This window comes from Mugil cephalus, chromosome 6 (assembly GCF_022458985.1).
Source record: "Mugil cephalus isolate CIBA_MC_2020 chromosome 6, CIBA_Mcephalus_1.1, whole genome shotgun sequence".
Lineage (NCBI taxonomy): Eukaryota > Metazoa > Chordata > Actinopteri > Mugiliformes > Mugilidae > Mugil > Mugil cephalus.
This window is the reverse complement of record NC_061775.1, coordinates 21,812,724-22,025,357: the sequence shown is the minus strand read 5'-3', so window position 1 is coordinate 22,025,357 and position 212,634 is coordinate 21,812,724. Positions and strand designations below refer to the sequence as shown.

The 212,634-nt window shown below is 42.9% G+C and overlaps 2 protein-coding genes across 3 annotated transcripts; both read right to left on the bottom strand.

Moving 5' to 3' along the window:
• Positions 1–7,592: 7,592 nt before the first annotated feature.
• On the bottom strand, positions 7,593–94,385 carry raver2 (ribonucleoprotein, PTB-binding 2). 2 transcript variants are annotated; one of them, XM_047587654.1, is made up of 16 exons: positions 93,818–94,385; positions 74,558–74,624; positions 47,309–47,616; positions 46,104–46,268; positions 32,355–32,546; positions 25,511–25,631; positions 21,161–21,243; positions 20,947–21,045; positions 20,230–20,341; positions 18,426–18,799; positions 17,161–17,269; positions 15,907–16,088; positions 14,944–15,054; positions 13,916–14,017; positions 11,981–12,220; positions 7,593–9,072 (listed from the first exon to the last, which is right to left on the bottom strand). In XM_047587654.1, exons 1-16 carry the CDS (start codon positions 94,088–94,090, stop codon positions 8,932–8,934), a joined length of 2,679 nt encoding a protein of 892 aa, XP_047443610.1. In that variant the 5' UTR covers positions 94,091–94,385; the 3' UTR covers positions 7,593–8,931. The 2 variants fall into 2 exon arrangements, with proteins under 2 accessions (XP_047443610.1, XP_047443611.1); XM_047587655.1 differs by having other exon boundaries at positions 18,570–18,799.
• Positions 94,386–104,936: 10,551 nt separating this feature from the next.
• Positions 104,937–197,055, bottom strand: cachd1 (cache domain containing 1). The gene is made up of 27 exons (XM_047587549.1): positions 195,772–197,055; positions 163,998–164,060; positions 156,027–156,175; positions 144,898–145,004; positions 137,487–137,613; positions 136,239–136,383; positions 135,929–136,145; positions 135,693–135,842; positions 132,784–133,062; positions 131,281–131,430; positions 128,561–128,684; positions 128,353–128,470; positions 126,289–126,457; positions 126,019–126,161; positions 125,111–125,292; positions 123,783–123,893; positions 122,113–122,235; positions 121,435–121,534; positions 120,920–121,036; positions 120,495–120,655; positions 120,243–120,329; positions 118,076–118,192; positions 117,238–117,389; positions 116,014–116,175; positions 115,038–115,115; positions 114,823–114,924; positions 104,937–108,646 (listed from the first exon to the last, which is right to left on the bottom strand). The coding sequence occupies exons 1-27, from the start codon at positions 196,024–196,026 to the stop codon at positions 108,402–108,404; spliced, it is 3,933 nt and encodes a 1,310-aa protein (XP_047443505.1). The 5' UTR covers positions 196,027–197,055; the 3' UTR covers positions 104,937–108,401.
• Between the last annotated feature and the right edge of the window lie 15,579 nt (positions 197,056–212,634).

Here is a 212,634-nt window from a genome sequence, read left to right as displayed (position 1 = left end):
TGTCCTTTGGGTGGTTTTAATGTTGTGGCCGATCCATGTATGTGTAAGTTTAGGAGATCCAAACATCAAGAAGAAGAATTTAGGTACGACATCACCCAGGAAACCAAACAAATCTGACTGGATGACACTAATTAGCCATGAGAAAGGACTCGGAAGCGCCCCCTTGTGTTTACCTACCTACCTGCACACTGTACCACACAGTTATTATTAATTATTATTATTACTGAGACATAAGCTACAGATGTTTGACAGTAGAAGTGAAACACATCCTCTATATAACAGCAGATAATGTGTCGCAATGTTTACAAAAAAAAAGAAAGGTCGAAGGAGGGATTTCAATCTGCGGTCTCGCCACTAGATGCCGCCAACTCCACGCACAACGCACAGCTCAGATCCCAACCAAGCATACCAACATGTTTAGGTTTTAGGCACAGGCTGAATAAAAAAACTGGTGGTGGTGGTGTGACACTGTAAGCAACAGCAGCAGGTGAAACGAGGGTGAGTGAACAGAGGGCAAAAGCAGACATATGCAGAAGGGGTCAAAGGTCACAGACAGACAGAGATAAGAGGTGAATTTCTGAATTCTGATGGTGATGTGCCTTTTTCTGCAGCCGTTAACCGTGATAGCGTCAATTAGTCTCTGTAGAAACATCAGCAGGCTGTTCAAATTTGACCCCAGGTGGAAATTAACCCCCTCAACCTGAACCGTACAAGCAACGACAACGCCAAGCATCTCCACGGCAACCAAGCAAACTCCAAGGTGAAAGCCAAGCAGGTGGACCTTGTGAGGAAAAATAACGCACAATATTATAAAAGTCATCAAACCACTGGCTCCACACTGGTAACCCGCAAATGATTTTACATTTTAAAGCCATCGCACAGACTTTTACAGAAGTGCTCCCTGCTACTGATTTAAATCCTTTTTTTCCCAGCTTCATTTGACCTCCACAAACAGCTCAAAAGGATCAATAGCTCAAATAAATTAAAAAGAACCACCTGAATACCCCACTCAATCAGAGTGGTTCGGGATGCACCTGTTGCTTCTCATATATTAAAGCCACCAATCACAATCACATGCTTTTTAAGCCTTATCCACGTCACAACAGACGTAACTTTATCGTTATGGCCATGTTTAAAACCGTAAAGAAAAAGGAAATTATTATAAAGCTATAAAAGAAATCCCTTACCTTATTTTAGCCAAACACACAGAAAAATCTACAATGGAGCCTTCTGATCGCCTAGTTTTATTTATGACGTCTCATTCATCCACCAGCTCCACCACATTAATAAAAGAAGGGAAATAAATTGAAGCGCCTGAGACTAACATTTGACTGCACTGACCACAGACACCGCTGCGTATTTTCATCTAACCCTTGTATCATGTTAAGGTCAAATTTGACCCGTTTGCAAGTTAAAATGTGTAACAACTACATTTCTCTTGCTTTTATGGGGATAAGGCGCCGTTATATCCTCAAGAATGATACAATAAAAGAAAAGAAGAAAGAATTTCCCCCCGTTTTTGTAAATTCTGAATTCATTTTAGTAAACTCTAAAAAATAAAGTAACATCTGTGGCGTTTCGAGTCAAAATGTTTTAGATCAAATTTGGCTTAGAGGAAAACGAGTGGTGTGTTCAAGGGCAAAATGTCTATTGGGCCAAAAAAATGGCATTTAATATAGTGCTTACATTAATATGAGTGCATAACAAGTTGAGATATGTGGTGAGAAACAATACTGGATGATGACATTTTTTTTTACTTTGTTTTTCACTTGGAGAAAAAAAATTTTTTTTTTTTCTAAGGAAAAAAAAAATTACCCAGAAAAACTAGGGGGTTAACCATGAAAAACAGAGGAGGGGATTGGAAAAAAAATCTGAAAAATAGGAAGAAAAAAAGTACTCAGAAAAACAGGAAAAATTACTCTGAAAAACAAAGAAAAAAATATTCCAAATAAATAAATAAATTACTCAGAAAAAAACGATATAATTAGCCAGAAAAACAAACCAAAAAATAAATCACAAAACCGATTTTTTTTAAGTGAATGCAATGCTCTTGCATACATGCATGCCATCTTGTTGCATGAAATAAAAAAACACACACACAGAGGTTTTGACGACGCTCGCACAAACAAGCAGATATGATAGGTGGAAATTTAATGGGATTTGCACATGATAACTGAGCCCTTTGTAACGTGTCGTCTACAATCAGACGTGAGGGAAGAGCCATGTCTGTCAGTTGACCTTTGACCGAAAAAAAAAAAAAAAATCCCATGATGATTATTTTCCGTTGACACTGAAGAAGCTGCGTGAGAGAAGAAAGTAATGATAATAATGACACATTCACAAGGATTTGGACCAAACCAGGGGAGGTGAGTGAAGGTGGGAGGGCAAAATGCTCTGCGAGAGTCCATCGAATACAAATACCAGAGAGCAGAGGGGAGACGGTGTGTGTGACAGCTCTACAGGTACACGCAACATGCAGGAGTCTGGCAGACGTAGCCAACACTTCACTGAGCGAGCAGACAGGAGAGGGGGAAGGAAAAAAGACAGAGAGAGAAGAAATCCCTGCAGGCTGAGCAGCTGAAGGCAGCTGGAGTTGTTTTTCCACTCCTCTCTTTCTTTCAGCCTGTCCCTCCTCACCTGCATTACCTGCCAGGAGCCCTCTTTTTTCTACTTCTTTTTTTCTTTAGAGAGAAGTACACGCTCGCAAAGCACCAGTCAAAGTCAAAGCCAAATAAATAAATAAAAAAGACACACACACAGCTCCTTTTCTGAAAATTCTGTAACATTAGCATTAGGACAGTTCAGATCAGGAGAAACACACCAAGCGAAAGAGGCTTTAATCAGACGAGTTGAGATGCGAACACGGACGAGGTCAGTTCCTAGAAGGCCGTGAAATCATGACCAGAGCTTAAATGGAGCATTTTTTCCAGAAGACTCACATCTCTGGCTCCTTGAACGCTAACAGTAATAACGTGGCAGGCTTCAGGAGGCCCTGCGCCATTCTTAATGTATGTGAGGCAGGGAACATGATGACGCTCACATGCACAAAAAAATAAATAAATAAAATAAACAGAGCTAGATGTCAGGATGGGTCGCGTATTAATACGGTGGCTCCTAAAGAAACAGAACACAGACTGAATCGCTCTCATAAATGCAAAACAAAAGGAAATGGTGCACACGTGGGAGGGGAGATGAGCCTGATTTGACCTTTGATGAAGTCTGACGGCTACACAAAGGTGTCCTATTAATTCTGCTTATCTAAAATTGAGAATCAAGAAAGCAGTCCGACGGGGTGAGGTTTTAACTCTTTCAACTCAAAATACTTCACTATTAATTGTTTGTGTGCTACAGGTCTACGAATGACAGCAGCTGAGGCCTTACAAACACCAAATCTCTTCCCCGTCCTCTGTTTGTTGGGCAGAGTGCGCGACTTGTTAGATTAATGATGCACGGGAGCATGAAAGGCTTAAAACGGAATCGCTGCCAGTTCCATAATTAACCTGGAAAATTTCAAACGACAGCACTGCATTGAATTTAGTTTGCTGTTTTTTTTCCCGTCTCAAACAGAAATAAGTGAGCAGTTCTTTTGATAATTGAAGATAAAGTTGAAAATAATTAACATCTGAGCATCCTGTACTTTTGAAATGTTTTGAAAAGGTTTTAAGTAAAACCATTTCACTAATAGAGTTCGTTGTATCAGATCCTGAAGCATTTTCCAAGTTCATACTTACTGGAATGATTCAGTTGAATTTCTAACTCACTCATGCTCTCTCAAAGTTAGTTCTGCATGACGTATTTGGAGGGGCGGGGCTTAGCTGGAGGCAAAACATCTCAAACATGCTAGCTTGTAAACGCCTGCTGTTTTGGCAAGAATGTGCGAGGAAAGCGCATATTTTAAAAAATATAGTAATACACTCAATCTCTGAGACTGTGAGTGTTGATTCTGACTGATGGGACTATATTCACCGACCCCTGCACTCTCACTCACTGGATGGAAGATCTGACAAGACTGCCCACCATGAAATGGGTAAACATTTACACAGACCTAATTGAGAAACCAAGCATCTACACGAAAAAATATTTGAAGGCATACAAACCACTACACGGACCCACTGTGGAGGGTAATTCTGCTTGGACACCCCTGAATCACACAACTAACGTTGAGTTAGTTGGTGGTTAGCATTAGCATTAGCAGCAACAAAAATCCCCCAAATAATGATTAACTGATGATGTATTACATGTTAATCTTACCTGATATCAAATGTGCGCAGCTTATTGTTTTTACCTTTTTGGTTTTGGCACAAATAATAAAATTGTGGTTGACAGTGACAGTGTTCGTCTCGAGCTTCCCTCTGTTTTGCCTCCAGCTAACACTGCGACATGTAGATGAACATGTAAATTAGGAGAATGGTTACATTTAATAAACTATCCTTCACAAAAAAAAAAAAAAAAAATTAAATCTCAAGAAAAATAAGCACAATTTGGACACATTGCTGTCTGCTGCTTAGTCCTGGGTCTGTAGTATTGTGTTCTGTCCACTTCTCTGATAGTAAACAAATTAGGGATAGCAGTTATTTTCATTGAAAAATTGCAGTCTTCAGTGTAATTTTTTTATAGATTCCTGCTGTGGGCCAAATTAGACGCTGTGGCGGCTGCTTTTGGCCCACGGGCCGCATTGAAAAGAGATCTTAAGACTGGAAGTCAGACAGACGGCAGCCTCAGACGTTCACCTAGACATAACCGGTCACAGCAGACATCCATTTCCACGTTTCCTTTTAAAGACGAGGTGGAGGTGAGAGCACTGGAGTCCAGCTGGCCACTTTACAACCACTCGCCCCAAGACAGACCATCACAGACAAAGTAGTCCAGGAGCCACGTAGCCAACAAGTGCGTCTAAGTGCTCGCAGATGATTGAGAAGAGGCGAGGCGGTATGGAGGAAAGAAAATAATAAATCAATTAAAAGAAGTGCTTGAGAGGGGGGATGTAAAACACAAATAGCCACAGATGGGAAGAGAGGTCACAGACTCCGTGGTGCAAATGGGACTGATTTCTGAATGAAGGGAGATCGCTTTCAGAGTCAGTGGTCAACATAGTGGACGATGGGGAAAAGAAATAACCTGCAAAATACATAGGCAACACAGAGGAGGAGAGGAAAAGACTTTGTATATATTTAATCTCCATACCCTACTATTCAAACTCATACTCATAATGTGTCTTTACAAGTGCAAAATACTTAAGTGAGAAATTAAGAGAATAATATAAGAGCTACTGAACAGGGAATCTAGAAAATGATGGTTTCATAATGGTTTCTTCAAACTTAAGGGAATCATCTAGAGTTAAAACATCTATCTGTCACGTCCTGAAGTCATGTGACAGATTTGATGATTAAATAGCACTTCACAGAGATGTAACGATGCATCGCGAGACACTTAAAAGTCAATACAAATGTTTGACGATTCCAATTGGCTGAGATGCTGCGTTCCTATTACCCGCAGAAATGCGCAGTAATATATTGCAGTAAAAAACTGGTAATGGAAACGCCTACATCTCGAAAAATCTCTCAAGTATTGCTGAAGCACTTTTTCACTCATATCGATATAAAAGTTCATTGCAAAAGTGCAATGGAAACACTTTTTTTTTTGGACTTCCCCATCAGATGATGCAGGGGGTCATGTGACCAGTTCGTCTTCCTCAAAGTGAAGCCTCGTGTGACGAGAATTTAAGAAATTTCGTGGGATATTGCGAGACGAGACGTTACGAGTGTTACAGCTCGTTTGCAAAACACCTTTCCATGGAAAGCACACTTGTATTTTAATGACATTTCAGACAGATCGTTTTTATTTAGCGAAAAACTGTGATGGAAACGCAGCTAGTGTCAGGTTTGTACGAGATACGCTGATCTTCCTAAAAAAAAAAAAAAAAGTCTGCATGCAAGTCTTAGTTTGTTTATTTGCAGAGATCTTGTTTATTTGTATTATTCATTTAGTTATTTTGATGTGGGATTTGTTTTAAAGAAGTTTATTTTTTTTTAAGATAAAATCTAATTTCAGTTGCACTTTTAAGAAAAGGACATATGTGTTGTATTGCACAGCTACCTCAGAGCATAACTTATAGTTTTTATATATCGAAATATATGCTTTTTAAACATGCATTCATTGTATAGTTTGTGTATCGTATCGTTAACCCAGTATCGGAAATCGTATCGAATCATGAGTCGAGAGTATCGTTACATTCTTAATATCAATATGACTATGTAGCCTTGGAGAAAGAAAAGACGGCAGAATTAGACAAATGCATGCAACACAGAGAAAACTGTGATTAACTTTTTGATTTGATTTGGAGCAGCTCCCCAAATAGGACGGTGGTAATAAGACAGGATTTACGTCAATTGCACGGAAGCGATAAAATTAATTACTACTAAGCGTGCGCAATCTGTGTTTGACTAAAAAAAAAAAAAAAAGAAAAAGAAAAAGAAAAAAGGCTTTGATCAGCAGCTACTCTCTTCCTCCTCGCGCAAATAATTACCATCCCTTTTCTTCTTTGCCTTGTCTCGTTTCCCGTATAATGCATCATACACTGTGCAACGTGGTCCGATGTAAAAGACACAACGCCCCACCGCATCACAGGCAAATCCATTTACAGAGCATGGAGAGAGAAGACAGCGAGGTAATGGAGAACGCAAGGAAGCAAGGAAAACATTTTATTGCCCTTAGTTTAATTTTTAGCCACTCAACAAGTGCAACCGCCCATCGGCACAGCGCCACCTTCGCCGTACTGCGTCCGTGCATTCAGACCTCCATTTGATCTCATCTCAGCTACTGTTTTTTTTCCCCCCACAGTATGTGTGTGTGTGTGTGAGTGCCGTTGCCATGGCGACCCGAGTATCTATCAGATAGTTATGAGCTGAATAAAAACATACAAACATTTTTTTTTTAAAATATGAGCTTTCACCCTTTTGCATGAGGCGTCACCGGTGTCCAACGCTGCTCCAACAGCAAGACTCGTACATTCAACTCTACAGCAGGAGCTTTAGTTATTGCCAGTTTGTTAGACGAGAGGCATGCACGCGTAAGACAACATAGTTTGCACGCACCCTATGCACTGATAATGATGGCAGTGGTAGAAACGGGATCCGAATATACTGAGATCTCTTAAGAGCAAAAGGTTTTCAGCAAACAATAAAATTCACTGGTGCTATATGCGTTTAATGAAAAAATAATGTGCTTTTTCAAATTAAGGTGTGAAAATTCACATGCAAATCTGTTCCAATCTCATACCACTGCATATACTAATCTTTATTGTGTACAAAGTGTATTTATAATCAGTTTTTAAGTAGGAATTACTGTAAAATATGAAAGATGCAGGAAAATACATCAAATGATGCAATATATGCACAGCGCAAATGCAATCAAAATGTGACTTTCGAACGTCACCGCCATTCAAATCTCTCAAACAGCTAAATGTCTTTTTCCAAAAAATAAAACTTTTTTTAATTATCGTGTTCCTGAAGACCTTTGATCATCATAAGCCAACAGTTTTCAATTTTATCCAACTGGGATTCAGAGGGATCCCTAAACAGTAAATCAGAAACTTTTTTGGTTACCGAGTGACTTTATTTTGTGACTTTTGCGGTGCAAACACACAAATCAAAACCCTCTCTCTGACTTAGCATGACGTCGAGAACCCTGTGTGAAATGGCAGCTGGGTATGGGAGTAAAGCTCCTATTACAGATCCAACAAAACTTTGAGAAATACTGAAGAGAAGAAGAGAGAAGAGCTCAAATATTTGGCTTAAATGTTAGAAAACCAAACCAAATAACTACATTTAAGTCAATACATTTCGATTCAATATTAATAAATTGCCTTGGAATATTATTATATTACAAATATATAACAGTATAGATTGAAAAAAAAAACATTTAATACATTTGTGTTGTACAATACACCCACAAAGGAGCTTACAAATGTCAGTCAGGTATGATATTGTCTGATACGCATGGCTTCATATATTCTGAACTACACTGCAGTATTTACACCAGCTTTTTTTTTTTATTTAATTCCGTCCCATCTTTATAAGAAAGGTCCATTTATTAAGGGAAGCTATTGTAGGTCATATCACAATTAAGGGTTTTGATTAGTTCAGGCCCTTTTATTTATTTTGTTTTTCCTGATGTACTCCCAAAAGGGACTGAAATGGCTGACACTTCCTACAGATACAGCATAACGACACACGCAGGTACAGAAACGGAAACAGAAACAGGAATGAACTAACTCCCGGCGGGGATGTTTTTAAAAGAGGAACCGGGGGCAACAAAAAGGAAAAAGGGTGACGACAGTTCAGCGGGAGCAAACAGGTGTCAGTCTGACTGACGAATCAAAGTGTTGAGTGTGCAACAGACAGACACGTCTAGTCTTCAGAAAAAAAAAAAAGAAAAAAGAAAAAGGGAGAGACCTGACTGTAAGACCGGTCCTAAGACAGTTTCTGCAGGCTGACGCGGTGCCTGCTTGCAGATACAAAAGCAGCTTACAGATAGAATATACTTTAGTTTACATCATTTTAGAAAAAAATTTACAAGATTATATTAGTTAAGTACAGTTAACACGCTGACTAAGAAACAACAGTTTAAGTTAAAGAGTTAAGGCTTGAACAGGACAAAAGCAACACTGTGAATATAAGTGTGTGTGTGTGTGTGTGTGTGTGTGTGTGTGTGTGTGTGTGTATTACGTGCCAAGATCAAAGAGCACTATGGCTTGCTTTCACTTGAGCCACTTGCAGCCCTGATTCTACTAAACGCGGTACCTACTTGTAGGGATGCAACATGGCAGCCACAGAAAGGCCACTAGAGGGAGCTGTAACATCCAGAGCACATCCAGCAGTTTGTGCCTCCCCTCCCCCCTAAGCTTTAGGCTTTAAGGTGGTTTGGTTCGTATTAGAGACGCTTCCTCTTGAAGTAGTCGGCGTACTGCCCCCCCAGGCCCTGGGAGTGCTGCCCGATGTAGGCACCGTCCGATGATGGCACTTCCTGCACGGCCAGCTGAGGATACTCCCTCTTGTGACCCCTCGTCTGGTTCTGGTGAGACAGGGGAGGGGGGAGAAGTGATCGGAAGTTGGTAAGTCACTGAGAGGTAGAGATGTTTTTGAACTGCATCATTAGCGACATTGTCCCTAATGATGCTAACGATGGGGTAAATGATGCTAATGCTAATGAGTGAATCCTCATCTGGACGTCATTTTGGCTGTGTTAGTGCATGTGGCACAAATTTGATGCTATACACAAACTAATAATGAATTTAAGTCAATATTTTAGCTAATTTTAGTTTTATCCAAGACTGATTCGGAAAAATAAAATGCCCCAGCCTCCCAACATTAGTTTTATGACAAATAACTTTTTTTCGTTAACTACAACAGTAACTTTAAGTAATCATTTAAAGCATTTAAAGGGTTAATATCCTCAAAATGACTGAATTTTTGTCAAGTGTTGAAATGATTTAGGAGGACATTTTTGTCCTTAATGACTCAAGAGGGTAGTAAATTAAATTGATGCCTCGGGGTTAAAATCATCTAATTTTATTCCAGTATACGAATACAAAAAAAAAGTATTATTTATGTCTCTTTCTATTAATTTTAAGATATAAAGCACTTTATTTTAGCTCCCTCCAATGAAAAAATGCTACATGAATCTGTACGTCCTCCCCTTCAATCCGTTTCTTTTAGACTGTAATCCTTCAACTAACTGCAGAGTTTGTTTATGATGATGAATGCTCCCTTGGTTTTGAATTCATCATTCACTCGTTTTTCCACCACTGTCTCCTCCTCACTCCTTTTCTAACTCATTTTGCAAGGGTTGCTCCACTCTTCAGCTCTGGCATTGCAGGTTGACGTAAAACACGCCAGTACCGCGGTGCCAGCGTGGGAGTATCACCACAGATACCCGATTAACAGTGTACTGTGGAAAAACAACATGTGCATCAGTCTACCTGGTGCTTAATCACCGTTCTGTAAACTAGTCTGACGAGGCCTTGAAAGAAACAGATGTTCATTTAGGCTCCAGCTTCCCTGTTCACTTCGCTGCTTTGTGGAACTCTTTTTTTTTTTTAGAAGCATTTAAAAAAAAAGTGAAGGAAATAAACTTACAAATACGTAGAAGTACGAAGAAGTCATATTTTTGTTCATGGAGAAAATTGAGATATTTTTAGTGGCATTTCATTCAGTCATGGACTTTATTTTGTTTTCTCGTTGGTAGCTTAGTTTGCTTTTACTTATTTTTTAGACTGCCTACATGAGCTCCTCAAAGTCAATGCTTTGTATACACGAATAGACCACAGTCCTAATATTATGTAGGTCTCCCTTGTGCCTCCAAAACTGTTGTGACTCATGAGAGAATGGACATGGACCTTCTGAGGGTATCTGGAAATAGGTACGTTGTTAGTGGGGCCTTTAGATTCTATGGGTTGAAGAAAGGGACCTCTGGATCATCCAACAGATACTTGATCAATATGTGATCTAGTGAATTTGGAGGCAGGGTCAACACTTTGTGCTGTTCTTCATGTTTTTTGAGTTGTTCCTAAACTGTTTCCTAAACTGGAGTGGCATTGCTATGGGTTGGCGGTGCCTGGTCTGGTCTAGGTGGGTGGTACATGTCTAAGTAACAACCACGTGAATACCAGGGTCAAAAGTTTCCCAGTAGAACATTGTATTGTCACAAGATGTTATTTACTTTTCCTGTCAGTGGTCTTAATGTTGTGGCTGATCGGTGTATATGTGAATATTTTTATTACAATGTGGTCACCAAATGTTTGTCCTATCTACAGCTAAAAAAGGAAGTTGGGGGAGGAGAAAGTTGAAGAATTTAACAAGAATACAAACATCCTGATTTGGTGTTTATTATATTGTGTGTATGTTTTAGGCTTGTAGTCTGAAGGTCTTAGCTGCAGTGGGAGCAGGGCCACAGACGCTGTCTGTACAAACAAATGAAAATCTTTCCAGAGATGAGGCTTAGCTCAGACGCCTGGACCGGAGCATTTACGTCACAATGCCTTCTCTCCACGGATCTCTTCCTCCTCCTGGTCCTAACTCTAAATGGTTTTAAAGTCTTGAACTGTGTGGGGAAAAAATTACACTCTACTGCCACATATGAGATAGGAAACACCATACCAAGCATGCAATCTAACACCGATCTATTAGCTGGTAGTGTACAGTACAAGCTACAAGCCCATTTTTAGAGATTAGTGGGCGGCCAGTACTCTAAAATATCTGCCCAACAATTCTCATCAGAGAAGTCTCATGTCCGGTTCCCTGCTGTCAAACACCATAAATTCTCAAACATGAATCAATGTTTCAACAATTGGCAACACAATGTACATTTACACTAAATTCATATGGAGAACATAAACCTGAGTCCGCTGTGAGAATTTGTGATCTAAAAAGAGACTAATTAAAAAAACAGACTAACTTAAAAAACTGCAATTCTCTTGAAACATCACAAAGAATCTACCTCAGCAGTTGTGGCAAATAAAGACTCGACTATTTCATAATGTCCTCTCACGAAAACCCTGGCACCCTCAAACCATCCTCCATCGTTTTGTTTGCTTTTACTGGGAAACGACTCCGGTATAAATAAAATAAAAACATACCCCATTTGATCCCAGTATCCAATTTTTTAAAGCAAACAACAAAGTTCTAACCACTGCTTATAACACAGATCTATAAAACAATAGCCTTCACTTGCATTTGTAAGGATTTGCCTACAACACATAATGGAAGGAAATCACTAAGATGAACTGTAATCCCTGCTGTCAACAACACTCTCTCACCACTAATATCAGAAGATGGAGAAGAACTGCTGCATTGACTTAGCTGCAAAATGAAATATTTTTGACCTGAGTTAAGTGTGTCGCCGTTTAAAAAGCTCCACTTACAAAATTATTGAAGTATTGGTTTCATATCTCGAAAAAACCAGGGGGCTTCTCTGTACTCACGTAGTAGTAGGTGTTCCATTCGGGGGAGGCCGTGTGTGCATGTGTGACTGGACACGGTGTGGCCGCCGCCGCCGCCGCCGCTGCTGCCGCCGGGTGTGGCGCCCCGAGGAAGCCGGGCATTAAAGGCAGGGTGCTGTAGGCTGGGAGCACGGCAGCAGCTGGCAGGACGGCCGGGGCAGGAGCCGCGCTGTTGCTGACCGCGTGCAGAGACACACCTAGAGGCTTACACACATCCACCTCCTACAGGAAACACACAGGGATGCGTTTAAGGACTCACACAATGCAAAAACACACAGCCAAGAAAACAAAATCTTTTACTTTCACGAATAACGACTGAAATGCTTTTATTTATATGTTCAGATCATCCACTGTATAAATATGGACAATGCGTCCCCACTTCGAGTGAAGCCAGGCCCAATATCATTGACCTCACCACGCTTCCACCAGACTCACTCGCACTTACTAAAACTAAAACGAATCTTAACCAAATTGACCTAAACCATCCTTGCAAAAAAAAAAATATATATTTGACATATATTTTAGTTTGGCCCAAGTCCCATCGACTGACTTGGAGGAGATTAAGCTTATGACTTATACTGCAGCCAGCCACAAGGGGGAGCTGTACTGGCTTTGGCTTCACTTTTGAGGAGCAGTTTGACCGTCAATCTTTATACTGTCTATGATTCAGATAACCTGCCTGCCATCTAGTGGGACATGTTAGTGAGCACTACAGATCACTCATCGTGTGCTGTGTTGTATGAGGTTGTTCTCATTTCTCAGGGCAACCAGTCAAAACTTTTTTTCTACAAAGCCAAGTGAACAAGCCAAGTCAGTTCAGTTTATGCCCAGAAAAAAACTAAAAGTTCTCTACCACGAATGATCTCCGTTGACCAGAATGTAACTTGACGCAACAAGAATAATGGTACCATCTTCAGACAAACACTTCATACACAATCACGTTTCCATCACTTCAAAGGACATTATGTTGACTTGCACTAAAATTGTGGGGCTTTTTTCCTTGCTTGAGTCAGACCTTCCTCTCAACTTAAACCAGGTCCTCACATAAAAATTTAACGATTTATCCTGTTTTGTCCCTAAAAGGGAACCTGTCCCCCATAAACAGACGGTGTAAACAGACTTATGTCCCCATAACATACGTAATACAAGAACACACACACACACACACACACACACACACACACAAACACACATACATACACACACAGCCCCCAAGCAGCAGATAAGATTGGACCTGGCTGCTCCGGGTGTGTGGAGATGGCTGGTATCAGCTGCTGGGTGCAGAGTGACGTGTTCCCTCTAACAGGGTATCAGTGTCTTAGAGAGAGGTCACGCTCTTCAAATAAACACGTAGACAAACTCCATATAAATACCAGCATGCAGCCCAGATAGGTTACACCATCTGCAGGCCAGGAAATTGTTTGACTTAGGTCTAGTTTTAAAGAGCTTTGCTTGTAAATGTGAAGTTTTTTTGTCAGGTGGAGTGAGACGGATCCTAAAGAAACAAGAATACAGAAATAATCTACAGGTTTTAGGAGTTTAAAACTGTAAATTAATTGTTGGTCGAAGTTACACACACTCAGAAATCTAGTCAGACTGTGTGCACAGTTGTATCTCACGAGTTCACTTTGTGTGAGTGAGGTCATGGCTATCTAAATGTTCTCCTCTTAGCCTCTAATGAATAATTTGTACTCTGCTATCACTAATTCAGAGAAACAAATGGCTATCTTGTCTGAAAACGTTTATCACATATTAGGCTCTTCAGTTTTTTTGATGCATGCTGATAGCTGAAGTGAACAGATAAAGGGACCGAGTGTGTGTTTGTGTGTGTGTGTGTGTGTGATCTGGACCAGCTGGTTAAGACTTTGTCAAGGTGCATGTGTGTGTGTGTGTGTGTGTGTGTGTGTGTGTGTGTACCTTGCTGGCATAAGCCTGGTTGGCTGTTGCAGGTTGAGAGTAGTACTGACTGACGGCCTGCATGTAGGAGCTGTAATACCCGTAGGTATTAGCTGCTGGAGCCTGGGACACAAATAAACATATAAACAACAAATTTATTTCACAGCTGTTGTGGTCAACAGTATATAGCAGTACATGTAATAATGATTAAAATCTAGTGAGGATTTTAAAAACGGGAACATTGGTTGATGTGCATTTTGCACATTCGTGTTCTGTCCTGTTTACGATGCATGAAATAACTGAAGGGGCAGTTCTCAGTCATCCGGGTCATCGCATAACCTTAAACATTTCTTGAAGACGTTTCATCCAAGTAGGTTCTTCGAGTGTAAAGGACTGGTGGGGAGCCGAGGATTAAAATAGGAACCTCTGTGGATGTTACCCAGCGACTGTATATAAATATGGACAACATGTCCCTCCTCCTTTTCATTGGCCAAACTGATGCCATTTTCCCAGGGATACGGACGGCACTAGTTTGCCAGTTTGGAGCCAGACTCTCTGCTCTACCTCCACCAGTTACAAGAAAATGCTGGATTATACACAAGACTTTATTTTTTTTCCCCAAATCTCACAATGCCACAAGACTGCATCACAGAGTGGTTGGCATGGCAACTGGTTGTCTAATATGGAGTCTAATAACCATGTAAAACTTATCAGATAAATTGATACTTGGGAGTGGAGCTTATGACCTATAGTGCAGCCAGCCACCAGGGGGAGCTCTACTTGCTTTGGTTAATTTTTATACAGTCTGTGGTGTAACCCACTTGACTGGTGTCTGTTGACGGCTAGATACTTAGCTCTCACTGGCAGGGTTGTCCAATGAGCGGTGGTCTAATAATGGGCCACTAGTGCACCATACACCCCCAGATGTTCGTGTTTAAACGTCAATTCCCCACCAGCCCTTTGGATCTGAAGAAGCTACTTGGATTAAACATCTCCAAGAATCTCTACAAGTAAAGCTGCCCTTCTAAAGGGGCGTGTTTGTGTGTCACCTGTGTGTGCTCCTTGCTGTAGTCTACAGCCGTGGCGTCCTGTGGAGCAGCTGTGCTGTAGCTCTGGACTTGTGCTGCTTGGTAGTGCTGATACCACTGCTGCATGGCCTCCTGTGACACACACACACACACACACACACACACACACACACACACACACAAGCAAACACCAGGTGAAAGAGTGTAAGGAACAGACAGATCATGTTTGCTCAGGAATAATCTTGTCTCTGCAGGAAGAGAGAAAGAAGGATGCCTCCTTCTTTCCGTCTCTCTCTTCCTTTGTTATTTATTAACTCTTGCTCCTGCCAAAGGCTCTCCAGCGTCTTGTCTTTCCAGACAAATTAAACTGACTGTTTTATTGGTTATCTAATCATGACTCATTTGTTTAGACGGGTGGGTTGTAATTAACATTTAAAATTGGGTTTACTTCTGGTTGCAAATATCAGATATGTCAGTTGTTGCTGGAGGATGGGGATGACAAGGACGGACAGAAAAAAAGCAAAGAAAGAAAAAAGCAAAGAAAGAAAGAAAGAAAAAGAAAAAGAGAAAGAAAGAAGCTTTTATTTAAAGAAAGAAAAAAGCGACAGACATACAAGGAAAAAGGAAGAAAGTAAGAGGTGCAGACACACAGCCAGTAGGGGAGCTTCATGAATTGTTGGAGTGTTTGGAGAGAGGAGGGGAGAAGGGACAGATGGAGACACGCAGCGCTTGCTGCCAAATCCACTCTCATTCTGTCTGTCCAAATATCCATACCCATTCTCATCTCTTCCACCTCCCTGCCTCTCCTACTTACAGCTCACTCTGTCAGTTCTGCACTCACCCTCCATTCATTTTGTATCCATCCATCCATCCATCACCTATTCTATTCATTCCTCTTTCGCACATGTTGGGGCCCAGTTTGTGAACATCACGTCCTTTAAAGCGTCTCCATAATTCATGATTCATTTGCGTAATTTGCAGTACCTGTGAGTAGGCCTGGTTGTATTGGCTGTAGTCAGCGGGGGTATCAGTGCTGTATGGGGCAGTGGTTGTAGCGGCCGCACTGTGGGAGAAGGAGCCGGCGCTCTGGGAGGCCACGGGAGCAACTGAGCCGCCGTACACCCCAGAGCCGGGCGGTCCTGCCTGGGCTTTGCTTCCCACTGACCCTGAGGGGAAAGCACATAAAAACAACTTATTAATAGTGACAATAGTGTGGGTTCAAATACAACAAAGGATGCCACTGACCAGCTGGTTGCTCGTGTTGTTCCAAAATGTTTTTTTCATTTTCTTCTTCACATAAGAGCTTAGATTAAAATGAATGTCAATGGAGACAGTACTTCTCTAAAACTGACGCATGCACCCAAATAAAAATATCACTTATGTTGCTTACTGTATAGCAGAGGTGTCAAACTCATATTAGTTCAGGCGCCACTTACACCCTAATATAATCTCAAGGCGCCAGACCAGTAACATAGAAGAATAACAACCCATAAATAACCAAAGCTCCAAATGTTCCCCTTTGTCTTAGTGGAAAGTACATTACAAAAATGTTTACATTTAACGAACTAGCCTTTTACAAAACCATTTCATGTGTCAACATCGACTTTCTAAAGAAAATAAATGCAATCTTGGCACATTGCTGTCTGCTGTTTAGTTCTGGGTGTTGTGTGCGCCGCTCTTGCTAAATCAGTTAGCGTTACTTTTAATGAAAAATAGATGTTAAAGTCTTCTTGCACTTTGCAAATACATGCCACGGGCCAGATTAGGCGCTCTGGAGGCCGTTGGAGGCACGGCGAGGCTACAGCAGGACATGGAAATAGCATATTTTGTTATGCATGTTTGGGTCACACTGGACATTTGGGCATCAACAGCGAGCGTAACAGTAAGTCTGCAGGAGCTAAAAGTAAATGTGGTGAATACACTCTGACCACAGCTGAGAGAATCCTAAGTGAATCCAAGTTTCAGTGTCAAAGGGCAGTTTACTCTGAGATTATTAGATTATTTTTATTAATAAAGGTACAAGTGTCTATATTTGTGGAGTAGTTCACTGTATTTCTGTGCAGGAATAAAATATTTTGTGTCGTTTAGATGCTTTTATTGTCCCCTAATGGAAAAAAGACAAGAATGTCTTTTACTGTAACTTTTTTGTAAGTTTTAATTATCGTGCAGTTCTACATTTTTGCTTCTAATTTGTCTGTGAAAAGAGAAATACACCTTTATTAAGTTTTCCGTGCTCACCTTGCAGAACTACCCCTGGCATTACGCTGGCGAGGTTTAGGTAGGGATTAGAGGGCAGGCGGACTTCTTTAGGAGGATCGCCCAACAAAGAACTCTGCCCGCTGTTTACCTGGAGAGACAGAGAGATGGATTAAAATGATTGTGATTCAAACGCAAGTCTCTCATGTTGTTGTACATTTTAATCTGGACAGAGTGAAAAACAAAATAAAAATTCCTTTGCTGCCGGCCACTTTAATTCTAAAGTAAGTATTCAAAATATTCACCATCCAAACATCAAACACAAGGGTTTAGAGAAGACTTTTATGAGCTACCGTGAAGACCCGTGAGCTTTGTTCCCTCTATTAATTACAGTTTCTCTCCATTAAACAGGCTTTAGTGAAGACGGCGCTGGGACTGGAGTCCCCTAAGAAATACAGAACTGTGATTATCTCTTTGTACTGACTTATAATAGACGTTAGCGTAGCAGAGCTTTGTTTAACCCAGGCTTAGCGGAGGAGAAGCAGATGAGCACAAAAGCCAACAGGTATTCAGAGTGTGAAGAAAAGAAGTGCAGGTGAACAGACAGGTGGGCAACAGGAGAAAATATGGGTGAGGCAGCGATGCATTATGGAGATTTCTTAAGGGAGGACTGTTTGTTCATACATATATGTGTGTTTGTTCAATAAAGTGAAGACCATAAAGAGTAAATGCACACGATGGAAATAGGTGCTACAACAAACCTTAATAGATTACTAATGAATCAGTTTAGTTTTAAATTAATGTAATTTCAAATCAATCTACTTAACTTTAATTTTACTTAAACGTGCACAGTTACACCTTTTGCACAACCGTACAAATTAAAACATGAAATTGTCGTCTGTCGTAACTAAATGGAGCCTAAGTGCACTAATCTATTAGTCAATTAAGCAACCGGTTTTAAAAAAGCTACACTGCAGAGCCTCTGTCTCCTACTGAATTATTTTTCCTGACAGACAGTGAATTCACAGAACCAGGGTTACATCTGTAACCTTAACGTCTCCACCGCCCTGGTTTTATGTAGGCTGCGTCTCCTTCACTACGGTTGTTCTCTCCATGCAATAATCTTATCTTAATCAGCATTATATGAACTCAGTCAGCAAGGGATTGGCTATAACAGACGCTCATCAGTGTTTACGTCCGATGAGCGACGCAGAACGACACGAGATGCAGCAGACGAGGGACAGCGGGGTGACAATGTCTGCCGGAGTCTACTGGTTGTGTGCAAATGTGTTCTTGGCTGTTCTCACCATGCTAGCCAAGGGGCAGCCATCTGAGCTGTTGTGCTGGCCTGCTGAAGCATAAACTCCTCCAGGGGGTTTCGGTGGAGGCGGGCCAAGGCCTGAGTTACTTATACCCAAGGCATAGGTCTGTCCCTGCAGCTGCGAGCTCACCATCGTCCCAGGGGGCGCCGGCTGCCTGTCGTAGGAGGTGGAGGAGGAGGAGGAAGAGGAGGGGCAAGAGGCGGAGGAAGCAGCAGGGGCTGCGGACGCTGAGTGGGCGCTGTTTTGGTCTCCTCCTCCTGCTCCTGCTGCTCGACCGTGGAGGTACGGCATCACACCTGCTGCTGTGGCCACCACTGCGGCGTTGTGGGTGGACGCCGGCACCGACTCCTGTCCCAGCTCTGCGAGATGGAGATCAGAACCGGACATAAACACCAGGAGGGCAAAGGAAATGAAACGAAGTTGAAAGGGAGTTGAAATGTTAAAGATAAGGAAGGCGATATAGCGCACAGAAACAAACCAAAGGAAATGAAGTGAAGGGAAATGAAAGCAAGGTGAGGACAGACGCCAGATAAACGTCAAAACGGCTTTCACTAATTTCCATCGGTGTCTCCGTCTCCTCTGGACAGAGACGAATCGCCCAGACGGCTGGAACCCGAGCGCTCAGCCTGACCGTCTCCGTAGAGCCAGCTGTAATATTTGAGGATGAGTTTGCAGCTCATAGATCATCACTTATCATGTTTATTTACAGCGCAGCACTTAGCTCCACACTCCCAATATTTCGTTCACTCCGGGGTTTAATAACACAAATGTGTACACGCGCACGTCAACACGCGTGCGAGACCACGATTTAAAGCCGCACGTACGCACTGAACGTGGAAACGCGCGCACCCTCACACTTATTATAAAGCCAATAATGCTGTGACAAATGGCCTCCACAGCACAATAAAAGAATCAGCTCTAACAAGCCTTAAGCTAACATTCCCAGCAGACACCGGCACTGATAAAAGCCTCGCATTACACGACTCAAAACACATACACACAAGCCAAGAGGGACACACACCCACAAACACATCCGATGCACAGCTGCTTTTTCTGTTTCTGGCTTTGCGCACACACACACACACACACACTATACGATATATTATTTCCATTTCAAACAGTGCAGCATTTCTCAGCTAGAGACTTGAAATGTAAATAAAATGCAACTTTTCCCGGGGATGTGTTGTACAGTAATGTACAACTGTGAGACATTCTGGCATCTTCAGAGAGACAACAAACCCACATTACTGTGACCGAGGGTTATTTACACAACACTTTACACACGTATATCACATTATTATTCCGTGTTTAAACTCCTCTTTACAGTTATTATTGTTCGAAAGCATCATTTTTTTCTGAGGTTTGCCTAAGAAAATACAAATAATGAGGCACGTGCTGGATTTCTAAGGATGTCTTTCCAAACAGAATGTCAGTTGGTATCAAGTCAGGAATTTCAGGAAGATCAAACGTGGAGGCATCAAGATTTATCACTGAAGACAAATTTAACTGACGGTGAAAGGCTTATCACTTTATAACATAGCTTATCCGTATATAACGAAGTCCTATGTTTGTCCCAATTTATGGTTGAATCTAGACTGGTCATGAATAATAATCAAAAATGTTGTGGTCCAAAGGGAAAATATGAGAAGTTTGACAAGAAATGAAACAAATGCGACTAATTAAATGTTAAAATCATTAAATAAAAGCTTCTATTCGATCCAATTTGCTCATATTTATTACACAAACACACACAATTGTGGGTTTATTATTGGTGCACCATCCTGCTCACCTGTAGGGGAGTCTCCCAGGAGGCCTTTCCCCAGTGGCACAAGCCCCGGGGGCCGCAGAGACAGCGCTTTCTGCATCAGCAGCCTGGACGGGTCCCCGAGCAGACTGGAGACCTAATGAAGAGAGAAGGGAGGAAGAGGAGGAAGAGCATTACAGGTGGAAATCAACCAAAAAAAAAAAAAAACAGAGGAAAGCTTTAATCAAATGAGGAAATAGGAGAAAAAGTCAGATAAAACACAATGATGTGTGGTACACCTCCATTAATAGCCACATATCATACAGAGGTAGTGTATATACAGTTTGAATATCATCTCTTTACATCATTTTCCATATGTACTAATGCACACAATTAATTTGTTAAAAAAAATAAAATAATACACTGTATCTTGCCTGTATCTCTTCATTAAATATTCCAAACATCAGTAACTGTGACTTTTAACTTTCACTTCAGCAAATAATAAAAAAAATAAACAAAAAAAACAGGCATTTTAAAAGAAAATATGCAAATGAAAATGTAGAGGCAGATTTCAACACCTCGGGGTCTTACTTTAAGCAGAAAAGCAGCAATTATTTTGCGTGGTTTCAGGGCGGTTTAGTTTCATTATGCTTTAAGTGCTGAAGATGAAAATGTAAGAGCACATACACACATGCCCACAGCTATGTTTAACTCTCACCAATAACCTATGCAAATCACCGCACACACAAACAGGTATCTTACGCTGCTGATGCGTTTGTCTTTGATGTGTAGAAGCTGCTGCTGCGCGAGCTGCATGTGCAAAAGGTTCTGGAGGACTAGGCCATTACCGAGCATAGCACTCTGCAGGGCAAAACAAAACAGGCATTACTGGAACAAGCACATCAACACACACATAACACACACACACACACACACTGGTTTAAGAATCCCACACGGATGTTGGTGTTACTGTGACCTGGTGTGCTTTTCCCAACGTGAGGAGAGCTGTTGTGAGGGGAGGTCTGAGGAACGGGAGGCTGGCGTGACGCCCGTACTTTCCTAGAAGCGCGGACACAAACGAGAGAACAGCATCAATCAGTGCCTCCATTTGTGATTATCTTCCACATTATTATTAAAAAAAAAAAAAAAAAAAAAAAGTTGCTTGCAGTAATGCACAAATCAATCCTTCTCTCAAAACTCGAATACGGGAGGAATTCGAAGTGGAGAAAGCCGATCCATCAGTCATTTACAGCACATTACAAGCAATCACCCGCACGTCTGTTTTATAACGAGCACAAGTAAATCAATGTTGGGATATTATTTTAGCAGGAACTGAATTGCCATCCCCCTAACTGTTTTTTTTTTTCTAATTTCAATTTTAATTTGGCGCACTTAAAAGAAACTCAAAAAACAAAGCAGAGACGTGCTCAGATATCAAACTTTCTTCTTTAAAACTTTCATCGTTACTGAGCTCTGGACCGATCATCACCGATGATGCAGACACTTTGTAAAACACATTTCCTGTAATATGAAGAACTTAACATTCACTTCACATTTTACACATGAAGCTAACGGGTTTGTGATACGTCTTGTAATCGTTCTGAGGAGCCAACTCCAGAGGCAGATTTGCATCGGTTTGTCTTTAATTTGTGGATTATGGCATGTGTTGCTTTATCGGATCAATTCATTTATATAGGAGATGCTAACGTTATATGAAGCCCTAAAAATCTAGACAAGTTTTTTGAGTTCTTGCGCTAGTTTGTTGAAATGTTTGAGTATTTTTGAGTCTTGTTGCATGTTAGTTTGTCAAGGATTAGGAGTTTTAGAAGTAGACTTGGACAGACTTTAATGATGCACAAGTGAATTTAATTGGTCAATAGCAGCTTAATTGTTACAAAAAGATGAGCTGTTACACAGCTGGACAGAGTAGGGAATAAAAGAAGTTCTGTTTCCTGGAGAGTCTGCTGGAGAATGAGCTCCTCTGCCCCTCTAGTGTTTGGTATAGAGGATGGGATGGATTGTCCATAAGGGAGAGCAGTTTATCCAGTGTCCTCCTGTCCTTCACTGAGACAAATGTCTCCAATTCCCCACCAATCACATATCCAGCCTTTCGGATCAATTTATTGAACCTCCTGATGTCTATATTTGCTGGTACTACAAACCCAACAAACCACAGCAAAGTACAGGGCACTGGCTGCAGCGGACTGGTAGAAAGACTCTAGTAACTCGCTGCAATATTGAAAGACCTGAGCTTCCTCAGAAAGTAGAGTCTTTCTCTAGGCCCTTCTTGAACACAGCATCACTGTTGTCCCTCCAGTACCTGGGAGTCTACGTGTTGTTCACGTAGACTCCCAGGAACTTGTAGTGGTCAACTACTTCCACCTCCAGGTCCTGGATGGTGATGGGCTCCACTGGTGTCCTCTTCCTCTTGAAGTCAACAACCAGCTTCTTGGTAGTTTCTACGGATATTTGACATGTATTTTTATTGTTTTTACTTATGTACTTGTGTAAAGAGTGTCACAAAGTTCGCGAGAAGCGAGAAATGATGTTCAGGCAGAACTTTTTTTTTCTCGTGTCGTGCTCTATTCTGAGATTGGCCAGGAATTAGAAGTGGGTGTGGTTAATGCGGAAAAGCTAGCGGCAACGCTCTGAGCTCCCAGATGCTAATATTCACAGTGCAACTACTAACGTCTCTTGGGTAAAGATCAGCATACTGTGTGTGGGTGCATGCTGAATGAACGGGGTGAGTGGCCGACATCCGAAAATAATAAGACAAGTGCATTTTGTCTTGGATCTCACACAATACTAAAAAAGTATGCTGCAGGGGGAGGGCCACATGAGGATTTCCCTGGAGGTCGGCACTTGATTTACGGTGTCATTCTTTCTGGAGGTTTTTATACTGATGATTCTTTGGAATCCACAATACACTACTTGTGTTTCAATATGTTTTACTATTTGTCATAGATTTGTTTTGTCAAGAAAACCCCCAAAGACCCATTCCTGCCTTCAGATTTTGAAATAAGTAAGTATATGAAAACCAAAAATTGTCTTTTTTTTTTTTTTCAGTTTACCTTGTCCTAAATCATTTGAATTGTGGCAAAAATTATGTTACATGGAATTTTTAAGCTACACTGTTCAAACCACAGGAGCCGAACATCTCACATGGTTTGCCTGCATTCTCACCTTTTCCATTCAGGATTCATAGGTCACATCTCTCACATGTACGCTACACCCGACCTTTCTTTGTGGGCGTTTGTAGCATAAGCTACGTTTTTCCACAAGGCCTCCTCATAATAAATGTAAGCGTCAATGCTAATGGTAGCCTCTTCCAGAATAGGTAAAGTTTAACATTTAATCAAGTTCCTAATTTTAGACTTTAATTGTGCGTGCTCTTCTTTTAAGAGAGCTCCCACACCCCTCCCATTTCCTCTCCTTCCTGTTCTCATTTGTTCCGCTAATGTCACACGATTTCATTTTAATACCTGATTAGCCATTCATCAAATAATGAAGCCGTCGACGGGGTGATTACAGTATATCGGAGGGGTCTAGCAGCGGGACAGACTCCTACAGTGGATCTTTGATTATCAACCAAGTCTCCTTTAGAGTGGAACGGTTGCTCAAATGGATGCGTTCAGGACGCCGGTAGGGCCTCACAATTTAAAAGATTAGTCAAAATATGCAGCAAAAGTTTTCACAATAGCTCATACAAACTAAATTTCCCTCCATAAAGACATATTGCTTACAAGGAGAGTAATAGTAATAGTTTTCTAATCTCAATGACGCTTAACTAACTGAGTGTCCATCCATGTTCTTCATTCGCTATAAAACTTTAGTGCGCTGATAGATCATAGCATCGTTTTGTGAGCGTGGAGACACATAAGACTAGGCTCGTCACACGCTGAGCTGCACACCTGCCATCTTGGACACTTCAGCACCTGGAGAGGAGGAGCCAGAGGATGGACAATCCACCGCACCCTTTACAGCTACCCACCGTTTTCTTACATTTCCGCTGCTGTCATTTAATTATACATGTGGCTATCTATTCTCCACCAAATAACTTCAACATCTCTGATCTGGAGCAACAATTCATTACATTTAGTTTCAATCTCAGGCTGTATGAAGATGGACAGCGGAACAGCTCCTCTAAAGTGAAGCCAAAGCAAGTAGAGCTCCCCCTGGTGGCTGGCTGCAGCACAGGTCATAAGCTCCTCCTCCTCCTCCATGTTAGTGGGTGGGACTTGGACCAAACTATTTAAGTGTTATATGTTTTTTTTTCCAAGGATGATTTCTCACATTGTAGGTAATTAATATATCAGTGATGTATACTCAAGTGCCCATTTTTTCTGATAAGTTTCGTTTTAGTTCCTTATTTGACACCATAGAACTGGTGGAGGTAGAGCAGTAAAGAGTGTAGTATTAATTAAACGGAAATGTGGGTGAGTCTGGAGGAAGTGTGGTTGGGTCATCAATAGCGCGGCTCCAGGAAAACGGCATCAGTTTGGTATGTCAGTATGTATGCAGTTTAATACCTTATTTTACTTTGAAATGGAAGCATAGACCAAATAAACACCTGAAAAATGAATCATGGAATCAATACATAACCCAAAATATATTCCAAACTTTCGACTCATCAGAGCAACCATCTTTGGCTGATTTAACAAGGGAACACACATTCTTTCTTTCTAAAATGTAAATCAAATAATTTTCAGAGAGTTCTTCCCAATTTTTGTTGCAGACGTTCCCAAAAATGTGCGTCACTTGTAGGGAGCTTTGCTTTCACTCTTCTGTCCAGATCATCACAAACCAACTCCATGGGATTAAAGTCTAAAGACTGGGCCGTGGTCCACTCCATGTTTTCAATCTTTCCATCTTGTTTTTATCCTGAGGTAGTTCAGGGCTCAACTTGGACTAAAGTTTTGGGTCATTATCTTGCTGTAGGATGAAGCCCAGACCGGTGGTGCATGTCAACACAGAAATAGCCCAAAGTGTTGCGAGGTACATGTAACAGATTAAACTATGTCTGCTAAGCAAAAGTTGAGATTTAGTCCAACAACACTCGGTGCTCTACATAGCAGAAACAAGTAGAAAACCCCGCAATGAAGCCAACGCGAAGCGCGAAAAAACTACAGTTCTTCCAAAGACCATTCAAGGTTGGCTCTAAAATCCCACAGCAAATAATATGTACAGCCTTATACAACCGTTTTGGGCCCCTTAGCAAATTTCTCAATTAGTGATAACGGTTTAATTTGTATTAAGGCTGATAGAAGTGCCTCATTTCATATGATGTCAGGATGGATTTGTCTATCACTGTAACTCAAAGTCCCACCTCCTCTCTTCCCAGTGTGGTACGGTCTCATGAGGATCTGCAGGGCGGCCGGGTTGGTCATACTGGTCAGCAGCTGGGCCAGGTTTGGTTCTGGTAGCAAACCTTTCCTATTGCTCAGAATCTGCAGAGGGAACAGAAGCACACAAACAAGTCAGTGGCAGAAAAAGTGGGTCCGTATGTGAGTGCGTGTGCAGTACAGTATGTGTTTTGATCTCGTCATTAGGAGACCCCAATGGCTGCAGTCATCATTACACTAGTTTACATCATCAGGATGTGTCTGCAATGTCAGCAGAGAGAGAGGAGTCTATCTGGGAGACAAAAGAGAGGGGAGAAAAGTGCCATAAGGAAGGAGAAAGGGACAGATCTGAAAACAAGGCTGAAGAAGAGCTGAGAGAAAAAAGAGACTTGAAAAGAAGAGGCCATCTTTCAGACATTTGCTATAAATCCTACATTCTCTTCTACGAAAAGTTTTAAATTTTAGAAGTCGTCATGATTCACCTAATATAATTGTGCAAATCAAAGAAAAGTGCGTGCCAGTAAACACAAGCTGAACTGATTACCATCTTACATAAGATGCAAGTGAGCTTAGAGAAAAGCAAACACGACCTGAAGATCAGATTTCTCCATCAAATGAACACCAGGCATGTCAGTCAGACTTCTGTACTCTTGGTTTTCTTGTTTGTTTCCTTTCATCACTGCTGTTTCTCCTCTCATGCACTAGTTCTAAAAGCTGAACAGCCAATCAGTGAACTCTCTCTAACGGATGAACCATGCCACAGATTCAACATGCTCAGGGCGTACTGTGAAAACAAGAGCTGGAGATGACCGTCAGCTTTGAACGAACATACATAGTTTGAGATTAACTCCCACAAAACTTCAAAGGTTCATCTATGCAGTGCAGCTTTTTAAAGATTCAATCCCATTTCGTGGCATGAACTTGTCTCTTCTGGGCAAGTTTACATCGAGAAAGAGGATTTAAGGAGCCTTTAAGAAGAATGTCCTTGAATTAAACAGCTCTCCACTGAATTGTGGTTAACCAATTCACAAGGGACACTACAAATGAACAATTGCTTTGGTAGATCCTGCTCAGTAATGACAATGACACAGCAGTTTGACATTTCTAAACATGATTTAACAACAAAGGTGCTTAGCAAGACACTAAATTATTTGTTGCATTCATATCAGTGTTGATCAGGGTTTTACCAGGCTGTTATAGACCCCTGTTGTAGACCCCTTCACAGTGTGATGTTTTCTGAGGGGCGGGGCTTAGCTGGAGGCAAAAGACCTCAAACACTGTAGCCTGTAAACTGCGGTTAGCATATTTCAATGGACTGTTTTGGCAAGAATGGACGCATATTGGTAAATGCATACTTTAGAGAATTTACTGATACACTCACTCCCCGAGACCATGAGTGTTGTTTTAAAAAGTTGACTGATGGGAATATATTCACGGACTCCTTCACTCTTACTCACTGGATGGACAATTTGATGAAAGGAGGACACAGAGTTGAAAAAGTCTGGTCTGTCTACCCTCTGTCTCTGTCTTTCGCTTTTTGGGTTTTGGCACCAAAAAATACAGCAAGGTGACGTTTTCATGGTTGACAGTGACAGTGTTTGCCTCAAGCTTCCCTCTGTTTTGCCTCCAGCTAACGCTGTGACGTCATTGTGACCTAGGCCATGAAGGGGTCTATAAGGTCCCAAAAGGATGAGGAAAAAAAACAAACAGCTACACCACTTGTATTATAAGTATGTATGTATTATGTATGTTAACAGTTGGTCCACCCTACCTTATACAAATTACTTTATTCATTGAAAGATGGACCAACCACTTAATCAGATAATCTGATTTTTGGAGGGTCACAGGGGGGTTGGAGCCTATCCCAGCTGTTATTGGCCGTCTATCTGCAGGGCTAACAGAGAGACAGACAACCATTCACACTCACACCTAAAGCCAATTTAGAATCACCCGAACCCCTGTAGACACAGGGAGAATGGGCCTGAACCTTTGAACCCAAACTCAATATTGTTAAGTTCCATTATTTGTCCCTAAACTTGACTTTTGATTTTTCTCAGCTGATGTGATCTATCATTGTCTCCATATTTTAGTGTGGTATATGTAAACCTTCCTAATGCAAATATAGTATTTGAAACCAAATGCAAAGTTTTAAATTTAAAAAGAGAGACGTCAGTGATTACATAGCAAGTCACAGTCTTTTATTTGGAAATGGGTTAGCTGTAGATACCGCCGCTGGTTCTGTTCCATTTACTCTGTTTTTCTTTTAGCACTGAATCATTCGCAGCTGCTTCGCTTTCTCGGTGTTTCTGTCTGCACCGCTGTATCCTGAGTTCCTTCTCTTCTCTTCCGTCTCCCCTCTTCTCACCCATTCATTCATTCACTTCGTGAAAATATATTACGCCTTCCTGCTTCAAGAATCCGCAGAATTCAAACTTACTATACATTAACTGGGGTTTAACATAATATTGAAAAAAATTTAAACTCAAAATTGTTCTAAAAAAAAATGTAAAAAAACAACATTCTCTCCAACACTACGTTTCCACTGAACTTTACATACACTTAGGCTCAACTACTTGTTTTTTTTGTTACATATATCTTTTGTTTTATTTAACGTTTCTCACAATTACATTTAATTCTGCCCTTGTTTCGGACCGAACACCATCCAAGGCGCGGCGGAGCGTGTGTGTCTTATCAGTAAAGCTTATATTTAATATGACATGAGCTAAACTTCCCGGAACCAAACTGATCTCTGCTGGCTTGTATTTAATCAAAGGACATACTATAAGGCATGTTTCAAATTAAGAATCCAATCACTCAGCAAGGCTGAGGAAATGTAATTCAAGAGACTCGAATGAAATCCTATTGAATTAGGCTGCGTCAGATCTAATGGAGGAGCCTTTGCTCTGGTGGATCCTCCTCGGCGCTGACAGTGTGGCGGCAGCGCTCGCCGCCTGGCCCAAAGACACGGCTATTTAAAACAACATTAGCAGGATGGTGATATTTCCTCCTCCTCCTCTGCCCCTGAGCTACAGCATGACTTCGGCTCGAGTCAGCCTTGTTTCCTCCCTGTCACATCCCGAGGAGAAAGCATTACTGATGGGGATGGAGCGGGTTTGACTCCATCCCGTCAGCGAGAGAGGAAGAAGAGAGTCTAGTGCACACACGCTGTGTGTTTATTTGTGTGTTGCGGCAAGGAAAACTGGCATGTGTGTGCCAGCGCTGAACAAGGCCGGTCGTGGCTGACAGCGTCTTTCAAGGGAAGAGACGAGGAGGACAGGAGAGGGAGGAGGAGGAAGTGGTGGTGGAGGTGGTGGTGGCGGCGTTGGTGGTGGAGAGCTCTCTCATTTCTTTCCTTACTGCTGGAGAAAATGTCAGCATGCATCAGTCTGTTTGGCTACTGGCACAAAATCCAGCCACACACCCACACAGTAACACGCAGACACACACGCCAGGGAGGTAAGGGAGCCGCGAAGAAGGGAAGGCGAGAAGTATCACGTAAGGAGAAGGATGGAGGGAGAAGAAAGGAGGAGGGAGGAGGGAGGCCATCTGGTCCTCGGCGGTCGCACTCACATTCACTAACTGGAGAAATGAGACAATCGCCTCAGAGGAGACGTGTAGCCAGGAGTACGGCTTGATATCTTTCTGAAAGTCTGATGTTTCTTTTACTGGATGCCCACATTCACTGCATCAATCCTCAAGCAACCTCGGGGTACTAATATAACCTCACAGTCCTCACAGACCCTGCCTCTCTCTTCTACCGTTTACCGGCCTCTCTCTCAACCAGCCCACCCACCCCTCTCGTTCTTTCACCGAGCAACGTCTTCCCGTCACCGCTAATTTATTCACATCATCACATTTTCTCTTAATGTCTTCTCCTTCTCCTATTTGCAATTCAGACATTGTGACTGTTACTGCGTCGCTTTTCGAACTGTGGCATTCAGCGCGTCATTCAAGGCTACGGCCTCTTTATCTGATAATTCATGCCCCGCAACAACTGAAATACCACGAGAAAAAAAACAGCAGTCAGATGCAGGGAATAATTTAAAGCGCTTTCAGTGGATTAAAGTGAGCGTTTGGTCGATGCATACCGGGAACTTAGGGAACCTGGATTAACATTGCAAACACAGCTGAATATTACAAGCCACAGACTTTCGCCTTAGCTGCCAGCGGCTCACCAGTCTGGTCTAAAATATTGAAAGAGCAAAATGTAATACCTTTGCCTGGCCTGTGGCAAACTCAGCCAACTATAAACCTGCGAATTCCCATGACAATATAATCTAGGATTTCAAAGTGACTGGAGCAATGTTGTTGAGATTTTTGGGTATAAGCTGTACAAATGTACAAACACTGTGGAAATTGGCAACAACAACTGTGGATTATTAGAGGATTTTATGCAAATTCTTATTAAAATAAAAAGAAAACTAGAACTGTACTTTTAAAGTGAGGACACACGGACAAAACAGATGTTAAGATCCCACTCTTGCCAATATAATTAGCAATTAAATTTAATATTTCTATATTTAAAGCGGAGTGCATGCGCGAAAAATCCATACTAAGTATGTTTTGGTACATAACTAATGAAAAAAAAGTTATGTAGTAATTAATTCCTTTTTAAAATGCTTTAAGCAGATAATTAAACAACATATTAACATCTCTGAGCATCCTTTAAGCCACTCTTCCCCACAAAAACATTCCCAGACAAAAAGTTTTGTTTTGTTTTTGTCACAGAGAAGCAATTACAAAGAAAAGAGCAGAAAAAGCCTTGCATAATTTGAGGATAGCATTATTATAGATGCAATATGCAAAAACAGAAAGAAAAAAAAACACATAAATTTTGGGCTAAGGTTCTTAAAACCTTAAATTTTTAACTAGCATCACACTCATACATAAACCCATCACCTAGTCGTGTGATTGAATTTAATTGCAACAGTGACCTACACGGTATTAGGTAAGTGGTCATAATATTCAGTGGGATTAACAAATATTGTTCCTTTTCCATAACTAATTGGAACTCTCACTGGCGTTTGCGTCGCGCACGGCGTGCATCTGTTTGAATGTGTATATATGTGTGTCACACTGTGTCGCTGGCTGTGAGTTTGGTTTATTTCGGGTGGTAGGAGACAGTGGAGGAGCCCAATCAGTCTATAGAACTATAATTATCATGTCAGTGCCTCTCTGCTACCACAGCACCGTGTAGGAGGGATATCACGGCTACAAAGACCATTTCAGCTGCAGGGTGTTCATGCATGTGCAGAATGTCAAACCTGGGTATATCTCGGCGCTGGATGTGCAATAACCTCTGGGCACTGGCTTCGCAATTAGATGGAGCTGTGAGCATGACTGTGTGTTGAGCCTGGGAAGTTGCAGGTGATGCAGCATATGGTTTCAGCGTTCTTGAGGGAATGTTCCTATGCAATCTGTACATTACATTTTTGTAGCTGTTTTAACATCTGGAAAATAGTGTGTGAAGAGCGACAATTAAGAGTCAAAATGTCATGTAAAAATTATTCTGCTCTGATGTTTCATTTGAGTTTGATGTGAGTCAAGTAAAAAAACAACAAAAATTATTTAAAAAAAAATGATGCCTATGCTATTTGCTCTTTTTTCAGTGTAACAATTGAAGGAATCCATTAAGTTGACACATATTAGTTGTGATAAATGGCCTGTGTCCGTTCAGCAGGCAGTAGTTTGTACTCAAGGAGGTGTGGGATTTGTTTGGCCTTGCTCGCGCTCTCATTCTGCTTGTGGAGTGTATTATGTTTAGGTACCATTGTTCCGCTTGTATTGTCTTGTAGGACAGAATAATCTTTTCTTCTGCTGGATGAATTGTAAACTAATGTTAACACTAGCAACGATGAGAATACAGTCTGATAAAATCAGTGACACATGCTAGATAATAATGATTAAGTGATTCACATTTGATGCTCCAGTTTATCGATACAAATACTTCAGCAGCCTATATACATGGATCAAGCACAACATTATAACCACCTTCCTAAAATTGGGATACACACTCGAATACTCCAAATATGGACACGGGGGTCGTGTTTGATGTTGAGATCTGCCCACCCAACTCTCCGCTACCTGTTAGCTTAGACTACCACCTGTCACTCAAAGAGGGAACGCCCTTAACTGTGCAGAATATTGAATGTTAATAAAAAAATAAACAAATGAGTTAGAAAAAAAAAATACCCGTACAGTTGTCATGAATACTGAAATAAACTACTGAGACAAAAATATTTTTTTTTTATATCAGGCTGTAAACGTTTATATAAATGTTTAATAATGCTGTAAAGTTGGGCTTTTTAACATGAGGGTCTATGGGGATTTACTAATACTTGTATCGAGCAAGCCTCAACTGGCCACTCGATGAACTGCAGTTTTTTTTGTACTTGGGCACAGGCTTCAACCCGGAGGTTGCTGCCTGGTCTGATGTGGAGGTACTATTGGGCTCTATTGGGCCGATCCAAAGCTCCTCCCTCTCATCCAAATTTAGTCAATTCTGGCTCCAAAAGATACTTATATGTAGTCCACAATACAAGGGGTAATGATCCATATTTTAAATGCATCTGTGGATACACCAACTACACGGAACCGTGTGGGAAGTCAAAGTAGTTTCACTTCACACTTAGATGCCAATACTTCTTCACAGGATGCCGATTTGTCTGCAGCTCTACTGAACAATTACAAGTGCATGGCTTGAAACCTGGCAAGATGTACAATCACATGATCCAGCCATAAAATCCTGTGAACTGGCCAGTGTACAGTGTATGTGTGTGTGGCTGTGATGGGGTGCAGCCGTTTCTCTTTTCCCCGCAAAATACTCACCATACCCTGGGCAGCAATGAGCGCAGCCAAGGTGCTTCTCCCTGAGGTGCCGGGGGTACAGAGTGACAGACGGACCTCCTGTCCACCCACCAGTGTTCGGTCCATCTCTATCAGCACGGCCTCCGCTTGCTCGGCGCTCTCGTATTCCACCACGCCGAAGCCTCGCACCGGGCTGCCCTCATCCTGAGCGAGCTACAAGACAAAAAAATATATATTTTTTTAATCTATTTTTTTTTCTATTCTAATGGAAATTCTTGCACGATTTATGTCATTTTGCTTTATGGGGGGAGAAAGATTGCTCGAGTTAGACATCTAGCCAAGTTGTTGTTTTCTCACCTATGTTTCTGTCACTTGAAAAAAATCAAGAAATTGGTCCACTGTAACGTGTCAACACGGTGTACACACAGTGTGTTGTGGTCATATGGAGCCTCAGGTGACAGAAAAACAATCTGTACTGCCAGTTTTATTATCCAATAGGAATACACTGTTTCAGCTTTTTTTCTTCCTTTATATCTGAGGCAATCCAGTTTATACTATGAATACATTCATTTAATTATCAGGTGATAAATATAATTTCCAGTAAACAGTTGGCTTTCAATCTAATTTTGCTAGTTATCATTAAGGAAGTTCACGTCTATTTAAATAATGGTGAATCTCCATGGTCTAAAAATCACATCAGAGTTTAGAAAGTGTCGGAAACTTCAAATTTTATTAGTGAACAACACAAATAGGTGAGTGACCTGTGTGTGCAGGGTCTGCTTTAACGAGTGGTTGGCATGGCAACAGGTGGTTGCCAGTGTGTCACATCCTGTTTCTATAGCGTTAAATGATTAACTAATATGAAACCTATCCAAAATATGACACTTGAACACGCATCAAAATTACAAAAACTACCTAAAATGACAGAAACCATCCTTAAGAAAAATGATTTGACATGTATTTTAGTGTTTTAGTTTGGCCCAAGTCTCATCCACTAACATGGAGGAGGAGGAGCTTATGACCTATACTGCAGCCAGTCACTAGGGGGAGCTCTATTTGCTTTGGTTTCACTTTTGAGGAGCAGTTTGAAATCTGAAATGTGCAAAAATATTTCTATTTTGTTATGAGACCATGGTGGAGTGAACTGGACCTTTGCGGGCTATCATAGTATTGGTGGGTGGCAGAAGAGATGGGTTTTCTGTCCTGTCCAGGTTGCTTATTACCTCTCACCCAATGCGCTGGCCCGCTGAACTACTACAAGAAATAGCAACACCATCACTGCTATCTGTCCTTGACAGCAGCAAAGCAAACCAGAACAAAAGCACAATACACAAAATGAACCTTGAGAAGAGACATCCTTATCTCTGATGGATGTTTTTGTCTTGTGTGATTGTTAAATCTTCGCTAGAAAATCTTCACAAAAGACCAGGCTTCTGCTAACTGGCACTAAAAAGTAACAGCAACATCCCGTTTTCTCCTTTCTGACTTCAGCACTTATCTGCATGAATAATAATAAAAAAAAACAAAAAAAAAACAAACACACCACCATCAGATGCATTATCATCAAGAGGCACTTTAATGGAGTGAATGTCTTTTAGAGTGTGATTTTCCTTCAGCATCGTAAGATGAAATGCACACACTTGTTATCATCCAATATCAGCTGCTAGCTGCTTAATACAAGCCTTTTTCTTCATCGGCATGCCTGCGTATACTAGTTTAATCTTTTCTATCTTCAAATAAATCACAGGGGCACGCATACAAGGTCAGATTCGTTTGTGTGTTTCCTGCACAGAATCCTTAGCACCACCTAGGAATAGCAGTACCATTCATCCGAAGAGCTAACGGGGGGGTTAAATGGTCGGATTTAAAGGGACAAAATACAATACAATCATCTACGGAGTAGGGCTATCCATGTAGTTACCATGGCGATGTATTCTGCTTGAAAGTGGATAATTCACGAGACTCCAAAGCCAGCAAGAAGTTAGCCAAAAGCTAAAACCAGATACGTTTTAGAGTTTTAGGATAACAAACGTAACTTTAAACAACTTCTACTGTGTGCATTGATCTTGTGGGCGTCTGACTTTGCTGTGTCGGAGGTGAAGGCGCTTGTCTTGGCCTCTTTTGTCAAAAAGGGGACATAAAGCACGACATGATCTGAAAAAAAAATGCATCCTCATGCTTTTCCTGCACGGCTCCAAGTTTCCATGCGTGTTTAATATCAACCAAAACAATGGCTGCTTTTCACCAGATAATCTCCCGCTATCAGCTAGACGTCCAGTGTCTGGTCTTTTTCCCGACATATTAAGCTGATGGAACAATGCTGTCATATCTATATACTGACTGGGCAGTAAACAGATCTCAAGGCCGACACTGACCATTAACTTTTAAAGAAAATGGACTTCTCTGTCAAGTAGCAGTCATTTCCACTGTCTGAGACGGGGCTAAATAATGCAGACAGGCCAATCACTTAAACTTTAAAGCTAATGGATAATACTGGAGGATAACAGTGACTAAGAGCTAATGGCTCGTGGTTAAAACACATGACTTGAACTATTGTTAGCAGTGACCGAGTTAAACTGAAAAAAAGTGGAAAGGGATACAGACAGAGTGCTTGATTTATGTCACAGTACCAAGAAATTTTCAGTTTGAAACATCAACATTCGAATTCACTCATCTTCATTCAAGACTGAAGTGACCAACAGCTATTGAAAGATGGTGCCTTTTGTGAACTGTTCTCAAGCATAATCGAGTGACTGGCAAAAACATTCCTAGCCTTTGGGCTACAGAGAAATAATAAAGTAAAAAGAACACTAGGCAAGACTAATGAAGCTATATTTGTGTGCACCTTTGCACCCTTTGGTTGTAATTTTGCACACAAAGTCTGACTGAGAGTAATGACTGGCAAACAATCCAAAATTCCTATTTTGCACAGACAGAGTGTGCCTTGTAAGGCTCAAAATCCATGCAGTGAAATGGTAATCATCCAGCAGCACAGCAGACAAATATGAGAACCGACTCTTAGCCGTAATGTGTTATGGCGTCATGGTGTTAACAGTTGGAGAAGTAACATAGTTTCAACTCAGTGAGAAAATCTACAAATCACTCAGAAAACTTTCCGTGATGGTAATAGCAGCCTCAAAAACACTTTGGCCATTTCTGGCCATCAGTGTGTTGTTCTACTGCAAGAATCTCTCCTGAGATCTCTCCAATTGCCTCCATGGGTTATACAGAGCAGATCCCAGCGTAAAACAGCATCACAGACATATGAATGCACATAATACATCAGGAAATGGATGTCATCGCATTTATGGTTAAAAGGAAATCAGAACAGGAGGAGGCCGGGGTGCTGGAATGATAAATCAAGCCGCAACAGTAGCATATGGCAGGTGGTTTGATGTTTGCAGCCAAAAGTGAGCTTGCCGCTCTGCATGAAATAATGTGACATTAAATCATACTTACAAAACTATTAGATAGCCATTAGATCACGGAAAGGTAATCATCATTGAAGATTTAAAAACTCATTTAAAACATTTTTCAAATGTATGTGCCAGATGTCTCTCGCGTAATCGTCAGTTGCGGCTCTAACTCACACTGGCTCATTGCTTATACCTTACCGCAACTTCAAAAACCACATGTGAACAGAACAGACATAAGCAGAGGAAATGTTTGCCTGCTAAATGCGGCACCTGTGCCGCCGAATTGGTGAACAGGTGTTCACACGCCTCAATTTGCACACGCCGTCCTCTGAACTCTACAGAGGATAGAACATTCCATACAGTCAGGATAAAGACAAATAAAGGGGCTTATTTGTCTTTATGTTAAGCCATTCAACACCTTCCCAAATGTAATATATAATGCAACAACTAACAGGCATTTTTATGAAAGAAAATAATTACCAAAAGCCTGCTTTGTCGAATTAAAACAGGCGACGAGACAAAATTTATTCAGTTTATAGCAATGAAACTGAACAAAACCACAAAATCTCCACGTCTGAGGAGTGAACGCCCTGAATGTTTGGCTTACAGCTACTGTATTCATGACATATCCCCAGGAAAATGACATCAGTTTGGCCAATGCAAAGAAAAAGGGACGTGTTACTCAGATTTTAACTGTCTATGGTTTTTTCAAATAGTGACGTGCAGATCGATACTGAAATATCGATACTTCCGATACCAAGTCTTTATGCTCTAAAATCAATTCTCAAATCAAAATATCGATACTTTCCATGCTTCGGTCATTCGAGGTAACGGCGTTAAGTGATTTGTGGCAACACAACAAACCTTAAGACCGTTAAACCACAACATAACTTAAGGCATTTTGTGATGAGGTGGATGGACAGTGTCAGAATTAAGATTTCATTTTATAGTAGTTCTTAATAGTTAAACAATAACTTATTTTAATTCCTTCCTGTCCTTATTAGGCATTTCTTTTTTATTGTTTGAAACAGTGTTTTCACATATTTTGTATGATTATGTCCTCTATTAGCTTGCATATATATAGTAAATGTGGCCACTACCTGAATATACTTCTGAGTTTAAAAAAAAAAAATAACTCTGATGTTTTGTTTTTTATGAAGCTATGATTTGAAATATAATACTTTTTTTTTTAGGTTTACCTGATTCAGTATTGGATCGGTATCAGCCTGAATTTTACTTAGTATCGGATCGGAAAGGAAATCGGTCGTATTGAACATCACTAATTTCAAACAACATTGTGCTTGTGCCGTTTTTCCTGTTGCTCCCAAAATTGTCTCTCCCTCCCATTCCCAAAGCTGCCCCCCCACCCCCGACACACACACCGGCCACTCACCTGCTTTGTAATTTAACCTGACGAAGAAAGTCTAAGTCAAACAAGTAAAGTAATATTAAAAGCATTTGCAACAAGGTTCACTGAAGATTTAAACGGTTTGCACTTTATGATGACTAAATATACAGTCACATGCGTGTGTGATACAATTATACAAAAGACATTACTTTTTTTTTGTGTAAAATTAGACCTGCTCACGAATCAGTGGGAAACTAATGTATTTGTTCTCTCACAGCCTGAACACTAACGCCTGTTAGCGTCAGCGCTCAATCAAGTGCCCCTCCACTTCCTCCCTCCTCTCATTTTTCTGCTGTTCCCTCCGGTCTGAACAGCGGATGAATGGATAGATAGATGGATGAATGGATGGATGGATGGATGGATGGAGGGACGGAAGGAACAAGAGAGGAGAACGCATGCATGTGTGGAGGAGTGGGTCGATAGGCTATTATCATCAGCATATATTAAGCAAACTGTATGGAAACGACCTGAGCCAATCTACCACTTGAGGGATGCATAGAGGGACGGATGGATGGATGGAAGAGAGGAGAGTGTGGGAGTGAGGAGGGGATGGAGAGAAAATGAGAGGAGGAGGTAAGAGGAGCGAGGGAGGAAAACATCAGTGATTGATTAAGTGACTGACGAGTGGAGAGAGTGACTGAGGGAGGTTGATGGAGGATACGAGCCAAAAAAGACAGGGAGGAAAACAAATAAAAAAAAAAACAACAACTTGCGAACCATTATTTTGTTGCATGCACACGACAAATAATCCTAAAGTGTAAGTGGGTAAATCGTGAAACATACATTATATATCAAATTGGATTCTGTGAAAATGGCATCCAAACTATCATCAACTTTATGTGCGTGTGCTTGCATGAGTAATGATGTCAAGGCCGAGCCGGCGTCTCACTGCTCAAATATTTCCCGCAAATGCACTCAACACTATATAAAATATTCAATCATTATTCAGATCTGCACAAGCAATTATGGAAATTTAAAAACTAGGCATGTGTGTACTGTATCGGAGCTTTGTGAATTCCATCTGTTATTCGGTTGCCTGTACTCCTCTGCGTACGTTCTCAGACAAAACACAGATAAATGCATTTTCCGTTCGCTTTGCATTTGTGAGCACAGCTGAGGCTGCTGCGTACCTTCTGTGTGTGCAGAATCAGGGTCGCGGGATTGCAATGCATAGCAGCTACCAGAAAAAGGAAGGAAGGAATGAAGGAAGGAAGGAAGGAAGACTCCTTTTGCTTCCTCAGTTTGAATCGTGTGTGACATGTCATCGGCTGAATAGACTGGTGTTGAAGATTTTATTGGGACTCTTTCAGTATCTTTCATTTTTACTGTAATGGCTCCAACTTGTCCTCAAGGTGTGAAAAGGTAATTAACTGCACAAAATTTGGCACTTCATCCTTCCTCCTCTGAGTAGATCCAAGCCCAGGAGAAATCCCTCTCTTGCAATATGCAATTACTCTGCGTCGGTCTAATTAACGGAAGAGAGTTTTTTAAGCTTTGGCCAACAGGTAGTTGGACTAATGGATTAACCACGGTCCATGGAAAACATGAAATCAAAGCTGCAATATTTAATATTAACCGTTCACATTCCACTGATGCCAGTGATCACATCATATTTTTTACTGTGCCAATTATGGACATCATAATCACGACTGTGTGTCACCAGATCAGGACCGGCCTGACGATCTGTTAACTGGCTTGTGTTTTATGAGGCATGCCTCCAAGAGCTCTGGTCTTCCCTGTCCTCGGTGCTCACCGTTGACTACTATGTGATTATGAAAATGAAAGAACGTACACCGATCAGGCATAACATTATGACCACCTTCCTAATATTGTGTAGGTCTCCCTTGTGCCTGCAAAACAGTTGTGACTCATGAGAGAATGGACATGGACCTTCTGAGGGTGCTCTGTGGTGTCTGGCAAGAGGATGTTATTAGTGGGTTTTTTTTGGGGGGGATCTATGGTACAGAGGAGGGGCCTCTGGAGCCTGTGGATCAGGCTTGTTATAGGATGCATCCCACAGATACTTGAACACTTTGGAATCTAGTGAATTTGAAGGCCAGATCAACACCTCGTGCTGTTTTTCATGTTTTTGTCAAGAGTGGTTCCTAAACTGTTTTTGTGTGTTTGCCTGTGTCATTGCTATAGGGTGAGGGTGTCTGGTCTGGTCGAGGAGGGCGGTAATGTCTAAGTGACATCCAAATGAATGTCAAGTCCAAAAGTTTCCTAGCAGAACACTAAATCATCACAAGATGGTCAATGTTATTCACTTCTCCTGTCAGTGGTTTTAATGATGTGGATGATCGGTGTACAAAGTAAAAGAATCAACAAACGTATAATATAGCATTATACATTGGAAAACTGGAATTTATGGCTACAGCTACAACATTAAGTTTCATTAAGGTCTCTTGATTTGCTCTAAAACATCACTTACCGTCCCTGGCTCTGACAACACAATCAAACATTTCTGCCAAATGAATCAAGTCAAAGTGCAGCTCCACTCCAAGTAACTTACATTTTAGCCTAATTAACAGCAGTTGACAACTCCATTTTCAGTTGTACAGCATGACAGCCTGCCACAGAAACAAAGTAAAGTCCTAAGGTACAATGGAGGCAGGTTTTTCTATTTTCACTGAAGCTGGAATTTGAGATTGTGAAGGTATGCCGTTTAATAGACCCGAGAGCCACAACCACAAGTCGATTTTTATTCCCAACTCTTGATTTATTTGCATTCTGTGTTCCTGCAGATGAACAGTTCTGTATAACCTTTATAATCCCTGCAGGGAAGCTGCTGCGCAATGTTCAATATATTCTCCAGTGGTGGGCTGTCAGGGCCTGCAATGCCTTCTCTGCTGGCGTAAAAATATCTGAATAACAGATTTGCCATGATTTGTTGGTAGGCTCAAAGGAATCTGCCTGGAGGCCTTCAGAATCAGTTCTGCAGGTCCTGCAGCATATAATAAGTGTTGATCAAACTGTTGCTTTAGTCAACCAGATTTTGAGTTGAGGACACCAGAGTCTGCTAGCAGACGTACATTGATGTCAGCATAGTCAGAACATTTGATAGGATAGTCAGAGAGTGGCTAGCCAGAGCTAGCAAACTGCATCTGGTGTAAGCTGGACGACAAAAATATAGTTGTGTTGATTTAATAATTCTTTTGTCACTGCACAATGACTGAAGGAGGAGAAGAAGTGGATTTAGTTGAGCATTTACTGTAATTGCCATTTTCAAGGTGGACTTTTCAAGAAAAGCTGGACATTGTTAAGAAAGATTGGGCAACTCAGAAGCTACAGAAAAGGATTTGTGAACTACTTTCAGTCCACTAACTAGGACCAGTACGCCTGGCTAACAGGCTCAGAGGAAGACTCTAAACTATTTCTTCAGTTCTGGTGAGTAAAAATTATATTTACATCTTTTATGTATCTTTTTGCAATTTTATTGGGTCAACATTGATTCTTCTGCTGGATTTGACGCATGTGACTCTGAGAATGTCAGTGGCTTCAATGCCTTCAAAGCCCTTTCACCAAATATGTGGAGGTTGTAAAGTGGGGGTGCATAGGCTGGAGTGTCTCTGTAACAGAGTGGATGACACTTTAAAGGACTGGCTTTAGATGCATATTGTTCAATGACAGATGTAGATTTATTAGAATAATAATTATTATTATTATTGGATTGTGTTTTTGCGTGTTCCCTTTGTGCAACTCATGTACAGACGACCATTTTCTTTCTTTGTTTAGGTTTTTGGGAAACACAGAGCTTCCATCTATAAAGCAATGGCCCCTATGTAATCTAATTTGTCGTGTTGAACATATAAAGATATAAGATTTTATTTTCCGTTGACTCACTAGAATTAACTTAAGTTCAGACTTTATATCTGACCCAATACCAGCTACGGCAAACACATGTGATGTTTTATCACTGAATTCTTAAGTTAAAATTACAAGAGAAAATAACACGTTAAATTGATATTTGACCGCCCAGTCTTTTCCTTAAATTTTGTATGTGTGCTGTGCAGAAACCAAAGATGCTAAGCTAGCAATCAGCGTGTCTGACAGCTCTTGACCTCAAGTCATCGTCTCCAGTCAAGAGATGCTGACTGTGTCACTGACGGGGCTTAAACTCGAAAGAAAAGCCGTCACTTTGTGTGGGAGGGTTTAAACGGCCACGTCGGTTGTCTGAACTGATTGATGAGGTCACAGCAGCCCTGTCACAGCTGTCTGGGAAGAAAAGTACACAACCTGTCAGGGTGACAAGTTTAAGTGTAAAGCTCTTTATGAAGAGAGCTGCATGACCGAGACAGTGTGTGCCTGCGTATGTCAGGCAGAATGCAGATAAGTGGAAAAATAAATTGTAAGTCTTTAAGATTAAGTGATGAAACAATTGTACAAAATCAAAATTAGAAAGCCACCAAATAATGTGTGCTTGTTACTCCTCCTTTGGAGGAACACAAAGAAATTCAGGGTTCCATCAAAGTGTGTCAATAATCGTGTCAAGAATCTGAAGACTGGACTTGGAAAGACTTGAATTAGATCTGCCAGTGATCGAGAGGAACGAACCTTTCTAAGTAAAACACATTACACACTCAAAATGAGCTATTTTTTTTTAATTATTTTTTTTTATCCGTCATACTCAATAAAACAAAGCGACCGTCTACGTTTCCTGACAGCAGCATAAAACTCATTATTTCTGATTTTCTCTTAAGCGCTCTTTGATTCCTTGTCAACAAAAAAAAACTGAAGTGCCCTCTGGAGTTACATTTACATTCGAAGCATACTTTGTGGATAATTGTGGTCCAATTAATATAAAGTGGGCATTTCCTTCCTCTAAAAAAATTTGCTAAACTTATTTTGTTTCACTACTTCGCAGGCAATTTGTCATCTATTGTTGGAACCTGACCACCACATGTGATCATTAAATGCTTTAATGGCAGGATCTGAATCTTCTTTTTTTTTTTTTGCTGCTTTTGGACTTTTAGCGCTGCTTTAAATTCTTCATAATTAAGAGATGCCAGCACTCTTAATCTTAGGCACACCACTTCATCATTTCTAGACATTTTAACATTTAAATTTGTGAGAATCGACCAATGGGATTGACTCGCTTTTGGAGCCAGCCTCAAAGGTTACCCCGTGAATACTGTGGGCATGTGAAATGCTGAAGAAAACAAAGTCTCGGACAGCTCTTTAATCACATTTAAAAAGATCAATTTTTTGTTGCGCTTTTGTGTTCATGCCTCATTATCACCTACAGCTTGATATATATTCGAAATTATAGATATACCATACATTTTGAGGTATAAAACAGAATGAATTGTCCTGTATCTGATCTTAACATGCAGTTGCACCCGTTGCTCAGGTGAATGGTTCGGTGTCAAGTTCTCGATGAGTGAGAATCCATCTACGCGACCGTCCTCCTACAGATACCGTTACAACATTTTTCCTCGTCTCCTAATTAGGTGTAAAGTTTTGAACTTTCTCTCAGACATAATAACCACATTGAAGTCCGCATAGGCAAACAATCCTCCTGCTTTGACTGACATCCTACGCCTCTTCATCATTTCACCTCGTCTCTCACCGTCTCCCTCCGTCCCTCTATTAGACCCGACACTGTCAGCCCTCTCCTCCCTCGCTTCATCCTCTCTCTAATAGGTCTGGCATTCTTAGCACCATCCTTCCATCTCTTCTTATGACTCCATCCCGCTGTCCTTTCCTCTAATATGGTTGACATTCTTTACCCTCTCCTCCCTCAATCTCTCCTGGCTGAGTCAAGCTAAAGTGCTGCCTGGAGGGCCCTTCCGTGCGTGGGAGAATTACAGTGCTCACGGCCAAGGCCACAGGTTAAGTGCACTCTGAACAAAAGGAAAATGGCAAGAGGGCCGAGGTGTACGTCTGAGCGCAGAGGAGGAAGAAGGTTTATTTAAGACAAACTAGAACTGACAACTCTAAGACGGTAAGACATCAGGTGATGATTTGTGTTCTCTGCGTATTTTTTTTTTATTTTAGATAAAATGTCCTTGAGCAATACATGTGCAGGAATGTTGTTCTGCTCGGTACCACTGACCTTTGACCCTGATGATGTAAGCAGAAACACCAACTGGAAAAATACAGTAATTTTTATTTTTTTTTTGAGGGGGGCGGGGGGGGTTGAGTCATGTTTGAGAGAGGGGCCTCTGCGAATCATCTCACAGATTATTGATCAGTTCGAGATCTAGTGAATTTGGAGGACAGGTGAACACCTTGTGCTCTTATTCATGTTTTGAGAGTTTTTGTGCATGTGACAGAAGAAAGATGGTCAATGTTATTCGCTTCTCCTGTCGGTGGTCGTAATGTTATGCCTGATCGGTGCATGTATTCAGGTCAAGAATATAACTTTCATTGTTGCACAGCATTATTTTCTACTGTGCTTTTATTAGTAATGTCATCTGTTACCAGTGATGTTGGTTACCGTGGTCAAATCTATCCACTTTTTATCAGAAACTAGCAATACAACGTGTTACTATTTCCAAACCAGTAATCAAATTAAAGTTACTTTTCAAAGTCTTTTTCAGTTTTATGTTGGGGGTAGGGTAAACAGATAAAATAACTTGTATTCTAACTTACTTTACTTTACTTTTAAAACCAAGCAAACAGTGAAGTAACTTTTTAGTAATCGGTAATCAGATTACTTTTCCAAGGTAACTGTGGCAGTACTGTCTGCGACTAGTCGGTGGAACCCAGGTAAACATTTTCAGTGGTATCCTGCCCATTAATCTCACACATCACAAAGACGCATCCCTTTCACTGACAGGCACAGAGAGCAGCTCAGTGTATGAAATGTTATTATTATGCAATCATTTTTCATAAGTAATGTCTGTCTTTTGGTTGTGAAAACATTAATTTGGCCTGAATTTGTATGACACCTCTTCCTGAAGTGGTGACCGTATCCAACAATCCGTACTGATGAAGAGAGAATATATTTAATTTTTCTTGTGTGAGCATAAGTGTTAAAATTTCCACTCATGCCAGCCCCTGAATGTAGCCTAATACATCCCTATTAGCTCAGAAATGGTGGGCCCTCAGATTGATCAACAAATATCATGACATTTTAAAGTTTGAAAGTTAATTTGTCAGTGCTTTCCGGTGGACAGAAGTAACAAAGAATTTTTCTAAATAACCTAAAAGAAACTTTGACATTTCTGTTGCATCTTTTTTTTTTTTTTTTAACCTATTATCAGCTATCTACAGATAAAAGCTGGTGTCGGTTAGCACAGCGGAGAGGCTGATTTATTACTAATGGTCCAGTCATTACATATGAATAACAACATATTATATCTTGATATCCAAACTAGGTGCAAGCGAGAGCGGCTAATGAGACGGGAATTTATGAGCCTGCCTTACAAATGTGCAGTATGTTGGCAGCTATCAGGACTAATGTCACACTGGAAAAATGTCATTAGTCACGCGGCATGGCTAGAGGGATGTCAGCGTCTGCATCGGCGTGCCACAAATTAAAATATCTCACCAGTCGGGGGAATATTCATTGTCAACATGAAACTAGTAACGAGTTTTGACTTGAATTTCTCTCAGATTTCCATGAATTTTGGTGTTCACATTTACTCCCCTTTGAGAATTACTTTTTATCCCACCTGCTTTAAAAATGCAGGAACTTAAGATGCTGAAAATTGAAAACATTATACATCGTCATGCAAGCACTGTCACTCATTGTTTATGAACTTTTACTACGCAGCTCCATGCACTGTTGTTCTTCAATGGCGGGACTACAAATGGCTGGAATAATACACAATGTATTGACGACTGTTGATAAAATCTGGGGAAATATCCTGGATTTTAATTTAAGGAAATAGGTTTGAATGATGAAAATTAGTATGTAGCATGTTTTTGTGACTAAAACTGAACTTACAGTAAAGATAAATAAATAAATAAAATAAAAACACTGCAGCACTGTCCCAGCGAAGGAGGTTTTTAAGCTAATACAGTGACACATCTAGTAGCGAATTCGATCGTGAATATTTCCGTCTCCCTGCATCTCTTGTTTCTCATAAGCTTTGGGCCTAAAGTATAAAAGTGCATACGTGCTGAAAGGCAGTATCGCACACACTCACTCACAGGCACATAATGTACTGTAGATAAAAAAAACACTGAACTATAGGTCAGAGCCTGCTGGCTCTGCAACAGTGAAGCAACATGAGCTAAACACCCACAAAGCATCATGGGACCGGGATGATGTGGGTGTATTGATTTCTAAGTGGGAGTGGGGCAGAGGGGTGGAGCTAAAACTGGAAATGCGGTAGATGACAGATATCCATTGAGCGGCGACTAAATGGGCATGTGGGGGAGGAGTGGATGGAGAGGAGCAGGTTGAACGGTGCGGGTTAAAAAAAAAAAAAAAAAACAAAGGCAGGAAGAGGAACAGAGTGGGAGGGAAGGAGTTGAAGGGTGGGGCTGGTGCCACAGCAGCCACACCTCACCATGGAAACAGTTGCCTGGCGATACCCAGAGTCAAGCCAATGGGGACGCTGACCGCTGAATTTTATATTAGCACCTCTCACCTGGTGGTGGTTTGATTGATAAAGGGAGTGTGTGTGTGTGTGTGTGTGTGCGCGCGCACAGGAGGAGAGAATGATTTCAAAGTCTTTCATAGGGCGTCATTAGGCACAGAACCATCTGCAGAGATTGTTTGATATTACCGGTGAATCCCATTTTCTTCTTCTGATACATAATTGGACCATTTACCTCAAACCTTGTTTCATATCATTTAGGTAAGATGCAACCTCTGGGATGCATCATTTTGCACACCGGATTTTGCGAATGCAAGCGTGAAACAAACTAACGGCTGTGTCGCGTTTTCGTTAGGATGTTAGAGTTACTCGTATTCAGATGTTGTTGGGGAATGGGATGAAACGGTAAGATTTAACACCTGAATATATAACTCAAAGAGCCGCGGGATCTGACCTGGCAGAAGACAGGTTTGTACGTTTCAGAGAAGAGCTGCGTCAGTTCTTCGGAGTCGCAGAGGTCCAGCGGGAGTCGGTCCACGCACAGACACTTGGAGTGCAGGTTCTCCTCCTGGCTCAGCTGGTTGACGTCCATCCACTGCACCATCAGCGAGCGATCCCCCTGCAACAATCAGCATCACACGTAACCACACTAACCGGATCTTCGGCTGGCTTCACACTCCCACACTCACGCAGCACGGGCATTGCTAAATTATGCATTGCATAAGCACAAAATACAATATTTGTCCATATGGCTTCACTTGCAGATGAATTCCTACTGATTGGAAAGCTCAATAACCCCTAAGATCCACATCAGTCTGCATATTCTGTCAGCAGCCTTCACACCTGTGAGGTCAGAAACTACTGTACAGATTAAATTGATTTCGGTGCATATCAATGAGGAGGAGGAGGAAGAGGAGGAGGAGGAGAAGACGTTGCTTTACAAATCCTTTTCACAGATAATTTAAGCATTTGCACGGCAATTTTTTTTTTTTTACTCTGGCGATAAATTGGAACTAGACTCAACTGGCGGAGTCTGTATTTGTACTGATTATATGTTCTCCACGGGATTGCCAGTTTCTATCAACGACGACTGATGATTGCAACTTCCAGCCAAGTTTTTAGGGAAGTAAACAGTGGGGATGTGACCAAGAATTCGAATGCCACGTTCCTCTTTCTGCTCCTTTTTCTGCGTTCTTAATCAATCAGGCCAGCTGCTTGCAGTTCTGTTTAAATTACACTTTAGAAATGTATGCAGCCTGCTTTATGTTGGGTAAATCCATTGTTACAAGTCATCAACTTACAGTAAATATTTCTCTAATTGAAGGAGATGAGGTTTAAGAAACTGTATTTGCCCTGTCCTATCCTGCAACTTTATTCTTTTATTTTTTTCATCATTCATCATCATTCATTATCAGTCACCTTGATAACCTGAGTAAGTTTAACTTCTATTTAAGTCATGCCAGTATTTATATTCTGTGAATATATATTAGATAAATTATGCGTCTGTGAGCAACCTGTGAGCCAAGGTAATGAAATTTCATTTAATAAATGCACCAGGCACCGTGTTTGTTGAATGACAATAAAGCAAGTTTAAGGCTAAGTCTAAGTCAATTTGAATACTGGACACTTAATTCCTGCTTTACATTTACTCAAACATACCATTGGTCGACCCAGCAGCTCCGAGCGGGCCCGCGAAGCGGAGTCTTTCTTCATGTATTCAACAAACCCGTATCCCTTGGAGTGTCCCGTCAGCTCGCTGTACACCAGGAAGGAGCGCTCGATGTTTCCGTACGAGCGCACCAGCTCCTCAAACTGCTGGGCGGTGAAGGTGTGCGGCAGGTTGGTGAGGCAGAGCAGGGAGTCGGTGGGCTGCAGGGTGACGTTGATCAAGCGTCCGCGGACAGTGCTGTGGTGGAGGGAGCGGATGGCATCCTGAGCCTGGTCCCCGTTCAGCAAAGTCACAAAGGCTGGAGGAGGGGACATTATGGAGACGCCGACGAGGGGAAAAGACGGGACGGAGACGGGGACAAACACAAAGAGCAGACATATAGATGGACAGTGAGACGATCACACAGAGATGGACGGCGGGACGGTCGGACGGGGACGAGCGGACATTCAAAAACGGGCAGAAAGCAGGTTGTGGGGGATGCAGGATGGAGATACACACACAGTCAAAAAGACATGCTCAAAACAACTCACGAGGAAAGCAAAGAAAATAAGTGGCAGGCACAAAAAATAAAAAAATAAAAAATAAAAAAAGAAACAAGTGGCAGGGGACAAAAGAATCACATACACACAGTCATAAAGACAAAACAGACAGATACACACAGAGAGAAAGACAACACATTAGCTAGAAAGCCAATAGGGAGCCACTGTGTAGGGGGAATCCACTGTGACAAACACATACACACTTTATCTAAAAACAACTACCTGACTGATACACGAGAGAACCAGTGAAACTAAGCAGCATACCTAAATTATCTAAAAAATACTTCATATTTACAAAATAAGGTTATTTATGTGAAGGTCTAGAAAATGTCTCTACTTTAGTAAGCTTTAGTATGAGGGCTTAAACCTATATACCTGAACAAACAAACACACACAACCAAACAGTGTTAATAAGGTGAAGGGTGGGACCAGGGGTGAATGTGTCAAATTCATAGACTGTGAAATGAGTTTCCAATAAATGTATATATAAAAGTGGTGGTAAAAAAAAAACAGAGTCGTGTCTAGTAACATAATGTTATGAGTGGGGGCCTTTGGGTTTTATGTGTTACGGGGAGGGGCCTTTGTGGATCATCCCACAGATACTTGACCAGTTTAGGATCTAGTCATTTTTTTTTTATGTTGAGTTGTTCTCAAACCCTTTTTTATGTGTGTCTGTGTCAGGCTGCATCCTGCTGCCATCAAGGAGTGATATCTGTTATTGCTCTGGGGTGGTGCAGGTGTCTGGTCTGGTCTAGGTGGGTGCTACATGTCTAAGTGACATCCACACGAATGCCAGGTCCTCAAGTTTCCCAGCGGAACGTTGCGTAGCCGCAAGACGGTCGATGCTATTTACTCACTCCTATCAGTGGTTTTAATGTTGTGGCTGATCGGTGTATACGTAATGGTAATTAGAAATAAGAAGCTTCCACTGATTTAAAACAAAAAAAAATCGACTTAAAAAGACAGAACTAAAATGGATAGTCAAAACTAAACCACACAATCCCACCAGGAGGAAGAACTGGGATCCGTGCCCAGTGACTGAATGCGCAAGCTGGAGCTTACGCAGCGCTGATAAGGTGGGTGCCCCACACTCAATTATCCAATAAGTCAAATGTAACTTCTCAACAGATAGAGGGTGTACTATAGGGACATCCTGTAGTTTAGATTCTGCAGAGTGACTCTCTGTAACCACGTCAATGGAAATATGGACGCATAAGCAAATAAGACTTTGTACAGATTCCTAAAACAACTCAGTGCAGGTCAGCAAAGTCCAGCTGCCTCGCTGGACATGCTGTCAGAAGTCTGATCCAGAAAGTGCATCGTGCAGCACTGTGGTTTGGGGGTTTGCATGAGTGTGCGCTACTGCAGCGTAACTGTGAAAAGACTAACAGACGATCCTCATTTGAATTGTAAACATCTCACCGTGCCACAGCACACATGCTGCAAGGAAGGAAGGGCAGAGCAAACAAATATATTCGCAAACTGATAGGGAGAAACAACTTCTGAGGTCCAATATCACCATGGCGACGTAGTAGAAATTAGTTTCTAATAAACAGCTTGTTTCAAAGCACCAGTGGTCAGTGATCACATTTTGAACCCATAGTAAATATAAGTTTATTTACAGTAATAGAGAACGTCAACACCGCTGTGGAGGATGAACTCGAGGATCTGGCCGAGATTTATTTCTAAAAATCAAAATATAACAACTAAAGAAAGGTTCACCTTACAGCTTCTGACCTGGAGAAAAATATCACTGTGCCTCAGATAAATGTTGCTTTGTTCGTGTAAAGCTGCCCCTGCGGTCATACACCTGTAAGAGAGCACAGCCCAATGACTCTTATCAAAGCTCCAGCTTCACCTGCCGTCATCCTGACCCCGGTGTCATGCACATGTTGTTCCTGAAATAGTGTCTTAAGAGCTTCAAAACTGCACTGCTCCTACTCTAGCCTTGGCTAACACACACAGCTTGAAATGTGTCTCACCATTCAGAATAGAATTTGCTACATGTTAATAATAATAATAATGATATATATGCTGTATGAAAAATGACTAGAAATTCAGAGACATGAGAGTATTTTTAAAGTGCGAGACAGCACCATGACCATGACTGGTTTCTCAAATATCTTTTTTTTTTTTTTTTTTTCAGTTCCCCTAAAAAATGCAGCATGTTGAAGTGGAAGTGAAAGCCTGACAATTGGTAATGTGTCACATTAGCGGAGTATCACTCGTAGCTCTCATCTTCCATTACTGGTGAAAAGCCAGTAATGGTGAGAAGCCACATACACTAGAAGTGGTTAGAAAAGGTAGAATTTGTTCAGGTAGCCAAAACCAAAGAGGCTTAATTCTCACTTCTCACACATTCAGAGTGTTTTAAGGACGGAGACTTGAGTTTAAGGTCGCGTTAGATACCTAGAGGCAAATGTAATGATATTTATTGGAATGTACAGTCTGTATTTCATCAGTTTTTGATAAGAAGGTAGACATTTAACCACCTGGACAGTTTCAAAACAACTGCTTTTTACAAAGTGACTGGCTGTGGACACTTTAAGACCTTACTGGTTACCTGGCATCAAACACAAGGTGAAGCTATTCCCACAAGTGTCAACACTGGAGTGTTCTGTGTTAGTCTTAAACTCTTAGGGACTCCATAGCCCCCGCTGGCATCTGGCACAATTTTAAGCTTTAATCAGTGATATGCAAAAAAGATATGCACGTCTGTATACTTCTACAGCCTAAGTAGGAACATTTTTCAAACACTTGCAGACTTGGCTCCAAACAACCGGCCATTACAGCCTACACTCACCAATCAGCATAAATTTATGTACTATGCAAAGGTTTTAGGAACTTTAAACTCTTAAGACTCTTATCCATTTTTGCAGTACAATCAGGAAAGCCTCCGTTTAAAATATGCAACATCTAACATACAGCCAGAGTAATAAAGAATTATCTTCAGTAAGAAGATAATGGCATGGGTCCCTGATGACAGCATTACATAGTACAGGAAGTATCAGAGACAATGACCTGAGAGACGTTGCACTGTGGTCTGGTATTATTCTGGTTTTATAAAGACAAAGGTAAAACAAAATGCCAGATTACTCTCCAGTAAATGTTCCAGGTCTTAGGTCAAAACTACTCAAAAGTAGCATCATGTAACGCCAAGTTCCACGTCTGCCCCAAAGCGCACAACAAGTGCTACTGTCGTCTGGCCACACAACAAACGGAGAGTTGGTATCAAACCCACAAATCACTGTATGATTGTTGAATTATTCAAATGAGAACAGTGGCAGCTGGTGTCTCTGTCACTCACCACAGAGAGAAACAACTGAATTACAAGTGAATTTTGGCGCTAAAGTAAAATACCGCTTCAATCAGAACTGATGCAGGTAGAGATCACTCAGTCACAGCTCTCTGTTTCAGCTCTCTATTTAAAAAGTTCCATGAAAATAAAGTTCTAACTGTCCTTCCTGTTTGTGTCACATTAGCCTGGTTGCTCCATAGACTGTAGACCAAATTAAATACAATAAACAGGTTTTAGTCACGTGAGAATCCATTGACTGACTGGATAGGGTTTGTTTGTTTGTTTTAAGCAGATGCGGCCGGAAACCAAAATGTACGATCCCTTCTACCGAGGGTACGAAGCAGAGACTTGGTGTGGTGCGTAAAGCCAAAAAGGATGACTGAGAACCTTCACAGACATGTGGGGCATAAAACATCCATACCCCCACTGACCTGCTCCCAATCATGTCTTTCATCTCACATCAAAGCTGCAGTAGATAAAGTAGTAGCCTAAAAAATTAAGTAGAATGATCAGAGAGTATCCACATTCTTTGGTTACGCAACAACACAACAGAATACACCGATCAGCCACAATATTAAAACCACCAACACCAGAAGTGAACGACATTGACCTCTTTGTGACAATTCAATGTTGCTGGGAAACCTTTGGACCTGGCATTTGTGTGGATGTTACTTGGACATGTAGCATCCACCTAGACCAGACCAGGCACCCCCACCCCATAGAAATGACACTCTTTGATGGCACGATAGCCTGACACAGACACACAACATTCTGTTACCAGACACCAAAGGACATCCTCAGAAGGCCCATGTCCATTCTCTGATGAAAAACTCTTTTGGAGGCACAAGGGAGACCTACACAACAGTAGCAAAGTGGTCATAATGTTACACCTGATCGCTGTATGTATAGGTATGTATGACGGTTTTTGCAGAAGGGTAGATGGAGGATATTAGCCAAACATTTTTTGAAATATACCATCTTGGTATCTGCTCTACGGACTTCTTTTAGTTTTCCCAGATAACATGACTGTAGGCAGATCTAACGCAGAATTATTCTCACACAGAAATCTATCAACAACCTTTGTGTATCTTTGTATCTTCACCCATCAGCGTGCCTGTATTCATCCTTCTCCTCCGGCTCCATCTGTGCCTCCATTGATCTCTCTATTGTCTTTTTTTTTCTCTGCCAATTCTTCCCACTCCACTCTGACTATTGTACTTCTTCACATGTATTGTCTGTCTTTTTGCTCTCACTACTCCCCTCCCAGTATCTTCACTTCCATGTGCCCCATGTCCGTCTTCAAACGCCGCCCCCACTCAAATCAATTTCCCTGTGTAATACTCTTACACATACACTCACACACTTTGTAATGGATCTCTTACACCAAGTGGAGAGCCTAATCTGGTTTTAGCCCGCTAAGTATGCTACCTAACGTTGGGCATTACGCAGAGAGTAGGGGAGAATATGGTTTGGGTTTTATGCTAAAGCTCTCCCTCTTTCTATTGCCTCTAATGACATGCTGCAGCCTGACAAGCGGGGGCTGAAGTCAAATCCTGCTCAATACTTTCTTCGGCAGCGAAAGGGAGAACTCTTAAATAGCTTACAAAATAATCTTATAAATCACGGCGTGGCAATCATCGAGTGGGCTACCAAGTGAACTTTTTTTTTTAAAAAAAAGAAAAAAAAAACAATGGAGAAAAAACATAAGAAAGAAAAAAAAAATCAGCCAACATCTTAATTATGGGTCTCCGCTTCTGAACATGTCGATTATTCCCCACGTTCCTATGAGGAGTGTGTAGGGGCACAGGAAACGATTAAAAAAAAAAAAAAAAAAAAAAAAAGCTGAAATCACCTCGAAGGCTGCAATTCTGCTGCCATCTTCCCCTGTTGAAGCAGATAATTAAAAACAGGGGAGTTGCGAGCGACGCAGCAGACCCCTGACACTCGAGGGGACCGGTTCTCAAGCTGTGTGCAAGGAGGTCCTGCTGTTTCATCTCAGCCCTAAAGACGTGATGAAAGTCTCAGGTGGAGTGAGGCGTCTCAATGATAAACCGTATGATAGGGAAATGTTTCGTCCACTATAGGGGTTTCAAATTGCTCACAATTACCTGTAAAGACTTAGATAATAACTCCAAATGATTCATAATCTAATATCGCATACCCTGTAGAGCAGGGATGTCAGACTGATTTTAGTTTAGGGACCACATACAGCTCAGTTTGACCTCATGTGGACCAGACCAGTAGCATTATAGCATAATAATCTATAAATACCAACAACTCTGAATTATTTGCGCCCCTAGTGGATAAATCAGGAACAGCACATACTTTTTATTGAAAAATTGCAATCCATGTCTTCTTTGTAATTGTAACGCTTCGCAAATTCAGTTAACGGGCCGGATCCGACCCTCGAGTTCTGTATTTATCCTGCAAGCCATATGTTTAACACCCTAGCTGTAGAGGGTTGCAGGGTGGAGGAGCCTATCCCAGCAAGCACTGGGCTAACAAAGGTAGACAGATAACCATCCACACTCACTTGTGCAGGTAGAGGGCTAACTCAGCTTTTAAATCATATTAAGGCTCACAGTTAATTAAGAGAGTGGCAGCTTTTAGTAACAGGTGAGTACAGGCATGTGGCCAGTGTCAGTCATGGTTCCAGCTCCTCAAATGGTAATAACAGATTTTTAAATCTAAGACAGTAGGCTATATTATCTTCAGTTTGTGGACTAAATACGTGACCTTGGGGAACACACTCTCTGACCATTAAAGTACTGCCAACTTTAATTTCAAGCTTTGCCCTGTACGCTTTCACGTTAACAATAAATAAATTTAAGTCAAGCCGTTCGAGAGCCATTTAAAAAGATAAATTTCAACCCACACCAGCCTGGGAGTCATTATACTTCTTTAAACCTTTATCCCTTATTGGACATCGTGTGATAAATTACAATTTGATCAATTTCACTGATCCTCCTCTCTGGCGAAGGTGAGAAGTCGTTTGAGTAATGATGTCAAAGATTTCAATTTGCTTTAGAGATAAAAGGCAGTTAAGACGGGAGCAGAGCGATGAAGACGGTGTTTAGAAATTACATCATCATTGCAATTTGAACCTGAACTATATTGTGGCGCGTGTGTGTGTGTGTGCGTGCATGTGTGTGTGCGTGGAGATGAGAGGCCAGGGATGATGAGCTCTCTAAGGATCTGGATCTCACACACAGACACATGAGTGAGAGTCTCCTCTGAAATTATTCCCCCCCCCCCCCTCCCCAAAAGGATGTTTTCTGACTGAACCGCATCAACCCCTCAGATCACAGCAGACGCCATCTTTGAGGGGATTGCAGCCTTTGATGTAAAAGGCTATCCAAACATCTGCATGTGAAACACACACACATTTAAAAAAAAAAGAGACCCCACAATTAAAGATTAGAAATGGAAGAAGAATGGAACAAAGGTAAAGGGCTCGCAATCAACTGCCTGCGGTAAAAACACCATCAGTAAGTACGTCCGCAAATGCAACACTCACACACTAAGCAGCCTTTTTTTGTGCCTCTTATTTCTGGAGGACCAATAAAGATTTGCTCCTTCAGTTTCATCCCTCCTCTTAACCGATTCTGTGTCTACATGAGTAAACACTTCAGACGAGCTGCATCCTCATCCCTCTCATCCTCATCCTTTGTCTTCCAACACATCGGCCCTCCCACACTCTACTCTCCATCGCCACCTCTTCTTGGATCTCTCTCATCTCTCACTGTTTCTCTCTATCAGCACCCCCTCCCTCGCCCTCCCCCTCCACCAGAGTTTCAATATTTGCAGAGCCAAAAGGTGAAATTTCTTGCATGTTTTCTTTTTGAACAGTGTAGCATATCTAAGCTTTCCTTATCTTATGCACGGACAAGTGATCAGAAGCTTTAATCAGAACAAGAACGCGCTGCACTACGAACAGACATTAGGAAAAAAGAAAAGGCTTTGTATAATTAAAAAATAAATGTACCCTTTATCCACTTCTACCATTTCTACTCCTCTCCAGGTCATCGCCGGGCTACTGAACCTCAGAAATTAATTCCTCCTGTTCAGTAGTGCTTATTATATTATTCAATACTTATGTGCTCATTTGTTTAGTTAATCTGTTAAATACCAACAGCAGATTTTGCAGGGTTTCATACTCTCACACTCGTTTATAAGCACGTGAAAAAAACAAATTATTGCCTTAATCCAACTTTAACTGGACAACTTAAGTGCATGTAAGCGAGTTACTCCGATTCAATCCAGCATGTATACGCCTTAATCGGACTTTAACTGGACAATGTATGACCCCAGAACGAGAACATCCAAGAAAGCCTGTCGCAGAAGAAGAAGGTAAACAGAGCCGGTGGAAGAACCACCTGAGGGATAGCGCGCATCTTATGTGCACATCATGTACAGGATTATAAAAACTATATTATCATCCATCTTGTTGTTGTTTGAAATGCCGGTCTGCTGCATGAACAACTGTTGTTTATTATATGACATGATAAATCAAACGGAAAGGGGGCCGTGTTGACCCGCTGATAAGACACATATCGCCACCTAGTGTGGAGGAGGAGAACATGTTCCCGTCAGTTATTCGATTTTCTCCGTTGCATGTAAACTGGGACAAGGACCGCATTCAGAAAGTCAAATTTTGAGCAGAGCTCAATTAAGCTGTGCATGTAAACGCACTAAACGTAATCTCAGATTTTGTGGAGGGGGGACTGAATTTTCCCATTCAACAGCTGAAAACCACCAGGGGGGAAGAAGTATGCAACAACTGTGGCACAAGATGCAGACAAGACACTGTAATGACATGTAACATTTGACATTTTAAAGAAAAATATATTCATATTTAGAATACAAAGATGGCGGGTTTTTGTGGAGACCATTTTCATAGTGTTGTTCTTGTGGTTGTTATCGGCAGCAGTATCACATGTGCACTTGTACAGTGAATTACGTGAGCTTCGTAGGACGGCATAAGATGTGTAGATGGAGAGAGAAATGAGGAATGGATGGATGAGATGCATAAGCGGCAGAGCTGAGTGGATCCGACGCTCGGCATCTCTTCAACCAGCCGCCCACTCTTCCACCCACAGCAACATTGTTCACTCAGCTGCTCCGTCCCTCTTTGAAAGATTTCACTCTAAATGCGGATGCATCTTTTAACATCACTTACAAACGATCCGTATGGCTTTGTAGTGCACGTATAGAGCTGCTCGTTTCGAGGGAAAACTCAACTGTAAAACACGTCTAGAGCTGTAAATCCGCATCTAGACCGACTACATTGGAGCCATTCTAGCAGCCTGCGTGTTGAAGCATCTGTCCCTAGTTAATATTACTTTCAGACAATAAATAATGGTGATAATTAGATTAAATTGTGCACATAATCCTTCACTTCCTGGCCACTGGATCATCAATTCATCACTTATTGATCTTTCCAGGAGGCCACTTTTTCTTCGTGGTGACCTCCCCTCCTCTGTCTGTCTCCCTTTCCGTCATTAGTCATACAATCTGTCATTTTAAGTCAATCCTAACCTTCATCCCTCATTCATCAATTCAGGTTCTTCACATTCTTCCTCCACCCCAATTTCTCAATATGTCTCCTGCACTCCTACGTCCTTCTTCCTCATCCGTCTTGAATATTCATGTCCAATGTGAAATGTGAAATTTGAGTGATAGCTGCAACAATTAAAGAATTACTAATTTCAGATTTTAAGCAAAGAAGATAAACATGCACTCATAAGTGGAGACTTAGTGCTTATGTTCTTTATTTTGCTTTTTTTTTTAAATAAGGTGCTGCACAAGTACCCACAACAAAGCGGTATATGCAAAAAGCATTAATGAGATCACAAATTGGAAAAACAGCCAAATGTACCCAATACAGAAAGGTGGTCAAAGGTGGTATAACAGTCAACACAGTGCCGCCTAAATTGAGATCTTAAGAGTCATTCACAAGCACCGTACAATAAATATCTTTCTAATGATTAAATACAAGAAAGAACTCAAAGACCTCACTTGGACTTTTTAACTTTTTCTTTCTAGAGACCAAAAATGTAAAGAAAAGATGAAAAATAATAATTAATCCATAATGCCCTGTTGTGCATTTCTGTAAGATGCACCTGTGAAAATGTCACACTCCTCACTCAATAACCTCTCACACACATCAGTGAAACTAGAAGGTTCCCTTTTTCTTACAAGCTGCATGCACAAAAAGGGAATCAAAACGAGACTGGAAATGCCTTACTAATAAGAAAACTGGTGACATTTAAATCTTAAAATACCAACACTTAAATTATTTAAACAGATGAAACAAACAAATGCATTGTATGTCGTTCACAACTCTTCTATTCTTACATGACAAAGAACAAAAGGAACAGGAGTAAAATATGAATATTCAAAACTGCATCCTGACAATACCTCAGGGGACAAGGTATAGTTCCCCTTTTGACGCAGTCTGAAGACTTTGCACCAACTGTCTGTATCTGTGTGTGTCAGCTGGTTATCATGGGTGCTTCTTATCTTTCGTGGGCATTTGTGTGCTCCATAAACAAGGACACAAGGCTGAGGGCCCATGATAACAGTGACCAGAACTATCAGACCTTAACAGTACGTGCAGTGGGTGTAGCATGCACCTCGACAGTGTGTGTACTTGATTTGTACAGTAGCGAACTTGTGTGTGCGTTTAGGATTAGGATTTTTTTTTTGTGTGTAATGGTGTGAGCTGCAGATAAGACAAACACTACAGACAACATGTCTGCTGACCGAAGATAGAGACTAACTTAATGAGACACCTGCATATTTCCTCTATATTTGAGAGATGAACAAATTACTTGATTATTACTGAATGTAACAGAGGGGCTGGATGGATTTTTATATTATTTGTAGAGGTGATTCTCCAGTTTTTAAATTTCTGAAACTGATCTATAGAAATCACATTAAAAAAACCTGGCTCCTCTACATGTGAGTCGGGTGTTGGCTATACGAAGATTCGAAATAGAAAATGAGATGCCAGTTACATCTATATTTGTCCATCTCTTCATCTGCCTGTCCAAAGTCTGACGAGGTGGCAACAGTCGAAGCATGGTATTCCAGGCGTACCTAACACATTCTAGTTCCTTGCACGGGTCCCAAGATGTTTCCGGGCCAGTGAATTCTGGGCCTACCCGCGGGTCTCTTCCTAGCTTGGCATGTCTGGTAATCCTCCAAGGGGAGGCTCCTGGAAGGCAACCCTCGACAGATGCCCAAAACCACCACCAAGGAGCAGCAGCCTCGCTTCCAGCTCCCTCCAGATGTCTGAGCCTTTCACCCCATCTCTAAGGCTGAACTCTATGGAGGAAACTCATTTGTTTGTATGAGCGATGTCATTCTTTAAATCACTACCCAAAGTTCATGCAGGTACATTATGTGAGGGCTGCTTTGTCTTACGACTCGGTTCCCTCTTCACCAGGATGGTTGGGTACAGTGGCTGCATCACTACTGCTACCACACCCTCTGTCCAGGCAGACTTAATATTCACATAGTGTAAACTGATCAGTCACAACATTATGACCATTGTGTAGGTCTCGCTTGTGCCTCCAAAAAAGTTGCGACTCAACAGAGAATAGACTTGTTAATCGGGGTCTTTCGGTCCTATGGGTAGAGGAGAGGGGCCTTTGTGGATCAAGCTTGCTCCAGTGTATCCCACATATACTTGATCAGTTTGGGATCTAGTGAATTTGGAGGCCAGGTCAACACCTTGTGCTGTTCTTCACGTTTTTGAGTTAAACCATGTGTGTCTGTCAGGCTGCATCCTTTTGGGGATGGCTGCTGCCATCAAGGAGTATCAATGCTATGGTGGTGGGGGTGCCTGGTCCGGGGTATTCAAGGTGGCTGTTACATGTCCGAGTAATATCCACATGAATGCAGGTCCAAATGTTTCCCAGCAAAACATTGAATTGTTACAAGATGGTCAATGTCATTTACTTCTCCTGTCAGTGGTCATAATGTTGTGGCTGACTGGTGCATATGTAATGAAGACTTTAAACTTAAATCAGTGCTTCTGCAGAATACTACGCCACAGTCATTTCACAATTTGGATCAACCATTTCATCACTACATCATTTTATCCTACTAGACATATGTGCAAAGTGTATGTCATACGTAAGTAAGGATTGTTGAGTTGTGGCCAAAAAAAATAATAAAAAACCCTGTAACCTTGACCTTTGATCACCATGGGTTTACTTTCAGCACATCCTGCTGCTCAATATTATAGCTCAATTGTATATCAATTGGCTGTTACAATATACATAAACGGAAATAAATGGGAGCATGATTTTTCCTGAATGTACAACACAGGAACAATGACACGATCTCGACCCACAACCGCTGCGTCTATAGTGCCGCCTCTGAATTGTTACAGAATTACATAATTTACTCTCCATTTCTGTCAGTTGCCTTGTAATGAGAAAAGGTAAGGACCAATAATGCTGGTGAGAACTGGTGCGGCACAGTTAACATTGTCGTCGTCATCATCATCCTCATCATCATCATCATCTTCTCTCTCTACGTGTCAAACATGAGGTATTTTAACAAGCCGACAACAAGGCGTGCATGTGTCGGGGTACTAACTTCATTAGCTCTCCGCGGCTCACTTTAAGATTCAAGATAATTGACGCACACAAAAAAAAAGAGAAGTACAAAAGAGAAGTACACAGTCAAAGATAAAACATGATGACATATTCAGTCAGCCGATTTAGCAGAGAGGCAAAAGGTACGGTAACTCTACGTGTGTGTCAGATAACAGCCGCGTTACGTTTGTGTGGTCTCTGCTGATTTCCATTTAGTGATTCACACGGAGACAGATGGACAGATGATGAGGGAGAGAAAAAGAAGAAGGGAGGATGAGACAGAGGGTGGTACAAGGAGGAAGAGGGAGTTAGACGAAGGAGAAAGGAGAGCAGTGACAAGCCGTTGTCCAGGGATGCAATTAGATGAGACACGGCTGCTGTCACTTAAGGCAGGAAGACGGAGAACAGAAAGAGAAAACTAGAAAAAGAGCACTGTTAAATCTCATAATGTTTTGTTAGCTAGTGCAGCGCACTCCTGCGAGAACAACCTTGAACGCACACAGTACACACACACGCACTAACAACAGACTTTCCATCTGAGCGGCGTATAGTGGTCAAGGTGCAGGTCACGCATTGTAACCACAGCGTTCAGTCCAATCCCCAGCTGGAGGACTTCTGCTCCGTGTCATACCCTTCACCTCCCACAAGTTTTCCTGTCACTGTGAGTGTCCAATAAAGGCAAGAAGCCAAAAAGGTAATCACACAAAGGCGCTTGTCTTGCTCCACTCAAGAGCCAAATGTTCAACTCTAATTAGTAAAGCCCTAATTTGCTTAATGACCCTTAACGTGCAGCAAGGCAGAAGCAGTCATGCAGGTGGATTCAGACAGGGCTGTATGGTGTACCGGTGTTTTCCGTTATGATGTGAATTTAAATATACCGGCAAACTGGTGTATTTTAGACACTGTTTCAGACCGGACCATTTTCAGTGTAGCAGCTCTAAATACACATGGTGCGACACCGCGAGGCGTGGTGAAGATGGAAAGGTCCGAACAACGGAAAAAAAAGTGCCGTGCCGATTGTTTGGGTTTTGTTAAAATGACTAGACGTCCCCAATTTCTGGGGACAGTCCCTGTTACGGATGACCTGGTCCCCAGCTAAAGCTGTCCCCTTAAATATTCACAATTTTAGTTGCGCTGCAATTGACATTACAGAGATAGCAGTTTGAATATGTTTAAATATTAATAAATGTCAAAATAAATGAAACCATAATTGTCCCTGTTTCTTCATTTCATCTTGATTTATTTATTTTTATCTCCGAGCTGTAAACGTCCCCATATTTTTCTACTAGCTTTGGATTATTCTACAATATTTACTCATCATCACAGTAAAATAGTCCATCCACAGTCAATCTACTGCATTAATTCCTCTCTCAACAAGTAGAAAATGTTGTGAACATGTGATCATGCAAACAGAATTTCACACTTCTGTAAGTTTTTATTAATATATTGTGGAAGTGACAATAAATATGACTTCAATTTTGAACAGAATCGCGCCTAAAATTAAATTACTGAAAGAAAAATGACTCCAAGACTCTGTCAGTAGCAGTATCATCAGTATCATTTTTTTTTTGTTGTTGTTTTGTTGCAGGAACCTTCTGGCAACAGGCGGAAACCTGAGCCATCCAAGCTCATGAACTCTCCATTAAGCAGCATCACTATCACAGAAAAGCGTAAATCAACAGCAACCCAGAGACAGATAACATTTGTAAAGAGAGGAGGAAAAGTTAAAGGCGAAAAAATAGAGCATTGATGTAAACACCAACAGAAAAATCGGTCAAAAAAAAAGACAAAAAAAAGCTTAATGAGTGTTTTAGGCCAGAGTGAAAATGCTACAAAAGATTGATGATGTTATTGCTGCGCAGCGAGTCACCGAGTCCATACTCGTCCCCGTGGTTTGTGTATTTTTGCATTTCATCCACACCGTCACACACATACTTACACAACACAAAGCAACAGGGTAGTGAGCTTTTTGCCAGCATGTGCTGTCTTCATTACTGGACAGAGCGGCAACAAAGACAAAGGCCTCCATTGAAAGGCAGGGATTCCCAGGATTACCCTGGCCTTTGTATCCCCAGATCCCTGGTTCCGCAGCGCTGCCCAAATAGTACAAATACCTCTGGACCCGGCGGCGTCATGCGAAATCGGCCAGCCCGCCGTGGATTGTTGGATCAATTGATGCCTCCAGATTTATAACAGATCGGAAGACAGCTTCATCTGCATGTCCGTGGGTACATATGTAAATGTGTACATCTGTGCGCCTGTCTGCCATCACAATTCAGAGCTGCTTTTAGTTCCAGCAGCACAGACTCGATACCAAACAAAAAACGAGCCCTAAATGTTTGTCCAAAACTTACTCACCCGACAAATTTGGATTGATCACATTGTTTTGCCCGGGTTTACGGCCTTGGGGTGGGGGTTAAAAGCTCAAACCACGAGCATTAGAGCACTAAATACTAAAATATGTTAGATTGTTACACAAAGACGTAGCAACACTGTTAACAGACAAAAGGCTAAATGGGTTAGCCTACTGTTCCACACCATGCCAGCACATATTACAGCTAGCCACCAGTCGGATAACACATACACTGTACACTAACATACAGACACAGTGAAAGAGTCCATCAGCCAAATAACAGCAGCATGTTCAACAAGGCCTCAGCATGCTAACTTAACCCCACGGTTAGCTCATTGACTACTAGGGTTAGCTTCTCTCCACCATATAGTCACCGCCATCCCCGCTAGCCGCGCTAGTCTCCCTTTATTCTGACATTCTGGCTGTAGGTGTGTGTTCACTTGTTTGTTTGTGTGTACGTTGGGGTGGTGCTCTGTCCACCGTAAAACAGAGAGTGGAGAAGTGGAGATACACAATGATGAAAAATAAAAAAATGAAATAATGTACATTTGCTAAAATTTGATCAGCGACCTCATTATTTATTAAAAGAACACCATCCAGATGTGTTCTATAGAAAAAGTGATATGAAATGACTGTTGGTGATATAAAAGAAATTATGGAACTTGACTTTCGGGGGGGGGGGTTCTGCTCTGCAATTTCAAATGAATAATTAGTCGAAAACTGATGTAACCACTGCTCAAAGCCTTAGAAAAAGCTTGCAGTGGGTATGGATCATTTGAGAAAGAATCACAGTATGACAAATAAATAATTAAAGCTCATTAGGCTCCGAGCTTGAACAAATTTGGTTTGGTGTCAGGTCTGATCAAGCAAGGGAGAAATCTAATGTATTAAAATCTGGTCTATTAAAGAGGCCAATTTAATGATTGACACACATCCTCATTTATCATAATCCTCTGGCAACAGGTGGAAGGAATCATTTGGGATGGGAACACCAACACAACTAGAATCTGAATACATCAAAACTGCAGCCAACTGATAATCTGCTCCGATAATGAGATTTTATCGAGTGTTGGCAATCCCACCAGATTGTAATGCGAGCACGGAGACTGATAATGATGGATGCTTAGATTTTTTTTAAACGCGGGCCAAGGGCCAGTTAACAAGCTGTTGCTAAACTGATTCCAATTTTCTTATGGTGGGGAAAAGACATAAGGAAGGAAAGAGAAGTAAGAGAATGTGGGATGGAAGCAAAGATCAAAGGACGTGAGAGGATTAGTGACATTTTTGGCAATGAGAAGTGGAAAAAACATGGAGACCAAGAAAGAGAATACAGAAAGTTAGCAGCCTTGCTGCCACAGGTACTCTCTTTTTGTTTCGTCTGTGTTGGGAGGGGGGGTGTTGAATAAAAAGTCATCATTAACCGAGGAGCTGAGGCAACAGCCCGGAGCAAAGCCGCAAATGGAGGCACGGAGATACACCCAGCGGGACACGCTTAAACACGCACATTAACACAGATATGTGCACTGCAGGACACGCTGACATAAACAGTCCCATCACTATGGCCTAATAAGTCCAAGGAGGAAGGCAGGCTGAGTGAACCGATATGGTCATGAAGTGCGGATGCATGCCAAAGCTGTTCCGTGCAACATATTTCAATTAGAGTGATGGTCTAGAGGGGAGGAGCCAGCAGAGGTTACTGCATAAACAGTGACAAAAAAAAACACCTCAGAGGATCAGACAGACAAAGTGCAACTGGTTTATCATGGATATAATCACTGCTATTCCACTAGAGGAATTCAATTAGAGGAAAGACAGCGAAATATACGTAGGAAATTACCATGAAGTCAATTACTAATGCATCCACAGAGAATTATCTGTGGTTTAAATTAACTCTTAGATTCCAACAGAAGCTGCTTAGACAGGCCGCTAAGATAAGGACCAATGAAGTAACCTGGTGGCAAACATTCTGCAGATTAACATGAATGCTAACTATATGGCCACATACCAAGAGACAAACATCTTTTAACTTATTACTGGTACTATAGAAACCATATGGTTATATGTCAGATTAACAAGAAATCAAGGGCCGAAAAGCGAAATTTGTGATGGTTCCTTTACAATTAAAGATGTCTGAACTGCTCGTCTCAATTGGTATCATTCCACACTGGCTCAGGTTAACGACTAAATATTTTCTTTACTAATTTTCCCTATCATATCCAGTCGGTCATAACGGTCATTGTACAGCTTGTCCTCAATTAGTTATTTTTCTTTTTCTACGGTTAATGGTCCTGCTCAGTACATCCGGGTCACTAGGACTGGGCAATATGAGCAAAAATGTATATCACAATATTTAATATTTAATATACTGATAGTATCACAGTATCGTTTTTTTCATGCATAATCCCGGCGCACAACAAGAGGCATGTGATCAGTCCTAAGTCCATTCTGTGTCCCAAGGCTGTCCACCTAGATAAGTCCACTTGTGAGGAAGATTCAAATCAGGATAAATGGTTATTACACACAGAAGAGCTGTGCAAAAGCAAAGCAATATGCCAGATATGCCAACTAGAGGTAAACTATTGTGTAAATGACACAAATCTCTGGAATGAACAACAGTAGTTTTAGTTTGAAGTAAAATTATTCCCAAACTGAAATAGTGAATTGAACTTGTTAAGTTCTTGGAACAACAACCACTATTCTAAAAGTGTATTAAGAAGATTTTAGAGTGCAGTTACAGGTTTAGATTTCATTCTGCAGGTTTACAGAGTTTACAGAGTATTGAATGTGAAAAAAATCCTTTTTATGCCACATTATGCAAAGGAACCCAATAGTTATGGAAGCACGTTCCTTCTTTTAACGCTTTAGTTATCTAGTGCAGACCAATACAAAAACATTTTTAAGAACACACACACTCCCAAACTCCCAAGAGATGCTCTCCGTACCTGGATGTGGTTTTGTGACTGTGTATGTGATAAATTCAGCTCAGGGAATATGTCTGCATTTCACACCAATTATAAAAATCTCTGCCCCCATAAAACTGCGCAACCATTTTCCCGTTTCCCAGGGGTATGGTGCCATTTTTGATTCACACCTACTTGACAGCGGTGTCTGACCTACATGTGTTCCTTAAATACCAGGACAGATACATGGAAATAACAATGAAAAATGACAGGCGACTGCAGGTGACCCAGTGAACAAATGTCTATGTAGGAGTCAGCCACAACATTATGACCACTGACAGGAGATGTAAATAAAATTGACCATCTTGTGACAAGTCAGCATTCTGCTTGAAAACTTTTAGACCCGGCATTCATTTGTGTGGCTGTTACTCAGACATGTACCACCCACTTAGACCAGACCAGGCACCCCACCACATAGCATTGACACTCCTTAATGGCAGGCACAATGGAGACCTATACAGGTATATTAGGAGGGTTAGTGAAACTAATATGACCTAAAATGTCAAATGCCAAAAAAAAAAAAAAAAAACTTAATCCCATAAACTTCAAGACACTAAAAGTTAGTTTTTATCTGAAAAACTTTTTGCAACAATTCTTGAAACAAAGAACTTTTGCCCTTTGCTTATGATTAATATTTCATCGAGAGTTTATTACACAGCCCAGAGGCTCATAACAATGGCAGAAAGATACATCAACCAAATATAAAACCTATTTCCTATATTACACTAATTTGACTGATAAAGGCTGTGCAAAGCACAAAGTTTCTTTTGTGTACTCCGTATATTACATTTGCAGAGGGGCTCAATATTTTCTTTATTAACAGAAGAATCTGTTAAAATAATCTGATGAGGGGTGTAAAATTTTCAAGGGTGCCAAGGTTGAACGTGATGAAAGACCATCGACCCTACATACATGACTTGTGGGCAAATCATTCCGCATCATAAAAAGTTAAAACGCTTCACAGTTCCACCTTTGGGAAAGAATAAATCCCTCCGACTTGTTGCTCACCTTCCTTGTTAAAACCAAACGCACTGCATCAAAGCCAGCTGCGATAGATGAACAGATTACTTAGCCTGACTAGAGCCGATTCCTGGATAATTCTCTGCTGAGCGCTCAGCAACAATGTGAGCTGAGATTGATTACGGAGTGCTCCCTCAGTCCATCCCATCTCCCCCTCTCACCACCTACTAATACAGTACATTAAAAACCTGCCTCGCTTAGCTTCTGCTGCATTAATGTTTAATGTTTTTTTTTTCTTTGTTGGTAATCGTTTAATTTTGTTCCTGAATGTTAGAATTGGATTTCAGCCCACATTTTAATCTTGAGGCACCTTGTATCGTGTCATTTTTACTAAGAAAATAAATTATTGTTATATACCATAATCACACAATGTTTTTTTTATTATTATTATTATTATGCCCTAGAGAGCCAAGTGTGTGAGTGTATTTAAATGTGTGTGTAAGAATCAATGATGCTGATAAAAAAAACAAAGCTTTCGACGTGACCCGTAGGAAATCTGATGTGGCTATGAACTGTGAGCAAATTCAAAAATGGGTAAAAAGTGGACCTTAAGTGGAGCTGAGGTTGGCAGGTGACGAATGGAGAGAGCCAGGCTAGCAACGTGTGACGTGTGACCCTCCAGTCAATCAAGGCATTCGTGTGCTACTACAGTATCAGCTGTGTTACTCTTTCATTTGCATCAGACTTTGATTCTCCATGTATGATTCTCTTTACCGGTCTCTATCAGGCCTGATGCAGATGAGTGCCTTCCCGTGATCAGGGGGATCAGGAGATCTGTCCCACTTTTTTTTTCCTGTTAAAAGGGAGTTTTATTCCCCCCTTGCTACCATAACCTTTCTCTGAGGGTTCTTGATTCTGTAATGCATCTTGAGGTAAATAAAAATGAATTGTTTTCCTCTTTTCCACTGTCCTGAATGGGGAAATTAGCTACACAGACCTGCTATTAAGCTACGCTCGTCAACATGGAGATGTTTTTTCGAGAGTTTATGATAGAAATCCATGCAGCCAGTTTGTTATGAGTGGCCTGAGACTGAAAACGTGTCATTCAGTGAGCTCGTTCAAATTTGAGCCACCTGTGATGTCATTTGTCCTGGACGCAGGCCCCACCCAAGAGCCCTGGCCTACACGGCTTCACCTCGGCCCCTCCATTCCCCTGCACACGTAGCGTTGGTGCTAGCGACAGCCACATTTCGTTTCAGCATCGGATGCACACGGACAATGAGGTCGTCCCGGCATGTACGCTGCTCTGTGCTCGGCTGTAAAGGCTCACAGGCATCAAACAAGAGCAAAGTGGCGTTATTTAGCGTACACTGACTGGAAAATCTGCTTATCGTGACCATTAACTGTGCCACAGACATCTTAGTCTTAGTAAACTTTATTAGCCCAATTTGTTTCACAGCCAGCAGCAAAACAACACACAAAAAAAATAAAAAATACAGACAGAAACTACACATTCAATCACATAGTCCAACAATAAACTTGACGTACCAATATTTCTGCTGTTCATCACAGCGGATTATTAATGGTTATTGGTACAAATTAATTTTTAGTCTATTTGTCTTAAGCCTAGGTACCACGTACCAGCCACCAGATGGAAGAAAGCTACGTTGGGAGGCCAGGAGGTTACCAGGGTCAGACAGGATCATTTCTGCTTGCCTGGTAGCCCCGGCTCTGTACAAAGCAGAGAGCTCTTCAAAGTTTTCCCCTGTAATTATGCCCCACATCCTCACTATATTGCTGTATGGCCTGTTTCTGTCCTCCACAGTGAGGGACTCAAACCAGCAGATAAAAGAGAACGTTAAAACAGACTCGATAAAACAAGAGTAAAACGTCCTCTTAAAAGTGGTACAGACATGTTTGTACCAATGTAAACACACATTTACTTAACCCTCGAGTAAGCTAGCTCGCTAGCGAACAGTGGCTCAAAGTAGCATTAAGTTAACCAAACATTAACAAACGCCTTGTCTGAACCTTTATTGCCAAACTTGTTCTGGGTTTAACTCCGGTACAAACAGATGGACTGATGTGGCTTCAGAGCGCCATGCCGTCATAGTATACCGATCTCATTCTCAGGAGGGAGGTAAACAGGGGCCCCTGAGCATGTAACAAATTTCATCAAGTCATAAAAGAAACATATCAACTTGTGGAAATGGGCATCTAATGTCCCGTTTAATTCATCACAACAAATTCAGAGTATACGTTCCATTTCCCAGTGGGAATCTTCTGCCTTGCAGGTGCAGCAGTGGTGACTGCATTAAAATAAACAGTGTGGTTAGCTACAACAACAGCCTCATCTCAAGACTCGCTGGAGGTCTTACCACCAGAGGTGATCGGCAGTGAAGTGCAGAAAAAGTGAGAAACGTCTCAGCGGAGAGCACCTTTATTTGAACAAAACCAAATGAAGTGATCAAATATTCAACCTTTGTGGAGCAGAAAGACACGAGAAGGCCTCGGAGGCCTGGAAGCAACGATAAATAATAAACTCTCTCCTGTTTGCGCAGAACTTTACATTTCCCCTCCAACTAAAATTTCATCCGTTGCGTAAGATTTAAACAGCAGCTGAGCCACCACCACTCCTCAAGTGGCAAAAACGGTATGGAGAGAGTTTGTGTTGAGAAAACGTCAACAGACATTATACAGAATTTGACATATTTAACACTGGGTAAACAATGGAAGCTAAACAGAGGGTTTGAACTTTAACATTTTAACATTTCAATTCCTTCAAAATCAAATCAACTGCTAAACAGGGACTGGAGCAAAGAGGAAATTGTGTTAAATTCTAAGCTCCGAGTTTGAAGAGACAGAAAAGGTGAAAGAGACAGAAGGAACGAGAGGAAGAGCTGGAGGAGGAGGGGGAGAGAGGAAGGAGAGGGTGAGTCAGACTGTAAACACTTGGTTGGGGTGATGTTATCCAGCTGCCATGAAAACTGATCCAACGGCTGGCAAGTCTATGTCACAAATACATAACACACACACACACACACACACACCCTAGATGAACACTCCTCTCCATGCACGACACGTGAAAAACACAGCTGCACATTTGTTATGACACACGCCAAACATACGCACACATGTATGTGTATATATGTTTGACAAATGCACATGTACAAAAGTTCAAGTTGTGTGTTGAGGGCAAGTGACAAGGCGACAAGTCCGGGGGTTACCGGATCAAGGCGAAATATTCAGTCCTTCAACACACACAAATTGAAAAGCTACACAGGCTTGAAATCAATCTTCCACACCTCTAACCGAAGCAGTCAGGGATGTGAGCCGAGGAAACGCGGTCTACCCCGCCTGCTGAGGCTGCACGTGCGACAATTCCCACTTGTACTGATTTCAGGCGGATTAAAGAGCTGATGAGCAGAGCAGCTACGTCTAAATGCTGTAATAGCTCCTCCACTTTGTCTAGAACAAAAAGCTCAAAGACGGCAACAGCCGAGCTCCAGCAGAGCTCACGGACCGAGAAGTAAACAGATCCCTTCTGCTGAATGGTTTCAAGGCCGAACAGTCGTCCTCGTGAGAGTCCAAGCAAAATAAGTTGTAGCTGTTTGTCAGCTGAGAGGGCACATTCGATAACCGCGACCTTGAGCTGCAGTGGGAAGTCTAAAAACAATGAACAGCCTGGGTGGCCGGCCGAGCGCAATTAACTGTGACTCAAGTAATTACTCAAAAGATGAGTTCATTGAGGAGTTGCACCCCTCTACTTGACGGAGCTAATCGGAGGGTGGAGTCTGAGGACCTACCGCAACCCTGCAAAGGGAGTCAACATGAGTTCACATGTACAGCTGCATAGTTCAGGCCCAGTTCAGCATTTAAGGAAATTTGCATATTTGCTTTTGGGGCGAGAATTGATGAGAAGGCCCAGAACTTGCTCACAACTAGTGAACAGTGTATATTGATGGAGCCGACAGTGAACACGATGCAAAAACACGAGGTCCCGAGCTTTGTGTAGCAATATTAAAAGTACTATTAAACACAGTACCAATTTATATAGGTTATCCGTGTCTGTAGCGCACAGCACTGATGAGCTCATGTGTTTATGTTCACTTCTGTCGTGTTGCATTAGTTGACATTGTTGCTGTAGTTGTAGAGTGTGTTTTGTATTTTGTTTTTTGCAACTGCAAGAGCTGAAGTCGTTCAAGCGTTACATCATTTGCTCTGTCGAACTTTTAAATCTAACAAGAATCAAAACTTTAACTTTGTAAGCATTGAAGCCATTATGTACTTTCCGGTCATGTTTAATTGTAGTCATGTATTTACATGCAGTTCCAGGGATTTATCTAGGGGGGGCACCAGTGTAGAAGCGCATATAGCTAGGGTACAGGTGGAGGAAAGGAAGTGTGTGTTTGTGGGGAAGCAAACAGTATTTTGCCCGGGTCGACTGGGAGCTCGTCACAATGGCTGGTGTTTGAAGTATACGGATATGGGACAGTGCTGTGATATTTTTCAATGTGGTGAGAGAATATATGGAACGCACTGGACATGTTTGTGTGGACATGTGTTTATCGCTTATCCAGGAGCACACAAGCTCAGTAGCTTATTTATGGCTTATTTAAGTTTCTTTAAGTCACTACAGTAAACAACATTTATTAAATTTGCATAAGTGCTACTCACAGAGCGTCACTCACAGAGTGTCTGTGAGCCTGTGAGCTTAATCTAGTGTGAATAAAGCAACAATTACACAGCAAGTTACCTACCATATTTCTTCAAACACACAAGTCTTGTGCAAACTGTCATCTTTTTGATTTTGGGGTGTGCAGTTTAGTTTTCCACTTCAAGGAGTTTTGTTTTCCTGCATGCGTTCATATATTTTATTCCTTGTTTGTTTGTTTTCGGGGTTTTTTTTAACCTGAATCAGCTCAACTCAAGTAAATTGAGCTGTCAAAAAGTGTAGAGCTGTAAAAGGTACAATATTCACCCCTGACGTGTAATGGAGTGGAACTAACGGAGAAATTCTAGGACAGACTCTGCTGCTACGATCCACATGTGCACGACGACCAATCGGAACGCAGGTTAAAATGAAGCAGAATATACTGTCGGATGCAACGTGACTCATGTGCCACGTATGGAAAAAATAGTCACGCACACACAGCCTGAAATCACGCAGTTGAAGGGAAAATAAGTTTGTTTAGCTCCTCTGTTGCATCTATAATGTTAAATAGTGCTACGTCACCACTGTCCCTGCAGAAGTAATTCCTCTCAGCAGAATTAAACAGAAGCTGTGCAGCACTCGATGTTGCTGTACTGGTGAATTTATTATTGTGTAAAAAAAATACACATTTTTGGTGTCATGTTTTTATCCATTACATTTTTTATTTTTTTGTGTTCATGCACATTTTGTATCATTAACAATGGGGCCTCTGTGGGCCAGGCTTGTTCCAGTGCGTCCCACAGATACTTGATCAGTTTGGGATCTAGTGAATTTGGAGGCCAGGTCAATGCCTTGTGTTGTTTTTCATGTTTTTTGAGTCCTAAATCATTTTTGTTTGTGTGCTGGTGTCAGGCTGCATCCTGCTGCTATTAAGGAGTGTCACTGCTATGGGGTTGGAGTGCCAGGTCTGGTCTAGGTGGGTGGAAGATTCCAACATCCACATGACATCAGGTCCAAAAGTTTCCCAGTGGAACATTGTCACAATTGTCACAAGACGGTTGATGTCATTCACTTCTCCTGTCAGTGGTTTTAATGTTGATGGCTGATTGGTGTTTTTACTTCATAAATTATTTAAAATGTCATTCGCAGTGCGTTTCTTGATGATCCTGATGAAGGCCACCAGGCGTCTGTCTAATAAAGTTCCATTTCCTACAAGTGCCGCTGGAGTCTTAACCTTTCTTAAATAAAATACATGACAATACTACCTGGAGAAATGATTAAAAGAAAACCTCCCCACCTATCTCGCCTTCACCCGAGGTCCTCGACAGAGCTCTTTGAAGATGTCTCTCTAAACTTCCTCCAATTTAAAGAGCGGCCACGTTATGCCTTCAAATACGTGGATGAAATGAAAGTAAGGGGTGCTTCACGGAAAAAGCCAGACATGAAGGGACAAAAAAAGGGAGTGTGAAAGTGTCGAGTTTATGTGAAAACCGACACAGACGATGACAGTGATGGGTGGTAGGGAAGGAAAGCGGTGGCGCGTCCAGCATCGCTGTGAGACTGGTAAGAAAAATTCAACTTTGCCTGAAACGGATTCTGATGTTTGGCACGTCCGACTTCCACCTCGGTACATCAGAGCCCGACACCACTGCAGTAGCCTAATTAGTAGAGCGCTGTGGCTGCTAGTCCGACGAGGGCCGTGTTTCCTCATTTGCTCTGAAACACCATTAACCTTTTGGACAGGGGGCTTTGATATCTCAGCTGTTTACAGCTCCCCTCTGCTTTCTAAAAGTGTTATGTTTCAGGAGCTTGGCTGACTGCATGGACTAAATATAGACACTACGTAAGATTTCCCTGGAAAGGGACACGCTCTAGGGGCAGGGGCGTGTGTGTGTGTGTGTGTGTGTGTGTGTGTTCTTGTATTTCCAGACGTATGTGGACCAAGTGTACTCGGAAGGTGAGAAGAATGTGGAAAAGCTTTGAAATGAGTACAGCCACATGGCGCTAAATTTTACACACAGCTTATTCATGGATAGGATACGGTTTAGGATTAAAAGTGCCATTAATATATATCTAAAAGTAGCACATGTAGCAGAAAACTCCAAGGTAAGTGGTTAAAGACAGAGTAAAAATCAAGATATGACAACTGACAAATGACTACAACTAAACATTTAGATGCAACTAAATTAAAGAAAAAATCCACGAGTAACAGAGTAATGCCCAAAGTGAGCCCAGACCTTAGTGACGTGCACCTTCCCAGAAATGTAACGACGTGTTGCGGCAACGCAGACCACAAAGGCTGTGATTGGTTCAACTGGTAGTAGCGCATTTCGGGTTAAAGGGAGACGCCACCCCTATATGAAATTTAGTCACTCAACGTATTCCCCAGGACTGGATAAGTGAGAAAAAGTGTTTTTAAATCGGTCCAGGCATTGACCTAATCTGGTAGTGCAGGTGTTAGCTTTAGCTTAGCATAAGCGTTGTCATGTAGTGTTGCCAATTAGCCAGTCGATTTCAAAAGTGATAAATAAACTCAAGAATTTCTTAACCCTAACCCTAACTCTATCTTGTGACCAGTATATTTACATCGAGTACAAATGTCTAACAATATTCTGGCAAAGCTCCGCTGCCAGGCGCAAATACACCACGCAGCACCTGAAAACCAGTCACATCGGCGTCTTGACAGAAGTTGGGGGGTTTTCAGGTGCTGGTGTGGTGTCTTTGTTATAAAACCGACATGCAATATGGGAAACTATATAACAACCAGCACTTTTACCTTGAGTATTTTATCAATATTCTCCAGAAAAATGAAAAGAAATAACCCATGCCCATTATTAAATATGAAACAGACCACGGCCACTACAAACAAACACTTCTTTCTACAGTATGTTGATCTATTAGAAAGATCACTCCTTGCACTTCACCCTACACCACCCACACTGAGGATATCACCACTGCACTTCTTTCCATATAGCTATAAATACAAATTAGTGATGACAGTTATGGTGCGGCTGTATGTTTAGGGATTAGTTTACACCAGGAGTCATCAACTACATTTGTCCAAGGGCCAGAATTTTTCTCGTAAGACACTGTGCAAACCAGATGCTCTCGTAAAATGAAACAAAACAAAATAAAATACTGTATCCTGAGTAATATATTCTTTTATATATTAGGTTTCTTTCCACATTTATGTTAAGAGACACATATTACCTGTACTACAGCAGGCCACTAGGGGGCTATAGCATTTCAGTGTTGCGAGTTTCTTAGTTTTACTTTATTTGTAATTATTTGTGTATTTGTGTGTAAGTCTTTGTGGGATCAAGCAAGGCCATTTGTGAAAAACAACTTTAGATAAAATGAGCATGTGAAACAATAAAAGAAATGTTAAATGAGGGCAACAGCATCTTTGATTGAAGGGAGGTTATGACACAAGCTACCTTTCAGAGGAAGGCATTAGTTTCATTTGATTTAAATAGTAAATAATATAGGAACATACTCTTGATTGTGTATTTGATGCTCTCATTCAGTAATATTGTGGGGGTCGCATGGGGGCCGGATGTGGCTCGCGGGGCACCAGTTGACGGTCACTGGTTTCCAGGTTCATTTGAGCTTGGGAGGCGTTTGTGTGTGCGCTCTAGTAAATCTATCTTTGTGGGAACCAACTGGACTTTCAATCACAGGACATTTTTAACAGTTGTCTCGTCTTCAGAAGGGCAGGTTAAGGGTCAAAGTTGATTTCAGGCATTCAGTTACAAGGTCTAACACTAAAGGCTAAAGAATATCAGTTAGGGTTCTCACAAATACAGGCATACAAGGTGTTTTTGTGTGCGTGTGTGTCTGAATGTGTGGTTAGACGTGAGTTTTACCTGTGCCTTTGTTGCGGTCCACGAAGCAGTACTTGAGTTCATATTCTTTCAGAATTTCATGAACTTCCTATGAAGAAGAGGGAAAAACAAGACTTCAGTCAAAAGATCAGAATGCAACATTAATCAAACGTTCTTTGAAACATCTCATAAAAGCTAATTTTAAACTTATTCGTGGCATTTTTTTTTTTTATGTTTTTATTTATTTATCTTCCAGACGAATGTAATGAGAAAAACCAGTTCACTGAATGTGTCAGGAGAACATCAGACAACAGCACAGACAACTAATCAACCATCTTCACCAACACCAGCGTTCACATATAGTCTCTATGACGACTTTAAATCAGATCAATCATCGTCACAACGATGCTCAAGCAGACTCTTACTTTACAATAAGCTCTTTGACGGGAGACTTCCCAAACTGCAATAATTTGTTTCTAATGAGTAATTATGTTGTTGATGTTTTTTTTTCATTCTTAAAGATGAAAAGATTTTCTCCTGCAGCACACCACACCGCTCTGCACTCCATACAAGGGGCACACAGTGATGCATATCAAAGTAGTAAATCAGATTGCACTCTCCTGCAGAAACGTCTTTTTTTTTGTAAATATATATATATGATGAAACAAAAAAAAAGTGAGCAAAGACAGATGCAACAGCACAGCAAGAGAGCCTCAAACTTTAAGGGTATTATGAACTCAGCTGCTCAGTGATAACTCCCCGTTAGCCTCGGTGCCTTCCTGATGGTTTCACTGCTCGGAGCACAAGCCGTTCAGAGCTCAGGAACAAGTGTTTTTAGATAAAGTCTGGTAATATTAGCGACCTCAAGGATCCAGTCACTGGTGCGACAGTTACACACTGATCAGGAGCGCGGTGTAGGTGAAACGACTGAACAGTGAACAATGAGACAACCTTCAAACTGTGGTATATAATCTGACCACTCCAAAGTAAATAAATTATAGTTATGTGCCACAAGAAACCAGACTTTTAACAGCATGATGTACGGCAGACAGTTGGTTTGTTCTAGTCTGTCGGATCAGTGAGGAGTAGAAGAAGAAGAAGAAGTGTAATCATTTATCATTGCACACAAGTTACAACGGAATTTAGTTTGAAAGCAATCTCTAGTAGAAGCTTGATGTCAGGTGTTTAAAAGGTAATAAATATATTAAATATTTATAATATATATATATATTTATATAAAAAGATCATAACGTCACTGTCTTAAGCAAGGCAAACCGGAGCATAAATATAATAAGCAGGCAGCATGTGTTTGATTAGTGCATACATATAGACACCAGACTAGGGATGCCAGGATTACAGTTTTCCTTAGTACGATTATTGCTAGAGAATTTATCAGGATATTACGTTAATCACGATTATTATATTGATTTCAGAAATCTATTCATATGTAAAATCACATTAACACTCTTCGAAGTTTCTTTTATTTCAATCTTTTGATTCTAAAACATAATTATATTACTAATTATATGATCCAATATTTGTATTTGTACACACATCTAAAATTAATTGATTAATTAATTAATTGTGAAAATCGAGTAATAGTGACATCCCTACACCAGACACTTTATTAGGCATACCTTGCTAGTAAAGGGTTGGACCTTGTTTGGCACTTGTTTTTTTGGGGTTTTTTCTTTCTTTGAAACATTCCTCAGAGATTTTGGTCCATATTGACATGATAGCATCGCGCCGTTGGTGCAGATTTGTCGGCTGCACATCTATGATGCGAATCTCCCGTTCCTCCACACTCCAAAGGTTCTCTACAGTGAACCCATCCTCTTCATGTTCATTATCCTGCTGGAAGTAACCATCAGAGGATGGGCACACTGTGGTCATACAAATGAATTGAATTGCAGCCATGTGATTGCCTGATTAGCTATTTGTGTTAACAAGCAATTGAATAGGTGAAACTAATAAAGTGGGTTGTGAGTGTATACTGTATATCAGAGAGTGAAACACTGCTACGCAATTGAATATGAAAGCTCCTGCAGAGTTGGCATCTGTTCATAACCATTGTGATTATCTGGGTAATGTTTAAGGCAAAACTGTTCCACATGGAGGAAGCCTTTGTAAATGTGAGAGGACGCGCTGCCTTCAGACGTCTGAGCAGAACAAGAGAGACGTTTGACACAAACAATTTGTTGGGACGAGACCAAGACCACCTCTTTTCAAGGAAGCACTTGTTTTGGTCTACACCCAAGTGCGATTACTGTATTCACACCTTCCCAAACAAATTGGACTCGCTGCAGTTTGATTAAAGATGGACTGAACGCTGCAGGTGTGAAAGCACTGCAAGAATGTTGTAGACTGCGTGGACACACAGAAACCAGAGATATTTTTCTGTAGAAGAAACTGCATTTCTTGTGCAACTTCACCTACTTCCAAGGTGCAGTATACATGGAAGGACTTTACTACAGGGACAAATTGTGGCCTTCATCAGCTTACTTTTTCTTTACCATTATGTTCCAGGAGAAACTTTATTCACACCATTGAAATGCACAAAGGAAACTTGGAACAGATGGTTTCAAGCAAATAAATGGTGTGAATAAAAAGGGCCTGAATAAGAACAAAAACCAAATGTGGCAAATGTGGTAACAACTAGCATTCGGGAGGATGCAGCCACTCTGTAATGTCAGCTAATGCAGCTCGTATCCTGTGCTTTTATTCGCTGGCGGCTAATGCTGACCATGTTTTGTTATCTCACCCAAAAAAAAAATTATGAAGAACTGAACTTTGCGTTGTTGTATTGGAGCAACTCATGGTCATACGGTTGGTCACATGAGAGTGAAAACAGGTCTGGCATTTCTGGGAGGGCAGATGGACACTTAACAGAAAACATCTCCACTGTCATTTATCACATCGTTTTCTAGGGTTCACGGTGACTGGGGCGATTAGGTTTTCTAATGCGCATGTTGTTTTATTTTTTTTCTATCCCTCTAACCACCATCCGGCCCACTCACGCAGAGCAGAGCGGCCATGTTCCACACCAGAGAGGGCCACGCAAGGCAGCCCACACAGAGGGTCAGCTCGCCCACAGAGTGAGCTGTAATCGCTGAGAGGGAGAAAGAAAAGGAAAAAAAATAAATAAATAAAAAAAGAGAGGTGTTTTGCTTTGGATTTTTGCTCCATCTGTGCAGCTACAAAGAGAATAGGATTCATCAAAATGGTAGCATTCACCCATTTATCTCGGTCTTAAAATGCAGGCTGCAGATAATTAAACTACAAGACAAACGCATTAGGGATAAAATAGGATTAAACTATTTAGATCAAAGTTGTCCAAATGTGAGAGGATTTTCTTTTCAAAGTGACAAAACATAATATTCTACTTTTACACGCGCTTATCCGTCTGTTTAAGTTCTAAGGTTTCTATTCAATTAATGTGGTGTTTCGTCATTATTCTCCTGATGTTTGTATCCTCAAAGCATGATTCTGGCAGATAAGCTCAGTAACGGCCTTTATGGATAATGAGGGAAGACAACAAGTAACAGAACGCAAACTAAAATAATCAGTCTATGCTTTGAGGGTTTTTTCACATTAGTAGCCATTGTTAGGGTTAGGGTTAGGGTTAGAGCCTCCTTTCTCTAGAGTTGTTTGATATGCGGCACAAACCTCCGCTATTCTGTGCTTAAATGTTGCGCTGAATGTTCATTTCTCACAGCACTGGCACACCAAAAGACACTGAAAGACTATTTTTAGGAGAGCAAACAATGCTGCCTCTCTGCCATACAATTTACCAGGCGAGAGCACCACGCTGCTCTTCTACGATATCCCCCTTTGTTTCTTCCATTTACCCCTGTAGCTCCATATTTTAAGGACCTCTTGCGTTTACGACATCCAAACGCTGTTCTGTAACACTGAACTCGTTAAACGAAGTTCCCCCTTAGCGCAATCTTAACACCTTTCTAATTAACACTTCCGGAAGTGTTTCAAAACAGCCACTGGGATCAACCACCGAAGAAAAATTAAATCTTGATTTTTTTTTTTCCTTTTTCTACATCTAATATTTTACTTTTTATTAAAACTGCCAGAATACAAAAGAAACCACAAAGCTTATTATCATTTTACATATTGTAAAATTGCTACTGAAAAACAAACCATGTCCATGTCTTTTTAGTAAATGGATTGTGCTACTTTGGCCTCGTTGTATTGTATTATGTCGTATTCAGCTCCCGATGCCATTATTGAAATGCTTTTGACTGGCAAAGGCCACAAACATGGACATCTCCAAGGTAACTGAGACTAGTTACTTTCGTGTTGTGACTCCAGAGAAATATTTCTCGCTCATTGCCAGTGCTGTTAATGGCGAAGGAAAATTATTTCTCAGTGTAGGCCTTTTTTCACAAGGCGCAAACAGAAAATCTCAAATTATTTAAAGTTTCAGACTTACACAGATCAGCCACAACATTATGACCATACAACGTTCTGCCAGGAAACTTTTGGACCTGGCATTCATGTGGATATTACTTGGTGATACCAAAGCAAAAATGGTTTAGGAACAACTCAAAAAACTTGAAAAGCTGTGTTGACCTGGCCTCCAAACTGCCTAGATACCAAACTGATCAAGTAACTGTGGGATGATCCACAGAGGCTCCTGCCCTCGAGTCATAGGCCTATGTCAGGGCATAGGCCTGCATGCCTGAAGGCTTCAAAAAGTTAGCATCTCCTGCAAGTCCAGTCAACACCCCGGCACTAGCTTCAAGCCCACGGCCAATTTCAGATTGTGGATTCACACTTTGGTGGCGCATTAAAGCAAAGTGGCCTTAGAGGACGGGCTTGATAAGGAATGTGGTAGCAGCCGGGTCTGACACCTGGTAAGATTACATGTAGGTTCAAAGAACGTGAAGTCACTTGCACTGCACTAAACCAGCTGATAATCACCTTGGCCCATGTTGGCTGCATCCTAACTAAACAGCTGCTGGTGTTGCTTTCAGCTAAAATTCACTGATCAATGACTGTAATGCAAGATTAAACACACCGCCCACCATCCCAGCCTCATCTTCACTACATTTAATTTTAGCTTCTGTTAGTTAACTGCTACCCACTAACTGAAAGAGCACACATTTTCTTTAAGTTGGTTCAAGTATCACAGGCATATGTCTTCTCAATATTTTTATGGTCTGTGGTCTGTTCTGCAGAGATACAAGTAAATCTACCGGCGGATCGAATGTAATCTGGGAACCCTTGCACCTCAGCCTACCAGTGTTGCAGTGCTGCTTTGAATCACTACAGCTTTACTCTGGGATGCAACATTTTGCAACCGCCGAGGGCTCTCTGAAAGCCGGTGCCTGTGGTCAGCTAAAGGTCCTTTGTAACGGAAGAAGTTCCAGTCTATAAGTATGACTGTACAATTCAAGTGGATCATATTCATCTCCAATTCCAGGAACTCTTCTCTCTAACAGACATTGTCAAGTCATTAGGCCCTTTTCACAGATGATACCGTTCACTTTGTGATGTACAAGAAAAGTGAGACGAATGTATTTAATGGCTTGACTCCATCAAGTGCCGCGGTAAGAAATGACAGCATGCACAATACACTGACCCGGGCATTAGCTCCACTGAATGGAATCCAGCCATGATTGATGTTATCAGTTACACCTGTGCTTCTCTTGCCATTATGCACCAAAACATCTGCTGTGAAAACAGACAATCCAGGAGCTGTATTCTCATAGTCTCATAGTTCTCACATGGACGTGACAAACTTGAATCAAAACATTCCAGTGCTTGGATGAAGTGGCTCATCAAGTGGCAAAGTTTAATATGCTACAGCTTTTATTTCAATCAGTAGTTTATACAAGATCTAGTATGAGGAGACAGTAAAATAAGTCTGATCAGGATTGCAGCCAATGAACTGAGACTGAAAGCGTACGGCTCGGAAAGGCGCGCTGAGCAAAGGCCACTGCATTAAATAAGTGTTTTGTCACAGCCACGGGGCTAAAATATAGGAATGTAGGAGGAGAGACTGTTCTTCACCGTGTGCAGACTACCGCCACAAATAAATGTGTCACCGTCTGGTGTATGGGTCGGCCAGTTTTAATTGGCATTACAGCTGAGAAGTTAGTGGTGCCGTAGACTCAAGAACTGTCTTTACAGTTGAGAACTAGTCTGTGAAATACATTGCAAACAAAAAATTAAACCTATCCCTTTTCATTATAACTAACATAACTAACATAACTCTGACAATCCTGTACCTAAGTTTATTGCGTGTTTGCCATGTTAGCGAGGTACGTAGCCTGAACTCTAGTTAGCCATTATATACATTATCACCACTGACAGGAAAAGTAAATAACATTGACCATTTGTTGACAATATAATGTTCTACTGGGAAATTTTTGGACCTGGCATTCGTGTGGCTAGATATGTAGAAACATGAAAAACATGAAGAACAGCACAAAGGTGTTGACCTGGCCTCCAAATTCACTAAATCCTAAACTATCTGTGGGATGATCCACAGAGGCCACTCCTCTCAACCAACAGGACCCAACAGACCCCACAAACAACACCAAAGGACACCCTCAGAAAGCCCATGTCCATTCTCTGATGAGTTACAACTGTCTTGGAGGCACAAGGGAGCCCTACACGATATTAGTCCGCTGGTCATCATGTTACTCCTCAAAATCCTCATCGGCCCCAAAATTCCACACAAGGCTGCGCTTGTCTATCCCAGCATCAGCACAAGTCACAGCTTCTGAAAAACAGCAATTCCGTTCCATTCGACTCCAACATGTGCTACGGGCATCAAATAAAAAGACCTGCTGTTTCAGGGACAACGGGAGCCGCAAGATGCTGAATCCTCAGCAGCCCTCCTGTAACTGTAACTACTTCAGCTGTCCCGGGAGGCAGACTCTGAGAGAGGAGATCTCATTGTTGAAAAAAGTGTTATATTGCTGTAATATCTGTGATGTGCGACGTCAAGTCTCATCCCCGCATTTTGTTACCGAGCGTCTCGTCAGCCTCGACTCCAATCGCTTCCCCGCAAGTAAAGAGCAAGCGCACCGCAAATTGCCTTTCAGTGTTGTTTTGACCCTTTCTCTGTTTACGTCTTGTCGATTTAGGCACTTCTAATTCCCCCTGTTGCACTTTGTAAGTCAGCCTAGAGATGGTCACATTCTATATAGAGGAGGTGTTGAAGGAAATGGAAATGCCAGGCGAGGAAGCCAAACTAGAATGATTTTCCGCACTCAGACAAAGAGGAAAAACAGGAGAGAAGAATGTGTTTACTGTGGCACCTGTTCATTCGTTACACAAACAAGCGGCACGCGCACGCACACACACACTCACTCATTCCCCTATTGTCCTGCTGTCATAAATGAGATGGCTTAAAAACACACACACAGGGGCACTGGGGAAAAGTAGCAGCGCTGCATCACTTCAACTCGGCGTGTCAGTGTGAGAGGGAGAGATGGAGGGATTAAGGGACAAACACACTCTGCATGGCCTCCTTACCGACAGTAACTGCGTCCTTGACCTACTGATAGAGTGATATATGCTGCGGAGAGGAGGGGGATGAAGCCCAGGTCGGCCGGCAAAAAGAGAGCTGTTCCCACTCCACAGCACCACTACACTATGGTGAGGCTACTAGCTGCATCGTTATTAATCACATTATTACTTGTAGCAGTGAATTCATACACGTGATTTTAGTGGGACTGTACATTTATTAACCGTTTATGAAGCCCTAAACTATGTTTCTATAATGGAAGCTGCCATTATGGTGGCTATCAAAGATTGGTTATAACTTCTTTTCAGGATTTTAATAGAGAAAAAATTAAAAACTACAAATTATTTCTATTAAAGGCTCAAACTTTTACATTTATTAGGCATTCAAATTTTGTAAAGGTTTCATTTTGTGTGGTGTCTGGCAACAGGATATGGTTATGGGGGTTTCTGTGGGTTGGGCGGGGGGATTGTCACAAGATGGTTAATGTCATTCACTTCTACTTTAAGCGGTCATAATGTTGTGGCTGATGGGTGTACAACGTAACAAAAGAATAGTATAATATAGAGTATAATATTGCATTATACAGTGGCAAGATGGAAATTATGGCTACAGCTACAACTTTAAGTCTCATTAAAGTCTCTTGACTTGTACTGAAACATTACTTACCACCTCTGGTATAACTGTAAATGTGATATGAAAGAGAAACTGTAAAATTGTAAAAATAAAATAAAATAAAAAATGAATGAGACATCTCCGCCAGCTGCTTTCAGTTCCAACACCTACAAGCAGTTTGTTATGTGCTCACTGGAAATTATAACAATGCGTCCCTAATAGATGTGAAAAACATTGTTTTCCATATTTGGTAGGAGCCAGGCTCTGTGTCTGTGTGACAGGTGGCTCAAACCATGCACAGCACGGATCACTGGCCCATCAAATGGCTGCCAGGAGAGCTTCTTAGAAAACGTGCACACTCGCATATTGCGGGCAGGCAAGCATAAAAACACGAGTGCAGACATCTCTTTTTTCTTTTTAGCCTTCACGTTCTCTCTCCAGCATATTCTTAGAGTTTTTGCACCATGTAATCTGCGCTAGTTCGACATCCTCGCTCTGCATGCACAGCAGTAAAATTCCTTGGCTAAATGAGTTTGTTGCAAATCCTCTCCTATTCCGTTCTTTTTTTTTTTTCTAGGCATCCAGACTTTTCTTCAGCCTTGTTGTCCTTTCCCTTAAACTTATTTCTCATCTGAATCTAAAAGCTTCCTCCTGCTGCTCCTCTTATTCTTTGCTGAGCAGGCTTCAAGCTGCAACCCTGGAGATACAATGCAAATTTCACACCAAATACTATCCTTTGCATACATCTCCCATTTCATCCTCCTTTTTCTTTCTTTTAATGTTTTTTTTTTTTTTATTGTACTCGCCCCCTCCTCGGATGCTTCCAGATGATGCAGTAAAGCAGCGCAGCAGGAGCAGGGATTCAAACCCGTAATCAACTTCAGCGGTCACAGGCAACATGATTCAAGAAGTGCACTACGCACTGGCTGCTAAACTGTTACTGTGGCAGTTCACGACATAAACACACAAACAGGCAGACCTGCTGAAATTTACCACCTGACAGCGCATCAATGTGTACAAATAGCTGAGAACCAACTCGGCTTATGTGTTTCCAGTTTACTTGTATTATGACTTCAACTAAACCTGAAATAATCTGGCTTCTTTCAAGAAGCATTATTGGGGTAGCACTTGAAATTAGTTCAGGCCTGAACCAAGAAGTCTGAAATTTGTCAGTTAGTAGTTACATAGCACCTCTCATTGCTATTTTTAATTTCTTCTGTATTACTACTCACACACTGTGCTACTACTGTGTAGCACATTAACTGCTGTGTGTCCCTGTCCTCTCCTCCCCTCCCCTTTTCCCGGGTGCCCTCAGGCAGATGAGTCCCTCCATATGACCTGGGTTCTGCTCAAGGTTTCTTCCTATTGCTCTGGGGGTTTTCAGGGTGGATTCCAGACCAGATTTTCTAAAGCGTCTTGAGACAATTTGCATTGTTATTGACGCTATATAAATGAAACTGAATTCAAATTGAACTGGTGAGTAAATTTATAGGGGGAAAAAAATATTACTGCATTGTGGTTGTATGCCTCAAACAACCAGTTAAGGTTTAGTTTACTTTCGCATCTGACTAAATGCGTATAATACCATATACACCAATCAGGTGTAACATTATGAGCACCTTCCTAATATTGTGTAGGTCTCCCTTGTGCATCCAAAACAGTTCTGACTCATCAGAGAATCGACATGGGGCCTTCTGAGGGTGACCTGTGGTGTCTGGCAACAAAATTTTCGGTTGAGGGGAAGGGCCTTGGTGGATCATCCCACAGATACTTGATTAGTATAGGATCTAGTGAATTTGGAGGCCAGGTCAACACCTTGTTCATGTGTTTTGAGTTGTGTTTTTTTGCCTGTATCAGGTCGCTGCCATCTAGGAGTGTCATTGCTATGGGGTGCGGGTGCCTGGTCTGAGTTAGGTGGATGGTATATGTCTAGGTAACATCAACACTGATGCCAGGTCCAAACGTTTCTCAGCAGAACATTGGATCGTCCCAAGATGCTCAATGTCATTTACTTCTCCTGTAAGTGGTCATAATGTTGTGGCTCATCAATGTACAGTGAGTGCTTTAAAGGAATTAAAGTGTTTTTGAGCATGTCACAGTAAAGTTGACCTCTGACCTGTTGGGTTGAGGCCAATAACATGTAAGGACCATGGTGACCCTGGCCTCTGAAAAACTAATTCTTATCAGTTTGTCCTTGAATCCCAATTGAAAAGATCTGTTGAAGTGTTCTTGATAATTGCGCACGCAAGGATGGGAGACACAAGGTCACGGTGACTCGAACAAAGAAAACAAGCCTCAAAATAGATTCTTCACACACCGATAACTCCTCAATAGAAGAGAAGTGAAATTACCTTCAAAGTGTGAATGTGTTGTTTGGAAAATGCACTGGTTTAGATCTGGAGTCGGAGGTTCTACTTGTGGCTTTCCTCCTGTGAAGACCCTCCGCCGGGGCCTCGTAAAACACTGCCTGTTGTTTGCGTTTGCCCATTTCTTCGTTTCACTTTTTTTTTTTTTTACTTTTTGAGGAAAGCCGGCTGCTTTGATCTCGGCGAGGTCAAAACCAGTGGGCTGAAGGAAGCAGGTGGCTTGCCCTGAGACAGGACGGACTCTGCTGCCAGCCAGTGTGACCCTGTCTCCCTCCCTCCCCTTTTCACACCCACCCGTCTCTGCTTGGCTCTGGCCCTGCAGCGACGGGGCTCAGATTGGAAGTTATTTTTCCCACCGAGTCAACAATCACTCCCCCTCCAACGGGTCCTGCAGTCGCTGGGTGAAAAACCTGGGTCCCGCAGTCTCTGGTGTGTGGGGTTTGCAGCATTCTGCACTGCGATAATTGAGGTAAACTGAGAACAGGCTATATTTGTTATTTTGCTGAACGCTGTTGAAATCTTTACAGCACTTTGCCCGTGGTCTAGCTTTGAATTCCGACAAAGCACAACACTTAACTCTGAGAGGACAGCGTCTGCACGAGCATGATGCATCATCACAGCGGCTCAAAAAGCAAAAGCTCTTATGCATAAAAGCTAAATGGCCTCTTGTAGTCATTTGTGCTCGTACGCTGAGGCGCCACTAGAAGCTGTCTCTACATCAACAGGTTGGACGTGGGAAGTCTTCAGTAATGGCATTACACACATTTATGCATCATCATCGAAGCTTCATCATCATCATCGAAGAATGACATTACATAGACAATATAAAGTAGAAGCGAAATATGTCATCTTCATTTAGCTTATCTGTAAGGTGAAAAGGTGTTTTTTAATTGAAACGCTATATCTAAATAAGCAGATTTTACCTGTAACCGATATACACGCAGGAATGTCCGCTGTGACTTAAATTCCGTCGATGCCCAAATAGCTAGCGCTCCAATTTCATAAGTCATCATTAAAATACTTGATGCTGACCAAACCGAGGACTCAACCATGCTCTCTTGCGAGTTTCGTTTCCATTTGAAGGACACATAACCAAACGGTGCAATTACAGCGTAGTAGCCGCAGTTAGAAGCTAAGTGCACGTCCACAGGGCGCCTCACGTCCGCCGTCCGATGGTTAAAGTGACTCGGAACCAAGTGAACACCAGATCCAGAACACCAGCTCAAGCAATGCGTTTCATACACATACACACAAATGACCAGGGAGTAAATTATTTTTGGCAGCCTTTCACTTCCTGTTCTTTTAACTCAATACATCAAACTTGAAAAAATCCAAAAAAAAAAAAAAGAAAATGTATTATTACATTGTGGATATAGAGTAATCATTTCAGGTAGGCCAATTGAATCAAGGCATTTTTGCAAAAAAGTATTATATTTCAAAAGTAGTGACATTTCTGTCTCTTCCTTTCTGCCTTTATATTCCAGACAGATGGAAAGATCCCTTTCTTCCCCCTGGGTAGAATAAAACTTCTAAAAGTGATTCATGAAAATAAACCACTGACACAAGGGATAATGGATGAGTTCATGCTGTTAATTCCAACTCTGCCATCAGCACCTCACAGAAGAAACTGAAATCAATTAGACTGAGCATTGTGCGCTTTTCTCCCGCCACCCTTAGTTGCCACGTTTCTATTCCTATCAGAAGTGGAAATTGGTACGGTATACTCTTATTCTAATGTAATCTATCTGATTAAAGAAGAGACTGGATTGTGTCTTCTTCTTGTATGAGGTTCACTGACCGGCCCAGATATGATTTTTAGAAATATCCAATAGGAGCAGCAAAAACACGTCCAGAGCATAGACTGTATAAAACATGCACAATGCGTTCCCCATACAATACTGTAGCGTCCGAGTGGACATTGAAAGAATGACAGGGAGTGATCACAAATATTCTGCTTATTGTTTTATTGTTGCAACTGAAATTGTTACTGTCGGCCGCAACTACCCCAACATTGCCAAACTTATCTGACAGCCCTCCAAAGCCAAATTTTAGAAGTAGCTTAGCATATGACTTCATTAAAAAAAATACAGGATAAATTAATGCTACCTGACACAGAATGTGAACCACAACACCAGGTTTTGGTGCCTAGATTCCTGTTGTTTCTTCGTAATGCAGCAATAGATTTACTTCTGTGTTCCATGTCGGAGATATGTTTTTATAGATATCTCCAACGTCTTTTGATATCTGTCAGTACAGTCAATTGCACAGCAGCTCTTCACGCTTTTTTTTTTTTACATTAATTTTACAATGCAGACGCTATTAAAGCCTATGATTCAAACTAATGTTGCGAATCTCCATGCTCACATTTCGCCGCTCAGTGGCTGTAACCACGGAGACCTCCGCATGCTGTGGCATCACATGCATACCCTCTATACTGCGAGGGACCACTTGACTGAGCGGTTGTCATGGCAACTGCTAGTCATCACAGTGTCATATCCTGTTTCGAGAGAGTTGCTGAAACAAAACTTGGACATTTGAACACACCTCAGCATTATATTAAGTATCCAAAATGACAGAAAACATCCTTGGGAAAAAAAATAATAATAATTCTATGTGTACTCTGGCTACATGCTTTGGCTTCACTTTTGAGAAGCTGTCATGGCGGCCATTGTTTTTTTTTTTTTTACAGTCTATGGTCCAGACACTGTGGCAGCTCAAACGGGAGCTCCGAGTTTCACAATGTCTATGAGAGTGGTGCAAATGCGGAGCAGAATGCATGACGATGCGAGCAGGGAGAGACAACATGGAGAACTAACATCCTGTGGATAGACGCCAAAATAAATTGTCTGCCAGCCATTTGGATGGAGGTTCTGTACAAGTAGATGAAGCAATCTAGCGGAACATGATAATTCAAAGCAGCAATTCACCAGCATAGCTATATAGTTAATGGCCCCTCTGTTGTTTCCACAGCAAACTATGCACATACACGATTTATGATGGATGGAGACAGTGAATCACTTAGAAATAACAGATGCAATAGACAAATAATGAGACACATGACATAGACCGATCTCCAGTATAAATTAAACCGTGCATCAGACATTACAAAAACCTCATTTGATTCTTCTTCTTATGTACTGTGTGAGCAGCATTACTTTCAGCCATGAGTCTCTGTGCTGCTGTGTCAAGAGTCCACAAGTTTAGGAGAAGAATCTCGAGCGCTGGCAACCGTCCCTCCACCTGCTAATTCTCGCAATGACAAACACACTCAGCAATGACAGCAGGAGAGTACTGCAGGCATGCAACTCTTGCCGTGCCAAGAGTGAAATGATGAGCAACTGCACAGACTTTTTGCCACAGAGCTTTTGAATGTCGCTGCGGTTCAAACCAAGGAAGCCACCCCGCTTCAGTACCCCTCACACACACTCATTATTTCCCTTTAGCCTTTTATCCAATTAGCCTGCTCTCCGTTCTTCCTGTACTTATCCAGTCGATTTATTTCTTCCTAGGTTACTTCCAAACCTTTTATCCAGTCAGCACAGTCCCCACCACCTCCATTTACTCTGAAACTATTTAATAAATAAAAAAAATGCTCGTTTGGAATTTCAGTGGAGATATGTTGTAAATCTACACATTTGACGCTGATTTGAATTGAATCATCCTGCTCCACTTTACAACACCCGCCCTTTGTCCTGCTCATCATCATCTTTAACCTGGCTCGGCATCAGAGGTCGCCGTCCACCTCCAGCCAAGTTCATTACCTCACCTACATAGGGTCACCTTCGCATCTGAGCCGCTGCCATAAAATAAATGGATAAATAAAGTGCATCGCGTTGGTCTTTCCTGGCTGTGGTCTCAGCTTAACAGGTGCACCTTGAAATAAATGTGACGCAAACATCTGCGAAACTTCGTAGCGACTAATGCCACGGTAAACGACAATAATGCGTGTGTGTGTGTCTGTGTGTGTCTGTGCGGGCTCATAGGTGAAGAAGGTGACAAAGACTGCCCACTGTCAGGAGTGGCAAATTTCATGAACATCTGCTGCTGACACACACGCATCACAGCATGGAAAGTGAGAGGAGGGCGTGGGCGGAAAGAGAGCGGCTCCGGCGCACGCTGCTTGGTCACATTTACATGTATTTGTGTTTACCTGTACATATGCAAACACAACTGCGCACAGACACGGATCTCGGTGCTCTGAAGAAAAATATATAAACATGGGCGCGTGCATGTTGTGTACATTCTGTGTGTTTCTGAGAAACTCATTAATCCAAGAATTTGGCAGAAGACCTTGGATGTTAACCTCCTCCATGTGCACACACACACACACACACACACACACACAAAAAACACGACGTTTATTTTACCCCGCTGTGTCTCTGCGAGTATGTTTTCACACTGGCTGCTTGGATTTAATGAAACGTGCTTTTTATTCCAGTGGAGGCCTGGTTGCACAGTTAGGATACAGACAAAATTCTTCCTCAATACTTGGGAGTCGAAAATCATCCCAACTGATACATGGTTCAAAGTCACACAATGTTCGTGTGATATATTAAAATCGGATTTATTTAATCACTGAGCCACATTAGAGGGATGTTTTTTATAGAGTTATAAATTATCGTTGCGACTTCATTGTCTTTCATGACTTGCATTATGTCAGTAGGAAAGATTTCTGGGAAGAAGGCTGACGCTGGCATGATACTGGCTGACTGGACTTGTTCTGTGGATCACACTGAAATCAATACAAAGCCATCGGGCGAACAGTGTCATGCATCCAACAAGTGCTCTGAACAGTGGGCGATGTCTACAGATGGAGCTGCCGCTGCATCGTGGAGGAGTGTTGAATGCAGTCTTCCACTCACCACCCTCTCTGATGCAAACGAAATGGTGGTGGTGCACTACCTGAATCAAGCTTGGAAAACACCCAGACATCTGAAGGAGCTCAAAAGCAGAAGGCCTGGCTATCGGACATACAGGATATCGTAGCCAACAAGTGGTCTGAACGATGGGGGATGTCTACGGTCCGGGTCCCTCATTGAACATTCAAGTCCAATACTAACTAATCTATCGTCCAGCATTTCGTCTCTCTGTAATCTTTGCACGCAAGAAGCAGTATCGTCCATATCATTCCTACTGAAAATACCAAGCCGGGAAGCCAGAACTTGCCAGGTTGATGTGATAAAGCTGGTATCTGTACTCCACCCGTGATTATCTTTAAAAGTAGAAGATTACTTTGCAAGCCTGAATGAACTGTGCATATGGCATCAATAATTTACACTTAAACCGGGAAATCGGGGGTCTCCAGTATGTGGAGACAAGTGACCCCCCGTGGTTCGAGCAGAGCTGCTCAACTTGAAACGTTTTTGAGGATCTGAAGAACAGATCTCAGCTGACTGTTGGGGTTTCAGATTATTTACTACCTACTTAGATTTATATATTCAAAAGGATCTCAGTGGAGATGCCAACAAACAATAATAAATAGCCACATATTATTAGAGCTATTGAGATATATGAATTTGAACCTGCACTTTTGAGCTGTGGAAATTAGCTGCGAACCCAACACTAACACATCGTGATGCTTAAGTTGATATGCAAGCGTGTTGCATTAGTACACATCCAGCAGTTATTTAGCAAAACTGTGAGTGATCAAAGACAGAGCCAACACCTGCGGGAGATACCTGGCTCCACACATACACAGTGTTCACCAGGTAGCTGCTGTGTCTGTGCTAATTGGTGCTGAGCAGCTAGTGTAAAGCTGAATTTTTTTATTTATTTGTTTTCGTTTCTAAAAAAAAAAAAAAAAAAAAACAGGTGGATGCTGTGGCTAAATCTGACATGAAAGCACTGAGAGTGAATGATGACGGTAAATGTGTTAGCAACAATGGACAGAAACTCACGGTAAAAACTGATGGGAGCTCTAGATGATGGTGATAACTTTTGCTTATTTTCAAAATACTGATTAAGGTCAATTAAAACCAACATCCCCATTTTCATCTCTGTTAAACCAACATCTCTCTATTTCATTGTTTCCATTTCACTATTCTCTCACCCGACACTTTTGGCTTCTTTCTCTTTCCTCCCATTGTGCTGTTCTTCCACCATCCCCCACTTTTCCCCTCGAGACGAGGACTGTCAGCGGGGCCATATATCTGACATAGTGCACCACACACACACACGCGCACACACACATCCAGTCCGCGATAGAGTGTTCACTAATGGGCCAGCGGGTATGAGTGGAATGGGAGATGGAGCCGGCGGTGTATTGCTGACTCCATCAGACGGGTTATATAAGACAGTGACAAGGATTTTCCTTTGCTATACATTTTTACAGTTATGGCCGATACCGTAATGTCAACACCAGCACTGTAAAGATCACTGGATTAGTGTACAGCACTTAGCAGGGACGGCTGTAGGTTTTAACCTTCATACGTCACCGAAACATCAGGATGTGAGAGCATTAATACCGGTAGACGTAAATTTTCTCCAAAAAACAAGATTATTTAATAAGAAAATCACACATAAACGAAAGGCGACACAAATCCACATTTGAGAAGCTGACACCAGGATGTTTTGCGAGTATCTGTGTACCAGTTTTACACTAAAACTCATGAAAAGTGATATTCTGCTCTGAACACTGCTAATATTTTCAAATGATCTGGTGTAGTTGAAAAGGTCAAAGATCGCATTTTTTCCAGCTCTCCTGGACAAAAGTCACAGAGAGGCTGAAAGAATCACTCCTAGCCTTTTGTTTTTAAAGAAATATTAGATTACTAAAACATCCTACTTGTCTGTATAATCAGTTAACTTTAAGCTCTGTTATTCGTGCATATCAAACAAGACGTGCCACAAGAGGCTGCTATCAACTGCCTGAAGCTAAACAAAAAAGGAAGTGAGGTATAGATTGGACACATACACGCACACAAGTGCACACACATACATATACACATACATATATGTGTTGGTATTTTATTGTTATTATTGTAATGATGGTGATCGTTAATAATGACTGCCGGTGTTGGTGATAATAGTTGCTGATTATTGATTATTGTCATTTAGAAGTATTAATCCATTTACATTTAGTTTAGCTGAATGAAAGAATGTGAACTCATTTTATTTCTGTTTTTACTGTTTTTATCTTTTATGTGTGGACCCCAGGAAGATTAGCTGTTGATGTGCAGCAGCTAATGGGGACCCATTAGCAATAAACACAATAAAAGTCCGCATCTGTCTGTCAAGCTGCTGGATTGCTCAGACTTTCCTGGACATACGCTCTGTAGCCTGAGATCATGTCATCTCAACAGTATCACTATCAGCGGACGCGCCGCCTTATGTCAAACACTCAGCGCTACTCCTTTAAACGGATGGATATATGCAGCCCTCGCGCTGCCCTGCTCAGGCTCACTCAGCCCGACACATGAATAACACGGAAAACACAGAGAGAAATTCCACTTCTGTTGCTTCACCTGATCCGAGTGACTTTTCCTCCCTCGCTTCCCTCCGTTTCTCCCCCCTCACACACACACACACACACGCGCACACACCACACCGTGCAGTCGCACTCTTTCACACTCCCTCCGTCTCTCCTCGCACAAACACCAGGCAGAGTGCTGGCTCTCCTTGGCAGGGAGCCTCTCTAACAACGTTTAGTGCTACAACCCAGAAGGTATACGCCATCAGCGCCTTCCTAGAGGCTTGCATGCTGACACAAGTGATGAATGACTCTTAGGAGAAATCAGAAAGGTTGCGATGTTGTAAACAGTGGAGTCACGCTGTGGTCTTTGACAAGAACCATGCAAAGTGCTCGCATGGGATCTGCTTTTGCTTTCAGTAAAGGAATCTGACAGGGGTAACATGCCAAGACGGAAATCATAGGTTCCACCTTCCATGTCTGTCTGCACTTACTGACATTGTTCAAAGCATTTAAATAGAATGGATGAGAACTTTACAAATTTAAAAACCGATAATAGATACAGTGTTGCTGTATGAGAATTAAAACAAAGCTGGACCATCCTGGACAAGTCCTCCTACCCACTCCACACCACACTGGCCAGTCTAAGGTGCACCTTCAGTAAGAGACTCATCCTACCCAAATGTACCACAGAACGCCACAGAAGGTCATTCCTGCCCGCGGTCGTCAAACTTTCTTCAAACTAACTCCTCCCGCTGAGTGCTGGTCACCCTCAACAGTCTTTATGCATCTTACATCTTATTTTTTATTCTATTTGTATTTGAGGATTAATAAAGTTTCTTGATTCTGATGAACATTCGTGCAAAAGTGGCATAAAGCAAAAAGCAGGAAAGCGTCTGAAGTATCCCTTCTTGCTCATATTAAAGCAACAGACTTGAAACTTTCAGTCTGTTCATTCACATAAACCTCAACGCTGTTCTGCTTCAGGCTCTGATTAGATAAATAAGAGCCCAACTACATTTAGTGGCCAAACTAAACATTTTCTGACTCTGATGATGGGAATAAAAGTCAACCCGTTTTTTTTTCTCTACACAATAACAGAAAACGTGACATGCAAAATTACGCTCAGAGTGATTTGTATATGTAGGGCTAGCCCCAGGGGCGAATGAAACGGCACATTTGAGAACTATAAGCTCCTTTCAGATGGGATCTGTCAGTGGATTCAGGCTAAACTGACGTTCAATATCATCCCTAGAGAGCAGTCACTGACTCGCTTAGACGTGCTGGAAAGTGCGACAGTCGGTGCACGTCTGTGAAGTTGAGTAGTTTAGTTTGCACCAAGTCTCGTCGTGCGTAAAAACTGACACCAAAACATCCCCGCGCCACTTTCGCTTCAGTTTCCCCAGAGTACAAGTGGCACGTACCTGGTTGGTGGTGTCCGACGGCAGGTTCTTAATGAGGATTTTCCTCCTGTTGCTCAGCTCCTGGCGAGTTTTGGCGAGCCTCCTCTCGATCTCGTCCGGCTCCAGGTCCGGCAGGTCGCGGAGGCAAATCCCGGACTCGGAGGGCTGCGCTGCCGCCGTCTCCTCATCCTCCGGCTGTCGGCTCTCGGGGCTGTCCATCTCCGGGGAAAGTGCGCTATCCCGGGCGAGAGAAGAGTGAACGCTCGGCGGCTGAATGGATGAGGCTGCCGCCATCTTGGGTAGCTGAGGGAAAAGTGCGAGGAAAGCGAGCGAGGGGGAGAGACAGAGCAGGTGGGAGGTGTGTTGGTGAAAGAGAGAGAGAGAGACGGAGAGAGGGAGTAGCTACTGTAAAGACAGATCGGACTGATTGCAAAAATACTTTGAGAGCCTCAGGTGAAGTATTCTTAAATATGTTTCTGACATGAGAAAGCATATGTTCATTTACTCATCTATAATAAACCCAAACAACCGCATCAGATCTAATCTTTAAACTTGTGCAAGCTATTGTTTTTGTGGTCACTTTTTTTTTTTTTTTTTTTTTTTTTTTTTGCATTTCCTTCAAGGGAAACCTCAACCCATTATTTTATTCCATTGTGCTTGATATTAAGCATGGAGTTGTTATTCTTATTGAACTTGTTTATCATGCCGGGCTGCACATCGGACTCCTGGCGACCCCAACCGTCTGCTGAACGTATAGGAGCTCGTTAAAACAAGTCCGCAAACATCCTGTGATCAGCACCAGTTGGAGGTTGCTTGATTTTTGCTGCGGCGTCACCGTTGTGGCGCACATCAATCCCTTAAATTAAACGACGAGCCTCATCATTTGTGTGAAGCTGAAACAACAAGAAGTGAATACATAATCAACCACGTGTTGAATCTTCACAACGTTTGCCCTTTACTCAAGCTGCAGTGCATTTTAAGACAAACCTAAAATAGTAATATATGCAAAACCTTGCACTGGTGACAGTAAAGAGACAGTTCTCATTTTTTTTTTGTTCTGCAACCTAATTAAAACATTTCTTCTTTTGTAAAAGAGTAAGACGGGAAAGCATTCAGTGGAGAATATCTCTAAACCGCCAGAGCTTTCCTGTTCCCCGTGTGCATAATGTGACCATGAATGGCTGTGCGCCTTCCCGTCTCTCTACCCAACTCATCCAGTGAATGCCAACGTAACAACCAAGCCTGCCTGCCTGCCTGCCTTCCTGCCCACCGTGGGTGGAAAGCTGCTCCTGGCAAACACAAGGGGAGCAGAGCTCCCTGCCGAGCCCTCACAATGCCCGCGTAGCTTCCGCAGGCAGCGTGAGTCGCTGACAGACACACACACACTGCATGCTCACACTCACAGGATGCATTCGCACTCATGCACGCACGCAAACATGTCAACAAGCACACATCAACCCACTTAGGAAATATTTAGAGCGCGATTATGCCGAGGCCTGTAAGAGACGGGGAAATCAACCTCCATGTTCTCTCTCTCTCGCCATCTGTGTGGAGCGTTTCTTGGCAGATTGAAGTCCAGACAATCACAGTTGTCAGTGGGTGAAAATGATCTTGCATTGCCAAGCGCCTGAACCAGTGTAACTGAAATGCAGTGACTGTATGTAGACAGTTTTTTTTTCTTTCTGTACGATCGCTTTAGTAGAGCTTAGTCAGTTTGGGCCAGGGTGCAGAGGCCGAGCGTTGCAGGATGAACGTTGTTTTTGCTGAAGACTAAAAATGCAAGTCACAGATTTACTGTACAGTATTTTTTCCTGCAAATCAAACGCTGGCAACAGATTCTGTACCACGGTGAATTATAGTGATCAGCGAGGATACATTTGAGCTGCAAAACACATGACACCAGACCTTTATGTAAAGGTTCTCAGTCATCCAGGTCATGATAATCCAGAGTTTTCCTATTCAAAACCTCAGCTTCCCATAAATCTCTCAGAACTGAAGAAGCTACTCGGATGAGTGGCCAAACATCTTCAAGAAATTCTACAAGTCCAGTTGCCTTCCTTCAAACGCCTTCTGTGAGAAGTGCAACAAATACTTCAGGATTCACTGCTCACAGGTTAAACCATGTGTGTGTGGTGACAACTTTGACAGCACAACCATCATTTATCAAGCAAAAATTAAAAAAAATAAGAATCTTTCCTAGACTTTTCAAGTGTGAGAATTACTACCTTTCATTCCTCAGATACTGAACCCAGAGCATCTTTAGGTTTAGTCTTGTACAGTTGACTGGGGGAAACAACTTAGAATTAGATTCTGGGGAAATTATGATGGACACAGTTTTTTTTTTTTTTAATCAATAAATAATAAGTTCCATGGACAGTTTTGTGCTCAACATGGTCCTGATACCTGCTACAAGCCCAAACTCAAGTCCTCCAGGAAATCAAACGGGTAAATTCGACTGAGCCAGTTTGTCCGTATACAACAAATACTACATTCGGCTACAACAGACATTCTCAAAACTCAGAGAGCTCAGGTTTGGATCTAAACTGCAGCTCCTACGGCGTCTGCCGACAGATTGGGGGACATGAATCACTGAACAGTGGTTGTGTGAAAAGACGGCGAGGACTTGCCTGTCACTTAGACAAGCTGATTTTGGAGACGCATGAATCACTCCACTAAGTGCTAAACAACGTTTCCATGAGAGAACAATTAATTTGTTCTCTCTGCCCCCCTGATGCACACACACTTACACGCCAACAAATACGCACACGCGTGTCACACAAACTATCTTTCATTTTTCAAAGCTTTTACTCATTTTTTATTTTTTATTACCTACGCTGAAGTCAAACCCCCATAATAACGGGGCATGCTTTGCCGAGGGGGAAAAAAGAGAGAGAGAAAGAGAGAGAGGTTCGTCACCCTCCATCTAGAACACAAGAGCCTCGCTGGTGCTTCAGTGTGTCAGCCAGTGATTCACAGCCGTTTGGAGTGGGTGGCAGAGAGGAGAAGAAGAAAGCGGGAAAACGTTCACTGCTGCTCGCTGGGGCCGAGAGTGTGAGGGCGTGGGTGGGCAGAGTGGCTGAACAGGCAAACCAGGCACCTGGGATGAGCTCAGTAGGCGTGAGGACGGGAGGGAAGGGGAGGGGGGAGGTATCGGGAGAGAGCGAGGAGTGTGTGAGTGGGGTGTGTGTGTGTGTGTGTGTGTGTGTGTGTGTGTGTGTGTGTGGAGTGGGGAGGGGGTTAAACCTAAATGGTAAAGTGGTTCATAGCGCGTGGGAGTTGATGCCGAGCACATCCACGTGAGCGTAAATTGTGTAATATAATTGCGCGGTGTGATTATGGATATCTCGTTCTGCAATCATTGCCAGGGATGGATGAGTCGAAAATGGTCCGTGGGCCGCCCCTCTGCTACTTGGAGGGGTGCTCTCACAAGTGAACCGCTGATTTAATGCTGTGGCGAGGCTTCCGCTCTCTTCTTATGGCACTGAGATTAAGGGACATGTGACCTACTAAAAACAGCTGACCTGAACACACGAGGACAATATGCACAAGAGCTCCCTGCCCAATTCATGTCCTAATTACAGTGGACCGTAGGCATACCAGTGACGCAGCGTGGCTACTTTTATGTGGTGACCAAGAGAGTCGGTATGGAGGGAAGTCCCGTTTGGTTTACCGTGCACCCTGCTTTCAAAGCAAACAAGTGTGCCCTTTTAAATATCTTGACCCCTCTAAAAGGCCGCAATTCTATTTGTTTATAATGTTACAAGAATGGAGAACAGAAACTGAGATCGTGTCTACAATATTTTAATGTAAGTTTTGAGTTGTCAGTTCACATTGGACTTATTTTAAGTAAAATCAAGTTCGATTTCACAGTGCTATAAGTCGCTTGCTTGAACGCAAGATTTAAAATGGTCACTCTGCTAAGATGCATTTAGGAAACTGGGACTCTGGACTGCACTAGAATATGCTGCTAGTGCATGTCTGCTGTACTAGTTGGCAGAGCGGAGACTGACTGAAATGACCCGAGGGTGCTTGGACACCGAGCTCAGTGCTCTAATTCACAGCGCTTCCCTGGCAGAGAGCAGCAGACAGCTCGAGAGAAGGAGAGGAGATAGAGGAGAGGAGATACGGTGACAGAGAAAAGGGGTGGGGGTGGTGGGGGACAAAGACAGAGCCGTGCGGAGGAGATATGAATGAATGCAGACAAACTGATAAGCTTTATGGGACACGGCGACAGGCGGACAGACGCGTCCAGAGCAGCTCCTTGTCTCGCTCGGCTCTCGACTCTGCTGAACTACTTCCCTGCCGCAGTTCAGGAAACTGAAAGCCCAGCGTGCCTCCAGGTAAAGGAGAAACAATTTACCTGGGTGCACTTTGTGACCTTCTCTTAAAATAGACAAAGAAACAGCAGCTATTCAGAAACAACATGTGCTGTTGTTCATTTAAATAATGTGTGAGATCTCAAAAAGGAGCAAACAAATCAAAGTAGCATCAGAAAAAAATAACAGAAAACCAGCCTTTCTAGTCCACATAAACCTTTTTTACATAAGCTGCATACAGACTATATATCTCAGTATCAGAACTACAGTATTAACTGAAGCTGTACTGTGGCCCAAACAAGCCCTTTCTCACACCTTAATAGAGAGTAAAAATAGGGGTAATGAAACAGAAGCAATATTTTATATAGTACCATACAAGACGTAAGCATCAAATTAGTTTAATTTCACTGCTTTTGGTTGTTTTCAAGTTAACTTAAAATGAAATTTATAGGTCACAATGTACACGCATACAGCGGAATTGATGTTTTCCAAATGTGCATTAGACAATTTAATCATAGATCTGTCACTCTCGTGACAAAAATATGATAAACACGCGAAATACAGTTTTACATGGCAGGTATGGGTTATTGTCACTGAATGCCATTAACCCTTTATAGGTCGAGGAACCACATTTGGTAACTTTAGTCATTCATTAATTTTCTGGAGTGGGGGGCTGGAGCCTATCCAGAGACAGGCAACCATTCACACTCACACTTTCGGCCAATTTAGAATCACCGGTGAATCTAACAAGCATGTCTTTGGACAGTTGGAAAAAGCCAGAGCACCCGGAGGGAACCCATACAGACAAAGGGACCAGTCGACCAGTGGATTTGAACCCAAAACCTTCTTGCTGTGAGGCAACCACAATCATCGAAGATCAAGGCAAGATCTCAGCTCGAAAGTGGTGTGCTAAGTCAACCTCTACATTAACTGTTTTATTAGGCACCACGAAGAAGAGGCTTCATGTTGTCTAATGTGATAATGTGTATGTTAACAAGTGGCTGAATCATCACTTATCTTCCAATGCCCTAAAATACATGTTTACATTCGTTTGACTGTGATTTTCTAAAAATTATTTTTTTTGAAAATTTTTGAAAAAACAAACAAAAAAATAACTCTTCTTATCCCCTACAATAACACTCTGGGATTGAACATTTCAGTTTCAGCCTTTAAAAGGTCACAGACATAAGCCACTTCTTTTAGAACAGACTTCTTATGTAGTGTAGTCTAATAAACATAAAGAGCTATTTAGTGCAGTTAATTAATGCAGAGAAAACACGTATCACAAAGAGTGTCTGCAGAGAATAAAGCAACAAGGATGTCTGGACTATAAGATGTTAATGACAGTCCTAAATCTTCAATGCCATAACAGCCGGTGATAAATTGTTATGGAACTCGGGTATAAATCTAAAACAGTGTACGGGTTTGAGCGAGCTAAACATCACCCAGACAGGAGTAAACTGTTGATGTTAAAAACTATTCATCAGCAGATTAGATCCACGAGTCACTATTCAGCATAACGGAGGAGCTTATAATGTGTTTTTTTTCTGGGCTGTTAGACAAAAATTGAAGTTTATAGCACGTAGTTCTAAGCTAGATTAGGTCTTGGAGACAGTATTGAGTTACCGGGATCGATTCTTGTTGGCTTTTTGACAGTATAACAAAATATAAAGGCAGGTACGCACAACTTTTGGTAAGTTTATTTAACTAGACCAAGTATTTGCACTCCTCTGAAGGTTCAACAAATGATTCAAAGCATCAGAGTTTCACACAAAACAGAGAAAACCCGATCAAACAGCAATGTTTTGCTTTGGTGTTTATTCAGGAAAATAACCCAGATAAGTAAGTGAACCTCTAGGATTACAAGTTAATTTCAAGGCCAAATTAGAATCCATCTGTTTAGAGTGTTTCCAATCAGTGTAATGAGACTCAGGTGTCGTGTTTTGTTCAGAATAATCAAGGATTTGTCTCAGTCTGATCTTCACAACACATGTTTATGGAAGTGTACGAAGGCACGGGACAAAGGCGCTTTCCGAGAACCTCGGAAAGGGAATTGCTGTTGCTCTTTAGGCTGGAAAAGGTTACAATCTTGAAATCAACTAATCCACAGTCAGACAGATTGTGAACAAATGGAGGAGATTTTAAAAAAACAAAAAAACAAATATCACTCCAAAAGCAAGATAATAGTATGAGAGGTCACAAAAGAACCGGGGGTAACTTCTAAGCAACTAAAGACCTCTCTTACATTGACTAATGTTAATGCTGATGAATCCACCATCAGGAGAACACTGAACAACAAGGGTGTATGTGGCAGGGTGGCAAGGACAAAGACCCTGCTCTGTAAAAGGAACATTTCTACCTGTCTGCAGTTAGATCAGCCACATGGACAAGACAGAAGGAATGGAAAATGTTTTGTGGATGAAGTAGAATTATTAGGTTTAAAAAAGAAGCATCATGTTTGCAGATGAAACTGCACTCAGTATGTTTACATGCATGTGAAATAAAAAGAACAAATGATTGCCTTAATCCGACCTTAACTGGACAACTTAAGCACATGTAAAATCTGAGTTCTCCTTGTCCGATTAAGACACCCAGATAATGCAATTAGCAATCGATTTTCTCCGTCATGCTTAATTGGACTTTAACTGGATAACGTGTGTGTGCATGCTCTACAACTGACGTGCTGGCGTATGTTTGGTTGCAGAAGAAGAAGGTAAACAGAGCAGGTAAAACAACCACCTGAGGGATGGTGCCATCTTATTTGCACCATAAGTAGTGCACACATTACGTACGACATTAAAAAAGCTGAGCTATTATCCATCTTCTTGTTGTTTGAAATGCCAGTCTGCCACATGAACGACTCTTGTTTATTATATCACGTATTAGGTCAACTGGAAAGGGGGCCGCATTAACTTGCTGAAAAGATACATATCGCCACCTAGCGTGGAGGAGGAAGACAGGACAAAAGTTATTAGATTTTTTTCCGTTGCATGTAAACTGGGATAAGGAGCGCATTCAGAAAGTTGAATTTTGAGCAGAGCTCAGTTAAGCTGTGCATGCGAACGCACTGAGTGTATCCCAGCAACGGACCCTCATCCCTTCCATGAAACACGGGGGTGGTGATGTCCTTGTTTGGGCCCATTTGCTGCTGCTCACTTTATATTTTCGGTTTGAACTTCAGCAAGTTGTCTTGATCTCCTCTACATACCCAAATGCATTGAATTGCAGCCATTTGATTGGCTGTTTAGCCATTTGTGTTAACAAGCAATTAAACGTGTACCTAATAAAGTGGCCAGTGAGTGTATTATGAGTGGCAAACTCTAAAAGAAAACCAAAGACCTCAGTCCAATAGAAACCAACACAGAACATCACAGAACTGAAGAGGTTCTGTTCTGAGGACCTAGCTAAAATTCCTTCAAGCTGCTGTAGACCAACAATCAGAAGTTACCAGAGATGTTTAGTTGCAGTTGCTGCTGCAAACAAGGCTTCACTTCCTTTTGAATCTCACATTTATGTACAAATGATGAATGTTCTTGACTAAACAAATACAAAAAGTATGACATTGATTATTAATATACAGTGATTCTGAACTAAATATATGCTGTTGGGCCATGGCTGCAATCTGCTATGCTAGATGATCTTGGTGGTGCCCCCAGGTGAATTTGTATCAATATGAAATACATTGCACTTAATATGTGTATAAATGTGTATAGTTACGATATGTTCTAATACATATGCTAAAAAGTGTGGATTAAAGTCAAGTGTGACCATTTTTTTCATTTTTACGTCTTGAGCAGCAGACTGAAATGAGGTCAGGGACTTTCCACTTGGACACAAACCGTTGACGCTGGTGTTCACGGTTGACTTCTTGTTTCAAAGGAAAGGAGCAACGCACTAAAATATAAACTCCCTCTCCCTCAGAGCAAAGGTGTCTCTCTCGCTATATTTCTGTGTTATGAAACCATGTTGCCTCTCCATCTGTGGTCGTTTCCCAGATCCCCTGGCAGGAAACACCATATGTACAGAGAGGCCTTATAAATAACTGATAGGGTCTTCCAGGCAGTACCACTGTTCTTCCTCCTCCTACAAAATGCTCAACCTAAGGCCAGCAGCTTCAAACATGTCGTTAAAATACACTGCCCTTACAAAAGTTAGATATATCATTTTATTCTTAAACGACAACTTGTGCAACAAGATGAGTTTTTATTCCTACAAAACCCATAATAATCCATTGGTTATTCTTCTGAATATAAAACATGATGTCAGTTTTGCTTTCCTCACTTTGGCAGAAAAGAATAACTGAACCAATACAAACAATTGATTTTTAGCCACTGAGTGATAATTGCTTTTTGAATTGAATTTTGTGCATTTTTTGTGGCTGTATCAGTGTCTATATGAAATATTTGCCCTTGGTTAGGTTGAGCCTGTGAATTAATTCATCCTAATTAGACTTCCAACAGGGTGGAGACTCACTCCCATCTCCTACTGGGCCCTAACAGCAGGCAGTTCTACATGTTGTGAAAAGAAATATCCTCCAAACAAGGCCAAAAAGCCTCTGAAGAGCAGCTTTCTGGAGCGTAGGTGGCCTAAATGTCCCTGCACGCACCAGAGAGAATAAAACAGACTGGAAAGTCATCAGACGATATTACGCTGCCGTCGGTGTGGACGAACACCGGACCAGGTACTGGGACAACAACACAGGCATAAAAACACACAAAATCCCCTGCAGATAATCCCCGGGCTTACTGTGCGCGGCGGTTTGCGGGTGACCTGCTTGGTGACCTCCTATGGGAAAAACAAAATGAGCAAAGAACAAAATTGACGACTGAAAAGAAGAATTAGCAACATTCACAATAAATTATTGGATAGTTTGTTCTTTAAATTAACGTTTCAACAGCCATTGTAAAAAATCCATTGTAATATCTGTAAATAATAATTACTAATGACATACTCATTGCTCTCTGTCTCACGCAGGGTGGATTCACCTGATATTTATCTACAAAGCCTACTGCATGATATTCAAATCTTATACGGTACACCATCCGTGCATCTTCTAATTGAAATTAACTTCAAACTGGGATCAAGCTCTGTTATTCAAAGTTACAGCACATCTTCGTTATCAAATCTTTCAAATCATGTGCTGCAGCTAGGCACTAAATTGAACAATGCATTTCAAGTTACATGAATATGATTTTGATTCGTGCAGCATCTTTGAAACTTCACTTAAATGCTCTTCTGTGCAGTGATTGTAACGTTTGCCTGAAAACTTCTCTCAGCTCATCATTCTCGCGTCCACAAAGCTGTGACCACTGTACCCTGTCATCCCAGCAATGCTAACTAAAAAAAGCACAGGTGTGCCAACAATGGCTCAGTTAATAGTTGCCAGTATGCAAAGCAGTATGAATATAAGCAGAAACAGTGGCTCCAGTTCATATGAGGGACCCAATGGAGCTTTTCTTTTCTTACAGGAAACATTTTTACTTACCGTTAAACAGGTCTACCGGGCGCCATCTTTGAGCTCTGTTCAAATGGTGGGGTAATGAGTTAGCATAACAAATGTTAGCAGTATTTAACATAGCATAGTTAGATAGGTTTTCCTTAGGTCCAAAAAGGACTTAAACATAAAAGTAAATAGACTTACATTAATCAGGAAGTCAGTATCACAACTTCAGAGTAATATCGTGTCTGGTTTCCTGGATGTGCTGATAGCTAACTGTTTGCTAACATGTTAGCCACATGGGAGCAACTCCATGAGAGGTTATGGTGTCTCATATTTTAACAAACTAATTATTAATGCAACTAAAAATTCTGTATGTGGTTTATTACACAAGATTTTGGCAGAATTTAGCTTTGTCAAGGTTAAACTATGTCACATCCATCAGGTGTTTAGCAGCTGATAATTAATGGGAAACACCTGTACTGATGTCACCTCACAGGGGCGTGGCTTAAAATGCAGAGCAAGTGCTTTTAAAGGGAAACTTCATCTTTTCATTTAAGTATATCACTGATTGATGGTATATTAAGACCGAGAAACTCATCAAACGCTTTTCCTGAAGAGCAAAGATGAATCTCAGTGTGTTGCCATCTTGGCTGACTATCAAACTCCTGGTCTAATGCAAACCAGTGGCATTTTGAGGAAATGGTGTTTCTGGAGCTTCGCATCATCTCAATTATTCCAGGTCGTGAGCTTGCCGTCATATAGGTTCAGGTGTTCAGGTGGAGCTAGGGAAAAAATTACAAACATCCTCAATAGCTTAAAGCCTTGAGTTAAAGTTAGTTCATGGTATGCCGTTAAAAGGAACTTATCTCAACTTTCTCCTGACCTAGCTGCTGCTAGCATAATGCTGCCTTCAAATGGGGTTGTTAACAGCTTCCGCTCCTGGTATTCATGAATGTGTAAGTAGAATTCTTCATTTAAGGTCTGTGTTCACATGCTCCCTGATGTTGATGTAGAGGTGTATGGTTGCTGTTTTATGGTGCTTCCTTTGTAACACGACTTCCAGTGTCCTACACAAGCTCATAAGTTTCACTGAAAGGCGGCAAAACACAGCAATCTTAGACCCAACTGTTGCAAGGAATTAATGGGTGGGTAATTGTGGCAGTTCTGATGAGATGGAAGAATTTGTGCAATCCAAAAAAAAAAAGAAAAAAAAAGGCATCTCTTGTTCTGCTGCGTCGATTTTGCTCATTGTGAAACCCCTGTAGGCAGCGCGGCGGCAGTTTGCCGATCTGAATGTTTCCGTACGCAGCAGATCATTAAAAAAAAAAAAAAAAAAAAACAATTGTAGCACAAACTGAGCGGGAATTAGAAGCACACTACACGGTTTAAGTGAAAAAATGGACTTTATCACATTCACATTGCAATAAATCTCAGTTTTGATAACTTTTTATATGATACATGGGGGGTGGGGTGGGGGGTGACGTACACATGTTCCTTCAGCACATTAATTGCAATTCAGACTGTTCTGTATACACACACATATATACTCGTTTAAAACAGCTGGTAAATACTGTTCAAAAAGCTCTCCAGGAAAAAAACAAAAATCAAATTTGGAGAAAAATAATTGTCCCAACACACAGATAGAAACAGAAACTGCATTTGATGTAGAGATTGTGCTACAAGATTGCTTTGATGTAAAACAACCAACAATACGTACCATTTAGAGTAGTGGCATTAAAATAACTTCCTGTGATGAAACACTGCAGGTGAAACGCGATTCACATATAGTCACATATGATCTTACGGCAATGCTAGTAAATGTATTTGCAGTCGCAGTGGAATATTTAACCCAACGGATTCAGGAAGTTTAGAATTTTGAGGAAACGGAAACTAAGAACAGAACCACTGTTTTTTTGGATCAGTTGTCAGATTATTTAACACGAGCGCAGATGAAAGTTAAATGAGCCAACGCCGAAATGTGCAAACGCAAATACTCTTCTAAAGTGTCAAACACACTAAAATGACTGTAAATGAATATGGCTGACAGTCTTACGTGGTAAACGGAACCATGGCATGGATTACGGCGGCAAACCCGAATCCACCACGGGGATGTTTGTTCTGGTCATTGATCGATGAAAAAGTTGCTCTTTTGTAAAAATGAGTCCGTGGAGAGATAAGCTTTCTTTGACATTTTTGAAAACACACAATACAACTTTAAAAACTAGAAGTCTCTTAAAAATAAGTGTGTATTAATTTTTTTCTTCTTCTTCCAAGTACTGACTTCCATCCAATATGGACCTAAAGAAAAATATACCTAAAAAAAACAAAAAAACAACATCCAAGGCATCAAAAAAATATAGTGAGACACCATGAACAGACAATTCATTATCAACCCGAGTATCTGAGCATCATTTGAAGCATACATCATGTCAACATTAAAAAAAAAAAAAAAAAAGGAGTGTACAGGACGTTAATAGCTATTTCTGATTCTGTATTTACACTTCATAGTGAATCTCTGAAGAATAATAGACATTTGGAGGAGGAAAAAAAAAAGAAAGAAAAGAAAATGATGCGATTTGAACAATCAAATCCCAGACTGGGTCGAGTGACTCTTCATCAGAATAAAAATAAGTGGATTTCTCAATCATAATAATAATTTTACCTATAATTCTCTAATACTATTTTTGAAAAATAATGCATTCAGTGAAATCGTTCCGGTTGGATAATCATTCATTCGTCTCACACACACACACACTCATTCTCCTTACACGCACTCAACAGTTAAACCAGAGACATCTAGAAAATACATTTGGAGTGGTTAACCACAGAGGAGTCGACAGATGTGGGGGGGTGTCCTCTGGAAAACAACAGCAGCATCTCTACCTCTCCATTTTGGGGCATCACTGTACAAATTCCAGCACGCAACCCTAACACGCACACACACACAGCATCCGCTCGGCCTCGCAGGCAAAAATAGGGTGAAAGAAACCGCACTGGTTTTTCTAGTCAGGCGGATATGGAGGACAGCAGTATGCGAATCCCTCAGGACCTCTGTGAGGGTTCCCAATTATCCTCGCACACCAAATCACTGGCGCTGACTCCCCTGTCCTTGGGAGGCTGGAGAAGGCCGGCGAGCACGAGCCTTCCGGATACAGACGACGTGTCCACAGTGAGGATGTTTTCAACTCAACTCGGCGCAGCAAGTTTTACCTCGAAACCTCCGGGAAAATCAGACAAGTCAGCCGAAGCACCACTTCCCCCAAAACGGTCCGACACATGGTCGGTTAAGGCTCATTGTTTTCAGTTTTTTCAAACGGAAATTTGTTCTTTTTTTTTTTTTTTTTTGAACGAGCCAATCAGGATTCCATTCAGATTAAATGTTACCGCTCCAAAAATACTCCTCGCTTAATGAAGACGCTGTTCACCGGACTATACACTGTGTGGCCACTTTAATAGGTACACCTTTACTGTAATGTAATCCAATAAAAACAGCCCTGCCTTAACATTTATCATTTAAAAACTATGAGTGTCTTTTTGGTGGCATTGTCAGAAATGGGTCAAATAAATGTTAATTATAAAAGTAAAGGTCTATATAAAACTAAAAGATATTTTTATTTCTGCTTTTTTTTTTTTGTCCAGCTGATTTAAATTACATACAGGGTGTCACATTAGAGTAGACTGGAGAGGTGTACCTAATAAACTGGCCACTGACTGGCGGCTAAGAATATGGTTCTGTTGAAGAAGAAAGTGTAAGTTAGCTCTTTATAATAACTTCACACTCTCTGTTGCATCACTGCTGTTGTATCGGAACATTGTTCAACAACAACAATTTTATTCCACATTTTTAGTGGAATGAAACTGAAAATAATGAGCCCCACATAAGATGCACTGGCTGCAGGAAGTGGGCCGAATCGTCTCGAGCACCTCGACTACCGTCTTGTCTGAATTAGCGGCGGCTGCTTTTTTCGTCCGTCTTGAAAATCTACCTCTTTAATAAATAGTAGAAAAATAATATTTTCCTCTTTTTTAAAGTGTTTGTCCTTGCATTTGTGTGAATCCTTGAAGCTTTTTGTTAAGTCCACAGACATTCAGGAAAATGTCCAGATACCATCCGAAACATCGTCGATGATGGACCAGCAGCCTTTGGACGGAGGCGGCAGGTTAAAGAGAAAAAAAAACAACAACAACAACAACTCTGGAGTGTCCACAGTTCTCCAAGGGGAGAAGAGCTGAAACCGTGTTAGTATCCCACTGGATCCAGCTCGTAGTCAGAAACGCAGTACTTCTACTCTGCACCACAGATCACTCACTTCTTGCCACAACTGGGTGTTTCAGGGATACAATCTATGTGGAGCTTGGAGTGGATCTATCGGCAAAATGGGCCCAAGCGTCCGCTGGTCTGTAGAATAATGGGCTGTAAAGTTCCAGTTGTGTCCTGGATTAGGCCTGTGGATTGGCTCCAACTGTATTTTTTTTTTTTTGTTTGTTTGTTTGCTCCTGAAGTTTGTGCTCTTGCTTACAAGTCTTGAATACCAAATTCCTTCAGAAAAAAAAAAAGAAATCCATGTGGTTATGCGTACTGAGCGATGCCTGGTAATTTTCAACATGTTCCAGGTTTGAGCAAAGGTGAGACGTGGCGACCACAAAGAGTCGCCCAGAAGTCCCAGCGGCAAAGTGCCACCGCGGCTCCGAGTCCGTCCTTCCATCCATCCATCTCAAGAGTACCCACTGTGTGCTGTATTAAGCATTTTGTTTGTTTTTTTTGTTTGTTTTCTTTTTAAAACCGTCTTTAGTGTAAAAATCCCCAGCGGTTCCATCCCCGACAGGAGGGCGAATGCCGCGCCGAGGATCAGCACTCGGCGTCCACACTGTGCACGGTCACGGCGGCTTGGAGGTGGTGCGTGTGCAGCGGGTGGTGGTGCGTGTGCGTGTGCCGGTAGGGGTGGAACTTGTGGCTGAGCAACGCGGCCGTCTGGGGTGGCGTGTCCAGGTCCAGGTCGTCGTCGTGGTTGCCGACGTCGACGCCGGCCGACAGCGGGTCGTTGTTTCCGGGTGGGTTCTCGCTGTCCTCCTGTGGGCTCATGGTGCTGTAGCCTGGATACAGAAATGCAAGCAGAGGTTCCCGTTACTGGATTTAATATTTCAAAGCTGCTTCCCTCAAATAAATCCCTCAAGTTATTCCCCAGGTAAAATCTTCTCAGCTTGTACAGTCAGGCTTTAACCTAGGGCTTGCCAGAATATAATACAAATGGAGTCATGAGAATATGCTCAGCATGCTCATGAAATTGGAGACACATGAGTCACTCAAAGTAACATCTAGAAACTGAATGATTGGTGGGTCAGGACCAACTGACACTATTTTCCCAGGGATATGGGCAGAGTTTGATCAGTACGATCAGAGGGTGGAGCCAAGCGGAGCCATGACACTGATGACCCAACCACACTTCAACCTGACTCACTTGTGTTTTCGTTTGATAACACTAAACTCTGCTCTAAATGCACTAGTGACGTAATGTTATTATATTATACACTCAAATTGTTATTACACACAAAAAATTACACTTGAACAATCATGTTTAATCAAACATGTTTCATTAACTACCTGAAATGTCAGAAAACATCCTTGGAAAAAATGATTTGACATGTATTAAGTGTTTTTATTTTGGCCAAAGTCCCATCCGCTCACGGAGAAGGTTGAGCTACTGTAGCCTCCGGCCACCAGGGGGAGCTCTACTCGCTTTGGCTTCACTTCAGAGGATCTGTTCCGCTGTCCATCTTTATGCAGTCTATAGCGAGGACACTTTTAAAGTCTAAATTACTTCTAATTGAGATCGACCGTAATTTTTTTAAATTAAATTAAAATGTTAAATTAACCAGTTTAACTTTTTAAAATGAACCACTTAAAAGTGTCTGACAACAGCAAGAACCTTTCTTTCAATCTTTAAACACACTAACATCTTGTATTACCATGCTATAATGCTAGCAGCACTCTCACTTTAGAAGCCAGGAACAAGCTGGTGACGGGCACATTTGTTAATTAAGTAATTTATCAATATTCAAAACTGTATTAACTAATAAAGTAGAGTATACTTGAACATAACTATTAAGTTTAAAATTGGTTAGAAATAGCCACTTAACTGATAAACTGATGTTTAATTGTATATTTCCCCAGTTTTGAAATAAGAAAAATATCAGAACGTAACAGGAAATCTGCTATGTAGAGGAGAATTCAACATCCAAGCTCTGGTAATAAAGCAAATGTGTTCCAGTTCGGTATAACTGCCATGCGCTGATTGAGCAGAAATTGGAAAACACATCGTAGAAGCAGCAACTCGGCAAATGACGCCCTCCAGCCAGAGACATTCAACACATTCGTGTGGGTACGTGGCAACTCAGTATTTCTAAAAAAGCAGTACAAGCTATTTAATGGCACGCCGACAACTAAGCATCGCCTCCGGACATATCAGCTCCTTCTGTTTGCAGCTCTCTCATGCAATTTGCAAAAGGGACGCACTCATATTTGTGACTGATTTCCAATATGTCGTGCGCATACATTTGCCCCGAGGAGGCATAAGCCAACATGGCTGTTAGGATACGCTGTAAGTGGAGCAGCGGGAGGGCAGGGCTGCCGTCATACAGAAAGGGGATTAGTGGGTCAGAGAATAAGTAAATCTCAGATTAAATATTAAGAGGCCGTAATGAAAGGATACTAAATATGAATGTTGCATTGAAACGGCCATACTTTACATACTCTTGTATTTGATAGTTTTCACCCTTTTATCATGTTTTAAGAAAGTTTCCATCAGCTAATTTCCATAAATCCTTACAGGTTCATTCAGTTGGCTTAATTTTTTTCCTAAACTCGAAGGTTTATGTGAGGCTCTTCATATACTGTGTGTGTGTGTGTGTTTTTTTTTTTTCCTTCTTTGAGGCCCACGAAATGAACCCATTTTCCTTAATTCCTTTTTCGGCATCTTTTTCAGCTCCTGACACCAGCAACATGCTACAAGATGGAGCATCAGTCTGTTATTACCGTTTAGGCAAATATCCCTGTAAGCATGAGCGCCTCGATGATTATATTTATAGAGAAATCCCTGTCAGTTTGGATGATGAAACGTTAAACCTCCGGAGACACTGAAGCCGGTGATTTGTGAGCGGCGGCGCGCAGGCTCGAAGGCGGCGGGTTGGGAGTGTGTTTGTGTGCTTGATCCTGTGTTCAATTTATTTCCCAGTGACATTTTCTATCCTATTGTTAAGATGTTTAACCCATAATATAAATAAATCTGATCCCTCGCCATTCTTTTTCGGGGCTTTGGCAGTTCGAAATCTTCCGAAACTTTGCTTAGTGTAGGCGATATCCCCGAGCAAATGTTAAAGAGCCCCAGGCCCGTGTCAAATAGTTCACACAGCGTCTATGCTAGCAGTGGTGCTTTAAGACAAATGCTTACGTCACCAGGCGAAAACGTGGCTAAGATCGTGAGAAAATCCTGCCTAATTTTGAAATCTGGTCATATCACCCATTTATAGAGGACAGAGATTCGAAATCTTAACAGCAACACTTGAGCCATTTAACTTAAAGATGAACCTTAAAGTGTAAGTGGGCGAAAGGTTGAATACAAAATCCAAAGGCAACCTGCAAAGTCACCTGTATATCCTGTATAATATAGAAGGTATTGCACTATACACCAATAAGGGCCTGTGGAACCCATAGAAACAACACACCGTTGTCAGACATCATAGGACACCCTACACAACATTAGGAAGGAGGTCATAATGTTATGCCTGATCGGTGTACCTTCCACAGCGAATCAGCATGAAAAATAATATGTCTCACTCAAGTCCTCAGCTGGAGTCCAACTTAGTTTTCTCAAACGTTTCCTACCCTGATCCAGGCCTGGGCTTTGAAACCACACAACACTCAGCGGAGAAAGAGGGAGAAAGAAGGAGAGTCAAGTGGGATGAAAGAGAGGAGGGTGCCAGAGTGAAGGAGAGAAGGAAGAGAGGGATTAAACAAAAGACGGAGGGATGGAGACTTCAAAGTTCCACCGTGTGGAAGGTGCCAGCTCCTGCAGAGTTTATCCCTCTTTCCCTGAAAGCGAAGAGCTGGAGCTTCGGGTAGATCTACAGCTAACTGTGTCCTGTTGACAATTTCCAGCTGCACCAGGTGAGGAACTCAAATCCCCCTTAATGTCACGAGATGAAGAGAGACAGGGTAAAGTAGCATGTTATTGCACCACGGAGACGCACTCTAAATGTCTTATTAGGACTTGACTAGACAGCCTGAAGATGAGACTAAATCCTGGATACAAATCCCGGCAAGCTATTCCTCCGGATAGAGGAATAGGAATAGTTGGACAAAATGAGCTTGTTTGCTTTCTTGCAGAGAGTTAGACGAGAAGATAGACACCTAACTCGCATGTCTGAGAGCTGAAACTCAAGCCACCACCGGCAGCTAATTAGCTTAGCTTAGCATAACGACTGGATACAGGACACCGGCCTTTAGCTGCAGATTTACATTAACTGCACTTCCTCCAAAGAGTCATTACATTATCTATTTTAATTATAAATGAAATGCACAATATATACTAACAGCACCCTCCTTTAATTCTTTAATGATGTGGAGTTTATTAACTTCTATAACAGTAGTAAAGCTGGAAATGATCGTGGCCATTGCGCAAAATACCATTTACATATAATAATACGTGTCTGCCCCTATAAATTAGGATGTATGTAGTGGTTCAAAGTATAAACATCCACTCAACAATCATGGGGTATATGGATCAGAGCAGGAGATTATATGTCTGCATGCAGCATTCATGATTAAACAGGAGGTTGTAGCAGCTGCCTGGAAGCTAATATTTCCGCTCGAATCAGTGACGCCAAACAGCACTCAGATTGTGCGTGCGTCACTCACTTAATAGACTTAATGCTTTGATGTTTTTCCACGATCCTCATGCAGCGTGCGTGAGCCGCCGTTCCCCCTCGGCGGTACGAGGGAGCGAATAATGGTAGGAGGACACCTTTGACCGAGCGGAGAGGAGGAAGCAACTTCGAAGCGTCAACTTATGAATTTGTTTGAATCCCTGCCGGAATACAACACCCCCTCTCCCTCTCCATTATTTCAAGCTCCCCTCTTCGCCCTGCATTTCCCATCTTTCATCATATTTGCATCTCTGCGCTTCCAGTCCGTTTTTTTTTCTGGTTTCGCAAGCCTCGTCCGGTTTTTCTCCCTCCGGTTGCACAACAGGTGACGGCCGTTCCCGTCCATGCCCTGCTCTTCACTGCTCTTTCTGCAACCCCCTTTCAATTCCCTGCGCTATTTTCCGACTCAAGCAAAGCGAATTCAGATGCCCTTCACAAATAAATGTGTTTGACACGTCTTGCTCAAAATCAAAAAAATACTTCAAAAACTGTTTCTCTGACAGGATCACGCAATAGTATTGTAAAATATGTTAAGCACAAGACGTTAAGTCCAGAAAACTAAGACTAGAATATGTGCGTGTGAAATCATTTTTAATCAAAAACAAATGGCGTCCATTTTGCCTCATTGTTGATTTTTTTGTATTAGTTTCATTCTAACCCTCTCTCGTCTCTTCATATTCATCCTCTGGCATCATCAGTTATGCAACAAGTAACATCGATGCTCAGTGCCAGGCGGTGGAGCGATGCCACGTGTAGGTGGTAGGAGCTCATGTGGGTGAAGCCGTCCGTCCACGTCGAGTGTCAGACTTGCAAGTTGCACAATCAAACATGAGCAACTCTTTCGCGGCGAGCAGCGAGAGAAAATGAGGTTCGAGAGCTGCAAAAAAAAAAGAACCGCGGGCCAGGAGGACGTGAGTACTGCCAAACAGCTGAGCGCTGACTGTGGGATCGGTAGAAAATAGAGCCGCCTGGGGAATAATAAAAGCTTGTCGAGGAACTGAAAGGTATCTGATGAGGCTTCTAATGGTGAAACTTTCTTTTCGGGTCCTGTTGCTCGTCTTAGTCTGGGTCTCTGTGGCAGGTGTGGAAGAAATGTCATGTAGATATTGATTGATCCCACATCCTTACAAATAGTGTTTCTAAAGTGGAACTGAAACCATCATGATGAAAAACATTAAATATAACAAAATACATATAGAATATATATATATATATATATATATTTTCTCTAAAAAGTTTTTTTTCTCTTATTTTTTAAAAAAGATATGTATTCCACCTTATTCATTTTTATTTACACATTACTTTATGTATTTTCTTTCATGTTATAATGAAATGAGGTGGGTAATTTCTATTATGAGGCAAAACAACAGGCAAAAAGGTGACCCCTTGACATTTTTGAAGTGTCTCCTTCATTTTCAGCAGCTTTCTGCCTCAGTAGATCTCCTTCCAAGCTGCCATGTTCATAACGCTTTGGTCAACAATCCCCCTAAACCTGTGAGCTCCTCGGAAAAGGAAGAACCAGACTCTTGATCTGAGAGGTTGTTATTGAGCCATTAAGGCTCTATTAGAGTACCGTGGGACAGAAACGCCGTGGTGCAAGCAACTTATACTGTAAAAAATCACCTCCCAAACACTAGTCGGCGCTGTCTCTCTTTTTTTTTTTTCAGGCAATTTGAAAATTCCGGAAATACTAAAGTTGAAACATGCTACAACCAAGAGGACCAATCACAGCTCTTGTGGCCTGCGTTGCCGTGGCGCGTAGTTACATTTTTAAGCATGTTTTTGGGGCTTTTTAGCCTTAAAATTGAAAGTGCAGTAGAAAGAGACAGGAAATGAGGAGGCAGAGAGTGAGGGAATGACATGCAGGAAAGGCCGCCCGGTGCGGGATTCGAACACAGCCCCTTCTGCGTCAATTTAACGCAGAAGTCTAAACCGCCTATTAACATGTGGAGTAATATTTCAATAAGCCAACACGATTCTGTTTATGTCATTATTTTTCAAGTTCAGTTTTTCAGTTCACACTGATTCTGTAACTCGTGAATGATTCACAAACCAGATTATTTTAGACTGACCTATCTGTTGTGTAACAACAACATGGCACCGAGGCAAATATCATCTCCATTTGTTAGAAGTATTTTATGACAACACACCCACTGACTACCAGCTTCCTCAAACCGCCCGGTCTCTTAGCTTGACCTGGAAGCGGTGACGTGTTCGAGCAGCTTTCAGGGTTCAATTCATAACAACCAGGAATTTCTATAAAATGTGATAAAATCCCACCATCGGGCTCTCTGGCTTTTTCGTTTCGCAAACCCCTTAATCCGTATGCTACACGTGTGGTGCCTTACCGTGGTCGCTCTCAGTGCCAGACCGCCCCCAGTACCTCCGCCTCCGCTCAGGAGTGTGAGTGTGCCTCTCGATCACGGCGGCTATGAACCTGGTGTTACTGACTGAAAGGGAACAAGGGGACGAGAATGTCAGCGCAGAGACGCGGACACCGGGGCCGTTTTTTTACGTGAAATGTTTCCGCTCATGCTAAAGGGAGGTAACGGTTTGCACTCACTGATCCCTCGGTCCTCGTGGCTGTCCTCGTCCCTCTCGTCTCGTTCGTTGTCGAGGTTTGACATTCTCACCGACATTTCTGAAGGACGGAGTTAAAGAGGAAGGGAGGAGGTTAAAATTAAAATAAAAACAGAGGGGATAGTGATTTATCACAGGTTATTACACGTTACAGGTATGTTCAGTTCACCAAACACAGACATTAAGCCAAGGAAGCAGAATAAACAGAGGGAGGAACACGCCGATCAGGCATAACATTATGACCACCTTCCTAATATCGTGTAGGTCTGGTCTAAGTCTAAGTTTCTCTACAAGATGGACGATGTTATTCACGTCACCTGTCAGTGTTTATAATGTTATGCCTGATTGGCGTACACAAGCCCTCGTTTTATGTGCAGATTGAGTTTCTACGGGACGTCTGACAAACGGGCCTCAAAACCGCCACTTCCGCTACTTTCGACCTCGCCTCCCGTCCGCGTACGTGCGACTTCACGGCCCAATCGATCAGTGTAATGCCTCTTGATGACGCCGACACTCTCTCCAGCCTCTCTTCCAAGTTGTTTACCAAACTATCAGACTGAAAGTGACTCGGAACGAAGGGTTTTAATGAGGCCGTAATCGTGTTTGATGTTTTTGTCAATACGCCGGAGTAATTACACAAATCATGCGGCCGCGGCTGCTGCTGCTGCTGCTGCCGCGTCGATGCTAGTCAGCTGTTTAGTTTCGACAGCGCTCGCCGCAGTGCTTGTTAATCACCCTGCTTTGGAACTTTTTTTTTTTTTTTTTTCCTGTGGTGTTTATAGAAACCGCGCCACATAAATTAACAGTGACAAGGTTAATATAAACATTTCTTCTCGTCCTTTCTGTGCTGAAGGAACAGGAGCAAGTAATGCATCATGTTATAATTTCATTTATCTGTAAAATACGTGTGTTTTTGAGACGAAGCAAACATTCGAATCCCTCCCGTTCATGGTTCCTACCTTGTGCAGCCAGAGGTGACATGTGCTGGTGCGAGCGCCTGTGGATCTGGTGCCTGTACGCGTACACCGCCAGCACCAGCACCATGATGCATCCCATGATGCCCCCGGCCACGGGACCCACGGGGGCGCTCTTGATCATGTTCAGAGACGCCACCTCTTCGTCTGCGGGAGGAGGAAGCGGCAAGGAGAGAGGAGAGGCAGAACATTGTTTAAAAGGAGCCGCGAAAGGATTTCCAGCGGCTCAAGAAGAGACAACACGACGAGCCGCCATCAAACAGCCCCGGCTCAGGCTCTAACCCCCCCCCCACCACCCGCTGTGACGCCGCGGCGCATTTTATGCTTTGCGTCTATCTTCTGATCAGTGTGAAAATGCCACGGAAAAAATCATTTAACTGCAGGCGGGCGGACGGCTGTCTTTCTTGAGAAAGCTGATAACAGAACTAAAGGAAAAGAACTGCAGAGACAAAATAAATCATAAATATGAATCTACTGACAGAACTCAGTAGGTTACAGTCATCGTTTTTTTGACTTTTGATTTCTTTTGGCAACGCTTCTTTATTTCTTTACTTGCTGGTTGACATTCTACGGTGGATTGAGGAAAAAAAAACATCTCAAAATGGTGGAGCCAGTGTAAATCACTGACTTCACACTGACCAATCAGGCATAACATTATGACCACCCTCCTTATATCGTGTCGGTCTCCAAAGCAGTTGTGACTCTGTGTCTCTGGGCCTTCTGAGGGCGTCCTGTGGTGTCTGGCAACAGGATGTTGTTAATGGGGGGGGGGCTTTAGGTCCTATGGGTTGAGGGGAGGGGCCTCTGTGAATCATCCCACAGAAGCTTGATCTGTTTGGGGCGTAATGAATTTGGAGGCCAGGTCAACACTTGGTGCTGTTCTTCGTGTTTTTGTTTTGAGTTGTTCCTAATCTGTTTTTGTGTGTGTGTGTCTGTTTCAGGCTGCATCCTGCTGGGGATGGCTGCTGCCTGTGCAAATAAGGGTGTCAGTTGCATGGGGTGGTCTGGTCTAGGTAACATCCACGCAAATACCAGGTGAATTGTCACAAGGTGGCGACTTCTCCTGTCAGTGGTCATAATGTTATGCCAGATCGGTGTATTTTCTTAATGTGTACAAGTTACAAAAAGCGTCTTAAGTCTAACGCCAATAAATGGTATTATTATTACAGACAACAGAAAAGATTTATCTCCTTGGTGTGAGCAGCTCACCTATTTGTCCGAGGCCGTCCGCATACGGACTCTTGGCTCCAACTATGCCCCCAAAACACTCCTTCTGCAGGGCGCAGTACGGCTTGTCGAGATGAGTCTTACCATCACTGTCCACCATGCACCACTCGCAGTCCAGGACGCCGAAGCAGTCACTGAAACACGGTGCAGAGAACCAAGGGGTCACGGTGAGATTCTTTTAGAGCAGAACTTTTAGAACTTTTATTTTTTTCTATATTTTCTACACTCCTATTTTGATTCTTAAGTCCACCCATATGTGCACTATCTATGACTGCTGAATATCTCTGCTGCTTGACAGTGAGTATTTCCCCTTTGTGGGATGAATAAATACATATCTTAAATAATAAAAAAGACTAGGGTATTTTACTAACTACTACTCAGAAAAGAAAGTAAATCTACACAAAATGACAGTTTAGCCTGTAACATTCCATGCAAAGCGCAATTCCTATTTATTACCACTAGATGGCCCTGTGCATCAATATCAAATCATAGTTGGATTCATGACCTCACTGTAAACACACCCTATAACTCATGGTAGATTCAAGTGTCTGAGATAGAAAACGACCGTCTAAGAGTGTGAAGGAAGGAGAGCGCACACACCAGCGTTGGCGCGGTGCTGACAACCGGAACAAAGTGGTAAAACAAAAGAAAGTGAAGCTCGTAGCTCCGACGTTGAAAGTAACTTTAATGAAAACACCGCAGGCATGACCGACGTTTCAACCCAGAGTTCTTCTCCAGGGCGCATGTTTCCCCACATGTGTGGGTTTATTGAATACATCTGCGGACGTGCAACAAAACGTCTGCAGCTTAGCCTCCGTACCTGCTGGTGTAGCGCTGGCTGCAGCGGGTGTTGATACACTGGGGCAGGGTGTCGTGCAGGCTGGGATCAATAACATTTAGGCTGACCGGCTCTTGGTGCACTTCGCAGCTGGGGTTCCTGTTGCAACAACACAATGGCAGAACGGCCAAAAAGGTCATTTTCTCGGGCGAAACACAAACAAGTCAACGGGGAGCGGCCGTTTAAATCCTAGCATGAAGTTTCGTCACGTTCGACAAAAGCGGAAACGGCAAAACTGGCTTCAAAGATTTAAAAAAAAACAAAACATAAATAAATAAATAAATCTCTGAATCTGCACACAATCGCTTCAGCGTGCACGCAAGAGAAGTTCTGAAGAGACAAAACATCAATGCAGCCTGACACGAAGCACAAAGAGAGAGAGAGGAAAAAAACTGTGAAAAATGATAATTGCACGTCTTCCTGAAATAAAGGAGGAATTGGCATTTGAAAAACATTGACATGCTGTCAAAGACTGCTGATGGCTGATGAAAGGAGGCGGGTGAAACAAGAGGCGGAGGGAGACGTGAGGGAGACGCCGTGAGTGACGGACGGATGCCGAAAGTAAAGGACAGGACAGGAGGCAGAAGGTAGGGAAGTGATGAGCGATAAATAGAAAGTGAGGAGACACCCACAGACGTTTACGCAGGAGGAGGCTGAACAAAAGCCCCCGAAGTGTCTGTGAAGGGTCCGCTCACGTCCGCAACTTAAAATTACAGTGACAGGAATATGAAAGGAAGTGGAAACGCGGTAAGTGGGTGCGTTTTAACGGCACATCTGAGGAGAAACAAATTGAGTTTTACAAGTAGTTTACCTGAAACTCACTGATTAATGTTCTCCAGTAGTGTTTTAAGATATCACATGTTGATCAAAATTTGAAGCTGCAAATAGTTTAGGAACAGGAATGCTCACACACTCCAATGCTTTGTACATATGCAAATCTTGAATATATATATATTTTTTTTATAATTGTACGTTATTTATTTCAGCATCCTAATTATCATTTTGTAAAATTATTATTGATTAAATATAATATAATGTGTTTATTTTTAATCTTAATCATTTAATCACATTTTTTTTTACCTGTCTTATACCTGTTTTTCATTTTACTAGGGGTTTTCAGTTTTTTTTTTTTATTTGGTGTTTTTTTAATGAGCAACTGAGCTACTGTGACTAAGTAATTTCCCTTGTGGATCAATAAAGTCCATCTCAATGTAACCCAGCTTCACCATTCTATTTTTTATTTGCATCTGTAATCATTAATAATATCAATTATAATCCCTAAAGGACCATGATGGCAGAACTTTATACAGTTTATTTAGTTTAAAATTGTGTGTTTTCATATTTATTGTAGAAACACAATGCACATAATCACATTAACATCACATATTTTCTTTCCTTCCACAGCTACTGTACAATGTCCCTGATATACTGTGTATTCTCATAGATATTTCACAGACTGGTCATATTTATTGTGCACAGTAACAAATTTGCTTGCACGTGTGCAATCTCGTACACGTAGATCTATGTAGGGTTATTACACATTATTAAAATCCTTCCTGTTATTTTCTTAGCTCAGCTCTTCATGCAGATTAATGTATCTTCTCCTCTATCTTATTCCAGTGCTGCTGTGTCGGCCTGAATTCCTCCTACAGGGGATCAATAAAGGTTCTCCTCGTCTTATCTTGCATCGTGTAGCAGCCTTAAAAGTGTTTCGCGTGATATAAGATCCAGATAGTGACAGCTCTGACTTTCATCTGGCCTTTTATTTTAAAAGGACGGACCACTTTCAAGTGCTCCTGAGACGATGGGAATCATCAGACGTAATATGGCTACATCACTATTTTAACAAGCTAAGAAACACAATCAGGAACTATTTCATTTTTTTTGTTTTTTTTTTAGAGCCGTTCAAGTTTTTACCCAACTACCTCCAAATAGTGTAGCAGCCATAATACTTCTGTCCTCCTCTCAAAGGCTGTGGCGCTCTCTTCTGGATATTTCCCTGTTCTGCATTTACTGTGTGATTATGTAATCTATAACTTGTTTGCATACAGGCTGAACCGGGTTCTCTGCAGCCTTTTGTATTTTTGTCATGTAGTTGGAAATTCAAAGAAACGATTGTACTGAGATGCTCCAGACATTTAGCACCGACCTGTTCTCAGCGTTGGTGAGGTTGCCAGTGCACTCATTGACCTCCAGGGGGCACTCACACGGACACTCGCACTCGTTCTGCTCCATTCTGCACGGAAAACATTCAACAGGCCAGTGAGATGATACAGTTTACCTAATAATCAAACAATGAAATTATGGGAAACAAAACTCCATTCTTCAAAGTGTGTTCCGTCTTCTATCAGCGAAGCATGAAAAAGCCTGAGAGCTAAACAGTTAGTCCCTGAGTGACAACCTGTGGCAGTTGAGACAGAGCCGGTCGACCGTGCTGCACGCGCAGAACGCCAGAGAGTCGCACGTCTCGTTGACGATGCCGGCGAAGGCGTTGGTGCCGGGGATTCTGGTCAGACGGTACTTGGAACAATGGCTTCCGTGGACCAGGTTGGTGAGGTCCCCCTGAAAAGGAGAGGACGAAGTGAATTAATTTAAATACTGAGGGACAACACGTTTTTTGTTAATCCGAGTAGGCAGGAGTTCAACAGAGCCACAGTAAATGGACATACTGAGTTGCAGCACTGAATTTCACCACCAGATGGAGGCGTTGCACTATGAGATTTTCACGCATGGCTTTACACAGGCCCCGAGGAGCTCGCGTCTGCTCACCGCAGAGAGGATTTCTTTCCTCTGAAGCCGCTCTCGAGTCCAGTCTTTGTGACTTACCAAAATGCTGGTGTTGAACTTGTAGAAGCGCTGCACCGTGCGGTCGCTGAAGCTGTTACACAGGTTCTTCTTGACGAAGTTGGGATGGTTCAGGATGTCGTTGGCCACCAGCGGCTCCTGTCATCGAAACGCGAGGATGAAAAGGTGGATCATTTAAACAAGAGATTGTGTTGAAGTGTTGCGTGTGATTATAGTTTTGTTATCTCTTATGCATTTGTTTGTGAAATGAACTGGTCACATGACCCCGCGCGTCATCTCCAGTGACGCCAGTGATGGGGAAATGTGAAAAAAGTGTTTACATTATTCCACTTTTGCAATATCAATACGTGTGAAAAGCCACGTCATGAGTGTAAAAATGTTTTAGCTTTATTTGAGAGGTTTTTCCAAATGTAAGTGTTTCAATTACCATTTTCTTTTTTTTTTTTTGCAATATTCAGCTTTTGCACATTTCCAGCAGGAACGGAAACGCAGCAAGTGATTGTTTGCTTGGTTTGTGTACATGATGTTTCTTTTACCTTGTGTGTGATGTGCTGTTGCTCTGCAGGAGCATGACCTTTCGGGTCAATGAGAGTCGGGTGAGCCACCAGGTACCCTCTGTCCTCCATTATAAAGCACCTTCAGTGTAGACAAATGAGTTCATGTTAGGGCAGCAGACACACTGAGGGGTGGTGAGGACCACTTTAAAGAACTCATGTAAACCTCCATTAGTCACACCGGGCCCGATCAGAATTTCTTCAATCTACCTGCAAAATACCGCTCCCCTCTGCTCCCCTCTGCTCCTCACTGCTCCCTAAGTATTTCGCTAAATACTGCTCCTAAGTCCCTTTTGTGCTAATCCCATTTTATATGCCCCCCTGAACAACGACAGAAAGAGCACGAAGGAAGTGGAGAGCGAGAGAGAACGGGGGGAGACAGACAGGGGATTGGTGGAGAATGGGGGGCGGAAGAAAAAGAGGGGGCGAGACATAAAAGCAGGGAGAAAGTATGCGGGAGCGAGGCGGCAGCAACGCTGCATCTCCGGCAGGAATGTCACCGGTAATCTGCTTATGTCTTCTTCCCTCTGTCTTTCTTTTTTTTCTCCTCGGCCTCTCAGAGCGCTTAAGTCTCGCTGGGTAAACCTGAACTTTTGCCACCTCGCAAAGGAATTTCAGAGGGAGAGAAGGAGCGGAGGACGTGGAAAAGGGAGACATCACCTGATCTTGTTGCCTTTGTCCTGGTTGCAGATGGGCAGCAGGTCTAGCAGGACCTTATAGAAGTAGCGGAGGGTGAAGTCGATGCCCATCACTGCGACTGCGTAACCCGGGGCCATCTGGGAGCTACGGGGAAGACGACACAGAGAAATGCATCATGGGGGACGTTAAACTGAGTCTTCTTTTGCAAAAAAGAACAGCGAGAATTATTTCCTTATCTGCTCCAAGAAGCCGTTCATTACCCTTAATAATTAAATAACAATTATCCTCCCTAATCACGTCATCACAATTTAGCGTAACATCTAGAGGTCCCAGGATATAGAATTCACTTCCTCCTCACTCGATTAAACTAAATACAAGGTCATTTAAAAAAGCTAAATTATTGCTTTTCACGAATAAATTTTGCCTTCCTTTTTTTGTATTGTTTATGTCTTTTTCTCTGCTTCTGTTAAGTTAAAGCCTAACTTTTATTTTTGGGAGCCCTTCTCTTCAAGCCCCCTGAGATTTTTGGGGGGTTTCCCTGGCATGTGTTCAAAAAAAAAAACAAAAAAACTTCCATTATTGTTGTTGTCTTTGAACATATCTTTAAAAAGTGGCAAATAAATGAAAAAAATGTATGTATTTATGACGTCTAATAATAAAGTCCTGGACGCAGCGTCCCACAAGAAGCCTGGATAGTCTACAGACCCTTAGGGAAAACACGAATCCGCACATTCTCTTCCAATCTCTGTTTACTACAGGCTGTATGTTATGCTCACTGAGGCAACGTGCAACAACACACTAATCATGACTTATCTCAGCCGCTGATACCGAGTGTTTGTGTACATACTGAGCGCCTGCACGGACCACAATAAACAGCTTTTACCGCGCTGCTGCGAGCGGCGGCCGGCGAGATGCTGCCGTATTTTAAGCTCACTGAACTAGAAACAAATAGTCTCAAGACGCCGCTCGGGCTTTCCTTATAAAAAAAAAAAAAAAGCCTCGGAGGAGAAAACGTTTTGCTCCTGCGCTTAGTGTGTGTGTGTGAAGGACGGGGTGGGACGCTCACTTTGTCGTTTCTTTCCCTCCTTCACATCAGGAGTTGGTGCCAATACTCCAACTTGCTCCGGGGAACTTTGGAGGACTTGAATATAATTGTTGCTGGACTAAGCATTCCAAGGAGGGATATTATGTCACTGACTAAACAGCCCTCGGGCAACGCATGGTGTATGGAGTCATTTAGTTTCCCTCAAATTATTTCCTGTGCTCAGAGATAATGCAGTCTGGCTGGACCTTCTTCTAAGTGGAAGGGTTAGGGGTTAGGGGTTAGGGTCCTGGCTTATAAAATCTGAATATATATATATAAACCTTTACTTCCTATTACACTAAATTAGACATACTACACAACTGAGTGGGTGCCTGTTATTGTTGTACCTTTTATATAAATAATATTGCATAAATAACCAGTAATATGCGTGTGGGCCATGATGACCTGAGTTGTTTATTACACTGCACTCTGTAATTTAATTCTTCTAGGAAGGAAAAGGCAAATTGTATTTCTGTGATTGGAGGTATTGTAATTTTCCAATAAAAATATTTGGAAAAATATCTAATAAAGAAAACGGACTCTTGGCTCTTGTTCGGTAAAAAATGTGGAAGTTGGAAACGCACAGCCGGTCCCCTTTTTACTGTACCTGGAGGCGTGAATGGTGTGGCTGATGGTGACGACGTAGCCGGCCCCGCCCACATCCAGGTACGGCCCCGTGAAGGTGATGAGGCCGGGGTTAGCCACGGCATGCTGGTACCTACACGACACGACACGACACAACGCAGCACAACACAGAGTCAGTCAGAGGTTTTGGCAAACAAGTCGACATTCTAGCCATCCAACTTTAAACTGTGCGTTGATGCGACAATTATTTGCAAAGTTTTTTTTCTTAACTTGCATGATCAACACAAAAAATCGAAATCAAACTTTGTTTTTTTGGGCCAAGTACGTGCATAAAGATTTCATCCTCTGCTTTCAACTCATTCATTCATGCACACAAAGATAAATAGTCATAATAATGTTATTGTTGTTATTATTATTATTACTACTATTATTAGTAGTAGTATTAGTAGTAAGTTGACATTGCTAAATACTTACTAATTTTTATTCATTTGACTTCATAGTTATTATTATTGCTGTGGTCTGATAATTACTATTATTATTATCACAGGCTCTGTAACTATCTTAAATATCACTATCATTATAATCATCTGTGTAACAGTGCAACACTCGGAGAGACACTTTAGCCGTGGACACTCTCAAGCTGCATCCCTCACCAAATACTCTTGCTCACTCGGAGCAGCGTGTGCCTTGCTCACGGGCACCTTGGCCACAGACAGGGTTTGGATTCAAACCAGTGAGTTACTCAACATTTCCGTGCCGACACTTGGCTCCGTGAGCTAAGCAACAGGACAAGTCGCTGCCAGGGCCCACTTAACTTGCGCACACTGAGCCGCTGTTGTGTTGAAGTCTGTTTCCCAATCAGCGCGGGCCTTAACGGGAATTACTTTTGTGTTTCCAAACCGCAAGTGTTATTCTTTTGAAGTGGTCGATCGCAAACTCCAACGGGAAACATGCTTGCAGCGGGAGGGAAGCGCGCGCGCTCTCGAGGAGAAGCTTCCACGCGAGACTAGTTTCTAGATTTCCGTGGAACGGTCTGATCTGGGAGGAGAGACGTAGCAGCTCATTCCAGAAACAACAACTTTATGTGGCGCTCCCGGCGTGGGCCGTCGGTTATTTTTATAAATCGCACTTTAAAAGCTTCAACCGTCGACACTTTGATGGCAGCATCTTAACTGGACTTAAGTCAATGAAGCCTGGAGGCCATTCTCTCCTCACATCTCCAAACTTTTCTTTGCTCTCCTAAAAAAACACACATCTACACACTCACACACGCCTTCACTCCTTTATCCCCCCCACCTCCCACCACCCACCCCAAATTCCTCTCTTCACACCCTCCTGAGTGAGCCTCACCATTGTCTGCGGGTCGGGTCGAAGGCTTTGTCCATCAGTGATCCTGGGTAAATCCGGAGCACCCCGCTGGGCGTTGCTATGTAACGGCGCACAATGTAGCAGTTGAGGCTACTCATTTCCATTAGTGTCATCCACTCATCCGTGACATGACTGGTCGCCATAACCTCGTTCCTGACGGAGGACTGCAGAGGGGAAAGGGTGGAGGAAGGTGAGGAAGGAGAAGAGGAACGAGTGGGGAAGAGAAGTTGGGTAAGCATTTTGTGGTTTGCCTCCAGTCGGTCCGCAAAACGAAACCGTTTGCCGGCTGCTTTTCTGAGCTGCACCTGGAAATGGATTGAGTTTGACTGTACTTCTGCTGAGCAGAGTAGGATCCAAAGAAAACCAGCATTTAGGGATAAATGCCGCCCCATTAGCCGCTGAGCCCCCGAGAAACATCCCTGAAAAATCACGTCCCAGAAGCATGATGAGGTCACTGGAGGGGGTCTTTAAGACTAGCCTGGGAATCGGAGCTCGGACTAGGGCTTGAGTTCAAACTCTAACCCCCCCCACCACCCCGCCACCCCAGGACAGGAATGCACACAGAATGCCAAAACCCATGTGGGGATTTGTCCCCTTCTTAAAGATGCAGAACATGAAACACGTGCTTTTGAATTTCGGATCTCATTTAAACAGCACGGAAAAGCTGGACAGATGTTGCAAGAAAGCGCTTAAAACGGGGAATCGTGAAAATGCGAGAAAATGTGCTTCGGCGGTCGCAATTAAAAGCGCTAGTGATTCTTTGCAGGATATTCCGGAGCACGCCTGCGTCCCGACTGCAGGGCTGGAACACGTTTGTGCTCGGTAAACAAGACTCAGGCAGATATTTGCCATAAGCTGCGTGTTTGTTCCCAGGCTTTAGCGCTTCATACCTTGAGGCCCGGGTTGGCTATGAGCCTGGTGTTATCGCTCAGGTAGGCCGTGTAGTGCTCCACCATGCGCTTTGTTTCTGGCTGACTGAGGTGCTCGTAGGGAGAAGAGAAACTACCGGCTGCCAACATCACCGTGGGAGACTCTGGGAACGGAAGAGGAACGAGGGACAGAGAGTTAAGAGATGGGTAACCAACGCGCTTGAGCTGAAGCTAAACATGAAGCCGTTACTTCAAGTTTTCATGCACTAATCCGAGTCTGAGCTTCCTCACCGACAGTGGCGAGCTGTTTGAAGTGCAGACAGGAGCTGGGCTGACCCAGAAGGTCCAAGCGGTGGTAGAGCAGCTTGGAGCTGGGAGCTGTGTTCAGGTTCTTCAGCTGCTTCACTGGAATCTCCGGCTGCACGTACACGATGCACAAGATGAACGACGTGTCCTGAACCTGGAGGACAAGACAAAGAAAGATTTTAGATTTTGCACTAAATGATGATTACGGAACATCTGGCGTTGTCATTTAAACGACCAAATCCGCCAAGGCTTTGGTCTCTGCCTTGGACTGACTTGTCAGGGCCCAGGTTCATTGAAGCGAAGAAACATGTCATCCGGTGCCGCAGTTGGTAACACATGCTGTTGGTAACAATGGAGCTGTGGCACCGAGCCATGAGGTTCGGGCGTGGGCTGATTGTCTCTAATTGATCTCTACCGCCGCTCCAGAAGCGAGAACAACGCCGTTTAATGTGTGTGCGTCACGACTTTGGCTTCACACGTTATTAGTCGTTATTAAATGATCTCCGCCCTGACGTTAGGGAGACCTGCACAAAACTCTGATTATAACTCCAACCCTGGAGGCTTTAATAGGCGCCGTAATCTCAGGGAAATCTGTGATTAAGGACTTAACCTCTGATTTCCGACACAGCCCTGGGTCCTGCCACCTGCAGAAGTTCTCTGATGAGCCTGCAGTGTTTTAGAGATGGACATGAGGTGGAGTGGTCCCAGGCTAACCACCTACTCCTGAATGTGGACAAGACGAAGGAGCTGGTCGTTGAGTTCTAAGAAGCACTGCATTCACACTAACCATTGGAATGCAGACACATGCAAGCCAGGCCACAGAAATCAGAAATCGTCTCAGGTGAGATCTCAACGCACCCCCGGGGGTGTTCACACCCGTTTTCCACATAATCGGATCTTGGCGCAAAGTCTCAACAGGCTCATAGACTCAACTCCGACAGCATCCAGACTCAAGTAAAACTTTGACTCCACTCATCCCCACCAGCTCTCTCCTTCACTGTTTACTGTCAGCCATCACAGGCTGTGTTTTGCGGACCCGCAGAGGAAGATAAATGTATCCGGTTTAACGGCCGCTTTCACCGCCGGTTCTACGCCGAACCCCGGAGCGAGCACAGCCTGCCTCCAAATTATGTGCGACCTCGTTGCTAAATCCTGCAGACTTCCAAACGCACACAGAAAGCACTTTTCCCAGGACATTCCTATAACTCAAGAGGAAATGAAAGGCAATCAGAAAGGTGATAAGATCCTTGAGGACAGAATGCCATGGGAAACAACTGATACTTGTTGATTATTGCATTCTAGGTCAATTACCCCATTTTTCTGGCTCTGGAAAGCTAAAAAAATAACAGAGCGAACTGCCAAACGCATGGCAAAGGTGACGTGTATGAACTCTGGGGCCTGTGTGAAAAAACAACAAAAAAAAACCTAAATGTCAAAAGCTTTTAGTAAAAGGCTCAAGTGAAATGCCCAAATTAAGTGTGATATTTCTGCTCCTGCCAAACAAAAACAAAAAAAAAAACAGAGCTTAAATGTCAGAAAGCAAAAAGACTCTGATGTTATTGCTGTCCTGTCGCCATTTGTTCCTAAAACATGACACTTCTGAGCCCGGGAGGAAAAGGCAGATTCGAGGCATAGACGAGTTTCTGGGTGTGTAAGCTCTTAGATTTTTATTGCGCCGACTAATTTAACGTGGTGGAGGTTTGGTGGAGACCTAGAGGCGGGGATCATAAATCTCTGCACTGCTTTTAGTCAGCGGTACAGTAATGATAAAGAGCTGGAGACAGAGAGGGGAAGAGAAAGTGAATGCAGTTATTGTTATTGTTCCCACCACCACAATGGCTCATTTGCTCCGGAGGCAATGATGGACTGTGCAGGAACTTGTTCGGCTCTAGAGATGAAGTCCTTTTGTTACAACCTATCATGGGACAAATCTTTACCCAGAAGTACATAAACAATAGGAACAAGATAACACTGAGTGAACCATATGAGGGTGTTTGCACAAACATGAGGACACAGTGAAACTGATTTATGGTCTATGAGGACACCTACCAGTTTCCAGGCGTAGCTGACGTTGTAAGCATCCTTGCTGTTGTCCCTGAGCCGGTTGGTGTGCCAAGACAAAGAGGAGTTGACGGGCACGGCGATGATCTGACTGCCCAAAGGGAGGCTGCGAAAGAGAGGCCATGAATCAGAAAACGCGCGTTCCGTGGCTGGAGGAAGACTCCATTCGCCCGACGAGCCCCGCGTCCCGCCTTACCTGAGGATGTTCTGGCGGACGGCAGGGAATCCTGGGATGTTCTCGTAGTGGATGATGTCCGTGTGCAGGGGAGGCTCCGTCATCAGGTAGGGCCGTGTCAGCGACGGGTGCATCAGCGTGTAACCTGGGAAGTACGACGGACCAACTTTAACCTCACACGGGGTTAAAACAACAGCTAGAGGTCACTACCACTAAATGAGACACTTTATTGTTTAATTAGATATTAATTATTAAGTTTGAATAACAATCGAAACTGCGTCTAGGCCAGACGGCAACCTCCAGGTTTGAGTGATGAAGCCCATGTAGTACAAAAGTGTTGCCGCTTAAAGGCTGCCTCCAAAAGAGCAAATCCCCACAGACCATGTTAAAAAGTCTAACTTTACAGCATTATTAAACATGTTTACAGCCTGGTATAAAATACTATTTTGGTTCAACAGTTCATTAAGGTTTAAAACTCTGCATAATTTAGGGCGTTCCCTCTTCGAGTGACTGACGGTAGCCTGAGCTAACGGGTAGCAGAGAGTTAGGTGGGCGGGTCTCAAGGTCCGTGTTGCTTTAGCTCCGCCACCAACATGGCGACCGCAGGCTCCGCCCACTTCAGGCTTAAGTCACGACGGGTTAATCCATAGTATATAGAGTCAATGGTCTAGACACTATAAAGGACCCTGAGGATAAAGACCCTGGGCAAAAGTAGCAAGGAACAACTCCAATTAAACTGGAAGAAACTTTTGTTTTTCCATTTGTTGGGGTGGGAAGAAGAATGAATGACAGAAAGTATCTACCAAATGCAGATATATTTGTACTGTGAACACACCTAGATGTACAAACACACACAGCTTATAGATAGAGAAAATCACAGTAGGTGATGGGAAATACATAGGAGATAATGATAATGGATAAAAAGGATGAATAAAGCCGGCAATGAACAAATAAATTGTAGCTGAACAAGAGAATTAACGCATCATAGGTGACACCACACACACTGTTCTCCCTCCTTCCATCTGGGAAACACAACCAGACTGTGCAACAGTTTCTTCCCTCAAGTCTTCAGACTCTTGAACTCGCTGAAACTGGACTGGACATAAACTACGCACACAGTCCAAGTCAAATCATGACCCGCATTCAGCAATTTGCACACGTCTTTGCACACACTATGCTCCCGGCCAATTAATCCATACTTTTGGCTGGTGGTGCACTTTACCTCTCTTCCCTCCCACGCCCTCAAACCCTCGCCGTTTACGCTAAATGTCTCGCACTTGTCTTTCACACCTTCCTCTTCTAAGCCCTTTGGGAATACGTGCCTCCCTTTCCTTCAACTTCAGCCCCTTTTTTAAATCCTCTGATTAGCATGACACTGGCTATGAGGTCAAAAACCAAACATCAATTAATGGAGGTTACCGCGGTTTCTCTTACGGGCCGACACAGGCGAATTCCCTGTGTCTTAAGTCAGAAGTTAAGTTCTGCTTTGAGACAAAATGTCTGTGTTGTTTAGGGTTATTTTCTAATAACAGCTGAGAGAAACGGTCATCGTGCAAAGCTGTGTAAAGTGGAAGAGCCGCAAGCGTTACAAAACTCCTCTTTCTACATTCCTGGCATTCCTCCTCCTGCGCAGTTCCAGCTACAAACGCAACGAACTCCAGAGAAAGAGACACTTAATGTACCGCGGGAGGTAGATGGCGTAACCTGCGTACGTAGCCTCACGCATCCCACATTCAACAATGGAGACCGAAACTTTCACCGAAAAAACATTAGAGTCGCACAAGTGTTTGCGTCTCCGACCCTCCTCGGTTGCTCCTCAGCTATGTTACTACCAAGCGGATAAATCACAGCTCTTGCCACTTCGCCGTGAAGTGGAGCTATATTTCTCGAGAGGTGCACTTCAGGCTACATTGTTAAAGTCTGCGTAGGGTCTGGACTGACTCCTGTCCTCGCTTTTTTTTTTTATTAATTTCCCAGGAAAGGATAAAAAAAATCTCACAGTGGGTGTTTTCACATAACCCCGAAAGACCTGTGAGCGTGTTCAACCTCAAGTCAGATCTGCGAGAGCTCAGGTTTTCCATCTCCGTCTGGTTCCACCTACAATCATTCATTTCTATTTACACAACCAATATTATTCGGTGGAAGTAAATAGTACAAGTCTGTAGCTGCAGTGTCATCTAGCCGAAGCAGGATGTCTTTAGCTAATGTCACGTCTCTCTGGCCCGCAGAGCGCAGCCTACCTGCGGCTCGGCAGCAGCGGTTCAATCGAGACCTCCTCGGCCGAGGCCAAGACAAACCAGGACCGGACACGAGCACTAAACGCCCTGCACTGTGGCAACTCGCTGCAGCGTGGCTCAACAGAAAATGAAATGCCAAAGAAATGCCAGGGCTACCGAGAAGACGTCAATTAAGTCTAATGAGGGGTAATGGCTGAGGAGGAAGTTGAGACAGGCAAAATAAAGTGTAACTCCAGTTGTATGTGACACGGGAACACAGAAATGTGCTCGGAGTGCTTGTCAAAAGGCTGTGAATAATAACGAGGGGTAGGCTGAACATGCACAGCAATGGAGTCTGTTGGGATATTGCACAAGCTTTTTGATTGGTTGAGGTTTGTTGGGTTGCTGCTGGCTATTTAAAACAGTTTTCTGCAAATGCACCTTCAAACGCTGCTACTAATGCTGTTGACAGACTGCGCAAGAGACAGTTAGCATGTGCGCGTGCTGGCCTCAGCCGCGACTAACCTTTGTTGTCGATGAGGAAGGTGTACGAGGCCAGAGAGTCTTGGTAATACGTGACATCCTCCAAAATGTAGGCCAGGTTCACATCCACCCCGACCACGCCCAGGAGCAGGTTACCAAAATAACACGGCCGGCTCACGGTCATGATGAAGCCTGGGGAAAGAAGAATACGTAGGGTTCGCGTTCAGATCAGGTTTAGTTCCGGGTATCATCACAATATCAGTTTGCTCTTCCTTAAACTGATTCAGAAACGCATACAACGAGCTCAACAAGCTTTTACTGTGAAGGAGTTTTAAGGGAATGCAAACAAAAATCCTTCTACAAAGCAACACTTTTTCACAGTGAATCAGAAATCCTGAGACAATATCTTCATTGAGACAAGACACTACAGGTGAATAGGGTAAAAAAATTTAGATATCACAATGAAACTTCTCCAGTTCATTACCTACATGAATACTTTACCTTATTTGTATTGCAAGTTTTCTGTGAATTTATATTTAGATATGCAAATGAGGAGTTATCTACCTAAATATGCATTGATTTGCATACATTTCCAGAACAGAAATCTGAATAATGGCGAAAGTGAGGTTCAAAATTCTTTTTTCATTTTGTTAAAGGTATTTACAGTTGGAATTTTGGATATCACAAAATACTGTCCAATTTTGAGTAAAATGTTCTATAAATCAGGCTCTGAATGATATATGTAAAATCCCCTCTGTAAATACCTGCAGAATATAGGGAGGAATACATCTGGAAAGTTTGGTATGTGTAAGTGATACTAAAGTGAAGATTTCTGGCTCAGAGCATGTAGGAAAACAAATTTTGAGAGAACGGCCTTCTAAGTTTTACATTGCAAAATCATGTATATTTTTGGTGAAAAACACTATGTACCACAACCAGATCCACTCATATCCTTCAAAACATATATAATCATATTAACATATATAATATCAAAGACAATTTACGGCCGGATTTTACGGCCGGTCTAACACTACCCTCTCCTCTCCTTCATGTGTCTTTTCTTTGACTTTTCTTGCTAATTTGAGCTGTAATTTTCTTCTTAGAGAAGACTTCACGGCATTTTTAAATGTCCTTCACAGACAAACACAGACCGGCACAATATCCGCTCACGTGATGCTTTTGAACGAATCACGTTGTCAGAAGCCAACACCAGCCAATGAGAGTTCGAGTTTAGCTTCAGATCGGCCTTTCTACTTCCAGGAGAAGAAGAGCTTCACAACAGTACCTCGTATGCTGTGGTAGAGAGAGAGTTGGCTAAGAAAGTAAACTAGAGGTGCAACACAGAAATAAATGTAGTGAAATGAACACCAAAATGTGCATTCTGACCACTTGTTTTAAACTAGTTTGACAGAAAACATCTTAATGAAGCAAAGTCTAGTCTTAATTTGAGCTAATTTTTAGCATTGAGCATGCATCACTAAACACAATCCAAACCCCCTCAGGAAGCTTTGCAGAACCCGCAGCGTAAACCCCACCGCTACTCACCATCTCCCATTGGGTCGGAGTAGGGCAGGCTGAAGCGGGCCAGGTCGATCATGCGATTGGGCAGGTTGATGTAGAAGCGCCCGACCGTCGTCTCCAGGTTGCTCAGCTGGTTCAGCACCATCATGCTCCCCTTCACCACCGGCATCATGGAGGCCCCCGCTGATGAGGACGCGGCGGAGGAGCGGTCTCGGTCGTACATCCGGTCAACGCCGTACTTCACGGAGTTCTGCTCGGCCAGGTCCCTCAGGAAGGCCAGCTCCTTCAGGCCCGTGACTCCCTCTGCAGAAGGAGGGGGCGAGGAAAGGAATTTAGTCGTGGATGTGGAAAGGAAAGTAGATGTGTTAGTGACGGGCAGAGTAAATGACCAGATAAAAAGAGGAATGAGGGTCTGAAACAGAGGAATGCATCTCTCAGAGTAAACATCTCTCAACTAACGAGCACATGACTCTAATTACCAAAAGAGAAAGGAGCCCTGTGTTTTCTTCTCTTCCCTCCGACTGTAAAAAATAATTCCTCAAAGAGCTGGGAAGTCAAAAATAACACCCCATAGTTTCTTGCGATGAGATGTTTAGAAGGCCGCGTGGTCCAGCGGCAAAAGGCTCACATTAAACTGGATTATAATAAACACTGACACATGAATTCCCCGAACTAATTTGGCTTCGGCAGCAGAGAGATTTCATACATGCGGGCCCCGATCTCACGCCGTGATCTCTATAAGCTTTATTCGTACGGTTCCATGCAACGGTCAAAGCCAGCTGTCATCTGTTCAGCCTGGAGATCACATATAAATCCCTCATCGCTTGAAAGGAAAATATACAAGCGAGATGTTAACGCACACTTCAGACTTTACCAGGCCTCATAAGGTCATTTGGAGGAGGATGCATAACCACAGCTGTCACCTGGAACATTTGGCATGCCACCGCATATTGGGAAGGATATACGGGCTGTGTCTGCCAGCATCCAATCACTGAGTGGATTACGGCGGAATCTCTTTTCGACGCCAAGGCCCTGCTCTTTTGATCGCCACGCTGGGGCTCAGACGGGAGGCGATGTCGCCATGGGTGGCAAACCAACACAAAGCGGAAATCTTGCTGACAGCACAGGTACTTTAGTTGACGAGGGAGCAATAATTCCTGCTACTAGAATGGATGGAGCGATCCTGGCGAAACCGAGCGTTTTCCCAGAAATATTTGACCTCTGGCAGAACAATCTGTATCTTTACCTGAGGAATTAATGTGAATGTTTGGATTTGCTCAAGCTTGTTTTTAAGTTGGGTTTATCCGATGGGGCCTTCTCCAGTTTTTTTGGCTTCTTCCTGGTAAAAAAAAACTGCCCTGTTCCACCACAGCAGCAGGACTGTTTGATGAATCGCCTCCGTGAGGGTGCATTATGGCGCACAGTAATTGTTTCCAGGTTCTGCTGGCGGTTAAATACTCACCAGGGTAACTTTAAACCGTCGGAATATAGCAGATATTGATTGCAATGCTAACGAAGGCGTTCAAATATCTACGATGAATGGGCCAGGCAATCAAAGTGCCCGGAGATGATTAGTTGATTGGTTCAGCGATGTCCAGGAAAGAAATCTGAGGCTTTCTCTTTGTTTTACATGAGTGCGGATTGATATTTTGTCAGTTAAGGGAGAGGTGAAGACATATAGAATAGAAACTTGGAACTGTATTCCAGCTAATGTACACTGCTTCTGGCAAAGGAGGTGGGCATCTCAAACACACACACACACACACACACACACACACACACACACACACACACACACACACACACACACACACACACACACACACACACACACACACACACACACACACACTCACACTCACAGTGCATTGTTCTGCCAGGAGACTGCTGATCTCCTTGAACAATCCACACTTCACATTTGGCAGGGGATGCAGGGAATAAGACTCCCACAGCCGCACTGGGCCCTTTCAGCTGTGCACAACAGCATCGGCAACAAAACAACTGTCTTTTTTGAATATGCAATGCTAATAAACTCGGGAGGACGACAGATTTCTGCATCCTTTTCATCATCTCGCTTTAAAGAGCCAAGGTCCTCTGCCAGTCGCGCACACAGAGTGAGCCGCGCAGCCCTTTGAAGTCTCACTCTCTCCTCTCTTAGATGTACCTCATTTCCATTCTCCGATGCAAAAATGATTTGTATTAATGGTGGACTAATGCATGCGCAGCGGAGGTGTGTGTGTGTGTGTGTGTGTCGCGGGGGGGGAAGCAAGAACGAGAGGAGGCAGATGGACGGACGAGGACAATGAAAGAGGGAAAGGAGGCGTACACACCGGCGCACATGCACACACGCACGCAACAAAAAACAAAAAGCCTTTGAGGTTTCGGAGCACCTCTCTAACCTTCAGTCGTCTCTTGAGCGCACTGCACCCAAGAACAGAGAATAACTAACATCAGGATATCAAACGCGGCCACAGAGAAACGAAGCTAAGTGCTGCAGAGTACATACAGAAAATGAACAAAAGTCTTCACTGGAAACATTTTACGGGCTTTTCCGAGCAACATTTTTGCAGTTCTCGTTACTTTTTGCGTGAACTGGGGACACTTCTAATTCTTACAATGTTGTTTTTAGGGTCTTTACATCCTTCTTCATTGGATGTATGCATGAAGGATGTATGAAGTACCACCCACTTTTTCCAAAAGAATGTAACAAAACACAGATAAAAGGACTACGTCGGTTAAGACCAGACTTCATTGAACCCGTATGCGACATCGTTGTACACCGATCAGCCACAGCATTATGAAAGGACCAGGCCTCCAGCTTTACTAGATCTCAAACTGATCAAGTATCTGTAGGATGAAGGGGTATGGTCTGAAAGCAGCTTGTACTGAATAGAGCTTTGCTGACATGAAATCTCCGAATGAGGGCGACCTACCATTCATGAGGGCGTAGGTGAGGATCATGACGGAGTTGTTGAGGTGTCGGTTCTCCTCTCTGACCACACTGAGCGTGGCTCTCTTCTCCTGCTCCGACGACTCCCGGGAAGTGATGCCGGACGACAGGTAGATGATCACCATGTCTGTGGCTGAGAGGACAGGGAGCGAGATAAATGCACGTTCCTAACACGCCGCGGTTCTTTTCCCGTAACACTGCCTTCTCGCGGCCTCTTACTGGTGCCGTGTTTGCTGATGCTGCTGGTGTTGCGGAGCAGCTGGAAGGCCTTCTGGAAGCCCGCCGCGTGCTGCGTGGCTCCGTCGGACGCCTTGATGTTGGAGATGAAGGTGCTCATCTTCCTCTTCGTCTCGCTGGTGGCCGGAGACAGCAGGCTCTTGTAGCACTGGTCCAGGGAGCAGGAGCGAACCGTCTCCGCCACCGACAGGATGGAGATCTGGGGAGGGAGCGATCATGCGCGTCTTATCTTGAGCTACACAACAGTTCTGACAACGTCTTAATAGAGAAAAGTGAGTTCCCTGTCACGAACCTTGTCGTGTTCATCCACCGCGTTGAGGATGACCAGTGCCGAGTCCCTGGCGATCTGCAGCTGGGTGTCAGTTACAGACGCTCCGTGGTCGACCATCACCACAATGTGCTTGGACTGTGGGCGCACTGCAGAGACGTACACGGGCCTGCAAGAGCACATACACAAAAATACATATCAGACAGGTGATCTTAAACAGAACAGCACTGCAGCAAAGGTTCATCACTTTCTTAGGGTCGGGGCTATCGCCAATATTCAAAGTGTGGCTGGGAAGCTGTGCTTTTGTCTGGAAGACCTTCGTGACATCTCGAAGGAATAACTAACTTTGTTTTTACTAACTAATTCCTCCAAACAACTCTCTCTTCCTGGGACTCCCCAGTCTTGTGTCTTTTCATCTTTTAAATTCATTCATGGAGGGATGAGTCACGCACATCCCGGCTCTTCTTTAGGTGGAGTCGGTTTGAGAATAGTGACGCACATGAAAGGCAGACGTGCTTGATAGTTGGGAGGTATTTGTTGTGGCTTCTTTTGGGGTGGGGGGAATCAAGAAATGACAAGTCCCTCTTCATATTTTGAAGCAATCGCTAGTAATCACTGCAGAGCAAATAGATTTATTAACTTCTTTTGGCCTTTTAAATTATTTTCTAATCAATAATTTTCCAATGTTCTGTGGAGGCGTCTGTCGCCGTACGCCTTAAAAGCAGGGTGGGCTGGACAGGGGTGCAGAGCATAGGCGGGTCAGAGCCTCTATGTGTGTGGTCTGCTGGACAAGGAGACACTAATACAGGGTGGAATAGGGGAGTGATGTTCTCACAAAGCCTCATTCACACTTAAACCATGCCAAGAAACGTCAGTTCTCCCATGGCCGCGTGCCAGCTCGCCACCTTGAACGGCAAGCGGAGAAAAAAAAATCCAAAGGACGCGATTAATACAACCAAAAAAAGGGAACGCGGTGCAAAAGAGGGAGCAGGAGAGAGAGAGAGGGAGATGTCTTTCAACCATGGCCACACACAAAAAAACCACAACACTGGAGGTGTGAAATTCCAACGGGCTTTGGTGGTACAGGGCTACATTCCTGCCAAGGACATGTGTGTTCAGGGTGTATGGGGGACGAGGGGGGGGGGGGGCAGCATGCCATCAATGTGCCCTCTGGGCGAACTGCAACTGGCAGGGGAGGAAGATGAAGAGAGGAGGGAGCTGTCGCTGTGGTCAGTGTGTCCCAACGGTCTGCAACGTGACGTTCGTAGATACCTGCTGCGGTGCTCGTAGTTTCCTTTGCATTGGAACTTGTGGGCAGGGAAGACGGTGAAGATGCCCTCCTCTGAGCTGAAGTACTGCCACTTGATCCCCGGGTTGGACTTTAAGTTGTCTGCCAACACTGGAGAGAGGGAGGGTGGGAAATACAAATGAAAGAAATTAGTAGTTGTCTTATTTTGAAGAGTTTCTATTCATCAGGTTTAATCTTTAATGTTAGTGACAGCTGCAAGGTGGTCGTAATGTTATGCCTGATCGATTTATCTGTTCAATATCATTCATCCTTATACGAAGTGAGCTCAATAAGGAACCTGTAAAGTAATTTATGACAGTGTATGATGTCAAAAATACATCTGCTCTAATATGCAACACATGTGATATGACACTGTGACGCTGGACTTTATTTTGAAAGGGACGGGACATGCTACACGTGCAGGTGTCCCACCATTTGATTCCAGATCCAGATCCACGCAAGTCTGTCTGTTCAGGCCAGACAAGGATACACATTTTTGGACTGGACATGTCCGTTCACACCTGCCACAGAATAAACCGACTCCAGGAAGAACATTTGAACTGCACGACCCACACCACCGTACATTTCTCTCGTTTGGATTCTGCGTTTTGTCTAACATGACAGCCAACTACAACCTCCGCATGGACGTGGAGCCTATTTGCACAAAACTAACGGATTCTTTTTTTTCCCTCCTCTACAGGGTCACAGAGTCAACAGTATCTACACAGAGATGCCATCACAAAGCCAGAAACTTCCTTTCCCCTTTGCCGGAGCACAAAACGGCCATTCACAACGAGACGGTGGGGGCTGGAGCTGGGGAGACGTGAAGAGAAACTTCTGGTCTTCAACCAAGGGAAAAACAAGGGGATCATCAAAATCAAAGTAGGCTTCAATAAAATAACACAATGTACATTTCGGAAAATCCAAGCATGTTCAGTTCTCACACAAGATGCTTTTCAGTCTATTTTGTGTTCTGAGAAAAACTTTGTTCTGATATATGTTTTATTTCTCAGTACTAATAAATCATCGTTCTTCTCATTCCTGCAGGACATTAGCAGCTGATTGTATTTACCAGATTTTTTTGTCATTCAACCGACTGTTATTAATCGGAAGGAGGTTTCCATTACCTCGAACAGGATTCTCTTAATTACATCCATGGTCTTCGCCAGACGTGCACCATCTTCGCACGTCAGCTGAGTTCAAATAGTCCCAAAATGTGGTTCTTGGCTTGCGATCGCGTTGAATTAATCACTTGCTCGAGACAACCTGTTTTGACCTTTTCCAACCCTCCAGCTATACGGCGAGCCAGAGCTTATACATTTTTTTGGGGACTCGCGGAAAATCGCAAGTCAAACATTCACCTGACGCTAAAATCCAAAACAAGTTGCACGCGAATAGAACAAATCCCCGAGCTTCTGCAAAGTTGTCCAACTGCCAGCCATTATAAATTCCGCCGAAGCGTTCGCTTGGCAACTTTCTCGAGACGCAACCGGCTCACCCATCATAAATTATCCCCGCTCAGTCACTTCATCCATCTCCCAGGCTCATATAAACAGGAACCACTCGGCGGTGTTGACAGTGGAAGAAGGGCTCTGTATACAACTGTCAGGCTAAAACGCTCCATTCTGCCACCAGTGTTTAGATCTACTCAGCGACAGACGGACACGCCAAGAAACAGGACCCAAATGACACCCATTTCCTCAAACCTCACAGGTCCTGGCTATTAGCAGAGGAGCTCCGAGCCGTGCTTTGATGCATGTGCACGGACGCGCGTCCGTAAACACGGCAAGTGAACGGCAGTCGGAGAACGATCCAGGTATTGCGGAAATGTCCGAGGGATCGAGCGTGACCGAGCTGTATCCTCAATCTGGTGTAAACAGCTTTGCTCATGAGAGGTAGGGATTGCACAATCTTAACTATTATTACAGAGAATCATTTGAATCCAGGCAACTAATTAGAGACTTCTAATTTAAAATACAGCAATTATTCTCTGTGTAAGTAAGCAACACTAGGAGTCTGTGAAGTATACGATGGCACAGTGGTAGTTTGGACTATATGTTAACCCTAGCCTGCTAACTAGCTCACCATGACAAAAGGAGAATGCTAATATTAGGTAGTATTCCATTCACCATCGTAGTGAAGAGTGAAAGCAATAATACAGATTGGCTAATACTACTCACAGCGAGATAACAAACCCAGGACTGACCTGGCTAATGAACTCTAACTCTTTGCTAAACCACTCTGTTTGCTGAATGATTCATTCTGCTCCGACTCTGCAGCCTCTGCTTCAGCTGCAGAGTAGCAATCTTTTATTGTTTCCACAGCGAATAACTGTGGTTAAGTCTATTGTCCAGTTTTCCATCCAGCGGTCAGAAACCCTTTCGGCCTCCCAGGTCGAACACCTGGCAACAATAATGACTTTCCCACTCATATTTTAGAGCAAACTCGATCCATCAAAACACCACCACAAAAAGTCGTGGAAGTTGGACGAAACGTCGCAGAAGTCATTCGGTTCCATTCACCTGGGAACAACAAATCCTTGCTCCAAATTACGAGACGGCCATCAAGCCGATGAGCAGACGGACCGCATGAAGCGAACTGCTGACAACACCGGATGAAACGTCAGGGCGTCGCAATGTCATTGGGGTTTATCCTCAATGGGGCCGTGACTGTAAACGTAACAATCCGATCCATCCAATAGCTGGTTTGATCATTCGATTTGGATCAGAGCGGTGGAATGACAGACTAAATGAACAACACTTTAGCTCTTGAGCCACAGAACCTCAGAGGTTCTGAATGCTGCGGATGGTGCTAAATCCTATCAGAGAAAATCTGTCAACACGTGTCCTAATCAGTTGAAGCTTTGTTGACTTTACATTAGGGACGACTACTGTTGTAGGCCTCCATCAGATAGGTCCCAACAAAATGATCTTAAGGGTTTGTTCAAGGTTTCTTTCTGTAAAGAGGGAGGTTTTCCATCGTCACCATCGTCGCTTTCGTTCTCGCTCTGGGGGTTTCAGGACGGCTGCTATAAAATGTCTTGAAGCAATTGTTACTCTTCAATATTATACTCAATTCGATTGAACTGATATTAAACCATGCAGTGTGAACAAAAATAAAAATCTGGAGTCCTTGTTCAGTTTTGGATTCCCGGCTTGTCGATCGCGGCCAAAATATTTTACGTGGCGAATATGAATCGACGCGTTCAGTGGCGCTCCAGCCCCGGAGTCGAAGTAGTTGAAAAAATATTAGCGTTTACATAAAGGTTGGTGCCTGAAGCAATGCTCCCTTTGGGAACCGTTAAAAATATGTGGCTGGGTGGATGGAGAGGAAATTGGGGGTCACGCAACATCGGACGGAAAAATGACTGATATTTCAAGACTGCAGAAAGGAAAAGAAACGGATGCAAGAAAAGAGGAATCAGACTCATGCTGTAACCACACAGCACTTCACTTCTCAGTCATCCCCCATCTATCTGTCTTTTTTCTCCCACCTGCTGGTAGCAGTACTTATGCCTCCCACATCCACCGGCTTTCCCTTCCTGTCCAAAAATGAAATGGAAGATGAGAGGAGAGAAGATTGCAGACGTACAATGCAGTCTTGATACAATTACTCCATTTCAATCAGCTCTCACCCCTCCCCTTCTTTCCTTTCATTCATCATTCCCTCTCTCTCACTCAATTATCCCTCACCCGCTCACCCCCCCTCCGTGCCCTCCCCTCTGTGGCTGCTTGTTTAGACTGGGCTGAGACAAATAGGAGCGGGGATGAATACAGTGGGAGCGTGGGGGTCAAGGAGTGCCGAGTGTGAGAGACAGGGAGAGGAGAGGGGAGACAGAGGCGAAACTTGAACTCGCGGTGACTGGCTCGCGAGGAAAATAAAAACCCGGCCGACGGCGATGCATTATGAATGGCAGTCATTATGAATGGCTCGCAGAGGGGATATTTGGAGGAAAAACGGCCGTGAGGTGGGGGGGCAGCAACGGGATGAAAGAGGAAGAACAGATGATGATGGAGGTTGTAATGAGTAATAGGCGGTTTAGGGGTCCGTGTGAATTTGAAGGCCGCAGAGCGCACGCAGGCGGGCCAACGCCGCAGCCTGACATGCATTGACACAAACCGAGAGAGCTGTGATTGGTCCGCGCGGTTGTGATTCCACATTTAACCATCTCCACAACTTTATTACTGATTATTTTGGATCAATAAAGATGGAACACATCGAGGAAAAGTTTCAGTTGCCATTGTTGAAAGTGAAGCAGGAAGTAGAAACAAAAGACACAGCGCTGACTAGTGTTTGGGTGGTGTTTTTACAGGGCGAGCCAGACTGGTGAGCACACAATCCAGTCCAATCCAATTCAATGTAATGGGATGTGATCCTTTCCCACTTTATTTCTAAAGCACTTTAAAAACCACCAAAGTGTTGTGCTGACAAAATAAAAAACATAAATTGGAAAAAAATAACTTAAGCTACACCAAAAAGACATTAAAATAATCAAATAAAATAAAAATAATAAAACAAATCAATCTTACAGGGTGTCAAAGGTCAAGGAGACAGGTTTTCAGACTTAAAAACAGTCTTTGGGAGACTCAGGAGAAGCCGATCAGCTGACCTCAGAGAGCGGATGGGTATATGAAGGTGTAGCAGCGCAATGATGGAAGAGCCTGGCGAGAGCACGGAGAGATTTAAAAGAGATGGATCCTAAAGCGTACGGGCAGCTGGTGGACTAAGGGTAGAAATGGGAAATGTGCTCAAGTCTCAGTTAAAAGACGTGACAAAGGCTTGGATATCTCAAAGTGTAACCTTGAAAGGATTGGGTGTAGCCTCAGGTGGGGAAAAAAAAAAGCTAGACTTAATCTGACTGTCTAGAGATCTGAGTTCACTTTCACCTCCAGGTTTGTAATGACTGGTTTTGTGTACTGGCCCAGGGAACTCAGATCTGGATCTTTTCAATGTGGGAAGCATACTAATGGAGCCTGAAGTTCTATTTATTTATTTTTTTTTACTCCTGCTGGGATTCATTAAATGCAGGTTTGTAAAATGTAGCAATATTATTCAAATATGACCGTTTTCAGTTTTTCAAGTTTTATCTAAAAAATGCTTCAGAGATTGGTAGAATTTGGATTAAATCCAGGAACGGTGCAAGATAACTGACTAATTTTACAATATGCATGGGCCCCAAACTGGAGAGACAAAAGGAAAGTAATGCATCATTATTTCGGGAACCACAGCCTGAGTCTGTCATGAATGCATGAAGTACAGCTTGATATTTCTCCTGTGGATGCACGAGGAGCGCACGCTAACCGAGCGATGGCAGCAGAACAGAAAAAAAACAGCAAGTGGAAAGTTGGCCTTTTTCTGGCTTCAGGCAATTTGGTCCATTTTCTCCTTAATCAAATGCAGGCCTGAAACGTGTGGAGCGGACCCATGTGACGTTCGGCGGTGTGCTTATGCAATCTGGAACTTCAATAGATAGACTGCGGGAGCAGCGAGAACGCCACCAAACTGTTACCCGCTCCGTCTTCCGCGAACGACTTGTGAGGAGGACGCTAGGGTTACACACAGCATGCATACTACTACATAGGCCTCATTTATCGTGAACCGATAAACTTCCATTTGAGGTAAAGTGAGGACGGCATCAAAAGAACTAAAGGCGCCCTTGAGAGCGGGACGATAAAAACATATACAGCCCGAATATAATTGCATACGAGAGTTCAAAGTCAAACCACGTGCATTTGATCCCCGACTTTAAAAAGAAAAGTGTTTCAAAATCAAAGGTTGAAAAAAAACAAAAAAACACAGGAGGTGGAAAGGGAGACGGGAGAAAGAGAGAGCTCAGGAGAAACTACAAAACCACCTCTTCTGACAAAAATGGTTTATCATTTTAATTTCAGATCAATAACCTCTACTTTTTTTTTTTAAATTTCAGGAAGCAAAAGAAGGTTAAAAAAAAAGAAAAAAGTAACGCAGCTTCTTAATAATAAAAAACTGTTGCCACGGCAACTGTAGTTGAATTATATTTGTCGATTAGGCATAACATTATGACCACCTGACTGATATTGTGTAATATTGTGTCTCTTCTGTGAAATCAGGCTTGTTCCAGGGCATCCCACAGATTCTTGATCAGTTTGGGATCTAGTGAATTTGGAGGCCAGGTCAGCACCTTGTGGAGTTTGTCATGGTGTCTGTGTCAGGCTGCATCCTGCTGGTGATGGCCGCTGCCATCAACCAGTGTCACTGCTAGAGCGTGGGGGGGCCTGGTCTAGTCTAGGTGGGTGCTGAGAAATTTGTTCTGGCAACGTGTTCAACTGTTCAACCTCCAGAGACCCTTCGTCCTCATATGGGGACATTCAGTTTTATGTTGGTGGCAGCTTCTTATTCTGCTTCATTTAACCTCCCAAGACCCAAGCCTTAGTTTGGTGAGCATTCTTAATTTCTCCAAGATATTTGGGACTAGTAGGACCTAAGAATGACCTCATAGGTGGACACGAGGGACTATTTCTCTATATATTACAAAAAAGTCACCGATATGCAACAATACATAAAACTTATTATTATTTTAATAGCTTAGACACAATTGTAAACAATGAAATTCCAACGTCCTCAAACGAGTACCTGATAATTAGCGACGTTGTAGCTACTTACTTGACAGAATTTGTTAAATTTGCGCATCATATCAAGTTAGTAAAGTTAAAAAGCATAAAGAAGTTTCAATCGTAGGACCTGCTGAGATTTTGTACCTTGTACACCTTTGTCCCGTGATCAACTGAAGAATGAATCAACCCACTACCGTGTTCTGTCACCAACTTGCGTGTTCACTTATGAGGACAGCAGGTCTAAATGAAAACTTAATGTCCACATATGAGGACGCAGGGTCTCAGGAGGTTAAACTTTTATCCCCATATCTAGATACTAGTTGTAAAAACAAGATAGCAGTCACATAACGTAAGTGGACAAGGCACAAAACCTCAATTTTACAGTTGAAACTTTTTTATTCATGCTTATTAACTTTTCTGGTTTAATATGTTCTATGAATAGTGACAAGCTATAACTTTCCTAATTAGCAAGAACTCAATTGTGGACGTTGGGACTTCGTTACTTGCAAATGTCTCGCCTCTCATAACAAGCTTAACATCCACACAAATGCCAGGTCCAAAAGTTTCCCAGCAGAACACCAGATTATCAAAAGATCAGCGCCAATGTTATTTACTTCTCCTGTCAGTGGTTATAATGTTATGCCTGATCAGTGCATATTGTTTTGTATGAAGTCAACAAATTGGTTTTAAATGACGATGTGAGCCCAGCGTGCGCATGTTTGATTTGTTAAACCAGGTCAGTTTATACACTGGCAGACAATTGTGCATGGGCTTTGTGTGTGTTTATGCGCGGTGAACAAACCTGAGTTGAGGTCTCGTCCAGGGTTAAAAGCTCGGCTGCTGACGGTAGGGGAAAGTCTGTCACAGCAGATGGTCTTGGAGACGTTGGTATTGAAGTTTCCATCAAACCTAAACACACACGCACAAAAACAGGCAGCATTTGAGAGTTTATCGAACGCGTCCAAGGCAATTGTTGGTGGAGCGGCACTCGGCAAGGACAGATTTACTGCTCCACCGCTTCATTTCCCATAAAACCAAACATGCAGGTTTGCACGTACCTCCAACTTTATGGCAAAGATCATGTTCTAACTAAGAAACGCTATTGACTGAGATTTATGCAATTAGTAAAAAAAAAACTAAAAAACATGTAAAACCCCAAAGTTAATGAAATAACATAAAACACATGTTGAAACTAGTCCACCCAGCCCGTTTCGTTTGAGCTAAATTGTATCATTAACTGTATCATCTGTTGCCCAGACTTCTTATTAAAGTCGAAGTTACGACTGGTGAATAATACTTTCCATGGAAAAGTGCTTGAATTCTACTTTTCTCCCAGCAAAGCCAATATCCAGTTCCCTGAATACATCTGAATGTGATTGGAAGAATGGCTGCCGGCTTAATTTGATGATTTAAATCATCTGTCAAAGTGCAATACTTTACTGGCATCACTGAATTCATTCAACAGAAAGCGATGATCGAGGTGGACGACTGGGCCAACTGCGATGCCCCCATGAATTCACTGGCTGTGTATATTCTTATTTCTTTCACTATTGTTCGACTTTCCGGTGTGCATTGTACTAACCACCGGAACAAATTCCCCATTTGTGCAAACACACATGGCAACGGAGAGAATTCTGATACATTACCATTTGATTAACATTTGATTTACAATCAAATGTTAATTTTAAGTTAACTTCTGCTACATCCAGGTTTCTGTCCAAGAAAATTTGTATTTACTGAAAAATTGTATTTAGGTGGTTATTACTAATAGTAGATATTTTTTATACAGCATTGTTATATTCTCATATATCTTACAAGTACATAACTTCTTGTTTTTCTAATACCATTTCATTGCATTAACCTGAATCTCTCAATTGCATTAAAAAATAAATAATATATATATCCACTGAGGTCAGATCAGGCTAGTCTGTTCTGTCTGCACTGTTTACATGATTCATCCTGACTGAACTGTTATTCAAATTATTACTTTGTTCTTAATAGCCGGTGTTTAGGGGGCGCTGCCTGAGAGGGGCCAGAGCCTAAAGAACACATTTTAATTAAGGTATACAAATAATTGCTTGGATTATGTCACATAATGACCACTTAACAGGCCTTTCTACTAGCTGCTCTAGAGTTGTGTACCACATATGGTTTGTTGAAAGATGAAGCAGAGTGAAGGTCAAGCTCGGAGAGCATTTTCCTACAAACATTTACATCAACCAAGCCAACGTCTAAACAAATACACAATGGGGGGCTCATGTGACAGAATTGTTTGCTCGCGCTATTGTGCTCAAGCTTTTGTGGCATTTTGATTTTTTTTTTCCCTTTGTTTTGCTGACATTTAATGAGCTGCTGAATATAAATCTTTGAATGAATGGATCTTTCTCCCAGACCAGAAAACTAGTGGCTGATTAAGAGACACAATTAAACAGCACAAGCTGCATGTGGGTCGGCGCATCTGGAGTGCTCATACTGTCTGATCGCTACCTCTTAAAGGTCTGGAAGAAATCACAGAAAAAAAAAAATATGGACGGCGGAACCGCTCCACAAAAGTGAAGCCAAAGCAAGTAGAGCTCCCCCTGGTGACTGGCTGCAGTATAGGTCATAAGCTCCACCTCCTCCAGTCTTTAGTGGATGGTTCTTGAACCGAACTAAAACAACAAAATACACGTCAAATATTTTATTGTTTGTATTATTATATTTTATATAAAAATATCATTTCAGGTAGTTAATATAATGTTGATGTTCAAGTGTAATTTTGTCATTTCAGTTAGTTATTTGACGCTATAGAGACAGGGTGTGACATAATGGCGACCAGTCGCCATGCCAACTGCTGCGTAAAGCGTTCCTGTGGGAGTTGTAAAAAGCATTTTTAAAAATAAGTTCAGTGTATAATCTGAAATGTCCTTGTAACTGGTGGAGGCAGAGCAGAGGTCAGTGTTAATTAAAGAAAAACGCGAGTGAGCCCAGAGGAAGTGTGGGCGGGTCATCGATATGTCGACTCCTCAGACCGTACTGCACAGACTCTGGCTCCAGAGTTGCAAGATGTTTACAAAGTCTGACCAATGCAAGGACGTGGGGACGCGTGGGGACCGTATTTATACAGTCTATGGTTTGGAGAGTTAAAAAAAGGGTCACATAAATTGAGCAGTGCTGCTTTTGACATATGCAGGACAGACAAGAATTTGCTTTGCCCCAATTGTTTAGAACTATCCATGTTTACCGCAATGTGGGGCAAACACCCGTCATGTGGACGTGAGACACGTCAGTCTCACTCCTGTCAATTGCAAATATTTATATGACTGTACACAGCAAGTAATTGTACACATATTGAAGGACTTTTGTCCCCCTTTTTTGAGGCTAAGCCATCAATAAAAGTCTAAAAATATATTTATCAGTGGCACAAACGCATTCCAAAATTGTGCAAGACCTCTGTTGACTGCTGTAAATAAAGAACATGTGTGCTTTGTCCAGCAAAGAGTTCTTTGTGGCACAACTCAACGACTTACACAAAAGCACAAACATGCTGCAGATCTGTCTCTGGAGCGACTAACAATGAATTTACCGCAACATTAATGCAAAATGCTGCGTAAGAATGACAGGACTTGCATGCCAGTTAAAATCTGGCATAGCTCTGATAACAATCTGCAATTGTAATTACCTTTTATTGAAAACAAAGCATAATAAAAAATATAAAAATATATATGCCGTCAAATTACAAGATGAGAGACAGAATGCAGGCAATGTCTCGTATGTATGGTCCTCTCTGAAATACTAGCAAGAAATTAGAAATAAAGAGCTAAGGTGCGTATGGATTACTTGAGAAAATCCATATGAATGAACCATATTTAAGTAAAGGACTAAATGGAGGCAGGAAATTGAAAAAAAATAATAATAATAATGAAACCTGTGCATTATTTGAATGCTAATAATAATGTATATTCATAATTTGCAGTAGGCCGAGTTTAATATAGAACACACAGAATCAGTTTGGGGGCCCTTGGCCTGAAAACATTGTAGAGCCCTGCTCTAGTGCGATTAATAATTAAATTTACTCCTAAACAACATTTATTTAAAAAAAATGCTAGGTAATAATGATTCCTAACTGTCAGCACGTAAGACACGTTTGTTAAAGCTCTGACACAAAACAAACCTGCAAAAAAAGCAACAGCTCTTTTTAGTTCTTCTTCCTAATGCTACTCTGCCTTATGAGGCCGAGCTCCGGTACTCGGTGGTGAAGTGCCGTCCTTGAGCGTATGCACAAACCCAAAAGCGTTAAAGAGGTGCCAAAAGAATGAGACACGCATCGCAATCAGCACATCTTTAACACGCCACCGTTTCTATAAACATCGCACGCGGAGTATCGCTTTTCAGTCATTTGTTTTAGCATTAAGCAACGCTGTTATCTTAGATCGTGTCCTGTGTGCGCGTTGCTGGTAAAGAGTGGTTTCGACAACCCACGAAAACAGGGAGGTATGCAGAGGAGCAGGCTGTTCTGCTCTGCTCTGCACTGCACCAAGCCTGGGCGCTTTGATCCCTCCATTCCTCCGACTCCATTCCCCCAATCCCTCCCCTTCCTCCTCCCCCTCCTCCTCCTCTTCTGGCTGAGCAACATAGCGCACAAACACACGTGTGCACACGTAAACACGCGCACACATGTTACACACGCTCGGGCTCCCTCCGCTCAGCTCGCAGACCCGGTGTGCGTCGGTTTGATTGACAGGCGCTGTGATGTACAGGTTTCGTTTGAACTTCACTCATTTAGAGTCCCATAAGGCCAAAGTCATTACTATTCTCCTTCAACCCACTCTGCATAGAAGGGGCCGGGGCAGGACGCTCGGCAAAATGTGTGCCAGATAAAAAATACATTTGCAGCCGCTTTGAATCCCACATCAAAAAAACATATGAGAAAGACAGAGAGACGGAGGGAGAGCACGGGGAGAGGGGCTGCGAGTCTGATCAGACATCTTAATGAGGGCAGAGAAATGTGTTTTACAAAAAGCCTGGACTCAAACACGCATGCACACACAAGTACATATACAAACTGGATTTGACTCGCTGAATAATGATGTGTTAACTCTCAGGCATAAATATTGCAAAACCTCCGCACAATTCCTTAAATTATTCTCACACTGAGTATGCATATTAATAATGTATTGAAGGGGCGCTTACTTAATTAACATATTCCCCAAAAGCATAGTTCTGCGCCAATTATCATTGATTTGTTAATGCTTCTTTAAATTTCGACTGAAACGTGCCATTGTGGTTCGCCTTTACTCGAGAATGAAATTTACTTGCAAGAGGGAAGACAATCCGAAAGTAAAAACTCTAAATAAGGTAGCAGCTGTCGGTTTCAGACAGCTATGCCCTGTAGAAAGACCCATGTAGGTATTCTCAGAGCAGGTGGTGATGGTGTCACACCACCATTCAAAAAAAACAAAACAAAACAAAAAAGAATGAGAACAATTAGTCTGAAGAGGCGTATCGTATCGTATTATATTGTATCGTATCATATTGCATCGTATCGTATCATATCGTATCATATTGTATCGTACTGTATCGTATCGTATCGTCTCGTATCTGGAGGATGGACTTTGGAAAACATTTTGGCATCCAGCAGCCATTTCACAAGATCTCGAGGAAAACACGCGAGTAGATTACGAGGCCTTTGCACTCCTTTAAACCGAGTGTGTTACACTATTCATTGTGACCGAGCTGTTACTCATATTAGTACTGTGGTCGTGTAAATGTAGCCAGTGTTAAGGGGGCACTTCCTGAGAGGGGCCAGAACCTAAAGAACACATTTTAATTAAGGTATAAAAATAATCGCTTGGCTCATGTTACATACTGACTACCACTCAGACGTGAAAATTTGCTCAATAAAACTGGTGTCTCTAATATTCTGGTCAACCTCGTCATGGAAAATAGGGGCAGTGGCTAACACATTCAAAACCACATCTCTATCAACATGAGAAAATATATATATATAAAAAAAAGATTTAACGTTTATCTATTACATTGCATTAGACTAGGCAACTTTATATAATTCATTTATAACACTGTCAGGAATCGTGGGGATACACCAACATTAGAAATTCCAAAAGGTCTGGTGACACAAAGCAAAAAATAAAATTGATCAATAAAAAGTTGCCTGAAACTACAGGATTTTACATAATTGTATACAACCACCTGAATCTGTTCCCAGTTGGTTATAATAGTCATCCTTTCAACCCTTTATTTTATTTTGCTCCTTCTCTGCTATACCGTCCATTAGCATAACTACCGGTAAGCGTAATATGCAGGTTAGGCTTCTGCTTCAAGTATTTCTGTCTGCTTTTCCATCTCCAATCAATTTTCAGCTTGATTGTTTTGGATGAATAACAATGGAACACACAGAGGAAAAGTTAACTGAGGAGGTTTGGAGACAAACATTTGTCGTTCTTGGCAAAGTGTTTGTGATAAAGCGCTGTTTAAAACCAATGCATTATTATTATTACACCAGCGTCGGCGACATGCGCTGGTTACGGCATCTCTGGCAGTAATTTTAATGAGCCTTTATGGTCTCTCAGACTAGTGCTTAAATTGTGTTGTCAAACCGCATCAAAAATGAAATGCCTCTGCGGTTGTTATGGTAATTAAAAGAACAATTTTAAAAAGCCATCATGGAAAAGAGGCGGGAGAGGTTGGACATCATTTATGCAGCTAGGACAATTTATAAATCTAGTTCACAGGAGAATCAAATGGACAGAGGGAAACATTAAAGACACACGACGAACCGCAGTCTGGGGTCTTTCCTCAGCCGTGGCTTTTATTACCAATTAAAATGTGTGCAAACACTTTGGTTTAATGGATTAAAATACGATTTGAAAGCAATAAGGAATTTTGTTTCAGGACGGTGGATGCTTCTACTTTTTTGGCATCGACTCTTCACTCAGGTTCATTCAACATTTAAAGGAGGGCGACAGTCGTCATTCATAATTAGAGTGCAATATTCCAATTATTTTGATTCCAAACCTTTTACAGATGTTGAGGGATCGTACATGGCAGGGCAATCGTCACACAAATGTTAGGGTTACTAGGGGCAGGAGGTACTGGGGGTACTGATAACAGGATACTAGGATACTAGTATTTCTCATGTACACAAGGATGTGCATAACCAGTTTTCCGTGGGAATAAAGGCTGGGAGGATTGAAAAGAGTGGTCTGGATGGAAGGTCATAATCAAGGATAAAAGGGAAAAATCAGAAAAAAAGCCTGAACTAAAACCTAAGAAACGACAGCAGACGGAGAAAAGTTGAAGAGAAGCAAGAAGTGAGGAACAAAGGAGAGGAGAGCCAAGTGTAAAAGGGCAAGAGGCTGACATTAACGGAGGCATTTAGCATTTAGAGAGGGAGGAAAGAACTTCTGAGAGCAACATTTACACCTGTTAGGTTCACTTAAACAAACCCCCTCCCAACCTGCCCGGTGTTTTTCCCCCACCCTCTCCTCCAACGTGAAAACAGAGACATCACGACGTTACTGACTGAGCAACCGGATAAGCAGCCCGGTCTCAAGTCTGGAGCAGCTACTCTGGTCACCGCTGCAACTATACTCTTGAACTGAACTGCAAATCTGTCAATAGCTCAGATGGTGAGAATTCGTCTGCAGAAACAGGAGCCGAGCATTAGCGCTATGCCACCTTTAATCGTTATGTTTAGTTTATGAGTGAAGCTACTGGAAATTCTGCACCGCAAATGACATTACTACATATGGCGTAGCATTCATTCGATCACAGGGGGTTGCGTCGGGAAGTGGTGGTTATGTCCAGCTTGTGTTTACACTTGTGGCCGAGTGATCGCAGCATTAAGTTTGTGGTGTATTAGCATAACCGATGCATGAGTTTTGGAAACCAAATCCGGATTAAATATGAGTAACTCACTGACAAGTGCATGGTTAAAAACAGCACATCTGGAAATGTAGGAACAAAACACCCAAAAAAATCGTGTCGTAACGGAGGTCCTTCTGAGACCGCCGCTGCCGTGGTGCGCGCATGCCTGAAGTCTTCAGGGACGTCTTCTATTTTGGCGAGACAGTTGTTTGCCTCCGTCTCAAAAGAACTTTCCGGGATCACGTGATTAGCATTTTCCTTTCACAGCCCATTCGGAGCTCATCCCTTCCAAGTGGTACCTCTGAAAAGGGACCATTTAAGTGCCATCTATGCATGAGTGCCACCCCCCCCCCGAGCACACTTCTCACTCTCGAAACGAGCACCTGGAGATCACATGTTTAAAATATAAACATTCAGACACGCTTGCTCACACACCCGTTCTTACGAGGCACATACATTTGCTATTTTCGAGCCCGGCTCGTCGTGGCGAGCGACCGGTGATTAAAGCATACCGCCGGGTGCTAAGCACTGCCCTCGCTGGCCTCCCTGTGAAACGATAGCCTGCCAGCTTGACGGCTAGCAGACATGGACACCCTGTGAACCACCTGATCCCCCGCTAAACTGGCTGACCTGACTGAGACCCCCAGGAGCAGCTGATGCCTGAGACTGGAGACGGACTCTCTGAAGTGGACCAGACGGAGCGGACTCCCGAATAACTCCCGAGCAACCAGCTTGCACTGCACTGTGTGGTTTTGCTATTGTAGTTCTATACTTTCAGTTTGACAATATGGAAAAATGCTTTCATTTATTTTCTTGTCAATAATTAAATGATATGATTCATGCCATTCCTCCAAGTAGGACGGAATAGCCAGACTCCTGTCGACTGTTACAAAGATATAGATCCAAGAGCATCTTTACAATTTAATTAGGTTTCAAAGTCATTTTGAAGCTTTCCTATAAATGATTATGGTATGTGTTTTTGTTTTATATATATATATATATATATATATATATATATATATATTTCAGTTTGTTTTTGTGTGACAGCATATGATAGATTTTCAATTTTATTTATATAGCATCAATCACAATACAAACTGTCTCAAGACGCTTTACAAAATCTGGAATTGATGGAATCAGATGAGCTGCAATGCATTAAAGATGAACAGAATAGAAGAACAGATATGCCCTCTTCAAGTTATTTTCTGTTATTTGTTGAACATATAATCACTTTCTGAAAGGGGAGTTGCATAAGAGCAGATCAATATTAAGTTCAATGCTACTCTAAAATCTGCCAGTTAATTAAGTTATTTAAGCAGCAAGTTGTAGGCGGTTTATGCTTCACTTCAGTTTGACGACCTAGTTGCTACGGCGACAGCCTAGACCCTACGCGCACCGTAAGCACTGAACTAAGGTGTAACGCATTAGGGGACGCACACCGAAAGAGCTTTTATTGGACAACTTGGTAGTAGCTTGTTTCCGCTTTAGTACTTCCGGATGCTTAACTGATTGTTCTGGATCAATAAAGGTCGAACACATCGAGGAAGGTTACCTGAGGAGGTTCGGAGAAACAATCACTGCAAAATTTCGGCGACATTTCGTGGAGTGTTTCAGTCGCCATCGTTGAAAGTGTAGCAGGGAGTAGAAACAAAAATTAGTCCCGGAGAAGCATAAACCACACATGAAGTTAGACTAAAAAAAAAAAAAACTGACTAATTTGCTGTATTTTGTTTCTTTAATTAGTAAATTGACTTGCAATGAAGCAAATAATTTTCCCAAAATGTGAAAAACACCAAAGCATTCTGAACTAGAGCTCGATAACTATGAGCTAAATTCCTATTGCAACGTTAAATAATTTGCGCTTTAAAAGTAAGGAAATGTCTTTGATATTTTCCTCTCAATAAACCCCAAAACGAACACAAGAAAACTCTTTTTCCTTCCCCGAGGACGACGCTTTGAAGTTGAGGGATCTATCAGACTCCACTTCAGTTCGCTGTGTCCACCAGCAGCAACACCACCCTCCCCCCCACATCATAACCATCCTCCCAAAACCAAGTCTTACATTATCTAGTTTTCCCAGCATTTCTTTTTTTTTTCTTATGCTTGAAATGTCTCCCAAACGTGTAAATCCACACTTTTAGAGCCGGCTTTGCACACGCCCGCGTGCTGGGACGAAAATACGGCAGGTTAGTGTGCGAACAATGCGTGCGCGATGCGTCGTGCACGTGCTTCGGCTACAGGTGGCCGGTGGCCTCGATCCCTCCCGCGCGACAGGAGCAAAGACAGGTGACCTTGCCGCGTGTGAAGTCTGCGGCGCAAAAAAAAACTTCAGAGAGCGGTAACTGGTTACCGGCTGATAAAGGGGAGGGAGATGGGCAGAAATGGAGAGAGAGGAGATGAGGGCTAGAGACAGCTGCTGCTCTGTAGATTAGAACTGAAAGCAGCTTCCTCTCTCTCTCTCTCACTCTCTCTCTCCGTCTCTGTCTGTCTTTTTCTCTGAGCTCAGCTTTGAAGTGTGTTTTTGGCAGCTGGAGTTGGTGGCTGACTGAAAATCTAGGTCTATAATGTAAGCGAGGACATTTTTAAACTCCCTCTGAATAGTAAAATCGGATACATTGAACCCTGCAACCGGATTCGTAAAAATAGAAGCCATTAGCGGGGTTTACACGGAGCCATGCTTTCCAATTACAATCGGTTTAAAAGTCCAAAAACAAATAAATAGAATATTTCTTTTCCCAAACTGATCGAACGTTTGGTGTGTCTGAGCGTGCTCTGTCCTGACGTAGACGCGCGGTTACGTTTCCTCAGCTGGTCTGCGGCTCCGCTGAGAGCTTGTTTTTAATGACAGCTCTGAAAGAACTAGACATTATCGCACGCTTAGAAGGCAGAAAAAATAGAAATATCGAACTGTTTAAAATGGTCCATCAAAAATCTACTGAAGCCGGGATAGACCGAAGCGTGGAACAAATTGGGAACCGCTAGAAAACCCTGAAGACCGGCTACTATAAAGCTAACACAACAGCGAAAGAGGACCTCACAAACTTTCCAAATTAAGCTGCTGCTTTAATGATAAATGTGTAAAAATATTAGCATCTAGTGCCGATGAGACGAGAGATCAGTCACAGGATGTTTTCATCGATTTGTGCATATCACCGGGCTGCAAAACAGCTGTTCAGGTTAAAAGCAATGGTACATGTAAACATCAGATTAGAACAGATCACCTCACATGTAAACAGCTGATCTGAAACCTTCAATTGGAATGAGGAAAAAATCTCCATGTAAACCTGGCTGCTGTGATGCCTTGGATTATTTGGGTTACATTTATATATATATATATATATATATATATATATATATATGTATATGTATATATTATATATAATTATAAATATATAATGTATATGTATAATATATATATATAATATATATTATATATATATATGTATTGTATATATAATTATTAATAAATATTACATATATAATAATAATTAAAATATATATAAATATAATATATATATATAATAAAACATTAAATTATACATATATATATATACAATATATATATATATATATATATATATATATATATGTAAAAGTTGCAATGAAAGCAACAAAGTGAAATTGGGGTTTGGGTCCCAAATTATTGCAGAAAATGAGCTGGTGACGCTACATCTCTGCGCCTGCCTCCAAGTCCAATAAAAGGCATTTCTGCGCGAGGTGCACGGCGGTAACGCAACTGACGTTTTTATGAGTTCAGAAATAAGGGTAGAGTTTTAAAAAGTCTGCCAAGTATGAGAGCACGCTAGTAGCGCTCAGGGCTGTAAATGATGTGATTTACACACAGCCAGAACTAATCCGAGGATGATCAAAACATGTTTAAACAAGGAAGAAGAGGGGATTTGTGCGTGTGGCGAGAGTGTAAAGCAACGTACGGAGAGCCGAGGCGCAGGTGCTGACGGTGGGAGGTTTGCTGTGCGCGCGGAATGGACCGCCCGCGGAGCATTGTGAGACAGAGAGGGAGGAAAAGTGTGTGTCTTGTGCGCACTGAAAGAGAAAGTCACTCACTCCATCATTGAGGCTGGTATGGAGCAGCAGTCCTGTATGGCGGTGAGCGGAGAGGTGAGGTGGGCGGTGTACGAGGCCTCCACCACCTGTTTGTTCCTGTTCACCACGTCCAGGTAGCGGTTGAACTTCTCCCGTATCTTCTTGGCCAGCTGCAGCAGAGAAACACAACACACACGATGATAAGACCATGAGTAAAAACAGCTTTTTACTTCTTTGCATCTCTATAGAAAGTTCCTGGAGTTCCTCCAACTCATGTGTCTGATGGAACCGATAGGCTCCTGCTTCCATATAAAACTATTTATTTGGCAACGACATCTGGGTTAACGACAGTTGCGCTCATACATATCAGCCATAACATTATGACCGCCTTCCTAAATTTTTGTACTTCTCCCTTGTGCCTCCAAAACAGTTCTGACCCATCCGAGTATGGACATGGCCCTTCTGAAGGGTGTGCTGTGGTGTCTGGTAACACAATGTTGTTAGTGGGTCCTATGGGTTGAGAGTGGGGGGCCTCGGTGGATCACCCCACGGATACTAGCTCAAAATTCGACATTCTGAATGCGGTCCTTGTCCCAGTTTTGGAGGAAATCGAATACATGATGGGAACTCCTCCAAACTAGGTGGCGATACATGTTTTGTCAGCGGGTTTAATATGATCCCCTTTCTGATCGAACTACTACTAATAGTAGACAACTGTGGTCGTTCATGTGGCAGACCGGCATTTTAAACAACAACCAGACGGATTATAGTTCAGCTTTTTTAATTTTTCATACGTAATGTGTGCGCTACTCATGGTGCAGATAGAACGCGCGCTATCCATCAGATACCGGCTCTGTTTTCCTTCTTCTGAGACCAGCTTTCTTGGATGTTTTTATCCGGCGGTTGTGGAGTACGCACACATGCGTTGCCTAGTTTAATTCTGATTAAGATGTATACATGCCTGTGAAAATCGACTTCCAACGATTTGCATTATCTAGGTGTCATCCAGTTAGTCGGATTAAGGCAATAATTTGGTTTCATCCTGCTGGGGATGGCTGCTGCCATCGAGGAGTGTCATTGCTAAGGGGTGGGGGTGCCTGGTCTGGTCTGGGTGGGTGCTACATGTCTAAGTTAACATCCACAGCAGGAAACTGCATCGTCAAAAGATTGGCAGTGTTAGTTACTTCTCCTGGTCATAATGTTGTGGCTGATTGGTGTAAATCTGTGTTTCTGGAGTTCGACACTGCAGAAAAGAAATTAATTCAGAACTGTAAAATGTATAATATAAAAAATCATCTTAAATATGTATTTATTTCCATAATGGCAATATTTAGTAATATAGTGATAAAAAAGTCGAAGCTCTTTTATGGGTGATGAGAAAAAATACATATACACACATTAGTATAAACATTATCTACATGTATTATCATCTTTCATACATTCGATGAGAATTTAAGGTCAGATCAATTTAGCTTCATGCATTCTTTACTCCCCCCCGCCCCTCCAACTGAAAAGCATCTAAATACAGCTAATTAAAGGACCTGACCTAGATTGAACCTTCACTTACAACATTAAAGCTTTTCAGTCTTTCATCCTCTTCTCTTCTTTTTGCAAAACTGTATGCCAAAATAACTTCCTTTTACTTAGACCTCTGCCTTTTTCTCTGCTCAAAGTCTTGAATATAAATAGATAAAATCCACATCTATCTGGCTTAAAAACAAAACTAACGGGAAACGTTTTAAAGGCCTTAGGCAGCAACAGAGACAACCCCGCAGTTCTCAGATCAACACAAAATGAACTTGATTAAACCCCCCCATTTGCAGCCCCATTTATTTATCTGTAAGTGTGTCAGCTCCGGTCGGAGACGTGACTCTGCACTGTCTCGCAAACATGTGACAAACATCAAGGCAAACGTGACCACGCTCCTCGCTCCGTTACGTCTGCGGAGCCAAAGCTCAATGAGGCCCTTTAATACACGTGCCCAAACACAATTTATTATTCACAAAGGGTAATATCAAAGATGCTTAGCGTGAAATTCATCACTGGTGAAAAGCAGAGCAGAGTGATGGATGTGGGAAGCACGAGGACAGAAACGCTCTACGGCATTTAAGAAGAAAATCCAACAAAAAACATACCACACATGACCGAGCTGAAGTGAAACGACTGGAGCATGGTAAATATTTACTTTAAAGGAAGACTGCACCACACAGCCTCTTTAACATAAAGATACATTCTTTTTTTATTTTTTTTGTGGTTGCCGTGCAATGCAAAAATATTTTCCCAGAAGTCTGTGGTATGTTAGTTGCAGCCCCGTTTGATTCAACTTGGAAATCAGGAAGCTGGAAGGCAAAAACTGTGCTTCCAAACAAAGGCTGTAACAGCAGCTAATTCAGCTGTGTTTACTGCTGTCCCTTGAACAAGCATTCATTATACTTCAGTCTTTCTCTGACGGACGAGGTTCTGGTCGGGCAGACACAGCACAGCGCTCTTTAAAGGTCCCATACTGGACATTTTTTCAACAATTTCATATAGGTGTCTGAGGTCCAACATTATTGTTATCAAAGAGTATTGCCCCAAATTCAGCCTTGATCCCGAATTTTAACCAGTCGAAGAGTCGCTATAGTGAGCTCTACTGAGAACAGGCTGCTTCTGTGCCTGTACCTTTAAATGCTAATGAGCTGTGTCTGTCCACGCCTACTCCACAACTGGGTACTTCATGGCTGGTAGAGACGCTGTCACTCAACCAGTTTGAACCAGAGTCTGACCCAGAAGCAGGAGTTCAGACTCTGTGGCTGAACCAGGACGTTTCTGAATGGTTAGTTAAAAATACCGTGTGTCTTAATATGTTACTTAGCTTGTTCGTATGTGTTGTTACAGTTACTACCATGTAGCTAACGTTAGCTTCCGCTAACTGTAAGGGTAATTTTTATGGTTCATTGTCCTTTGTCATTTTAGAGGGCGGGCTCATCTATATGGGGAGCGGGTCAAAGGCAGTATCCACTACGGGAGGGAGTGGTTATTTCCCCGCATGACGTCAAGAGGCACACATTCGCTCAAAAGTGGAGCAAGTGAGGGAAGTGACAGACTTTTTCTTTTACTTCTGGCCCTAACAAATAGGCTATCGGGACGCATGATACTGTCAGAAAACTGTCAGAAAAGTGAATTTTACTTAATACGGGACCTTTAAAAGTGGGGATCCAGCTCTTTTTTGGAGGGGGGAGGGGCTAAAGACTCATATAAAGTACTGCGGGACATAGAAGCTCGTCAGTCTGGCTCGCTCTGTAAAAACACCCCCAAACACTAGTCGGCGCTGTGTCTTTTTTGCCAGGTTAATTTTTGTTTCTACTTCCTGCTTCAATTTTAACAATGGCGGCTGAAAGTTTCGGAAAAAATTCAAGTCGCACAAATGTTCATACGACTGAATTTGAAGATGGAGAAGCAGCCGAAAAACACGAAAGCAGAAGACACTGCAACATGTATGGAATCTTTTACAGATTATCCTTGAAAACTGACACACGAGTTACAGGATTAATACAAACTGAGGAGACGTTCAGTAACTTTTAGATTACCATTTCATCCAAAATTAAACTTTTTTCTAAACACAAGCTTGTTTTGACTGTCACCCCTGCACCTTCCTGGCTTGAAAACCTCAAATTATATCAAAAAATCTAAGGTAAAAGCTGCTACACATTCATTTTCAAATTTAACTATGACTATTAAGTATTCCAGCAAGAAAAAAATCTAACTACTGGGCTTAAAATTTCCTCTTGTGAACCTTGTGTTCCTCTTGTGTTTTCAGAATCTACAGAATTAACTACGTTCACAATATTTCTTCAGGCCGATTGAGCTCTAACAGTAACAAACGTAACAGCCTGCAACTGTTTTTGTGTCATGCGTCAAGTCGTTCTGCCCACTTTGCACGTTCATAAAGATCAAAGATGTATTTTTTTTTCTCCTAAACTTAATTGAGAACTATAAATGTGTTTAATAGAAAAATTTGATCAATGTGGATGGTGCTGCTCAAACCGACTCCAGCTTCCTACATCCTCAGAATGAGAAACGATCAGATCAAGAGTTTACATTGTTAGTAGACATGAGGTGTTTTTCTTCTGACTGGGCTAAACAATACTGAATGTGGCCAGTATTTTCCCTTTGTGCACTGACAATACGGTTTTTATATATATATATATATTGTTATTTTATGGAGTTCAGCAAAGTTTCTGCTACAATAGTTTCTGGTGTATAAGCCATAAATACACTCAGTCTGGTATGTGTATATCAAAGGGGGCAACAGTAATAACAAAAAATGAGGTCTGAGAACATAACGTGGTTTCACGTGTGCAGAGAAGGCAACAATAACACAAACTCTCTGAATACTTTCCAAAGCCGTTGTACATCACCTCCTCAGCCATGTCGAATACAGAAAAAGGCTCATTTCCACAGTAACTGGACGCCCTTTGTTCACGTCCCATAATTACCGCCGCCTGCAAAAAGAGCTGCGATTGAAGCCAGGAACAGGGAAGTGCACCGCGACCCGCTGACCGCTTGTACACCTAATCAGCCGGCCGCTGCTCCTATTAGGGTTTTAACAGGGGCCTGAGGCGCAGCCCACAATTACTGCTACTGCACCACAAGGAGCACACACACCAAGAGCAGCACATGCCTCTCTCACTGGAGGACGTAAACTTTAAGACAGAAACGCTGCACACCTCCGCACAAGGCGCTGTCCGCGCATGGCAATTAGCTGCAGTGGAATTTGTATTAAAAAGGGGGGAAAATGGACCAGTGTTCGGCCGAGGAGTGTTTCCATAGCTGGGGGAGGGAGAAAGCGAGAGAAAGCGCGACTCGAGTTTTAACCGAGTGACTCAAGAGAAACCAGAAACTCGCAGCGGCGCAAGTTAAAGCTAAGGTTACAGTCTGACCACAGTGTAGCCAAAACCAACCTGCGCTCTGCAGATTGCCCACACTCCACGGAGCACTGGGCTCCACGCTGCGTTTCTCTGAGCCGCCCGACCAGATGGTCGGGTTTGCAGCACCCGCTGGTGCTGGTGCTGGTGCTGGTGCTGGTGCTGGTGCAGCCAGAGGGCTGGTGTGAGTGGAATGGGGTGCTCGGTCTCCCAGCCAGACTTCGGCCACATTGGCAGCAGTGTTTATTGCAAGGCCAGAGCTCAGTTTGCAGTCTGCAGGGGTGACATTACTACAGGAATGAGTGGAGGAACAACGTAATTCTATCCTGCAGACGCCTCTCGCTTCTCTTTAGATGCATTTATTTGAATTAGTGCAAGTCAACAAAAATGATGATGTCCGATGATGGACAGAAGTGTTTACAGTGTTGGCTTTGTTCACTAGAAGTGGGAATGTAAAGTGTCTTTTGATACAGAAAATGCAAAATACATCTCTGCTTAAAGATCTACCATGAAAATGGTTCATAACTCACTTAACCCTTCAGAAGTAAATGGATCCATTAAAGCTCACGGTTGTTGAATAGAATTTTTAAAATGAGCGATGTGGATCAATAAAGACGGAACATCACACCAGAGACACCAGCATGGGCTAGGCAGGTTACACCATCAATGTCCCACAAAGGTATAAACCGTGCTTAAGTGGTCCAAATGCATGCTGTGTGGACTGTTAGGAAAAAGCTGAATGCATCTGAAAAACGTGTGCATATGCCATCAAGAAAAACTGAAAGGAACTTGAACATCTTTGGCAAGATCACAAACGTCATGCCCTAAATATCACCGGTGCCATCATCTCAAACTGTTCGTGCCGTATGCCAGTAAAATGTCAGCGGTGCAGACTTGACAAACGGGGAGGGTGGGAGGAGGAGGGGGGGGTCAACAAAATCGAATTTTTTTACTTGAAGAGAGCAATTTCCACTCGTCCTTTTACCTCCATTTCTTAAATGTCACGATGCGAGGACGGCTCTATCTGAGCCGAGACAGACAGCCGTAACGCAGTCTAACGCACGGAGCCAGACGGCCGTACCGGACTGGAACAGCGCCGTGAACTCTGTGTGTCACTCACATTTTAAAAATCACGTAGTATGCGTTCACATTTCCTGTTTTGTTTTTTTTGTGAGCAGCTGAAGTCAGGCATTCGCCTGCTGCATGTCACACCAAAGCATAACATTAGGTAGTTACAGACCTCTTATAAACAAGTGCAGCGCTGGTTTAAAATCATGTGTAATTTTATCACTGTCGAAGCCACTGATCTTCAATATTTTCTTCTTCTTTTTTTTTTTAAATTACATTATGCCATTACATTATAAAGACCCACAACTCCTGAGTTGTGCAAGGTAAAATTACCATTTTGGTCAATGGAGTCTGGTGGCCCATCTGGAAAGCATGTCCAAAATTGCTAATATAGAATACATTTAAATTGATGGGCCATGTTCCTGGTAGCTACGATACATTTTATTTCTAACCTCATCTCAGCAGCTTGTTTTTACTATGGTTTGACTATTACCTTTAAATCGGAGGCACACCAGCTGCAGTGACTATACATAAGTACCTCAAACAACAATATATTGCAGGTAAAAAAAAAAAAAAAAACCCTCCAAAGCCTTTGTTAAAACAACGGAGACATGGTCCAGAAATAAAAGCATTAACAGCATCCAGCAGTTTCAATTAATGATAACCACCCTGACAGCACATTTCACTTAAAAAAAAAACAAAACAAGCAGGATACACTCACAGGACACATTCAAAGACAGACAAAGACAGCGAGAGGGAGGGAGGGAGGGAGAGCAGGAGGGCCTGTGCCATCGGAGAGAGAGGGACAGATGTCTGCGTGTCTCCCTGAATAATGAATTTCCGGAGGAGAGAACTTGTCAGAGAAGCCGGAGGTGGCTCACGTCTGCAGCTCCTTGCCCTCTCCCGGCCCTCTCTTCCTCTGCAGATACCCTCCTAATTGAACCTCGCCTTGGCTCGGGGACACTGCCCCTCTGCCCGGAGTGAACGGGCGAGCCAACTATGCCAGAGCTGTCATGAATTAGATGGAGCCCGCCTCGGGGACGGGAGGGGAGGGGGGTGGAGGCTATGTGTAGAATTTTTTTAGGCTCTCCTTGAGCTGGCAATAAAATGCTTAAAAAAAAAAATCTTTAAACGTTTACCCAAAATGAGCAAATTAACTTTGCGGTGGCCGCCCATTAAAATGTACCTACAGGTGATGCACGCTGTTTTAGTTGTTTGTTTTTTTTTTGTTTTTTTTTCGTGGTTTCGCAGTGAGACGGGTTCAAGACCGTAATAACGATCCCCTTCAATAAGAGCCGGAGCTGAGTGAATGCCATTCGTTATTTAACACAATAACATCTCTATAGAGAGCCGCAGCGCTTCAAGGCCAATTTCAGCCGCCTCTGGAATAGTAAATACCTGCAACATATTTCGGCGCGCCGACACAGATGGGTATACCAGCGCGCGCTCACAAACGTAGTCACAGGAGGAACGCAAACAAACATCAACCTGTCTGTTCTTGCTGGTGGCTGTTTACCAGTCTGGTGTTTACTGTCACTCTTCCAAGATCCTCCGCGCAGGATCGCAAACACACATGCACACAATGCCTGCACACAATCACGCCTGTGACAGACACGTCACGGGACCTGCGCTTAATTTCTTTAACCTAGGCCCTAAAAATAAACGGATCTGGTGTTTGTGGGTCATTTAAAAATAAAAGAAATCTCTCTTTTCTGGCTGCTCCTCTCTCCGTAGAGGGATCTCACTCTGCCTGAATGAAGCCATGCGTTCGTATTGTGGGGAAGAGGGAAAGATGAGCGGAGAAACAGACAGAGAACTTCAAAGCCAATGAGACGGCAGCCGTAGAATTTTAATAAACCCGCTTTTTTCCCCCCCTTCTGATGGCTGGTGTGTGCGCTGACTGCTGCCGACTTGAACGCCGCACGAATCCACAGGCAGACGCCGTGTGTGTCAGGTAGGCGAGCGCGCACACACACACACACTCACACACAAGAAAGCAGAAGCCTTTGTTACTCACCTGCTGCACTTCTGTCTCTCCGTTTGATGTCTTCTCGGTGTACACAAACGAGCTGAAAATCCTCTGTGGAGAAAAGAGAGGCTCAGGTTAGACGGTGCAGAAATGCTGCAGGTTCGAACTCAATAACCGAAAACCGTGACGTGAGGAAACGTCTGCAGAAACCCGATTTTCTTTCCGACCTTTGTCATCAAGACGCCGGATTCATTACGCCTTCAAAAAACGTCTTTCAGAGTTCGAGAATTTTGCAAATTTGTGCTTCGCTTCCGCGCGGCCCCTGAACCGCAGGCACCTGTTTATGTACCAACACGATTGCACTTCTTCACATTTGTAAGGAATCCGGTCGAACCAGGGTCTTTTGTGCTTACGTGCCTCTCATGCTAATGAAGTCCGGCAGCTCTAATGAAGCTGGTGCTGAATTGTGCTTTGAGAGAACAATTTGCCATTTTGAGAACATGTCTCAACCACAATTGAAAAAGTAGATAGATTTTTCTATTGAAAATAAAGGCAGCCAAAATTAAAAAAGAAGAAATAGTGAAATAAAGGTAAATAAATGGTTGGAAACATAATTTTTTGCCTCTGAGACAATTCCCATTTTGGATGATCTGTCCCACGACTAAGGTTGTCCTCGAAAATGTTTAGCTTTATAGGAATGAGAAAAAAATGTTGCGCGCAGACTACAATTATTATGGTAGCCAGTTGCGCTGCTATTGACATTACAGATATTGCAGTTTTAATATGTTTATACATGAATAAATATGTCAAAATAAATGAAACCATGATTGTCCCTTTTTCTTAATTCTTTTCTTTCTCTCTTTTTTATCTCTGAGCTGTAAATGTCCTCAGATTTCTGTATCTGGGGCCGTGCAAACCTGTTTTACTACTGGTGCAGGATTATTCTACAATATTTAATATTGTACCGTGAGACCACCAGAATTTTGAAAAATACCGTGATATACATTTTTGGCTCAGCCGTAGCACAAACACATACATCACAGGACTTTTTAAAAGCAGACATTTTTACTTTTTGAAGAACCGACACAGCTTCTAATATCGCTCGCGGCCACATCCATCTGTGCAGGTGTTTCAGTGCAGGAGCTCTGGTGCCGCGTTGTGCACTTTGGCTCACCGGCTCGTCTAAATGTGCCAAAACCAACATTAATGCTATTTGTTACAGCTGCGCCTCTCCTACCATCAAAAGACAAAATACAGGAACATTTAGTTACGTTATTAATCTCACATAACGCTAAATCACGGCGCCGAACAAAGCACATAAAGCATGCGACAGCGAGGAAGGCTGCTCCAGTGTTTTATGCGTCTGATAATATCTGGAGTGATTAAATTTAACTTCTGGCCTCCGAATTATCTTCACACTCTGAGTTTCCATCTCGACTCCGGGTCCAGTGAGTAAGGCAGAGACATTAGCACTAAGACTAATGCATTTCTCTGCTCAGACCGGCGCATCTGGAGGCATTTTATTAGCGGTCCGGAGAGAATGATAAACCTGACGATCGGCCAGAACAACCAAACCGCACACTGAGACAGCGCGGTTCCCATCATTTACCTCGGGTTCTTAGCTGCGAGGGGGGAAAGTGTCACCTGTCTGGAGGTCAGCTACAATGCAGAATAACTTTTTTTTATTCTTTTGTTAGCCAGAGTTAAATTTCCACCCACCATCCAGTCTGAAACTGTTTAATAGCCCCTGATTTATATTGTTTAGGCGAACAGGAAGTGGAGCTGTGCATTAACGGATGGAGAAAATGAGTCCTGGTGTGACCTCAGCGCTCAGAAAGCCCCGGAGAAGCATTTCAAGAACCGCCATACGCTACTTACGCTAACACAGACATTTATTCATACGGTCTCTCGAGTCTCATGGGCTAAATATCCCCTCTCTCAAACGCACACATATTTCCTAAACACAGGCAGCAGCACTGTGTCGTGACTACAAACAAGTAAAAGCCAATGTTTGTGTTGAGGTAGCAGGTATAGGCAGGTGTTTCACTGTAACCTGCCCCGCCGCATAAAAAAAACCCTTGAATTGCCCGCCTCTGCACTGCAGCCGTTTCCTGCCGCCTGTCCGCACCTTTTGTTAAGACACATTCCAGAAGGCAGCCATCACCCAGAATGCACCACGCATATAAGTAACCCGGGCCGGAGCTGATTCACTTGACAGACTTCTCAAAAGATCTCATGACAAAGATGAAAGAAGATGTAAAAGTTTCGTCCGGTTTTATATCGTAGAGAGAGAGAGAAAAAAAAAAAAAAGGTTTTCTTTGTGTTGCGCCTAAAAAATATATCCCACAAGTCGATGCAAAGTCGGCTCCTGCTGCCAGGGATGCTGGAACATACCAGAAAAAGCCGTAAGTCAAAACACAGACGCAATTTTCCCAGGGTATGGGCAGCACCATCTCGCAAGTTCGGAAACATTCTGCGCAGTACGGTACTAATATGGAGTCACGCGGACCTGATCACCCTTCCTCCAGACTCACTCAAGTTTTCGTTTAATTAATACTACGCTCTGCTCTACCACCTACATGGACACTTGAACATGCATCAGCATTATACTGCATTAGCTACCTAAAATGATAGAAACCATTCTTGGGAAAAATAAATAAATTGAGGTGTATTTTAGCGTTTTATTTTAGCCCAGCAACATGGAGGAGGTGGAGCTAATGACCTATACTGCAACCAGCCACCAGGGGGAGCTCTACTCGGTTTGGCTTCACTTTCGAGGAGCAGTTCCGACATCCATCTTCATGCCGCCTATGAGCACGACCACTGCGCACGAGCATCTCAGGTCGGAAGATCCACAAGCTGTTGGACCTCAAACCACAGAAGCTTCAGTGTTTTTTTTTGTTTTTTTTTACTTTTTCAGACAGTTTCGTACAATTCCTGATGGGAGATCGGTGCCTCGACTTGTTTATCAGACAATAACTCAACAAAGGCTCTCTGGTGCAGATGTTAACGGCCAGCTTGACAGGAACACAGATTGATGAGGAGCAACTCTGTGTGTGTCAACTAACGGATTAGACTCCAAAGACTTTAGTGATGCACAAGGGAAACTGTTTGGTCCCAGCAGCTTAGCTGCACACGGAAAAGCATTTGTTAAAACTGCTAGTAAAAAGAAAAATAAGTGTGAGATAAAGACGAAATAAGAATAGTACAAGCAACATATATACAAGATACGCATATATATGAATCTACAAGAAATAGACATAGAAATAAATCAACGCTATACATAGAAAGGATGAATGATAAGGTGCAATAACATGGATGCAAAAGCATTAACATGAATAAGATGAATAGTATTAAAAGATGCAACTCAACATTGTTCTATCCAGATTATACTCAGGTAGATTAAGTACTTAAAAGCATTTCTGACAAATCTATGTCATGTCTAAAGCACCTATTAACACGCCAGCACAAACACAGAGTCGTGAACAAAACAAAGTTTTAATCCAGATGGTGTGAATGGACCCGGCGGTCCTTCTTATGACCGAATGTTTTTGTCATGCATATTCATTTTATTTCACAGGCTACATGGCTTAACAGCGGAGTGCTATACAAACAGTTTCATTATGTTATTATTACACACACAGCTGCATATTTCACTACTGAGTTATTTGCAAAGTGCAAAACCAAGCCCAGACAGTCTACAGTTCCACACCCTTCCAAGTGGAAAAAAAAAGCAGGTCCAAGATGTGGAACTGTCAAATAAACACGAACAAGCACACACAAACAGAGCTGCCACTGCTTAGCAGGAACCGTGAGCTTTTGCAACTTTTAAAAGCCTGCACTGACAAAAGAGATAGAAGGTGGGGGGGGTGGAGGGGGGTAGAAACGGGCCCTAGAGAGGGCTAGAGAGGGCATCTACATTTTTCCATTAAGCCGGCAACACCGAAGAATTGGGAACGAATCCCGAACGGAGAGAGGACTCCTGTTGTTGATTAGCCACAGGTTAGCTGTCTTTCCCCCTGTGCCTTGAGTGTTTGTTGTTGGAGCTGCTTTGCGGTTTTCACAGCTATGGAGCAGTCGGGGAGGAATGCTCGGCCCTGAAACCCGAGAGCCCTGAGTTTGCCTGGGCCACCGTGGACCTGTGGCCTCCCCTGACCCGCAGTCAAACACTAACACATACGCAGACGCACAGAAAACACAGTGTCGGGGCATAGCTGGACGTCCCTGTGGGCACTTCCTCCCTGCTCACGTCTCCTGGGCAAAGTTGGCGTTAGGAAAAAACAAATTAATAACCGATTGCGCACATCATCACGGAATTAAATATCCTTTAACGAGCCAAACTTTGCTCACATTTAAACGGCAACATTAAGAGCTGTTGAATGAAAACAGCCTGTACCGAGAGCATATCGAGTACTACTCTGAGGTGAAGGTCCAAATAAATGAACGCTGAGAATATCCAAATGTTGTTTTGTCCCCAAGTCAAAAGGAGCGCCGCAAAACGCACACTTAAAAAGTTCCAAAAAGGCACCTTAATGACAACTAAGCTCCTAAGAAATGCATTCCCATTGATCACAGAGGACCAGCCTTTGTCTCATTAGGCCACTTTTTAAATCCATTCACCTTCAGGTTAATCCCAACCACAGTCGAATGGTTCGGAGGAACGGCCGGACCTCAGACCTCAGCGCCGGCTCGAACCGAGGCCCGCAAAGCCGAACACCAGCACCTGGAGTTTTTCTCAATCCCATGCGACGTTCGGCGTTGAGACGCACGTGTGTGGGTTCCCCGAGAGCAGATAGAATAAACGGCTCATCATTTAAACTATTTGCTCGGCTTTATCCAGACTAATTACTTAACTCGCTACCCTACCAAGAGGATTACGGGCGCTTTCACGCCTAGAAACCGGGAGTGTTTCCACCCCCTGGTTGGTTTGTTCGGGCTGGTGTGACCACAGAACAAATCAACCAAGCCCAGTTACAGACGGTTGTCTCAGCTCGCTTACAGTCGTCCCTGGAGCAGTTTGAAGTGTGAACACACGTTCCCCTACAGACGGGCACGACTACCCTTATAATTAAATAACCGAGTAATTTAGAGATGTGTTTTTGGAAGACGAGAGGCCGTCAGGTGCGCTGCAGTGCGATGCAGCCGTACAGTCTACGTACTATCTTGGTTATAATTATAAAACTGAGCAGTTCATCAGATGAGTCTCTGGAGGAGTGCGCACTCGACAGAGGTGTCCGACCACAGCCGTGCGCCCTCTCATTACGTATACATACAGAAATGTTGTTTTCTACGCGTTCCCTGGATGCTCCATCAAACTGAACGTGGATCTCGTGTACAGAGCCACAGCAACAAACGCCAGAGCCACTTCCCCACCGCTCCAGTTTCGACGCGATGATTTCCTGAAATCCAATTTTTCGATTGTCCCGGTAACACCGACAGCACCAAGGTTAAGCGCAACCCGGTAACAACGCCGTATCAAATGCTCTCGGAATCAGAATTAAATATGTGAATGCATCCTTGTAGCCTGAATCAGAACAAAATCCAGAAAAGGATTGTTTTGGATCAATAAAGACGGAACGCAATGAGTTCACCGAAGAGGTTCGGAGTCACAATCGTTTGCAAAAGTTTCAGCCGTTGAAAGTGAAGCAGGAAGTGGAAAACTAATGAAGAAAATAAACCCGACTGTCGAAAAAGACACGGCGGCGTCGAGCATTTGCTGACGAGCACACAAATATAAACGGCCCGTGCAGGTTGCAGGTTGCAGCGTCGAGTCCTGAAGACTGAACAGCTGCAGCTCTGTCAGTTTGAGAGGACGCCACGAACTTGTCTTCCTCTATCACTTTGCGTCTCCTTCATTTGGCACCCTGCCTCAGCAGCTTACATCAACCATGGGGACACAATGTATAAAGCATCAGTTTAATTGGACCTACGACTTCAGCTCTTCAGTCGGGCCGTAAACTTCCCCAAGAGCTTCTTTTCCTTTTTAAGCGACTCTTTGTTCGCAGAGAAGCAGTGAGAAAGAGCCAAACAGATGATGGACGACAGCGACCACGGGACAAAGACAGAGACACTGTCTCTGTTTGAGTTTTTACACCATTAGATTGAGGACATTTGTGCAAAGTGAGGACCATTTGGCCGGTCCTCCCTTCTTTACGAGGCTGTTTGAGACTCTCTCAGGTTAAAAGTCACGATTACATTATGGTTAAGGTTAAGCATTTAGTTGGGATGGTTATGGTTAGTGTGAGAGGCTTGAGAACGCATTACGCCAATGAGCGTCCTCACAAAGGAAGCCACACAAACACGTGTGTGCGCGTGTTTTAAAGGAAATAAACGGATGAAAGGGCACAGGCGCAGAATAATAAGAAGGTGGAGGGAAGAGTGAAAAGGAGAAAAAATGAGACGAAAGAGGGAGACAGGAAGTGGAGGTGTGCCTAAATCGGGAAACCACCTATTACCAATTCACCCATCTTCAAAGGCTGCAGGGGAGCAGCGATTCACGCTCATTTGCAATTGGACTGGAGAGCCTGCACGCAGAAGCGCACACACACAAACACACACACACACTCGCACACACGCCCATTAATCCTATCTTCAGGGCTTCAGTGGTCCAAGGTTCATCCGAGAACACACCGCAGGGCGAAACGAGAACATCCCTTGAGTGGGGCCCAAATTCAAAGCCGATGTGTGCCAACTGTGAATTAAATAAATTGTGGGCTGTGCACGAAGAAACATGTACAGGCCTCGCGCATGTGTGCAACTGAATACGTCATTGTAAGACATTTCTATGAATGGGAAGGTCACAAATGAACACGTCTGGCTGCAGTGGAGACGTTTTCGAGCCGTGCGGACGGAGATCGGTTCCCATACAACTGACAGATAAAAGCCTGAAGCCCCGGGGACAGTAACTGCTGCTTCCTCCATGCTGCTGGTATACAGCCCTGCCTCTCTCCTTCCTTCAGTACTTTATCCCCCCTTTAGCTTTTCCTCCCTCCCTCCCTCCCTGCCCCCAGCCAACTCTGCGCTCATTGCACTACAAAGGGTTGGAAGCCAAGGATTCAGCATTAGAGGTTTGCCTCTGATGTGCATGTGTGTATGTGTGTGTGTGTTTTCCCTCTAGACTCCGCTATGTCTTCATCCCCAACCTCGCCTCCCATCTCGATTTTTTTTTTTTTTTTTTTATTTTTTCCCTCTAACGCTACAAAGCAGAGTAAGGAAACAGGCACCTGGGAGAGGAAAAGTGAGGGGAAGAGAGAGTTTTTTTTGCAATACTACAAACAAAGGCTGAAATAATTGCACCTGCAGTTTACAGCTTCATAACACACAGGCCAGGACAACAGAAGAAAATTTCTACTCATTCATTTCTCTGTGGGATTAACGCTGGGGCACTGAGCCAGGAAACACGGAAATGTTTTACAGGGTGTATTCAAGACTTTTTTTTCTATCAATTGGAACACAGCTACAGCTCGGTTAGGAGCTGAAGTAAATAAAAGCTAGGTTGCGTTTCTCCTCTAATCCTTCATTTATACAGGCATAAGTATAGTGTAAGGTTACAGGAGACTTTTACAGTATATGTTACTGAACCATTCAGATGATTAGCACCAATGAAAACCTTTAACAGGACATTATTTAATGGTTTCATTCAAATTTACCTAAATTTACTGCTTCATTTACAAAGTCTATACAGATTTATCAATAACTTTGTAATTTCTCACATTTCTACTTTGTGCTCTGGCACATCATTGTTTAGCACCAGCAATATGAAAACGGCTGACAAAGTTAGCATCTCGCTGATGAAAAAACGAGGAGCACGCAGCAGGCAAAGAATACGGTTCTGTACACGGTGGAGACCAAAACTGAGCAAAAAGGAGAATATCGGACTTGCGTCCTGAAGGATGGAAGCACAACTCCAAAATGAACGCTAATGTCGCTCTGCTGGACGTGTGGTTGTGCAACCGTCTGCCAACACGTCCCCCGCAAGACTTTTAATGGCTTGGCGTGCAGCCCCCAAGTGACCAAAACACAATGAATCAATTAATGCACTAATGAAGCCATCAAGGAAGATTGTTTTTCATGATTTTGTGTATTTGCCAAGGAATCAACAATTATATAAAAGTTGAATTGAAAAATTATGCACACATTTGTATGCTAGCAAAGTTCTGAGCTTTTGAAGCTCTTTGAATGCATCGTATATGGATAAAAGTCATGAACCATAGACGGGAATATTGGAAAGTCACTTTATGGAACATCCACTTGAATATATCTTGGTTAAATACAGGTATGGAGAAAACAGAAGGCAATGAATATTTTGCCATTCAAACGTTTCTACACAAATGCTAGTTCTATACACGGTGGCAACATGGCAGATGATTTTGGCACAAACTTCCAAGGCTTTGGTCCATTGTCGTCATAACAACAAAAGGAGAAAAAAAAAATGGTAGGGAGGGGCATGTCAAAACTGGATCTCTAAATGTCACTATAATGACCACAAAGAAACCGAACCCTCGCTAATTAAGTGCGTTTCCATTTCAACGCAGCGGAGCAGGTTGGGATAATTAAATGACTGGCCGCCAGTGTCTGCCAACTGCTTGCTGCTGCATTTAGATGGTGCTGGGGGTCAATTTAATTTGCCTGAAACGGACAACCTGAGGCGATTTTACCAAAGCCTCAGCCCACACACCGTGATTGTGTTTGCAGCGCGCTGGTCAAAAGGCTTCAACGGCGTTACTTCAGATTCACCAGACTCCGTTTTCGGCCTTCTACACGTGGTGTGCTCCGCTTGTGGATGTTTGTGTGCAGTTCACAAAAGTGGAAGACGTGGGGAGGACTGCTGCCATATGCAGAAATTCTTCCCAGCCTCCATACCTTCATAAAACGCAACTTGGCTGCCATGGCAACGCCGTAATGGATAAAACAGTCGAGTGCTCTTTTCAAGGCAAAGCCCCAGTCCCAAGATGCACCGAGCTCTTCACATGAGCGCTGACTGATCAGATCGCCTATTGTGAATCCTCCCCCGTCAGTCCTCACTCTCACGCTGCCTAAAGCGGAGTTCAGTCGTAGTTATAACGAGAAAGCAATTTTTTTTGATCATCTTAGAAATTTTGAAATCCTGACATACCCACATCGACTCGAGATGATGAACGGGGCGGTCGATGGACCCTCTGGAGGTTAGCGACGACGGATCTGCAAATTGCCGGATACTTCCTGAATAAGTTTTAGCAGCGAGGGCGTGGTGGAATTCAGCTTTGGGGACGTAAAGCGAAGAAGTGAAGTGCGAGGATGATGGCTTTTTCATATGTAGGAACGTTTAAGAGAAAACGGCGGTTCTCGCAGAGTGCCTCAATCTAATTCTGGAGGACAGTCGTCAGCGTTTCAGTTAAAAATGAGCAGTAACTTAAAGATAGATGGGGTTGATTTTCTTCTTTGGGGGGGAGGCTAGTTTTATACATTTAATGGGGAAAAGTTGACTGTTTCCATCGTTATAGGATTTATTTAATGAGACTGAAACCTTCAAAAAGTTGCTTCGCTTTCAAAAAACATTTCGATAGAACAAATCCTGCAAGTGGAAGGATCCTTCCAGATCAAAATCTGAACATGCCTTTGAAAGACAAAGTGGAAAGAACTCCAAACTGTAATCAGCTCCCTGAGGAGGCACCTAAACACGTGTTATCTACAGATGCTATAGATATCATCCGCCTGCTAAGGGCCCAGCGCCCGCACTTTGGTGAATTCTAAATGGACTCCGTTTATCTCCCGCGGCCTCATTCTCTTCGAGTCCAACGCGGCGCGGGAGGGTGAAACCTGTCAGCTACTGGGTGCTGTGGTTCTGAAATAACAAGACCCCCTTTTGTCCAAACAGGGCCAAGAGGGAGGGTGGGAGGGAGGGAGGGAGAGAGGGGGGAGAGTCACTACCATGCTGATCCTAAAAACCTCCCCACCATCCCCTACACCTCCCCAAGAGGCTCTCAGTCTCGGCCTGGGATGTTTGCTCTCCCTCTCCACCAGACAGGATATAATGCTTTCCACATGTGAGGGAGAGAAAAAAAAAAAAAAAGGGAGGGAATGGAGGGTGGAGGAGAAAAGGGGTGGATGAGAGAAGTGTGGAAAAGTGGGGCGGAGAGAAGAGAGAGATAGCGGAACCGTGGTTTGATAGAAACATTTTCATACCAAAGTCAGGCCTGATGGCTGCTTAACGCTTTGACTGTGAATAAAGATGTAGTTTTATTTGATAGCCACTAATGGAAAAAAAAAATCATGCTGGTATAGGTGCTATGCAGTACACTTCAGCTTTTTGTTCACGCAACCCAATAGCTCTGAACGTATCCAGAAACATCTGTGTTTTCCTTTTCTTTTTAGTCCGGATTTGCAGCCAAATCTGACCAACGCTATCAACGCAAATAAACTCCAGTGAATCAGCAGTAAACTTGATTGTGACAGAGCCACGATGCAGATATTTTTAAGTTCCTTGTCTCTACAAGCTCAAACACAACTCCGGTATAATTTGCAGGACAAAGGATGGTAATAGACCATCTAAACTGTGGCCGAGTAGCGGCCCAAAGGCGAAGCGCTGGGACTCGAACGAGAGGCGTTATCCAGACGACTCTGGGTCGTTTGGTCGGTCAACGGGGTTTAGGAAACAATGGAACAAGCATTCTCGGCATCACATAATGTAAATCGCGGGTAGGAAGGATAGTTAAAGGCCGTGGGCAAAGGGGGGCAACTCGCTGAGACTTCAACGCTGCAGTTTAGTACGAGCAAACGCCATTCAAAGGTCAGAACTCTGCATGATGCTGCAGGTTCCTCCTCTTGGCATTAACTACCGGGTGTGCCTGTGAGGGTCAAGTACGCTTCGTAAGAGGCACTGGGTACAAGTCGTTATACCTTATGGTTTTCACCACATACAGCCTTTGAAGTCAAGGCAATCCAGTCATTAAAACAAGGCTCCAGGCCACAGCAACCACACAGCAACGACGCTTGACTAATTGGGAGATAGTAAAACTTACTAAAAAAAAAGGAGTTATTAATGGTGACATTCTTCATTTTTTAATAAAAGTGTAGTTTTAATATATTAGAACTAAAAGTCAAGGCCCGAGCTCGAAAAGGAGAAAACAAGTCTCTCATGGAACGTTCGACTGATTTACTCTTTGCAGCAGAGTCAGGGCTGTGGTGCATTGCGGGAATAACGACTTGCTGCTAAAGTGGAGCCAATGTGAAAACGTTCCAAAGGCTGATCAAAGGCGCATACCGGAGCACCTCCATTAAGGTGATAAAATCTGGGAGTGAAAGACGGCGAAAACAAAACCTCACACGCGGCGGTCGAATTAGTTCAACAAAGGAATGCGCGATAATGAGAAAACTCTGTGTTTTTATGGGGGCTTCGGGTGCTTTTTCGTATCAAAAGGCCCGTAAACGATGGTGTTTGCGTTTCGCCGGAAAACGTGTGAGACGGAAAACAGAGGACGTTCTTCAATAAAAACCGACGGGATGCCAGCGGCCTTGTGCGGAAAGCCGTCAATGCAAGGTTTACTCAAGTCTGTCAGTTAGTAAACTGAACTGCAGTAAGTACCGTACAAGGGCAAGAACGCTTGTAAATTACTGTATAGAAGTTTAAGAAATCAAGCTGTTGGTTGGCCTGGCCTCCAAATTAACTAGCTCCCAAACTGATCAGGTATCTATGGGACGATCCACAGAGGCCTCTCCCCTCAACCCATAACACCCAAAAACCCCCACTCACAACATTCTGTTACCAGACACCACAGGACGCCCTCAGAAGACCCATGTCCATTCAGAAAGGTGGTCATAATGTTACGCTTGATCGGTGCACATGCGTGCCTCAGTACTCCTCGGCGTCTGTTACATTTTTAGAGCTGTAGTTTATCACAGAATAAAAACAAACTTTTTTTTTTTTTTTTCCCAGATTTCAGAATCAGCAGCTTTGGGTGAAATGACAAACAACCTGTCAGAAACAAACCAGCCGTGGAAACCGAGCGAAGTTTCCAAAACACTTAACCTCTGGACCGGGCTTCAGCCACCGAGGGCCCGGTGCCAGCCAACAAGCGGACTCTGGCACCGCAAGTCCCAGTCACACCCTATTGGTACACCATGTCGGGGCCAAAAACGTCCCACTGACTCTATATGATATGAAAAAGACCTGCGAGAAAGAGTGTGTGTGCGAGAACGCCGCGACTGAGCGACTGTACGCCACGGTGGAAAAAAAAAAAGGACGGAGACAGATATGCAGACACACACACACACACAGCGCAACGGCCTCATCACCCAGTGCTAATAAAATGCACAACTTTGATATATGCTTCCTGCCAAGACAGCCACTCTGTGAGCCAAGTGAGGGGATGTTCAGATGGGGCGCCCGCACTGTCTGCACAAACTATCCTGGATTATCTTCACATTCCTGTGCGGTGGACTCATCCGTGGGGGCTTTCAATGCAGTTGCCACACATCAGCGTGCATACGAACGAACGCCCGAGTCAGTTCGGAGATAAATCTCCAGAAGAAAATGAAGAAAAACAATCCTTATATTTTCTTAGCCGCGTTTAATTCAAATACTCCCATGTCTGTTTTTTTAATAACGGGGAGAAAGTCTGACCCTCGCGCTATTGGGAGCCGGAGATAGAGGGCGGATAAAGGTATTAAAACAAAAATATTACAATAAGAGTCAGGGGGCAGGTGAGCATGAGGGGGTTTTAAGGAGGGGCAAAGCAGACAGACGTAAGAAGAAGAGGGAAAGACGGCACAGAGATAAAGAAGGATAAAGGGCATTAGACGGAGAGGCAGAAAAAAGAAAAAGTTCCCGGGGTGGTCTCCTTCTCAGGTTTCCGAGCATGATGTGAGATCATGTCTGGCCACCGTTAGAAGGTCCCTCCGTAGACAGGGCGCTTTGTTCTAACTCATGTACTCTTAGGGCAGTTACACGCACTGATTAATAGAGGCAGGGGTCGCTCTGCAGAGAGGATTAAGCTGCATATGATACCGGGTTCTGCAGTTGCCAAGCTAAACTGGTGCGGCCCGGTCCTGCTGACCCCCCGTTGGCATGGCCTTCACACACACACACACACACACACACAAAAAAAAAAAAAAAAAAAAAAAGGGCTCAGGGATATTTGAACGTGGTTTCATTAGTTGACCGAACAGGAACGAATGTCCCATGCAACATTATACGTTAGCCCACACCTCGGCTGAACGCCAGTGTAAATACTGCAGTGCAGTGGAAGCTATTGTTAAGAAGTTATGAACATGAAACTACAGCACTGGAGACCGATCTTGTGTTAATGTCCAATAATCTGGGGTTACCTTGTAGCAGCAGTCTTGTAAAAATGTGCCGAAGGTACGAGTTACACACGCTTTCCAAGTTATTGGCTACTTAACTCCATCAAATGAATGCAGTTCAACAATAAGACGTTATTACAATTGATACTTAAAATAATCACAATTATTAATAGCAGATGCAAAGCAAGGGTTCACTTAAAAGATGATTAAGAGATGAATTTGGAGGTTTTAGTTTGTCCGCCAAGCTAGTTAAAGCAGAGATGTTTGTTTAAACAAATATCCATTAAATCACTATCCTTCCTCTACATGAGGTTACAAGACTTACTGCCAAATATTATATTAGTCTTTGCATACACAGCAATGAGAAGTGGGTGTTTTACAGCACCACCCGGCAGTCAGAGGAATCGTTCAGCTGAGTGACGACATGACCACGAGCAACGACGTGGTCATGAGGAAGCGATCAAGACCCCACCTGCAATTACCACTTATAGCCAAAGGTGTCGCCAAAGAGAGCGAACCCAGAGTGTCTAGACTGGGTCTTTACGTTTTTTTTTTTTTTTTTGTGGGGTAAATCTAACTATTTTCCAGTTGCTTACTATGAAACTAAATTCTATGAAAGTCTACTCAACAAATTACAGAATTACAGATTTTTTTAAGGGCCACTGCACAATAATTGAGGCTTCTGTGGCTCAGTAGCGGGTTCTCCACAAGCCAGAGGGTTAGCGGTTTGGTCCGGGGAACATGCTACACGCCAAAGTGTCCTTGAGCAAGACAGTGAACCCACAGTTGATCCCAGAGCACGGCACCGATGCGTGAACGTGCGTCGAATTGACGTCCGACTGCTTCTCCATTTCCCCAACTGGATCGGGAAAGATGGGACACGTCGGGGAAAGGTTAACGGGGGAGGTTCAGGGGATACAAACATCAGTGTGGCTCGTCTTCGGCGAAATTTCGGTGAAAGTTTCAGTTGCCATTGTTGAAGGTGAAACAGGAGTTAGAAACAAAAAGTAAAAGACTGTCAAAAAGACACAACAGTGACTCTGAGCGCACAAATACAAATGGCGTATTCTACAACAAAAGGTTACGGCATCTACGTCCGGCAGCACCTTAAAAGAGCCTTAAAGCACTTTGAGTACCGACAGGTAGAAAAGCACTTTATAAATCAAACTGACTGCAAATGCACCAGTTTTCAATTGCCAGACGGCAAAGTAGCCATGAAAGACACAATAAAACATGAGCATGTGTTTGTCCTGTTAAGGATATCTAGCAGTGCAGATGGTTTTCAGTTTATATGCTCCTCGAGATAAAAAGACAACCGCGCAGTTGCCTCCACACAAGCCTTCCTCTCTCTGCAGAATTAATGCTACAGCTGCTTTATCCGGATATCCTGCATCAATAGCGGCGCTCAATTCTCCAGCACACTGATCAGAGCAACAAGTACCAACTGGAACATAAAACGGCCGTAACATAAAAGCGACAAAGCGGCGGAGGAAACGTTCAAAAGACACCTTTGCTAAAATAAAACATCATTACTGAGCAGGGCAACGCCGGCCACAGCGCAGCACAGCGCCGCATTAATCTTTACGACACGAAGTGATTAACTGGACGCAGGATTTGTGTTGGCATCTCAGCGCGCCGGGGGAGGCAACCTGGGAGCTGCGGCGAGGAAGGAAAACATCAGCCCATGGTTGGTTAAATTACAGGAATACACATAAAAGGCGCGTTTATGCAAAGTCACGGACGCACACATGAAGACGGAACAAATAACACCGGCCGACACGTCGCAGAATCGAGTCGAAACGTTGTTGTTTTTTTTTCTCCCCCATTCTAGTTTGACACCTGACCCGTCTACACCGGCGGACTGAAAAGACGAGCTGTCGATTCGCGAGCATCATTTGCGACAGGAAACCACAACGCCCAGGTACACACATAAAGTTCAACCACGTACACAAATTTTCCTCTGTTCAATCAGTCAACTTCCTCAGGAGACACGGCAGAGTTGCCCGATATGAAAAACAAACAAAAATAAAAAACGTAATGAAAGCAGACAAGGGGGATGAGGATGAAAGGAAGAGGAGGAAATGAATGATGATTAAGCAGCTGATGACTGAACCTTTTCACCAACTGACTCATCCATTTCAAAAAGTCAGAGTAGCAGAAGCTCGGGAGTCAGAGTGTCAAAGGCAAGTGGGGAAAGAGACGAGAGGGGATAAAGAAATGAAAACAGAAAGATTAGAAATGTGCACCTGCTGGTTCGGGCGCAGGTGAAGTGCAGTCAGTGTTCACACATCTCGCGAGAAATGCATTAAACAGTAACACCGTGGCTAATGAAAAACCCTGCTGAGCGGTGCACACCACACACAGTGTTGAATCCCACCGGCAGCCTGAGAAACACGTCACAGATCTCCACTAGGTTGGGTTACTTAAACCGGCTCGGGTACTCTGTCCTCTCGCACTGCTTTCTCCTTGCGAAAGTAACACCACTGACTGTCCAACCAACGGAAATCTAGTCGGACGAGGTTGTGAAGTAACTGCCGTAACATTGTGACCACCTTCTTTCGGAATATAGTGAATTTGGAGGTTGTTCCTAGACCGTTTGGGATGGCTGCCGCTATCAAGGAGTGTCATTGCTACGGGGTGGTGGGGGTGCCTGGTATGTTGTAGGTGGGTGGTACGTGTCCAAGCAAAAAAAAAAATCCACATCCACACAAATGCCAGGTCCAAACATTTCCCAGCAGAACTTTGGATTGTCACAAGATGGTCAACGTCGGTGGTTATAATGTTGTGGCTGATTGCTGTTTCTGTTCTGTGGGCATAGCAGTTCTGTGGGCAGTTGCGGTTAAATGTGGATGCATGTACACTTCAGGTCAAAAGTTTGAAATCAAGATAAAATTAGTAGATAAAAGATCATAGTTTCATTGATATGCTATGCATCGAAATAAACATGAGTATTATTTAAAGAGCAGCTTATTAGAGAAGAAGAAATCTTCTCAACTCTAAAACTAGGCCCTTCTTTTCTTTTGCTGACATTTATTCAGCAATGTTCTGGTAACATCAATGCACCAATACACCTAAAAGTAAACTGAAAATGGAGCACATCAAAAAAAGGCATTGTGAACAGAAACTTGAAATTGCTTCCAAACTTTTGGCCTGTAGCGTACAGTACGTTAAATAGACCATAAAGGCGCATTCCCTTTCTCTTAATTCACATTCACAGTACTCATGTGAACATAATAATCCCCAAAGGGCAGGTTAAGGTGTTAAACTAACCACTACTCCCCGCAGGATCTACACCAAAACAAACTCGTCTCCCCTATTATTCAAAAATAAATAAACTAGTTCTGCTTCCTGGATCCGCTTGAATGAAGAGGAACTTGAAATGTTCCCTGTCGAGGCCGCGGAGCCATGTTTGTTACCGCTAAGCCCATAATGCGGGATGATTTAAAGAAGCGTGACTGGCGAGGTCAGGTTGTTTCTCCGGGTGCGTGTGCAGCCTTCACACACACACACACACACACACACCAGCGTGAGAGAAGAAGAAGCTACTCGTTGCATCAATCACGGTTTCATCATCAATGAAAGTACAAGCCTGCAGCAAATCCCCACTGCTCATTCTCGCTCCCTCATTATATATCCCACTGTTAACTACAGGGTTCGTATGGTGCAGCACGGAGCAATTCAAGTTTAAAAATCATATGCACAAATCTCACAACGTGCAAAAGTAAAAAACAATATATATATATACACACACACATAGTGTAGCCACACAGTCTGTGTTTTGCGAACGTGTCAACCGTGGGAGATGTCAACCGAATATGCATTTTTTTTTTTTTTCTCTTTTGCACTGTGCTGTCTAAACATCGGAAATCTCCTCTATTCAGATTCATGAGTCAATCACTGCTGTGTGCAGAAGCTCGAGCGCGAGGGCTTTTTTTTTTAAAAAAAAAAAAAAAAAAAAGAAGAGAGAGTTCCCCAAGGACATTCACGAGTTTCTGGTATGTAAATGACGGGTGGCTTTGCTATTGTGAACGCGGGGAGAGTGAGAGCAGTGCTCCTGTGATGATGTGTGCGGCAGACACATGACAGCTCCTCTCAAAGAAGAGTCTCCCGTTTGGCATTCCTGCTGCAGCGGTCAATCAAACTGCTTGGTTTGGCACCTCATTAAACACCAAAATAATATTCACATTCTGACGGTGGGTGGTACTGGGGGCACCTATAGAACCTATATATATATATATATATATATATATATATATATATATATATATATATATATATATATATATATATATATTTTACGTGCATATTATGGAGTCCCATTTTATTTTTGCTGTACAAACCATGAGACTTAAAATTCTTAGACTATTGCAGCATCTTGAAATATTCTGGCGCATGGTTGAATCTTTAATGGATTTTGCTGTGCATGTCTCCAACCCCTGCAAAGGAAGGCGAGATCCACTGTCAAATTATATTAACTGATCAGGCATAACATTATGACCACCTGTTTAATATTGTGTAGCTCTCCCTCGTGCCTCCAAAACAGGTGCAACAGTTGCATTTCCCACAGACACACGATCAGTTTGGGATCCTGTGAATTTGGAGGCCATGTCTGGATCTGGTCTGGTCTAGGTGGGTGGTAGATGTCTAAGTAACATCCACATGAATGCGAAGTTTCCCAGCCGAACATTGTATTATTTACTTCTCCTGTCAGTGGTTTTAATATTGTGGCTGATCGGTGTATATGTGTTTTTTTTTTCTCCCCAATGGACAATTGTCTTCAGATTAGAGTTTAGACTCAAGACTTCATTGACACCACACAGTGGTAGTGATTTCTGGTGTGCAACATTGTCTACAGTTGGTCAAAATCACACACACCGTGCTGCCTCGGCCAATTGGCATTTTCTGCCATTTATTTTAAGCCAGCCGTAGACACACAAGCAAAGGAATGCAAAACAACACACCACCTGTACACACACGGGCAGAGGCACACACACACACACACACACACACACACACACACACACACACACACACACACACACACACACCCTCGCACAACAGAAAAAAATGAACACATTCACGCAAGGTTCCTGTTCCCACAGAGCTCAGTATCAGGCTAACAGCCCTTTCACACATAGGCTGAGTAACACTGACGGATTAGCGTTTCCGGAAAAGGTAAGAGATCTGGCTGCGCCCCTGCGACTGGCACTCGTGAAAGCAGAGCAGGTCTAAGGCTGTGACGTGCTTCACGTTAAAGAATACCGCAGTGTCAAATGCCAGACATTTTGCATCCATTGTTGTTTAAGTTTTACGCCAGTCGCCGAGAGGTTAATGCTTGGCGTGCAGAGGCAACTTCCAGAAACCTGGTTAAAGACGATCGTCCCACGTCGTCGCAAAAACAAAAAATATAAGGGGTGTGGAAAAATGTGCAAATTGCGCTCACATCGTCATCTTAAATAAGGCAGTTCTTGCGAGGACTCCGCTGCAGGTTACCTTGCAGACAAAAGGCACATGACCAGCACGGATTTTTTTTTTTCTGTCAACATTCACTGACATATGACCAATTCCTAAATGCTCTACAAATTCTAGGGAAACGCTGCATGTTGTCTCTTGTTTCGCTGCCAAGAGATACCAGCAGAAACCCCGGCTGCCTCGTGGTGCCAACGTCTGGCTAGACACACAGAGAAAGAGAAGCTGGTGCGGCACCAGCCAGCCAAACCTGGCAACAGACCAGAGCCCGAGCGCGGAGAAGAAAGGCGAGAGGCTGGATGAAACGCCGCGTCCTCGCAGGAAGAGTTAACTGGGGCTGCTGTCTGAGGAAAAATACAAATGAAGGCTCAAGCGATGGAACGGCCGAGCTTGGTCGGCCACCGGCTCAACATTAAGACCCCTCAGTTAGATTGCTGGTACTGATTTCACAAACACAGATTGTCAGTTTCTTTTCAGTGGGAGACAATGGGAGACAATCCATCAGTTTTGTTGATCCACCAGGAAGGATCTGGTGAAATTCAACACTTGCTCGACAGAGAAGTCATGACTGAGGCGTTGGAAGGTAATTCTGTGTTACACAGAAATAAAACACGCCTTTCAGACAATGGCAGTGATGAGGTATGAACCCATAAACCCAGAACTAAAAGGGGATGGCACAGCTTTCCAACCAGGTCTCACTTGAGGTGCGAGATCTAATTTTAATGAACAGGTATTTCTCATTGACAAGGGTTCAATGAATAGCATTTAAACTAAATTCTGGATATGCATAACTGGTTAGTTCATATACAACCTTAATAATAACTGCATTTAGAAGAAGAAAAGGTACAAGTACAAAAATAGACCAGATAATCCTGATCTCCAAGTATACCCAAGCCTTCTCGGTTTGTTGTATCTAAGACAGGGAGACCACAAAGAGAATCTGGACAGACACAGCAACACAGCCGGAGAGCTGGGGGGAAAAAAAATCAAAAAAAATCAAAGAAAATTTCAAGATGGTCCCCATGCAACAAGAGCAATATGTTTTTATGAGTCAGAAACCTTGCGCGGGACATTATGGCTATCGTTTGTGAAACCGAGCGAAATACTTTAAAAGCCTCAGGGCTCAGTTATCCAGCTTAAACGAGCTCCGTTGTCTGCTGGGTTGACATCCTAGCGGGGAAGGAAAAGTCCACAGTAATTGCTGCAGAGACTGAACATGCTGTACCGGCACCTCCATACTAGATGTGCACATACGTCCGGATCTGTACGCCGAAATGAGGGAATCGGGATTGTATTTGTGTCTGGAACAAACGGAGACTTTGCATTCTTTTGGCGAGCGCGAGTAACGTCGATGTGCCAGCTGACGAAAACGTCCCGGCTTTTCCTAATGCTCTTCTTCAATTACTTTTGAGTCAGCCTAGATCCAATAAGCCACTTGTTTGGCACCCATCTGAGCTCCCAGACAATGATAGCTAAACACAGCTGCGGCTACTCATGTACACGCAGCTTTATACGAGTATGTGTTTATGTGAAGTATATGTGTGTATAGGTTGACATCGAGATAGCGTAAGAGTGGGACTTAGGGTGTTTACATTGGTTTGGAAAGCTGAAGGTGGCGAATCAGAGTCTACCGTCTTTTTCACCTCGCACATGAAGCTCCCTGCCTCCTAATTAACAAACATTTTCTCCCTTGCCGTTTCTCTCCCTCCGTCAGAGCGAAAACACAGCGTCTCTTTTCATGTGCCGGCCGGCCTTGTTTTACAGAGACCGAGGGAGAAAGTCCAAAGTTCAGCTCATTAGCCCAGGTCACTTCCTGACTCGCCTTCAAAGGCGGCGCACCGGCAGCAGACAAAAGACCCAGGACTCGCTTTCACACGCTTTCACCTCCCACGGCCGCGAGATGAAGATGGCGGAGGAGATAGACGGAAGAGGAAACCGGGAACAGAGAGGCAGACGGATTCTCGTCAGACTGCTGGAGGCACAAAGGACCACCGTGTATTTTAAAGAACTTAAATGGTCGGGCGCTGCGGAACAAACAGTTGCCGCTTATTTGTAATAAGAAGCAAAATGCGAACCACCTGAAAGTTGGTTGAAATCCTTTTGGGTTCACATACAATTAACCCTTTAAAACCGAACGGAACGGCAGTAGTCCGTTTTTGAATTACTGTAACTCACAATGGTTTACGCTATTGACAAAATTCAAGTTCGGCTGAACACTCGGAAGTTGTGTCTGGAAGACCTTGTGACATCCCAAGGGTATAACCAACTTTGTTTTTACCAACAAATTCCTCCAAAAAAACTCTCTCTTCCCAGGTCTCCCCGGCCTTGTGTCGCTCCCCAAAGTGTCTCATCGGCGTAAAAGCTGCCAGATTTTAATCAGATTTAAATTTATGTTTCTGCATTTCATCTACCTTGTGTCCAACCTGCAGCTCCCGAGAAATTCAACCATTATTTGCAATGACGCACATCGAAACAGCTGCGGTCGTCTTGAAATGCATCTCCACGTTCACGCCTCTCAACGGTCTCTTTCAGAGAACTCAACACAGCTGACCAGGCTAGCATTTTAGCGGCATCACAGAACAATGGCTTAAATGCTGACGTTGGCGTATGCTACCACAGAGGCAGTGCAAAGATCCATCGCATAAATATAAACCAAGCTTTCGTCATAGGATCACATCGAGCACAACAACTTAGTTAGGCAACAGCTGGCTTGTTTTGCTTCTCCAAAAGTGGTCACAAACTCAATGAATGCTCCTTTAAATAAAATGAAAATGTAAATTTTCAACTCATCGTTTCTAATCTACGCGATTTCTCATTGGAGCAGACGTCCTGCTTATAAATGGCTGTGAAGATAAAAGTTAGACTAACTGAGCTGACCTCTACGACCCTGTGACCCTAGAGTTTGAGAGGCGTCATAATTCCTCACCGGCAGAGAGTTGTGACAGTGCTTTGCGTGAGTGTGTGTGTGTCTGTGTGTGTGTGCATGCGACAATATGAGCGCCTGCCAAATCCCGGCTGCCCCCGCTGCACACAATCTCTCGCACTTTTCCTCCATTCCACCCCCTTGCACCTAATTTAGCATTTCGTTTTTTTTTCGGCTCGATGAGGACCCTGAAAGCCTGCCCCGTTGCATGTGCGCAGTCAGATGTTCGCCCTATCCAAATACGAAAAAACACTGCGCGCCGGCACGAAAACGCGGCTGGAAATGCAGGAACGACCTCGGAAAATGTGATTCCCGACAACTGTGAAGTTTTCGGGTTTACCGTGAGTTTGTGAATGCGACAGCGACGCCTGAGAGAGAGGCATGAGAGAAAAGAGAAGAAGAAGAAAAAAAAGGGCATGGAAAACAGTCTGATCTGCTTCTCCACAGTGGGAGCTCCAACTCCGTTCTCATCGAGAATGCAAAGCCTCTTCTGCAGGAGTGTGTGTGCACACCGAGGGGGATGGGGGCCTTTCAAATGCATGTTGTCTGGGGGAGGGAGCTAGTCCCTGTATTCCTCCTTGCCCTCCCAAATGGGTATTTTGCTCACTGGCCCTTTTGCCTTCACCACAAGCCCCCGCCCCTTTCCTTTCCCCTCTTTCTCTCTTTCAGGCAGAGTTCATTTTGAGTCCTGCCCATTGTGGCGAGTGAAGGGACTGACTCACTAAAGGGTGGCCCGGGGTCCCCGGGCTCACACTGCCAGGTCAGCCCTGTTGGTTGGAGCTAACCGAGTAACTCTGGCAGGAATCTGGGAGGGGGGAAAAAAAAAAAAAAAAAAAAAAAAAACACCCCAACAAAGCTCAGATCACCAATAAAGATCCTTTCTTTTGCGCACCGAGTGCATTTGTTATGGTTTTTTTGTCTGTTTGCGCATGAGAGGCCGCGCGAAGAAAGGACGAGGCAGAGCGGGCAATAATGAATGGGAGATAAAGAGCGAGAGGGGCAACGGAGAAAGAGGGATTCATTAAGAAAAAGTGAGAATGAGCTGATTAAACGCAGCCAGTTCATTAGTTCTACTCTTTAAGAAGCAGGGCAGAGTTAGCTACTTTTCGTTCAAAAAAAAAAAAAAAAAAAAACTGGAGGGCTTGGCTGTACAAAAGACAATGGTTATTGAGAAAGCTGGAGAAACTGGAATCGCACACATTTGTTAAGTTAGCAATTTATTTTAGCTCTCCGTGATTGTTTATGTGCATCACAAAACCAACACGACCACAGATGCGTGCGCTTGCAAACGGCACGACGTGAACACAGATGAGATGTTTTAAGTTCCATTCTGTTCTTTATATCAGGCGAAGCTGATAAAGTCAGAATGTTTACAGCTGAAAGGACGGGAAAAAAAATCCCTAATCAGACCATGTTCAACTTGACTGCACTTAAGATGGCAGTCAAGGAAACATTCCATCTAGATTCTTAACAGGAGCCAGGTCGGTGCGAGATGCAAGCAGGCGAAGACAAAGAGTGAGCAAAAGCAGATGCAAGTATGCTAAGGCAGAGGAGGCTGCAGAAAACACTGCAAAACCAATTTCAGCCAAGGCCAAACAGAGAGAGGGCCTCCTTCCACTGAGGAATATGGGAAATGGATCAAAAAAAGCCGGGCAGATAAATGATCTGGCCACGACAGTACAGGCAGATTGAAACCACAACAGCTGGTGCAGAGAGGGAAGAACATCAGTCCCATGCTCCATCCTGACCACAGGCCAGCAAGGAGCCAAGAGACGGTGCACTGGGCTGTACTTACACTGGCAAAAAAAAATAAAAAATTAAAGGGATTTGATTGAAATGAATGAGAGCGGTGTCGTCCAAGCGCTGTGGGTGAAAATCTCAGAAGAAGCTTCTGACGCAGCACTGAACGGCTGCACGCTGATGAAGAAAAAAAGGGCAAAGATGGACTCCGAATAATGCCAGATGGAGAAGCTGTGGACTTTGGAGATATTCGACATTATTGTGGTCGGTTTAAAAAGTAAAAACGCTGAACACGGACCATCTTGGGACAATTCAATGTTTTGCCTGGAAATTGTCTGACCTGGCACTCGTGTGGCTGTTACTTAGACATGTACTACCCACCCACCTAGACCAGACCAGGCACCCCAACCTATAGCAATGATACTCGCAAACACAAAACGGTTTAAGAACAACTAAAAAGAAAACATGAAAAACAGCACAAGGTGTTGACTTGGTCTCCAAATTCACCAAATCCTAGATTAATCAAGGTTCTGTAGGGAGCACTTAAACGAGGACACCCTCAGAAGACCCATGTCAACTGCTTGGACATCACAACTGTTTTGGAGACACAAGGGAGACCTACACAATATTAGGAGGGTAGTCATAGGTATATATTATAACTCGAATGGAAGCCAGTGTCTGGATTCTGAAGAAAAATATTTTAAAAGAAACTCAGAAACTCTTATTGTTTTTATACTTCTTAAAAATGCCTGTAGAGTATAATTACATTTTATGAGTTCATTTAAACCACGCACACTTCTTTTGACCACACTGGTCCCAGGCTTGACTCCTGTTTGCAATTATACCTTTCTAATGTATCCCCGTAAAGTTTAGTCTTCTCGTTTATAACCTGGGTTACTTGGGACGCAATAAGACCTCGGAAAACTGCGTCACGTGAATCCAGTTTCACATGCACCGTCTAAGAAACGTGAATATACAAATGCTGCAGCAATCGCCGAATTTGAGAAAGATAAGGGAAATCTTCAGCCTGATTTCTGCCACCAAAGAAATTTGCAGGACCCCCCCAAGATCAGCAAGATTCATCTATAATGATATCCTAATGACAATCCATTCAGTGGTTGTTTCGATATTTCAGTCTGAAGACTGTGATCCTTGAAGTCAGGCCACTTGCGTGGACGGAAATTGACAAAGAAAAACAGACGACGAGAGAACATGATGTTTTCGGTCGTGATTATGTTTTCTTACAAGTCTGTGATAAGAAGGCACTGATACGAAGGCAGAAATTTAAGATTCAAAATTTGGAGATAACGTTGTTTTTCTTGCACCCTGAATCAACGGGGTCTTTCGTGCGACAGCCTCGACAGTCGGTTCTCAGTCTCGTCCAACAAGTCGGTGGACTTGAGCGCGTCGGGAGCGTGTTCGGTCTGGATGATGGAGACACTGCGGTTTGAGGCGGCTGGATACGAGGGGCGCCCGGGCCCCTCAGCGCCTGGACACAGGCCAAAACCCACAAGCAGCCCCCTACATTTAATAAAAACCATGGCTCTTCTGCGCCGTTCTCTCCTGCATTGTGACGGGAAGATAAAGGTAGGGTCGACAGAACGGGGCCGTTCCCCTGGTCGTGGACGGGCCAGGAATTCTGGAGACTGATATGGAAACCATTCCTGGTTTGAAACACTGCACACGTCCACGTGGGACTCGGCAGCTGTTGGCAAAAGCCCAGTTCCTTTCCAGAAAAATTTAAAGAAATTTTCATGTCTTTGCAATACAGTCTCAACCATATCACTCGAGCTGCCATTTAGAATTCAGCAAAAAGGCAAAAACAAGCGCATAACACAATCAAAACAGTGTGGCGTGGACTTATAAAGTATTCATGAATTAGCCGCAACATGGGACCGAGAATCCGATAGCTGTATGTGAAAGCGAAGTTTAACAAACCAAAAACAACTTTTACTGAAATAGCAGTTTGGGGGGGAAAAACCGTAAAGATGGGGGGAAAAAAAGAAGAAGAACAGAGGTGAGGATAGTTCAGCACAGCCTCGAAGGGCTCATAAAACACTGAGGCTCATCGCGATTTACGGTCAGCGTTAAAAGGAGGTTTCTGACCCCGCGGTTCAGCTCAAGGCTGACTAATGGAAAGCACCTGTAGCTCTGTCAACCTGAACATCCTACACACGGAATGGTAAATAGTAGTAAACTCCAAAGTTTGAACCAAAATAAGGTTGAACAGAGGTATGAATACATTAGATTAGAAGTCCAATAGGCGGTTTAAGCATAGCTGTAGCCATGGCGACAGCGCAGATGCTAATGCTATAGCCTGACGTGCACCTCGCCAGAAACGTAACTATGCGTTGAGGCAATGCAGGTTGTAAGAGCTGTGACTGGTTAGCTCGGTAGTAGCATGCTAATGCTTCAGTATTTCAGGCTGCTTCTCCATCTCCACATTTTTCCAATTGATGGTTTTGGACCAATGAAGATGGAACACGTCGAGGAAACGTTAACCGAGGAGGTAGGAAGATGCTAACATTTGTACGACTCGTCTTCGGACAAATTTCAGTCGTCATTGTTGAAAGCGAAGCAGGAAACAAAAATGAACCCGACTGACAAAAAGACACAGCGCCGACTAGTGTTTGGGAGCAGTTGTTACAGAGTGAGCCAGGCTGATGAGCGCACCAGTATAAATGTCTTCCACCATGGTTGGCTATGTGCGTAGGTCACGCCGTTGAATCCCGCAGCACTTTAAATGAGCCTTGGATGCGGATGTGTTGTTTGGGTTTCTAAAATAATTAACGTCAAAGTTAGCTTGAACTCAGGGTGATTACTAAGCATTACTTTTGGATGTGTCTACAGCACTGGGAAAAGTCATATTATGTGACCGCCTTCCTCGTTCTCTCACAGAATCCATGTTACATGTGTTCTAACATAATCCACTGAACATGCAGACATGCACTACACAGCAACCGTGGAAACATCTAGCTGAGCAGAACGCATCAAATAGTGGTTCATTAAATACATTGGATCATGTTTATTGACAGAAAGATATACATGGACATGTCAAGCAAAAAAAAAAAAAAAGTACGGATGAGAAATATATATTTCAAGCTGAGGCAGTGGGCTTGTGAGGCTCATAGTAACCTTGACTGTTTGAGCACACAGCCATGCAAGCAATGCAGCAAGAGGCGAGGAGGCTTTGAAGCTGTGCTGCAGAGAGCCTAGCAGGAATTCTGATGTCCTGCTGTATATCCTCAAATCCTCCCCCTCCAACTCCTCCCTATCTCTGCAACTGGTTCAATATTAAAGCGAGGGGAAGAGCAGAAACACGGCGGCTGAAGGCCTATAAAAGAGAGTGCGGGGAAATAAGATTAAAACAAAAAGCAACGGGAAACAAAGAGAGACTAGGGGGGTGTTAAAAAAAAAAAAAAACACAGTGCCTAGTCCAAGTTAAAGAAAGCAAGAAGAGAAACGTAAATGTGGGCACTGTCGCAACTGGATCGAACTCAAACCAGAAAAATCATGAGCTAAAGACAGCCAAAGCTCCCCCAATTTTCTCTTTTACTACACAAACATCCACCGCCCTCAAATTACTATCAATATTCTATTAGGGGGCCGGGGATACTGGACGAGGCAGCCTCAATAACAAACCACACTATTCCTTGGATTGGGGCCCTTAAAGCTAACACGGCGGAATATCCTTCATAAATAATCGGCCATTAGGGCGTAAATACCCTCTCAGTAGAAACTATTGGGCCTTGGACCATTTAACGTCTCTTTCGGTGTTGGGCGAGAGCCTCCGCGTGCCTTTACGTTTAAGCTGATTAAGCCTCCGCTGCTGAAACTTGCAGCGCGGGTCCCGTCTCCAAAGGGCAGCCACGTGAACACAGCCGCTCCATTCGTGCGTTTTAATAACCCCGAAATATAAAAAGGCGATTTTCTGTTTTCATAATGTAGATTTGAGGCTCAATCCCAAATAAGAACCTCCTGCTTCAAGCTCCAAATAATCTGACATGAAACGCTCATTAGCTGCACACAGCGTTTCAGCGAGAGACGCGGTCAAAATCTGAACCGCGGATGATGACTCAGACGATGCGAAGTAATATATTTCCTTACGTTTCTGATTCGTACGCCGTAAACCTGCCAGAAAGAGCCAGGCAGGAGAAATGATTTACCATGCCCACGTGGATTCCCGCGTTCCACTAATAATCAGAAAAACAGATTAGCGTGAATAAAAATTCCCACGTTTTTATAATAACCGCCCCAGCCGTAAACAAACCAGCCCATTCTGAAAGAATTTTGAGTCTGACTGAGAGGGGCGGCGTAAATCTTATGACACAGGCGCCTGAAACTGTGGAAATGCTTGATCAGCTCAGATGGTGCATTCTTTTACGTGCACGTTTGCCCCACGAAGGGCAAACGAGTTTGTGGGAGGTAGAAAAACGACGAGATGTTAGAAAACTGTTATATTTCTGATTGTTGTTTCAGAGACATTTAGCTTCCATGTAAACACTTGTGTTGGAATATCTAATCATATTATTTCAATCAGTTTAAAGAAATATTGTCCATGTACACTGATCAGGCATAACATTATGACCAGCTTCCTAATATTGCGTAGGTCTCCCATGTGTCTCTAACAGCCGGGACTCATCAGAGAATGGACATGGGCCTTCTGAGGGTGTCCTGTGATGTCTGGAAACACATTGTTAGTGGGGCCCTTATTGTCCTATGGGTTGAGGGGAGGGGCCTCTGTGGATCAGGCTTGTTCCACAGAATTCGGAGGGGTCTGGTCTGGTCTGGTCTAGGTGGGTGCTACAGGTGTATGCTACATGTTTAATGGTGCACTGGACCAGTTGACTTTTTTTTTTTTTAAAGCAGTGCGACAGAGCGTTGCATCTTGTCCCGTCGTTGCTGAATGCCACCCTCTTCCCAAATCTGCACCAAACACTCTGGTCACCTCTGACCAGGCTTTATACGTCACGCTTACGTGGTTACGTCATGAATGCGTTTCATGTTTCGTGCATCGCATGCTTAACAGTCCTTGTGCACATGCGTGCCCAAGTGTACCATGCCAGAGATGTGTACCATACTCAAGCATGGTACACTTGCACTCACACTAGCCATGGAATCCAGACTCTAGGGGGCAAACGTGCAAGGACACGGCACGACTGCCTAGTGTGAGTCCGCCCTTAGCAACATCCACACGAATGCCAGGTCCAAACGCTTCTCAGCAGAACATTGTACTGTCACAAGATGGTCACGGTTAACTACTTCTCCTGGCAGTGGTCATAACGTTACGCCAGATCAGCAGCTGATAAAACCCAAGTCCATTTCAACTAAATATCAGACAGAAGAAGTGTCCTCTGTGAATGAAACATGAAATTCACTACTGCACATAATACACTGACTAAATGTTAAGTTTAAAAACTGTGCGGAGTCCCCGAAACTTTTGTCTTTGTTGAGCAACTGTGGCTTAAAGTGACAGCATTTGTGTTGCTGCAGTAATCAGCTCTTGCGTACACATGCTGGTACTATAAACGCTGCCACGTTGGGAACCAGAATAATAGAAAAAGATAGAAAAAAAAGAACTCCAAGGGGGATAAAAATGCTTTGAGAAGCGGACCTATCAACTCAAACAAAGTGTCGACTATGCGCGCTCACATCCCCTGACAGCAGAGTTACTCAATGACAGATTGAACAAGGTTGACCCAGTGACTCAGACGCGCCGACAAGTTCAGCCTCAAATTACACATCTGCCAGAGAATGAGGGGCGGAGTGGAGAGGGGTAAAATTACGTTTTTTTAAAAGGAGATGCCGGGTCGTTCGCTCGATGGCGAAACCCTCAGATGTTCGCCTGGAACAGTAGCGGCGCTAGAGCGCTGCGTGCGGATGTCGCCGCGCTCAAGCAGACAGAGCAGGACGCTCCACTCGGGGATAATGAATGCCAGCTGCAACTCCAACAACTAGAATTTTAATCAAAGTCAGCGGACGAGAGTTTGTTCGGGAGGAGCCGAAATGTGAAATCACATCCTCGTAAGACAAATAAATAAATAAAGTAACAAACAAGGAAAGCTGCAGGGAGATAACAAGATCGGGTTCAGCGGACACACCTGCGGGCTGGAGCTCAGTCCGAGCAGATGTCCACGCAGACTCCCGCAGTTTGTTTTCACATGCAGATGAAGGCTGTTTTTACTGGATGCGCGTCTCGTACAGTTAAACAAAACCGAATCCACGGAATGCACCACTTCAATCGCGCTCGCATTAGCTTCACGCCAAGTCACATTTTCACAGCTTGTACAACAACAGGAGAGCTCTGAGGGCTTTTCCCCGTGATAGATTTGAGAGGGGGGGGGGGATAATGACACTGAACGCTGCGTTTTGTCTGCTGCCGCACCAATCCCAAATCAGTCATAAACACTGTCAGGAAGGCTGGCAGAGAGCTGAAACCGTTTCGGTTTAATTACGTCTCCGTAGCTGCCGAGAACCGCTTTGCCCTCATCTGAGACGGAAGCAGTCATTAATTCTCGGTATTTACACCGGCGGGAGCGGGAGGGCGAGGAGGAGGAACGGCGGAGGAGATGACGGGGAAGAGGCAGAAATGTGACAGCGAGAGCGTGAGCCGGAGCTCGGGGAGGGATGAGCGGTGACAACGGCGGATCCGGTGGGATCAGAGGGAGCCCTCAAAGCCGGCTCCCAGAGCTGGGATGAAGGCGGCTCAGCGTGGAAGCAGGGAAGGAGATGAAACACCATTTGGGGCCGGGGCCCTCCCGCTGCCTCGCCTCTGTGTTCGGGGGCCTGCGAGCTGCTCCGCCTCTGAAGTGCTAAACACCTCCTCCTCCTCCTCCTCCACCCCCCCCACCTCAACCCACACCTCCCCCCTCGTCCTCGCACCCTCTGCACCCGCCACCGCTGCACCCTGCACCTCCTGCCATTTGGTGGCTCAATGCAGCTCAGCACGGATGGACACGGCAGAGGAGGGGGTGAAGGCTTCACGTAGCGTTTTCATAGGCAATTAGGGCGTCCCGCTCCTCCCCGTCAATGAGTCGTCTGGTTATTTTAACAATCAAAAAAAAAAGTTTCATCTCTAAAATGGCAAGAAATTACTAAATACACAAACCTCGTATCACATTAGACATCGTTTCACCATCCAGCTGTCCAATTTTCTTTTTTTTTTATAAAGTGCTCAGTTCAATATCACATAACAAAGAAACAAACCGCAAATCCTGTCAGATTAGACGCCAGATTAAACGCTTTGGTGTTATTGCATGAAAACGGCTCAACCCGGACGACTCGTTTTAAAAAAAACTATTTCTCCAGTGCTGACCGGCTCGTTTTGAATCGCCACTTGTCGCAGCAGAGGTCCAACACTTCCAGATTTAAACACTTCCAGGCAACAGATAAATCTCTGAACTCAGAGTTCCAGCTCTGAAAACCTTTCACAAATAGGCCAGGGACAAGAGATGCAAGAGAAATTTGATAAGAAATTATTCGTAAATACTAGACTCCAACCTCTTAAATGTTAAATATTTGCCTTTTTCTCCTTATTTTCACTGGATCTGAACACACTGGGCGACTGCAGGATGAACTTCATTCACCCGAAGGTGTGACCTTGAGCTCTAGGATCATGTGGAGGTAAAATCGGCAATTAAATTATCGTTAAATGCTTTGGAAACTGATTGATATTAGTCAACAGATTTAAAAAGATTAGCTGCAGTTACTGGGTGTTCCTATTCTGATGATGTGCAGGCAAAAATCGAATAGTCTGCATTTAATATTTAACTGTATCAACTGTGGATGGGCCTGCAGTTAAAACTGAATTATCCCCGTGGCTTAATGTGCAGGATATCAGCTTATCAACCAGATAAAATACAGACTGGAGGGCTTACCTTGTGTACACAGCGACATGTGCACATCTCTGCAGCCAGACACAAATCCTGAGAGCTAAAGTCAGGCAGTAATTAGCTGCACGCAGCCGACGAGGACCACGGTTTATTTGTGGCTCCTGATTGTGATAAAACGACGCAGTTTGCCCAGAACATGCAAACACGCCACTAAATGGGGAGCTGTATCTGAGGTGGTTTATGGAATGTTTGAGAGATTACACTGAAGGGTAAAACAGAAGCCGGCCAGACACTAAACCTCCGCGGTGACTGATGTCCCAGATAAATGCGTCCCAACTTCAAAAGAAAGAGCCAGTTGTTGCAACTGAAGAACGGATTTTGGTTCGTAACACAGCAACATTTCTGTCGACAAAGTTTCCACGTGCGGCTGGGAGATCGCCGTGTTGGTCGGCGAGTTTGTTTTGCAAGCAAGTTTCTGCAAAAACTGATCTTTAAACCCCCAAGTATCTTGATTTTACGCAAAGCAAATTAAACGCCCGTTTGCCAAAGAAAAACAAAACATTTTTTTTTCCTTTACCTGCATAGTGAAGACTCCCAGCTCCTGAGAGGACAGCTTCTTCATCTGCTCGGCCAGAACTTGCGCTTCTTCCAGGATAGAAAACTCCGTCTCGGCGCCGCAATATCCGCAAGAAGAGAAGAGCGCCGAGGAGATCAAAACGAAGCTCCAAGAGAAAGCCAGCGAGCCCCGGCCACAGCGAGGGCGTTCATCCCGGAGAGCGGCGCGCGTACTCGGCTTCAAAACCAAAGGTGCCCCCGCCGTGCGCCTCGCCATGATGGCCGTGGGTTACCAGGCTGGAGGAGCACGGAGTCCGAACTGGCGGCGGAAGAATAAAACTTCAAGGGGGTAAACAACTTTTTTACAACTCTGCAGCGTAGAGTACGCGAGCGCTTTCTCCCCGGCGCAAGTCTCCAAAATTCCCGACTACGCGAACCATCTCAGCTCCGTGAAATCCCTCACGAGAAGAAAGAAGATCCATGCGGGGAAACAGGACAGGTTTTGGTTTTTTTCTTTTACGGTCGTCGGCGTTCCCTCTTCGATCGGTCGGCTCCAACTCCTGGAAGTCTGGCAAAGTGTGTGTGTGTGTGAGCCGGAGATTCACCACAATGGGGGTGAAAGTGGGAGGCGTGGAAACGCCGAGGAGTCCTCCCGGCGCCTGGATCTCTCCACCGGAGGATCAGGGATCCGTGACGCATTCAGTCGCCGCTGGGAAAAGGACAAGTTTGAAGGAGGCCGACGCGGGAAAACAAATTAAAACGAGGCCAGCTTTTGTTTTTCGATCGACCGAATAATTAACTCAACGTAAGCCTCCGGTTAGATGTTAAGAAGCTGCCAGTTTTGAAGGTAACGTTTTTGGAAATGCGTAGGAAAATCACGTGTCTGATTCTCCTCGAACGCCCCTCCACACACTTCAAAAGGTTTTTGATGAAAGCCAAAAAAAAAAAAAAAAAAATCCTTTGGATGTTTTACTTGTCGTCAGTGACTGAATTAAGTGACTTGTCACTTAATTGTAAATTTTATTTTCCAATGCGAATGTCAAAATACAAATTTAACACATTTTTCTTATCAAAATGAAAAATTTTCCAGGGAAATAATTTAATTACCTTTTCAAGTGAATTTTAGTCAAATTATGAATTTGTTCTTTTTTGTGTACGTAAGAAAAAGCAGAATCATCTATACTAAGAATCTCTGTCTGAATATGAAAATAAACTGTATAAAAGGGTGAATAAAATGGGGAAACCCGCTGTCTGAGAGAGCCACATTTGTAAATTCACACAAAAGATTAATAAAAAACCCACCAAGATACCCACCACCGCCTTCACCCCTTCATCCCCACAGACATTAAAGAGAAAAGGACCCCTGGGTCCCGTCAGTGTCGCATGACTGCAGTTATTTTATCTTATTTTATTAAACACTTTGTTCAGCTAGTTATCCAGCGTAAGAGGCGTTCAAATGTGCCCTCTAACAACTAATTCCCCCGCATTTAGAGTAACTATTGCATGGATGAATAAACCTAGCAACTGGATACACTACTCACATTTCCTCTTTCGTTACCATAATGGTGTTTTGGAACTACTGAGAGTTCCCACCTATCTTGAGGGGATTATAAAAACTTTAAAGCCTGTGGTTTTTACGAGGGTACTGGATAGTTTCAGAATTGTCTGCATGTAACGCTTTCACTATTGTGCGCTGCAATTGATACTTTTATAACATCAATTTGTCAAATGGCAAAGTGCAATGTGTTGGTTGTGGAATTATTACCCACATCTTCTCCAGATCGCTCTCAAAACACATTGTTCTACCTGTGCAACATGAAACACCACATCAGCAACCAAGTGGTTGACATAGTTGCATTTACCTGCTAAATCTCAACCACTGACTAAAAACAGAGGTAAAAGAGGATAAATATTACCCACAACAGTCATTATAGTGACTTTAAACACAGCTTCAACAAGTTGCTCATCAAATTTAGTTAAAACCAGAGGTGCTGCCGAGGTAAAAGTCTACAGCGATACAAAGGAACACTTGGCTCTTGTGGCAAACCTGTAAATCATTCACTCATTTATTTATCCTGCAGGTGTAATTGTGGGAGCATGCACAGCATGTGCGTGAACTTGAATGAAAGCCGCTCCGGGTGTAGCGATAACGACTGGAGCTTCCGCTCCCTGTGAGAGAATCCACTTCTTTTTTTCCCTGCAGCTTCAGATTGACTTGGGCTGAGCTGTTTTGAGAAGGAGCAGAGAGACTTGGTGTATCTGGGCGACTTGCGTTCTGATTGCTGCCCGCGAAATAAAGAAGCATGACAGACAGCTCGTCCGTTGAAGAACCCCGCAGTCATGGCCGATGATGTGAGGCTTTGAAGTATGACAGCACTCCAGCCCCCTTGAACAGCTGACCTCTAATCAGTGCTCCCTCTTTCTGGATGCCGCTCCACTTCATTGGGCTGCAGAGTGTGTTTGACTTGCAGCTGCACAACTGGCCCCTTCCCAGGCATCTCATTGCCTAAAGTAAATTTTGGAGATTTTCTGGTTAACCTACATTGCATTCAGGCACAAAACGTCTGTCTCATGGCCTTTTGGTTCCAACTCACCCTGGATATTTGGAATAAGCTTACATGGTGGGCTTAGTCTAAGAGCCAACATTTTTCTTTCGTAAATTTAAGACTTTTAATAGACTTGATAATATCCTGCCTTTAATCTGGATGTTATTTCGCTAAAGACGGCTTTTGCAAGTAATTGTGTAATACTTCATTTAGACAATTTTTGGAACGTTTGCCAAAGTCGAAAAATGAACGCGAACATGCAAACACTGCTTTTCCACAAATGTCCTCTTGACGCTGGCTCCAGTAGACAAAACTAAACCCCATAGACATCCATGTTAACTTCACAACTCACAGCGGATATGAAGGTATTTACAGCCTGCTACAAAAGTTATAACAAACTTATTTCTCCATTTTTGCCAACTATATGGGGAGGAATCCTTGAATATTTAGCATAAATAAGGGCATGAATGCTTTGAATGGCAGGTTGGGGCCTCAGAGATGTACCTAGGCATCGCCTATCAACTTCAGCTCCTTTCACGCTGTTTAAGGAGTCAAGAAGTTACCTCGTTTGGGAGTTCTTGCATCTTGTTCTCAACCATCATCTGGCAGTGCTGGGCGTATCGATCGAAATGTCGATCATATCGATACCAAGGCTGCTATCGGCATCTCATCGATACCTTGACTCTCCAAGTCGGCAGGAGCTTCTTCATCCGCACCTGAAGCAAACGGTGGGATCTGGACAGAGTGTGACACTTTAATTCTAGCATCACAGCAGCATCGCACAGATGGCACGGACGCCATTATTGAAATGCGTCGGTACTGGGAAGAGAAGACAATTACACGGGATGCAGACCCACTTCTTTGGTGGAAAATGAATGAGCCAACATTTCCCTCTCTGAGAATTTTTTGTATATATTATTACATTTTTGCTTTGTTTACTTATTTGCTCATCTGACCTCATGTTTCATTGTTATATTTATATTTTTGTTACATTGTTACCATTTATTTTGCACTAATGTCTTTTTCTAAAACAATTGGTGTGTGATAAAAGGAGAATTATTTAACTTTTATACTGTTAAATTGTTTTATATTGTAATTAGTTGATGGAAACATGTTTATTTGACTGAATCTGTCTAACTAAAGGCAAAGTTACGAAGTTATTCATTGATTATGACATTTCAAGTAAAAAAAAAAAAAAACAAAACATCATAACGGTATCGGCGATACTAGGATACTAGGCCTATATTGATTTGGTATCGGATCAATACCAAAATTCCCAGTATCACCCATCCCATCATCTGGGCAGAACTTTTATTCTTTTATTCTCTCCCCAGCAACTATTCTGTGACTGGTCAGTAATTGGAAGTGGGCGTGGTTAATTTGGATAAAGCATAAATGCTAGCTGCCATACTGTGAGTTCCCAGATGCTAATATTAGCAGTGTGACCACTAATCTCTCCTGTTTCCCACAATGCTAAGCGTGTATGCTGTGCAGCACTTGAGTTTCTGGTGAAGTATAGATGACCTGGGTAAAACAAATTCTTGTTTGTAACAAACTACAGGAGGATTGTCAAGATGGCGACGTACAGTGCGACCGACACTGCGATTCAAAACTACTCTTCGGGAAGTCATAATTCCCACTAGGTTGTATTATTTATTTCCAGCCTTGATCCGATCAAGCATCCAATCAAATCATCATCACCACCACAGACAACCATAAGACTGTCCGTCACAAGAATAACGACCAAATCAGATGTTATACAAGAAAATAATCAGACAGTTTCCTCTGTTTGGAAGTAGTTTCTGGTGTGATAAGCTGGGTCTAAGTCCCCGAAAAATCAGTTTAGGATCGTGTGTCTGAATTTCATTTGTAATTCATGCACTTCTTCATAACGCGTGACTTACCAGAGAGCTGCCATATTTAGATACATATGTATTTGATGTTTTAGTCAGTCAGTCAACCTTGTTTTGTCACGGTTTTGATCAAAGTGAGGATCGACGAGCGCGCCAACTGGGATCACGTCACCGTGGAGCCAAAATAACTTCAATGCCTGTCAAATGGAGAAATATTTTTAAGGTTTTTTTTTTTTTTAGTCTGTGTTGAGGGAAAGAAAACTCAAGTCTAAAAAACGACCATTGTTACATTCAGAGGAGTGATTTCTGTGAGTTATGTTATGTTTTGTCTTTTGTTATGTTTTTGAAAGATACAGTGCAAAAATGTGGGTCACTCTCTTTGTTTTACTAAACCATTCACGTGGACGTGATTGTCCTCCGATGACTTAATTCACACGGATTGCTCCGCTTGTGAAATGCAAGATGCAGTGGGTGCAGTGAACACACAGCTCTGCAGGCTGCCGTCTGCGGCAGAAAAGGGTTCCTGACTACGCTCCTGAATGGCTCGTCTGTCTGCGTCTCTTTGGCTGCAGACTCTGTCAGATGTTGGCACGGCTGTCAGATGCTTGCGGACACTTACAAACGCAGATGTTTGTCGAGAGGTTAGTGTGTGCGCCACATACATGATCAGTGTTCAAGAAAATCCCCGTTTTCCCCGAAAGTCTACCTTATACTTTCATTTCCTGAATCCTGAATTTGCATAGGAGAAAACATGTAAAAAACCTCAAATATAGAATAGAATAAAGTAACATAGTCTGAAGTGGACTAAAATAGCTCAACTTTTTTTTTTTTAAATTATACAGCCAGTTTGTCTGCTACTCTCCCTGCAGCCACAGGCTGAGCTGACCTCATCAAAGCTCCGATGGTGGTGAGAGAAGTATTTATGAGTCTGGAGGTTTTGAAAACATACTCAACTCTCTCTGCTCCACACCTGCTTCCTATGTTTGTGTGTGTGTGTGTGTGTGTGTGTGTGAGTGTGTGTGTGTGTGTGTGTGTGTGTGTGTGTGTGTGTGTGTGTGTGTGTGTGTGTGTGTGTGTGTGCGCGCATGCATGTGTGCACGTATGCAGCAGGTGCATTCAACACACTGTTGCAAAGATGTTCTGGGTCAGAAAAAGAGTGGACATGTGGCCTCCCGGTCCAGGCTTCCATTAAGATGAGGGGTTATCATAACCGGAACAAACTGCATCATGTAATCGTCACATCAATCAGAACAGACAGCATGATAAAAGAAATTATCAACTGGATTGACAGGGGTGATGTAAACTGTTGATAATCTGTTCCACAGGAAAATATTATCTCCTAATAACCATGTAAACTCAGGAAGGAGTAATTCATTCTTTCTCGACATGCTTGACGCACCTGGGGTGAACTCCAGGAGATGTGACGAGATTCCTGGAGGGACAGTAAGGTGAAGCAAAACAACAAGTTGTTCTGCACAAGTTACGTCCAGACAGATGATCATCGGCCATGAATGTAAAGACCGCTACATACACCAATCAGGCGTAACATTATGACCGCCTTCCTAATATTGTGTAGGCGTCCCTTATGCCTCCGAAACAGGTGTGAGAATGGACATGGGCCTTCTGAGGGTGTCATCAGTGGGGGCCTATGGGTCCTATAGGTTGAGGGGAGGGGACTCAACCCTCCCTTTGTGGATCATCCCACAGATACTTAATCAGTTTGGGATCTAGTGAATTTTGAGGCCAGGTTTTTATGTTTTTCATGTTTTTGTTTCTGTAATTGTGTCATACTTCATCCTGCTGCCATCAAAAAGTGTCTTTGCTATCAGGTGGTCTAGGTGGGTAGTATAAGTCTAAATAACAGGAACACGAATACATGCCAAATCCAAAAGTTTCCCAGCAGAACACTGTATTGTCACAAGATGGTCGATGTTATTTACTTCTCCATTATGTTGTGGCTGAGCGGTATAGCGCACTCGAATGCGTCCTTTACTAGTCCCTTAGAAGAAAAACGACCACAATACCAGTTTGATTTGCTTTCACTGTTTTACTGTATCTCCTGGATCATTTTCAGACCGCAGCTTAGCCAGAGAACCCGAACGGGTCTGTAAAACACCTAATCCTGACTGGCATATCTGAGCGTCGCCGGTTTATTCAGAGACAAATATTTCATTACACAAGAAAGCAGTTAGGGGTCCTCATTAGCAGAGACAGAAGGATTTGTTTTACAGGATTAGCCCATTTGCATTTTTTTAATTACAGCACAGGCCCACAAAGCCACCTGGTTTGGGATGATAAAGGCTGCGAGGAGGGGAAGCCGAGGCTCATTAGTCCACGATCCGGGATTTCTAAAAAAGATTAAATGACATTTGGAGCGAGATGCGGTGACGTCCCAATCAAAGCAAGACGGGACGAACCTGGGACTTCGCATCTGTCTCCAACGACTACGGTTCAGGTTTCCTTTTTGGTGTGTAAACAGGGGAGAGAAAAAAATCGGCGGAAGATTTAACACTACCTGTTACCTGTAGAAGTGGAAAACCAAGAGAAAATTTGAAGCCAAATTGTGTGAGGTTACACAACTCTCATTATTAAAAATAGTCTCCTGTTGGGTGTAGGTGTCTCTGTGAGCGGTAAGTAAACATCGCTACTTCTGGATTTTCCATTGCTGTGGAACTAAAGCTAAATGCAACTGACTGAGCATGACAATTCCCCAAAACGATAATCACCAAACACACGGCACTTGTTGTTAAAATTTCACAGTGACACTGGAAGAAAACAAGGGTTTTACATTCAAGACATGGTGCACGAGAAAGTGGAAGCAGACAGAACCACGCAGAGACTTCATGTACAGCAACAACATTACAACCACTGACAGGAGAAATAATTGACCATCTTGGGACAATTCAATGTTCTGCTGGGGAACCATTGGACCTGCCATGAAGCACACACTTAGACCAGACCAGGAACCCCCACCCCATAGCAGTGACACTGGTGTTGACCTGGTCTCTACATTCACTAGATCCCAAACTGACCAAGCATCTGCGGGATGCACTGGAACAAGCCTGATCAACAACGGCCACTTCCCTCGACCCACAGGACCCCCTAAAGCCCCCAACTAGGACACCCTCAGAAGGCCCATGTCCATTCTCTGATGAGTCACAACCGTTCAGGGGGCACGAGGGAGGCGTACATGATATGATCATAGATGGTCATAATGTTATGCCTGATCGGTGTATAGTCTTTCAGGCTACCCCGAATATTCCGAGGTGGAAAATATGCTCGGTGCAAAAAAGTAAGACATAGCTGGAGACAATTCGTGGAAAAGGACAGGGTTATCCACAGCTGTGTGTGACACATTTGTAACCACAGAAGCACAGAAAAAATGATGTGATTAAAATTACAAGAATATTTTCACGTCTTGGGAAATGCTCTTGTTCGCTGTCTTGGCTACAGAGTTAGAGACGTTTGCCCGAGCCAGTGGTTTCCTGTAGTCTGTAATCGCAGCCTGGCAAATCAGGTTCATGCCTCCATGAAACCACACTGAGCTAAGACCACCACCTTCTTACCTGATTTACCATGTAGACATAAAAGCTTAGTTGAAATATTCTTTTAACTTTTAATCCTCTAGTTTTTGTTGCTCATTAGGAACTATTCCAGTATCGTGACTAAATTCTGCATCTTTTAGTGAAGACGTACATACATAGAGTAGTTAATGCATTCAATAAAAATAGCTGGATATCATACAGTATTGTGACATTTCGTCTGCATCCTGCCCGCTTGTTGCTCTGGCAGACGCTGTACTCCTCCTTACTCGAACTGCACGCAACAGCAACTCCTCAGACGCGCCTTTGATGAGGAACGTCTGGTTACTTTTCATGTTGAAACAAATTAATAACAGGCCTCACAGCAGGAATCCGCTGTAGCGTAACCGACTGCTGCTCCCTTCCGAGCGTAAAAAATACAATCGAGAAACGCTGAAATCAACCGGCTCTCATTCGTCAGGGTGAGGCGACTGGCCGGAGGTGCGAGGTTGAATGACGCCGGCCACGTTACGTCACGCGGGTGTTCCGTCCCATCCGGTTCCCAGATCGGCCTCAAACCACTTGGAAGAAATGCTCCGGGTGCAGCTGCTCCTAATACTCCTCTCGGGTTTTAGACGATAAGAACATCGTGTTTAAAAAAATCCTATTTGCTGATGTTTCATCGGGGACAAGAAGGGAGCGTTTGAGTGAAAACACAACAACAAACATTCAGAAGTTTGACTTTTGATGCTCTCGTCCACTGAGTTAATTATGTGATTATGCCTAAAATGTCTATGCCTCTGTTAAACAGCATTTAACTTCATAATCAGTACAACAGGGGCATTGTAAAAACATCTCCAACCTGATCTGAGCTCTAAGCTCCAATTACATTTGATAACATACAACCACAGAGGAGTGATCCCGACCGACTAACACGATTTTCCGTCTTGATGACCATGGCGCCTCAGTGATCCTTTCAAACGGAGATCGTTTCAGACGTAAACAACCTCCGAGCTCCCAGCTGACGTTGACTCCCTGGCAGCGCCGCAGCTTCAGAGTCTCTGGGCAGGCATCCATCTGGAGACAGGAAACGCTTCAGGGACAAACCAGCTAGCTAGACCCAGTTCTTTGTAATGCATGACAGACCCCTGTGCTTCACAAGGCCACGGAGGGAGAACAGGGGCCGTAACGTGACAGAGAGGAATGGATCAACCAGGCAGAAAGAGCCGTATTGTGCTGCAGACGCATACGCAGACATTATATTTGTGTGACCTTGAATTACAAGCCATGGACCTTTCCAGTAGTAATAAAAATTATATGTTTTCCACGTTTAAACAGGAAATCTAATAGTGGAAATTAGAATTAGAAGTTGAACAGCACTTCAGTAGATTTATAGAACTACATTATCATAAATATGCTTTAGCTTCTCCGTTCTAAAATCTCAGCACGTTTAAGAATTTCTTTCTCGACTTAATCATAGTCAACTTACCATGTAATGTTTTTAACGTGATGTTTTCTTGGTGAGATCGTAATGTTATTTTATAGGGTGTAAGTTTTTTCTAGCCGAAGCTAGAAAAAACTTTATCAACCGGTTTGTTCAGGCAACAACATTGACTCCTAATTATGTTTTCTTTTTTTTAATTTGACTATAAAAATGAGCTTTCCAGCCTATGTGGGGGGTCGTCTCACACTCCAGGCCCCGATTATCTAATCACATCATCCCTATGTTTAAAAAAATCGTATCAGGATTTTAAAATCAAGTCAGGAAGGAACTGATAAGACGACAGCAGAAGGTTAAAAAGAGACATGACGCAAAGAGTGAAAAGGAATTAGAGCTGTAAAAAAAGATAGTAAAGCTATAAATTAATGCTTTAATTTAATAACAACTATGATGTAGTAGTTAAAATGATAATATTGCCAATAACTAGTGAGTCACTCTGTTAAAGAGTTGCAGGGAAGTGGTCTGGGTGGATGGTGGGCACACTAAGTGCATCCATCTTTGATACCAGACGCAAAACGAAAAAAGAAAAATTCTGGCACTGGTGTCTAGCACCAGAGTTTTAAAAACATGACTTACTATTGTAGCATAGGTAATGAAGGTAACTACTATAGATGCTTGGTTCAAGACATTTTGGACAATATCAGCATATATCACCAGATCGGGCATAACATTATAAGCACCTATGACAAGATGGTGGCAAGATGTTATTTACTTCACCTGTCACTGGTTTCAATGTTGTGGCTGATCGGTGTACACTCACTTGCCGCTTTACTAGTTCACCAATTGCTTGTTAACACAAATAACTAATCAGCCAATCACATGGCTGCAACTCAAGGTGATCAAGACAACTTGCTGAAGTTCCAACCGAGCATCACAATGGGCAAGAAAGGGGATTTTAGTGACTTTGAACGTGGCCCCTTAGTACAAACTGAGCATGGTTTAAATGCCACAGTCTACCTGAGTATTGTTGCTGACCATGTCCATCCCTTTATGACCACAGTGAACCCATCTTCTGACGGCTACTTCCAGCAGGATAATGCACCATGTCACAAAGCTCATATCATCTCAAACTGGTTTCTGGAACATGACAGTGAGTTCACTGTACTCCAATGGCCTCCACAGTCACCAGATCTCAATCCAATAGAGCACCTTTGGGATGTGGTGGAACAGGAGATTGGCATCATAGATGTGCAGCCGACAAATCTGCAGCAACTGTGTGATGCTATCAAGTCAATATGGACCAAAATCTCTGAGGAATGTTTCCAACACCTTGTTGAAAGTATGCCATGAAGAATTAAGGCAGTTCTGAAGGCAAAAAGGGGGTCCAACCTTTTACCAGCAAGGTGTACCTAATAAAGTGGTTGGTGAATGTATTGCCAATAATTCCTGATTTCTAGAAAACATATTATCATTATAAATCCTTCACATGCAAATTAAATGGACCAATTGACTGATACGAATGAGAATATGTCTGCTAATCCACTAGCTGTGAGATACTGTGTGTCCAAACAATCAAAGCAGATCAAAACGACACTTCAGTCGTCAATGCAGCGTGTTCTGTCTCTCGGCACTTTATCCTTGAGGGGATAATCATTTCCCCAGTGGTTTCAAATTAATCGAAAAAAGCCAACCAGAGCACAGCAACACATCTTAAACTTCATCTGCACAAACAAGAGCAATGGGGGGAAAAAAAGAGACCGGGAAATGGATCTGGTTACAAATAGAATTTGGATCCCACTGCCTATGAAGTGATAGCGCGTCATAATTACAGGGAGCAAGCACAAGACGTCAATACAGAAAAAACAAAAAACAAAGAAGCAACGTCCCTCCATTACTGTCAGATAACACTAACCCAATCATTTCTCACAGGAAGGCTGAAGCATTAGCTGCCAATCCTATTGGGTTTTAATTAGCTGCAGCAGAACCCTTCACTAAACATATCAATACGATCTGCGCTGGATGTGGAGAGCGCGAGTCTCCGTAAAAGAGAAGACAGGGATGGAGTTAGAAAAATAAGTGATTAGGGGTTTTAGGTCTGCACTACTAGTCTCCTCCTCTGCTGCCATCAATACATTTGTTATATGTGTTTGAGCACGGGGTAGGGATGGGATGCAAGGGGTGGGTGTGGTGGGGCTTCTTTAAAGCAGGCACCAGAGTAACCATGGCAACGCAAGTCTTTGAAGTATTTTTTTTGCCCCCCTTCCCTTGGCTTTTTTTTTTTTTTTTACAGCTGGATATAACAACCAGATCTGCTCTGTTCTCCTCTCAGCTCTCTAGCCCCCCCTCCCTCTTTTTTTTCTTTTTTGATGCAGCAAAAAAAAAAAAAAAAAAAAACCTCTTTGAAGACTTAAGCCGATTCCAAGTCAAACCCAACCGCTATTTCTGGCTCTATTCAAGACTGAGGCTGTGGCTTTGTGCAGTGCCGTGTTTGACATCTGTGTGTATGAAAGATGGCAAAAAAAATAAAAAATATGACTCAGTGCGTTCGCGTAGGAAATATGCGTTTGTGGAAAACCTGAAGAGATAGGAGGATATGTTTGAGTGCGCCGCAACAGACACAAACAAACAGTGTGATTACAGAGATGACTGCTGGTAGGGAAAGATAATGAGACGGATTTTTCTCGTGCGTTTTAATGTGTGTGTGTGTGTGTGTGTGTGTGTGTGTGTGTGTGTGCGCGCCGTGCACAAGTACAGACACAGGCCTCCAAAAAAAGATATCAAAAGAGAAGGAGCGAGAGAAGGAGGGAGTGAAAGGAGGAGGAGGAGGATGGTGGGAGCAGGGGAAGAGCAGAGGAGATGAAAGGAGGGAAAGACGAGGAGAGAGAAAAAGGGGAAGAGGAGGAATAAATACCATGTTGTGTCATCACGCTTCCAAGTCTGCGCTCTCGCAGGAGTAAATATAAATTATGAATTAGCGCGTTCCTCTTGCTGCTCACACCAAACTCCACACGCACAGATCGGTGGTTTTCAAAATCTGGGATCAATCCTGGATCACTTTCATTCTGAGAGCATTTTGGCGCGCTTGAACAAAAACACATGCGGTTTTCATAACTCCAGCTCTTTTGCAAAAATATACAATACACATGATCGATAGCGCTCTCTCAGTATGAATCTGGCTAGCTTAGCTTAGCCTAGCTTAGTTAGCGCTGACACTGGGAAAGGGGGAAACAGCTAGCTTGGGTCTTTCTGAATCAATCTCCCTAACAGCCCTCTTAGCTGTTTCTGATTTTGATGGCATTGCAGTAGTTTTCTTCCAGGATGCAGCACAGAACAGGACCCCTATTTACGCCTTTTCCGACGAAAAAAGAAAAAAAAAAAAAAGGATTTTGATCATAATCTCACATCTGATCTCAGCTGATTCTGCAAAGAGAGACCTTGAGCCTGTAATGTGCACAACGCACTCACTGCTCCTAATCCAAATCAGGGCTTTTTTTTTTTTTTTCTTTTTTATCCACAAAGGCGGTTTTGTCGTGACTGCAGTATTTCCTTGGTCACAGTGCGCAAGAGGGAAGATAAAAGAAGCTCAGAACACAGAGCCGTGTATGGACGTCTCACTGGCGGCTACGCGGAGCGAACTCTCCCTCGAACCATTTCTTCCATTAGTCTGCAAAAACAAATTACTCTTGTTACCACACAATTACTGCAGACATCCACCCAAAACAAGAACTCCTGTTCAGTTCTTCTTTGATGCTGCATTTGGAATAGCTGCATCCTCTCTTATGTCTCGTGTCTGCTGGACCCTCGGGGAGCCCGGCCAACTTCACATTCACAAACTCTGAAGTTAATGGGGAAAACTGAGGCTCCATTCAGTTTTAGGCTGGATATTCCCTTTGATAGAACTAGTGCATTCTTTCACTGAACCAAGATGTCATTACGTTGTAAAATCCCCTGCAGAGAATGGCCTGCCCTCTGCGCAATTGGCCATTATTGCTTTAAACATCTACTGACCCCATACCATGAGCTGTCTTGTTGGGTGGTCTATGTAACACACTCAAATAATTTATTATACAATATTCATAGATCTGTGAGGCTTTTAGTCAAAAAGTAAATGGACATTTTAACAGTTTGAAAGCAGCTTTCTGATCTTTATTAACAAGCGATTTAAATCAGTGGTTTAGTAGATGAAATGTTCTATGAAGGATTTAGACTTTAATGACCCACAGGGGAAATTAATTGGTCGTAGTAGCTTAATTGTTACAAAAAGATGAGTTGTTATACAGCTGGATAGAGCAGAGAATAAAAGAACAATCAGTCTGCTGGAGGATGAGCTCCTCTGCCCCTCTAGTGTTTGGTGTATAGGGTGGGATGGATTGTCCATGATGGAGACCAGTTTATTAGTTGAACCTACTGATGTCTTTTTTGCTGACACCACTCCAACAAGCCAAAAAACCCCAAAAATATTTTATAATGTGACGTAAAATTGCGAAAAGCTGCAAATTGTAATCTTTTAAGCCAGCAACAGACTTTTTTTGTACTTCTTGATATTAAAAATGAAACTTAAAAACTGTGTTTAAGACAGCTGAATGAGATAAAAGCAGCAAACTAGTGCACAAAGAAAAAAGAAAAGGTTAATTTTAATGAAAGTAGACTCCGTTATTGTCAATTAACTTGACTTATTTGTCACTCTTTATCAATAGTCTCACTTTTAAAGTTTTGATCTTTAATTTTCATCCTTTTTAATGCCATGTTGAGTCATTTGTTCCCTCGGGCCACAGCTCACATCCAAATAAAATCTGGCAGTTATCTGAATACATACTAAGTCCCAGTATACAAAGTCTGGCAAAGACAAAACATTAAAATAAAAGCACCATCGAACATTTTCCACATTTAATACAAAGTCCACGCATACTTATATTAAATTATACAATGAGCTGTAATACTTTGATTTACATCTCCTTCACCTTCTTGGGATCATTCGTTGGACGGATTTAAAACAACTTTGCATTTGTTCAGCCAGTTTTCTAACTGAATCTATTTTTTTTTTTGTCTTATTCAAATGTTTTAACATCTGAAGGAATCTGAGAACTGTCCTCTGGCTTCAAACATGGGAAAACTGTCCTCCCATGCAATAATTAGTCTAATAATTCTTAAATAAATATGCGGATCATTTGACATTGTATTTTTTCACCTCTATCCAGAATACTAATAATGGTGTTTAGTGAATTACTTTAAGGCGGGGATGTGATTAATTGACTCATTCGTTTGATCGGGAGTGACCCAGAAACTCTGTGCAGAACCGATCCGTGGTACGGGCCGACCTCCCCCCGCCGCCTCAGGCCAGGAGGGGCCCCAGCGTGGAGTGAGATCTTAGAGTTTAGGGCTGAGTGGAACCAGACTCAGGGGTTTTGTTGGAAACGAGCTGAAGTGGATGGGGAGCGGGGCTGGGGCTGGGGTGGGGGAGGTCGAATAAAGAGCGACAGGCCTTACCCTTGGAGCCCCGCCATTGACACGCACAGATGGAAAGCATTACACCGCCATTCCAGCACAAAGATGGATGGATTATTAGATAGAGAGTCTGAGTGGAGTGGGAAGAGAGGAGAGACGGAGAAAAGGAAATAAGAGGAGGTCTCTGAAGATGGGGGGAGGGAGGGATAAGTGAGGTAAGTGTGAGTGAACGTGTTTGCATATTCGCTCTTAACAACCAGAATCCACATGAATATGTTTAAAAAAAATAAGACGGATTCAACATGTATGAGGCATCTCGGAGAATAATCTAATCATTCAGTGATCAACCAAACCCTTAGACCAGGAGACAGCAACCTTCAACACTCAAAGAGCCATTTGGACCCGTTCCCCATATTAAAGAAAACACTGGGAGCCACAAAACCCCTTGACATCTAAAATGAAGGTAACATTGCATCGTTTTTACTTCTATGCTATGCATAAAAAAAACTATAGTGTGTTGCATTTATGAAATGAAACTGCTACAGAGAAAACAAAATTGTATTTATGCATACATAACAGTGATTTATCCATGGTTGGCTTACCTGCGGTGTAAAAGTTCAATAAATAGCGGGCTGGACATGCCGGCGGGTGTCGCACATCGGCATTCGTGACGTATATTGTGAGCGACAAAAAAATTAAACACGTTTCATTTTAATGTTACAAGATCACCATAAAATTCAAATTTAGAATTATATATTTAAAAAAAACTAACGAAGTCAAATAAAATACATTTTAATTAAATACTCGATAGCAAGGAGTATATGCGCTGCAATGCACTATGGGAGTTAAGTTTTTTGATGTTACGACCATGAGTGTGAGTGGTGTGGCATTCAGACTCATTCAGTTGTTGCGCGACTCTTTCTTTTTCACTATTAAGTGAACGATTGTCGCTTATGTGAGGTAGTCAGCGTGGAAAAAAATGAATGACTTTGATTTAAATCCTTGCTCCGCACTGCTCGCTACAGAGAACCGCACGCGGCCCTCTTTTAGACCATCAACCATGCATTTGTTGGGCACATCTGCGTTTATACCCAACAAATTTACACATTTTTTACACATAAATTATACAATTCCACCCTATTCTTCCTACAACACCTTTGTATTCCATCCCACACACCAGTTTCACATGCAGCCTGTTCCATCTCTCTAATAAAGCTACAGTAGAAAAATAACGAATCATATATCCAAACCTAAAGCTGCACAAAGTATAGGTGCAATACACCGATCAGCCACAGCATTATGACCACTGGCAGATTCTGCTGGGAAACATTTGTGTTACTTAGACATGTACCACCTACCTAAACCAGACTGGGACCCCTGCCCCTTAACACAGCAGTAGCAGCCATCCCCAGCAGGATGCAACCTGACAAAGACACACAACAACGGTTTAACTCCAAAACCATGAAAACCAGCATGTGGTGTTGACCTGGCCTCCAAATTCACTAGATCCCGTACTGATCAGGTATCTGTGGGATGATCCACAGAGGCCCCTCCCCTCAACCCATGGGACCCAAAGGTCCTCACTAACAACATTCTGTTGTCAGGCACCACAGGACGCCCTGTTTTGGAGGGAAACCTAAGTGCAATACAATTTTAGGAAGCTGGTCATAATGTTACGCCTGATAAGTGTATGTCTGTTGAGAAGATGCTGCCTAGTTCAATTGCTAAAGGGTGTTTGTAGCCTTCAGCACTGGGCTAAGATGCACTTCTTCTCTGTTCATTAACACTTTACCTTTAAACCACCGTTTAAGATCTCTTAACCTCTAACACATGCCCAGTTTAACAATCCATGCAGTCTCCCCAGTCATTTAGATCTTATTAGGCAGTTTTTCCTTAAAACGTTAGGCAGCAAAGATCCTTCTGTTCTCAATTTAGGTCCGACTAAACAATCATTAAAACACGTCCAATTTAAGCTAAAGATTTTGTCGAGATTGTAACGCCATGTGAATGAATGAACAAATGAATGCCGCTTACTTGACAGTTTCTGCTCAATTTGACTAACACAGTGAGATACGCAAC

Excerpts from the sequence above, each read along its gene's own strand:
- raver2 (XM_047587654.1), bottom strand. The coding sequence starts at position 94,090 with ATGGCGGCAGCCTCATCCATTCAGCCGCCGAGCGTTCACTCTTCTCTC. Across the intron at positions 32,547-46,103 it reads ACAAACCTGTCTTCTGCCAG|CTCGCTCAGGATGAGGGCAG; the intron begins GTCAGATCCCGC and ends TTTGTCTTGTAG. Across the intron at positions 14,018-14,943 it reads ACAGCAAGGAGCACACACAG|GCTCCAGCAGCTAATACCTA; the intron begins GTGACACACAAA and ends TTTGTGTCCCAG.
- cachd1 (XM_047587549.1), bottom strand. The coding sequence starts at position 196,026 with ATGGCGAGGCGCACGGCGGGGGCACCTTTGGTTTTGAAGCCGAGTACG. Across the intron at positions 128,685-131,280 it reads CTTCCTCATCGACAACAAAG|GTTACACGCTGATGCACCCG; the intron begins GTTAGTCGCGGC and ends CGTACTTCCCAG. Across the intron at positions 114,925-115,037 it reads CCACGAGGACCGAGGGATCA|TCAGTAACACCAGGTTCATA; the intron begins GTGAGTGCAAAC and ends GTTCCCTTTCAG.